At 44.6% G+C, this 211,345-nt stretch overlaps 8 protein-coding genes, 2 long non-coding RNA genes and 2 other non-coding genes across 16 annotated transcripts; 2 read left to right on the top strand and 10 right to left on the bottom strand.

Moving 5' to 3' along the window:
- Positions 1-52,746: 52,746 nt before the first annotated feature.
- Positions 52,747-73,775, bottom strand: LOC148674327 (calcium-activated potassium channel subunit alpha-1-like). Its single transcript, XM_088624415.1, has 28 exons — positions 73,627-73,775; positions 73,090-73,385; positions 72,534-72,617; positions 72,149-72,210; positions 71,615-71,705; positions 71,180-71,291; positions 70,588-70,663; positions 70,227-70,302; positions 69,208-69,378; positions 68,665-68,756; positions 68,289-68,399; positions 67,746-67,851; positions 67,438-67,520; positions 67,264-67,333; positions 66,482-66,637; positions 66,061-66,170; positions 65,313-65,381; positions 64,752-64,838; positions 63,929-64,014; positions 62,933-63,008; positions 60,654-60,756; positions 59,702-59,926; positions 57,914-58,112; positions 56,095-56,157; positions 55,328-55,458; positions 54,299-54,493; positions 53,539-53,642; positions 52,747-53,021 (listed from the first exon to the last, which is right to left on the bottom strand). Exons 2-28 carry the CDS (start codon positions 73,276-73,278, stop codon positions 52,874-52,876), a joined length of 3,075 nt encoding a protein of 1,024 aa, XP_088480541.1. The 5' UTR covers positions 73,279-73,385; positions 73,627-73,775; the 3' UTR covers positions 52,747-52,873.
- A 72-nt stretch (positions 73,776-73,847) lies between these two features.
- LOC148674326 (uncharacterized) lies at positions 73,848-78,161 on the top strand. Its single transcript, XR_015935295.1, has 3 exons — positions 73,848-74,000; positions 76,445-76,940; positions 77,764-78,161. It is a non-coding gene; the product is annotated as an uncharacterized LOC148674326 (long non-coding RNA).
- Positions 75,031-84,289, bottom strand: c3h2orf42 (chromosome 3 C2orf42 homolog). 2 transcript variants are annotated; one of them, XM_088624416.1, is made up of 9 exons: positions 84,146-84,289; positions 82,149-83,183; positions 81,614-81,727; positions 80,481-80,579; positions 79,412-79,519; positions 78,773-78,880; positions 77,861-77,961; positions 76,749-76,905; positions 75,031-75,791 (listed from the first exon to the last, which is right to left on the bottom strand). In XM_088624416.1, exons 2-9 carry the CDS (start codon positions 83,155-83,157, stop codon positions 75,598-75,600), a joined length of 1,890 nt encoding a protein of 629 aa, XP_088480542.1. In that variant the 5' UTR covers positions 83,158-83,183; positions 84,146-84,289; the 3' UTR covers positions 75,031-75,597. The 2 variants fall into 2 exon arrangements, with proteins under 2 accessions (XP_088480542.1, XP_088480543.1); XM_088624417.1 differs by lacking the exon at positions 78,773-78,880.
- A 746-nt stretch (positions 84,290-85,035) lies between these two features.
- Positions 85,036-99,196, bottom strand: LOC148674324 (cytotoxic granule associated RNA binding protein TIA1). Its single transcript, XM_088624418.1, has 12 exons — positions 99,015-99,196; positions 97,494-97,590; positions 96,726-96,824; positions 94,452-94,506; positions 93,835-93,922; positions 93,452-93,527; positions 93,128-93,236; positions 92,794-92,889; positions 92,582-92,666; positions 91,854-91,992; positions 91,252-91,397; positions 85,036-86,133 (listed from the first exon to the last, which is right to left on the bottom strand). Exons 1-12 carry the CDS (start codon positions 99,041-99,043, stop codon positions 86,010-86,012), a joined length of 1,143 nt encoding a protein of 380 aa, XP_088480544.1. The 5' UTR covers positions 99,044-99,196; the 3' UTR covers positions 85,036-86,009.
- A 247-nt stretch (positions 99,197-99,443) lies between these two features.
- On the bottom strand, positions 99,444-99,514 carry trnag-ccc (transfer RNA glycine (anticodon CCC)). Its single transcript has one exon. It is a non-coding gene; the product is annotated as a tRNA-Gly (tRNA).
- Positions 99,515-108,950: 9,436 nt separating this feature from the next.
- Positions 108,951-120,425, bottom strand: neff1 (neuronal intermediate filament family member 1). The gene is made up of 4 exons (XM_088624414.1): positions 119,551-120,425; positions 115,110-115,427; positions 114,364-114,488; positions 108,951-114,074 (listed from the first exon to the last, which is right to left on the bottom strand). The coding sequence occupies exons 1-4, from the start codon at positions 120,295-120,297 to the stop codon at positions 113,753-113,755; spliced, it is 1,512 nt and encodes a 503-aa protein (XP_088480540.1). The 5' UTR covers positions 120,298-120,425; the 3' UTR covers positions 108,951-113,752.
- A 5,109-nt stretch (positions 120,426-125,534) lies between these two features.
- LOC148674321 (U6 spliceosomal RNA) lies at positions 125,535-125,642 on the bottom strand. Its single transcript, XR_015935618.1, has one exon. It is a non-coding gene; the product is annotated as a U6 spliceosomal RNA (small nuclear RNA).
- A 9,537-nt stretch (positions 125,643-135,179) lies between these two features.
- Positions 135,180-159,631, bottom strand: mxd1 (MAX dimerization protein 1). Of its 2 annotated transcripts, none has more exons than XM_088624409.1 (6): positions 158,760-159,631; positions 157,859-157,958; positions 151,259-151,288; positions 140,838-140,952; positions 139,897-140,056; positions 135,180-138,959 (listed from the first exon to the last, which is right to left on the bottom strand). In XM_088624409.1, exons 1-6 carry the CDS (start codon positions 158,824-158,826, stop codon positions 138,757-138,759), a joined length of 675 nt encoding a protein of 224 aa, XP_088480535.1. In that variant the 5' UTR covers positions 158,827-159,631; the 3' UTR covers positions 135,180-138,756. The 2 variants fall into 2 exon arrangements, with proteins under 2 accessions (XP_088480535.1, XP_088480536.1); XM_088624410.1 differs by having other exon boundaries at positions 158,671-158,809.
- Positions 159,632-161,171: 1,540 nt separating this feature from the next.
- Positions 161,172-169,833, bottom strand: snrnp27 (small nuclear ribonucleoprotein 27 (U4/U6.U5)). Its single transcript, XM_088624413.1, has 6 exons — positions 169,667-169,833; positions 166,663-166,792; positions 165,529-165,623; positions 164,737-164,816; positions 164,337-164,401; positions 161,172-162,548 (listed from the first exon to the last, which is right to left on the bottom strand). The coding sequence occupies exons 1-6, from the start codon at positions 169,698-169,700 to the stop codon at positions 162,494-162,496; spliced, it is 459 nt and encodes a 152-aa protein (XP_088480539.1). The 5' UTR covers positions 169,701-169,833; the 3' UTR covers positions 161,172-162,493.
- An 86-nt stretch (positions 169,834-169,919) lies between these two features.
- LOC148674318 (uncharacterized) lies at positions 169,920-172,251 on the top strand. Its single transcript, XR_015935294.1, has 2 exons — positions 169,920-169,999; positions 172,064-172,251. It is a non-coding gene; the product is annotated as an uncharacterized LOC148674318 (long non-coding RNA).
- On the bottom strand, positions 172,138-195,155 carry add2 (adducin 2 (beta)). Of its 3 annotated transcripts, XM_088624408.1 has the most exons (16): positions 189,959-190,188; positions 186,803-187,046; positions 184,876-185,017; positions 184,062-184,213; positions 183,201-183,281; positions 182,508-182,657; positions 181,503-181,646; positions 181,142-181,240; positions 180,473-180,649; positions 180,094-180,333; positions 178,371-178,487; positions 177,825-177,914; positions 176,918-177,092; positions 176,075-176,182; positions 174,374-174,407; positions 173,350-173,591 (listed from the first exon to the last, which is right to left on the bottom strand). In XM_088624408.1, coding segments are annotated over exons 1-16 (2,019 nt in total). In that variant the 5' UTR covers positions 190,024-190,188; the 3' UTR covers positions 173,350-173,590. The 3 variants fall into 3 exon arrangements, with proteins under 3 accessions (XP_088480533.1, XP_088480532.1, XP_088480534.1); XM_088624407.1 differs by lacking the exons at positions 174,374-174,407; positions 189,959-190,188 and adding an exon at positions 194,704-195,155 and having other exon boundaries at positions 172,138-173,591; XM_088624406.1 differs by lacking the exon at positions 174,374-174,407 and having other exon boundaries at positions 172,138-173,591.
- A 287-nt stretch (positions 195,156-195,442) lies between these two features.
- On the bottom strand, positions 195,443-200,573 carry figla (folliculogenesis specific bHLH transcription factor). The gene is made up of 5 exons (XM_088624411.1): positions 199,379-200,573; positions 198,640-198,792; positions 198,047-198,241; positions 197,169-197,241; positions 195,443-195,624 (listed from the first exon to the last, which is right to left on the bottom strand). The coding sequence occupies exons 1-4, from the start codon at positions 199,601-199,603 to the stop codon at positions 197,224-197,226; spliced, it is 591 nt and encodes a 196-aa protein (XP_088480537.1). The 5' UTR covers positions 199,604-200,573; the 3' UTR covers positions 195,443-195,624; positions 197,169-197,223.
- Positions 200,574-211,345: the final 10,772 nt, after the last annotated feature.

The following is a 211,345-nucleotide window of genomic DNA, read 5'->3' as shown; positions in this document are numbered from 1 at the left end:
ATTTGCCGCTCTTAAGATTACTGCATTAGTGTACAGTATGTTGTACTCATTTTTTTAAAGAAAGTTAACTCAAAGTGCCTTAAAATAAAGATCATGCATCGTGGAAGTACATTTGATCTAGAATATCCTTTAGAAAAGTTGTTTCCATAGCAGTCAGCTAGTCTTGTGCATGAACATACATGCATATGCATATCTTGTTTCGTTTTGTATTGCAAAGTTTTAACTTTGATTGTGTTTCTTTGTTGCACCTGAGGATGATTTATCTCAATGAGGCAAATATGAATAACATGTATATGACCTTCTGGGTTTGACATTTATGTCTTATTACAAATATTGTATGATGCTTCAGTCTCTAAAGATAATGACTTTTACTTTAACAGTATTTGAAACAGGATGACCATAAAAATGCCCGAATTAAGGTTAAAAGTCAGAAAAAATAGACTGAATGGCTTACGACTTGTAACTTACTGGGCAGGAAATCAAGGAATATGCTGACGAATAGTCAGAGGAGTGTGGAAGGAAAGATCACTCAAGAGGGAAGAGAGAGAAGGAGAGCAAAACAGGGAGAGAGATTAAAAGACTCCTAGTGATGGTCTGTCTGTTATCACCTAATTTCAATGGAGATAGGCGTCTAATTTATGGTCTAATTTCCTTCCCTAAATTAGATGCTGGATAAAAAGTTATTATGCCTGTCACATTGCCAGTGGCTTTATTGTGCCCATAAAACAGAGGCCAAAGCTTTACACAACCTGCTTGGACTTTGGAGTACCTGCAAAACACTTTTATTGCAGCAAACAAATTGCAAATACTGATTTTACTATAAAACTGGAATAATATTAGTGGATAATGAGCCTGTGCTGTTTGCTTTCAAAGCGCTGCACATTGCCAAGTTCTCCTCGCTCTATAAAAGTGTTCCACGTGTCTGCGATGATGAATTAAATGCTCAACCACTGACCCCCCCTCTACTGTTCTCAGTGTTTCTGTTTCTTCCCTGGTACATCTGTCTTTACTGCCCACTAAAGCTGAAAGAAAGAAAAGGACACCAGTGCGCAGTGCTGACATCCTTCTTAATGTTTTTAATTTTGAAATGTAAATAGGTTAAACATTTTCTTTCCCTTTTGTTTTCCTAATCTTTTATTTATTTGAGAGACGTCAGTTGCTGGCAAATGAATAGAGCGCGTATTTATGTAAGCTAATGAAGACGTCGTGTTTGCTGTAATTAAATTAGTGTCACTTCCGTTGGAGTTCAGTTTTCATCATGTAGACCGGAGTGGCTCTTTAAGCAGAGAGAGATCGATGCAGCATGTCGCAATGAGATCCCATTAACTGCATTCGAGGCACATTAATAAAACAGTTCATTTTTGTTAAAGGTTATACACTCCGATAATGCTGGCATACAGCAGCTGTAGTAGGTATTTATTTTTCTTCACACTGAACGTGGGCTGAACACAGCTTATTTGAACGTCACAAGCTATATTTTAATACCTCTTTTGTTATGAATTTCATGATTTTCCATCTCAATCTTTAAGTGATTTTTAGGTTATATAAAAGATTGATCCTAAATGAATTTCTTTGAGATCCTAAAGCCATGAGAACCTAAGTTATTACTCCGTTTTTGTTTATCCTGTAAAGGACTGTATTGACAACGATGCAGACTAAAGTTTCCACTGTTCATCGGGGTGAGTTCATTCATTATTTGAAACTCTCATCCATCTAATCTGTGGAAAGCTGAAGCTAATTGTTAGCTAGTGTTTCACCTCCTGTCTTCTCTTGTTCTTCAGCCAGGAGATGAAATGATTGTTTGTCAGCTACTGTCTTTTGTTTCAGAAAGCTTGCTAATCCTGTACCTGGGTAAAGAAAGGATGTCACTGACTGATTGATAGTTACTGGCTAGCTTCCCAGCTCTGCTTCTTTACCTCTCTGCTGTCAAAGAGGAGCTGTCTGTTCTCACCTCTGCCATCCCGGTAAATAAGGAAATTAAAGGAGTCGACTGATGGATGGGTTTACCATTCTGATCCGCACCCAGCCATATTTAATTTATTTATTATTTACCTTTTAAAAGCAGCATTTTAATCCGTGCAGCGCTGTCATGTCCGGCTTGTGTGTCCCGCGGCACTCTGTTTCAGTAACCCAGTCCCGATACTACCGCCCCCTCCTGTCAATTATTGATGAGAGCTCGGTGGTTGATCGATGCCCCGGGAGACACATTCGAAAGCTGGAAAAGAGTGTGGAGGTGCGATTGATACAGCTGGGAGCGCGCACACATATGCACACAAACTACTGCACCTGCTAAATTATTCACTGCTGTTTCTTCACTGCCACAAAAGTGAAACCAGCCCCTTTCTGGCCCAGGATGAAAAGAACTGTCTTTCTCTCTGCCTCCATCTTGGAATGACCTGCACTTCAGGCAGCTGTGCGGTCACCGATTGGTCACTTGGCTTAATTGAAAATGTTTAACTGGGGCCCCCTCCCAAGCCCCAATAGAGAGCAGGCACACAATTCCATTGGTGTTACATCATAGGAACCTACCAGTCCTTTTTTCTTTTACTATATACATAATTTAAACTGGGGTGAAAGAATACACTAACAGCAGCAGCGCCTGCATCAGGACATGAAAAGACCTCGATGTTTCCTCGATAAAAACTGGTTTTGAAGGCTTAGTTCTTCAGGAAGACTGAAATCGAAGCACACGTCGCCAAATAGTTTCTTTTTCTTCTCTAAAGTTTTTGGTGTGAGAACGTTTGATGAATGGTGCTCTTTGTGAGGAGATGCCGGGGGCTCAGGCAGCTGCCAGCAGCGAGCTGGCCGTCTTCGAGTGTCAGTAAATCCCTCAGGATCGTCCGGTGCGACGGTAATTTACGATTCTGCTTAAATGAACATTATTTTAAGAGCTCTGTGCTCTCAGAGGCCCGGAGAATGTGGCCGCTTTCCCTGCTGACAGGGGCTTTTCTTTAAAATGTCACCCTACTTAATTTATTACCAGGAAACAAAGCCTGAAAGATTAACAGCTCTGCCAGTCTGGGCCATTTATGTTGAATCAACGGGCTGGCTGAGGAGGAGGAGCTTCAGTTACTTACAAAACCAGACTCCTCTTCTTCTGATGCAGAAAAATTTATTGGCAACAACAATACTAAAAACAGTGCCTTGAGACGCACTTGTTTTGAATAATGATCAGACCAAAAGCAGGCTGATGGACTTGACCAAAAAAAGCAACAGGGTAACAGGCCGAGGGCATAAGCGTTTCTAAACAGTTACTTGCTTTTCTTTAAAAATGAGTGATGTTTAGTCTTCTGAATGGGATTGTTATTTTTCTTATTAGTGTGTGTAGTTGTAGTTATAATGATATTGTTAATAATGTAATTATATACGTAAGAGAGAGATGATTCTGATCTTCCATGAAACCCCTGAAAGCCGGGCCATTTTCTCAAATGTTTGTTTTTTCAGGTTGAAATGTTTAAAAATGAATAGTAAAAGAGGGTGCCAATTGTATACCTATCCATTCTGATAATAACAAGTCTACAGGGTTCGTATATTGGGACTCAGTGCCTGGCTCCTGGCCAGAAGGTCCCCCCTAGATTGGGCTCACTGAAATAAATGAACAGGAACAATGACGCTCTCACATCCCATTTTTATGAGCTTCCACTTTTCACAGGTCAATTCAGTTTTCTCGGTTGCAGCAAAACTGTATTTGGGCCTCCTACAGTTTAATGAGACATTGCACTGAGGTTTAACGGGTAGTGTTTTAAATTAGTGGAACTGATCCAAAGGCTCATGCACACACCGTTATGCACGCACATGGTACACAAACAGGCACAGCCACATACCACAGAGGCTACTGTAACAGAAAAAATTAGATCTTGTAGGTTTTTTTTTTTCCATGTGTTCTGTGTTTGTATGAAAAAGCCTTTCACTTTGTTGTAAGAGATTAAATTTCAAGAATACATGAGCCAGGGCAGACAGGATAATCAATCACTCCAGAAAAAAGAAACAATTCTATATATATATAATGATATATATATATACAGAAAAGAGTAGTATAAAAAATACAGTTATGACTGCTCAACGCATCTGTTTGGGGGAATTGGAGTCATAAATCAAAGTTCTCTGTCATGATCACTAACGCGCGGAGAAAGAGAGGGGCAGTGTTTAAGCGTCCTGTGTCCCGTGCTTGAATGTAATTTCCCCGAATGTCAGATAGAGCGAAGCAGAACAGATAATGCATTGTGCGTGTCTGTCCTCGACCCCAACAGTGTTTGCAGCACAAATCTCATTACAGTGACATGATAGAATTTGCTCACTGTGTAACCTTATTATTTCTAGTTTTAGATAAGGGGTATAATTGCCCACAAGTGTAATAAGAAAAGGTGGCCTTGAGTGTGTGTGTGTGTGTGTGTGTGGGTGGGTGCACGTCTATGTCAACGGGTCTGTCCCACCCCAGAGAACACCACTAAACCTCAGAGCATGACTGTCATGACTGTGAAGTGTTTTGGGATCCCGAGTCTGTGTGAATTGGTATGTGCTGATGGCACTTATAGCAGGGTGAGGATATGACCAGAGGACTGCTGCATAAAAAAAAGAGATTGTTTATAAAGAATAAAAGAAGATTTAATTTAAGATTGTGATTCCTACGCTATAAGCCCCATTATTTCTTTCCATCAGACATCGCCTTTCCAACGTCTGTAGGTTTTACCTGTTGAATGTTTTGTTTGCAATGGAATGTGGAATGCCCATTTTCTATCTTATACCCACCCTGTTTGGAAAAGCCAGTTGCATGGTTTGAACCTCTTAGCCTGCACACAGAGGAAAGGAGGCAGCATAGACAGACTACTCAGATCTGCCCACGTTCGAGCCATTTTGTCTTTTAACATGTCACAGGTATCACATCCCTGTACTGCAGACTCAGCAGCGAACGGAGGAGAGGTCGCAGTTCTCACTGACGGAACCCCATGCCCACAAGAACAAGGCAGGCTGCAGGGGTCCGTGTGTCACACCTACTGACTAATCCCACCCTTCCCTGAGCGATGCTCAAGTTGCTCGCTGCCCCTTACTCTGATGCCACTTAGTCGAAGCTCCAGAGTTGATCCCGTGTTTGCAGGGGCGTAACCTGCATTCCAGTGAGCGCCTTTGCTCGTTGAGCCGTTCGTGAGACCCAGTTGAGTTTTGAGGTCTAGAATTAGGATCGAGACTTGAATAACAAGAAGACTTTAAAGGCCCGGGTGTCTCAGCGTGCTGGTTCTGGACATCTCCCATTATACCCTAGCCAGGGAAGGTGGATGCAAAATGAAAAAGAATTAAAACAGAATCAAAACGAGAACAACCTCACATATAAAATGTGGTTTCTAGGGACCTTTCGGTGAGTTGTTTTTCGTGCGTGCCTTGTATCTATTTTTATCCTTTTGTAGAGGTTACGTGGCCTCCCCTGATCCAAAACCACTGAACACTGAAATGCAGAGCAAGCGGTCTGTCCCTCTGCGGTGTTTTGGAAAGCTGGTCATGGGGTTTTTCTTCCCGTCTGCTGCCTGTCTCTTCGGTGCAGTGGCTGGCTGTTGGGCTGTTGTTGCAGACCACCCATCTCTCTTTGGCCCACCAGATCCCCCCATCTCCGCCCTGCAGCAGTGCTGGAACCCGAGGCCAGCCCCTGCCATCTACCACAGTCTGCACGCCTTCCTCAGCCAGAAATAACGAAGTCGAAATGAGATTCAGCAACATGAAAGAAAATCAAATCCACTAAAAAGCTGCTCTGCAACAATGTCTCGCAAGTGTGTTATTAAGGTTATTATTATAGGTATGAAGTTCTGTCTCAGATGGTTGAGTCCATCCGTGATTATACTAGACCTGCTGTAGCAGTACTAGTGGGTTTTTGTGTTTTGGGATGAAGAATCAAGCCAATTCAGTGCTTGCTTCGAACAGCAAATGCGTTTAGATCAACCTACTAAGGGGATCAGAGCCCAGACTAACAACACTAAAAGAAAAGAGAGTTCAGATCTGAACTGAATGCCTCAGACTCGTGACCTCTTTAGTAAGTCACATTAAGGAGTTGTTCATATTGTATGTCTTCTCCTATTGTGTCTTTTCCTACTTCTTTCATATACTGTATGTGTTGCGAATGACTCGCTGTTGATTTATAGATGGATCAAGTTTGCTTTCTGGGTTGACTAGCTGTCCTGTGAAAGATATCCGCCAAGAAAGCTTCTGAAAACTAGTTGACAGGAAGTACACAGCGGATTCATGTTTCACCACATGGAGGGGGCCCCTGACGGAGCAAGGATGTTCATCCACGTCACGCTTTTTCTCAATCAGCTCTCACAAGTCATTTAAGTGCCTCTTTCCCTCCTGTCGTTAGTGAGCGCGGCAAAAGATACACTAAGCAGAAACAAAAAGGCAGAACCTCGTACTGTAGCGAGGCCAGTACAACTAGGGAGCTAAGATTAAGAGGAAATTGTAGTTGATATAAATTATCCTTTTAAATGGGTAAATGACACCCCTTTGAGAAATGAAAACAGGTCCTCACGTAATTGTGGTGTTGTAAAAAAAGCTGCCATAAACTCTTAAGTACACTACAGTATATTTATACACCAAGCAGTGAAGTGTAATTGTACCCTGCGACTTTATAAGCATTTTCAGAGAAATGGCTTTGTACAGGTTTCTGGGGGTCAAAAGGTTAAACTGTGGACAATCTACCAGGTGTTAAACTTCCATCCCCTCCCAAGCCACAGTGTAGGAAAGCTGGTTTCCTTATTTTCTTGATCCGCATTAAAGGGTATTGGGTAGAACATGATATGATATTAAAATAATAGCAATGATGTTAATAATTTGAACAATCTGTTTCTCCTGAAGCTGCCTCTCCTGCCAGTTATTCAGTTGATCACAGCGAAATGTCTTGTGACAGCACAAGCTCTAAAGTTACGTTCGTGACCCCATCAGCCCGGGGGCTGTTCCCCAGTTTGCTTTCTTCAGGAACTCTTTTCCTGGCACGGGCGTTTATTGCAGACAAGCCTTCAGTTGGCCCTTCTTTCCTTAACCAACTGGTAGTTTTACTGTAACCAGCAGACATGTGGTTTCCGGTGGAATCTCCACTACTGAGGAATTGGAAAACGAGTGACTGATTTATACAGGGTTGATTGTAATGTTGCTATGAGATTATAATTGACGCTTACAGGAGTTGTAATAATACTCCATGTCACCCAGATGCTTATAATGTAGGGGGAAAAGCTTGCAAAGTAAGATACAAGTAATAACACGGTTTGAGGGCTTTGATGAAATGAGATTTTACAACATTTATCTTCTGATATTTGAATTTGTATGAACAAGGAGAAGAGCAGTCAGTATCTCTTGACATTGGAGAGACATGACTGGATATATCTAAAAGTATGTAATTAATTTTGTGCTGGAAGTACAGTCTCCTGGTTCTTTCGTGTCTGTCAGTTCACAAAAGATTCGCATTGATTTTTTTTTTCCTACGGCAAACAATGCGCCTCTGTTTTCTGACATGGAATGTGATGGTTTACTTAGAAAAGGTGATGTACTGTAAATAAAACGGAAACTAAATATTGCAGGTTTTAGAATATTAGATGGAGTTTATTTGGATTGAGAAAAAAAATGGGGCAAACTGCAGTAAAGTACAAACTTTTATCAGAAAACTGATCTAAAAATCCCAAAACTATCTAAACCTTTTTAGTAATGTGTGGTTTGCTTGTGGATCTATAGAATTAGCACACTTTGTATTTCTTGACGTTTACTGATAGAGGAGGAAACCGAAAGGCACCTTATTCTTTCTGTGGATATGGCTGAAAACTGGTATTACTAAGAACACCACCCATTCATAGATGGTAAACTCAAAAATACTCATTGAAGGCGCCTTCAAATCTCCCGTTAGAGTCGGTTTAACTGAATAGAACAACGTAGGGGCATGCTGCTACCACTTTTTTTCTTTTCACATGGGAAGGCCCGATTGTCACTGACACTGGAACTCAAAGGAACTCCTTTCATTTGCAAACAGAATGGCTTCCTGTGCTCCAAGTCGGCACTCCTCTGAGATTGATTGCAACAGAAAGTAAGGCAAAACCCACCACTCGTCCGGCACTGTGCAGTGTTTTCATTTCCATTGCGATTGTTTGTTATTCCCCCGATTCCCAGCCCGGTAAACACATAGATCATGAGTGCGTTTCATCTGAAAAGGTAAAAGCCCTATTAGTGTCGGCAGTGAGGTTGGAAAAGAGGTCTGCCGTACAAATAGGAAAGCCTGACCAGGGCAGACCTCGGCATTTTTTCTCTTTCCCCTAAATGTGACATTGATTAATGAGCCTGTGGCGTCAGGTAAATTACACCCAGGACTGCTGAATTAGAAAACTCCCCTGTAAAAACTCCAGCAGCCTTTTGGTTAGAAAAAAAAGCATATTTTTTTAACTCACTGATTGAGAATTGAGTGGCAAGTCTAAGGAGAAAACTGGCTAAGAGGTAAGATAACCAAGAAGGGTCAGATGCTTCATGTTAGTGATACATAAAGTGTTAATATTTAGGGGAAATATCCACAAGAGATCAATTTGAATGGTGTTTTTGTAGCCAAACCCCAACAAGAGCGTAAAGCCATGAGATATTACAGATACGGTTTTGGAAAGAAGATGAATTGAATTTGGATTTTTGGGAAGTCATTTCCATTCCCTTCACTCATGAGAAAGCATTTAATTTTTTCTGTCATCTGATGGGTCGGGTTGAAATGTTTCCTCCGCAGATTTTAAAGACATAAACCGTGAAACATCTGCTCTTGTTTTCTACTCGTACAATTGCAAACAAAGAGTAAACCTGGCAGTACACCTTTCCTTTTTAGCCCGGGTGCTGATGATACACGGGAGATTCTTGTTGGCCTAATTGTGGACAGAATGCCAAAATCTATGTAACTTGAGTTTTAAAAAAAATGCAGTGAAAGAGCACTTCCAGCTTTAACCAATTACCCATGAAGTAACTTTACAGCCTGGTGTCAGGAATGTCACAAAGTTATGGCAGGAGTGGAAAGTATGCGGATTTAAACAAACGATTTTAATCAGGCTGCATTCAGCTGCCTGTCACGGCTGATTTATTGCTCGGCAAGTATTAATGCTGTGTGAGGTTAGAGGTCGCTGGCAGCAGAAGAAAGGGATTGTGGGAGCACAGGGGAACGTGGGTAGAGATGTTTTCGGCCACACAGGAGGCCTGGACCCTGCGAGCATGTCTTTCCAGCCCCACTTTGTAATGAGGGAGAAAGTGAGTACGTGTGTGAATGGGGGGTGGGGGGGGGCAGCATACCGTATAAGAAACTGGTATGATTAGCTAATGAGCAAGTCAGCTCATACCATAATTATCTTGCAAATTCTACTGCCCAGCTGGTATAATTAGCTGGATTAATTAATAATGACCCATTTCTATCTGTGACAGGCAGATTTTTAATTCGGCGTTTCGGCATTTTGTACTTGTACTTCTGTGGGAGAAGCCAAAGATTAATTTCCACAGCAGCGGACAATTAACTATCTATCTCTTAATGTCATTAGCTGGCTGTGGCTCTTTCCAGGCCCCGCCCATCACCACACAGGGCTGGGGTAGGTAGATTCTTAGATCTCAGAATTTTGTGCTTTAATGCTAGCTAGTGGCCTTTTCCCCGGCTTGTTCAATGGCTCTTTTGAGCATTCGGGTGGTGGTGTTTCAGTTGAATCAGTGGCATTTTCTTACTTTTGCTCAAAAGGTTTCTTCGTGTTCTGCCCACAGGCATTTTTGAAGCTTAGCCGAAGGTCTTAACCTTTTTGAATTATATCAGTGGTCTTATGATTTTATACTGTTGAATTTCTTATTCCAGGCATGGGCCCTTGTGGGAGTACGTCTGAACTTCACTTCTTGGAAGAAGTTCTTTCAAGACTTGAAGAAGCAATGATTTACCTTGCAGTGCCTTCTGCTGTGGGTACGGTCTGTAGCTGGTTGTCTGAATGATGGAATGAACAAGGGTGAATTGCAGGCCTTGTCTTCTGTCCCTAAGCAGCCATCCCTTCACTGCAGTGCTTCTGCTTAGAGAGCTATGGATACAGCGGCAAGAAAGGTGATATTTTGGCTCTGATCAACACCTTTTTCTAAGTGGAAACTTGTCTCTCTATTTTCCTTAAACGGCATTTTAAAATATGCTTTAATTCATTCAGTTGCAGGGATATGAGTCCTGCCGTAACTGTTGCTTTGGCTGTGCTATCATGTTCCAGGATATATGTTCAAATATAACCATCCGTGCTTATTGCATGTGTGGTTCATAATGTTCCCTTGCACCGGTCATGTGAAATGTAAGTGGTTACAGGTAATGCAAAACCGGGCATGATGTGGACTAGCAGCAGCTCACACTCAATTCCCTCTCTCCCTCTCTCTCTTTATCTCTCTGTCTCGCTCCACTCTACTCTGTAAATGCGAATGCCTGTTTTACAACTCGACTGACAGGCGCATTGTTGAGGCCGAGCCCCGGCGCTGACAGGGAGAATCAATCTTTTTAACCTGTCAATTAATCAGGGGGCGCTGTCAGCCCGTAGGAGTGCTGAAGGACAGTGCCCTTTGTACGGATTAGCCCACAGGAGTCAAGGGAGGCCTTTTCACTGGCAGGCTTCAGCGCTGCAAGGAGAAATTCATTTACAATGCTCTTTCGCATATAAAAAAGTACCACAACCCTCTCACAGTGTACTGTGGTAGACGGGAAGCAGTTGAACATAAATCCCCAAAAACATAACATAGTAATAATCAGAGGCTTTGACTCCAAAAATAAAGATTAACTGTCATCTTCCTGAGAAAGCGAGCTCCATTATGATTGCATTTAATCAGTACAGTAAATAATAGTAGTGCTGTCTTTGCTTTTGTTCCTAGAAAAATGTTAACATGAAAAAGTAGCCTCTGCTATAATGAGAAAAATTAATACTTATGTATTAATACTTGTCTTCTTTAGAAGTGCAGAGAAAATAAAAATCATGATACTGACAGCTGCAAGATATTACAACTGATATTGCAGTGGCTGCATTAGACTTGTGCTAATGTTGGTACTGGCAGCGCAAAATGCAGCTGATTTGGAGAACTGACCAAATAAGACATCACCTGTCTGCCACAACAGAATCGATGATTGTCACAGGGGCAATGCTCAATCTGATTGTCTTAAGTAATGATCTTTGTTTTAGTTTTATTTTGCGCAAAGATGGATCAAACCTCCCTCCCTTGCTGAGCAATTGATCTCTGTACTCTTCGCCAGCAATTTCGACACCCCCCACTAATTTCCTCTGTGCTTGAAAGTCAATATGACATTGAAATGATGTGTAATTGCCTAATCTATTTTAGGGTGGCAAAGGGCTGTGCTTCAGGATACAAAACACAACATTTTAGTGAAATCAATCTTGTGTCGACAAGACAGGACGCTGACAACTTGACACCGAAATGTCTTGGTCTCCTTTCTCTTTCCTTTCGACCTCTGTCTCTTCTTCCTCCTTACAGCATCTTCTTCACTCTGCGCTCTCTCCCTCTTTCATTCCTCCATTTGCAGAACATACAGATGTCACCACTTCCACCACTTTCCTTCTTCAGGACTCTTACATCTTCAGTGCTGAATTTCAAGTAAGATTTTTATTTTCTGGTACATCAGGAAAGTGAGCCAAATTAAGTGGCTCCTACAAAAGGCTGGAGCCCCTACAGCCCTCCCAAAATGAACCCCTCATTAATTCAGAACGGGCCCAAACGGTTAACTTGGAATATCAGCTTCTCTGTTCAGACATCGTGCACTAGATCTGGAAGTGTAGCATGGGCTTGCCATCATACCAGTACATATCGGGGTATTCTACTAAAAACCATCAGGGGGTGCAGTTTTTTATCCACTTGTATAAAAATAAAGTACGGTTATGGGCAACATTTAACCCATTCTTGAAACCTAGATTTCAGACAACATGCAAAGTTTGGTGCCTTGTGCTGAGTCTTGTTAAGAGACGGGACTTTGAGTAAGTCAATGTGTGCTTCTTTCTCACGCTCCTTGTCTCTGGCTTCTGTCTTAGTGACCTTGTCAGAACACAGTCTGTCTAGCTACATAAAAGTTGGGAGGGGTGCAGGGGTTGCCTTGGTTGAAATGATTATGTTGCCAAACCTCTCCAGCTTCTTCAGGTCAGCAGCAGGCCTGCTCTGTGCTGAAGAGCGCATTCCAATATGCCCAGCTCTTCTCCCGCTCCCCACACTGCTGCTATTGATTGGCACTCCTGGCCCACACACCAAGGAAGGGCTGCCCGACTGTAAGCTCTTTTAGCAGGTTGAATAAAGCTGCTGTGTGCCCCTGCTGGAAAATGATAATGCCCAGCAAGAGAGAAAGGTGGAGGAACTGCCTGAGAGCAGAACTAGTTGAAAAAAGTCTGCATCTTGATGAGAGACTGCGGAGTGCAGTTTATTTATTGGAAAACTTTAAATGTCTAAGGTGCTCATTAAATTCACAATAGCACCAGAAAAATGACTACCCTGGTGAGCCATGTGAGTTTGGAGTAGTACTCATCGGATTAATCCTGGAGTGAAAGATCCCAAGGCCAATCCCAATTCAAGACCAGAATCCCAAATCAACAGTCTGACTTGTTTCATGTTTCATTTTTCATATGAAATAATGCTGTGCATTGGTATTCATTATTTCTTAGGACTACATTTTTTTGCATTTTTCTACTCCACCTCCGTTTTGTATTTGGACATTCATCATATTCAGTAATGTTCCATAAGATCTTAGTAGCAACCTTCTTTATTTATTTCAAAATGTGCTTTTTTTCATTGAGTTTCAAGTGGAATTTCCATTTAGGAGTTGCCCAACAGTCTCCCCTGTACTTATAAATGTTGCACACCTCTTATGTAGTACTCTTCGCTTGTGCTGGTTTTGCAGAAAAGGGCTTGCTCAGGAGCAGTATTTTTCCTCCTTCCCAATCAGTGCTGAACGCGATTGACAGCCCGCTCCCCGTCAGCACTCCGTCCTCCTCCGAGCGGTCAGCCAATCGAAACTCCCTAAGCGTTATTGACTGCTGCATCGACAGACCGCGGGCCGCCTCAGCTGTCCGGCCACGCCAGCCGATCACATCTTGTTACAAACTGCCCAGGAATCACACTTGCTTATCAGTCCGGCAAGCCCGGGCTGCCTGACTGCCTTTCATTAAAGCTGTCTTTGTGGAGCCATCAAAGAGCTTTTTCATGTTAAATGAAAGTGACTCTACGTCCTCTCTCCCAAACCCCTTTTTCTGCCATTTCCACCATGGAGCAGAGTATGGAAATATTGCACATACCATCTCCTTCAACCTGCTTATCCTGAAGCATCTCCTGAGCTTCTGCTTAGAACTGATGTTGCCTGAATAAACAAAGGTCTCATTGTGTGTCTCCACTTCAGATTTACCAGATCCAATCTGTCAATCTGCGGGAAGTCTGTCCTAGAGCACATTTATGGAATTGCTTTCTCAATGGACCAATATTTTTGTCAATATTTGGTAAACTACTGCACTGAAAGTTTATATCACTGATTTGTTCATAAGGTGATCCTCAGCGAAATTTTTAGAAAGAAAACAATACCAAGTTTATGACATAAAAAGGCAAAAAACAGGAACATTACAAGATGGAGAACTGAGATGGTGAAAACAGAAAGGTACTGATGAGAAAGAGTAGGCCGGTTATTGATGGGGACCTACTGTCATTCAGTCAAACATCCCTAGTCTGTTAGACCACTCTGACAGTCATGCAGGATAGCATTGATTCTGCAGTGATCTCTGTCTTTTTTTTTTTGCTTTGATGGAATTGATTTTATTTAGAAATGACAAACCGGCTGTATAGGCTTTCAAATCAGTAATGGTACTGTAGCGTCCTTCTTTTGGAACAAGTGCCTTACATGACCCTGTATTTAATTTCTTACATGGCACATGTGTTGCTGAGCTGTTCTCTGTGTATGTTAAAAGGCTGTTTGCCAAGATAAAGTAAATACCTGCCTGGGGAAGGTAAAGCAAAACTTCTGAAATGAGTTGTGAAAACTAATTATCAGGAAATGCACAGGGGAAGATAATGAGTGATGCACCACATCAAAGAAAGCTGTGTCTTCAGAAAACCTGGAATAGGTAGAATATAAACAAAAATCTCAATTGGAACAGCCACATGGATCACACAGAATACACAAAATAGACTGCACAGAAGTGAGAGACTAAGTAAAGAGGGTAGCCGGACTATGACATCTCAATGTGACATTGTAAAACCTCACGTGCATTGGGTAGCTGATAGAGGTTTAACCTGACAGTGTCAGGAATGGGAAAGTGCATCAGACAAAGATGCACTTTGGGGACAGCCAAGGTGTCCAGTTGTCAACAAGCATGCTGGTGCACAAAGAAAAGCATGGTTCAATATTTCTATGCTATGTTAAATATTACTCAGACCATTAAATGACATTTGTACATCTTGGCATTTGGGAACAGAAAATGGGATGTTTGTTCTGGGTGAGAAGGCACTAAAACCTGGCAAAGGCAAAAAACCCTTCAAATTTCAAATGTCAGTCCACTGATACAGCACATGGCTGAGAACATGGTAGCAGGAAAAGGCTTCAGCTTTCTTGGCCACTGGAGATCTTTCCACACAGAAAAAAACAATCTGTACAGACACCTCAGATTAATTCTATTTGAGATGGACAAAAGCCATCTTGGAAGAAGGATCCACAAAGAAAGGGGGAGAATCCAACAAAAATCCTAAAGGGAGTCAAGTCATAAGGAGAACTAGAGGAAAAAACAAACCACAGGACCAGGTAAATACAGTAAACGCAAGGAGTATTAGAATCAAAGTGAAGGAGTTAGAAGCTACAACGTTAGCAGGCAATTATGATGTATTGGACTCACAGAAACAAGGCTAACTGAAAGCAATGGGAATTTATTTGTTTTAGCAGCAAGTAAGAAAGCTATAACATGTCAATAGCTTCAAATAGATGCCCCAACTGAAAGAAAATTGGATTGCTTTTGTTTCAGAGGTTTATGAGATGGAAAAATTAACATATTGGTTGAGACTCAAGAAGGAGGTCATTGAGAGAAATAGGGAGAGAAGGACTATTTTTACTACCCAATAATGTTTTATGAATTTATGTTTTTGAATTTTATTTAGTTATTTTCTTCTCTTTCTCCCTAGTACTGTATAACCCTGCCAAACTGGAAAAGAATGATAAGAAGCAGATTAAACACTAATTCATATTTATGATACTTGATGATTGCAGTGGTTGGCAACTCTTTTCTTGATATGTTTTGTCAAAAAAGGAAACTAATAAGATCCAAGTTAAAAAAATGCAGAAATGTTTTGTGTAGTGGAAGCACTCATGATTGAGAAATATGCAGGGCCAGATGGCATCTTACCAATTGCACTTAAGGAAATAAGAGATGTTATTCATCTCTTTTGTTAAAAATTCCTCCTAAAAGATTAATTCTCAAAATATAGGCTGTAGGCATTTGGGGAAATGTGAGTGTTTGGATTGAGAATTGGTTAATAGAGAACAGAGGGTATAGGTAAGGGGTGAATACTCTAATTGAGGTGATCTTGAAGCTGATATCCTGGCATTTATCAAGAAATGGTTGGATATGATCCTTGGAACAATTATCTGCTGACTACCAAACAGCCTTTTGGGCTGAATTTCCTTTTCTCATCTGTGACCCTTCTTATGTTCTAACAAATTAACTACGTGACGAGTCGGTATCTTGACTGCAGTTTGTAGCCTGGTCCTGGTAGTTCTCAGGACCTATCAGCACTGGAAATGGGTGGCCTTTAAGAGAAATCAGGTTGCTGTTAAGTGGTGTGTAGACCAGCAGGTGGCGCTCTTCCCTCTGGTTCAGACTATCCAAACCTATGTCACAGTATGGTGACAGGGGACAATGGTCTTTAGGAAGTGCCATCCTTCAGGTGAGACATTACTATGATCATTAAAAATCCCATGGCATTGTCAGCTAGAGTATGGGTTGTGACCTTGGTTCCCTGGCTAAATTTCACTTTAAGGGTGACCTTCATAAAGTTCCCCTTTCATTCGTTCACTGCATTCGGGATGTAAGTTCTCATTTTCTTTGTTGTGGCCTCTGCACTGTACGCCACCCTGGTGGTTGTTGCACTTCAATGGTGAATTAAATGGGAGCTCGCCTATGCGTAAAGCTCTTTTAGATCCTTTTGGTGTTTAAAAGTGTTACAAATGGTAACAGCACACTAATATTTCAAATTAAAAATGTAGAAAACCTAGCTTTATAGCCAACAGATAACCGAATTCACATCTTTCAGGATTATTTTTTATGGACTTCGCGTGCAAAGTATTTTGAAAAGTAAGATTGTTGAAATCCGTTTACACAGTGTTGAAGTGTGTCTATAAATAGCAGACAGTAATGCAGAAAATGAGAATGAAATGTCTTAACTGCCACATGATTGCCTGGCTATTACATTATTGTCCTGGCATTCCCTCTAATCTTGTTTAGTGGATGTATTTCTCTCTCTTATTCTGCTGCTTTCAGGGTGCCTGACACTGTACACTTCACAGATCATGCTGGTTTGTGTTAAGGGTGCATGTGCAAACAAGAATTGTTCTGACATGTGTTTTACACGTTTAAATGTGTTTGCGGTGGTGCCTTCATTGTTACTGCACAAAACGGCATGTCTGTCCCTGCGAGAACGGCGGCTGACAGTGTGTGTGAGTGTGTTTGTGGAGGAGGGGGTCTCCTATTATCTAATATCTCTCTGTTGGCACCGATCCTTGTTGTCCTGATGAAAAATGCCAGATTTGGTTTTGAGAAACACATAAACAGGAGATAATTAGGGGTGATGAGACGCCAAGAGAATCCGACTCTGCATCATTTTGTTGTTTATTTATGCTTCACACGCTCTCCATGTCAAAGAAGAACAAAATCTGTATGAGTGTCTTGTACCATTCATTTTCACATTAAAAGAAAACGCAGTATGTCTGTGTTGTATTGTAGTGCTAATGTGTATTTTTGGACATGAGGCATACACGTTATCAGAACCATTGTGTGAAGACTGTTAACATCTCCTTTAGAGATAACTCTGTCCCCTGTATTTCAAGGTGTTTGGGTGGTATTGCATGGATTTGCATTGCTGAAGTTCCAGTTCCCAGAACCATCTCTGAACCTCTCAACAAATGGATATTAAAGTTACTGAATTGCGCAACTCAGTTAATATTTGAATGGGCAAAATGATGTATCATACCGTATGTGCTAATCATTAATGGTTACATATGTTTATGGGAAGTATGGAAACAAGCCCCACTCTGGTGTACTACAGTTCATGTATGATGCACACATAGGCCATTTCCCCTATGAATTTCATGTCATTGTGGCATGTATCTCAATATGGAACAGAATTTTATGGATCCTCATGTCCACTGTGGGGTATTTTATCTGGAAATGGAAGACTGTCTGACATGCCAGAGCTCAAGTGAATTTATGCATAAATGCAATCTATGCGTTATGCTGATGCACTGGACAGAAGGAACAGCCGATGATGAAAACAAACTGAATGCGCTGTCTGAAAGTCACCTCATGGAACATCACTGGCCGGTCAGATGTCTTGTCTGCAAGTGTGTCCTCCATGGAGGGAATTTCTGTCCCCCAGCTGGCTTGCACGTGTAAATGCCCAGAAATGGATACAGTTGTCTCAAAACCCTCAAAAGTATGTTATAGATCACACACGTGTAAACATGCATATGCAAAAAGAGAGATGTTGGGTCATACTCTAGCTGGCTCTCCATTGTGGGAACAGTTTGGGTTCCGATGAAGAATCCATTGCATTCTGAAGATGAAACTTCTAGAGACCATTTGTTTCTGGTTTTTACCTGGTTTTTACCCCCAAAGCACCCAGTGATGGGTGAAATAAAAACAGATTGGCGCCCAGTCATGATTTCTCCTGAATGGTGCTCTCAGACTGCCATTCTGCTCTCAGCTGTTCAAACATTGCCCCCTCTATTTATACTCCGGCTTGGGAAATATTTACCCAGGGCTATTCAAGCATGAGGAAATGAATGGGCATCATTTCAACATGTCAAATTAGCAACTGCTTACTGCCTGCTAATGTCTCTGTAATTGGAGTGCTGGCAGGGACTGGCACTACACTGCTTGTCTGATTGAGAGTCAAAAGTGCTAATTTCAGAATTTCCAAGGTCTACAATCCCTTGCATGCTGGGCGATCCTGAGAGATTTGTTCAGCTGTGCTTTTATTTCTTTTTTTGTGAACAACTATATCCGAAGACGTCTTGAAGTGAAGCAGGCTGATTTTTTTCTTCTCTTTATGAAGGCGTTTTCATTGTCACTGAATTTTTAAACGTGCTGAAATTGAGCCTCATGGTGTCTCTGTGGAATTTAAATGTTCTTCAACATGGGCTTCCATCACATGTTCTGTTTTTTTCCTGAAGACATGCTGGCCGCGTTTGATAGGATATTCTGATTTGTCCTTCTCTTCTCCCTGTCCCTGTGAAAGACTGGCGTCCCACGCCCCATGCCCATGAGATGATGTCTGGCTTGCCTTGAGTCTCACCAGATTAAATGGTTTTCTGGGAAAGCTTGCCAATTTTGCTCTTTTGTTCCATCCCCTCCCAGTTCGGAATCACCAGTTGTTTAAGACCCCATCGTATGGCTACAGCTCCCGACTTGTGCAGGAAGACTGAGGCCCTGGAGACATGCTCCTCAAGCAGACCCACCTGTTAGAACCATTCATCTTTTGTTACACTAAAAGGTCTGCAGAGCATTATGGGAGAGTTACTCCCCGAAAGAGGAGCAGAGCATAGCTCTTACTGCTCACATTGACACTCGGCAGGCATCTGACGAGCTCTGGGTGTTTTCCTGGAAGTCAAGAAGTCCCAGCACTATATGGTACTATACAACTGCTCAGGCAATCCTGGTTGCAATCAGCTAATAACGTGACCCAGGCATGGGCCATCATGTCTAGGCCTCAAGACTCAATCTATGCTCGAGGTGAGCCGATTTACTTGTTCCCAAGGCACTTGGGAACCCCCTGTTCATCTGGAAGATTATTAAGACTTGCCACACATGGAAGAGATTTTCCATTGTTCCCACTTTCCTGTTACAATAGGCCTCCCACACATGTTCTTGCATTCCACACATTCCTCCTCTTTCCTCCTTCTCTCTCCTTCCACCTTTTTTAGTCCCTTTCCTTTCATTTCCTGTACCTCTCAGTGCATTGCTGTCGCTCCTCCCACCTCTTCTCGTCCCTGGATGTCTCCCTCCAGTCTTCAAGAGCTACAGGGAGAGTCTTTGGCTTTTCCTTCCGATCCCAGGCTTTCAGTTACTTCAGTCCTGTGGGACATCTGCTGGCTTGTCTTCCAAGTCTTATAATATACAAGCGCAACACCTTTAGAATGACCTAGACAGAAATACCTGTCTGAAGGTTGGATCACTAATTAAATAACTAGATAAGGTTATTAATTAAGAGCTGTGGAAAGGAGGAGGGTGAAATTCAAGGGAGCCCTGCAGCCCTGGAGGAGTGGAATTTGACAAACATGACAACTGGCCCAAATAAAGCCTCCCCGAGCGCGCGTCGCTGCTGGGTGTGTTGCAGAGTTTGCCGCGCAGCAGTGCCTCCACGCCGACACTCAGGCTGTTGCTCTGTGAGCTCGGGGAGACAGATTTAATATCGGAGCCCTGTTTTCAGAGCCATTAGTTTAATTATGACAGGTGCCTGCAAACGCCAGCCTCGCTGGCAGGCTGTGAGTGACGGCACTTCTTTCAGGTGGCCCGCAGGGGACCAGCCGGCCGCTTCCAGCCAGGCCAGCCTCTGTGGAGAGAGTGCCCCCACGCTGCCGCCTTGACGCGGCTGTTATTCACCAGCGGCACGCGGAGTCGCTGTGCACTCATCGGGAAGCTGCAAGCCTCGCTTGATGGGCCAACGAGACAGCTGACAATGGCATGCGGGGTTTATTTATTTATTTTTTTGATATCGCGCGAGAGACGCCTCTCTTCTCTTTTTTCAAGTTGAGTGTTGCTCGTTGTTCTGTCAGTGGTCTTTCTCCCCGCCTCGCCCTGTCTGTACTGATCTTCTCGATAAACGTTCTGAAGAAAAAGGGGGGGGAAAAATAGCCTGCCATTGAGAAACCAAGAAACGAAGAGAGCCGGTTACCCTCTGTCTCAGCCTTGAGAGAGGGCTTGTTGTGCGATTTTTGTAAGTGGGGAAACGTGGGGTTTCCCTGTTCAGGTGTCAGGCCGACTCCTGTGTCCTCGTTCTTCTTGATAAACACGTTGTTCTGTACACAGAATGGCAATTTGAAAATACTGTGGAGTAACACACTTTTATTCATTTAAATCAGCAGGAGGTGTCTAGCTAATTTGGCTAGGGAGGCTGGAGTGGCCATTTTGGTGGTTGTTATATTAAGCAAATTTCAATTTCATCAAAGTTTCAAGGACGTGGTCATTTAAAACCTCTGTATGACTCTCTCTCCCCACAGATATGCAATAGTGCTGATCCTTGGGTTCGAGCCATTCCGGATATACTGCATGTACATCTCATTTTACAATTGCAAAATAATAACTTATTTTTGTCTGCTGTGTGGGGTTTAATGTTTTTCTCATCCTGATGTAAGATCCATATATATATTATAAGTTCTTTATAGTAAATATTTTATCAACTGTTGTACAGATATTTGAATGAAGACTATTCCATGTAGATGTTTTATACATGCTGTATTTATGGTGCAGTACATATAAGATGTATTTATCATTTACCCCTAAATACCTGTGGTATTATTGTCTGAAATGTGCTAGGTATGAGGTAGGCGATTTATGGTCAGTTTGCTCAATACATCCAGCTTAATTGAATTTAACGGTCAGAGCTCATAAAAAGTTTATTGGAAATGCTGAAAGTGTGATGAAAAAGAATTAGTGATTTTTAACAAGATTATAAAAGCATTAGACTGGGGAAGCATGACTATATAGTTTAATAGCCTCTTTATATCAGTACAATTACAGAACTTCAGCTCAGCAAAATTATAATTTCTTACTGCTGTAGGAAAACCACAGGCAGGGCTGTTAACCCTGATGCCCTGGGCTGATATTTCTTTAGATTTCTTTAGATCTTTGAAGCTCAGCAAGGCCTGGTCTAATCAGTACTGAGATGGGAGACATCTCCAAGGAAAATCAGGCTAATTCTGTATGTGATGCTAGTGGAGCAGTACATGGGTCTCTTCCATATAAGTGTAGGAATGTTACCCATATTGTCCTGGATAAATACCACTATAGACTTGTACATTCTGGCCTACTTTAAGATTCCCTTTAATTCATTTGGTAAAAATAATTAATCAGTATTCCCCCTGAAGAAGTTATTATTGCAGAGTTCCACATGTGTCTGGTGCTTCAATGTGTTTAAGAAAAGTTAGACAGGAAGCCACTAGCAGCTGCTAATGGAGGATTTCATCTAGCTGTTTCATGAACCAATTCTAAATTAGATCATACTACATTCTCCTTCTGATTTGATTAAGGTATATTTTTTCACCTTTTATCAATTTCTGTCAATGACCGAGTCGGAGTGCCTGATTAATGCATTTATAACATCAAAGCTTGATTTCTGCAACTCTTTACTCTAACATTCTTCTAAGTTAGCTGCAATATGTCCAAAACTGTGCATCTAGACTTCTAACTCATACCTTGGCAGCAAATCACTCCTAAAGTTAAGTCTCTACATTGCCTATAAAGTCACATGTTCAATATAAGATCTTGTAATTGACTTTTAGGGCTCTAAATAATCTGGTTCCATCATACATCTCTGACCTCCTCCATGTCTACACTCCCTCCTGTAGGCTCCGTGCAGCTGGGGCTGGTCCCCAGGACTCAATCTGCGACCGAGCCTTTTCTTTCGCTGTGCTATTGTTATGGATTGCCCTTCTTCTGCCTCTTCAAGAGACAACACCTTTGACTCCAATCAAAGCTCGATAATCTCCATTTTACTGTATGTTCTTGTTGCACTTTTTCTTTTACTTTGTATCGTACTTTTTGGTCTTTTTCTTTACCACGATGTACAGCATCATTGGGTTTTGAGTAATTAAACATTATCAATAATAATGATCAATTAAATCAATGAAATGTCAAATTATAGTATCATCATCATCATCATCATCATCATTATTATTATTATTATTATTTGACAGTAAGAGTAAGCCGGCAGAGCAGGTATAGTGGGCTCATTATGTGACCTGGATATGGTCCAGTGTACTGTACGGAAGCAAATGTTGCATGTTGCTGTGTCACCACGCTGCATCACCAATCCTGTTTCACAAGAATGAGAAGTATCAAATATCTTCATTTAATTCAAAATCTGAGGACAAGTTAATATGTTATTAACTATATAACCAGGTCTGAGACACATGTTAATATGTTATTGACTGTATTAACTATGTAAAACACCTCATTTTGAAAAGAATGATTAAGAGCGTGTTGGATTACAGAGTTGGAGACTTTGGAAGCTGCCTAGTAGTGGGAGAAACACTGAACTGGTTTGAAAACTGGCACTTTCCTTAAACATTTCAGTCCTGCCAGAGGGGCCTTTGTCTCGGAATGCAAAACAAACATGGCACAGGAAATAATAATAAAATCAGGCAAACCCCTTGCATTCATACAGCGCTTTTCAACCTGAAGGATCCCAAAGAATTTTCCATATAGGACTGAGACCTGCTTCACCCACCACTACTAGTACAGCCCCCAGTTGGGTGACACTGAATTGCACGGTTTTTGTACAGTGCCTTGTATGGCAAGACAGAGGAAAAGCAGTTTTCTAACAGGCGAAGGGAGAGAGAAGGTCAGGAAGGGGGAGCAGAAGAGAAGGCAAGAAATGAGGGAGTGACAGAGGATAGAGGAGGCTGCGAGAGAAAAAAAACAAGACGAGAGTGAGGAAGAGAGCGCCTTGATAAAAAGGTGAAAAGAGGGAAGGGGTGAGTGAGAGCACAGGAGAGAGATGAAAAGAAAAGCAAGCAGTATTGATCTCTGGCTCGTGGAGATTGATAGCGCAATAAGTGGCCAGGCGAAGAGTGATTTTGCTTTTGAAAACGCTGATGAATAAGCAGTCAGGGGCGGCGAGTGTCCAGGCTAAACAAATGATGGACGGCTTTGTTGGAGGGAGAGAGAGAGAGAGGGAGGGAGGGGGGGAGAGGGAAAGGAAAGCAGCCAGTGATGCATGTTTATAAATGGGCAGAAAGCAGAGAAGGACTTATTAAAGAAAAATGAATGAGTGCACTGGGCAGAGATATGACACTGGGGAGAAGGAGAAGCCCATTGATTTATGCGCACCCCTGGCATTTGAAAATTCAATAATAACATTGACAAATGGGCAGGAGGGCAGGAGGGAGGAGGGGGGGCGCCGTGGTGGGGTGGGGAGTGCTGGCCAGAAGAGGACACGGCTGAGAAGCAGCAGTAAGAAAATGCCAAGGTCACAATGTGCCGCGAATCGAATGCCAAGCAAGCCGAGCAGAGCCGTGTGGCGCAGGACGCCGCATCTCGTCCCCAATGCCAAAAGAAGGACGGTGCCCTGGCCGCCCATGACGACGAGATAAGCCCTGCTGCGGGGGATGCGAGGTTTTCCAGCCTATTCTTTGGTTTGCTTCAACAATAAAACGTAAATCAGAGGGCTGCAAAGCCAAGGTAAATTTCATTTGGTGAGAGAAATGCAGCAGGACACAGCCATTTGGTAATGATGATTAAAAGGTAAAGATTAGAAACCTTTAGGGGGAAAAGAAGCCAGACCGCAAATACATTGGAAGGCCTGCCAGTCACAAAGATATGCTTTTAGTGGGCTTACTCTTCAACGGACCTCAGATAGGCTCCGTCACTGGGCCAGGGGCGTTCCCCACAGCTGGTTCAGAGCCAGCGCTGGGAGAGAGAGCACACCTGACGGCGCGGACAGGAAATCGCCCGCGCTAACGCTTCATCGGGCACTTCCAGGAAGGGTGAGACGTTAGTCTGCGGCTGGGGCCGTGTCTGTCTGCTTTTGTAGGCGCGTGGCGGGCTGGGCGGCGTGCGGGGTACGAGAGGGGGCACGTGCGAGCGCCCCCGTTGAAGACGGGGCGACGTGGAGACCCCGCGAAGCTGACAAACACGTTTCAACAACAAAAGCAGGATCAGGTCCCGTGGGTAACCCGTTTCACATCTTCATTTAATGTGATTGAATTTAATCGTAGGGAAGGCTGGGGCAATGCATCACAAAGCCACAGCGTGACACAAAAGGTGACCCCTGGCAGCTTAATGACACAATACATATTCCTTAATGAAGTCACTATCAGGGCTCCCAGCCCCCTCCCGACACTGATTTATAGCCCCAGCACTTCACTTAGCCTTGCTTTCGTCTGGGCTTGACAAAGTGCATGAAACAATTATCTTCCTTATCGGCCACCCCTGTGGGAATGTGATGACCATGTGGTTACTTAGCTCTTCCCTTGCATTTCCTAGTCAGTGTGTTTGTTTTTCATTTACCCCAGGCCTCTGTACTGCCCGTTGAAGTTTACCTTACCAGATTTATGTGGCGATTGATGATAATCATAATAATCCCTTCTGTTTATAATAACACTGTCCATCCTAATGCACTTTACATGTAGTGGAGGGCCCACTTTATCCGGCACTGAAGCGCAGACCCCACCCAAGTGACACTGGAAGCTATTCTGCACCAGCAGCCCCCCTACACAGCAGATCAGGCAGAGGACTATGAAAATGCTACACTGGCTGAGCGAAATGGAAACTTGAAGAAGGCCAGATTGTACGAGCTCGAGTCTGACAGCTTTTCAGTTGTTTGTCTATCTACCCATGCGTTGACAGTACTTGTCCCACAGGTCCCAGTGATTCATTGTACCATGCAACGCTCTGCTGCATTTTCATAGCGTTCCACAGTAGAAAGACACTTTGTGATCTCCACTGATCAATAAGAGACTATAGGATTAATCAATATTGGAATTACCTGTGTCAGTGTTTATATATTTTATGGATTCATTAAAAAATAGAAAGTTAATCTAGAGTTTTTCAGGTGTCTCTTGGACAGATATGAACTTTTTCAAAAGCAAAGAAAGGTTCTCTTAAGGATACTACAGACAGGCGATTACAAAAAATCTGGATTCTCCGTTGGCTAACCTGAGTAACAGGCCCTTTTCAGTGCAACTGGTTACAAACCATTGCCATAAGGATCATGTAAATATACAGAGTACACTGCAAGGTACATTCACTGAGGCAGGTGAGTTGACAGTATGTGTGTGTATACTCCTTCAGTGACATTTTCGGGACATTCCAGATCGTATCGCACTAAGTATCATGTGTGATTTTTGCTTGAATTTGCCTTATAGTTTTCCTTCCTGTAATTCTGCTCTGCTTGTTTACACTTTAACATTGTGTAGCAAAGTAAATGGAAAAGGATAAATACTGAAAAGTAATATGAATTCATTAGACCTCTGACTTTGAATAACAAATATATATCTATTTGAATAAAAGTGACAAACCTCTTTAGTAAAATTTCTCAGCTGGCTCAAGAACAGTAACAGATTCTGTCAAATAAGCTGGAGCCAAACAGCAGTACTGTTTGAGTAATGAACCGCAGTTTTGGTACCTCAGCGGACCATATTCACATAGCCTTTTACTACTTATATTGTGTTGTCTTTATGATTACTCTAGAGCCCTATAATCTTATACCGTGGATGTCAAAAATTGGCTCTAGTAACTGCTGTTTCCATTGTGTGAATAACAGCATTTTTTGAAAAAAACATTGTTGTAAAGAAAAGGAGCCACTAAGCCAGGTAAGACATTTTTATAACTCCGTACACAAGGGGCATAGTTCTGCCTTGAATGCATGAAAGGAATAGGCCCTGGGTGCCATATCACTAATGAGAGAATAAAGCACACTGCAAAGTGTGGCTGAGTAACACATTTTCAAAAGTATTCCCTCTCACCAGAAAGGTGCAGTATACCAGCACTTACTGCACTTGCAAAACCAAAACCGATAACCAAGAACAGATACACGCTGTAAAAAAGATGCATAAAGCACACAAACAAATAAAAATCAGGGGGTGAGGGTTAAAAAGGAATGAAAAGAGACAACAAATAATGAAGTGAAGGAATATGGAGCTTTTAATGCTTTCACATTATCATCCAATAAACTTTATAAGCCTTCTAATGTATTAGCCAAGCAAGGTTAGTGAATAATACAGTGCAGCTCTTATGCCATTGTAATTTATAGGAGGCGGGCGCAGAGAATGGAGAATAGACAAGATCATTAAAGAGAAGGCTACTACGTGACACATGATGCATGGCTCAGCCTGCATTGATCTCCTCTCAACAGGAAGGTGTCTAGACCCAGAGATGTATGGCTGTGCGATGAGGAGCGGGGCATAATTCAGGTGCAGGCTAATGGAGTCGCAGGGCTGCTGATGGATGGCTTGTCAAGGCTGAAGTAGCAGAACAGTTATTAGATAGCGGTGCTAATGTTTGACCTCCTTCGCTCGGCGCGTCCTTCATTCAGTCAGGGTGACCTAGGCAGAAACAGAGCCGGGGAAACTCGAGGCGTTCATTAAAGGTGCAGCCGGCAGACCCCTCCGCACAGAACGCACGCTCAAACGCTCAACGCACAGGCTCGCCGCTCGCCAGAGACGCACAGGCGTGTCTCGCCGGGGGAAACACACAGGAGGAGCACAGGTGCTCGTCACAGACCGGGGTGAAAGCCCCAGAGTTGTTCGGTTCGCAGATTAAAAATGGTGCTCACTGCACAGAAACATCCCGCCCCACACACACACACACAAACACAAAAATAATTGAAACCTAAAAACATAGAACTGGATACTCGCAAACAGCTGAAACAACAACGGGATTACAACTATTCTCATAAAAAAAAAACAATAACAGAAGCAGAAGTTACCCACTTGACAACACAAAAACATACAGGGGCATAAAGCAGGAAATTAAATTGTTTACAGTCATACCGCACACAGAAAATCCAATAGGGGCTTACAGAAACCCCAAATTATTTAATGTTCCTGTCACTCTCTGTTTTGTGTATTCGTAATTAATTGGGCTTTTTCCTCTGATATTTTCTTTTGAAAGCTTTGTCATTTCGTCTCTGAGCAGGAAACACACTCTTTGAGGGGAGACAGTGGTGCCAGTCTGCAGACAGGAGTGTCACTCATGGGCGCTTGGAGAGCTCACGTTTAGGATTCTGGTCTGGACATCTTAATCCCAGACCTGAGCCTCGCAGTCCCATTGGACGCCAGGGCTCTGAAGAGAAGCAGGTGCAGATAGAGCCTCCAAGTAGCTAATGGCTATGAGGGCTCTCTCTGGCCTGTCCACAGAGAACATATGGCTCAGGCAGGGAGATAGGCTTCTATATAGTCACAGAGCCAGAAAAACAGGAGTCCTTGGAGTCCACAAACCTGTCTGTCTGTCCACCTGTCCATCCATATACAAGAGTATGGTGATTATAAAGTTAACCGGTCTTTTCAAACAGATGCCTGATGGAAACTATGTGCTGTGGTTGATTGAAATGGTACCTTTGGGAATCTGTTCCCATTGACAACAACAATACACACACAGAGTATTGGCAGGTATGCTGGTGGATTTATACCATAGAAATGTGTGGCATGCCATCTTGGGGTATGCAATTATAATTCTCCCGGGCTCCATTTTTGTGTCACATTTCATTGTTCCATAGTGCGTGGCTCTCACATTGAGTAGGCCAGCTCACCTTAATAAGCACCATGGGTAACATGCAGTGTGCTCAATAATTTGCTCCCACTTAGGGACTTCACTCTCCATTGGAGCCTACAATTCCACACCACAGAACAGCAAGAAATGCCATTGAGTGCGCTCAAGACATACAGTAGTGGTAATGTGTAATCAATTTGGACTAGATTTGAACCTCAGTCATATGCGCTGAATGGACTGAACAGTCCTGTGTGTCACCCTGTTAACATTTCCCTCCCGCAGTGATTACTGTAGGTGAGAAGAATGGCAATATTAACCTCCACACACTGGGCTTCCCTGCCACATGTATAAGCACTCCAGTGTGAGATCCCGTACACAAGAGCATCCCAAGCAGCTAGCATCAGTGCACACAAGGCTACCCGAGTGCACTCCTGCCTCATGAAGGAGAGGGAAGAAAAACTTGATTGACTTATTGACTCACACACAGAACAGAACGAGCACATGTGTTTCACATTCTCCTTGCTGCAAAACATGGCTGGCATCACTCACCGTGAGCTTCTGCTTGACTAAAATTCTCTGAGACAAGGTAATGTTACAGGCCAGCAAGGTATGTACGGACCCTCGGGGGTGGCTTTGGAAGGGGAGGTTTGCCAGGGAGACAGGGGAATTTGGGGAATTAGGAGCAGAGGGGGTTGTCTGGCGAGCAGACAGCCTCCTTTCCCTCCCCCTGACCCCCTGTCTTTACCACTTCGGGGCATTCCTGCATCTCTTACGCAAACGAGCCATTGTGCTCCCACACTCTCATCACACTAAGGCAGCAGTGCGCAGTGGGAAAAAAATAAAACCACAGAATTCTGTCAGCCCATCATGCGGCAATGCACAGTTATTCTTTTCTCCAGATTGTTGCCATTATATTTACTTTTTGGAACAACAGGAAAAGGAAAACTCACACCAACTGAGGTGGTGGTTTGAGTCTCAACAAACGGCTAAACTGGGCTGTAAATTATTTAGGTTGGAGTTCAGTCTGATGTTTCTCTTTACTAGCAAAGGAGAGGTAAGTATTAGGATCAGCACCTTTTGTGCATCTGAACCTTCAAGTATGGATTTTTAAAAGTAAACTTTTTTTATCCACCTGGGAGCGTGGAACAGGCAAGAAAGAGGTGGACAGAGAAGGTGTCAAATCTGCATAAAAACACTTGAGCAAGAATGGCCATCAGCATTGTAAAAGAAAGTGGAAGAACAGTATGAAAAATGGAGATCCACAGGGCTTCTGAGGAGAGACTAGCACAAAAGGAAGAAATGTAACAGTGAAAAAAACGGGAGATTTTTAGGGGGGGTGGGATGCGAAGAGGTGAGAAATGAGGGATGAGGAGGGGGAAAAGTACAGGCCGAAGAGCAGGAGAGCTGGGAAAAAAAGAAAAAAAGAGCAGGAGAACTTAGTTAAAATTCAAGCAGCCACACCGGGCTATCATTACCATACATCAAGACAATAAATGAGCCCTTCAGCGGGCGGTAATAAGAATTTGATAAATCATCAGCCGAAAATTAACTAGACGTCAAAACAATGTGAAGGAGCTGATGGATTAGGGGGTGATGGCAGCGATTAGTCTGGCCAGGCAGTTCAGAGGAGGAGGGGTGGGGGGGTGGCGGCTAGGGCAGGGTCCTGACAAGGTCAAGACGGAGAGAGAGCGAGAGGCAGAAGGAAGAGGACAGAGCAGCATCGTGGAGGGAGGAGATACGAGTGGGCTCAGAGAGACAGAAGGGGAAAAGGAGGACAGGGTCAACCAGATGGACAAGGCCTCAGAGGAAGAACGCGTTTTGGAAGGGCAGACACAGAGAATGTGAGATGACTGTGGGGACTAAAGATAACGGGATAGAGTAGAGAAACAAAGTTAGAGAATGGCAGAAGAGGAAGCCAGCCAGGACTGGATCAAACGAACTCAGACTAACTCTCAGAGAGGGTTTCGGAGTTGTAGAGGGAGAGGGTGGATGAAAAGTAAAGAACAAGATGAAAGTGAGGGGTTGAGAAGAAAGACAGGGACGTAAGACCCAGAAGCGAGAGAATAAATGAGTGCTAACCAAGGCCTAGTGAGAACAGGAGAGTGGCTGAAATAAAAGAGAGAGGGCAGGATTGATATGGAAAGGGGTGAACATTAGGGGATGAAGAGTTAGAGATCAGGGGAGCACAGGAGAGAGGGGAAGCAGAGGAGGAGGGTGAGACAGTAAGTGGACTGTGCACTGCAGGTAGATCTATGAGCTGTTTCAACATCCCAGAGTTTGTGCTGTAATGAGGTCATCAAACAGTAACAGTCATCAAACACTGTGGCAGCGGTAATAATCAAGATGGGCTCCATATAGGCAGACCTGTTTCACAAAGTAGGAGAAGCAACTGTTGGCTACACTTCTGTACACAAAAGAGCAAATATAATTTTCCAAATCAAATGCGTTTTGGTAGTGAGCAAGGAAAATACATTTTTAGCTCTTTCTCTTTATGCACAGCAGCAAAAACCCCTGGGTTGTGCATTATTAATAACTGAAAGACATAAAGACCACCATGATAATGTGTCGCTGTTATCTGCATTCTGATACAATGGATGCAACCCACATGAGGTGAGGATGGAACTGGGATTTCTGTGATTCCTGTTATCCAAAGAGATAACTGTGGTGACAGTCACTGGTCTATCAGCCATGCATTTCTTTACAGGTGTAAAAGAGTTGCCACACCAACTGAAAACTGAACTCAGAGGCACTGAAATAAAATGAAAATATATGCAAATGTTAACATTACAGAGTCATTCTTCAAAGCCATGCTCCACCTTCCCATGATCCTTGGAGTGGGCTCATCTCACTCTTTAAAACTAGTGACATATTTCAGAGGTGTTTCCCTGCTTCTTTCCAGGAATGATAGAGTATTCACATGTGCTATGCTCCAATTGATTAAACTGAAACAAGGGAGGGTGTTTCTATTTTCTACAGTTGTTCTTTAACATGCTTGGGCATTTTCTGTCACAACCTGGAATCTGGTCTGTGATAAAGTAAGTTTTTGACTTCTTACAGCAAACTTTGCATTAACAATATTGGGTATAGACTACTGAAAAAGTCACAAAAAGGTTCAGTGCTTTATTTTTAAAATTGATCACACCTACACTTTAGGCCCACAGGTAGCCTAATTAGTGGCTCAGTTTAACATATTTATTATTATTTTAAGTCTTTTGTAGTTGTATTTGGTTCAAGATACAGTAGTTATAAATTTAGAGCCTTTAGAGAACACATCGCCAATTTGTGAAATAATTAGGCAAAATTAAGTGATGAGGAGATCACAACAAAAACTCTGAATCACGGGACAGCCAGCTGTCAAGATTTCACACCTTTAAAATTTAACAGCCGAGGATCAGAGTGATTGAGTATTTAAGGGCGGACGTGTAGAGTATATGAAGAGTCACAGATGCATTTTTTCTCGTGAGTTATCTGTGTCCTCTTGGGAAAATACCTTAAAACTGGTGACTAAATAAAAACGAGCTGCCTGTCCTCATTATGAGTTACCTGGTGAAAAATACAATTGCTCTGTGTTGTAAAGTGTTATCAGCGATTACTGTACTTTATTGGTTGGACAGCACCGTGCTGAGCAGTAATATTTACATGGTTAATAGCAGCAAATGGATTTTTGCTATGAAACAGTAATTAAAATGTGCAGTGTGTGACTGAATGGAAATGTGCATGAAATTTCGGCATGGAAAGCATTTTACTCCAGAGATCAGGGACTTTCACATCCTTCAACTAAAATATATCGTTTTATAATAGAAATCTCAGAATGAAACATGTAACATTTGCACAATAAAGATTTGTATGCCAAGAATTCACATTTTAATAGTGCCTGATTCAACGTACATGTTGCTACATTTTAGCAGAACATAATTAAGAATATGTGTGTTCGTTCTGTACAGGGCAACCCAATTTCCAGTAATCAGATCCCAAAGCTTTAATTGCGTGGCTCTGAACACTCAATAACCTTTCACAGTCCCCATAACAATACTATCAGCAGGGCAATGAGGTGACAGCCGGCCTATTAATAATGACAAGTTCTGCATTGGGCTGTTTAATGATGGCTTTGCTAATTGGTTATTGTTTTTACATGGATCTCAATGGGCACTAAGCATCAAGTGGAATGTAATTGGGTGCCACAGGCGTGTCTCTTTGCAGGGTAAATACTGTGACTCTCAGATGGGTCTGAAATGCACACAGACTTCATTGCCTCATGAGCAACAGCTTTCTGAAGTTTTTGCACCCTCTGTAGGATTTATGTGTGGATCCAGAATTCCATTTGAGTACGTAACTATAATTGTGTTATAACAGTTTTTTCCAGTTGCCTCTATGGGCTTTATCACTCAGTGTAGTGGTTCAAACAGCTTAACAGAAGCTGTTTGTGTTCATTCACACAGTGATTGAACACTCCCCATGAGTGTTCCACCTGAACACCAGTAGGTCTGATAATTAAAATACAACTTCCTGGTTGTACTTCTAATCCCATCTCACGCCCAGGTCACCCTCGAATAGAGGTTTAAACCTCTAATCCCTATTGTGAGCACAAAGCAAAGGGATGGCCTCTCTGGTTTAGAAATGGATAATTAATTTGCTATTGTTTTACGTGCACATACAAGAACGGTAAGATGGCGCATTTTTTTCCTGCACAACGGGGCCATAAGTTCTGCAACTTTAGCAAAAAGAAACTTTTCACATGTTTTTAACTGTATCACACGCACATACAAGAACGGTAAGATGTCGCATTTTTTTCCTGCACAACAGGGCCCTAAGTTCTGCAACTTTAGCAAACTTTTCACATCAAATTATTTCTGTAATAAGTTTTCAAAAAGCTTCGCAATCCTTTCAATTCCCTGGGCAAGTCACCCCCCCCCCCCGTCCCACCACTATACACACATACACACATACACGCCCTTCCCAAAAAAAATGGCAGGCGCCCAACTAATGGAACCCATCTGTCCCTTTAATAAAGAGACTCATTCAAAATGATGTTATTTAATTAAAGAGACTGCATTAGCTGAGATATGTTGCTTATCAGCTGAAGCAGTAATTATGCAAATGTAATAAAGATAGTCGGCAGCTTTATAATTAATAACAGCAACGTCTCCGAGTCCCGATGGTGAACGATGCCTCATGTGCTGGTTTGCCAACAGGAGAACAGCCTTCCTGCTTTGGCTTGGAAAACTTTTGCACAACCCAGCGTCAGAATGAGAGACTTAGCAGACCTGTACCTCTTGCATTTGCCGAGCAGCTGTTACCATATGTACACCGGGAAGCCTTTGCACAGCTTTTGCAATTAATAAAAAATTGCTTTGCAAATCATTCTGATCCGCATGCAAATTTTCAGTAAACTGTAATAACGCAATCCGTCTGCATCAAGAACAAAAAGGTTTTGAATCTACCATACAGTACATGTCTGTGATGGTGAAGAGGGTGTTTGGACACCACGGAATTTTTGCCTTCAGCACATTATAACCTAGGATTATCCTCTGCTCATTCTGGTGACCCATTTTGATGACACTAATTAATTTGATCTCGAGACAAATTTCCAGATGATTGTGCAATACCACATTTTTCTGGGTAGTATCATGCGTTTTTTCTAGGACATTCTGAAATGTCCCGCTGGATGAACGGGAGCAGGCCTGAGCCCAGTTTACGACCGGAGCTGAACAGCGGGCGTGGAAGGGATGGGAAGAATGAGGGCAGAGAGACATGACAGAGGCCAGTCCAGGAGGACACCCTGTACAGTGGGATCCACCTGTGTTCTCGGGAAGTGAAAAATCTGGCGGTGCTGTTTTTTTAATTAAGCTCGTCTGGAAGGTATAATTAAAGTCCATGACCCTCTGCTTATCAGACTGGCTCTATGGCACCAGCAGACACATTTAAGAGTTATTCGCAGGGCATGGAATTTGAGGACAAATTGCACCTGTTTTGCATTAGACAAGAGGAAGATCACTGACCTTATTGCGGATAGTAGTGAAACAAGGCCATTTCAGCGTGTTAGGTAAAGTTTCACTGTCTAATTAGGTCTTATTAGGGTTAGGAACTGTTCTTTGATCATACTGCATATTTATTCGAGTGTATTATAGGTATAAAGGTACAAAGCACCGTGTCTTGAGTTAATCCCAGAACAACAGCAGCCAGGTGCTTGATGCAGTCTAAAGGGATTTGCAATTGAAGTGAAAGGCTTGCTAGACTTTTCTTGGGTGGGTAGAGCTTTTCTAAAATAATTTAAATATGTTAACATGAAGAGTCAGCAATTCTTACTGGTAGGAAATGAATACTTCTTGCTGATTATTGATTATATTGATTATATTTCTACCAGCACATTCCTGGGTGGGTACATTCATGCTGGTTTGTTTGTGTTTTGTTGTCACAAATGTTGCTCAGCAGCTTTTTTGTACCTTGGTTCACCTACCAGAGACATCTTGGTTTGATCCTGCAATTACAATAAATTAAAAAGCTAATACAATCTCGGTTAAGAAAAATTGAAACAAAGATTTCCTTTTGAAAAGGTCACATCTCTGAGAATTTTTAGTTTACAAATACTGTTTTACAGCAAATGGGTCATGTTAATTAGAACAGGCTTCAGAGGAGAGATAAAGTGGAGCTGAGGGGAGTCTCTTTCTGGCTGACCTTTCTACAAAGACAGAACAAGGCTTGAAGAAACACAAAAGCAATGAGACGACAATTTGCCATCCATTGTCCCTCTCTGATTCCTTGTAATAAAGAGTTTGGGAAAGCCATTGTAACTCCGGGGCAGAGCTCTGGGTTTCATTGTGGGCAATTGGATAAGAGGTGTGTGTGCAAATTGTGTCAACAGTTCAGCCAAGGAAGACAGGGGTCAGATCTGAGGGCTGGTGCTGCAGTGCTCTCACATGGTCAAAGACTTCCAAAGCTTGTGCAGTATTAATTGACAGAACCTGCACCAGGCAGCACAGATGTGCTGCAAATATATTCATCCTCTCTAACTGATGACGTGCCTTGCTCAGCGCATAAACCAGCTACCTGTTAACCGAGCAATGAGAAAGCAGTGGTGGCAAGGAGGAAACTACAGTAACTCAAGCTGAAGGCTTTTTTCTTATCCAAGTGCATTGCTAAGCATTCGATTTTCCAAGCAGATCTGTTTCTAAAGGCATTCCTCTGGTTCCATTTAAAATTATTTTAACTTGATATGGTTTTGGAACATGTATCCCAACTGTGTAACATCCTCCTTCCTTTACAGATCCACCCACACTCTGGTTCTGCTTGGGATGGATATGGGATAGACCTCTGTATTCAGAAGTATTTCTGCTCTGGACACATGGTCGGTTTTTCAAAATCTGTGGAACAGTGCAGTTTCCAATATGCTTTGATGCCAGCATCAAATAAGTCAATATGTATCAAAAGTTCTACCGCTCAAAGGTTTGGATACACCACGACCAGTGAAGTTGTGGGAGCAATCTATGTTGGGGTTTTGTCTCTAGTCCTATAAAATGCTAAGAACAGTGACAAAGAAGATTTTTAAAGTGCAGAGGCAGTCCAATGTGTTCTTCTTTTACTAGGAAAGTTGTTCTACAGGGGGTGGGGGGGAGGGGGTGCATGTGTACCCCACTAAGACAACTTTTCTGCACACAGTAACTTTCTACTATTATTCAGCTGAAATATTTGGAGACACCTTTCGTGGAGAGATTGAGGAAAATGCCCTTGGCTCATTTTCACCCTGATCACTGTAAAGCTCATATCTTTGCCCCCCTAAAGAGCTCTCTGCCTGCTCTTCAAAAGATGCTGCAGACATCAGTGAGGAACCTCCTTCATAAGTGTGACAGAAAAAGCCAGGTTTGCTCTGCTTTTACTTAGAAAGTTGTACAGTCTGGGAGGGTGTATGTGCAGCCTGAAACTTACCTTATATCAATAGATGTTATACATGTTTAAATGTAGTTCAAGTAGTTATAAATGTTTAAATGCAAATAGGGAGCTGCATCAGTATACATAAGCTGCAAAGGAACAAGGAGCACAATGTTTCTTTTCTTCTCTTGTCAGCGTGGAATAAACCTCTACTTGTTCCTTTACATTTTTAAATATAGCTCTCCAGTGTCAGGAAAGACTGCCCATTAGAACCTGGACAGAGTTACAGGAAAGTAACTGGACAGACAGATGAACTTTTTATATGCAAATACACTGAGCTGATATATCAGGTAATTCGCCCTAACCAGAAGTTGATTTACATAATTCTATCATTTAAAAGGCTTCTGCAAAACAGATTGAGTGATATTAAAGAATGTAGATATCATTTAAGCTATTTAAAGCTTTAAAAGAGCAAACACACTAGGATATGGAAGATGTTACAGTTAGTGTTGAGCTGTGACTTGAAAAGGACCCTGGCCCACTTTCCCCATGATGGAAGTTTGCTCTCAGCCCTTCATGGAGAGTTGCAACCTGTCCCCCCTCCTGCCCAGCTGTGCTGCGCCGCCTGCACATTTGAGTGGGAAAGGTGACCCTCAATGACCCCGAGTCATTAATCACTCGGATGGCCTAGCTAATGGACGATGATGGACAGCCCAGTGTTTGCTTGTGGTTGTGTGCAGACACAGCCAGCGCTGACAGCAGTGGCACTGGCAGTCACGCAGCTGGGATCTGGTGCACTACAGCTCCTGGGGAAGTCCCGTGCCAGTAGGAGCTACACTAAAGGCTGTGCAGCATCAAGGACATAGACAAGCAAGGTAGGTTGTATCTAAACTTTGATGTGATTTCAGTACAATGCATTATACGTCTGCAGTGCTCTGGAGTGTTTAACTCCAGTAAGTCATGCAACCCAAGAAAGCTGACAGCTTGGCAAGTTTAAACTGCCTCTTGCATCACCAGATTACATGACAGCCCCTGAAACTTCACTTCAGAAATTTCATGGTTTTACTTGTTGTCTCCTTGCTTTAGACCAGATTGCAAGCCTCCCCACCCAGCTCCTCTTCTGCTTCCCAGCGTCCTAATGGTCAGCACTAGTAGCCCTCTAGTGTTCAGCCAGGGCAGTGGGCACAGCATGGCTCTTAGTCAATCCAGAGTGTGCAGTATCTTAATAATAATAATTAATAATTCTTTTCTGGACACTCCACTCAAAGCTCTTTACAGTTAATGGGGACTCCCCTCCACCACCACCAATGTGCAGCATCCACCTGGATGATGCGACAGCAGACAATGCTCCAGTACGCTCCCCACACACCAGCTATCAGTGGGGAGGAGAACACAGTGATGAAGCCCGTTTAGAGATGGGGATTATTAGGAGACCATGATTGGTAAAGGCCAATGGGAAATTTGGCCAGGACACTGGGGATAACACCCCTACTCTTTTCGAGAAACACCCTGGGATTTTTAATGACCATAGAGAGACAGGACCTCAGTTTTAGTTCTCCTCCAAAGGACGGTGTCTTTTTGCAGGATAGTGTCCCCGTCACTATACTGGGGCATTAGGACCCACACAGACTGCAGGGTGAGCGCCCTCTACTGGCCCCACTAACGCCTCTTCCGGCAGCAACCTTAGTTTTTCCCAGGAGGTCTCCCATCCAGGTACTGACCAGGCTCTGCTTCTGCCTGGCCTCCTTAGCTTCAGTGGGCTCCAGTTGTGAGTTGCAGGGTGACATAGCTGCTGTCTGCTGATCTTCTCTGCTCTTCACTGATTGAAAAATTACATTCATACCAAGGTCTCTCTTCATTCTGGGAAAAATAGTTCAGCTTTGCTCACACCCTAGGCCTCTGAGCTAGAACCACAGCTTTAGCTTTTAAACAAAATGCTCAGCTATTGAGGGTTTTAACTAACTGGGGTTACTAATGCAATTGCACAGAGCAGTGGTTAGGGTTTTGTGACTAGAAGATTGTAGGTTTAGACCACAAGTGAAGCATTGCTGTTATTCCCTCAAGTAAGGTATTTCTCCCAAATTGCTAAAGCTGTAAAAATGGAGGCTAATATACAGGTAGGTTGCTTTGGATAAAGGAGTCAGCAAAATAAATTATTAACAATTGTTTATAGATATAACTTGGGTTGGGTGTTGGTGGGTTTCAGTAAATATTTGGAAGACAGAACATAGCTGACACCATGAAACAGTGATATGTTTTCTATTAAAAATGGAAGTCAACTTTTTGCAGACCATTACTCAGTACAGTACATTAGTTGTTCCCCTAGTGTGTTGAATTAGGCCTGTTATAATCTTTAACAATCCGAGACAGACATAATTGTTTGAGGTTCCTCTCATTGAGCTGTGTGGTGGGGACACTGCAGTTTCGTGCCCTACAGGCTACAATATCCCAGAGGGAAGAAGCAGCTCTGTTATTTGTGCAGAGTCACTGTGAGGCCAGCTTTAACCTCTGCCTTCTTTTCATCCTCTCCTCTCATGCTTTCCTCCTCCCTTTTCTTCTGCTTGTCCAGCCAGCTCCGTTTCTACACATTTCAAAGCAATTACTTCATGTTGATTTAGCTGTCATGCAGGGCATGTGTTTTAACATGATTTATAGAGTGCGCTCTGTGCCAGTTGACTTGCGATAAATTGCACAATATTCAAAAAGGCTCATTTGCTTAGCATTACATTAGAGGGCTGATGATTGCTACACAAAGTAATGTAAATGAGTTCTGAGAGGCTCCATCACTCATAATGTCATGTACTCAATCCTATTATTATTTATTACCATAATTGCACCATGTTTCCTCAGGCGATGAGTTAGAATTGATGTTTCTGGTGACGGCTCTACTCAGACACACTCGGTGTACTGTACTGTGTGTGCGTTTGAGTGTGTGCGCGTGTGAGCATGAGTAACAGTGTCGGTATCCTACTCATTAACATCTTACTTCCCGGTGCTAATTATATAAAAGAAATGTAAAACATGGCTAGTGCCACATCTAAACTGCCATTTATTACTGGATATTGCCTTTCAAAATATTAAGATGTAATTGGATGTCATTTCAAACTACAGAATATGAGTTTCATGGTGTGTGAAAAGTGTAGTTTACACACACTGTGTTGAACACTGGACAGTTACTGTCCAGTGGGGTAACTGAACATTTATTCATAGGTGGTAGTAGTGGGGGCAGACCCTACTTAAGGAATCTCAAAGGTGGCTCACATTGCACGTCCAAAATGAAGGATTGCATGGTGTAGTTACTGTGTGGCATTGTGTTATACAGTATGTTTATTCTTAGCGGGGAAAACTTGCCTGTGTTGTTAGTTTGGGATCTCAAAGTTTTTTCATTCAGAGCTATCAATCATGTTTTCTCCCCCCCCCCTCCCAAATAAAAAACAACGAGATCTGTGATTGCAGATGTCTGCCTAATCTGTGCATGAGGGCAGCGATCTGACAGGAAGCTGTCTACTATCAAGGTCTCATCTCCTACACTAAGTGTAAAAATCAAACAGACAGTCATGGTCTGTGTGTGTATATGAGATGTGTTTTTATCTGTATGAGGAAGGAGCCAACCTCTCATGGTTATCTCAGTCTGAGCCTTCCTATCTGGAGATGGGTGCAGATTGGGCATTCCTGACTCCTGGAGCAGCTCCCAGTGCGCCTACCCTGAACTGCCACACACACACACAGCCAGCTGCACTCTTCCCACAGTACATCACCACTGGGACCGCAGTTGTCTTCTTCAATTCTTCCCAGGTTTCTTGTTTTTCCCCTAAAATCCCCTAAAACATCCTGTTTGATTCATTTTTGCCACAGCATGCTTTGGTTTGCGATGGCCAACAGCACCCATTCTGTAGATAGAATGGATAGAAATCAGGGAGTAATGCAAAGGGTGAGTACTCAGATAGATCCAGTTAGTGGAGTTCTGTAGGGATACAGTATTTATTAGGACCACTGCTCTTGCTAACATCAATGATCTAGATTCTGGTTAGTGAACCAGTCAAGTTTGCAGATGGTGCCATAAAAGCAGGACTACCTATTAGCTCCCATTTGAGCTAGATGGGCTGAATGGCCTGTTCCCATTGGTAATCTTTCTTATTTTCTTGCATAAAGTTCTATCTGCTCCCTTACATACAGTAGATGGGTGCATGCACACTGCAACCTCTTAGTGAATTCTCCACAGTGCTGTTGCATGGGAAGATTGATCACTTATATTAATGTCAATGGCATTTTTGGAAACAGAGTTATATGTATTAAGTGCCTATACATTGAAATGCATGCAATGGTTTTGTTGACCATCCTTGCTGAAAGCACTCTTCCTTCCTCATGCACAAGAAAGCCCACCTGAGCCATGCTTTCTGAATTTGAGAACAAACAGCACCAAAACATGGTTCCTTTTGAGCACGAATACAGGACTGCTGGATAAAACACCAAAAACTGAAAGTAAAGTACAAGTCTGACATTAAAGGGAAAAAGAAGGTGGCTAAAAAAACAGCAGGGTTGTTATTGTCTTTTCTTTTTTTCCCCTTCTTTCTGCCTATCTGTTGTTCCCAGCCCTAGGATTCCTTTGAAGGGCTGTTTTTTAACAAATGAATTATTGACTTAAACTGGCACAATTAATCAAAATATAATGGGATCATGGGACATTAGCGGGCCATGCATCAAGGCAGATGATGAGCTGTGTCTGGGCTGAGGAATGGGCCTCTTTAATCACTCCCAGATTAACGGGATCAGGAGAGAGGGAGAGGGATGGGATGGGAGGGGAGAGGAAAGACGGGAGAGAGATGAAAGGGGTGAGAGGGGGAGTGGGAGGTGGATCAGGAGAGGATGACAAAAGGGGAAGGTGAGAGCTTTTTTGGGAAAGCAAAGCTGTTTTAGAGAGGGGACTAGGAAAAGACTCAGGTGGGATCAGAGATCCAGAGACATGGAGTGAGAGGGAGGGAGAATTTCAAAAAGAGAATGGAGCAGAAAGATCAAGATGTTGTGCAGGCGAATATGCTGTGATCTTTTTGAAAATGATCCTTCACACTATGACAGACTCATGTAATGTAAAAAAAAAGGGTAGATTTGGTTGTTTTTTTTTGTTTTCTCACTTGATCTTTAAAAGGGATATCCACTCAAATCTCATTCTGTTTGTGTTGTGATTATCTGAAGTGTTAAGTGTAATGAATTGCATTTTTAAGCAATAAACACAAGGAAATGATACAAATACCCCGCTTTAGGTGGTGTCGCTGCAGTTTATTCCTTATTAATGATTTCTGTTAAGGCAGAGGTTTGCCTCCCTCGTCCTGGAGAGCCATAGTCCTGTAGGTTTTAGAAGCAGCTTTGAAAGAATAACGACCGCACATCTGGAAAGCATGTTAACTCTTGCTAATTAAGTAACTGAAAGATCAAATTAAGAACTTCAGAGCTCAGCTGGAAAGAATCCCAGAAGAGACTGTGGATCTCCAGAGCCAGGGGTTTTGGAATACTCATGACCCACAAAAATGTTTTGCATATTGTTCAGAGGTGAGTTGGCATTAGCCTGAATACTTGCTCCAAGCGCTGTGTAAACAGATGAAATGTGTTCTGGAAAAAGCACATGATAACACCTCCTTGATCATTTTTTGTTTCTGCATACAGGTGTTTAACTTCGATATGAGGCAGCCACATGTATGAGCGGGTATCCCAGGATCAATACAATATCCGTTTAAGACAGTCTTATTGTAGCTCCCTGTTCTTCAGTCCTGCCCAAGACCCCTTCTGTTTCTGTCTGGCTGTGCCGTTTTATATTTTAATATCAAACCCTCGTACATTCACAGTCATGTGTACAGCTGGGGTTCTTTACTAGAGGAAACTGAGCACAACACCAGTGCCTCATCTGGGATATAAAGCCAGAATTTGCCATGTCTGAGTCTAGAGCCCTGACCGCTCCTCCACACTGCTGCCCTGCTTGTGTCAGATCAGCGCAGGCATGGAGACAGTATTGTACTCAAGAGCAGAAACCATATTCTCAGTTAATATACTCCTTTTTTCCCAAATGCTGTATTTGGAATCTCAGTTCTGCTGTATATATACCGGCCCTGATGCTGGAGAATGGCTAAGATGCAGCATGTGCTCTGGAGCTACTCTATCAGTGTGTGCTATAGACACACCTTGATTAGAACGGGGACTTCTGATCTCTGTCCTTTTTGTTGTGTGCTGTTGGTTAGGATTACCTGATATTAGTACGGTACCAGTAAGTTTCTGTCAGTGGAGCCTTTGTACCCTGATTGGAATAAGAACTGACGGTGAGGCTGGCAATTGGCAGAAGGAGGGAACTTTAATCCATCAATCATGCCCTGCTCATATTGTCGACAAGGATTCGTTTTCCTTCATGTTGTGTTGCTTTGCCGCTGCTACAGGCTCTTGTGATTTGTGTGTCTGCTGTGATTCCGAGCACCGTGGAGAGTGTGCACAGTGGCGGCTGCTTCGAGCTTGCATTCCCCCCACCTCTCTGGCAGGGCCCTGTCTCCAGCTCCCCTGTCTGCGATAATGTATGTTGTGTCTCGGACAGATCGGATCTGCAGTGCCGAGGGTCTGAGCCAAGCATGCACTGGGGGCGAACAGAGGCTGGTTGGCCACACACTGACCTCTGGCTTAACCCTTCCGGGGCCGCAGGTTGAAGCTCTGATCACTGGAAATAAACTCTCAAAAGGTTGCCCCAAGAGTGATTGTCCTGGTATACACTATTTGTATGAGCTGTTTTCGTCTGTCACCAATGACTGGCAGCAAAAGAAAGGGGTCTTTGTATTATATTAAATGCAGCAGACAGTCACACATATTTTAGCTCTTAGTTAAACGATTGTTTTGTCAGGTACTGTTGGTATAGACATGTGGGGAATCCTAGGTGTATGGCCCATTCGCTCATATGCCTGCAGCTCACCTTATTTAGAAACCACAGGAATTTAATATGTCTCTTATTGGGATATGAGTGTCTTCGGTAATTAATGCATGTAGTAGAAGGCTTTGTATTACAGTTGAGTCACAAAACCTCCTTTAGTATAAAAATATCTTTGCCTGTTTGCACAATTACTTACCTGTGAGTAATTATGTGCACCCAAGGTATAAAAAGTATAAACATCTTCTGTAAGTTTGTGTGAGAAGTTCAGCCTGTATCTTGTGTGGTAGGATTGTCTCGGTTAAGTGAATGTGAACAGCACAGCCTTGTCAAATAGAGGAGGGGTGTCAGGAGTACTTTAATGGCTGTCTCTAATGACTTAGGACCATTGTGGCTTGACGGGACTGCATCCCAGCCTTCCAGGCCTGTATGATTCTAATGAGGAATAGGATTCTGGTGCAGAGATGAGGACCCGCGCTGGGCTGTGTGAGTGTTTTCCAGACGAGGACACGTGACAGCCATGTTATTGACAGTGTTAACTCAGATTCGTAGGGCGACTTGACTGTGGGGCCTCACTCGGCCCGCTGTACCGTAACACAGGCTCTTTTAAAAAGGTAAACACTGAATTCCCTCTTGCTCTCTCCGTCCCACCCCAGCCTCCCTCCGCACCCCTCCCACTCTCTCCTTGCCCAGTTTTGTCGAGATGAATTAGCGCGGCAGCGCGCTCGTTGTCAGAGCAGGTTAGCCGTGTCGGTGATATTGTTCCTGGCACCACAAGCTCCTTCTCTCCCTGACATGCGTGGCGCCTGTGACAGGGACTGCATTCGCAAGGCATTATCACACAGCTCTGCTCCCCGAGCTGACAGCAACATTAATCAGACCCCCCCCCGCTACCCTCCCTGCTTTCTTTCTTACAGCCTTCCTCTTCCTTCTGCCTCTTCTCCTGCTCTCTTCCTTCCTTTCACTCCTATTCCACACTCAGTTTCCTCTTCTGTCTCTCCGCTCCATTTTTATTTACCTTCTCCCAGTTTCTGCCTTTCTTGGCTCCTTGAAAACTGGAAAAACAAAGTTTTTTGTGTTGTTGTTGGGCCTTAACGCTTTACATACACACGGTTGTTTTCATTGCTCTATTTGTGGGGACTCCTCATTGACTGCGATTCCTTTTTCTTTACTGTTCTGTGTGTCAGCAAAATGAAGCTGAACACATGCAATGAAAGCAGAACCAGAAGGAATAATTCAGGCACTTTTAGGTTTAAAAGGAGGCATTGGTTTATAAGCAGGGCATTCACATAGTTTGTCAGTTGTTACTGTGATTGTGGGAGAATGTCCTCAGATTCTGTTCCTTCACAGATAGTGGTGCATGCCCACACGCTCAGTATAACATGCTCCTCCCCACCCCCATATCTCTCGAAAAATGACGACAAGCAGCAATCTATCTTCCTGAGTGACAGGCACTCGATGGACTGCATTATTTACGCTTTGTTGGATTTAAGGAAGGAGAAAAAAAACTAAGTGAATTGAAAGAAAGGACAGAGGGGGGAGAAATAAAGAAGTTAGATCATTTACAGGCCTGGGGATGCTGTCAAGCCTGTGGAAATGAACAGAGATAGAAGAAGGAAAGAAACGTCATTCATAGGAGCTGACAGAGAGGAAACTCAGGCAGGATAGCAGACACCAGTACACACACCTGTACACGTTTGAGTCATGAGGACACAATCCACTCAGATAAACAGACCATGTACTCATGTCATAATCTTGAACAGGGGTGTCCATGACAGAACTCCATTGCGGATTTTTTGGTTACCTTTGTATGCGAGAATTGAGTTTGCACTGAACTCCAGAGCCAGCTTGAATCTCGGGCCTTGTTCACCTGCTACACAGCCCTTGGCACAAGTCTCATGTCCACACCCTTCTTAGAGCCCTGCGCCACTCTGGCCCTGCCAGACGTCTCCTCTCTCCTCCGTGGTGACACACACACTGGGCTGTTTTCACACAACATTGCTCTGAAAGAGGCCCTACACTTCTCTGTCCTTTGTTATGATGTGTTTCTCTTTCACGCTATGCTCCATTCGCCACCCACATGCCCCAGTGCTGGTGTTTATCCTTCTTCGGTTTTGATTTTTATTTTACTTTATTTTTTGGCTGCGCGATAGATATGCGGGTGATGGTTTTGGGTGGTGTGGAACTTTGTCTGTCATCTGATTAAGGGGAAATACAGTTGAGCTGAGATGCCTGATAAGGTCCTGCCAATCTTGGAGCCCCTACGCTGGGGTGCGTATGTGTGCTGGCATGAAGTGTGCATGCACTTTCTGTAGTTTATGTAAACGGCTTTCAGGAGAAACTGTTGCGGAGAGGCTTGGAACAAGTAGCAAAGTGGCCAAACATAATTACATTCCTACTAGCTGCCTGCTTTTGTCTGTTAGATGACTAACAGACACATCAAACAGAGCAGGTCAAAGAAGAAACTCAAAACCAGAACACAAGAACCTAAACAGTTAAAAATCAAAGGAGACCATTTGACCCATTGTGCTTGTTTGGTTCCTACTCAAAACTCACGACTGGCAACCCACTGAAGCTAAGCAGGTGTGAGTCTGGTCAGTACCTGGATGGGAGACCTCCTGGGAAAAACGAAGGTTGCTGCTGGAAGAGGTGTTAGTTGGGCCAGCAGGGGGCGCTCACCCTGCGGTCTGTGTGGGTCCTAATGCCCCAGTATAGTGACGGGGACGCTATACTGTAAACAGGCGCCGTCCTTCGGATGAGACGTAAAACCGAGGTCCTGACTCTCTGTGGTCATTAAAAATCCCAGGGTGTTTCTCGAAAAGAGTAGGGGTGTAACCCTGGCGTCCTGGCCAAATTTCCCACTGGCCCTTACCAATCATGGCCTCCTGATAATCCCCCTCTATGAATTGGCTTCATCACTCTGCTCTCCTCCCTACTGATGGCTGATGTGTGGTGAGCGTTCTGGCGCACTATGGCTGCCGTCGCATCATCCAGGTGGGGCTGCACATTGGTGGTGGTGGAGGGGAGTCCCCATTACCTGTAAAGCGGTTTGAGTGGAGTGTCCAGAAAAGCGCTATATAAGTGTAAGCAATTATTATTATTATTATGACTAGTTTATTGACCTAAGGATCACTTTGTCTCATTTCTTGAAGACTCACCAGGAACCTGCTGCTTCTTCCTGAGACTCTCCACCCTGATACTGACAGAAACCAGAGTACTAAATCCATGCAGCGATGGCCTAGAGCTTATTTTTTAACAGAAATCAGAGAACAATACAAAAAGGTAAGAGGTGATATGGAGAAACAGGTGAACTGTGGCCACCTGAATAGAACACAGTGCCTGACAGCAATGTTGCTGGAATAACAACGGTCAAGACTGTCAACCTCAGATAGCATCTCCTACATTACTGCACTGATGTAGAATTTCCATATGCTGGAGAGAACATTTCTTGTTATACTGTTAGGACGGTCTAATTTTACCCTGACTTAAAATAATAACACTTCCTCTGTTACAGAAAGGCATGTTTTATCGGTGAGGATCCACAGAAAGCCTAGCTGTCACTGTTGGGCTGCTCTCAAAGGAGGGGGGAGGGTTAACAGAGTTAGTGGGCTACATTTCCCCAGGTAGCATTGGGGTGACAACAGGAAGCTGCTGATGGAATATTCATCCCTTGTACCCCCCCCCACCCCTCCACCACGATTATGAGCCACAGCCACCCCCCTCGCCCACACCATGTCTCTCTAACGAGAAGCGACGCAGGCAAACGGGGCTTGTCAGGCTCGGCTAGCGTCTCCACGGCCCCTCTCCGTGCTGAGAGGTTCAGACAGGCGTCCCAGAGATCAACCGTCCTGCAGCCCCACTCCAGGGCCGTTCCAGAGGCTCTTACTACAGTGAAGCAGGGTCGGAGCATCCCGGCTCCTGCCTGCCCAGGACACCCTGCACTTCGGCGCGACTGTCGGTGGGGGTGCAGCTGTTACACAACAGCGAGAGCTGGACTGCGGACTCATGCACAGTGGGGTCGTGAAGCTCCTGCAGGCAGCCAGCGGATGACAGCAGGGGCAGGGCTGTGGCTTTCTTAATTGCCTCTCTCTCTCTGTTAAAGTCAGATTGCGACAGAGCACTGGACACAAATTCACTCGCTCTCTCCCGTATGTACTGTCTGTGTAAGTTATCAAACGTTGACGATAAGCAACAGAAAATATCGGGACTGCTTTTGTGCAAGCTGTTCTATATGTACAGCGTATATAAATTATGCGTGTGCTACATTTTCCTTAGTGGTCCCAGAGCTTTCCTGCGCCATTTAATACATGACAAAAGGCCGCCAGTTTTTCCTTTGTTTTTTTTTCCAAAAGGGTTTCGCGAAAATGATAGAAAATGACAGGTTAAGACATTCCCGGTTCCTCGCTCTGCAGGAACAAAAAAAAAAACCCTAAATTAAAATGCAGATGTAAGCTTTGTGCTGGAACAAGTTGAATAATGTTCTAAATCTTTCCCCAGTGATTGGAAAATTAGGCCTCATGGTGGAAACCTGTGCCTGCTTAAAGAGAGAGAGAGAGAAAAGACTTGGTCCAGGTTTCAGGCAGGATTCCCTGTGTGCCGCGCTTTGTCTCCTCCTCGCTGTCTCTCCCCGTTGGCGTCTGTCTGGACCTGCAAAGGCGGCTGGACAGGGTTTTCTGGGGGTGGCCGTGGGTCTCCCGGATCCTGGAGATCCTGGTGGGTTTTGACAGCCTCCTGTCATCAGGCACTCCTTTACCCTGCTGCTCCTTTCAACGGGGCCTCCTCCCCTCCATGCCGGGCCTGGCCTGGCCTTGCTCCACGCCATGCGGCCATAAACCTTTCAACAGTGCGTCCAGGCGGAGGAAAGGGGAAAACTCTACCATGACACGCAGTATAAATAGCCCTTTATATTTCTTTTGGGAACCAGCTTGTAATGTCTCCATTCTCGGGACAGAGTGACACAACGCATTAACACGTTATATTTAAAGGTGCTGGCATCTTCAGCCGGTCTTTGAAAATGGAAGACCCGATGAAATACCATCCGTTTCCTAATCAAAACTGTTGTGTTTCCCACACCTACGCAGGGATTAGCTTGGTATGGTTCCATCAATCTAACTCTTCAAACTCTATTACCCAATAAAAGATTAATAAAGAAAAAGAATTAGATTAGTGTGGAGCCAGCTTTGTTATTATTGAAATGCATCTTAATGTTGACTAAGTTCAGAGTCATAACAGATTCGCTGCTGGGGGGTTTTATGAACGCGGCCCATCTCAGTGAGCCAGCCCTAATTTAAAATTAACTCCCCCCCCCACACACACACAGACTTCCACAGCTGGATCCTTCAAACCCAAATCCTCCTCTGTTATCAGGCAATCAGAAAGAGACTCGGAGTGCTCGCCTCCTTAATTAACTGTGTGAGAGGGCTCGGGCGTGAAGAAAGATTCCCACTTGAGGGTGGGGAAGTGCAGGCCTGAGGCCTCTGCCCTCGCAGAGGGGGGACACGGGCTCTGGTGAACGTGTCACTCTCCGGTTGACCGGTCTGGGGTGCGGGGGCGCACGTCTCAAGAAACGCATCGCCCCAGATTCGGCGGGCCGGAGGCGGGTAGGCCGAAATACACCACACGACTGCGAGGGTTTTCCTGAAGTTTCCGCCCGCGCCACTGTAACCCGGCACCACAGACACCTCACACCCCCTCAGCTGACAGCGCTGTTTGTCCTTATTAATGCGCTGACAGGTTACTGCGGGCGTGACGGGAGCCTTTCAACACTAAGGCTCTCCGCGATGAAAACTGCAGAAGAAGGCAGAAAATGTGCAACCAGGAGTGCCTCTCAGAAGGGTGCAGCTGAATCACTGGGATTCGGTCTATTTTTATAGAGCTGGAAAAGCTACTTGCTATTCACAGAGCTGGTCTTTCAGTACCGGCACACTGATTTTGAGTTTTACGACAATGTTAAACTACGGCCTTCAAAGTGGGGACTTCCAACTAGGATACAAAGCACGTCTTGAGTTAATCCATTACCACCACTGCTAATCGAGTTCAGCGTGCACCTTCACCTACCCCACACCAGTCTTCTCCCCTCTGATGCCAAATGTTAATGTTTTCTTGTTCAGTCCGCTCATTACATAATCAGTGATCTTGTAAAATGCTCGGCTCATCACCAGGGCGTGACCCAGACTGCTGGGTTTTTGTATAGTGTTCAAATAAGGGGATTTCCCATTGAACCTAGGCCCCCTTAATTAAAAAAAAAGTTTGTGCTTTTTTAGGGCAGTAGGTGGCGCCACATTTTATTTCTAATTGTTTTCTGAGGCAACACTTAAATTTGTTGCTTTATTGATTTTGCTATGTTTTTTTCTGATTATATCAAAATATTGTTACTAATAACTATTCAGGTTTTATAGTAATGTTAAATAAAGTTTAAAATGTTTAACAATGATCAGAATCTTCCAAACTGATAGCTCATTGTCACACTGTCCAATATGAAGTGTTCCAATAGCTAATCCATCACATTTACCAATCAGGTCTAGCTGGATTATGGTCAGCCGCAACTTCATCATCAATGTGTTTCGTGTCTACAGTTCTGTGAAGTTGAAAGGCTGGTTTCTGTAATGACAATTGCAGATCTGTCAAGAATAACTGCTATCTTAAAGCAAAACTGGTCAAATCTTGGTATGTGGCTGTTGACTCCTGTGTGTCTACGTGCAGAAAGAAGAGAGTGAAAATGCAGAGTGTTTAAGTTTGCACAGCAGTGGGCATGGTAAGATATTTACAGAAAATGCTTTATTAAATTGTCAATAAAAAAGGGATTAAAAGGTGGACAAAATCCAACTAAGGAAAAGGAAGTGGGATGTGCATGGTGGTAGGTAATCCACGATTAGCTGCTGAGGAAGGGATCTGTAGTGCAGCTCACAGAGATGTGCTCAGGGAAGATTGTTTTTGTGGTTTTACAACATAACCAGGGGAAGAGAAAACGCAAAGGAGCTATTGGCTTCATATTCACATTAATTATTTCATAAGAAATGTCTTGGGGGTGGGAGACAAGCTGAGAAATCATAAGAAAAAAGAAGTGAAAAAGAGATGCTGTGTTAGGTTTGGCAGTCATACTCTCTGGATGTGTCCCAAACAGCTTCACCTGCGATTAATTATAATCCTCATGGCAGGTCAGGATATTGTTCTTGTCATTGTGTCTACAAAGTGTTTACAAAGCGGAACTGGGGGGGGGGGGGCTGACTGCAGACTCCAGGGCAGGTTTTTATAGGTCACACTTGTAAACACCCAGAAGATTTCATTCCCAAACTGACATCACATCTTCTGCTTTGTGCATTTGCTCGCTTTTCGGCTTTCCCTGTTGCCACTCGATCCATCTTCACTATTTACAAAAAAACAGGCACGCTGGATGGCATTGTTAAGAAGGGATCTGTCGTTTTCCCCACTGAAGGCCTCCGCTCAGTAACAAAAGCACAAGGAAAGGCTTCTGACGGGCAGTAAACAAGGTCAGGCCTGGAAGAGCTGAGAGCTGCGCTGGAGCTTTCGGAGCAATGCAAGAAAAGGAGTGCGGCGGCATCAACATTTGTAAATATCTTGTCTCCTCACAGAGACCTCCCTGGCTGCAGTGCTTTCTGCAACACACACAATGCACAAAGTCACGCCTGCCTCTATTCTCAATGACAGTCTCATTCCTGAGAAGGTAAAATGGTGACGTGTGTCAAAAAACACTGGCCGATGTTTGCGAAAAATGCAGAGCACAAAATTTAGAGGCATTTGCCAAACATGAGGTAGATGTATTGTATTAGTACTGCAGTATAAAAATGACTCTTATCACTTTCTTAGATCTAAGGAAAATAACTTGTCCCGTGCAGCTCAAACATTTCAAAGCACAATCCATACTTGGTAATGTATCGATGAAGGTGAACATCACTGCAAATTGACTGTGGCTGAGAAAAATGTGACCGATGATTTGTCTAAGGCTGTTATAATTTGAGCAGAACTGGATCAACAGAAGATCAATAACCCAGGTGAAGCCAGAGGAAAAAAGGGAAGGGCTTTAACTCGATTGCAAACACTTTACTCTGCCCTGCCCCCCCAAACACCCAACCTTGTAGAGAACAAATAGTGAACAAAGATGTTCATTCAGGGCAAGAGCGAGTCTGCAGATATCTGAATGAACGTGAATCAGTTCTAAGTACTGCAGCTTTCTCAGCCTCTCCCTTTCCCTGTCTTTTAAATCGCAAGTAAGGTTCTTAACGAAAGCCACATGACGCTGCTGCCTGCGTTAGTATTTCTGACCTCGTGTAACTAATTCCCTTCATCTGTGTTCCATTACCCTGCACCGCGTGCCACCTAGAATTAGGCAGCCTTTCACCAGAGAACCCACTGTGTTTTGACATTTTGTGGCTCGATCTTCCATGAGTGACAGATAGTCAATACGAACTGACAAACATACACGTCTCAGAGCTGGGGAAACCGAGGCTGACAGGGGCCTGACAACAGCAGGCCGAGTGACATTTCAATTAACAGCTGGCATGGCTGCACCCCAACCTAGCCGTCTTGTAAGAAAGGAACGGCAGAAAAAACAACAGCCCCCTTCCACAAACCTACCATGAGCCATGAGGCCCTTTTCACAAATCCTCATGCAGTGGGCCATTAGCAGGAGGACAGGGCTTGCAATAGATCTTTTCAGTCCCACCATTTTCCATTTTTGCTTGGCTGGCCATAACATAGTATACAGTGCTGCTGTAGCCATCAAGCTTTCTGCTGCTCATTGGGAATCCATAGGTCATGCAGGCCTGGGCCACCATGGTTCTCTTTGAGATACAAATCAAGTTGAGAATATTGTGGCAATATCTGTGAGATGAATTTGTTTTTATTTGCTTTTGCTATACATACTAAACATATGGAGTTGACCAGAAGAATCATATAAGTACAACAAGAATAAACGAATAAATGGACAAGCTAACACAAACTGAAAATGCAGGGAAAGCATTTTGCAATGTCATGTTATATAGTAAGATTTGACACATTACAGTTCACAGGAGCTGCGAGGACAAAGCAATAACGAAGGTTCCCTGCCTTGTTACAGTGAATGAGCTCAAAAAGCCAATTACATTACCAGTTTGAGAGTTGACAACATTATTTCAGTCTGGCGACCAGAACTGAAGAATTGGAGAGCTGAGAGATCACAGGTGCTATACGTAAAAAGGAGTCTTGAGCAGGCGCCAAACGTGGTGAGGGAGTGAGTGGTTGTCCATTTTACCACTGAGGAGTGAGAGTGGAGAATGAACAGGCAGGACAAGGAAGAGGACCGAGAGGGACCACAGAAGAGATTGAAGGTGGGCAGGAGCAGAGGAAGGCGAGGTGGGTGAGGCAGTGCTTTGGATTAGATGAATGTGGCCATACTGAGCCAGCAGTAGATGTTGGTACTAACCCAGAGAGGAGGTTAACCAGTGAAATATGGATCAACACTGGACCCCCACTGTGTAGAGGGAAGTACGATCAGCCTGAGAAACGAGCAAAATAAATAAAAATAACTTCTTCTTTTAATACAGGATGTGCTCTTTTCTTCAGATCACTGCACATTTTTCAAACAAAAATCCAGAATTTGCAGAGGACAGCAAAAATTTTCAAAAGGGTGGTTAAAAAAAAACCCAACAATGGTTTCCATTTCCCCTTCGTTTGAAAGTGACCCAGCGCAGCTTTTGATCAGGGAGCTGTTGAAAACCTACTGCCTGGCTGTCCCACTCCTCTCACCAGCTCGGTACATAGACCCCCCTCCAGACAATAACATCTCATTTCCCTTAAACACCACATAATCCTCTCCGCTCAGATGTGCTGGGCTTCAGTCTCTGGACAACAAAGGAATAAAGCTGGCCATCACGGAACAACTATTAGCGATGAGCATGATGATGCTTGGTGGGGTTTGAAGTGCACGACCGGGAATGATGTGCGCTTGTGAAGTCAGAGCTGGTGCAGCAGGAAGGGAAATGGCTCAGCCAGGAACAAATAGATCGGTAGATATTAGTGAGGAATGACCGCACTGTCAGCAGTCAGGAACAACCTGTGACTTACTGCTGGAAGCTGAAGGATGACTGTCCCATTGCCGTCAGTCAGGTGTGCGCTATTCTCAGAAGCTTAGTGCAAATGAAACACAAGTGCTAGCCATTGCACAAGGCACAGGCAGCATGGCCGTGCTAGTCCAGGCCTGATACACAAGTCAGACAGTGCTGAATTAAATCACTGATGCAAATGTCTTCAGTCAGATATGTACAGTGCTTGTAAATATTATTAGCAGACTTAATTTGCACACAAAGTGATACTGGTAGCTTAATGAGGAATGCTGTTTATTATGGTTTAATAAGATAGCCTCTGCATTAGTGCTCTGCGATAGTCATCCTGCGCTTTAAACGGGTCTTGTCTTCTCTGTACATGGGAGCAGCTGGTGTTGAGCATGTCAGGACTCCTTCGGGTGCTGGTGGAGAGGAGGGAAAGCTGCAGTACTCTGGCGTGCCAGCAGGTGGCTCTGGTGGAAGGGGATGGCACAGAAGACTTTGTCATCGGGGTTTAAAGGGAAATCTGGTGCCGGGTTCGTAATGACGAATCTGGGGGAGGAGAGGAGAGGAAAAACAAACAGAGGGAGTGAAACATGGAAGGGGGGTGGTGGGAGAGGAGAAGGGGTGATGACATGGAAATTGATATGGTTCATTTTTTATTTTCATGCCTTCTCATAGCAGGTATTTCAGGATCAATTTGACATAATGTGACAGGTATTGCAGTAATGTGAGGGTTTCATGTTGCCTTCACCAGGGTTCAGCCAAGGGCATGGGTCTTGGGGATTTTAATACACGATGCAAGAACTCAATACCTACTGCCTGGAGTAGCTTTTAGCTTCGCCACTTTAGTCCTCTGAGATAGTTATTTGCCCATCTAATGCATTAGTATCCCTTCAGAAAGAATTATAATATTTCTCAAGGCTGAATCAGAGAACATAAAGCCGGAGAGGTATATACAGTATCACTGGAACACATGCTACAGTGTACATTGCAGAAAGTAGTGACTGAATGGCTGGACTTTACTGATACAAAGTTAAACATGATACCAAAACCATGAGTGTCTCACCTTTTCCTGGCGGGGTTAGGGGGGTCAAAGAGGCGGTACAGACCAAAGCACAGGATCCCTGCGGAGTCAATCGCCTGACAGAACAGCTCCTTGAAGTTTCCACACTGAGGAGGAAACAGAGCAACCATGAGCAGGTACACCAATAGCATGCAGAGAGAAGCTGCTCAGTGAAGTGCAGGCAACCTCCCTGCCTTTTTTCTGCTTCCAGAGAAGAAAATACCACAAAAAGAGTGCAGAGCGGCTCCAACTTCTCATGGCAGAACTCAGAAAAGAGCCGGAGTTTAGTTTACTGTTCCTCTGTTTAAGAAGGGCTTCCATTCCTTTATTAACCACTGCATCCAATTCGGGATCACGGGGGAGCCGTAGCCTATCCAGGCAGGAAACAGGCATAGGTCAGGATGCACCCTGGACGGGACACTAGTCGGTCACAGGGCATACATAGATACAGACACTCACACCAGGGCCGATTTCTCTAGAAGCCAATTAACCTGGCAGTTTTTCTTTGGACTGTGGGAGAAAACCAGAGTACCTGGAGGAAGCCCCCACAAACACGGGCAGGACCCACAAACTCCACACAGAGAGCACCCCAGGAACTGAATTCAGGGCCCCAGCAATGCTAACCACTATGCCAGCCTAAGAAGTCAGTAACAGCATTCTAAGGGAAAAGAACACATTTATTTGGTTTCACTGCAGCATGTAAAAAAAATCCTGTGACTGAGGATTACTGTGTGGACATACTGCGCCAGAGTAAAAGACTCACAGAGAAATGAGCAAAGGGCTCCTCTTGCAGGGACAGCTGAGCTATCTTGGAACGCTGGCGCAGTGGTGATGTCAGCAGGGGGGGGGAGCCTCCATCCAGGACGTTCTCCTCCGCCAGCTTGACTTCCAGAGAGGGCGTGGCCCCGGCCGTCACCAGAGTGCTGATCAGAGCTGGCATATTCTTATTGAAGTAGGTCTAGACGAGAGCACAGTTGGGCGGTTAGTGAGTACTCTGCCTTAGAACCCTATGTAACAAAACGGCCCTGGCGGGTTATTGGAGATGGTTCTCAGGAATCCTTCAGGATCGGTTTGAATTGAATGAGAGTGTTGACTTGAATTACTTACAGAAGAGCCAAGGGAACAAGAAGGGCCTGTTGACTTCATCTTGTTTATAAATTATCTTCTTGTCTTCTGTTATTTCAATGATGTAGTTTCTGATTTCTTTCTTGTATGTTTTCATTATATACTCTGAACCTGAGCCTAACATTATCCCTGCGGTGTTAACTTAAACCCAGACCCAAAGTCTTTCCCAATCCTAGCTCTATTACTAAAGATATTTTTTGTTAGACCTCTTATAATTGAGTCAATATGGCATCACATTTCCCCCCATCCATTGATACAATTTCAAGCTTTTTTGCAGAGAGAGAGAGAGATCCTGAGGCAGATTCAAAAAGTAGTACTGCTCTTTATTTAGTTCAAAATTATGCAGAAATGTTTCAAAAACAGGCTTCACTACAGGAAAAAAAACTCAGTAAGTATGGGCACCGTTTGCCGCGAAAAGAGATAATTCAAGTGATCGGTCTAACTTACTGAAAGTTTATCATAGAGCATTTTTGCTTTACCGTCTGTCGTATCTGTGTCCTATTTTGTTTTTCCTGTGGTTTACGGAAAATCCTCACCATCACTTGTCTGTACTATTCTGTGAAGTATTACTATACTTCTACCGTGATGTAAGAGTGATGTGTTTCTCTTTGCTGTTCCTTTTCCAGTGAGGATCACCGTAGGCCAGCAGGAGAAGGAGTCTCCTCACCGCAGATATGAGGGAGTCCAGCACTTCTTCGGAGAAGACCATGCCACTGGAGAAGGCCTGGGTCAGGTGCAGGTCACTGAAGCCCTCCAGACTGTCCACCTCATTCACAAACTGCACATTGGAGCTGTTGGCTGTAGACAGAGAAAATCACTGCCCAGTGCATGCCAGACTGACTGAAGCTAGTGTCCTCAGCCTCAGCCTCTGAGCAGACCGGCTCTGTGGGTGCAGTGGAAATGGGTATGAGTCCTGACTGACTCACTGAGGACGGGGCATCTAGTCACTCCTCTGCAAGATACCAGCTGCATTATATCCTGCTGTTTTGAAACCTTTTTAAAAAGCTGTTGAACACACCTTACACCTTACACCTCTGTTTAAAAATGCAGTCAATACAGTTTAAATTCCATTTTTCTTTAAAAAAATGTTTTTCTCTGCTCTTAGGACAGAATTCTTATTTCTGGGTGTTATAAGAACTTGTTTCTGAATTAGAAACTGAAACTAATGCTCTATTCCAAGGAAAAGGGCTCTGTTGAATTATAGCTATAAATATAATTTACTGTAGCACACTGTGATAAAAAGGGTTTGGGAAATTCTTCCAAAGTCTAATAACAAACATTTTCTGTTGTGATTTTCTTGCTAATCGATTCATTTAGAAAGGTTAGAAATGAATGCTGGTGCAGTTAGATAGTTAGATGCACAGTGGCAGCAGTGACCCAGGTTCTCTGTGTTCTGAGAGCCCACTCAGTGGTGCCCTCTACAGGAGCCAGTACCTAACTCCATGAGGAGGGGGATCTCTGCTCCGGTTGTCACAAGGGATCGCTTCCTGCACAGCTCTGAAACAGGAAGACCGAGATTCTGTAGAGTCACGCCTGCACGCATCCCCATGACCACACCGAGAAGAACAAGCCAAAACAATTGTACTTTACATAGTTCCTTTTTATGATGAGCCCTCTACAAAGGCAAAACTTCTCTTAAGTCACTTGAGCGGAGCGTCATGTCACCACATCGGTGTTGAGGGGACTGATAGAAGGGGAGTTACACTATGCCGCCATCACCCGGCCACACTGAAATTTTCCATCTGGTCTGAACTATACATGCTGTCCCATTGTTGAACCCTGGAGCAGAAAGCTCAGCCCCAGCACCCTCTGCCTCACCTATTTGTACTTGTTAGGCATTGCCGTGTTCCAGGCAAATGCAGAAAACTGAATGAAAGGCGTACAAGCTTCTCTTGCTAAACCTTTCCCACCCAACACCTCCTTCTTCTTCACTGCTGGGAGTACAGAGTAACGCCCATTTTTTAATGTGTCTATGTGGAGAAGGTCTTGAATCGATAACCAACCCGAAACCTCCACGTGGATCAAAATCCAATCACATCACAGCGGTCTGGGTCCTGCAACTCCACGGTGGCACCTAATTTTGGGAGACCCGCGTGACGTCCTGAATACTTCATCAGAGAGAGAAGAGATTCTCCTTTTCCTCCACCTCCATCTTATCCTCTTACAGATTCCCAGCAACAGGCGGGCTGAGTGTTATTACAAGGCATGTCTTAATTATGGATTAATTGTATCATTAGCACATTTCTGCTGCAAGTGGCACATTAGCCTGTCAAGGTTAATTACTGTAACGTGTTTATTTTCTGTCAGCACTTATTGAACGGAGCTGCACAGTTTGCAAACCCGCTCCTCCACACAGACAGATCAGGTCAGTAATTAGACACTGTAGCCCCTAATGAAGGATTCCCTAGACTCCAACAAATACAGCCACCAGGGCTCTATTGAATTTGTGTCTTTCCATTGCTGCAATGCAATGAGCTCAGGGCGTGTTAAAAAGCAACCAGACCAGGGCTTCTCAAACTCTGACCCTTCTAATCCACTCCATTGCAGTATTTATTACACCCAGCTTCGCACTTCTTTAATTGTTAATCGGAAGGATAGATATAACTATGAAAGTGTTAGTTGCAATGAAGGACTGCAACAGAGTGCATCATCAGGGCTGGAGTTGGTAAACCATGTCATTTGGTAAACCCTTGAAACTCGGTACACTGGAGGACCTAGTTCCACCAGACCTCTCGCCTAAATAGTTGGGCTAATAACTTAATCAGCTGCATAATTGTAATACCACTCATTAGACCCTGATATGTAGGTATAACAATTGTACCTTAAATGGATGACTGCTTTGAATAACCTGAAAAAAAAATCCTATATATGTCTAACAAAGAAAATAATTAGGTTGTTAATTATTTAATTGACAGCCCAGAAATGAAAGCCGGAAGAGACTAGGCCCTGTGGGACTGGAGTTTGATATCCCTAGTCTAGTTAAAGTTATCCTATCCCTTTAAGATCCTAACTAGTTTGTCCCCCTTCTGTCTTTCCCTCGCTTTCTTTATTGCAGTCAGTGTGCTGAGGTACAGTATAATAGGCTTTGCTCATTACAGGCTCTCATTATTGATTGCACTGCAGTTCTGCATAACTTACAGTGCCTTGAAGAAATACTGTTGGGAGCGCAGAATATTTAAAAAAAAAAAAGAAAAATGGCAGAGGAAAGGAATCTATTTTTCTTCTCCCTCAGTGGCTCCGGAGGGCTGCCTACCTGCCCCCGCCTGTCCTCCGGGCTGCCTGGGCGGGCTGTCCAGGAAGCTCATGCAGTGCAGGTTGACGCAGGCCAGGATGGCCTCCTTGTCCTGCAGCGAGGGCTCGGACACGCAGGCCCGCTGGGGGCTGAGCACCACGCACATTGCGCAGCGCTCCACCGCCAGCGCCCGCAGGTCGGCGCGGCACAGCGGGGAGCCCTGCGGACACCGAGGGCCACACGCGCCCGTTAGGCACAGCGCGCTCCGTGTTTACCGGGGAGGGGGCAGCCCGTTGTTTGTCTGCTTGCAAACACTGGATTTTAGAAATGTCAGCGAATGCAGGTTTTAGTTTTCAGATTTCACGACTCAACCAGGTTACACAAAATACATACTCCTTACTGGAATCAACGTTTTTGTTTGCCGTCTACACATTCCTTCTAAATGACGGCATATTCTTGGCAACCTTCTACTCATGTAGTTTCTACCCTATTACTGCGGTTCTTTTCACTGTGCTTCTAATACGATTAGAGATATTGGATACAGTGCTTGCTGTGGACCTTTGTAGATGTTTCATTTATTCTTAACTACAGTGAACTTTCCCGTCTCTGAAGTCCTTCAGTGAAGAAGGTGATTTCTGTGTCAGCGGCCTGGAATGGCCTCTCTTTCAATCACTTCCTGACAGTTGTGATGTCTTCATTAGACATCCAATTAGATGCAAAAATATAGACACATTCTTACAGAGCTCTGTGAATGTGGACTCTACAGCCCTCTACTCATTAGTACACGCAGGTTGTTCTTGTAAGGAAGTATAAAAGACCCCAGTTTCACAATAGGAAACTGGTGCTTAAGAGTAGAACACAAGGCAGAGTTTGCTGCTGTTTGCTGCTCTTGGAAAGCCAATGCTGAGTTCATAATAAAGGGAGAGTAGCCTTTAGAAAGCCTTTAGAAAGCCATGAATGGCTTCTTCTGCTCTCTAGACCTGGAGTTGCCAGTCTGAGGTTTGATCTGGCCCATGCTATTCATTGAGACATGGACTGCTACAGCGGGCCAATGAATAGTCGCTCCCTCTGTTGGGAAATAAAGGCAGGTCCCTTTTTTTCCCCCCTTTTTTGTCGATGAAAGCAAAGCGAGACCCGGAATCCGGGGGACTAATGAACCGCCCGGCCACTTTAATTCGCTGGTCTGGCCAAGAATGATGCTCCCTGCTTGCTGCAGCCCACTGGAGCAGCGCACGCTGTCAGGCTGCAGGGAGCTAATGAGGACCCTTCTCTGCTTAAAAGCACACAGACATATTGGACGCTTTCCTTCATAAATCTATTTGCTGATTTGTATGTTTTATATATATGTACACATATCTGTTCTTCAGGCTAAAGAGTTTTATTATCTAACCAATTAGACTCAAGCTGTTTCGCTCAGTGTAAATCGATGAAGATGGCTCGTTGCTGTGTCGCCCTCTGACCCCAGGATGCAGAAACCACTCAGCAAGCCAGATTATAAGAGTACATGTCCGAAGAACCCAGCCTGGGCGGTCTCAGTACGTCCTCAGTGAGCACTTGTAAAGATGTCACTGTGGTGTAATGTACATAATCCCCATTTCCACATGCGCCTTGCTCACAGGAACGGCAGAGATTGATCCTGGCCTCTCCAAAACCCAAGCAAGCAACCTGCAGCCCTCACACACAGGTACTGTGTGCTCATAAAGTTCATGCCTACAGCTTTGGGGTGTGTGGAGCGTAGTTTCGTTTTTTAAAAGTGATCAACAAGACTGATGTGTGACATCTGACCTGTGCAGATTCGTGGGGGCTCACCGATAAGAAGAGAAGTTTGGGGAAGTAGTGGATGGAGGGCCACTCGCGCTGGAAGTAGGCGTGGGACCCCAGGAACACCACTGTGCGCAGCTCGGCGGCGGTGAGGTTGCTGGCTCGGAGGGGCATCATGAAGTCCCGGAGCCCCAGCAGGCTGGAGCGCTCGTCCCCAAACACGCACACCAGCACGTGGCCCTCCAGCTGCTGCTCCTGCGCGGACTGCCTCGTCTGCGGGGCCACACACAGGAGAACAGCTCAGCTCCCCCCCGCAGCTCAAGAGGAAAGGTGCTGGCATGTTCCTGACGGGGGAGTTCCGCGGTCGGGGGCGGCACGGGCAACTGTCTGTGGGGAGTCTGCATGTTCTCCCCATGTCCACCCCCTTGTGGGTTTCCTCTGGGTGTGCCTTCCTCCCACAGTTCAAAGACATACTGGTAGGTTAATTTGCTTCTGGGAAAACTGGCTGTGGTGTGTGTGTGTGGGTGTGTGTTTGTGTCTGTGTGTGCCCTGCGCTGGGCTGGTTTCCGCTACGGGGAGTAGGGACGCAGCTATTGGGACCCTGAATTGGATGAGCAGTTATTGAAAGTGATGTGAATTCCTCAGCCCCACTACCCATTTCCGTATACATGTTGTTAAGAAAATGTATATTCTCAGCTAAATTAGAATACTAACTTACCCCTAAAGGTAAGGCAATAGAGCTTTAGAAACAATATATGGGGAAAACTTTAGGACAAATCATCCCTTATTTGTATGCAGCAGTTTTAGCACTTTAGATATATTACATCCAGCAGTAGCAAAGTGAAGTGATTACTTGGTTGGCAGGGTATGTGCACAAAGGCTACTGGAATTCAGTCCTTCCCTATTTAGACACGTTCCCTATTTCCTGCATGCTTCTCCCATTTGTTAAAGGGTTCTGTTGTTAAGGTAGGGGCTCATGTTGCAGTGCACAGGGTCTCACCAGGGTGGCCTCCTGCAGGGAGACAGGGGGACACCAGTGGAACATCCCAGTGGAATCTAGCTGGCCCTCCTCTTTCTGAGCATGCAGGTGTTCCATGGGCACTCTATAAAAACACACACAGCCAGAGTCAGTGTGCTGGATAAGGCCTCCGGACTTGAGAGTTGAGTGTAGAGTGTTGCTGAGCATCTACTGTAAATTCAAGAGCACAGGATCTCAGTATTGCTGGTTTCTGTGTGATTGTCCTTGAGCTGCCTTGCTCCGCAACATGAAGTGGGATTCTGACCAACAAAATCTCAATACATGACTTCATACATCCTACAGAGTGCTTTTCAGGCAGTAGTAGTTTCACGGTTATGGCCAAGAGTCATTTTCAAAGTGTGCCCCTCAGCACAGCCATGCTTTGTTGTGCTGCTACACAGAGCAGGCCTGCAAGATCACAGCAATTTCATAAAAACAAAGGAAAATAACCTCAGACTTTCATTTCAGATAATACCTTTATACTAGCAGTAATGTGCAGCTGGAGTGGACTCTCCCATAACGCCTGCCAGATGTAAATTAGTTTAGAAACCTATATCTAACGATTCTCATTCATACCCAAGGTATATGCTAAGTGGTCTTTGTTTTCAATCATCATCTGTAGGGATAGAAATGATATTGGAAAACCCATTTCGTACTTAAACATTTTAAGGAACACACAAACCCAGTTATAATAATCCACAACAATCAGCATACTGCCAGGAAGTCATGGCTCCTTTAATTGATTAATAAAAATGAGTCATCAAATATTTAGAGCTGCATTGTCTTAAGAAATCCAAACAGCTGCAGCGCAGATGCACACAGATCAGTAGAAAGTGAAAATATATTCAGGTTCCAGAAGAGACAGAGGAGCACAGGGCATGCACACAAACAAAAGTACAAGGACTTAACACGTGCATTCAGACACTGACTCTTTCTGCCTCTCACACACACACTCACCCTCAAAGGCCTTGAAAAATAACACAGCATATAAATAGAGGGATTGTCTGAGTTCCAAAGGCCTATAAGCATTAACAAAGTCAGGCAGATGATTTATTTCACAGCGCTAATCTTCACACTAACTCATCTTTCCGACACTTCCCTGTGACAGATTTTAATAATATTAATGCCTTGAGCAGTCCAAGCCATCGGGGTAACAGACATATTTATCAGACTGCCAATTCCAGTAAAATGAAACTCTGAGTAGAAATATAACATGTTTAAAACTCTGGCAAAAAATAAAGCAGAACTAACAGTGACACAGGCCTCTGCCTCACCTCATTCATTGCAGCTGGTGTGATGTGCTCACTGATTGATACATGGATTGATTCATTAATTGGCTGAGATACTGTTCAGCCTCTTGCTTTTTCAGTGATGCAGTGAATTAATGAAGGAGCCTGTTTGCTCCTTAAGACAATATGCATGCAGTAAATGTGCAAAAGATTTAACAAACACAAGATATATGCAGATAAATACACCACACCAGCTGGTTAGTGAAAAGTTCACAGAAATCTTTCTCATTCATTTCTTCCTTTCAGTGCTGACGAAAACCAGTACAGAACAGCTTTCTGTATGATTAATCAGATTTGTCTTCCACAGTTCGTCTTTGTAACTCCAGAGTTCTCTGTGTGTACTGGCACCGTGCTGCTTTCAGAATGTGACTTAGTTTCTTTAACAGATGTGCTTTTTGAGTGTGTTGAAAGCAGCTATATAATAAGAATAGACATTCATTTTGTAGGTCTGTTTTTCATCCACATTCATAGAAGTGTTCAATAGAGAATGTATTTTGAAGGATCCAGAAATAGTCATGTACAACTGTCTGTTGTTTAAAAGATGCGTTGACGTCTCCTAAAGTGCTCTACTGTATATACAGGCACAAAGAAGAAACTTACAATGACATCTCTGAAATAACCTACATACAGTACTTACTGTTCCTCTCTTTCTATACCTGATATTTAAGCACCCACAGAAAAGCTTGAAAAATCAAACCGGAATCACTGAGATTGATTTCAGACCAATTACAAATGACAAAAGGGAAACTGTTGCTGTCATTCGTCCAACTGATGTGAATATACACCCCCAGAGAGACTGGTGCTAATTTAAGAAAAATGGAGCCTGTGATAGAGAAAAGGTGGAATAATAGTTTTTTTTTTCCACTTGTGTCCTCCCCCTTCGGCTGGCGTGTTCCAACATCTGGACTCGACTGCAGCACAGGTGTGCGGAGAGAGGCCGTCCGCGCGTGCTCGGAAGAGCGAGGGGCTCACCTGTGTGGCAAAGAGGGGATAACTCCTAGCGTGTGTCGCCGCGCCCTCAGCCTGTGTCCCAGCACTGCCCTGCCAGCTGTGGGCCAGAGAACACAGTGGAGAGGATGAATTCATGGGGAAACAAGCCCTCAGCCAGACCACTGAGCCTCATTACAATGTCCTGACATCTTATTAAATACACAGAGAACAGTGCCCAGTGCTACAGAGGAGGCATCTCAGCTGTGATTTGCCTGCGAAGTCCAGAAAGCAAGTTCTGCTAAAGATAATATTTGTGACAGACTGAATTAACTGACTTGCTGTGAACGTTTTGGCCCCGCACACCTGAAATTTGTTTTTGGAAGACTTTCCATTGACCTCGAGGGGGTTTCCAATGTATTGAAATGGTTTGAGTCCAACTGATTCATTATCGGTAACAGATGGAAAATAAATCACAGGCATGATGAGTATGTCTTCACCGAATCGTTATCCAAGGCTAAGTCTTGCAGGATGCCTTTCCCTGACCCCAGAAAGCTAAATCAACAGCTCCACCATGTGTCAGAGCTAGGAAGTTACACTTCAAGGCAATGTTTTCTGCAGTGGCAATAGAGATACTCGTTCTGCAGAATCCAGGTTTGTTCAGAACAAAGTTAATTTTTCAGCAGGTTAGTAAAAAAGCACTTTCCATCCCTAGAAAATCAGAAGGAGAAAGTCTCTCCAGGCTCCCCTTGTAGGTCTGGAGGTACTGCTAGTTACAGTACCAGTGGTCTGACCATCAGGTCTGTAATGCCAGACAGCAGGAAGCGAAAGGAAATGAAAATTCTAAAGTCACATATTGGGTTTTAGAAATAAAAAAACACGCAGGTTGTTCAAAAGCTAAACTTTTCTGATGTTGTCTGCTTTTATATAGTGTAAAGAAACGACCTACTTTTTTCCTACAGAATGTAGTGTTTTACAACAATTCCCCCCCCCCACAGACGCGTGTCGCTTGTCGCTCAAGATGCAGAGCTGCTGACTTGCCTCTGTTCTGGGCGGAGCAGGAGCACCTGCGCAGCTGGCTGAGGGCGGTGACGTCACTGTGGCAGCTGGAGCAGAACAGGCTGGCCCTGCCACACAATTCCCACACCGCGTTACAGGCAGAACAACCAGCGTGCACATGAATCACTTCAACAGAAAGGGGACTTTTTATGTTTTCTGTTGGTGCACAGGGTTGATATTATTTTTTTTTTTTTTATCGTTTCTTTCAGAATGTTTCAGCTGAAGAAAGAAAACCCCGAAGCAGGCAGCTTCGGGAGTTCTTCTGAATTTGAGGGGATGATGCCATCATGATGTCATAAAAGAGCGTTTATTCGAAGAGGCGCTAATGTGCAGGAAGCCTTTGTTCTGTAACACATTCTCTGCACAGATGGTGATGTCCTCAGCAGTGTGGCTGTTGCTAGTGAAATGTCAGGCAACTTGAAATATAGTGGAATTAATTTGGATGCTTCATGTATTCCATCAAGTAGTCAGATAATCATCTTTTGGTTTCTCTAGTGTATAGCTGTTGCATTTTTCACAGGTAATGCAGTAAACTACACTACTCTAAGATGGACAAGTAGTCAGTGTTATTGAGCAAAAGCCTCCTGCATACATAAGGACCAAGAACATCTCTTCCTACTGAAGACGTTGGAGCCTCTGTATCGAAAGTAAAAAAAAATATTAGTCTTCATCTTTTGTTGCTCTTATTCTCTTGCTAATTTTTATTTCCCCAATTCTTATTCTCTCTTTCCCTGTAGGGCCTACTCTCTGTCTTCCGTTAGTGTTCTCCCAGAATGCACTCTTGGCAGCTGGTGCTCCAAGTTACCTTTTGGCATCGCTGGCATTGCTGGCAATGAAGAAGCCCAGGGTCCTTTCTGGCAGTTTGATGCAGCTGAGCGGATTCACTACAACGCTGGCAAACGCACATAAACCAGGTTAGCATCCTTCACCACAAAGCACCCTGGGAATCCACTGATCTACAGATGACTTGTGTATTTTAAAGTTGGATGACCATCTTCCAACATGGATTACTCTCAACAAGGGCTCTTCCCCGTACTTGAGGACTGTGTCTCGGGTAATGAAGTGTCATCTCCAGTAAAACTACTAAAGATGCAGTTTTGAATTTTCTGACATTATATGTCTTTCAACGAATCACCTTTGAACAGTAGACAGAATAAGGACATTGACCTCTTTCTGTATCTCCTTTGGCTTGCTAAATAAGTAAGACCAACCAACTCAGACATAAAAAGCACGTTAAGGATGCTAAACAGGCCTGTGAAAGGTGGTTTTCTTAGCTTGCACGTGTGTATGTGGTTTGACACGGTTGTACTGTGCTGTATGCAGGCAGTCCCCTGTATGCCCTACATAAGCAATGCACCGCCTCTACCTGCTCTCCTCATCTTCAGTCCAGTACTCGATGCCGATGAGCAGCAGGTTCAGTCTGAGAAAGCACAGCCTGGGAGACAGAAGGCGCCGAGCACGGATGAGGAAACAGCAGGACTGACCCAGCCAGCATACCACAGCCTCCAAAGATTCAATATCCTAAAAGTAACTCACTTTTCAGGTCATAATTTTAGCCCCCAATACCGCTCTCCCATTTTGCAAAGCCACTTATGCTGCAAAGCCATGAAAATAGTGGGATGAGGGAACATAATTTCAGCACTGTGCTGGGTTAAGGCTTTCCTGACTGATGCTGAGCTGCTTTTAAATTCTGTAGATGTTAGTCTTGTTAGGTTCGCTTGCTTTGGAGTGGGCTAAACTGGACATTTCCAGGAGGGATACTTCAGTATTTTTCCCGTAAATGAATTGTTTGACATGGTCAGTTAACACACAGCTCTAACCAACTGAACTGAACGAGGAGAACTGAGGATTGCAGGCTGCTTTCCTTTTGCCATCTAATCTAAGAAGAATCTAAGAAGAAGGTTGCTGGAACAGGACCCCAGAGAGGGGCTCTACTCAGTCGACCTCTTTTTGGCTTGTCTTAAAGGAAGAGGCTACAGGGAGGTAACAAAGAGACTATAGTTTGCTATTAATATTTTTCCACACTTGTTAACAAACTTAAATTAAGACGCATTCATACAAATTCACACTGATTAAAGCAAATATTGACTGAAGGAGAGCAAACGGTCGCTTACTTGCTGGCTTCACAGAAGGACATCCCCATGAAGGCGCTGGACAGGTACTCAGTGTAGACCTCGTTATAGAGCCCTGCCATGTAGTGTGCACGCCATGTCTCCTTGTGCATCTGCACACAAGAGGTCGTGGGTTTGAGACACAAAGCACAGGCCATCTTACTCATCAGAGTTCAATGAGGCAGTGAGGCTGGTTGTAGTCCTACAGGCTGGCCTATGTTAGGAGAGTGGGGCTGTACCAGTAGTGGCGAACAGGAAAGGTCTTTGGGGAAAACAGTGGACAGAATACAGTCTCCCCCTGCATGGGAAACACTGAGGGGTACCTTGTCACCACTGTCTCTAGCCTCTAAGGGCAAAGAATTGAGAGTAGTCAAAGAGATTGAAGGGGAGGCACACGATGTTCAAGGCACAAGGAGAGCCTGACCTCGATCTCGCCCTGCATGGTGAAGAGGTTGGCAAGCAGTGTGGACAGCCCCGGCACCAGGCAGCTCTGAGCCATGAAGCCCAGCTTGAGCTCGGCCAGGCAGATCACAGAGTCTCCATGGCTGTAGTCCCAGTGTGGGATGTTCTGCAGGTGTGCCTGGGGAGGAAACCACAGATAGCTAAATATCCAGATAGCAATAAAACATCAGCCAGTAGGGGAAGGAGCTATACGATGGACTCCTTCCAACTTCATTAGACCACATTGAACAGGAGCAGCAGACAAACTTTACGGACATTAAAACAAACTGCTGAAACAACTCACACATTTGACAGCTTCAAATATCTTTAAGCATCCATTGAGACCAAGAAAGCCCAACTCCCATATTCAAGGACTGCAGACTGTTCTAGTGTCCCTCCATCTCTTACTTGCATCATTGAACTTATTAGTTTAATTGGACCAATTAGACCAATTTTACACACTCGGATGCTTATTTAAATGGAGCTGTGAAACCTGTGGGATTATGGCCCTTGACCAGAGGAGCTGCTCAATTCTGCTGTGGACAGATTTTAAATTTATCATACAGCTGTGCTTGTTGGTTTTAGCCTAAAAATAAATTACAGCCGGGCTGCATTGAGCTGCTGTTGAGCAGATGTTTAACCATATTCAAGATGTTTTGTAATCGCTGTTCTTGTAACACCACGAACATTTTCAACAATAAATTAGGTAAACTAGGAATTTATGAAAATACAGTCATGAACTATTGTACTTGTGTTCTTTATCACCTTGCTGTTGTGCTGCAACATCTCGATGATGACTCGAGTGTCAGGGCAGTACTGCTTCACAGAGATCACCCTTAAAAAGGAAAAAAAATGGTGTCAAACTTCCTTATTTGTCTTGATAAGCTTCGGAAAGGGACATGCGTTTGAAGACTTTGCCACAGTCAGACAAGCTCCTACCTCATGAGGTTTGACGTGTCCTCTGTCTGTGGGTCTTCGCAAAACCTGTTGGACAGAATGATGCAGGCATCTGCTTTGCACATCTACAGAGGGAGAGCGAAGGAGAGCACAGATGTCTCTCAACCACACATCGGTAGACGTGGAACAACACAGCATCCTTCTTGGTTTTATATTTGACAAGATCCATTTTTAATCTGAAGAGTTTCCCCTTCGCTGTGTGCTGCTTGAACCCCCCCTCCCCAAACACACACAGGGTCAACTTCAGTTCCACTATGATGACCTCTGACCTTCCGTGACCTCAGGCCTACCTGCACTCGCTCCAGGTCCTGATGTTCCAGGACTGAGCCCTGGAAAAAGGTCGTCTGTAAGAAATTCCGCCTGAAAAAGGCCTCCAGCTCTGGGTCTGGGCAGAAACTGTAGCGGACAGAGGCAGACAGCCTTCACATATACAGTACGACTCAAATCCCACATGCACCTGCATTTACTTTAGATTCAGTCCATTGTAGTTTTACTACGGGACTGTACATTTTCAGATATTTTTCATATATGTTTTCCTGATGTTCTCCGTACAAATTGCTTCAGTAGTCATCCACATTGTATAACATCCTGAAGTCACCAGAAGTATAATTGCATGCCCCAAAACATTGTAAAACTTTAATTCTCCTAAGAACAGAAGAATAGTTACAAACAAGAGGAGGCCAGCAGGTATAGCAGTTAGTAACGAATTGATTCTGAGATCCCATCCTGCTGTATCTTGAGGGAAACTGGGGTGCCGCTGTGCATGCAGTCTTTGGAGCCCCTGTGTAATGGATAGTGGATAGAAGGGATTGTGAAAACATTTTACAACTCACTTTCCCAAGAAGAGCACTTTCACGTTGACCACCCCTCGATCCTCATGCAGGAACTCCTTCATGAAGTAGGAGGCACTGGCCAGCGTGATGTTTCCGCACACCACCACGTGCCTGGAACACACAGAGAGCACGTCCCCCCGTAACCACACAGTGCGGGAGGACACGCCACGCACAGAACAGCTGCCCCCCTCGGAAAACTGGGAAACTGGGGAACTCAGAAACTGGGAGACTCAGAAACTCAGAAACTGGGACATTCAGAAATTCAGAACCTCAGAACCCCAGAGCCTCAGAAACCCTGAAATCTGGAAACTGGGAAACTGCAACATGTAGCTTTTTAGGGCTTGTTACTTTTAGACATTTCTAGCTGAACACTCACTTCCTCCCGCTGACTACAGTGTAGCTCCCGGCAAATCTCTTCCGGTTGCTGATAATTTCCACTATTTCAGGAACATAGCTGGCAAAAAGGGCCTTGGAAACAAGAAAGAGAGAGGGGTGGGGGGGCTGGTTTGTTCAGAGCAATCTTCCTTTGCCCTGCACAAGCCAAGGGCTCTCTCCAGTCATCAGCAAGAGCCACCCATGAGTACGTCCAGAGCTCGTCATTCCAGAATTTTTTTCTGTTTCACTTTCTCTTTTTTCAGCATCATCACCTAGGACTCATCATTGTATTCCTGTATTATTATCCACTCCTGTAATCAGACATCTACTGTAGTGCTTCTTCCTGCTACCTGTTCACAACTTGACATGTCCTGTGTTGATCCTAGACAGCAGGACTACAGATGACCTATTACAGGACACTGACAACTGCAAACGCCACATCTGGTCTCTGTTTGCTACTATGCCGACCTACATGTGCCACGGCACATCACTGAGCCCCTGCTGTCCTTCCCAGCAATGGGGTAGGACCCCCAGCCTTGCTTACCAGGCCCATGGTGATGAAGAAGATGATGAACAGGCGGCCCAGGGTGGTGTGGACCTCCACATCCCCGTAGCCCACTGTGGACATGGTCACCATCAGGAAGTAGACGCAGTCGAAGTAGGACATGTTGTGGGCATTGGAGAAGGCCAGCCAGGGGTCCCCTGAGTTCTCCACCTGTGACACAGCAACACAAACCCAACACTGACCGGGACCTCTGTACCTGTAGAGTGCTTACACTGCACTGCGTACTTCACTTTTAACATTTATGTTGAACCCTCACATGTGGTTGTCTGGCTTTCTGTTAATGCTCTTCTTTTTCTTAAGATTCTCTCAACTGCCTCAGAGGACACAGGCTGTTTGGAAGGAATGTTTCCACTCCTTCTGTAGTACTTTGAAAAGAGGAGAGAGCTGTAGGCCAGCAGGTTTCAGTCCTGAGACTCTCTCTTATACATTAGGTGAGTCCCAAGTGCCCTGGGAATACCAACATGCTGTACTTGTACTCATCTTAACCCTGCGCCAGGTGTGTTGATAATGTAAGACTGTTAATACTGATAATACTAGTCCTGCAGAAAACATCTCTGAAACCTGTGAGAGGCCAAGAAAACCTGCAGACACACCGGTCCTCCAGGACAAGGATTTTCCGCTAATGCTTGAGGTGAGGCTTGGGCAATGGGCAGCTCAAGCACTGTAGGGGATTTCTAGGTCTCGCACAGTTTCGGAGATATTTTCTCAATGAGCAGTCTAGACCAAAAAGAACAGCCGATTTGGCCTCTTATCCCAATTGTCATTTCAGTTAAGCAATTAAAACCAGGAAGAGGTTCTAATACAAACCAGAAGGTTTTGAGGATTGGAGTCTGCCTTTGTCTAGCCAAGAGCCATACCCAACAATGACGAGACAGTCATTCAATGGTCTGCTACATTCTGTGCTTCATTTGTACGAATGTAGTGTTAAGAGAGAGTGTGTGAGTCATCATCAAGGCACACGGAAACCAGTCCTGTGGGCCGCGGCGGGGAGAACTCACCAGGTGGATGAAGCCAGCTGCGGTCAGCCAGATGCTCAGGATCATAGCAATGAGGCGGGACAGCTTGAGAGAGTTGCTGGCAAGGAGGAAGAGGAAGACGTGGGAGTGGCCTCATTCTCCCTGATAAATGCTCTTCTAGTCCAGACTGCCTATCTCCAGCAAAACCCTCTGCCTCTTTTTCTACCCCTCTAATTCCCAAGAATTTTTCCTGATCCAGCCTGCCATTTAGTAGTAAATCACAAAGCCACCCCTCACTGCAAAACTCCCTTCCTCAGTGAAGCCTCCCCTGCATCCCTGTGGTTAGAAACAGATGTCTAACTCATGTGTTTCATTCTGAAATTACACCATCTGTTGTACCTACTTGCTGGTCAGAATGTTGAGGATCTGTAAGATGGTGGGGAACTCGATGAGGCGCAGGACCCTCAGGAACCGCAGGCCTGGATGGAGAAGAGAGCAGCTCCTTGTGACTGGGCACTGGCGTCTGTGTCTTGTAGCATGTGAGGAACCTGTGGCTTCATTACACCTTAGCAATATACTGTCTGGATCAAGGGGCAGGCGTGTGTTTTGTGCAGATGCGCAGGTGTGTGTTTGTGTATGCACGCCTGTTAAATGGCACATTATGTGCATATGTGTATGTAGGATTTCACTGTGTCTCCTCACACGTATGTACACGCCGCATGTTTCTTTACGGGGAGTCCAGACCTGAGTGGAAGGGCACGTAAAACTGAGAACAGGTGGTGCTTCTTTACCCAAAGGGTAGTGGGAGTAGTGAACACACTACACAATAATGATACCCTGGCTTCTTTCCACAAGTGGCTGGAAGAGATGCGGGGATAAGTCGGCTCCTAGCTACCAAAAGGGCAGGATGGCCTCCCCTGGTGTGTGGCCTGTCTTGTGTTCTCATGAGTGTGCGGCGGGGGTGGCGCGCACTGCGAGATTCCGGGCGGCCTGACCGAGCCAGTTGCGCTGGGTGTACAGGTAGATGAAGGAGGTGGGCACAGTGAAGAAATCCACAACAGAGTTCACCTCCACCCAGAAGCGGAGCAGGTCCTGCGCTGCCACCAGCTGGCAACCAGAGGGCATGAGCACAGTGTTAAAGGCAGGGCAGGCTGGTGCGATCCTACAGTAGCTCACCTGGCATTCACTCGCTGCGAACACAGCTCACAGCCTGTATTCCAATCTGAGAGAACAGGAACACTACATGTCCAACTCATGAGACAGGGCAGTGTCACGAATAGAATCCTGGATTTCATTCAGAGAAGACCCTGGTCATTTTTTTTGTGTGTGTTAAGTACAGTTCACTCGGACACAGCAAAACAGTCCCACACAGTTGTCCGAAAAGCTTACAGCGAGCTTTAGAAAAACCTCACTCTTGGGGTGACGCTCACCCGGAGGCCGAAGTACAGGAGGTAGAAGATGTTGAAGCCCATGTCGATGAGGAAGACGGGGTCGTAACTCAGCTGGCAAGACTCCACCAGCCTGTGAGAGCCAGAGACAGAGACCACGCAGTGTGTGAGCGGCCTGAACGCTCTTCAAGAACACCTTCTTTTCTTTACTCTCCACTGTGATAACATTGTGGAAAATTACGTTCATTTTAAAACGCCGCTATTTAATTCTCTGATGTTTTTATGCACTGTTTCTTTTTCTGTTTTTGTAAAAAAAAAATGAATACATTCACAATTTTATAAACTTTTCATGAGGTTTAACTTCATATACTGTACTTCACCTGGGAGAATGATCCTAAGCCAAGCGAAACGGGGAAAAATTAGGTCTGTCAGTCTGTAGGCCCGTGAGCTGGTCAGTTCAAAGATGGACAAACCTATTCCGCGCCAGTAATGGTAAATGAGATATGCACTGTTGTGCTCTTTTTCTTTGCCTAAATAGCCCAGACTGAAAGGACATACAGCCCGTCTGACACTCACTCCTGAGAGAGGATGAAATAGGTGATGAGTGAGCCAATGTTGAAGAGAAACACCAGCACCATCTGCAGGACAAAGACAGGAAAGGAGACAGGGAGTGGAAATGTGGTTGCAGGTTTATTAAACAGTCCAGCTCCTAACCCTTAATGGTACAAGAGTTGAAAATCACCTCTTTTAGCTTTTGAGAAATGTCAAATGATTGTCATACCTCTCATACCGCTGTACCTTCAAGGCTAGGCAGGAACAGAAGCAGTGCCTGATGCCTTCACCTATCAATTTGTATTGTTCATGCAAAGTGAAATGTTACCGTAGAGGAGTGCTTGAGATTTCTATGGATTCTATGGTGATTATTGTTTGTCTCGTTACCTCCCCCCCCAGCCCGCCTCACCAGCACTCTCCCGGTCCGGGTCTGCGCAGACAGGAGGGCTATGGCCCACTCCTTCACTGCGCCCCTCAGCTCCTCCTGGGGTCCCTGCAGGACAGCGCAGAACAACACTGAAGACACAGGGGAGCCCCCGGGCATTCAGAGGGCATGAAGACACAATCCAGGACACACTCTGCAATGGCAAAGTCTGAGTGGATAGGACGCGTTAACAAACACCAATATCAAGCTTGAACGCTGGGTAATTTTAACATTTTAAAAGAGTTATCTTTTCCTCTGCTTTTCTATCTACCTCTGAGGCTAATTAATTGCTGCCTCTCAGCGTTGTTGCCTGGGGTTCAATTCCTAGGGTGCTATCTGCATGGGTTTTCCTAAAAAAACATTACACTTTTGTTTTACAAAATATACTTCATTCGACAATGTACAGAATACCAATGTTACAATGAGTACACACTCAAACAAAGTTATAAACGTTTTCAATCATGTCACTGTGCAAGTGGTTGTTATGGCTGCAGTGTGTTAAACAGCTGAGGAAGTAGACTCCCCCTCTCGGGTGCTTCACCTTCCTGTGGTACAAGGGCTGCTGCTGCACCCTGAAGGCCCTGTGGCACGCTCTCCAGAGCATGATGGCCAGGCCGCCCCCCAGGAAGATCAGCAGCGAGGAGGTCAGGTAGGCCCACCAGAGCCGCCGGCCGCGGTAGAAACACAGGGGGTGGGAGATGGGCAGTAAGTCTCCTGTGGCCTCAGCCATGCTCTCTGCCTCGTCTTCTGTCCTTCCAGCAGAAGTTTTGTGCTTACTTTGCCCTTGGCTCAGCTGGATCCACAAACTACTTCATGGCTGCAAACCGTTTGCTGCGTCTGCGAACGTCATAGGTGCAAGAATAAGGAAAAAAAAACAGCTCCTGCTTCACCCTCCTTATCCCTATGCCCTCGGCTTGTCAGTGTGGGAGACCCACTACAGGCCTGCTCTGATGCCCGAGTGGTGGGTGTAAATGTGTGTACTAGCTATGAGGAAAAAACTATGATACATTCTGTAATTTAGTACTCATATTATTGAAGAACAAAGTTTAAGTGAAGTTTTAAACAGATTTGAACTCACCTCTTAGCACGTACAGTTCAGGGTAGAGTGTGTGTGTGCTCAGGCATATTTTTGGCTGTTCTTTTTGTAGATATCCAAGTGTTCCTCTCCTCAGGCTGTTCCTCCGCATTCCCCTGTCTGCAGTCGCTGCCTGTAGTTTTCATAGTTCTAATCGTCACACTGTGACATCACCTTTCTGATTATGACATCACCTACAACAGCACAAGTATTCCAGTCTGACTTTTCAAAGATCATATTGCTGTGAATTCATAAGCTACTATTGTGTTACCAACACTGAAATTAGAACTGTGCATACTTCTAATTCTGCTTAGTGCCTATTAAGTCGAAGTTTTAATTATTAAAATGATTGCATCTGGCAGATGTCTTTGCCTAAGGTGAGTTAAAGACATAATTCAAGCACTTTAAGTGCACATAAAATCTACAATTTATTAAGAAAACCTTCAATCACAGTAGTACATATTGTACAATTATGGAAGTCCAATATGACAATTTACTCAATTCCACATATAAACTGTAATACTAATGTATGTTTATATTCTGGTAGTGGCTCAAAGTCATGGTCCTAGAGGATGTATTGTCTTCTGTTTTATTGAGTGAACTTTAACACAGAATCCCTTCAGCTGAACCTCTTGCTTGACTTGATCTTTCACTCACTCGTCTCAAAGACACACTGCTGACGCTTCAAATATGTTTAACAAACACTCCTGCCACAGCTTGTTTATTAGAGTTTGCTACCTTGTTTCTTTCTGAATGTGATGACTAGTTGGCCAGCAAATGGTTACCAGAGACAGGTGGGAATTTCCAGTTTCTTAAGTGTTATAAGTATTGACTAGAAAGTGAGTTAGATTAAGAGCTCAGCTGAAATGAAAGAATGTGCAGATTCTCTGTGACCTGGGCTGAGACCCACGTGGAAGGAAGGCTCCACCCCTCAGGTATAAGCCCAGCATGAGACCCCGCCCCCTGACAACAGTTACCATGGGGACCAGTTCCATGGCACAACATTGCTTTAGTTTTATTCAGATGTTCCATGGCCTCAACTGGCAAGCTGAGCAAATATACTGCATTTCAGAAATGGCAATTATTTCAAGTGAAATCCTTGACATTTCAGATACCTCCATAAAGAGTACTTCATTTCCCTTTGTAATGTACATGTATTCTATTTTTGACAGTAATGTCAATAATGGTAACTTGTAGTTGAAGATCTTTTAGAATTAAAACTCCAGGATCGTTTTTAATCTTTTAATTAATTCATTGTAAAAGCTACTCATAAAAACCTGGAACCTGAAACATGAAACTCACTGAAGAGAGCATCGTCGCCATGTTAAAGAGGTGGATCTGTTAAACCTGGTGCAGTTTTGCTTTTTCCAGCAGTGATGTCCTCATGAGCATTGAATGAAGAAGGCATTCTTAAATCATAATGTAAAATGTTTATTTGCACGGCTGTGTGTTTATAATAAAAATCAAATCAAAGCACATTTCCTGGGACGTGAAAGCACCTGAACACATCACCTGGACATTACACAAAGAGCAGCTAAAAGACAAAGAACAGAACAGATCAGCAAAACTGACTGCTTCCACAAAGCAGCATGAAGCTTATTTGCAGAAGCAGACGCCATTTCTAATCGGCAACCGACACATAACTCACGCGGCACACGGCACACACAGTGAACAACAAGACACAAACACAGAGAGATGGCACCCAGCCTCAGACTTCCGATATGGCCAATAATGTCTCGCAGTTACAGAGGGACTGCACAGAGCACATGATGTTTTACAGACCCCCAGTCCGGTACAAAGGAGCCCCTGACCTAAAGCAGTAAAGTGGAACATCTCACTCCTGTGAAAGCACTTTGACTGTAGAGCTCCTCGTGTCTCACAGCTCACCGAGAACACGGAGCGCCCTGCCATCTGCTGACTCGCAGTGTGGCGTGTGAGCCCCGGGTCACACAGCGATCTCGGGGCCGCCTGGCCTCAGGGCACAGTGACGCGGCAGATCTCCACCGGCGCCGGGCCGCCCTGACTGTCCGAGTACTCCACGTGCCCATTATGCAGGTGCCCGTACTCGAAGCGGATCCGCAGCTCGCCGATTTTCGACCTCGGCAGGATGTCTGGGATCCACTCAATGATGAAGGGTGTGGGGTCCTTCTGCTCCGCAGAGGTATTCCCTGGAACAGGGGAAGGGAAGAAAGAAATGAGTCACGGGAGGGGCTCTCCCCTGAAGGTGTCACCAGGACATCGCTGGGCCATGGAGAAAGGGGACAGCTGAACAGCCAGTCAAGCCCAGCCAGCACGCTAGGCGGTGCACCTAGCACAGCCCCCTGCAAGCACAGGGACAACATGCAAACACCACACAGACTGATGTCTGTGAGAAACTGAAACTGAACATTATTCTTTCAAATACTGACTTGAGTTTTGGGCACCACAATACAAAATCCGTATGTACTGCAATGCTGCTCTACAGTGCACCCTGAAAAATGAAATGGGGTACATTCCCAGGTTCAAAGCAATGTCCTACACTGACCGGCTAAAACAACTTTTTTATACTAACTGAAGTATTCAAAATCCTGAAAACCACCGACAGTGTTGACCTTTTGGGTTTATTCAGCAAATGGAAACTAAGAAGAACAGGAGGCGCTGTTTTACCTAAAGGTTTGAGGGAGTCGGGAACAAGGAGCCTCTTCTCGACTGCTAAACCTCCTCTGTTCTTACAGAACCTGCAGCTGCGATGTAGCAGTGCTGAGAGCCCTACCACTGTTTGTACATTCGACGTCTTCTATAACTAGTTGAAATAATTACTCTCATTTCTTATGTCTCATAGGTTTAAAGACCAAGCGTAAGCGAAACTGTCCAATGGCCAGAGCGTGGCTGCTGATCTGAGAGAAGGACAGTGCACACACAAACATGAGGACCGGCCCAGGAGGCAGCAGAGCTCGGATGTGAGGAGCCCAGAGCCGCTCCTGTCCGGGACCAGACAGCACTCGCACCCGGGACCCCAGAAGTACAAGCTCCCTGCTCAAGCCACGTGAGCCAGTGAGCCGCGCTCTGCTGCGAGGAAGGGCTCTGCCCAGACGACCTGCTCGCTGCCAGAGCCTGGGGCCCTGGGGCCCTGGGGCCAGACTCACCCACACGCAGGAAGGTGCGCAGCTCCAGCGGGCGGATGGAGGGCTGCCTGTCTGCGCGGCTCTGCGTCTCGGGTTCGACCGGCACCTCGGGGCAGCGGAATGGCTCAAACGACCCGTCCCGATTTCTTACAAAGCTCTGGGTCACCTCCAGGGGCATCTGCCAACAAGATGGATGAGTAACTCCTTCTCAAAGTTAGAACTGAAATAAACTGACTGTCTGCCTAAGTATGTTTTCAGAATGGCAAGCTTCCATGTACTATAAAAAAATACACAGTATAAATAAATGCTTGTAAACTGCTGTGCAAAGGCCAAAGATTTTAGAGCCAGTCAGGAAATACAATATATGTATGTTATGAGCTTGTACAGTTTACTTAAAGCCTCTGCTAGTGACTTCTGCTATTGGAAAAATGTTCTTATTAATACAGACAAGCCTGGGCGAGGGGAATTCTTAGTGCCCATTCATCAGAATCCTCTAAATCCCGACAACAACCTATGATGAACATCATCAGCCAACACAAGGTACCGTAGTAAACCGAGATACTGTAGCTAATCCGTCACATTTACCAATCAAGTCTGACTTACAGTCTGATGTTTCTCACCATTTATCTCTCCCCGCACTTCATAAAGTTAGAACACTACTTTTTCTACTGCAATATACAGATTTGACAGGATTAAATTTTAGTTTAGAACATTAGGGCAAAATGCTCAGCATCAGAATCGAGAGCACCATCATGCTCCTGCATAAAGAAAAACAAGAGCAGAGCAATGCAAAATGTCTATGTCTGCACAGCAGTGTACAGTATATTGCAAAGTATTGACAGAAACGATGCACATACTGTATGTATGCATGTATTGTTTATGACTAATGTATTTAAACCAACTTTTGTCAAATCAATACATCATAAGAACACTTTAGAAAACCAATGTTTAGTCTGCACCACTGTTTCATGACGAAAGTTAAAAAGATCAATCTCTGATGATTTGAAACAAGATCTGTGTTTTTGCTCTCTCTCAGTGAGTGTTCCGGGAATTGCATGTGCTTCCCAATGCATGGTGGGAATATGGAAGATGGTGACAGAAGACTGAAGATGCGAGACAGCTGGGCGGCCCACCTCAGGAGTATCAAAGATCTGCTTGACGTGCAGAATGTTGGTGATGTGCCAGGTGTATTTGGAGAAGGTTCCAAGTGGCAGGGCATCTTTGCGCACAAATGCTAATGGAAAATTAAACAAATGGCACAAAAGAAAAATCTTGAAATGGTGCACAGAAGAGCAGATCTTGCAGCATATTTACAGGACTCTGCCTAAAGCCCTGTCTCTCCTTCCACATCTATTTGTCTCAGTGCCTGGACAACCGGCTCCTTTTCCACACTGCCGAGCGCAAAATGCTGTAATAAAACAGTTAACATGTTGACACTTACTAATTGCTTTTTCTGTCTCACGATACACTTGGAGATCTTTCGCATTTACCATGAAAAGCGCTGATTAATGATGTTTTATTTTATTGTTCATTAATCTGAAAACGAAAGCTGCCTGGAGTCACACAGTTTACTCAAAGGGAAAGGACGCAGTCCTTGCTCCAGCCTAGAGCCTCATCAGGCCAGAGCTTATTCTCCTTTCTGGAAAGGCAAGAGGACTCTGGAGTATGGGATCCAGGGGTACACCAGGAAATACTGCTCCCCTTTTATACAGCTATGGGGTAAAGAACATTACTTGAGAGTAGCCCTTTTAAGCTTTCTTAAAAGAGTGAGGGGGGGGGGATCTTGAAAAGCTTGCACTTTCTTAAAAAAAAATTAAGATAAAAAAAACATTAACATTTTAGTATACAAATTTAAATGAGCAACCTAACACAGATCCTTAATATAAAGGGGAAGCTTGGCTTTGCAGTAGTTTATCTCTTTATTGCAAATGTCTTAAAGGAACCAGCTTGGTCACGCCTCCACAATCAGCGTTGACCTTCAGCACGAAACCGGTGCTGCCCGCTGTCTCTGGGCCCTGGAGTGAAGCAGTAAAAGAAAGAGGCACCCGTGGTGGAGTTCGGGAGCCTCTTCTTCTTGCTGCCGGCCGAGAGGCGCTGTTGCAGAGCGTTGAAGAAAGACTGGGGGATGTGGAACACCAGGGGGTCGGGCTTGCCTGGAAAAAGACAGACACGAACACGCGGAGGAAGTACTGGACAGAGAACTCGCAGGCAGATCAGCACACCTGCCAGCAAGCAAAGGGAAGAAAAGACCACGTTATCTGGGAGTTTCTACAGGCTGCACTGAAGGAAAATAATGAAGACATCCTCTGTTTGTGAGTTACCTGTCAAAGTCTTTTAATGATATTCTAATCATGAACGTAACAGAATAGCCACTCCAGTAAAATATGCTGAATGTTTAAGTCTCTACAACAAAGAAGGGTCTTTTTTTAAAGTATATCCAGCACACTAATCTAAAAACTGTTCCAAGTGAAGGAACTGTCCAGCCTTCTCGACCTACTTTGTATCCAGCTGTATAAATGCCCAAGTTCCATGTGGCTGTCTGCATCAGGCCCTGCACGGCGTGTGAAAATGCAGATAAAGTACTTACTGGTGCTGCATAGCCGTGCTGTTTATTATCTGGGCACTAAGGCTGCACATCTGGCTGTGCTCAGGCTCTGCGGACTGAAACTGCAGGGAATCCTTACCACCGAACTGGAAGTGCATGGTCTGGTGGATCCGCTCGGTTACGCTGGCCAGCCAGTGCTGGAAGGGAAGGGACACGCGGGCTTCGTCGTCCACCGGCTGAGCGCCTCCTACAGGCACACAAGGTGTTACACAGTTACTGCGGAAGACGTTTCACGGAAGACACTTACTGATTAGTGCACATCTTTCTTTTCTTCTTCAATGATATTGACAACGATAGGTACAGGCAAGGCTTTGAACTCTGAATTTTTCAGAGTTGAATCTTTGACAGTGTGATGATCCCTTTACACTCTCTCTCTGAGCCAAATGGGTGAGATCACTAAAAAAACAAATGAACAATTGTGAAACGATTGAGCAATTATGGCTGGTTCCCCCTGCAAGCTCATGTCTTCACTGCACTGCCAGCTCTTTCTCTTCTCTTTGGGATGGAAACACAGCTGACAGGTGACTTGTCTCGTGTTTCTTTCACCCCACAGCCTGTCTGTGTATTTAGACGATTCTGGGTATTCTTGCCACCTGAGGTACAAGAGATCTGCTGACAAATGTTATCATCAGCAGAAAACAAAAATGTGCTTTGTGCTTTCTGAAAATCTCTCGTCATCTAATCTATTGCTGTAAATCAGGGCACTGATTTCCTAGAAAGCTGTACCTGCGGTGTAAAAGGGAGCTGTGTCATTTGAAAATAAAGACCAAAAATCTAAAGCCTTAACTACAGCACCCAACCAAGCAAGTTGTTACACACTCACAAGCCAGAGAGAAAGGTGCTACACTGCAGACTCCCACAGATTAAAAAAACAGCATCAGGAAAAGAAAAGTTGCATATCTCGTTTAAAAAAAAAAACTCAATGCAATGTGTATCTTTAATTTAGCATATCTCTACAATAAACTGCTCTTGACGTCCATTTCCACTTCTTGCACAAAGCTTATTTCAAAATAAGTGTTCATGTGAGATGTCCAGATCTCACATCTCCTCAGGTCAGTGTGAAACATCCACACTGAAACCTGCACACGTGCACTAGTCTTGAAGTGTGTCGGCAACCTGCCACAACTGGCAGGCCCTCGTTTTCCCACCTGGTTTCTTCAGCACTGTGGAAATGGGGTGCTTCCTGGAGGTGAACCTCCGCAGAGAACTGGGGACCCCCTCTTTTGCAGGTAGGGTGGGAATACTGGCTGAAGGAGGTGAGGGAGAACACAGAGGTATTACAGGGAGTCCAACTCTATCCAAGATAAGATACAATACACCTCACCCAGAGACCACAGAACGTCGGCTGTGCTGTGCATATTATTTCTTGCTGATTATGTGCATCACAGATATGAAGTAGGCACAATCTAGAGCTACGTTTACCTGACTGTGAAAAGATCAGACACTGAAACACTCTAGAAACACAACTGCACACCCGAGATAAATCTTAGTGACCCTTAGTGATCTTCTGAAGTCTACTGATAGTGACCCTGAATGCCCCAGTCACTCTGTGCCGCAATGTTCCTGCCACCTGCATTCCCTGAGCACGTCGCTTCTCTCTCATTAAGCCGAGAGATTGTCGCGGTACAGTCAGAAGACACATCACCGTTTCAGGTACCTGCTTACAGGCACTTTTCTTCTTGGACGGCTCTCGTCACCCTATTTATCATTTCCTACATAAAAGCAGATGGGCTGTCACATTTTGCTGAGGCACACAAAGGATTCAAATTTAATATTCAAACGGGGGTTTTGCTGTAGAAGTAATAGGAGGTAAAGTATATGTTGATTCTGAAGTGATTCATCAATGTGGTCAATCTGAAGTCTATCTTAATTATAGATGCAGCCTTTTCCTCCTCACCCTTCCAGAACAAATTCAATTCAATCCAGTTTTATTTGTACAGTGATTTTGTCACAAAGCAGCTCTACAGGTTTCCGGGCCTGAACCCCCAGTGAGCGAGCCTGAGGCGACAGTGGCAAGGAACAACTCCCTTAGACTGAAGCAGGAGGAAACCTTGAGGAACCAAGGCTGGAAGGGGGGAAGAACAGGGCCCAGGGGCCAGGGCCCAGGGGCCAGGGGCCAAGGACAAGCCCTTACTGAACACTAAGTGCGAATCTCAAGATCATCATGAGACGGTTGAGCACATAAGTACACCTGTACTGCTCATGTCAGGGGCGTAGCACATGGGTGACTGCTTGTGGGCTGAAACTGGGCTGATGTGTGCTTGGGGAGGGGGGGGCTGACCTGCCACACTGTCTTCTAGCTTTGACCTCTTGGGTTTGTGTGGGGTACAGCGCTCAGCCGGCTGGGGGGGGTTAGTGGCGTTCGTGACAGAGCACTCAGCGCCCACGTGCAAACCTGGCACAGGAAGAACACAGGGAGAGGGTCAAGCCCGCTCATCACGGGACCCGTCACACGAGGCACTGACCTGCAATGATGAAAGAGCTTTTCATGAAGAACATAAAGAAGACACAAGAACATAAGAAAGGTTAGAAATAATTCAGCTCTAGCTCATTTGTCAAGTAAAAAAAAAAATGTAGCATGCTTGAGTTTGTAAAACTCAAAATGGAATCCAGGCGCGAAACTCATCTTTGACAACTGACTCACAACCGATACAGAAGTGATGCGCCTTGTGCAACAGTCCCGCCCTCTAAGAAATGAGGGCCGGGGGGAACGTGCTCTCGATTCAGGTGAAACCCGCCGACACAGGCCAGATTTAAACAGATAGGCGGGAACAACGATTAAAAACGAGTGAAAACGCACGCCGGTAGTCACCTACCGTCGGCATCGTAGCTGAAAAACCCCGAGAACTCGGCGGCCAGCTTCTCGTCGCTGGCGAAGGCGCAGACGCAGGCGTAGAGATGGAGGCAGTACTCCTGGGAGCAGGAGCTCGAGGCGTCGGCCAGCGCCGGCGAGGCGGAGGCGGAGGAGGAGGGGGGGTCCTCCGGGAGCTTCAGCGCGGTCCTGGACGCCCCCTCGGGCCTGGCGGCGCGCTGGCAGGCGCAGTGGTAGCGCAGCCCGTCTTTGCGCTCGCCGAGCGTCAGGTGCAGGAGGCCCAGCGGGTGCCTGGCGCTGCGCTGGCACTTCACCACCATCACCGCGCGCGACAGCCGCTGCACCAGCGGCCCCAGCGACTCGGTGGCCAGCTGCCACAGGGCCTGCTTGGTCTCGGCCGGCGCCTGCAGGGAGCCCAGCACCGAGCTCTTGAGAGTGAGGGGCGTCGCCTCCGCCTGGCACTCCATGGCCTGCTTCATGTGCAGGCAGGGGCGCTCCTGCTGCGGCGGGGGTGCGGGCTGTGCGGCGAGGGGCGCCCCTCTGCCGGGGGCCGAGCCCTGCCGGCAGGAGGGGACGAAGCAGTGGCCCAGGCTGATGTGCGTGAGCAGGGTGCCGTCGGCGGTCGAGATGGCCGTCTCCGTCACGCCCAGTTCCACGAAGCCGCGCTGCTCCGGCCCCCGGCCCCTCTGCCGCACCGAGAACACCTGCGCCTCGCCGCCGCCGGCCCCCCCGCCCGCACCCGTCACCACGCGGACCGCCTCGGCGCTGGCCTGCGCCTTCCTCGCGCCGTCCCGGAACACCGCGCCGCACGCCTTGTTCTTGCAGCTCAGGCCCCGCGTGCCGTTGTACATGCCGCACTTCGGGCACTTCCGGATGCCCCTCAGCGTGGGCTTGCCCAGGTTCGACAGGAAGGAGGGGGTCTTGGTTCTCTCCCGTGATCCGGACGCCGCAGGAGCCGGTCCTGCGGACACGGGGGCAGCAGGAACCCCCGTGCCCTGCCCCGTCCCCTCCATCTGCCTGGAGAGCGAACGGCAAACGCCTACCAACGGCCAACATGGGGGACAGAGGTTTGAACACCGGGTTTCAAAACACGGAGTTTTTTTACAGAAGTGAAAACAAGCATCCCAATTTTGCAGAAAAGGTAGCGTTGGCGACTACTGTGGTTTAAACCACCAGAAACCTGCCTCCCTCGTGAAGCCACAAACGTTGACCAGCAAAGGATTAGCTAAATGATTTCAATTCAAGTGTTACTCAAAACATTGCAGAAAGAAAAAGTTCTCTAAAATCGAAAAAAATCCCTGCATTTTTAGAAAAAAAAATTTGAGGCGCTGTTCAGAATAATGAAGACGAGGATTAAAAAAGTCATCGTAACAGGTAGTAAAAGCTGACTTTAGCTGCACACTTATTGGGTAATGCTCAGGACAAAATCAGCCTACGCAGTGACCGATAGCGAAAAACACTTTACATATTTAATTGCTAACGTTTAATAGTCTGAAATATGCCTTTTAACCTCTGCAATTGCTACTTTCTTTACATTTGACAGTGAATATTGCTGTATGCTAGAGGCGTTTATGAAGTGGGCTTTATTATTCTATAACCTCCGACTGGTGTAAATTCATTCTGTGCTCATAAACTACCGCCCGTAAGCGGTATTTGCTAGTAAATGGAGTCCTACTTTTTTTTTGCAGGGATGCTAACTCGTGCGGTTCGCTGGCTACAGTTTAATGACAAATTGTTTTGCAGGTCGCCTGGCGACCTCTCGGTGCGCACGAGCCTGCAAACCCCTTTTGGAAAAGAGTCACGTGTGATGTCCCTTCTTCCTCAAAGCATTGCAAATAAAAGACTCTTGCAGATCTGCAAGGTTGAACTAGCGCGTTATGCTGTAGTTCAGTGCCAACACCCAGCACAACACGATGTCATTTTAACCCGTATTTCCGCCCCAATGGCAATAAATGTATTATCGGCAATTCTATTGCGTGATTGGCTTCGACTGAAGTGTACCTGGTTTTTAACACCTCCGATGCTGGCTCTGTATGGTCGGTTTTGTCAGACTCAGCCGCTGCCTCTCCTTCACGTTCGACGCCATTCCTTCTTACAAAAGGCTTCAGCAATACGGCTGTAACGAGGCTTCCGGTTGGCCAAACCGCTGTCACATGACACGAAGCCCCAGCTTCCTAAGGATGCTGGGAACTGTAGTCCTGATCTGCCTACTACCTCCCCGCCATACGTTAACCTTGGTCTCTTACAACACAACCGGAAACCGAGAAGTCAGCCACTATCTTCCTACAGGCTACTGAGATGCGGTCAGCATCATACTTTGAAAACATGCAGTTAACATTTGATTTCTTCAAAATAACCGTTTTATGAAAATTAATACCCACTCCCATCCTACATCAAAAGCAACTGTTCTCTATGCTGTTCTATGCTTTGACATGACATATTATCCATCTAATGAAAGTTCTACTATAAAATGGGACCCTCCTGTAATCAGAATTTTACAATCAAGAACTACTTTTGTGATCTCGATAACATTCCAGGTTATACAATAACTGTCAAACATCATACAGAACTTCCTGTTCATTTGGCAGTTTATGGATTATGAATGTGCCTGAGTGAGAAGACCACAATTACCCTCCTAGGCAGCACAGTCTCTCTCTAGGGGTGAAGGAGCAATCATGAAGTCTTGTGTAGCAGTATACATTATTCATCAAATTGAGCACGTGATAGAGCATAACTTTCTAGATTGAGCCTCTGTATTTATTAGCTCTAGTAAGGGAAACCAGATTTTTCATTTGTTACTTGTGTCAAGGGTAGCAACATCCCATAATTTTTATATAGTGTACATCACAGCCAAAGTAAAATAGGTAAATGATAGAAAAAGACCACACAGGTTATCACAGTGTATTTATATGCATTTGCATTTTAATGGGACATTAAAGCAAGAACACGTTATAGTAGCATATACATTAAAAAAAGGTTCTTTCAAAAGCATGTCTGAGAATGTCTTTAGGCACTGCCTACTCTTAGTGATAGCTGGTTTAAATAAAATAAATGGAAATAAGGCAAAGTAATGGGTCTTGTCCAAGTCTGGTATTATAACCTCAATTAATTAACAGTGCACCTTTCTGATCAATTTAGGTTTCATAAATCAAAATATCAATTTTATACACAGATGTCTAATTAGTCTAATTCTGCACTGCATAGCAATGCATCAATTTAACCTAGATGGATCACAAACATGCACTATGAACAGATTCTCCTGGACCAGTGTTAACAGAGTTGCTTCCAACAGATTAAAAAAAAAGTAATAACAGGTTTTACTTGATTTTATACACTTTCAAAACATTTGATCTGAATTAAATGTTTGGTTATTTACATACAACAGTTTTGTAATAGCCCTCCAATACAAAAGAAAAAGTGGAATGCAAAATTTAAAAATACCTATCATTTGTGTAAGTACATCAATTTTGTGAAAAAAACAATAGTATTGTGCAATATTTTCTGCCTTTAAAACAAAAAAGTGGCAGTAATCCCTGCAATTTGTTTAGTTAAAAAAAAAATGTACAACAGCTGACATCCAAGATTTTTCATAAAACAACTTCTAAACAATGTGTTAGGTCGTGAACATTTTACATGATTTTTATCCCATTCACCTGGGGCCATCCCCTTCTTGGACAAAAATTACACCAATAACTAATGACAGTCCAAATGACAAGAAACCAAAAACGTCCTCATTATAAAATATCAATTTACTTTAATTCCCTGTAGAAAAAGGTCACATTTGTTTTCCTTTTTTAAACTGACAAAGGCATAGTCCTTTTAAACTTGTATTAATTTTGTATGTGCGTGCCTTATCACGCCTTAATCACTGTGTTTGGTATCCCGCCGTGCCAAATCCTGCCTGGTTAGCTATCACACAGCCATTCAGTCCCTGTGTGGGCTCAACCCTGACGTTAGCACCCGTCCACGCAGCACTGGCCTGTGTTTGACTAGACAAAGAAAAAAAAACACCACCGTCAGGTTACTCAAGTTTGGAACTACTAACGAAAACAGCGGCCAGTCAATAAAACTGGTGTTATTACTAAACTCATTTGATTAAGATTAAATTTGCCATCCCCACCCCCTTCACACTGGAATTTTGTGCAAATTACAATGAAACAAGTTTGGTCCAGGCCTACTACAAATGTAGGATGGGTCAATTTAAAACACCAATTTTCTGGGTCTAAAAGAATGAAGGAGAAAGATTCGTACACAAAATGCTCCACCACAAGTAACTGGTATAAAGTTTAAAAAGATTTAGGAGCATCTCCATCATTTGCACTGCATTAGCAGTAGGTCAAAATATAAACTGACAGATCATGAACCAAAATGTAAGGGGTGAAGGAAAAAGCACTACCTAAAGCAAAAAAAATATATTTCTTGAACAAGCTGAATGCAGTGAGAAGTCCACAAAGTGGATTTGGTCATTCACTGTAATTTAAAGCATTGAAGCCATATAAAAAAAGCATCACAGCCTTGCTAAAGACAATTTAAATTTTTATGTTCACTGAAAATCAGTACATGCACTGCGGAAAATAAGCCTGGTCTTGCAGATGTATCACTTTAAGCAATGGGCATTTCATGCTATGTCAAAAACATTTATGCGGTGTTAAGAACACGTGCCTAGGACGAAAATGTTAAGTATTGTCTAATCCAAGTTCTGTATTTTTATCTACTTATTGGTTCCCATCAGTTGCTGGTAAAGACTGAAGTTTAAGATTTCTGCAATGTTCAGTCAAGTCCATTCTGGAGTTAACAGACTTTTGCTGTAGTCAAATTCAGCCATATCGCTGAAATAAATGCAAAACTCTAGGGACACCATATCACACAGAACATGCAATGTTTTAAAAAGAAGATATGACTCTTTCACAAGGTCACACTGAAACAATGACCTGGAACACACAACACATCCTGGAAGGTCTTAAAACTCCCAAAAATCCCCTAGTTTTTGTACCCTAAGCCCCCCCCCCCCATGTACTAAGTTAGGTGCTCAAGTAAGATAACTAGTTATCTTAAAGAATAAGACCTTGAGACCTTCAAAGACCAGAGCTGTGCAAGTTGATCTTTGAATGGGACACACAAGTTACAGCACGTGGGTCTGTTCAAGTAGTGTTAAACCAGTAACAGGACTGCCTACAGCTCAGCTCTTTAGCAGCCCAGTCCAAAGGTGAGAGCCCTAGACATTATGGTTTTATAGCATACTTCCCCTAACCTTTTGATTGCTCCTGAAAAGTTATCTTCATGAATAAATCTGACTTGTAAATGTGACTTGTTTGAGTATAGCAAAGATCACAGTAGCTCAGTCAATCCCCAGCAAAATTCAGAGGTAATAGTATTAATGTGAGCTAATTGGCGAGCACGGTTTTATGTGTCAAAAAAAACCTTTGGATGCTGAAATAAGGAGGAAAACTGTCACAGTTGTACTAATTTAATATTGATTGAATTTTTACAAAAACAGGGCATGTTCCTAATAGTACAGGACTGATGGCTATATCTGCCCACAGTCAATATTATATTGTAGATGATCCTCCTACTTTTAGGTTTCAAGACCACAAACATTTTGCTCAAGCAGAGCAATAACAGAAACAGCCACTTTACAAACCGTTTATCACTGTATAGAACTTGCAGTCATCAGGTATTCAAAAGTGACCACTAGTAAGAAGCGATTACCATTTTTCCTCTCCTCATAAAAAGACAGCCAGGGGAAAGTAGTACTAGTATGGCAGCCTTTTCTCTTTCCTGTAAGAGCAGCACTGGCTTAAGTCTGATTTTACAAATATTTTAGTTCCAGAGGGTTTTCAGTTCCTACTGGGATACTATTAACATTGTTAATGTGTGCATCTAAATATTATTCACTTGATTTTGGCTCGAGTCAAAGACCTTCGCACAGTGCAACAGTTAACGTGAAATTGACTATATGTCAGTTCTATTCATTTTTCACATCACCATTTAGAATAGTAAGCATTTTAAGACTTCAAAAGTTTTCCCCTCCAGCTATTGAAGAAAATAAATCATGGGGGTATTATATATGCAATCTGTTAAAGTTGATTCAGTTAAAAGATGTTAAAACCAATGTCAGAAATGCAATACAGTTCAGTTGGGTTTTATATATTTAAAGTTTTAAACAGCATAATGACCATCTACCTAAAGTCAAAAGGACAGTTTAAAGCACATATGAATACTGAATGTTAGGGTTACATGCATTTGAAATATTCAGACATGGACAAATGAATATAGTAGCCTTTTATTCCTTCCAGGAAAAAAAATTGACACAAAACTGCTAAAAACTTGTGAAGTTACTTTCCAATTTTGCAGAGGATTGTAATAAAATAACATTTGAATAAACACCAAACAAATGTCTGATCACTCTGACAGGGGAGGCACTGTCCATTTTGCCAATTACTGATTAACTGCAAAATCAGCATTTAATACAAAATTAGGCTGATATTTCTTGACATTGTCACGATAATAAGAAATCCCACTTTTCCTATGATATGCATCTTATCACCCACAAAATTGATAAACTATCAGGCAGTACTAAAATGATTCACTTTCATCTGTATAAAAATAGTGGTACATTAGCGTCCTATTTCTACATGCCAATCACCAGGGTATGCAGTAGAAGTGAGCACTGCAGGCAAATGTTTACTAAACCTTACAAGCACCAATGCCAATCCATATTAACATCAAGCACAATTCCACAATCTTGGAAAATTGGGTATGCAGGTCTCTCCCGATATGTAATTCATGTGCAGAATAACTTTGCTTTGTGTCATAAGTGGAAGCACTTTTAATAGCCTACATGTCTCCAGGACCAGTCTAGCTGGTTGGAAGTCAGACGTTTTTAGCATTATCAAGGAACACTCTAGTGTGGCACCGATATTCCAAACACCTATTCTGTGTCAGAGGGATATGACAAAAGATGAAAACACACCTAAGACAGGCAGCCCCACAAGCCCATGACCCACCCAAGGAATTATTTCACTACATACCGGCTTCCACCTGCTACTGACAACCATACACAAGTACTGTGATCTCACCAACCTCACTCTTAAGGAAACCCAAAAGCCACATAAAAGAAGTTTGGGTACAAACAAAGTGTACTGCACTCTTGGTGATCAATACCCCAAATCAGATGCTCTCAAAATACTCAATTCAGCATTTAACCACCTACTTAAAATAGAAAAGACACTACCTCCAAAAATAAGTTCCCTGACAGCTCCCAGTGAAACTTACTGTTGGTAAATACAACTGGATGCACTAACAAAACCACTTGAAATGGTCATCAGTAGCAGATGAAAATCAGACCAGTGAATCACTGAATACGGAATAATGTATGCCAAGCACCAACTTTTAAACCCTTCCAGCTAACATTCAAGCATCATGACACTATTCATTAACAGATCTGACCAGGTGCTGCTACACTTTAACTCAGAAATTGAGCAGGGTCTGAGGCCAATCTTCTTACCCATATCAATGTATGAACAGCCTAACTCGGATTTACCAAGGATAATAATCAAATAAAGCCTTGAAAGGCAGCTTTCAGATGGGGCAGGTCTATTTATTGCACTCTTGACTCCTGCAGTTCTTTAAAATGGCATGGCCAGTGTGATTAGGAGTCAAATTAGCCTTGTCACTTGAACACTAAAGATGTCATCACTAGTTTGGTTTTCTGTCCACCTCGTTTACATATCGTCTTTTTCGGTGACCGTCTCTGATGCTGATGTTGTAATGTTTGACAATTAAAAAGCAAGCTAGTTCTAGCTAAGGCCCTCTGGTTACTTAAAAGTGTTGCATGAAAGTCAGAGGAAACTAATTGTGTCAAAATGAACAGGGCTGTCAAAATTCTATACAAAATTAATGACTGTTGATCAAAAGCATACTTAATTTACATTTTTCAGGGGTAATATTTCTCAATTTTACATGTCTTATGGAAAAGCATCATAATACACATTCAACATTGTGAACTTGATTTAAGGAAGCATTTACTCAATTCACCCTTCCCACAGAAGCAAGAAACTGTTGATCACACTGGGAAACAACATGCAACACATGGTGCTAAAAGGGATCTGGGTGCAAATGTTCAAGTTTGAGGTTTAAAAACACACTTTTCTGCAAATGTCACTGAAGAAATTTACATGCCTGACTGGTACATAAACCACATATGTCAGGCTACACAAATTTAGAGCACTGATATAGAAATACTATATTTTAAAAAGAAGAAAAGTTTTATACCAAAGATGAGAAACCAATGCAGGGTCACAGTTATCTTTGGGCTATGCTGAATATGCACAAAAAGAAAACTTAATTGTATTGCAGCATGTTTTTTTCTGAAAAACATTGACCAAAGCAGCCCTAGCCCAGTAAACTGTACAATGTCTAAAACACATTATGACCAGTTTGAACAGGACAACAGACTACTAATGTACTAATTACAAATCCCCATCATACGGCCCAAACTCCCCCATAGAACACGATTAACAGCAATCTGTATATGATGTTCTGAAGTACATATGAGCAATACTGCTGATTACAAAACAATTCAAAATTCAGATGTTAACAGTTCATTTTAAAAAATGACACCATACACAATCAAGGAGGGAAAATTTTTAAAAAGTTGGATGTCTGCTTATGTATCAAATGCAACATTTCAACTGTACCCAAAAGTGGGGCAGATCCACTTACAAACTGCATTGCACTTGTGTATGATTAACACCAGGAAGGAGTGAGGCAAAGCCCACCCTCTAGTCCGAAAGTCATGTCTTTCAAGAGTATTAGATTGAAATGAACCTTTTCAGTTCATAGAGTTCAACTGTGTTGAGATGGGTAAGATGAGGAAAATGATCAGGTGCGTGCCTTGGAATGGGCAGTATACCTATAAATTCTGGGAAAAAAGCATGAACTAAAAAAAGAAAAAAAGCTCAAAATACTTAGTAAATGCAGGTAACTCCCCAGACTTCCTCGACTTCTCATTGGAACTTGGGAAATCTTCAATTTGACAGAACGAAGAACGTGTCCTAGAATATCATCTTTAAACCAGCACGGTGGCAGACACTGCGCTTACTTACTTGAAGCCCTGCTGGTTCCATGCTTGCCCATAAACTCCATATGTAGGCACTTGCCAACCGTTGGGGACATACTGACCAATCTGCTGCGCATTGCCATACCACTGTCCCCATTGCCCATATGGCTGGGCAAAGCCTACTTTATTTTGCTGCAAAAGAAAGATTTGACATTCTTAATGTTCAAGGTCCTCTACTCCTACTCAGAACTGCACTTCAAAAGATTTTTAAGATCTCGGATACAGATACAGGTACATATGTATAAACAGAGTGCAGTGACGAAAGGTTACCTACAATAAACAGTCTGTTGTAAACATTCACCCTGGTGCTTCAAAGGTAGCATAGGCATTTATGCAATATGCCCATTACAAATCCTGGGCTATGTTGCTTTTTTTTCCCATTTTATACCCTACATTATGTTTGTAGAAATCACTTGTTACTGTACTGATGATGCAAGGAAGGAAGTTTTAAAATAAAGATAAGGATAAAACAATTAACAGCCATTTGATTTCTAACAAAACTTGAATTTTGCAGAAAATATGCCACTCTGCGGCCTGTGCTCAAAACACAAACGATGATTCATAAGAGAAAAGGTCTCCATTCCATACCTGGGGCACTTGTACCTGCTGCATGGGGTTCATCATGTCTGGAGTCTCCTTGCCCCAGTAACACTTGACCACATGCCCCTCTATTGAAGTCCCATTCACGGACACAATAGCATGAGCTGCTCCTTCATGGGAGTTAAATCTAGAACAAGTACAAGAAAAACAGGAAGACCTTCCTTTGAATTAAGTGTTAAAACTTACATGAGAACCAATTATAGGAAGAATTGTTGAAAAGGATTAGATAAATGGGCTTGCTTGGTCAGAATTTACATGACTGCCGTATATAATGGCTGTCATGCAAATGTTTATTACATACAATATTTTTATATATACAGTTTTTTTTAATCAACAGTCAACATTTTACATTCTAATGTTCAACCTTTCTCTGTCTCTCTAGATTACATCATAAAAACAGTGCATTTATTAAATATCTAGTCATATGCTGACCAAAAATGACCAATTACCCAGTTACAGTAAAATGCAGCATTCGGTCAAATATCACCAAAAATGATCTCTCCACACGCCCTGCATCACCCCTGATTCAAAAGGAAGTACCAAATGTACAGTCTCTGGCTTCATTGGAACAAAGTGGCAACTCCTTGAGAAGACTACAAACCTCTTTCAGAATTGTGAATGAACTAGTTTTAGTGTTGTGGGTGAACAAATGAATAGAAAAATCATTTTAGACTGGACGCGCCAATACTTAATAGGGGTGCTTAAGCTTCACATACCTGATAAACGAATAACCTTTGTCAGGAAAAACTCGGATTTCCATGATCTGCCCAAAAGGGGAGAAGGTCTGTCTCATCAGTTGCTCTGAAAATAGGACAAAAGGTATTAGAAAAATAAAAACAATATGTAACTCCATACTTTGTGCAACCACTATTTACAAGGCCGCCCATCCAATGCCAGGATAGATCTGCCCTAGCAATAAAGCACTTACCCGTCAGCCCAGATGTCACTCCACCACAGTAGACTGTGCAGTTGCTTGGACTAGACTGGTTCACTACCTCATCAAATGACAGATGTTTGGCATTTGCTGTTGAGGAAGAGTGAAGACACCTTTAGCAGAAAACACATGGAATTCAATACTGCACAGAAGGTTAAAAATTACTTGCTCAAGAACCCCCAAAAAGTTTAAAATCTTGAATTCAGTGTTCATTTAAATTCAAATGATTTTGGTACAGATGGGCTGTGTAGCAGGGGTGATGAAATGCTTACAAATTGGTGTTACATAAAAAGGGGAATACCCTTTTAACATTAGCAAGTCAACTTACTTTCATAGGTAGACTTGGGAGCAGGGGGCTTTCTGGTAGCCCAGTTTGTTCTGATCTGCCTCCCTCCAAGCCACTGTCCTCCCATTTGCTGAATGGCATTTTCTGCATCCTGTATTAACACAAAGTGTGCACATAAAACAAAACATATGTTGCATGAGTTTTTGAATATCAGATTTAAGTTGTCTGCAATTTAAGTTACTCTTAAAATAATCATACCATGAGTATCTACAATAAAGTTCAGTTTTACAAAAAAGCAGTGTCTGAATTAAATTCTCATGAAACGACGCAGAAGCCCGCTTGAAAAACAGGGGGAAAAAAACTCACCCATTTGTTGAAGAAAGAGACAAATCCATAACCTTTTGATTTACCGGTAGCCATGTCTTTCACCACACGTGCATCACTGCAGACACAAAAAAAACAATCAGTTGGAAGGATCAAGATGTGAAACTTACATTAAAAATTGTTTAACAAGCTCAAAGTAATTTACACCCTTTTAAACACTGAATTAATGCGCTATTGAAAGTCAAATACTAGTGGCTCTAGACACCTAGCAGACACTAAGAAGACAAGTCTTTTTAACAGAATTCACTAGCATACACCAATTTTTTTTAAATCAATAAAAAATTGTAAAGATGTTTATGAAGCCCAGTTTCTGAATGGATGTATTCAGACTGTATGCATTCATAGCAAAAAGTGTAAGCACTTACGATATTCTTCCAAATGGTGCAAAGGCTGCTTTAATATCTTCTGTGGTGATTTCTGGGCTCAGGTCTCCAACAAAGACATGAAAATGATCTAAAAGAAATGGAACATACAGATTTAATTCATTTAAGTAATATTTGGAATATAATATTTAGGCTCTTCATCCAAGGACTTCAGAGCTAAATTAGTTATAAGGCGGTCTGTGGAAAGACCACAACAACCTCTCTCAAAAAAGCAGTGAATGTACTACATTAAAGTTAATTAAATTGAAGCAGCTCTTTCACTGTCTGTACAAATTCTTCATGAAACAGAGGCGCCAAACAAAAGGAAACTTTTCAAGCTATTTAGCCTTTTTAGCGGTAGCCAACTAATCTTGGGATCTCTTTTAGCTGTTCCTAGAAGGAAGTCAGGATATGGCCATATCCAGACCTTTCCAAAACCCACAGGATGGCAGCTGGTACAAATTTCCACAAGACTTAGAGGACTACTGCCTTTGGTGACGCTTTCTGGTAATACAGATCTTTCAACCTCACTACACTTTCATCCAACTTTCTATACTACTACTACTCCTCAAAATTGTGTGGAAGGTCTCCCTGATGAGCATTATGATGAAAATACTTACTGCTTGTGTCTTTCTTCTGGCTACTTGGTGTTGTGGCCCAGTTCACTTTAACCTCCTAGAAAAAAAAAAACAGCAACAATTTGCATATGTATTCAAATAAGCATGCATAGAACGGTTGTGGTAAAAAACTAAAATCCTATGTACAATGTGAGAATCTCTCAACATTTGCAGTGATGAGACAACCTGATCACAATCATATGAAATATTTGCATAATTTCTCTCTAGTTGTAATTTGGAATAATTTAGTAAGAGTAAAAAGGTCTAAATAACAAGGAACTTACAAACGAGTGAAAATATGAACTTGTTTAACTCCTCAATGGTCCTTCATTACCTGTTGAGGATAAAATATTTGAAACTGAATGTTTTTTTAAAGCTACAGCTTTTGCAAAAACATGAGGCATATATGGGTGGCTATAGGGCAAGGCACTTGGGGACTACAGTGCAGTGACAGAAGGGAAGTACAAATCAAAGCACTTACTTTATAACCACCCTGTGTTAAGTCTAAAAATTATGAATATCATATCAAAAGTCACGGGACACCCTGAATGTTCCAAATTCTTTCAATTTTATCCTCATGACAAATTCATAAAACCATGGTTTTATTTCCTTTTATTATTATTGCACTGCAAATGAACTGTTTACTGTTAATTGTGGTGCACTTACATTTGAAATGAAGACACTGCAACGCCATAGTGTGAGGAAACACTGCTGCTATTGCTAGATTACATAGAGCACTAATAAGCCTTTTAATTAAACGGATCTGCCTCAAAACAGACACTCAAGGCATCACAGGCACTGATGCATGCAGCAATAATCATGATAAGTTTCCTCTGTTGAATGCATCAAGACTTGTTCTTTAGTCAACATCCCCATCACTTGCATAAATATATTTGAGAAACAGAAGGAAAACAAATCTGAGAAACATCTGTCAAACTAGCAGTTCCATCTTCCCTGTATATTAATGACAAAATTACAGCTATGACCTAATGACTAATTGTAGATTGTTAATGATCCTCAAGACTTAAGATTTGCACAAAAAAAAACATTGTAAGCCTTATCTTGTGTTCAAGGAAGATGTAAAATCTGTAAGCAGCCATCTATCGAAACTACTGGTGTCCCAAGACTTTTTATACAATCCTGTATAAAAAAATTGACAGGAAATATAAACATTTTCCTGCTAAAGCTACAGGCATTTCAGTTAGTAGTATAAGGAAAATTTTTTAAAAAGTGAAGTACAGATACTAGGCATCCAGCCAGTGCAAACCAAAAACAGAGTGGCCTTCACTGTTGACGCAATTTCTCAGTCAAATTACACACAGCACAACAACTATATTGATGTAACAGAATGTCTACATTTTACTTAGAAAAAACATTGCACCATTTCACAAAATGAGGATTTGCAAATCAATACGATACATTTTCTCAGATTCAAAATTAGATGTCACTTGTATACCAGAATTGAAATATTTTCAAGCTAAGTCTTTCCTTAAGCAAACTGTGTGAAAATGTTTCTGCAAAAATGAAGTTGTTCAAGCCAGTTTAATGCCACTGCCAATACAAAGTGGAAAAAGTCACTGAGCTTGAGAATGTCACTAACACTTTCATAGCTTGTACATTGTAACATGGGGCACTTGGTTCAGAGAGGAAATCGAACTATCACAGTTTACCCCTTTGCTGACAAACTGAACAGTGATCTTGACTTAACAGATTAACGCGTTGCATGTGATAAAAGTGAGCCAAATTGTTTCAGAAATTACTTACCTTGTTTAGAGACACCGTTAAAACGCACATTTCAGTTTTAATTTGGAATCTGGATGTATTCAAACATTAGGGGCCAGCTATAAAAGTTGTCCTTATTTTAAAAAGCAACTTGTGGATCTTTAGAAACCGCGATCTTTCCTGAGACGCGTCATTCAAAACACTTAAAAATGTGCAGATTTGTCAAATGTCTGTCTAAAATAACCTGAAACGAGGATCATTTTACTCCATGTTAAGAACTACTTTTCCAACTTGGCATTGCACAAAAATAAATAAACATACATCTAGAACCTGCAACTTGCACAATACAAATTATCTGCTGCCAGTGTCAAGTCTTTTGACATTAAAGCCTTGTTAACAAAAAGTCACCAGTGATTTGTGTGTAAAGCACAGTACGATGGCTAACAAGGTCTACAAAACAGCAGCTGAAAAAAAAACTCATCCTCACACTGAACAGTAGTATGCACAGTTCCATCCCCACCCAGCCCAACTCACCCTGTAGATACGATAGCTTACCTTACCCATTATTTTACGTCCATTCATGGCAGCTAGGGCAGCAGCAGCATGCCGATGCTCATAAAACTCCACAAAGCAGTATGGGTCATTGCCGGCCGTCTGTAGATAGGAACACATTGAGCACTTTAAGCAAATATGACATCACAGTATGCCCAAACTGGCTTATGTATACTGTTATACTGTTAGACTTTGAAACCCCTAGTAAGAGTTTTTCCATAGTCCTTTACCCACTGTACAGTTGTGTACAAGCAAGATACATATTCCAATGGAACACCTTTCACAGCCTGCTCATTAAGAGAAGCACCAAGTAATGAAGAGAGTTGAGAAACCCATCCTTGCCTGATAAATAGATCACGAAACCAGGAAGGCAATTTGGTCCAAGAACACTACCTTGGCATGTCCGGACTATCTGAATACACTGCTGCAGGCAATCCGAACTCGGATGCACTATAAATCAGTCCTATTATAACACAAAAACCCATGGAGCCTGAAGGATAATAGACCGACTCACCAGGAACCGCATCACCCTGTGATGAAAGGTTATGTGCAACTAAGGGCATGCCAGCTCACAATTGCACGCATTTACCACAAATTTGAAATGCGTACGAAAAACAAAATTTGGCAACTGCACAGGTTTCACCTATACGTGTCAAAACGTGATACTCAACTGGGGCCAAGAAAAACAAGAACACGGATATGCCCGTTTCAGAGACAGGGCAATCCGCCAACCTCACTTCGTTTCTTTTGCACCTGGAGATTGATACTTACATCAACAATCATTTTACAGCTTTTGCACGGTCCAATCTGACTGAAGAGCTGAAGGATAAGGGCTTCGGTCACATCCCGGGAAAGGTTCCCTACGTACCTGTAAAAAAAAAACCCAACACACAACACCGGGTGAACAACAGCGTAACAAAGCTCTCCTTCAGGAGAGTCCTTAAACTGTCAGTCCTTAAAAACGGCAGAAGTACGAGGCCTTTTTTATTTTTTCCCCCCACAACCACTGTGAAGTAAAGCAGCTGCACACTGCACTGCGTGTGCAACAAAAGTTAAGAACAAGTTCAAGAAAATGAGATGACGCAAGGAAGAGCTCGGCGTGGTGGCACATCCGTATTTTCCGCATTCCCTTCATACCTTCACTCGACCCGAATCTGCGTCAGTCCTCTAGGTATCTTAATGGTGCAGACACTCGCAAATTAACAACCGGGGGGGAGAATTGAACACGTCTTCGTGGGCAAAACATTTCCCGGATCGCGTTCGACTGCTAACATGGAGTAGCGATCGTTTCTCGTTTTTTTAATATATATATATATCTCGTTTGAACGCAAATAAAACAAAGGAGCATAAATCACTCCATAGTTACACAATAACAAAGAAATGCCTGTAACTGCCACAAAAGACGGCAAGCGTGTTACGGCCAGCGTATGAGCAACCATTTTGACTATAACGCAGCGCCGGCCTCGTAAACGCCGTTGCGCCAAAAATAAAGAACGATATAAAAAAAATAATCTCTAAACACACAGGACGTTGGCTGGCGACTGAAACAAAGAATAATTCAGCAAGGCGTAGGGGGGGGAGGGTGGGGGGTGGTAAGGCGCCATTGAACCCACCGCAAAACCGTTTTACCCTGGAGGGCCTTGAACTCAGTTATTCCAGTTATCTTCTAGAAACGATTAATATAAACTTGTCGGACAACTAAGACCACAAAACATCGATAGCTGGGAGCCGTCTTAAACTGTTCCCCGGGCAGCGCCGGACACCTTGGGGAAACGTAACCGAGTCCGACAGCTCAGATGACACGAAACTAGGCCTTGTCCCCTCATCAGCCCAGCACACCACCCAAAACCCCGAACATTCATACCGAAAAATAAAGAAAACGACAGCAATAAACGACCAAGGGTGGACAAATTACATTCTTTGTTTTCCCCCCGACGCGGTACTTTTATTGATAACTGTACAAGGGCCGCTAAAACAGTCACGTCATCACACAGAAAACCGGGTAACCGCAGCCAAGCCGTGAGCTTTGATCGCAGGCCCATTTCACTCGTCCGCACAACATATCCCGAATCACGGACTGTCCGCGTCCCCTCTTCTGCGCTAAAAGACACCGGTCGAAAGAAATATATTTGGAAAGACTCGGATCCTATCTCGGACAGTTTCGGAGCGATTAATACAAGTGCGTACTCCCCAACAGCGCCAAGAGTGTGCACGTTTGAATGAAGCTCCGTCTGAACACGGACCAGCCAGAAATCGAAACAAAAAAAAAAATCACAAAAAATATATACTCACAGAGTCTTGGGTTGCTCTTCGTCCATCATTTTCACAGAGGAAACGCTCGAACCCTGAGAGTGAACCCTTGTGGTTTTTTTTTTTAATTTTCGACGGGGTTTTATTCGAGTAGGGCTTGAAGCACACAAACTCCCGTCGCCGCCTGCTCCTATTCTGAACAATAGAAAAGCAACACAAGATGGCGGCTGAGTCGGAGCGGATATAGCAGCCCGCATGCGCAGTAGGGTGCCGCGGTGGCTAGGAACAGTCAAAAGCGTTCGGCGCAGACGTCAGTTTCGGGACTGTAAGTTCCTAAAATGAAACCATTCGGTTTATGATGAGTTGTTGTGTATTTCCTGTTTCCTCATTTATGACATAAACAAAAATAAATAATAAAATAATTACAAACGACGTTGATGTTAGAAAAAAATATTTCCCCAGGAAAATACGTGCGCCGCCCGGGAATCGAACCCGGGTCGCAAGAATGGGAATCTTGCATGATACCACTACACCAGCGGCGCTTCTGACGTTTTGTTACCATTTTGTTGCTGATAACAGAAGTAAGCCCCATGACGTCAGTTGTTTTGCTCGATTTTAAGCGCAGATCAGCTTTTTACGTAAGGCAATTTAGAATGCAACGCGGCACACGTTGCGAGATACATTTGCTGTTGTCTTATTTGCTACGTGTCTCTGAAATATCTGCGTCCTTGTTCTAGATAAACTCTGGTCCTGCAGAGCCGCAGTTCATGCATTTGTTTTACGGGCAGCAATTAAGTAATTTGTCAAGGACTGTAGCAATTCAACTACGAGCAGTTAAGTAGGTAGTGTGTTCAGTTATTTAGAGATCGTTTGGAATACAAATCAGAATTTCCTTCAGCCCTCACGAACCAGTGTTCCCTCCATTGAAACACTATTGAATGCTCAGTGGCTTAAACTAGTTAGTGTTCCTGAGCTTTCACAAGCAGGCGAGCTTGGGTGAAGCAGAAGACCAACTGGACGGGGGCTCTTCAATATTGGGGCTCATGCAAAATCCTGGGATTTTCGAAGTGTCGAGCTCTTAGAAAAGAAGTTTGGTATTAATTATTTTCTCAAAAGTACTTTATCATTACGTACATTATGCGAGACACGGAATACACTGAAAATCATTAATCCTTATTTTCCATGTTAACAAATTAATCGGGTTGGAGTTTTACACGCTGTCGTCTTTCCTATTACAGTCAGATCAATACAAGCTAACATCTAGCAAATTCAGGATTTAAATTATGGGCATAAAAATTATACTTGCATCTTCATATTGTGCTTTATTATAAGGTACAATTCTTTAAATTTACAGTGCTTGGAATCTGGCTTGTTAAGTGCATGTTGTTGCCCGGTGGATTTTAAATTAATTTGAGGCTGCAATACCTTTTCATAACACCAGATGGAAGTACAAACTCACAGGTGTTGCGCTTCGAAAAGCTGCTTTTGAATGCTAGGACCATAAATCGAAACATTTATAGGTATTGTCAGCATTTGTTTTTTATATTAAGATCATAGTTCAGTAAATGGCGTTAGTAAATTAAAAAACAGTTATGTAAACAGCATTTTGGTATAAGTAAAAGCTAACTGAAACGATCAGTATTTACAAAGTTAACAAAACTTTCGGCGACAGCGAAAATACGGTATAATTTACACTGATATCTGATTCTGAAATAAATGTGTTCGGAGTCTAGTGTAACTGACAATGACTTTTTCCAGACTGACTAGATTCATATAACCCCGTGTAACCCCGGCGCCCTGGCCAGATTTCCCATTGGCCCTTTAAATAATAATAATAATAATAATAATAATAATAATTGCTTACACTTATATAGCGCTTTTCTGGACACTCCACTCAAAGCGCTTTACAGGTAATGGGGACTCTCCTCCACCACCACCAATGTGCAGCATCCACCAGCCATAGTGCGCCAGTACACTCACCACACATCAGCTATCAGTGGGGAGAAGAGCAGAGTAATGTAGCCAATTAATAGACAATTAATTATTAATGTAGCCAATTAATCATAGCCTCCTAATAACCCCCATCTCTGAACTGGCTTCATTACTCTGCTCTCCTCCACACTGATAGCTGATGTGTGGTGAGCGTTCTGGCACACTATGGCTGGTGGATGCTGCACGTTAATGGTGGTGGAGGGGAGTCCCCATTACCTGTAAAGCGCTTTGAGTGGAGTGTCCAGAAAAGCGCTATATAAGTGTATGCAAAAATTGTATTATTATATTCTAAAATAGATATCTGGATTGTAGATTCCAGGTTCCAGCTATAATCCACTCACGCTCGTTTTCAAGTTAATGCATACCCCCAAATAACGTATGAATAATGAATAAATAACCGGTGAACATTTAAATAAAGTCAAAACACAATATTTTGTGTTTACACCTATTTAATTACTGTATTTTGTGTGTATTCTTAGGGTTAATTGTGCAAATGTTATCTTGTCTATAGTAGGTAGACAGTAGGTACAGTAGGTATTTTACATCTAACGTCAAAGGCATATTTCAGCTAAAATTCAAAGTCAAGCGGTGCACTTTCCCTAAATCAACACTAGAGGGCACCGTTGGATACCACCTGGAAGTGCTTAAAATGAAAACAGGCGGCGATTTTACACAAAGGGTGGTGGGAGTGTGGAACAAGCTACCCGGCCATGTTCTTGTAGTTGATACCCTGGCTTCTTTAAAAACAAAAACATCTGGTTATTATCCTCAGATTAATTAGCTACTAACAACAAAAGTGCTTTATGGACCAAATGGTCTCCTCTCATTTTTCAACATTTGTATGTTCTTAAAATAATAATTGAATGAGCAATGCCAAATGATAACCAATTTATTTATTTTCTATTTATTCTAAAAAATACCCAGATCTGCAGCTTCCAAAGTTATGACTGACAGGGAATGACCAGCTTAAGAATTACAGTACACTGTGATTCAGAATCTTTTGAAGAGTCTGTATGTAGAGGCTGCACCTTGCCTCTGAGCTGTCAGGAGCTCAGTGCAGTGCTGTCACAGGGCCTGCGGTAATGTGGGGCGTCTTGCTATCTATGCCTGACAGAATCACACTCCTCTGAGCTCCCTCCTCAGTTGTACTGAGACAGCAGAAAGACAGAATGAGCCACAGTACCATGAATAAAACATAAAGCATAATGAATTCCTGTAACGCAGCCCCACAAAAGAAAAAAATGAATGAGATCCCAGAACTCAGAGCACAGTGGACTTCCAGCTGGAGAACATTGGCCTGTGTACATTTCAAAGACACTTTGGAATCTTTACTGACAGATTTCAGGATTGCAGAGGTCTGTAGTGGCTTAAGAAACAACTGATTTTGGGGGAGCCCAGCAGCAGAAATGCATTCGAATCTTGTCAGCTATAATAAGTTGTTTGACACTAAATATGAGACGTTACAAAGCAAATCATGACCACTGACAAATTTTCATAAAAGTTTCATTGAATTTGATGTGAAACCATTTTGAACAGGATGAATGTTGTCCCTTGAAGATCCCCTTTAGTTTTGGTAAGCATTTTCATAGAGCCGTGAGACCCGACATATAGCACAGCACCTAAAAGTAATTGTTATAGAGCAGCAGTTTCTCCCAGTCTTGCCATTATGATTTGTAGCTTTTGAATACAAAGTGCTTCTTTTTCTTTTTCTACAGACTATTTAAAGTAGTACAAAGAAAGATTTACTGTATATCAAACCAATGCAAAAAAACTCTTTGCTTGCAATTGTAATTGTTATGTTTCACTTTCGATCGACTGTGAACGGATTGTTCCCTAAAAGCCAGTAAGACAGAAAACAAAGCAGAAAGAACAATGCTGTAAAGCACACAAAAATATAAGACCACATGGATTACAAACCTGAAAGGCTTAAACAAACTGTGCTGTGGTTTGTTAAATAAATTCTCATTGGTATTTCAAATTTGTCTTAAGTGATACCAGAGCTGATTTAATGAAAATAAAAAAACATGTGAGGCAATGGTTTTCTTTTGTTTCCCTCATTGTCTAATTGGTCTAATCACAATCTGAGAATTTATAGGCTTTGTGGGCAAAAAAGGCTTTAATATTCAGCAAGTTGGATGGATCCACCCTTTTAGTATATGTTTTAGCTGAACACAGAGAGTTACAGTCAGTATTAATGAAGTCTGGTATTCCTGAGGTAACTGAAACTTGGGGATACCGCACAGTCTGTGTACTGACTGGCGATCAACCACATGTTTGACCAACACTGGCCTGTAACACTGTGGCTCACAGACAACTGCAGGGCCTGAGCAATGAGATATCTGCAATGCAGGAGTCTATATATAGCAGGAGGTGAGAGCGGCAGAGAGGCAGGGAGGGGAAGGGAAAGACTGAGAGAAAAGCAGAAAGAGAAAGAGAGGTGGCGAAGGGAGGTGAGAGAGAGTAAAAGAAAAACATGGGTCTCAGAGGCGGTGTTACCAAATGAACAGATCTGCAAAATCTAGATAATCCAAGGCAAGTTGGGCTACAATTTCTCATGTCAAAATTGGCAAATCTAGTGGGGAGGCACAGTGGCGCAGTGATCAGCATTGCTGCCTCACAGCGCTGGGACCCTGGGTTCAATTCCCATGGTGCTGTCTGTGTGGAGTTTATATGTTCTCGCTGTGTTTGTGTGGGTTTCCACCAGGTACTCTGGGTTCTTCCCACAGTCCATAGACATACTGGTAGGTTAACTGGCTTTTGGGGAAAATTGACCCTGGTGTGAGTGTGTGTTCCCTCCCATGGATCCCGGGATGAATGTCCATCCCCCCTTGCACCCTTCGCCTACTGAATTAGGTTCTGGCTCCCCATCAACCTTGCTTTGGTTAAAGCAGTTAAAAAATGGGTGAATGGCAAATCTAGCAATATGAGTGACTCAGCAGCGAGTGATAACTTCTGATATACACATCACCAAGCCATTGTCCAACATGTTTCTTAGCATAACACCCCCAGCACTCTTCCTGTCATTACACACCATACCATTATAGCATACTTTCACACTGACGCTGTTACTGCCCACATCTCCTGTAGAGCACAGTCATCAGTGAATTCCCTCATATGAACCACTAAGACAGATGTGCACATTGGGAACACCAGGAATCTGGGATTGAAGCAGAAAGCAGTGAAATAGTTGGAGACAAACCGATGAGAATTTGGAAATACGCATTGGTGAAGACAAGAAACTGCATTGCAGTTGCTAAGATGAGATACACCAACCCTACTTGCTGCATATTCAAGGGACACAGAAAAACAGAACTCACAATATTTATATATTCATTCATTCCATTTGCCTTCTGCTCGAAAGACAGCTTTTGGTGGTGCAGGGGAGGTAAGACAGTATGAGAGAACTAGGGTGAAAGGTGGAGGAGGATTGTTGGTGGAAGAGAGGGAGATTTAAAGAGAGGGAAGACAGGGGGAAGGATGGACAGATGGGAATGGAGGGACAGGACAGTGGAGAGAAAACGAGGAGGGGAGAGAAACGAGCGATTTTGTCTAATGGGAGAATTGAACAGGTAGGGGTGATGCAGCCTCAAATTAACATTAAACAGATTAAAGAACATGCTTTATTGATATCTAAAAAAAAAATAGCCAGCAGCCATGTCACCCTGCAACTCACAACTGGTAACCCACTGAAGCTAAGCAGGTGTGAGCCTGGTCAGTACCTGGATGGGAGACCTCCTGGGATAAACTAAGGTTGCTAGGTGTTAGTGGGGCCAGCAGGGGGTGTCCATGTGGGTCCTAATGCCCCAGTATAGTGATGGGGACACTATACTGTAAACAGGCGCAGTCCTTCGGATGAGACGTAAAAATCCCAGGGTGTTTCTCGACAAGAGTAGGGGTGTAAACCTGGTGGCCCTCCTAATAATCCCCATCTATGAATTGGCTACATTACTCTGCTCTCCTCCCCACTGATAGCTGGTGTGTGGGGAGTGCATATGAAGAACATATAAGCTAATCCTCTGGTATCCTTCAAAAAACGTTGTCAAGAATTCGGGGAGTGAGCTGCAGTGGGCCACATGCCAAGCAGCCTTGATTAAAGCAGACCCAGTTAGTTTGAATTCAAGACCAGTGGGTGTGTGAATGGGTTGACATTTGGCAAGTGGCACGTGGATTTGGGGAACATAGCCAGCACTGGGCAAGACTGTGCTACATTTCTAAGAGCCCAGTCTAATTGGAATGGCCACTTCTGACGTAGGGGTAATGCAATTCTGAGGAAACACAAAGCATGTGGTGGAGATGACACAGCAGCACCTCAAGCTGATAGCTTGGCCTTGTGCACGCCAGTCCACAGCTGGCGTGCTGTGGATGCACTGTGGAAAAGCTGGGCAATGCCATGTCAATTTGAAGATGTTCCATTTTCTGTACCAGTACTCCATGTGAGAAGCAGAAAGTCTTGTTTACTTTATGGTCTGATATCTATCCGGTTAAAGAAAAAAAAGTAATTGAATAAAACCTCTCTAAAATACAGCAATTGGTAATTATGCACCAATTGGTAAATATCTTTTAGTGCCAACTGTTTATGTTTTTTTTTTCTTATTTTGCAGTGGTATATTGCGCTCATTGTATATTAACTTTTTTGTCTGTATTTCATTATCAGTTGATACTTTTATCAACACTGTCTTGTATTTGCATGATATATGATGCAACAGCAGTGTCTTTGCTCAGATTCTGAACGCCATAATCATCCAGCTGGGAGAAAAGAGCTCTGAGCACTCCTGTCTGAGTCCCCACAAGAGAAGTCCCCACTGATCAGCTCTTGCTGTGTCCTTAATTTTCCAAGTGAAATGCAATCACAGTCATGTGACACTTTAGTATCGCTTCATTAGCCCTGCAAATGTGGTATTCATCTTTGAAGCTGTTTTGCATGTATCAGAGATGTTCAAATGTTATATTTATTACATATTTAGTGTTTATCGTTATTTATCATTACACTATGCTGGGACATTAGGATCCACATAGAACGCAGGGTGAGCGCCCCCTACTGGTCCCACTAAGACCTCTTCCCTAGCTGCTGTAAAGACTCAGTTGCGGCTTTCCATGGGTGGAGGGAGTTGAATCCTGGGGGGAAAAGATCCATTCTTCAATTCTGGGAAGAACAGTAGAACAGTAGCAACAAAAAAGTCAAACTAAATAGACGTGGGCTGTAAGGAGAGGGACATGTGTTTCAGAGTTCATCTCTGCCAGTGTTTTACGATAAACTGAGATGTATTTTTGCTTGGTTGGCAGAGCGTGGAGACGACCTTGGCGCAGTTCAGGCTCGGCTCTGGGGGGGAGAAGAGATCGCTCAGCAGGTTCTCTGTTCAGGAAAGCCATGCTTAACTGAGCGCCGAGCAGCAGTCCTCTGAGACGCATGCTAATAAAACAATAAATCCATCCCTTGCTGAGCATCTTCACTACCTGATAATTAAATTCACTTTAAAAACGCATTAATAACCTTAAGACAGGCACTAAGGTCATCTTTACTTTAACCCTCTCCATGGTGCTGTAGCTCTTAATGGGTAGGTTTGCAAACGTAAAGCTTTTAAGGGCTGTTTGTTTTTTTTATTTAAAAGACAGGAACAGAAAAAAAATCTAAACTGGTTTGTTAAAATCACTCCAGGTTACTCCCCCACTTTTCAAAAAGAAAAGGTTCTGTACCTGTCACCGATTCAAGAAATCCAAGTTTGAATACTTGAGACCACATTTCCCAAAGCTGAGCTCTTCAAAGATAATTCTCTGTTAGATAATTACACTTGCTGAGTCATTGAAATAGTTCAAGCAGAATCTCAATGTTTGTAAAAATACATATGCCCAGCAACTAAAATTTAATTTTGAGCGGTCACACATTCAGGAAATGGTGTTACAAACACACCTGGTAAATCCCTCACCATAAACACTCTAAGAGAGGAATTAAAAAAAAATTCTTAAATATACACACTACTGTGTGTGAGCTGTAAATTATAATTGAAAATCATCTGACAAAAATGCATGACAATGAAATTTTTAAATAACGGGATTCTGACCATGAAAACTCCAAGATTTGTGTAAAAATGTGAATCGGACTAAACAAGTGATTATTCTAAAAGCGATGTCGCCTACATGGCACAAAAGCAGAGTTTTCACAAGTTCATGTACACTGGTTTTAAATGACAGAAACAGAACAGAATATACGTTACTAGCATATAAAAGCAGGCTGCGCACAGGGCTGGCCTGTTCCCTCTCGTGACTTACACAATCAAAGCCATGGGCCTGGTCAGCCAAATTGCCACTAAACCACAGTGTGTGATTTTGCAGATGAATGAGAGGTAACTCATGTTAAAGCAGACTGATGAACAGACCGATGGGCATAAACATGAAATAAGGCTAATAGGAGGGAGGTTACACTTTTTAAAGAAGAAAACCTGTTGTTTCAGTCAATTAATTTATCCAATACTTTGTATGAGCTTATTGATAAAGTAGTTCTCATCTAGAAAGAATGACTGTTTCCTTTTGTTTAGAATTCTTTTCAAGCAGGCCATTAAACGTGAAAGAGAAAAGTCAAAGAAATAAATCTTCTGGCGGTCTTTTGGATTTACATTCAATTACCATAGACTCATCATTATTTTTCTTTTTTCCGACCTCCGGTGTCTAACAGTTCACCTCAACTTTCATGTTATTTTCTTTTTTAAAAGAAAATATCTATTCCACATGTCTCAGGCTCAACCCCATGAACGAAAGTATCAAATCACAAAATGTGTAGTGTTTGTGACTAACTGAGAACATGACTGATATAATAGGGAAATTTAAGTACTGTACTGTTTCACAAAGATTACCATTGCTGTCTCCAAGCACCGGGGCCCTGGGTTCAATTGGGATGCTATCTGAATGGAGTTTGTACTTTCTCCCCATGTTTACATGAGTTTCTTCCAACAGTCCTTAATTGGCTTAATTAACAGTAAGTAATTGGATCCAGGGAACATTGGCCCTGCTGTGAGTGTGTGTCTGCCTGCGCTGTGATGGGCTGGTATCCTGTCCGGGGTGCACTCTGCCCTGTGCCCGTTGCGTGCCAGGATAGGCTCCAGGTCCCCCAGGAGCCTGAATTGGAAGAAGTGATTAGAAAATGGATGGATGAAAGGATGGATATTTCTACGGGAGAGGGACCTTTGGGAGTCCGTGTTTCCCACATGTGCAGGATTTTCTTCTGCAGTTTGCTTGAGAATACCACTGATGTTTCAAAAATCTGCTAAGAAGTGCAGCTTACTTGCATGCGTGCTGTTGCCAACATCATCCACCCACTGCTAAAATTCTTAAACTGCTTTTCAGCAAATATTTGATTTGCTTTAGAACTTCCAAAATGCAGGTTTTTATTTTCAATCGCAGGCAAACTGCCCTCTCCTTAGCAAATGAATTAGCATGGCAGTTTACCCACAGCTTGCCCTTGGTTCAAACAATGTACGAACAACGTATTCAATGTATTGCTTGCTCACAGCATTTCAAAAGCATCTGTCTAATGTGCACCTCAAGCCGCAGCACTGTTGATGTAACAAGACTCCCTTTTGCACTTTCAATAAAGAAAAGAAAAAGGTTCTGTTTCAATTCTCCTTGACAGTGCAAACTCATGGTCCAGTGCTTAGAACTACGGGTGAAGCACAGTGGGACACTACTGTGAAGATTAAAAACCTGCAAGGGGAACGAGCAAGTTGCTGCACTGAACCATTTCAGGCTTTATGAGCTGCAGACTCTTGCATAACACATGGTGCAGGATATTACACTCCGGGTGCTGTACTTCATTGTGATTAAATTGGCTTGGAATTAAATGTCATTTCTTCTGCTTCATCAGTACAATTTGTACAGGATCTTTCAGCTCATAAATCTTAATGGAGCAATGTAGTCTATGACTATTTCCCCAGTGATGCATGCACACTGAAAACTCATTGGTATCAAGGCAATAAAAAAAGCCAAGGCGCAGGATTGGGTTGTTAAATGGTTTTATTTGGCATTGGGAAGAATGTGCCACTGCAGTGTGTGAGAAGTCAATGCAGCGGTTTTGCAGCACATACATTGTCACAGTTGTTGAGCAAGTGAAGATTGTACAATTCTATTCCAGTGCTTCTGGATACACAGTAAGTGATATTTTCTTTAAGGCAATTCATTAATTTGACAGTCAACAAGCAAACCAGTCTTATCCATCTATATCAAGCTCAAGGTGTGAGGCCATGCAACATGATTTATTGACTGATTGGTTGAATTATATGGATGTAAACCATTTTCTCTTTAAATACGAAAAGCTGCCCCGTCTTCTTCAGATATCAATTCCCCCTCCTCTCTAACATTGTAATTTTCCTCCAGTACCATTTACTCTAACAAAACCCATGAAACTCTAATATTTACCTTTTCATACATTACCTGTTAAGCATTCATTGAAACAATCATATTTCTATCATCTTTCCCTAGTTCTACACTATCCTGAACTGCACTGATCACGTAAGAATTTATACAAAGCCTTGTATTAAATCCAGTGTATTGATTTCTGTAGTATAATGCACAAATGATGACAAAACCTTCTATCACCAGGACAATTTTCTCTAAATGTTGGAGAAAAGACAGTTTGGGAGAATGAAAAGGCTAAGAGGGTGAAAAAAAACTTCTAAAAGAAAATGTTTCTTCTTTTGTTCATATTTATTATGTAACATAATTTAAGGCAGGTGTCTGCAGTAAATGCAAAGTGCTTTCCGTGTCACCCACAGATGCTGAGACCGAGACAGCCTTTGTGCAGCTGACAGGGATCTGTCTACAAATGCCTTAGCCCCTTCACTTCCACGACCTGCCAGAGAAGAAAACAACTTCTCATTGAACGTCTTCATCACTGCAGGCCCTGAAGGCTTGAAAAAATTAAAATGGCATCATGTCAATTTTAAGGAAACCTATGCATTAGCAATCATAAACAGCAGTACCCTGTACCCTTACATCTGATTGAACACCTTAACAAACAAGCACTGAGCAACTGAAATAAGTGGTTGCTTAATGAACAACCATTACCACAAAAGCTACCTTTGTTGCAGACTCAAGGTGCCAATACCAGTGTCTGTAATGATACGTATGTATTTCAATTTTCAACACCATCTGTCATGCATGGCAATAGCTCAAATTTTTTTTCAGGATGCCACCAAAATACATGGCATGTGCTCAACAATACCAATTACGAACAAGGTTCAGAGTATCAGTACAATCTAATATACCAAGATCAAATGCTGTGTTTGCTCGGTTATGGGTCTGACTGCTTAGGAAGACACTACACATTTAAAAGTAACAGTATTTGGGCAGTAAAACTGACCTCTTCATTTCAACATCCTCATACAATGCAACTATCTAAACTAAAGACCAAGGTGCTCAACCTTAGAATCACCACTTGGTTAAGACTTGGAACACCTGTTGTCACCAGGTTGAGATCTGGCTCAGTTTATTCAATGATGGTCAACTGTGGTGCTTCAAATTGTACTGTAGATATTTTCATGTCCAATGATTCCTAAACTTCATTGAACAAATCACCTGCTTCAGGGGTCAAAAATGAAATTGGTCCAAGGATGCAGAAAGCAATGATTTGATGACCCAAAAACTCTGACTTGTGGCTTTCTTAGGTGAGGATTGGCCAGCCTTGATTTAAAGTCTCATATGTGTAATCAGCAATGTATCTTTAATGTCAGGTCTCCCTCAGTTCTCAAATGCCGAACTGTGCCATTTTGGGACTTAAAAGATCAGGTTCACCTATTGGATTATGGACACTGAGGACTGGAGTTAAAAACCCTTGAAGGAAAAAGTGTGGGGCACCAGACCAGAATAAAGTAAAAAATATCTTTCTCATAATTTACCATACAGCTCCATTAGGCATGTTAAAATAAACACCGCCATAATCAGCAAAAGCATCCTGTATTGTCACAATACATCTGAGCCTTTGGAATACAAACATACTTGCCTGTGACAGCTGACCATATAACAGGCCCTGCATGTGCACAGGGCCAGACTATCTGATGTTTTGTCTTCGTTTTTGTCAGGAGGGCTCCTTTGAGTGTTACCTTTGTGTCACAGCTGCTCATTTTAATGTGGTAGGGCCCTGTAAGGCTATGGTTCACTTGAAGCACTTGCTGAGCTTGCACTCATACTACTGTGTCACTGGCTCTACAAGTCTAGAGCACCTCTACCGTCTTCACAAACACATTTCCAAGCATCAAGGGGCCTTCAGCTACCGCAGATGGAAACGGCAATCAAATCTCGTCTTTTGCCCTCGCAGTAAAAGAAACAAAAAAAGGAATTTGTCAGACTTAACACTTTCATGCTCAAGATGCTGACTACATCTCTCTTAGCATGCTTGTGCGTTTGTGCCGATAATGACGTTTTCAAGTTCAGTACTCGTCACAGCTACGTTAGCTAATGTTTCCCTTACTGAGTTGGTCACTAACGTTTCTCAGGTGATATTGATATTAACCATCAAACACTAACTCACCCAGAGACATAAGAATGAAAGCAAAGGGCTGAAAACAATGGAAATAGCCAGCTACCCCTTCGGATACATACAGCCAACTCGCATTATTACATTCAGTGCTGTGCTGAAGGAGTGAGAATCAGGTAAAGAGAAGTGAACAGATACAATTCTCTGGAGACTGTAACGGCACTGAAGCCAAAAATGAGATTTGATGTACCCTACGCAAGAAAGCTAGTGATCTCACGCGTTGAGTGAGAGAGAGGGAGAAAAAAGAGGTACAGACAAAAAGCCAGGTGTACTTAGCCAAATCGAGGGATCAAGAATCGTAGTCTATGTTCAGTCACAGGTCAGGAAGCCGGAGGATCAGACGTTTAATGAGTTTCTCAAAAAGCGAGAGGCAGGCGCTCCACTGGTGAAACCACTACTGAGCGTTGTGGTGATGGTAGTGAACCCTTAAGTATTCTGGGTAGCAGAAGATGTGGTGAAGAGGGAGAGGCGCGATTGGATGATTAGTTAATACGTCGTGGGTTTGTGGGAATTGGAAAGAGCTGGTGTCTGGTTGTCTGGGGTCGTGAGAATGCTTCGGCATTTGCAGGAATGTGTGGTCGTGACAGGGACTCTAGCTTTTTTTTGTTACTATTTCAATGAACGCAAAACCATGTTCACTGTGCCCAGTATATGAGACACTAGGCACTCGGGAGTTAAATTACAGCAGTAAAAAAAAATGGCAGGTCTCCATATTCCTTGGCATCAGCTTTTCCTGAACAGAGAGATCAAAATGACCCTCGAGGCCTTGTGAAGGAGCTGCTGCTACAGTATGCTGTTTCGGTAGCATTTAAAGACAATAATTGTTAGATGTATTGTTGCATGACTGCAGTGTGAGAGTGGAGGGGATAGAACACAGTGTATTTACTGTACAGGTGCATCAATATCAGATCGGAGGGGCACCGGTGTTAAATGTAAGTGCCTGCCGTTAATATATGCATATGCTATGTGTATATGACTACAGCCTTTTACTCCAGAGAAAGATTGTCATTAAACTCTATTGGAGTTCTTTCCATTACCTTTGATGAGATCTGCTCTCACATCTGTGCATGTCTGATCACTGCTCACTTCTTTCTTCTAGTACTTCACCCTCAGCTTTTTGATCTACAGTATCTGTTCAGCATCTTGAAACAGTGCAAATATAAGACTTAGTTTTTGGAGTTTCACAGTGCAATATTTCTTCCTATATTATTTTTGGGACCTCATTTCTTGTTTTTGTACTTGCTCATTCCACAGTGGCTGCCCTGCTGAATCCTGACTATTCGAAGCACATTCAAATGGTGTTTACCATGTCTAGGTGTTAAATGCTATAAAACCGAATTGGTACCTGCTTTCAAAAACTGCAATTAGACATACTGATTGTGTGATTGAATAGCACCTTGGATTAACTGACCTTAGTAATAATACAGTGTATTCTATGGATAAGAAAGTCCTAAGTACTTCACTATGATGTGCTTGTAGATGCTTCACATCAATATCCAAATGAAGATCTCAGGTCAGTGGTAAAAATGCATGCTGATCGCCACTGAATATTCCTGTCTAATTTTGCACGTGCTCACTGTGCTTGTAAATTTAACACCAGGCTCTGCAATGAGGCTTAACGAGCGAGCAGCGTGCATCTTCGTCATGCTTCACTGTGCTTTTAGTGCGATGTACTGTGGCAGTTTGGAGAAACACTGTGGGCAGTCAGGCTTCGCAAGAGCTGCCATCACACCTGATGGGCTTGCTGTGATTTTCTGCTGTCCTTTCCTATACATGAAACAGCATTCAGTGTTGAAAAGTGTCATTTAACATTTTAGATATACAGGGGCGAGGTCTGGCTTGTTTTCCTGTTAAACAGTACAGTCCAGCAACACTTGATTATATTTAAAAATACTATATCCTACTTTAGAATTCCTTTGAAGTATAGCAGGAATTCTTTTTGTAAATGGAGAATGCACTTGTGTCATGAACTATACCGCTAGAGTACAGTTTGGTCATAAATGCTGAACTGTGATTTTTTCAATCTTTTAAGCAGAAATGTCTGAAGTGCCTTTACTTTTATCCTTCTCTGTATCTGCAGCTTATACGTCTTCAAAGAGCGTGTTGGGAAAGTCATTTCTATTTTACGATCTGAGTGTATTTTTACTTAACACTCGTGCTGTTGCGGGGCTGTGGTGCAGTGGCATCGACGAGGGTGTGATGGAGAGGTGTCTGGACATGGGGGGACAGGAATCAGCATGTTTCACCGGAGGAGGCTGGGAGTTTTTTAGCTCTTGCTGGTTGGTGCGGCAGACGGCTCTTTCTTCTCCTCCTTCTCTTCCTCCTCCTCCTCCTCTCCTTCCTCTTCTCCTTCCTCCTCCTCTTTCTCTCCATTCTCCACCTCCTCTTCCTCCTCCTCTCCCTCCTCTTTCTCCTCTTCTTCGGGCTCCTCCAGCTTGGCCCCCATCCTCCTGTACAAGGTGCTGCTGCTCATGGTGTAGGACCTGGCTGCAGAGTAGAGGGAGGACGACACAAGTCCGGGGTAGCCCGACTGCAGGAGTGCACCCCCTACCGAGCTCAGACGGGTCTCCTCGCCTTCCAGCAGCTTCCTGCATTGTGAAGAGGAAGGGACACAAGAACAGAAAGAGAAACTCAGGGGTGAGGCTAGACAGGGGCAAAGAAAAGAGGAGGCAGATAAGGGGAGAGCAACGCTTTTCACTGAACAAATGAATCAGGTGTTGACCGCTCTTCATCTCCTGAGTTTGTTCATCTTATATCCTGCTCAGTTCAGCCGTTCTGGAAAAGGATCCCCAGACAGGTTGCCACAGCTGGATTCCAGAGGTCCTTCAAAGGACAGTTTCATCAGCACACCCCGTTCCTCGCAAGAAAGTCCCGTACCTGTAGGCGGCGATCTCGATGTCCAGAGCCATCTTGACGTTCAGCAGGTCCTGGTACTCCCGCAGGTGGCGAGACATCTCCCCCTTCGTGTTCCGCAGCGCGTTCTCCAGCTGCTGGATCGCATCCTGCAAAAGTGCAAAGACCGCCCCTTCGTCAGGCACACTCCTCCTCGGCTGAACGCACGCATCTTATCCCTGCACTGGGAATATCTGTGAACTGCAGTGTTGTAGCTTTCCAGTGTCCCTTTATGGGGAAATGACACTCTCCCAGTGTCATACAGCACATCCGGTTTTAACCTGTAACTTCTCTAGTTACTAGCTTATTGATGTTTGTCCCATTTTATAATTATTACACATTAACTAGCTGTGTAATCAATGACGTTAAGATTACATTAAGGTAAAACGGATGAAATAGGAGACAATTCTTGTTTTTGATTTGTCCATTAAGGAAATGTGAATCTTAATCTTTTATTAGACACAAGCTCCCCAGTAAAGTGATTATAATTCCTGTGACTGATGTTCTGTTCTGAGCTGTTATGTGCAAGAACAGCAGAATGCTGCTTGCTGTTAAAGGTGTAATTCCCAGCACCAGCACTGCAGACTGGTTGTGGTAGAGCAGCTTGTGCTGTTTAATTGCACTAAGAGCACTTTAACACTGAAATGCACAAACTGTCTCATCGGGTCTCCTGCACCACATCAGTGAGCTTGCAGACCTTACAGTACCAGGAGGGGGCGCCTCCCCCTCACCTGCAGCTCGCTGGTCTCCGCGGCATGGCGGTCCTCCAGCTCCTGCAGCTGCCTCTCCAGTGCCTCGTTGTGGCTGCGCAGGGCCTCGATCTCCAGCGTCCGCGCCTGCATCTGCCTCCGGTACTCGCCCAGCTCCTCCTTCGTCTGCTTGACGGCGTCCGAGTTGCGGGCGGCGGCCTCCGTCACGCTGGCAAACTTGGACTTGTACCAGTCCTCTGCCAGCTGCTGGTTCTTGGCCGACAGGCTCTCGTACTGCGCCCGAATGTCGCGCAGAGCCAGCGCCAGGTCGGGCTTGCTCATATCCATCTCCACCGACACCTGGGCAGGACACAGAGGAGCACCAGCAGAGTGACCAGTTTAATCTCACAGAGCCTCGTGTTCCCCCCACCTTTCCCCTGTGCAAATCCACAAATCTAGGAAGAGCCTGTGCAGAGCAGGTATACAAAGAGAGGAGTGCTTTTGGTTTTGCTTAATTGCTTTATTTTGTTTTTCATTCAACAGCTTGCGTCTTCCTCGTACATAAAAAAGTCACAAGGCCATTCAGGCGAATTTACTTGAGGATCCTTGTGAGAGCATTAAACATAAAAATGTTCCCATTGTATTTTTCGCTTAGCCTGTCAGTAAAAAGTCAGAATGCTTTGACTTTTTGAAATTGTAGGTTTATCCCAGTTAACACGCAGTAGGTCTGTAACTTTGGTTGGTAACTGTTTGTTTTGTGATGAAACTAAAAACACGGCAAAGGTCTCAGAGGACAAGAAAAACTCTTGTTGGCTCTGTGACTTCTGGAATATCTATACCTTCTCCCGCCTCCCCAATTTCAAGCCTTAATGCTTACTGAAATCCCACAGTTTTCCTGACTGAATGCACAGACCAGACCTTCACTACAGCAGTGATGAATGATGGGTGCTGCTGGGGTAACACTGTTGGGGTCCCCCGACATAAGACTGCAGGCTCAGGCTGTAGGTGCCCAGCACCCCAGAATCAAGGCTGTTGTAGCACCGTGAACATCCTAGAGTGCAGAATTCCGAACACACGGGGATTGAAACCAAAACACGATGGTTTTGTGTTTTCAAGATGCGTTTCAAAGACTAAAAATAGAAAATATCATTCCGTTCAATGATCACATCTTTTTCGGACTTCCTAGAACTTCTTTCATGTTGTTACAATGGGAAAACATCAAGGTTCCAGTCCAAGACTGGCCAATCAGAGATAGGCAGTATCAGTTATATTATCTAAAAGCTGCATAAATGTAGCTGGAGTGCACAAGTTTTCAAACAGAGGTGCAAGAGCTTCTAATTGGCCAAAAAGACCACTGATTAAGACTCATTACTTCACACATATGCATTCTCAAATGATGAATAATGATACTATATACATTCATGTCATTCCACCTCGGTTTGGCTTTTGGATTTTGGTTCTGGGCAGTGCTGCAGTAATGTCTGAAAGCTGTGTTTCTTAAAAAAATATATAGATTTTTGCATTGCCAAAAGCCAACTCACGGCGCATCAACACTGGAGTGCTCCATGCACTGCACAGAGCATCCAAAATATCAAGTTCTCCCTAAATCTCTCCTAGAATCCAAGAATATGAAATTATAGAAGGCGGGGAGCCCATTCAATCCTTCTTACTCATTCTATACATCATTTGTGTTTTAATGCCTTTGCATTTTTCTGTCCTTCTTGTAGACATATTGCTTGTGTCATGTAATGGTCCGATACCTCCATGTATTAGACCCCTTTATCTGCATGGCCAATACAAAATATCCAACTGGGTATGGGTTGAGCCTGTGGTTTGTGCTGCTTAGGAGCAAAGCTTCAAAAATGGGGGTTTAAAATAAGGCCCTTTTGGGTTCAAAAACCAAAATAAAGCAATTATGCAAAACCAAACTAATTTTACGTGAGTCCTCTTGTGAGAGGAATCAACATTAAAGGTTCTCATTTTATTTTATTTTTTGCTTAGCCTGTCGGTAAAAAGTCAGAATGCGGTGAATTTTGAACACTCCAATAGAGAGTATTTGATTTGTTCCAACGCTGTCACCAGATCAAGCTGCATCAGCTTGTCTGAGCGGAGACAGAGCTGGGGGCTGCTGAATCGAATTAGTTTCTTTCTATACCTTTTCCCTTGGAAAAGCACAGCAGCTGGTGTTAATTTTACTAGTGCAGTGTGCTCCCCAGAGGCCGGTTTAACATTCAGAGCAGAGAAACGTTACAGCAGGAGACAGAAAGAGACCGAGGGAAAAGGTTCCACTGTTTATCTCACTGGAAAGGTTTGTCCTTAATCATCATTTGTTTTAAAAGGAGCGATGCACAGCAGGGGCTGGGGCTCTGCACTACTCACTGACAGGCTGTGGGTTTAGGGCCCCACTGCAGACGCTACAGTTGGAATATTATGGTTATTTACAGTACAGTATGTGTTTAGTAGACATTCCTTCCCAGCTGGCAATTACGTTTACAGTGTGTTGTTCCTTTAATCAAGACACTTCACCCCAGTTGCTCTAGTCCACCCAGGAAGGGAAGACTAGGGTTCCAGCCTGGGGAACCCACATGTACCAGCCCAAATCACACCCCAGAAACAGGGAGGGGCTGTGGCCTGGCTGGCCGCAGGCTTTGTGTGGACGTTACTGCTACCCTCTCTGAAAGTCAGGACAAAACAGTTCGCAAAGTTTTGAAACGTTTCTGTAAGAATACACAATCACGCACAGGAAGATAATGAGATGCTGTTGTGTTGTCTATGTGCTTTGAGTTTACAGTGTTCCTCTACCTGTGGTAATAGGATACCACAGAACTGCAGGTCTTTTGATTACTAAGAATATACCACAATCTGACGACACATTTTTGCCTTGTTGTGGTTCATCTTAATAAAATGCCCTTTTCTAGATGAAAGCTGGTTACCTTTTCCAGCTGGACTTGCAGTGTCTCTCGGATCTCTGTTTCTCTGTCTTTTTATTCATATCAATAGTGGATTAGGAATGAAAGGTGGAGCTTTTGGGTGTTTGGGTGAAGATTATAGCATTAGGAACTATGAAAAGGCCAAGCAACTGCGCACTACAAGGTCAAACCTAGTGCTCGTGGAAAAGGAGCAAAGAGACAGCCTTCATTCTGTCACGGTGCGGGTGAAAATTATTTTATTGGATGTACTTCCAAACCCTATACCAGCCTTGCCCAGCCAGTTCCTACAATCCATTTCCCTATGAATTCTGAATACATAGAAAGCAGGTGAATGACCTGCCCATTAGTAATACACAAGATTTTCACTTTCATTAAATTTCATTAATGTTGAAAACCAAAATTTATTTCATTAAATAAAAATGGAGAGCGATTTTATTACTTTTTTACTCCCCATAATGTATAAATAAATCACCGTACTGCACCTCAATATAAATGTCATTATTTATAGACGTCCTTTATATTGTTTTATATGGTCACCTAGAGCACATCAATTATTGAAAGTTGAAATGCAGAGGTCTGAATTCTAAAATGTTTTCTTTGTTACTAGATACATTAGAAATCGACGCGTGCTGATGCAACTAGGGGAAAAGGGAGACTTCTGCACTATTTAACTGCGGAAACTCTAGAGATCTGGCAATAATCCTGTAGCTGGTAGCGAGGCGATGCTGGAACGGAATTCTTCAGTTGTTTGTCTGAGCGATACAGAAGGACACGCGACGTCCTCCTCGGTGCCACACCTAGAATTATGCGCTACTGTTCATCTGCGGCTCTGCGCGAGTATTTCCCCCGGGACCACTGCGATCCTCAGGAGACTGGCGAGTTAAAGCAGCGACACGTTATTACGGGGATTTCAAAATTGCTGATGTATGGAAGGCAGCAGCACATCTGCGTATTTATGTTCTCTGCGATGCGTTTAATTCATTCTTGCTTCTTCTTTTCTCCCAGACCAGAAAAAAAAGTCTAATGAAGCTTCAGTTTGGGTAATTGCATTGCGTCTTTTGCCCTGTTCTCCTGCGTAGAGAAATGACTTCTGCAGCCAATCGAGTTTAAATGGAATGCTAATAATGTCTCCTCTCAGCTTGAGCGCCGCACAGGGCTGGATTTGCTGAGCTCCCGAGTTGGCGCAGCCGGCTGTGACCGCAGTGCCTGGGAAGTTTGGAGCGGGGACACCCCGGAACGCGAAGCGGAACGGAGACGCAGCAGGAAGCAATAAGCAAATGCAAGCCAGAAAATTCACTTAATTTCACATCTGATGTCCGGCGGACATGGACCTGCGTAATCTCGAATCGTGTCAGAGCGCGTCGCCATTATTTGTGCATTAAATGGGGTCTAACAGAACCTAAAACACGCAATTACGTGTCAGGGAGAAAACTGTCAACCTTCATGGAGGATATAAAAGGCACTCTGGGGGAAGCACTGCTCTGATTAACCCCCTTCAGATGTGTGACATGAGCCTTATTGCTGTATGATGTTTCTGGGGCGCTATATCCTACCTGGGACGCCTGCATGGAAGTCTGCAACTCCTGCACCTCCTCCTCGTGCACTTTCCTGAGGAAGGCGATCTCGTCCAGCAGCGACTCGACCTTCTTCTCCAGCTCCAGGCGAGCGAGCGTGGCGTCGTCCACATCCTTGCGGTATCCCTTCAGCGTGCCCTCCGCCTCCTCCCGCAGCCGCGTCTCCTCGCCCAGCCTGTCCTTGACGCGCTCCAGCCCCTCGCTCATCTGCACGCAGTCCAGGTGCATCTGGCTCTTCTCGTGGGTCAGCTCCTCCACGCGGGCCCGCAGCTCCCGGATCTCCTGCTCGTAGAGCTCGTGGAGGCGGGAGGGCTCGGACTGCCGCTGGCGCAGGAGGGTGACCTCGGCCTCCAGGACCTTGTTCTGCTGCTCCAGCTGGTGGACCCTCTCGATGAAAGTCACGAAGCGGTCGTTCAGCCCCTGCAGCTGCTCCTTCTCGTTGGTCCTGATGATCTTGAGCTCGTTGGTCACCGCCGTGGACTGGGAGAGCTCGAAGCTCTCCGGCAGGGCGGAGTACGTGGCTCGCCCTGTCCCGATCTTGCGGTAGGCAGACGAGGAGACCCCCGAGGACGAGACATAGTTGCGGGAATGCAGGGTCGGGCCGGTCCGGTAAACGGAGGCTCGGGAGGGGCTGCTGCTGACGGAGACCCGCGCTGAAACTCGAGGAGCGTCCCCGAATATCTTCCGATAGGAGCTGGTGGAGTAGATATCGGTGGAATAACTCATCGTGTCGTGACGGTGTCCTCCCCTGTTTCTTCCGACAGCCGGTTGCAAGAGAGCGAGTGAGTGTGACCGACAGCGAAGGACGGAGAGACGCAACTGCTGCCTCGCAGGTCAGCTGCATTTATACCGCGGCGCCCGCCGCATCGTTTGACGTGCTGGGCAAGGAGGCGGGGTAGACGGGCAAATCTGCAAACATCTGCAAAAAAATGCCCAATTCCGCTGAGGGGGAAAAAAGGAGAGAAAAAAAACTCCAGACGCGTTTTTTTTTTATTTCGCCTTCGATGTTTCACCCCTTTCCACACCGTTGGTGCAACAAACAAACGCAAAAACGACGATGCCACGAAAAATGCCACATCATACCAACAAGTAGAGTAGTAAGATCAGCCGGTTGATGAGTGTTGCTTACAATAGTTACGCCCAAGTAAAAATCCCGAGAATCAAAAACCTAGAGACTGGAACCAAATGATGCCGCTGCGTCTAGCTGAAGTCACGTGACGGCCAACACCCATTTCTGAAAAGGCTCGAGTCACAGCAGTTACTACTTTTCAAGAACTTCAACGCAAATTCGCTGTCCCCCCCGTGATATTGACTCCGTGGCTCCACGTACACGTCTGTGCGTTCACACATTTCAAATAAATAAGAATAATGCGTTCAGCCCTGAGAGCTCCCGGGTGCAGGAGGCCGTGGCTGGAAAACTAAGGCAAGAGCGTGACGAGAACGGTGGTGATGTACAGTCTGCCAGCTTTCAAAGAGTTATTTGTCAAAAAATAAAAGGATTCTAGTGACTGGGGGGCTTAAACACTCCCTGGGTTCTTATTTATTACTAGCTCGATGTATGCAACGCTTTTGAATTTCATCCTAGCTGTTAACGCACCATATCGATCACGTGAATTAGTCATTGCTCCGTATGGATTGCAGAACGGTGGTTATGTGCGATCCTAGCATATCATGCCATTAATGCATTTAGGCTTGAAAAGATGTTTCTTCACTCCGGATCCTTGCAGGCGGGGGAGTGGGGGCGTGTGTGGGGGGGGATAAATTCTGACTGCAGAGTTGTGAATTCAGAAGTACCAGCGACGAGGAGAGAAAAGACAGGTTTATTGCCTTCAAGCAGAAAAGGAGGGCGGGGGAATCAATGAGGGGAAAAAATCCATTCCCTTTTTGGCAACTGCTTAAAGACTTTAAAGACGGGAAGGATGCGCGGTGCTTTTCAAGGGTTTCATCGCGATCATACCACCAAACCGGACCCTATTCCCTTACCCCCGTTGGAAAGATGATAACATTTCCTCTCCTGTCAGAGTTTCTTGCGGAATGATTTGAATACATGCTGCACAGTGCGCCAAACGCTCGCTCCCTGCAATGCCTGCATATGAGATGAGATCGCGGTTATATTGAAGTGTCCAGTGTATGAGGGTGGAGGCGGGACTGAGCGAATGAAGGTCAGTCCGTCTCCAAAACCCATCGATTGCCACTACGTCTCCTGTCGAAGAAGAACCGCAGTAAAAGATTTTTTTAGATAAAATTAGAAAATAAGTACCGTGTTTGTAGAATATTATATGGATAATATATATATATATTTGAATGGGCAAAAAAAAATCGTATTTACTTTCCTGAACGATATCACAAAAGATCTGGTGCTGATACCGATATGATAGTGAAAATTAAATACTATTAACGGGATCAAATAGAAATAGAAAATGACTCCTCAGTTCTTCTAGAGCTGTCTTTTTTTAAAATGAGAATCGATCAACTAAAAGGATTAGAAGGATTTGGATTATTAGAACATTTCCGTATCCTTCCTTCCACATGGAAGAGCAGAGTGTGAAGGCGGCAGTTACATTATTTATGACTTTATTGAGTCGTTTCCACAGTCTGCCACGCAGTGAGCGAGCGGGTTTGCCGGATCGAAGGTGATTTTTCACGCTGTACGGATCGCGGTGCTTCATCGACCCGGCTGATGTGCGCGGACCTCACGCCGAGAAAATTGCTTCCAGAGCGCGCCGAGCCGAGACCGGAGGCAGAGAGCGCGAACGACTGCTGTCCGAGGTGCTGAAAATGCGGCCCGACCCCGAAGAAGATAGGAGAAAATCCCATCAAACGTAGCTGACTCCGACCCGGGACTGTAAAACGGATGCGTGCAAAGGTGTACTAGCTCAGTTCAGTTAGGTTGTGCCTCTCTTACTTTATGACCTCGTCTTTCCCGGCTGTCATGCCCGCTGGTTCGTTCAGAAATGTCTTAAGGCTTGATGAGGGAATCTTTTTTGCGCCTGGTGCCTAGTTTATCCCATCTCTCTGGAAGCTGAGTGCCTCCATCCCGAACTGACTTTGAGTCCTATACGGTATGTGGCATCCGTGTTGTAAACCGCATCTGTGTTGTGAAAAGATTAGGGGTGTCATGGACACATTTCCTCAAGGAGACTAGTTGTGGTCTCCTAATAATCCCCGTCTCTGAACTGGCTTCACCACTCTGTTCTCCTGGTGTGTGGTGAGTGTACTGGTGCACTTTGGCTGCCGTCGCATCATCCAAGTGGATGCTGCACATTGGTGGTGGTGGAGGGGAGTCCCCATTACCTGTAAAGAGCTTTGAGTGGAGTGTCCAGAAAAGCGCTCTGTAAGTGTAAGGATTATAGATAGAAATGTTCACTTTCGTGTTTCACGAGGAATGACGGTAGCCGAAAGCTTGGGAGAAATTAGAATCATTTATTGAGATGTGGAGATTTGGCGTAACCCGCTTGGCTGAGGGCCGACCTCCCGGCCGTTGGACGGGGAGGATAGGACCCCCATGCGACCAATGGGCTAGCTGTAAAGGTGCAGAGGGGGTGGAGGAGGGATGCAGAAAACGAACGAGGAAGAGGAGAGGGTGACGTTTGATATATATGGAGACCGGTTGCTTACGTCAGGATTAGTGAGAACTGCGGCAGCTGTGTCGAATGAGCTCGGCCGCTTTCATTCCTCCCGAACTTTCATTAAAAACTCCATTCACGCGCGGAGGTAGCCCGCAGCGCCCAGGTATTTCACTCCACAAAATCTAACGTGGTGAGATGTAGCGAATGGAGAGCCGATCTGGTGTTACTACAGGTCCAAGCCGTAACTGTCCAGGAGGCGGTCAGTCCCAGTGCCTTCGCCGCCCCTCGGTTATTTACACCCGGGCAGTGGCTTTGTGACTGGTCCTCTGTCCGCTCTCCTCCGGGGGGTCCCCGGCCACGCCCTCCGCAAGGGTTTAAAGAAAACAGCAAGTTTTCCACATTACTTCGGTTCTCTGGACATGTAACGGCGGGTCGCCACAAGAGGGCGCTGCTAACACGTCACACTTAAGCCTGGCTGACAAAGAGGTGGCCTCCGCTGGCCTTCTCTGTAGCTTACGCCAATGTTGCTCTTTCTCTTTTTGACACGTCTCCATCCCTTTTTAGAACTGCTTTATCCAATACAGGATCCTGGGGGAATGGGAGCCTATCCCACCAAGCAAATGGGAGCAAGGCAGGATACACCTGGACAGTGACGCCAGTCCATCACAGAGCACACACCCAAGGTTTGTCCCCACCCACACCAGGGCCAGTTTCCCTAGAAGCCAATTAACCTACCAGCTGGTCTCTGGACCGTGGGAATAAACCCACACCAGCACAGGGGAAATACACAAACTCCACACAGACAGCACCCCAGGAATCAAACCCAGGGCCAGAGCGCTGAAAGACAGCAGTGCTAACCACTGCACCGCCATGCTGCCCCTTTTTGCCACTTATCTCAAGTTAATTTGCAACATGCTAAACGGTAGCACATTGTATTTTATGATTCAAAGTCTCTTCCGATATAAATTTAGCGCCAAGAGCTGAACCAATTTAAATGGGCCAATCTCTTTGTTAACATCTCATCTTCGGGGGAAGAATTCCTGAAGGTATCCTTCAATTAGCCACTGATTAAGCCATTAACTGCTGATCTGACTAATCAGCTTATCTACTCGTCCTTTCAGTTTATGCCTTCTGGTCACAGAGCGCGAGAGGAGGGATCACTGTCAAAGGTGACCACACATCGAGTCCCTGATTCAAGTAATTAGTGTAATTTAGTCATGAAGAACAGAGGGAGGAAGAAAAGCATATGGTGATGACTGCAGTGTTCCATTTCTGATCTAGATGGGCTGGAGTTGGCGAATCAGTCAGTTTAAAAAAAACACAATGCTATTATTATTATCCTGGTAATTATCCAACAACAAAAAAACGATACCCTCAGTCTCCAGCAGAGGGCGGAAGGGCTTCAATATTGTTTATGATCCCTGGTTTTTGTTGTAGATCCTGTCGTGTTTGTATTCAGGGGTGTTCCTCTGTCTCACTTCGGCTCAGAAGATATTTGTTCTACAGCCTTTTTCAATATTCTGAATTCGACCCTTGGTTACCCTCCACCCTTTTGGTAACCAACCTGCAGGGTGGAGGGCCTGCTGGGGTTCTGTCATACTGTCTGCGGGTCTTTCTTTATCAATTTAGTGGCCTGTTAGAGATGGATGTGTTATGGTAGGCTGGAGGCCCAGTACATTGTCACTCAGGTCCAGAAAGCACAATCTGACCATTTCTCCCATGAGACGATGTTTCTGGAAAGTGTCATTAAAATCGAAAGTGGGAGATAAAAAAGGCCATGTTTGATTGTTTTCATATGGTACTGCATGATCCTTTGGCTCATCTTCGTTGTGTAACTAATGACTAATAAATGCGACGCTCATCAAATAAGAATTCACGATGTTTTAAGGAAGAAATCCCCCCTCTACCTTTTCAAATACTACTCATAACAGGGCAAAATAAGAAAAACACTAGGAAGAGGAAGACGAATGTGTGGTGGCTCTGTGGCTAAGGATCTGCGCCTGTGGCTGGAAGGTTGCTGGTTTGTATCCCACAGCCGGCAGAGGAATCCTACTCCGTTGGGCCCCTGAGCAAGGCCCTTAACCCCAACTGCTCCAGGGGTGCTGTACAATGGCTGACCCTGAACTCTGACCCCAAGCTTCTCTCCCTGTCTGTGTGTCTCATAATAATAATAATGTTTCTTTATTAGCCCTATACAATTTCTTGCATTAGGAATTCATCTTTTCACATACCCCAGCTTTTCTCCATGGAGACACAGACACACATACAGGGAGAGAGAGGGCCTTGCTCAGGGGCCCAACGGAGTAGGATAGCTCTGCCAGCCGCGGGATTTGAACCGGCAACCTTCCAGTCACAGGCGCAGATCCTTAGCCACAGAGCCACCACTCCGCCCGAAAAAATATGGAACGCTCCACGTATTTTGCGTGTCATCCTTGCGCAGGGGCCATGCTAATCTTCTCTGTATCGTTCCAATTTTAGTATATGTGCTGCCGAAGCGAGCACAACTCATGGAGAGCAAATTAGGTAATGCGAAAAGACAAATTCCTAATGCAAGAAGTTGTATAGGGCCAATAAAGTGATCTTAAAAAAAAAGCCTCTGGAGTCTAATACGCAGCTCGGGTGAATTGGACGTTTGGCACTGTCGTTGACACAAGTATAGTCCAGCAGAGGGCGCACAATCCGTGTCTGATTAACAGTGCCGGGCGAGCGCCATTACCAAGAGCCGTAGCCCGTCCTGAGCGGACAAGCAGATGGAGACCTGCACGTTCTGCGGAATGCCCCAGGCATCCTCGCGCTGAAGCGTGCCCTGCTACTGCTTTTCAGCGAGGTGAATAAAGAGCATGCCGGATTTTCTTAATACTTTCCGTACGTGCGTGTGAAAATACTGATAGCTCCTCTTTTTTTAATGTTTACTTAACGATCAAGGTATCAAAATGGCCTGTTTGTAAAACCTGTTATTGCATTTGATCTTTTACTAAAAAAATAAATAAATCGTTAACAATGTTTAAAAAGCACTAGTCCACTGAAGCCAGGTTTTAATGTTATGGAGAGATCAGCACGATTTGATTTATCTCACATCTTCTAAACCAGGGGTGTCCAGTCCTGTCCTAAAGGCCAAGATTTCTACAGGTTTTCTAGGTCTCCTCAGAGCGCCTGCACTTGAAAAGCTGGGAGAAGCTGTTAAATTGACCCATTAAGCCAAATAAAAACCTGATTAAGCTCATTAAGAGTTGAGTTGAAATGTGAACTGGCTGACAAACCTGTCCTCCAGGGCCATGAGAGTCGCTATATCAGTGTTCGGTACATTTCACAGCCAGTAGCTTGCTGAACCAATCTTCCACTGCCAGTCGTTTCCTGAAGGCTTCAGCTTCAGCATCATGGCTGGGCAGTTTTTTCCAGGCCCCCACATCCCTTTGTGTAAAGAAGTGGTTCTCGATTTCAGTCCCCAGCGCACTCCCTCTTACTTTCGAAATTGTACCCTCGGGGGTCCTGGCTTGAAGCAGTCCTCTGGGTTGGTTTTGTAGATATGTGTCAGGATTTTAAATGTTTGTGCCACATCCTCTTGTGGGCTGGCCTGGAGGGGGAGGTTAGCGTTCCAGACTTCCAGTGCGTGGGAACTTTCCGTGTGGAGTTTGCGTGTTCCCCCCCACACACACATGGGCTGTTCCAGCTTCCTATCTCTGCTCACATACAGTTTAATAAATGGAACCTTTTTTTTATTAATTGATCTCTTTAATCTATCCTGTCTGGAGAGGCTGTGCTAAGATTCCACCCTCAGTGCAGCTGGGACAGGGTTCAAGTGTTCAACACTAAAGAGATTTCATTCCTTTAACCTGTGTATATCTAAGGAACACAATCGCTTTAGTGCTGATTGGGGGAGTCAAGGAGGAGACACTTTATTTTTTGCAATGGGTTTATTCAAAATACAATTCACTGCGCCATCACTACTGATGCTTAGCTCATATATATATAAAAAAGTATCAGCATGGAGATGCAATAACAGGAAAGTAGAATAAAGGAGGAGAGTGGAGTAGCAGCGTGGAAGTGACTCACCTCTTGTGTGCGACGGAGTGGGCGTTTTTCTGAACAGGAGACAGAGAGCACAGAAGTTGCGTGAGGTCAGGCGCAGAGTGGGGGGACTTAGGACAGCCAATGGCAGCAGCGCGGAGCAGAGAGGTGATGAAAATGACTGTAGTAATAATAACAGTGAAGCAGATGATCATGATGACGGAGTCGATAATTACGAGCTCCAGGGCGCCTCCACACTGCCTGACTCACAGGCCCCGGGCGAGCAGGCTGTCCCAGGTGCTCTTTGCACCCAGCGCACCCTGCTGAGGCACGCACACTGTGAGCCAGTCTGGGGCAGGGGCTCAGCACAGCCACCATAGTGTTAATCATTAAACTTCGCCCTTTCTGCTTCTCTTCAATCCCCCAGATTGAACCAGAGCAAAGGCTGATCATTTCAGGAAATCATAGTAGGCTGAGTCGTAGGTTTATAAAACTGGAGAAGATCGACTGCACAATCAGTAGAGAACAAATTGTGGAATTTTGAAGTTATTCAAAAAACACTCCCAAGGCCTGAGACAGATTCATCTCAAAAACAGATAAAAGTGCAGATATCAGTAGCCCAAAGGGATTAATAGATCAATTAAGATAAGTAGAAAAGACAAATAAAATACTTTCCAAACCAACATCCAATTTATCGAATTCAAAGTGGAGGAATACATTGAATTGCAGCAGCCAAATTTATGTTGGAACAATAAATTGTTGTTATTATTATTGAAAAAGTCAGAAACAGGGTTTACAAGATAACTCCGTACATCGTTGATTTTGAGTTCTGAGAAACAGATAATCAGCGAACTCTATCACAATCTTACCCTACTCTTGATTGAAGCAGTGTTTTGCAAGAATGACAATGACAGCGTTCACCAGGAAAGTGTTCTGTTGCAGATCTGCCTTTTATGTTCATAATTGTAACATGATTGTGCTTTATTTTTGTGCAACATGGTGCTTTTTCCACATCAAAAATGTTGATATGAATAATGTAAATGCATTACACAGAGAATCATTTGCATAATGTTGACAAGGAATGTGCTTCCTGGCTGTGCTGCATTCCAGAGTTAGATAGAGATAGATAGATAAGACTTTATTGATCCCCAAGGGAAATTGAGGTGTTACAGCAGTTATCTTACAGCAGTTATCTTGTCCAAAAGGATGGTAACTTGCCTGATGTTTAAAGTCACTCGCCCTGGGTCATGGGCCCACTTGGAACTGACTACAAATGTAATGTTAATTTCTGCTGAGGCCTGAAACACTTTCCAGCATAGTGGTCAGCATTGTTGCCTCGCAGAGCTGGGGCCCTGGGTTCAGACTGGGACCTGGGGTGCTGTCTGTGTGGAGTTTGCATGGTGTTGCATTGGTCTTCTCCAGGTGCTTTGGTTTCCTCCCGCAGTTCAAAGAGATGCTGGTAGATGAATTGGCTTCTGGGAAAATTGGCCCTGGTGTGAGTGTGTGTGCCCTGCATCCTGTCCAGGGTGTATCCTTGGGGTATCTTGCAGGATAGTCTCTGGCTCCCCTGTGACCCTGAATTCAGTACAAAGGTCAGAAAATGGATCCATTGACGGATGGATTTGGAAAACGGCAGAAGGGCAATCAGAGTAATGAATGGCACCATGCTTTCAGAGTGTGAGCCATACAAATCCTCCTCTTCCTGCCACATCCTCAAGCCAGCGCTGTCTTTACAGGCCCTGTGCACCGCAGCAAGGCGGCGTCTGCCAGGGGACAGCGCCTCCTACAGCATGGCGAGCCAGCCGCGATGGCGGTGGCAGAAAGGGAGAGGGGGAGAGGGCAGCTGCAGTTGTGTCCGTCTCAGCGTGGACAGGGCAGCAGGAGGCAGAAGCCCGCACCAGAGGCTCCGAGCGAGCCGCGCGTTCAGAGTTTGTCCTCAGTCACTGCACCTGGCCCGCGCAGCCGAGAGATACAGTGTGATTTATGGGCTGTGTCGGGGGACGCACAGCGGCTCTGATTAATGACCTGGATTAGAAGAAGCGTTGAGGGTTGCACTGCGGGTGGATGCCATCTGAACACCTCCCATGTGCTGTTATCTCACTGTGTCATTTGTCAAGCGGATGCAGGCTAAACATTTTCCTTGTTGCTTCTGTTCTGTTCATATTCTTATTTGCCTTAATCCTGTTCATGTTGCTTATTTCCCATTTTTATTTTCCAAAAGCAATGCAGGTGAAACATTTTTTTAAAACGTCTATGATGTAAAAGGCTTGTAATTCTAACTTACTTTTAGCAGACACTGTGTTGAGATACACCCTTCTCTGCTGGGTAGCTCGCCGAACGTTATCCTTCAGGGTCCAGTGCTGAGTAGAGGGCCTGTTAGACAGGTTTTGATTTCCTAATTAAGGTTCAGACACGGACAGACATAAATGTTCTCTGTTTATAAAACAAGACTGGTTCCAGTTGTCTATTGAGAGGACACCTCTAGTGCCTCCTTCTCTGAACACTGACATTCAGCCTGCATGCCTCCAGTGAAACTGTTTTTAAAGGGGTATAAAATACAAAAGGAAGTTAAGGTCTTAGGGGCCAACATAGAAAGGAAGTAGGGAAAACTGTAGCATCTTTCTGTATGTCATTGGCCATAAAGTAGAACAGAGATCTCTGAATTACAAAGGTCAAAATCACCACTAGAAATGTGCTTGTTTTGATCTTATTTTCATGAACAGCAAAAACACACATGGGCGTGTGAAGGTGGTTAGGATTTGGAAAAATAATAGAAGACAGAACAACACCATACTTAGGAATCGTCACTGCCTGTATATGTATAAGCAGTACAGAGAACATGAAACGTGATATTCATAGCTGGAGAAAACGTAACAAGAAAATTGGAAGGTTGCTGGTTCACATCCTGCGGCTGGTAGAGGAATCCTACTTAGTTGGGCCCCTGAGCAAGGCCCTTAACCCCAACTGCTCCAGAGGCCCCAAGCTTCTCTCTCCCTGTCTGTGTGTCTCATGGAGAGCAAGGTAGGGTATGCGAGGAGACAAATTCCAAATACAAGTTCACAATTACTCAACAAAAATAATCAAATTAAGGCAGTTATTTGTTCTTAATGTATGGCAATATAATATTACAGAACTGAGTACAGGGGGTTATGTCATGTACATTCTAATACTAGACTACTTTCACGATGAGCTTTATAGAAAGATCTGGTATGTGCCTGCAAAGGCTTGAGCAATAAATAGGAATGTTTCACTATGTTTATCACTCTGTACACTGTAAAATGCAGCACGTCTCATATGACAGTCTGAGCTGTTACTATGGAAAGTGTTATAACACTCATACAAACAGCTGTGGACGTGCACAATTCACACACCCTCACACACACACCCACCCAAACAATCAACCCTACCAGTACAATTACAAGGATATACAGTATGTGTGTGCAATCTCAGACGACACACTCTCAGCAGTCTGTGGATGCAGTAGCTCCAGCCTGCTGTTCTAGAGTCAGGAAGAATAGGAGTCTGGGTCTGAACAGCATGATTTTAGGGATCAAATATGGTTCTGTTTCAAAAACATTTTAAATAAACCTCAAATGTGTTTTATGGGTTAAGCAGCCTGCACTTGCTTTCCGTTTGCAAATATGTGTTTAAATAGACAGAGTGAAAAGGAAATGTTGAATGCTGGGATGCAGCTTTGGAGTGTTAGGTCACAAAATGAATAATCCATTTAATTGAAGAATCAGATAACCATCAAGAAAACACTTCCCCAGAGTTCTCAGAAAGACAAGCATACACAGTGATGGCCAGCAGTCAAGTTAAGATGTCTGGATCGAGCAAGACTCATGTAGAGGCGATTTGACCAGGACACAACTGCTTAACCAGTCCGTCTTGTCTCCAAAACAACACAACACACCTTGTCTGTCTCCGAGATCTGAACTGCACAAGTTGGCTTCCAGAGACTAACCTACCCACAGCACACTCTGACACACGCAAACTGTTTTACCACGCCTAAAAACACCCACAGAGCCATTTTAATCTACTCCAAAATTAAAAACAAACCAACACCTTCTAAGTGGCACGACACATCACATGCTTCCAGCTTATTTACCCTGAACACCATTCTTCAGGATGCAGGTGAGTCAGCCTGATTCTCAAGACAAGACTGACATGCTTTCAAGTAGATCATAATTATAACCATCAGTGTCACAAGACTGCCCTTTAGATCAACTGATAGGTACTGAAGGTTTACCTGCTGGTTACTGAGTCTGAGCTGAATTAGGTTCAAGTGTAAATAGTGAACAATACAAACAAGGCAGTATTTAGGGTCTGTCTTCCACTTGCCGGTTGAAAATAGAGCGAGAAGGAAATATTGAATTCTGGGATGTAGCTCTGTGTACAGCTTGTTAGGGTTGGGCTCCAAAATGAGTGTTAATCCATTTCATTGAAGAGTCAGATAACCATCAGAAACCACTTCTCCAGAGTTCTCAGAAAGACAAGCCTGCACAGTGCTGGCCAGCAGTCAGGCTGAAATCCCTGGATTGAGCTAGTCTGAGAGGTGACCAGGACACAAGATTGAATACAGACCTGTTTAACAGCCCGACGACCTGCTGAGTTATCAATCAGATCAGATGCAAACCCAAGTGCCTATGTAGGCATCACACCACAGACAATTCGTTTCCCGTGCTAAAGAAATCTGGAAATTGCGTCGTGTGCATTGCTCCACTGCGCAGGATGAAGCAGTTGCACAACAGACGTTTGTGGCAATGGGTGTGTATGAACGTAAGCAAGGTTACGGGCAACAAGGGACTCTTTGGCCATCGTGCTCATTCGGTTGCTCGGAGCAAATTCACTCCAGGACCTCTTGAAAGAAGCTGGCGTAGACTGTCCATTCTCACAACATTAGTGCCTTGCTCGTTCCACCCTCCCACCACCCTTTGTGATAAAAGTGCTTCCAGTTCTCAGTTTAACTTGCACTTCCCCATAGTTTCCACCATGTTTCCTCATGTTTCAATGTGGCGCAAAACTGTAAGGCCGGCAGCCACCTGTGGGGACAAGTGCCCAATAAAACCACAGCCTGCAATGGCAGTTCGTGTCAGACAGGAATTCCAGTTCAGTGGTGCCGAGAGGTGTTTTGCCATTCTCCCTTCTTGCATGCTCCATCTATTTACACGGTCAGTCAAACAGGGAGAATCTGACAAGACGTGTGATCTGCTGTAGACATGCATTCAGTAATGTCCTGTATGTGTCTGTTTTAGGGGCGGCACAGTGACGCAGTGGTCAGCATTGCTGCCTTGCAGAGCTGGAACGCTAGGTTCAATTCCTGGGGTGCTGTCTGTGTGGAGTTTGTATGTTCTCCCCATGTTTGCATGGATTTCCTCTCAGTCCAAAGACATGCTGATAGGTTAATTGGCTTCTGGGAGAACTGGCCCTGGTGTGAGTGTGTTTGTGTCTGTGTGTGCCCTGTGATGGACTGGACTGGACAGGCAGTCCCATCTAGAGTGTGCCCTGCCTTGAGCCCGTTCTTGACAGCAGAGGCTCCGGCTCCCCAGCGACCCTGTGTTAGATGGGGCAGTTGGAAAATGAATGGATGGATTTGTCTGTTTCAATTGTCACACAGTTGATTGAGTGTGACTCTTGCACATCTCTCAGCAGCAGCATTCAGTTGAAGGTTTTACCAATCGAATCCCTCTTTACAAAAGGGGTAGTTCTGTGTTTTGAATTACCTCTCCTGGAGACAAAACAGAAAGTCAAAGATGCATACTGTACAACCCCACAGAAACAGGTTAGGAATAATTCATTTTATTGCACAACATCTGAATTGTACAGAACATAATATACAGACAACCTATGTTTCCTAACACAAGAGTTGTCAGAAGTATGAACCTGCTTCCTGTAAGCACCTCTGGATTTTTGTGACACAGGCATATGGGTGAAACTAAATGGAATACTTGGAAGCAAATAATTTAGCTTATGATTTGTTGCGGATTTAGCTTATTGTTTTTAGCCCAGAACTCTTTGAATCCCCTCTTTGTTAAATCTTCTGCACAGGGTTTTGTGACACCGTGTTTGTGATTAATGCACATTTGGAAACTGGTCCTGTCTGTTCCTTACCGAACTTGATAATGTGATACTATACGAAAACAGATATAAAACAACTGGAAAGCTTTAAGCTGTGTTAAAGAAACATATCATACTTAAAGGACAATGAGGCATTCTCTACATTTGGAAGGGTGTGTTCATATAGCATTCATGTAATGATAACTACATATCACTCAACTCCATGAATACAGACACAACTAAAGAGGTAGAAACAGCCTGAGGCATCTTTCTGTGTTCCTTCACTGGCTACTGCCTGCTCTATAGTGAACGTGCAATGACACTTTATCAGACTGCTGTTTCAACACAGGCAATGTGCTACAGCCAGAGTGGAACCATACAATCATAATGCGCAAGCCATCAGTTGTTTTTTTACATTTTTAAATAAAAAACAAATTCCACACAGTCCAAAGAAGTTCTCTAAAAATAGCCAAGACCCAGAAACCCAGCCATGACCTTTCGTGTCAGGGGACTTTTCTTGTTCACATAGAATGGCAGGCAGCCTGTGATCAGCACGTCAAACTGCGCTGTTTACTCTTTCAGCCCCTGTCACTCCCAGCATCTATAATTAATCGTCTCCTGCTGGGAGCCACACACACACACACACACACACACACACACACACACACACACACACACACACACACACACACACACACACACCTCTCAGATGAGACGCGTTGACATCTCACACTGATACCAGGCACAGGAGTTTAGCTGCTCCTGTGAAGGAAGGGTCAGAAAAAAACCCATCAGAATTTCTTTATTCCAAGAAACAGAAGATAAACGTGTTCTTCAATATTTTGCAATGTAGTCGTCTGTCCTAAAAAAAACTTCGACTTACGACAAATAAGACGAGACCATATAGAAATCTCTTTATTGTGGAGAGACTGGATTTTTAAGCTTATGATGAAACTGCTTTATGGGAAAAATATGTAAGACATTCCTCTATCCTCTTTCAATACCAGACACAATAGCCAAGAAAAAGACTTGCGAAGACCATTTTTAATGCATTCGTATGTCACAACCTGTCTCTGTAATGTGGATGACACAGCTGAGAATTAAAGAAAGTGCTTTACTGTAAACAGACATCTGTCACACATAAAATGACAGAAACCAAGAAACATCTTAAAATAGCTCTTTCAAACATCAGGGTTAATACAGACTCCAAAATGGTCGAAATGTTCTCAAGAGATGTACTCAAAATTTGAGGAAACTTTCAGAAAATGTGTAAAAAGTCTAAATATGTCCAAATAATAACACAAAATGGATGTCATGGATTTTATATCGGTGGTATCAAATGGTAACTGCTTTCTGGTGAAACTGAAGTTTGTTCCCAGGTCTCATACTGAAGCAGTTTCTCCTTTCTGCATCCTGTCAGGTTTTCAACCCAGGTGCAAATTATGCTATTACTGTCCTTGACCGTGATCGGTCAGCATCAATCTTGATCTGGCCTCCCTGCTCTATTTTGGAATCAGTAATAGTAATTACAGTTCCAAAACCACTTCTTTAAATTAGCAGAGTTCACATACTCCTCTCTTCAAAACAATTAACAGTACAGATTTTAACTCCAGTAAAAATGTAACTCAATGCAGTCTTAATTGAGATGACCTGATATTTACTGCATGTTCGAACACATAATGGTTTTATATACAGGATTCTATAGTTAGTGCAAGTTGAATGAACCTGGAATGTTTACAATGAAGTGTATGCATCTGAATGGTACGTTAATTTTTAAAGATGATAAAAGATATCACATTCGGATTCTGTTGAGGGAGAATTGTACTGTGGGTTCATACCAGGTGTGAAGTGTTCCGATTTATTTTTTTTGCATCTGTGTGACATTTTGTATGTAACATGACTGTAGCCTTGTAGCTGAACAGTGTTGCAAAACTGGCAGTTCTGCAGTCATTTTATAATCAAGACCAAGAAAAATGTAGGTAAACAAGTTTATTTATTCATTTTTACTGGCAAATATAAATTACTGCTCCACGTTTTCACAGAAAAAATGCTTTGTTCTTTTTTTTTTTAAAGTCAACTTCCCAGCTCTAAAAATCAGTGCACAAAAACATCCACGTCGACAATTAACCTCATTCAACCTTTTTGAGAAGAGCATCTGCTTGAACACGAGAGGGTGTGAAGACTTCTTCGCCCGTTTCTGCACACTTGTGTGGTGTTGCATGTGAGGTGCGGGGGAGCAAAATCTGAACAGAACAAAATGGAGAACTCAAAAAGGCACAGAGAGCTGCAACAGGAACACACACAAAAAAACCCAGGATTAAAGGGACGAGTTTAAACAGACCTCCGTGTTTGTGTGATTTTGTTTAAGGCTGTTCCCTCTCCTTAAAGAATAACATGGAACAAAAATGAATCGTTCTGCCATCGGTAAGATGTAGCACGACAGCATACTGATTTGTGCAACTGTATTTGAAATAGCTGTCTTGTTCTTAATAACCACACCTGCTGCTGTGCAGATGTTAAAGCACCAAGGTCTATATAGACACCTATTCAGAAATGAGAAGTAAAGACATTATAATCCAGCATGGACATACACTTGACAGCCCTGTTCTCTTTCCCCAGCACTGTGAACGGTGTTGAATTTTACACCCGGAAAGACGGCGAGATCTGCAAGAGTGCTGACCAGTTAAAATACTGGGTCCGCTGGGCACCGGACCAACAATAATTAGAGTCCAATTATGACTCGGGAAAGGAGTGGCAGGTTGGCAAGCTGTAGTGCTTTAGAGTGAGGTTTCAGAAAGTGGACTTTTTCTGCACTCTTACTGAAAGATAAAAAGAAACGGAACTGTACAAACAGCTGTTTTAACAAAACCACCCCTCTCCCACCCCAGCCCGCACTCTTCCGGCCTTCGCCTCACTCTGATGACAGCCACTCGGAGTAGCAAGAAAGCCCAAGGCTGGAAAAACTACTGGAAGCGTGGAAGATCCCAGAGCCCGTGCAAGGAACTAGGCTCTTAAGTGCAAAAGTATTTACTGGGACAAACCAGTCCATAAACCTGGAGAAATAAAATAGGATTCTTTTTTTTTCTGTCCTGGGACTTTCGGTTTTAAAACAATTAGCAGCACACCATGTAATGAAAGAATCCTGTTTCTTGGAAGTTGCCTCCTAGGTATCCTAGTCGTGTCTGCAGTAGAATCGGTAGTAATGGAGCAGAGAGCTCAACTATAACACTGCCTATTCGAGCCAGCTTTGTAAAAGCCACATCATCCCTGTTATTGCTTCCACTTACATACTGTAATACATTTTCGTCCACATGTAGATTTTTTTTTTAAATGTGAATGAGCCAATTGGTAGAAGATGCAGTTTCCCCATGCTTCACCAGCTTTACAATTTGTCCAGATTCGGGGATTTTCAACCCCCCCAAAACCCTAGAGCGCAGTCGCTCCAGACTCCTATGGAAGCATGCTGCAAGGGAACTCATGTGGAAAGGAGGTAGGTAGCTAGCCATCTTCTAAAGGCTTGAAGTTATAAAAATAGACCAACATTTAAAAAGCAAGGCCATGCCCTTTTAACAAATGCTTTAACTACTACAATTTATTCGAAACTTTCTGCCACAGGAAAAGGGTTTTTAAAAGCAAAACGCATTACAGTTATCTCCTTCATGAATCAACAGCAACTAAGATAAACACATTAAACCCCTGGTACTTTCGGAAACAATCGGCGTTACAACTGCAAAGACAAGATACTACGTACTACCCTTTTTTAAAGCTAATGCTAAATAATAATGCTTGAACTATTTACTCCGCAATTTCAGAAAAGTCATAACGGCAAGTAAGCAATAAGCAACCTTCTAAATATAGTTAAATATTTTTTTTAGTATTTTAGATATATAAATATTTTATATAGATATTTTGTAAGATATTTACATAAAACTGCTACATTTTGCTGAAATAATAAAATAGTTTTCTATTAAATAACGGACACTGAGCAGTGTCCCTGTGCACTAATGTTATACGCGAGGAAAGTGTTTTTTTTTTTCGTCACTCCCAACAGTGAGGTTCGAATCGAGGCGCCGGATGGAAAGAAATGAAGTCTTTTTTTTTTCCTCCTCTCAGACGGCTAACGCCCTCGCACTGGGGGGTTCAGGCACCGTTCCTGAACGGGAACTTGGTTTTAAACGGGCGTCTTGAGAGACACACCGGCCGCCTGCGTCTTGCCCGGGCTCGGAGCGGCCGGCGGGCCTCTCCCTCAGGCGCTCCACAAGCGGCGACGCAGCGCTACGGCGGCCGGGACTCCCGCCGTGAGGGGAGACGTGGAGAGGGACCGATTCAACATTATTGCACAAGCGCAAGAACCCGGGTCCCGCGCCAGAGACCAGGTCAAGACGGACGTAGAAAAGCAAGCACCCACTTCGGGAACTACTAACACACCTTTCACCTGCATTAAGTGCGTCCATGTCGCTTCAAATGGAATGTGCTTTTATCTAGTTAGGTTAGTCTTCCCTTCTTTTTTTTTCCTACTATATATAGGTTATCTGCAATTCCTGCCAAGAAAGATTTAGGCTCAGACAGTACACTGAGGCTTGTGGACTGTCACCAGAGAGAGGCGCAGGGGGACAGTGGAAGAATGCACCCCCCCACCCAACACACCCCCTCACAATCTCATGCTGCACATTGTTCTTCAGTTTTCAACATCGGTTTTTCATTATTTTCACTATCATAAAATTTAAAACGGCAGGCATTGGTCTAATAACGTGTAAGAAATGGACATAAGACGAAAACCCATGACCTACTGTGGTTCGGTTGTTTTTTTTAAACCACAAAAGTTCTATTGGAAAGGGAGGCATCCACAGCGGCAGCTGTATAAATGACTGACTTGACCTCTCTCTTCAATCTCTGTGTGTCCAGACAATGACAGCAGTCAGAACAATACCAGCACAGCTGCAGGGCCTACACGGGCCCATCCTTCTGTGGCAAAATACATCAAAACCCAGTGGAGAAGCTGACGGGAGCACAGGGAGAAACCCGAGGCAAAAAAAAAAAAATCAAATAAACTTACACTGGATTTTGCACTAGCTGCAGTTTAAAAAAACCACATCCCCATCCCCAAGTGCAAATGTCTTCAGATAATCACTGTCCTCACGCAGCTTTGGGACAGGAGCTGGCTGGGGGCCACATCCTCAAAGACTGGAAGGCTCAGTGTGGCGGGACAGGGTGCCAGAGAGGGTTAGGCAGAGGCGCAGCTGGAGTTGGTTGGACCAGATTGGACTCGTGTTGGGGGGTGGGGGTGGATCACGGCGGGCTTGAGGGCAGAAGCCCACCCAGGCGGGCGAGTTCTTGCATCCGACTGGGACCAGACGAAGCAGAGCGAGGGCGGAGGGGGCCTAGGTGCAGGACGGCGAAGAGCAGATGGGCGCGGGCCAGGTCTGACTGCAGATCACGTGGGCTGGATTCAACGGGGTGGGCGGGCTCACGGGTCAGGCGTGACTGTTTCTGATTGGACCGGGCGAGGCGGCAGCTGCGGGGGGTGGGGTGGGGGGCGGGGCTCCTGCTCTTATAGGCTGCAGCCCAGGGTCTTGGTGTGCGCAGCCGAGAGCTGCTGCACTTTGAGTCTGCGCAGGCTGGCGCTGGAGTAGCCCTCGTCACTGCAGCTGCTGCGCAGGCTGCCCCGCTCGTCAGAGTCACTGACGCTGCTGTTGCTCCACTCCAGGTCCCCCATCAGGTAGTCTGTGCCTTCAACGTCCACGTCAATCTCCTCTGGAAGACAACACACACAATCAGGGCGCCGCGCCCCACGCACAGACAGGACGAATGCCTGTGTTGGTTGTTTACCGCTCCCTGCAGCCAAGAAAGGACAAAATGCCAGCCCCCACTCAAAAGGCACATGCTTCCAGTTGTGACGGCTACTGTGCAAATACCAATCCCATCCATCCATTTTCCAAACACTATCCGATACAGGGTCACTAGGGGGCTGGAGCCTAGTCCAGCAAGTAACGGTCACAAGGAAGGATTCACCCTGGACAGGATGCCAGTCTCGCAGGGCACACACAGACACCCAATTTTCCCAGAAGCCAATCAACCCATTAATATGCCTTTGGATTGTGGGAGGAAACCGGAGACCCGGGAGGAAACCCACACCAACACAGGGAGAACATTCAAACTCCACACAGACAGCACCCAGGGCCTGGAACTGCACCCAGGACCCCAGCGCCCGGGACGAACCAATGCTAACCACTGCGCCACCCTGTGGAAATATCCCTTTAAGGTTCATATAAAATAAATATAGGGTGTAAGGTCACTAGAACTATTATAATAATACAACTTCATAGAAGAAACTTACGTAAAATGTCATAACTCTGCAGGACTCTGCATGTGTCTCTGTGGGGGTGGGGGTACTGCAGAGAAGCAGGTGAAATGTTTCCAGTGGTGAAGACAGAAGGGATGATGGGAGAACAGAATAGCTGTACAGCTCTCAGGGCAGCTGCCTGCGTACAGGGACAGTGACTCCCGAGAACCAGGGGTCGTGAAGACCAGTGAAGGTGCCCTCACAAAGCAGGTTTCTTTCAGTACAAACCCAATGGCATCTTCCTTCAATCTTTGTTTTGGGGTCTTGTTTCCCCCCTCACGGCACGTCAGTTTCAGAAGGGCGGGAAACAGAGTGGCGCTGCCAGTGCGCCGCGGCCGGTCTGCTCACCCTGATCCGAGTCCGATTTCTCGGAGGACATGGTGGAGCCCACGCTGTCCATGCGTATCCGCTCCACGCCCAGCTGCTCCAGCCGCCGCCTCAGGTGCCGCTGCTCGCGCTGCAGCTGGTCGATCTGGTGCTGTGCCCGCCTCTCGCTCTCCTCTAGCTTCTGCAACAGGCGCCACCCCCCCCCGCTGGTCAGACGTCTGCCCTCTGTACGGACACGCCCCCTGCTGGTCACACTCCTGCCCCCTGCTGGTCACACACCTGCCCTCTGCACACGCATAGAGCCTGCTGGTCACACACGTCGCCCCCTGCTGGTCACACACCTGCCCTCTGCACACGCACACGCCCCCCGCTGGTCACACTCCTGCCCTCTGCACGCACACGCCCCGCTGCTGGTCACACACCAGCCCTCTGCACACACACGCCCCCTGCTGGTCACACTCCTGCCCCCTGCACACGCACAGAGCCTGCTGGTCACACTCCTGCCCCCTGCACACGCACAGAGCCTGCTGGTCACACACGTCGCCCCCTGCTGGTCACACTCCTGCCCTCTGCACACGCACACGCTCCCCTGCTGGTCACACACCAGCCCTCTGCACACACACGCCCCCTGCTGGTCACACTCCTGCCCTCTGCACACACACGCCCCCTGCTGGTCACACACCAGCCCTCTGCACACACGTCGCCCCCTGCTGGTCACACACCAGCCCTCTGCACACACACACGCCCCCTGCTGGTCACACTCCTGCCCTCTGCACACACAAAGACCCCGCTGGTCACACTCCTGCCCTCTGCACACACAAAGACCCCACTGGTCACACTCCTGCCCTCTGCACACGCGAAGACCCCGCCGGTCACACACCTGCCCCCTGCTGGTCACACACCTGCCCCCTGCTAGTCACACACCTGCCCTCTGCACTAAGCAGAGGGGACCGTGCTCTTACCTTGATGTGCACTTTTGCTTTCATCAGTAAACTCAGGGTGGTGTGCCTGTTGGAGTCTGGTCCCAGGGGAACTAGGGATTTCAAGCGCTCCAAACACAATCGTAAATGGGCCCGTCTGAAATAGAAGGAAAAAACAGAAATATATAACGACACACTTCAAGGCATGCCTTTCAGAGTGTTACTAAAATTAAATGCCATGGGGTTTTTTTACGAGCTTGCCTGACACTTGACAACCTCACCCTTCGGCACTCATGACACATCTGCGTACTGTCCCTAGACTTTCCTCCACATCCATTTTTTTTAGGTGTCGTCTCTTTCCAGAAACTTCATTATTTTATTGGCAGTAAATGGCAATGATGTACACTAATGAATATTTTGAATGCAGTGCCCAAACATTTCTATATACACTTCTCTTGGCCCCTGTGGAGAATCCCCGTGACTGGAAAGCAACAGGACCTTTCTGAAGTTGGGGAAAAAAAAAATCAGTATTTTTTACTTTTGCCTTAATTTGCCAAGTTACACTTCTACTTTTGATACTCTTTAGTCAAACACCCAGTTCTCCATTTGATTTTACCATTACAACCCATACGTCTCCAGGGGCACTGAGGATAGAGGTGTCCTGCGATCCACTGTGTATTCTGGCACAATGAAACCACGCTTCAGGACAACATTTTCAAGTGACCCCTATCAACTATTGCTCAACGTCATGACAATTTCACATGAGTGGGTCTCCTCTGCTTCTGCCAAATGGAGAAGATGAAAATCAATGTGCAGGGACAGACATGTCATGGCCTTACATTTTCATAATATTTTCCGACCCACACTGCCTCATCTAAAACATGCTGTCACTTATCTCTGCACTGTAGTATCTCTTTGAGGAAGACATGCTTACGTGACTCAACCAGTGCTGTACGTGACTCAATTTCATTGTACGCATGACCAAAGCATTTCAAGTACGGACAAACCAGAGCTTACTAACATTTCTGTGGCCATAGCCATTATGAAAGTGTAAAAAAATGAAAAAAAAAATCTTGAAAAGAGAATAACGCCGCTACAAACATCCAAACGTCCATGCAAAAGGTGATACTGCAATTCATTGGAATTGGAAAAAGATGTCTGGGTAAGTAAACTTTGCAAAATAGGGCTGTAGGCATGGCCGAGTAACTCATTCAACACTCTGAATCTTAGATTATACTAATTTATAATTTCCATTATCTTCTTAAAAAAATAACTCAGGACAAGGACAACAGTGCTAACCCCCAATGGTGAGGCTGATCAGCTAGTCTCTGTTCCAGCCAGTGCACACATCTTTAGGAGATCAGATCATACAGCTGCCCGTGCAGCTCTGCCTGACCAAACCTGGGCAGAAGTGCCCAACTTCCATCAGACCACTTCAGGACAGACTGTCTTAAATAACCCATCACTTCGCAACAGCCTCCCTTTCTAACAGCACCAAAAGGTGGAACGCTATTGAGAGGCACATGCAGTTCTCCTATACTGTACGTGTGCCCCAGGCAGCCTTCATTCCTCTCTGTGCACTGGGACTCTTCCTACTGACACTTTTCACAGCTGCTCCAGTCACTGGAGGTCACCTGCCACATGATCCCTTCTTACATAAGAGCGCTCAGGACGGTTTCATCTGCTGTGGGCGCAGTGGAGATACGATTCCCTGTTGCTTGTGTCAGGCCATGTGGGTGTGTGTACTGTCTGTGTGTGCGTGCCTGCTGGTTCGTGTGCGAGACAGAGGAATGAGTCAAGCGCGTCATACAGGTGAGGCTAGGGCTTTGATCAAAGGGTAGGTCACAAGACGGGAAGACCAGATAAAGGAAACGGAACAGAAGTCAGTACCTTTCCAGTAATCGTCAAAATAGGATTCCCGAAAGAGATCTTTGCATTGCTTAACTATACAAATGCAATATAATTCACGTAATCAGAACTACAGTAAGACCTGTACAGGCACTATAAGCGTATTTTAAGTTCTCAGTAATTAAGACAGAGGGACATGGTTATTACATTAAATAATTTCAATTAACTAAACAGATGTCTGCCAGTGTTTTTTTTTGGACAATTACATTTGTGGTTATTGTGTATGAATAGATGGACTAGTTTTAAGCATGCAGTCAGGAAAATTGCAGGTTGATGAATACAGCAGTGATAATTATTTAAGGACATTTAACATGGATGCTGCCAAGAGTGAGCTTTATTCCTTTTATCACCACATATTCTGGAATGACGAGTGAAAAAGTATCAAGACGAAATGTTTCTGATTCGTACACTAAGAAAGCCATCACGTACGCCAACAGGAGAGAGATGGTTTCAACACCCCTACTGCCTAGCATCACACAGACTGTGCTAATGGTGTGTAGAAAACGGCAGAACAGCTACTTCTATAGATTAATGGAGAACAACACCAGATGATATTTAAAAATAACTCCGGGCTCATCACACAACCAAGGCTTCTTTTCCCTATTATTTTAACGGGCAGCGCAGTGGTGAGATAGTTAGCACTGCTTCCTCTTTCATGTCCTAAGTCTGCTTCCAGGCTGGGTACCTTCTGTGTGGAGTCTGCATGTTCCCAACATGCTACCATAGGCTTCTCTAGGTGCTGAAGTTTCCTTCCACATTCAAATTCCAGAGAAGCCCCATCTTTTGCCCGGTGTGAGGTGTGTGCCTGTCCTGTCTGCCAGGTGGCTGATTCTCAGGCTAACAGATGATGTTTTAAGCCACTGCTTAATCTAATCTACTGCAAAGCTCAGTTTGGTAAGCGAATCATATAAAAGTGTTCTAGAACTAAAGGCAAGGGAAAAGGAGCAGGCCCACCACAATCTCAGAAGTAACCTTTATGGCCAGCCACAATTATTCTTGAAAGTGTGAAGTGTGAAGTGTGTAGGCAGGTAACAAGACTTCCTTGGGAAACCACTTCTTCCGTGACTAGAAGAACAGAACTTTACTCCTTTCCTCTTCTGCTGGGTGGCTGTGAATGATCTCTCAGGACAACAGCGCAAGCGAAACCCCCTTTCACGTCAGCCAGACATCCCCCCCCCCCCCCCTCCACCCTTAGCTAGGATGATCTCTCGTTCCAACAAGGGCGTCAGCTCTCCACCACAGGAGACAACGGGCAAGCCCAGTGCGGGCCAACACTAACACTTAAAGCCCTTTCAGGCTGCACGGCCTTAATGCCAGCTGGTCTTCTGAAATGGGAATGTTCTATTTTTAAAAGTGTAAGGATCTCTGTGAAAGTCACAAACGACACCAGAGCCAGCCTGCGTCTGCACCTCTGCCTCTTTCACCTCCGCGGGTCTATTCAGACTGGGGGTGACGGTTTATTGAGAAAGGGCTTTATTTGGGAAGCGGGGGAGCAGGCAGGGAAAGGTGGGTGTTGGAGTCCCGTGTCTGAGAGATGCCCAGTTCTACCACTCTCCTCCAGCTTGACGTGGAGCCGGGCCAGTGTGGCAGTGCCCGCTTGAAAAGCCTCCTGGCTCTGCCGAGAGCTGGCAGAGACCGTGTGTGCGCAGGTGCTGCTCATGAACTCAGAGCTGTGCTTTTTTTTTTTTAGGTGAAAAGATGGAAGATGAGGGAATCTGTTAGTGATTCAAGGCGTATCTGTGCTCGGAGTCTGAGCTGCAGAGCCCAGTCAGCAAATCCCCCTCTCCTTTGCACTTATTTTAAAAACACTGCCCAACCACCCGCGCGTGGTCTGCAGCAGAGCACCGACAGACGACAAGACGCAGCAGCAGAATTTGGCCGGCAATTCCTCACCTGCCACCCTCATAACACTAACACCGGATTAAATCCGCACTGGCACTCGCAAAACAACTTTGGAACTCAGTGGAAGCTGTTGGTGTGATAGACACTTCAAGTTCTGGGCTTTTTAATTCACAAATGGTGGGGGATGGGGAAAGAAGAGGTTTTGAATCCAGGCTTGTCCTGAGCCACAACCAGAACTGTCCTGCAATGGCAGGCCACGCCAAATCACTGGCCGTTTCCCGACAACGCCTCCCATCAGCCCAGACAAACAGCAGGTTAGTCGTGTGTGTGTGTGTGTGTGTGTGTGTGTGTGTGTGTGTGTGTGTGTGTGTGTGTGTGTGTGTGTGTGTGTGTGTGTGTGTGTGTGTGTGTGTGGCCGTCTAATGCCTGCTCTGTTCTAATCTGCAGCAGCAGGTTCTTCTCGTTTGGGGCACATGCGTGTGGCTTTGTAATGACTGCTCTCTTCTAATCTTGCAGACGGATCATTGCTAATGAGCCAGGCCCCCGATCCCTGCGAGCCCTTGCCACACCTCGTCTCCCACGCGCTACCTGCCTGGCCCACTCCCCTGCTGCAGGTGTGCTCTGCGCCCGGCTGCGTTGCACTGGGACATGCGAAAGGAAACGGCAAAAAAAAAAAGTGATGCAATAAATCAAGGCCCTATAGCACAGAGGAGATCAGATCTCCACTGCTGCATTTAAACCGCACTGGGAAAAGGATGTGCAGGAGTAATATTTTTGATAACAGATGAACCAACAAACAGCAACGGAGTTTAGCCAGGACTTGAAAATCCCTCCTTCACATTTTTGGCCTATTCAAGGGTGCTGGAGATTCGGTGGTCCCAAATGATTTTTGCGAAATGCTGGGGCAAGGAGTTCGAGTCTGTTCAGTTCCCACGCTGGCAGCGTTGAGGAGTGGGGTCTGGGGTGTGGGTACAGAAGGCTGTGGAGTATGATCATACACATCCCCACAAACAGGCCAACTCCTCCCTGCTCCTACTACGGACCGGCCAGGAGGAAGAAAGAGAATATCGGATATCGTGTCTTAGGACGAATACAGACTAAAGCAAGATTTGTTTTGTTCTCTCCTTCTTTGCAACGCCCAAACCGGAGTCTTAAAAATCCGAAGGCAGGAGATCTGCCCCCCTCTCCGCAGTGCTCCCAGGCACGCTCTGGCAGCCAGACAGACCCCATGCTGATAAATCCCCGACATATGGTAACCCTGATACTCAGACATCATCCCTAGAATCTGCATCCCTTTAAGACATTCACCTGGGCCTGCCCTGCCCTGCATTAAGACAGCACAGCCTGGAGCAGTCTCCCCATGCTGGCTGGACACCACAAGCCTCACAACCTAGAAAGAGAAGGACATCTCTCGCATTATTTCTTTTTGCCTCATTTCTCAGCTTTGAGAAAAGAGCCTTTAAGATTACAATTTTGAAGAACATCCATTATTTCTGTTTTGATGCAGAGGCAGGAGCTCAGAGATTCATGTCCTCATTACAGATTCCATATCTACTGTTTTGCATCAAACGTACTTTTTAAGGTGTTTTTCTACCCTCCATAGCAATGCAGTGCGATTGCACTACTCCAAAGCAGGTTACAGTGTAGGCTTCAATAATTTATTATTACTTTCTTACACTTACAAAGCAATTTACAGGTAATGGGCAGCCCCATCTGGATGATGCGACAGCAGCCATAGTGCCCCAGTATGCTCACCACATACCAGATATCAGTGGGGAGGAGAGCAGAGTGATGAAGCCAGTTCAGAGATGGGGATTATTAGGAGACCATGATTGGTAAAGGCCGGGGGGGGGGGGTTTTGAACATGACCAGGACTCCAGGGTTATACTCTTTTTGAGAAATGCCCTGGGATTTTTAATAACAATGGACAGTCAGGACCTGTCTTTAACATCTCATCTGAACAACGGCACCTTTTTTACATGATAATGTCCTCATCACTACACTGGAGCAAACAGACCACACTCCCTACTGGTCCCATTAACACCTCCTCCAGCAGCAACCTTAGATTTTCCAGGAGGTCTCCGATCCAGGTACGGACCTCACACCTACTGGGCTTCAGTGGGCTGCCAGTTGCAGGGCAAGATAATTTATGGCGGTTCATCTTTGATATTGGTCTCACTGAAGGTGCACAAGAACCAGATGTGTGCTAAGTGTTAAAATGGGTAACAACATCCATTTTAACACTTTCGAGAGCACGGGCTTTAGTATGGAAATACTTCCCCCAACTTTACCTAGGATGGCAAATGTTTCCCTGAACGTGAATAAGAGCTGACAAGACTGCACGCAAAGTGGTAAGGAGATAACCGCTATTATCCAGAAAAGGGGAAACTCTGATAAAGGGACAGGATGTCAGTGAGGGGTTGTTGCATGTGCAGCTTACTCAATAAGCGATTAGAGGGAAGAGGCAGGAGCCACACCTGACAGAGCACAAAGGGACCCATCTACTGTGCAGGGGAGAGCTAGACCCCCATAGGTTTATTGCTCATCAGTTTGTCTTCCAGCTTTGATCACGCAGAACTTAGGTACGCCAATAGAAAGTTGCAGGGAAAGATAAGTTTGTTTAAGCAAACACGTCTTTCAATTAAATCACTCAGAGCTCAGATAAAACTCAAAAGAAAGAGTCCTATGGCCCTCAGTTAATCGTGGCTGATGGGAGGGAAAAAAATAAAATAAATCCAGCTTCTGTTAGGAAAGGGTGAAGGAGCAGGTGGAACGCCAGTCAGGGCACTGCTGGGATCAAACAGGATGAAGTTGAGCCGGAGAGATCATGAGGCGTCCTGTGCATTCCTGTGGAGACGGTGGTACTGGAGAGACTTGGCCCTCCTGCCCCAGAATGACAGCTCTGTACCCCAGGGTGAAAGTACACCCAGACATGCACAGTGCGAGAGGAGTGCCCCTCAAAAGACACATCAGTACTTTAATCTTTAGTGACTCAGATTCCCATCCATTAACCCATCTGTTTTTTTACAGAACAATGAGAACAATAACAACAACAAAAAAAAGGTTAATTCCCCGACAGAACAAGACAAAAACAAAATCACAAGCACTACTCTGCATGTGACCTCTGACCTGGCCCATTAGTTTCGCCTGTCAGGAGTGATAGCAGGAGAGAGGGCCGCTCACAGCACGCAAGAAACGTAGAGGGCAGGCAGTCTGCCCACCTCTGCCCCTGCCAGAGCAATCTAACGCAATCGCACTGTCATTCCGGTACACGTCTGTCATGCCAGGACACCAGTCTTCGGGCAGTCTCCGCCGACAGGAGCCAGGGCCCGGACAGGACAGAGCCGAGCAGTGCTGCAGCTGGACCAGGGTCCCTCTGCCGGCTGGAGCACGAAATGAGTACCGACGAGGTGCCACTGAAATCGTTTCAGCACGCGTGAATGCTGCTCCGCACACAGCTGGCTGGCAGATGTGTGTTCTGGCAGGAACAATAGCAGACACTGATAAAAATGGCCACAGTTTAAAGCTTGCAAGAGGGCTGCCGGTTGAAAAACTAAATTGATAGGACATTTAGCCAGTTATCACAGCTTAGAACCATTGAGCTTTTTTTTGTTGTAAATACACAGCCGTAGATCCAATTTAAAACTGGCCAGAGAGGTTTCTTTACTCTATGCGTTGTTTCCTTAAATACTGGCGATGTAAAACACTCGCTTTCAGCTGACATACAGCCAAAACTAGTTTCTTAAACTCTCACAATTTTAGCAAGAAGAGAGAAAGAATAGTCCTGAAAGGGGCAGACCAAGCAGTTGTTCAACCCACAGGTCATTCTTCCTCCACTCGCTACAGTACAGCAAGAGTCTAGAAACTGCGAGGAGTGTGGACAGAGGACCATTCACAAAGCCGAGGGGCAGCGAAGGCACTGGGACCTGACCGCCGCCTGGACAGTTACAGCTGGGACCTGCAGTAACACCAGATCGGCTCTTCATTCGCTACATCTGACCACGTTAGATTTTGTAGAGTGAAGGCTTTCGGCTCTGCAGACTACCTCCACGCGTGAACACGCGTTTTCATGAACTTGAAAATAAAAACGTATATTAATCATCCTTACACTTATATAGTGCTTTTCCGGACACTCCAAAGCACTTTACAGGTAATGGGGACTCCCCTCTACCACCACCAGTGTGTCGCCCCACCTGGAAAATGTGACGGCAGCCATAGTGAGCCAGTACTCTCACCACACACCAGCTCTCAGTGGGGAGGAGAACGAGCGATGACGCCACATCAAAGACAGGGATTATTAGGAGGCCATGATGGGTAAAGGCCAATGGGAAAGTTGGCCAGGACACCGGGGTTACACCCCTACTCTTTTCAAGAACCGCCCTGGGATTTTTTTTTATTGAGTTTTTTAATGGTCACAGGGAGTCCAGCAGAAGCCTTAGTTTTTCCCCCAAGAGGTCTCCCATACAGGTACTGGCCAGGCTCCCACCTGTTTAACTTCACCAGGTTACCAATTGTGAGCTGCAGGGCGATCAGCTGCTGGCTGCTAATTTGACATTAGTAAAATGTCAAATTTTAAAATGTCAACTCATGGAGTTGCAGGACTCCACCTCTTCAGGTCCTTGATGTCAGTCCTTGCAAATAAACTAGCTTCTTCACTTGCTGAAAACAAGCTGTTCCTACCTTCTGCCCCCACCTCAAAAACAGTGAACTGCCTCTACGTGCTGTATGTTTCCTTTCTTTAAAAGGTCAAGTCACTGACCTTCGCTGATCCCTGTTAACCGGGACTACGCAGAGAATGACCTACAGTAAGTGTAATTAACTCTCAAGACTAAACACTTCCCTGTTAAGGAAAAAAAAAGGGCAGGACTTGCCCCGCAGAACGTACACATGACTTTCACAAACACGCCAACAGCAGATCAGAAGGCTAAATAAAAAAGAACAACATCATGACTCATTAAGCAGAGATTCAATAATTCCGTTTCAGAACGCCACTTAAACCACGCTTCAGTTTAGAGCAGAAGGACTGCTCCCTCTCCCCTTCTGCACTGGATCACATCTGTCATGGCAAAGGCCTGCTCACACTCCTGTCAGAAATCGGGGAGAGTGGGCAACACCGGTTGTTTAGGTTTCGTATTCCATCCTGCTGCCCTGGAATTCAAAGAATTCCAACAGAGCCCCGCGCGCGCAGACAAAAGCCTTCTGGCGCGGGTTCACTGGGTTTGCTCGCTGGCTGCCCCAAGTTCCAGTCTCAGGCCACATGCAAGTCAAGAGGAACTGAACGAGTTTACCACCCCCACGCCCAGAAGATGCAGAAATTCATCACCGCATGCCTTGTGCTGCAATTTAAGTGTTATAGTTGCCAACACTGCCTAAACCCTACCCTTGCTCATTGTGTGCCCTAATACAATAGTTCTCAAACCACATAAGAATTAGCCACTGCTCATTAGTGAAATGAATATTCATTACCTATTTAGCTACCATGTAGAATCTTTAAACCTTTCCAAATGTTTGTTCTGTTTGCATTCCAGACAATTATATTGCAATTATTAAAAGAAAACAGAACTGGAATTTCCAGAAGGATTCCATTACTGTAGCTCTCCGTAATCACAGCTCTTTTGAGAAAACAGAAATGTATGCAACACTTGAACGTCAAACCTAGGTAAATAAGCTTTCTGTGAAATGAAGACAGCCCTTTTATTGTGTGCCTGGAGTTCATTAAATCTATACAATCCATAGAAGCTTTCCCATTCGACAGCCACCCCATTGCTTTCTTTCCAATGCATTATTCAAAGCCAGCCTCCACAACTGTACACAATATATCTTGGCTCCCGAGATGTGCATGGAGTCTTTTGTCCATGCAAAACGTGAGTGCAAAGCTACATTGATGTCACAGGAAAAGTTTGCATACATTATTATTACAATCGGAGCAAAGAAACCTCTTTTCACATCTCTGCAAACTTCACGCAACCCATTCATTTGCGTGCCCATTGAGGTTTCTCCGTAATGGAATATAAATGAACATGCTGTTTATTCCAGCCTGCCTACACACACACACACCCCCCCTCCCTCCCACCCACCTGCATTCGCCAGTTGAGACCGACCCTTTCAGAGCCAGAACCATTCATTTTGTTTCTGCTCTATGAACATCAGAATTGCAGACGTATCCATCGGGTTTGCTCAGAAGTTATACTCAGTAAAAACCTGCCCTTCTAGTTGGATCTTAAAGCAAAACCAGGAATGGTGCTCTTAGAAAGGCATTTACCCCACATGGTGATGTCGAAGGGGCCTAGCCGTATTCTGGCTATATTCAGCATCGGTTTCTACGGAACTTGTAAGCTGACATCTCCGAATGTCTTTCCAAAGATGCAAAGAACTAATAATGTGGCAGAATGTATTCTATTATGGTTACCGACAGGACTGTCTTAATGTTGTTTTAAATTGCTTGAGGAGTAATCGTTCACAGGTCCAGATTGCCCAAGAAAGAGGCAAAGAACATCAAACTCACTCTTGCAGCACAGACAGTATTTCTACAGAAAGGACAAGTGTGCAGGATACTGCGAAATCAACCATGCACTAGGTCAGCCGTCAAGTGAAGAAATACCTTCGTTTCTAAAGCTCTTCACCACCTCAGGCAGTGCACCAGAGCTTCTCTCAGATCACATATTTATTCATGTGTTTCAGGAGAGATGGCAAGAAACGGCTGTGGGCCTTACCTGTTCTTCTCCATTTCGTTGTGCGATGACCTGCAGAAAGGAAGAAAAAAAAACACATTAAAATTAACATTAACATTTAACTCCGTCGTCCAAATTCAAAACGGCGATTTCTCACTCAATACTGCAATAACGTAAAAGGCAGGCGTTGAAACGCTAGGTAAAAGCTATAAAAGTACCCCCTGACATTATCAAGACACTGCCATTAGATGTTCGAGACATAGGCAATCAATAAATTAGTTAAACAACATAAGAAAATCGCTGGAGGGACCATCATCAACACACAAACGTTGCTTATTCTCTTTAATGATGAAAAGAGGCATCATAACAGCAAACATGAGCTTGGCTAAGAAACACTGCAGTAAAGCATCACATGTAACCAGGAGGTGACGCATGGGTGTCAGGCATAACTTCTACGCAAACCTAGTTCAGAGGCCATTTTACATTTTGCAAAGACCTGGCAGTCTCAGAATTTGTGGTGCTGAAAACTGAAAAGAGGAAATAACATAATGCTCGGTAGCCGCTGTGGGTGCACAGACAATGCCGTTTCCCCAGTTTCAGACAAGAACCTGCATTGCCCAGCTGCACCATGTGGAGGAGATGACATCATCCCTCGCCTCTCCATCTGCAAACAGGGCAAAGCCACCCAATCACGGTGCCCGGGAGGCGGGCCATTCTGCTCACTCACCAGCAGAGGAGTGGGCTCCGGCAGCTGCCTCCGGGAACATGTCAGACTCAAAGGACTGGCCCATCACAGGCTGCATGGAAACAACTGGCTTTGAAACCAACGCCCTCATCAAAACCAAAGTTTACAGCACTGAAAGGGATTACAGGAGCACTGCAAGTAGACAGGCCTGATATTTCCTTTGGCTCTATCTTATCCTGACACTATAAACCCCAGGCAAGCCTGAAGGTAAACTTAGCAACCGTAACCAAAAACAAACAACTGAGGGCTGGTGTAATTTAACAGCGGTGGGGCTAGTTTACTTATAAGTGTGGCCTGCAAGTCCATCGAGTGACTGTCTGCAGCATCACATGGCTTTGCAATCTGGGATCGCGAAAGTCTGGGTTGAATATCTGAGTCTGTTGCCCTCCGCACCCTACCCTGAATAATTTCACTCCAGAGCACCGCTCCATACTTTTGACCTGCTCCATGCTGTTACGCTAAAGTGAGGAATGTGTAACACACTGGAGAAGGTTTAACTGTAAAGCTGGAATGGAAAAGGCACTGGAGCTGAAGCTCAGCAACCCCCACCCCTCTTCAGGCTTCCCAAGTTCCCAAAATACCCTGCCTTGGCGTCCTGCACCCACTGTGAGCCTGCAGCTCCTGCCCCCTGACCCCAGACAAGATGACACGATCCCAGCTGGAGGCAAAACGCACGATGAGGATCACTGACCAGCAGCTGGGGAACAGCACAGCTGAGGAATGGACAGTGGCTGGACCCTCTGCGGTCATTTCTGGGACTTACAGAAAAGTCCTTCAGTGTTTCTACGCTATGCACATGACAAACATTCTCAGAGCGTGCAGCAGAGGGGTTCAATAAAGCCAGCATCCCCTTCCCCCCCACCGTGATGTAACAAAAGTGGCTTAAAATTTGGAAAGATCACCCAGCGTCTGCATTCTGACCCACGGTGAGGCACTTCTCGCCAATCCACTGCAGAGCAGCTCAGCGATTGCACCAGTAACTAGCACTGCCCGGAATAAGCTTCTCCTCTCTCAGCTCACCGCTACTCTTACAGAACCAGAGGGCACCCATCGCGTGCTGCTCACCCACGTGCACGACTGGGGCTAATTAACGACGGCGGTTACAAACTGCAGCAGCACTGAAGCCCACAGCACGCGGTAAAGCAGGCCTCCAAGACAACATCCGAGGAAGCAGGGAAAGTGCCACCAGTCCCCACGTGCTCACACACGGCATGTGCCTAAATATACACACCTGAAACCCAACCCGGCTTTCATTAAAACAGAGCGCATTCGACGATGATTGTCAATCATCCCGGCTAGGATGTGCCAGAATACCAGTGGGGAGGGATGGGGATGGATCGCCACCGGCAACCTCATCTTAAAATAGCCAGGCATCTTTATCCACCCCCCCCGGCTACGGCTCAGGCTCGGATTGAAAACCCAAACGGGGCATGGAGCCGGGGTGAAGGGCAGAGCAGTGCGGACAGGGAGAGCTCTCGGCATAAAGTGCAGGCGTGCATGCGACCTGGGCCTTGGGAGAAAAAACCGTACGTAGAGCATCACAATGAATACAGGCCTGTCCACACTGACAGCGCTGCACACCACACGCAGTGTGCAAGGGAGGCCAAAATGAATATCAGAGATTAGGCAATGGATAATATCCGTCAATGTTCAACACCCACATATAATGCTATCTGCAGTAGGTTTTTTTGTTTTTTGCATAGTGCTATGGACTAAAAGAAACATACAACATTGTCAGGACTTCATTGGACAAATACGCAGAAGTATATGAATATCTATACACCTAATAAAGTTCACAGCTGCACGCCTGCTGTGGTATCGGACTGTTAATGCTGCTGAATAACTACCCAGATAGCTCAGACATTCACTCTAACTGGAGAAAGAGATGTTATTCGGTAGCAAACAACCTAAAAAAATGTGCACACTTCCTCCCATTCATTAGCAGTTTTTCCACACTGTTCTGTCTTAGCAGAACTTAGAAGCACCTTGTTATGATATTTCACCATTTAAATGGTGAATTGACAGACAAGCACTCGGGCAGCAGGTACAAAAAGGCTTAATGTAGAAAAGCATTCTTTGATATCTTCATTGTGAAGAAAGTTAGAAATGTCTGAGGACAGCCTTTACCCAGAAAGTGGAGCAGTGAAGACGTCCCTGATCTGCACAGTGACTCCCCAGGTGGGAGAGACTCTGTACGTTTCCTGTCCTGTGAGAGAGGACAGCAAGGGGGGAGGGGGCAGCTCAAGGGAAGCTGGAAAATCCCGATGAAAATCAGGAGCTGCAGGAGGAATGCAGGCAGCTCCTCTAACCTCTGCACTGTGACACTCTGATCGGCCAGGACTCCGAGAAGCGAGCAACATTTGACTTTCTTCCCGATTTGTCCTAGGCAGCTGGAAGCCTGGAATAAAAATGTTACTAGCTTCAGCTGGTCACAGAGGTGAAGCAATACTGTTGTGCCTGCAAGATAAGGCATGTAGGGTAATCACTCAAGAGGCGTCTTTCCAGGGCTGAGGCAGCTATAGACAAAACAAACCCATGAACTAGTACTCCCTCCTGAGATAAAGGTGACAGTGACCTGCGTGTAACCAGAAGTTACACGCAAGAAAATGGGTCATCATTTCAAACTGAGAAGCTTGTGGTGTGAACAACACCATCACAGCAAAGAGCAGAGCCATTAAGTACTGTCGGAAGCAGTTGAACTTTTGCGGAAGAGAGACAATTATTCCTGGCAAGGGACACAGCAACCAAAAGCTTGCCCTGCCCAAACAGGGTACAAAGATGGACTACACCCTACAGGGGACACCAGTTCATTGAAGCTCTGCTCAATCAATTTCCATTTCCTGTTAGAGACCTAGTCTCTAAAAATCAGGTTGCTATTCACAGCTACGTCAGCCTGAGAAAGTAACACTTCAATCCTGTTTTATTCCGAAAGTGCGTTTTCAGAAATCCCCCACTATTACAACTCTCTGGTCACAAAGATAATGGAGAATGAGACCACCAACATCAAAGAGCAAAATGAAAGACACGTTTTTAAATTGGTAATTGCTACTTTAATATTCAATATATTAGAAATTAAATGAGAAATGTATTATTCATGCTTGCGTTTAACAGCTTGAATGTACAGTCACACAAAAGAATGACAAGATAGCAGTGTCATAGGGTACAGAAGAGTAAATAGGCCAAACCCACTATTTGAATAACTGAGGCTCCCTCTTACCAAGAAGATTAGATATAAATAGAGGTGACCCATAACTTACCCCTATTTAGCTTAAATATCCTGTTATCTACAGTTACATGCTTAGCGGCAATCCTACAACACAAGCGTGCAGTGTCTTAAGTTATGGGTCTTCAATTTCTGGGTAAATGCAGACAGATTTGGTCAAATACACTGCCCAGGGATGTTTCTCCACAAACACCTTGACTTGAGCCATTTCTCCAGTAATCCTATTTAACCCGGGCCACTTCTCTGAAACTCTCCAACTGGTTGCTTTGGTAAGAGAAAAATCAATTTTAGCAGCAGTGGTGTACAAATGTAATGTTTAAAATGGCATTTTATTGAATGATTCGGGCACAGGGTTGTGCATTACCAAACCAGCAAGCATGCAATGCTATTCAGAGAAATAACCAGGAGTATCAGATGGATCATTTGCATCGTATTACATTACAGAACATTATACTTTTGAAGGATTTTTCTTTGTCCCTACCTCCTTTACAGCTCTAGTCTATTTAATCATTTTGTCTCCTGTTGTTTCAAATTCAATCACTCTTGATCATCGGGAGTGCCTCTTTGTTTGCGTGCTAACAGGCTGAGAATTGCGAAGACTTTCCGATGCCGAGAGTGAGGGAAACAGTCAAAAATTGTAGCAGTTCCTTGTGTTGGGGGGGGGGGGGTGGGGTCTTTATAGGATCATATGGAGCCAATATCCTGCCTTTCCACATCAGCTATGACAGGATTGCTCTTATCAGATTTTTGTCCTTGCACGCTGAACTGTCTAGGTAGAAGCAGCATTTTATGATGAGGCAAAGCTGACCAACTAATTCCTCACTGGTGCTCCACCCTCAACGACACAATGGGCAGTCACGCAAGGTGAGGCGTGTGAATGAAACGCACCGCTCGTTAAAGGCAATTTGATTTTCAACCCTTCGTATGAATTCTCTGCCCATCCTTTGCACCGATAATGCCTTTTTATAATAATAAAGATTACCAAGTGAATAAACGGATTCCAGCAGCATTGTGAAGAAGATTGCACCAGTCAAACCTATGCCGTTTGACCACAGACGCCACAGATTCACAGCTGCAGACCTCAAGCCTGAGTCAGACTGTGTGACAAACGTCCATATGAAAGCTCCGAGATCAGGGTTGTTCCAGAAACCAGAAATGTATGCATAAAAAAAGAGGACCAACAGTTGTTCTCTTATACCACAAAGTTTAAAACGTGAAAGCCCATCACCGGCGGTCACATGTTAGTCAGCAGCGGATGTCGAAGAATGTTCACAGGTTTGCACACGATCTGTAACTTCCCTACAGGGAAATTAAACTTTGTGTGGTGAAAACTTGTGCTCTTGTGCAGGTCTTCCTATTATGTCCAGGTGCTATGGAACACTGCTGGCAGTATCAGACAAGGGAGAGGATGGGGGGTGTGAATTGAGATTTGTGGGTCGTGACCAATTAGAACACTATGGAAATCAGGGGACCTCAGTCCTGGTTCCAGTGGGCTGGTGTGACTGCTGTTTTTTGGGGTTGTTAAAATGGTCCAGTTAAGCCAGTAACCAGCCGTGTTAGAACAGTCCTGGAAAAAAAAACCCACAAACACACCAGCCCTGCAGGAGCAGGATTGAACACATTGGACTTACAGTAAGGAGGTTTGCACTGTATCCACAGTAATTTGAAGGTAAAGGATTGTCATTACCAACTCATGAAAAAAATAAAGGGTTTCCATACTCTCAAGGAAACGCATAACAAAAGTATTGCCATTAATTGGCAACATTTTATAGCGATAATACAGTTAAACGAAAGTAGATTTTTAATGAGGATGGAGACACGGGAGACAAACGGTAGAAGGTCCACTTGCGATTAAAATCCCATAATAACGTGCTATGAAATCTAATAAACGCATCCCTCCCTGGAATTTCACGGTAATTAATGCTTCATAACAGCGAAAACGTCCCCCTCCTCTCTAAATACGCCGATTTTAATTCCGACTACATGAACCTGAAAACCACGCGGAGTTTGAGCTCCAGTGTAATGTAGACCCTGGTCGCGTTGGAAACGTTAGCGCGGGCTGAGCGGGTCGCGAGCCTGGGAGATTGATGAGGGGGAACGAGCCACCACAGTCGGCGCGTCACGGCTCCAAAGATGGCGCCCCCCACAGAACTGTCAAACCCGAGCAGAAGTGGCCGCTCACAGCTGATAGCGTTATCACGTACAGCTGGGAACAATTACATCTTTAGCCGAAAAATGTCCCGTTACCAAATCAGAGCGATGCTTTGATTCCCCTGCCCCCCTCCTACAGTACATTCGTATTTTCCCCCACTCGCAACACAAATATAACCAGCACACGGTAAATACGTGTAAGGTGCAGAGTATCTCGGCTGTCCGCCTATACCAGCTCGTCTCACACGTAGAAGCTGTAGTTTAGGTGGGGACTGGACGGTCACACTCTCTCACTAGCTGGTCTCTAATGGAGACGGTGAAAACGCAGATCGATTAAATCAGCTGCTCCCTGTCGTGTTTAAATCCCATTTTTTTATCCATTAGGGGGGAAGATGTGAGATATACAGGTGTGACTATTCATTTTCAACTTGACCCAACACACAGACACTTTTGTTCCTAGAACATACTGCAGACAATGCCAACAAGTTAACTCAATTTAAACACACAGCGGATATGAATATACCTGCTGCTGGAATTTTTCTTGGTTTTATTCTTTCTTTTCAAGCTGTCTCTTTCTTTGCTGTTACTGTAGGGCAACATGGAGGCGTAACCGTGCTCTGCTTCTGAAAAACATACAGGGGGAAAAAAAAAATCAGCCGAGTAAATGCAAAAAGCTGTCATTACAGTCACGTCGTAACGTACAATTAAAAACAATCGACAGTCTCACAAGTGGAAGATTAGATCTTTCACCCAGAGACGACTGATAGCTCTTCAGTGCGAGGTGAAGATACGATCTCCCTCGCAACAACATTCATTTTTTTTAATGAGGTGCTAATGTAACGCAGGGCTGTGTAGAGGCTACACTTGGCGGTTCCGCCAGGCAGTTCGCTGTAGCTCTAGCACACAATTCAGGCTGATGTCATCTGAACTCGAGTAAACCCGATGCTGAAACCACAACACATGACCGAGAGAAACAAACCCTTGTAAAGGGATGCGCTGAAAACAAGCCCCGGGCTGGCGTGATTGTAACGTCCCAACAGGACCAAAAACGGGATTTGTTCCATTTTCATGCATATCGTTTTGACAAACGTGGACGTGAAAAAAAATTGCTAGCAACTGTGGGGGGGGGGTGGGTTTGCATGAGAAGAGTTATTAAAAGAAATGTAAATAAATTTTACCATCACGGCATTTGTTATTCCTGTTTGTTTTCCGACTCCTTTACACAATCCATTTCTGTTCTTTAATGCTAACAAAACACCAGCACACAACAGCAACTTCTAGTGTTCGTGTGGGACAAAAATCAACGTCAACGTGAATTTGTTTGCGTGGTTTTACCTTCTGTAATGGTCATTTGGCGAAGATAAGGCTCGCAGGAGAGGCGATGTTTACAGTTAAAAAAAGGCAAATAAAAACGATGTGTTTACCTCTCTCCCTGCGCTCAAGGTACTCAGCCGCTTCAATCAACATCTGCACCATTCCGACAGCCGCCATTTTCAACAATAACAGCAGTAAAAACGTACAATCCGTGTAAGAAACGCTAAAATACACGAGCAGCGCCGTTATACACTTCGAGATTTCTCCTTGTTTTCTTCCTTCAAAGAGGTCTAGTATTTTCTTCTTCTAGGTAACCCCAACAAAAGATCGAAGATGGAAGCCGTTTTTTTTCCCACTTCAAAACGGGGTCAAACGGAAGGATTTTGTCAAAAATAAATAACAGACACGGTATATTAATGTAGTAATACTTCGAAGATGAAGGCTTGAGAATGAAGCCGAATTATACCATACAATCCTTCGCGTTTTCTTTTAAAAAAATATCTTAATTCCTGTTAAGTTTCCTTCATTTGTTAATAAATAGGCTAAAAAAAGAAAAAAAACTGTTCACATCGCAAGTTGTTTTTTTAGAAAAATAGGTTTTTATACAGTAACAACAACAATTTGTATTAATATAGCAGTATCTAGATCGTTTTATATAAAAGCGTTTTCGCGATTTAAAAAATAAATCCCAAACGAATATTTTAAAAAATGATAATCGGTCCGATTTTGAATTAAAATATTCTTTGTTGATCGACGTTCACCGCTCAGCTCGAGCTGCACCGACTGACAGCGACGAGAAACCGGCTTGTTTATTTAAAAAAAAAATCCAAAAAGAATCTCGACTACCAACGTCAACCGAACAGACTCCCCTTCTAGGTCCTGCCCTAAAAAGCCAACTCCGATTGGAAAAGATTATAGTCTGGTGATTCTGAATTGGACGCTCGGAATGTCAGTTTTACTGAGGTACAAAAACCTATGCTGTTGACAAGCTGTCAAAGAAACGTTGAACTTGGAGCTGTGCAACTGGTAGCTTTATGTCACCATTTTGGCTCGGATGTATCCTTTCCTCAAAGGACAGACAGGGTCTTAATCAGAGCCAAAATGTCTGCAGTTTCTAGATTGCAGAGCTCAGTGTCTTTATGTTGTTCTCCTATTGGCCCGTTTATCCTGCCTGTCATTCACAAATCTAGTGTGATTGGTCCGTACCTTGCTCTTTCTTATTTGGAACGCAGCAATTCCCATCAAAATTACACACCCCTTTCACGTGCTTATTTTACCATGCGCATTAGCGATTACAAGGTTTTGATTGGTCCCTGTTTATTGATATCCACCCATCGACACGCTATTGGTGGAAACGGGGAGATTCCACGCGTTCAGTCACTGTAACAGCCAATCATGCTTCTCATAGCCAGTTAAGGGTGATGTAATACGGAAGTGAGGTCATTTTGTACCTTTTCAGGAATAAAATAAAAAATCTCCAATAGTGACAATCTCATCCCAGTTAGAAATTCAGCATCGCAAGTATCATCGGTCTTTCTTATGATTAATTTGTTTAATACCGAAAAGTAGGGACACGTATATTATAATCATGCAGCAGTTAGTTCAGATGCACTGATCCCTGTGACCGTCTATGAGGAATTATAAATTAAATTTTAAAAATTATACCCCCAAATCATTATATTAATAACCTCTCACGATTAGTAATACAGGAGGAAGAGCCAGTTTAATACTCCTCCTCCTCTATATTAATGAAAAAAAAGTCATTACATAACACCTGCAGCCTACGAAACGGTTGAATATGTTCTGATCACTAAGCGAGGAAAGCAAAAACGACGATAACATTTAAAAAGGATGTCATGATAAACGACGTTTTATCGCAACGGATGTTTTAACATTCTCCATCTGCGTCTTAGAACAGCAAATCCTTTCCTGGCCTGTCTTGAGCCCCGCAGACAGCAGGTGTTCTCCGGAGTACCGTGCTTCACACTGGCTATGAAATCCGGCGGAAACCGTGTTCTGTTCCCACCTCAGGTTGTGCAAAACCCGAGGTGCGTTTGGGTAGGCGTCTGTAAACTCGCGTCAAGACCGTCCTTAGTTGCTTAACTCAGTAAGGTTTTTCACGGACAATTTATTAAAATATTATAATCAAGGTAGTGCACATCATAAAAATGAAAAGGTGATCAGTGATGGTAAATTGGCCCTCTGTTCTTTACCAGGAAGCCAGATTCATGTTCACACCCCAGCCTTTCCATGTATTTTTCTGTACCCTAGAGTCCATACCGTTCAGGGTGTACCCAGCCCTGCACCCCGCAACCCTGTATTTGATGAAGCAGTTAGAAAACAGACAGATGGCGGACTCAATGCTAGGGATAAAACCTGTAAAATGAAGGCCAACTTTAAATAGGCATCAGTTTAACAGACATTATAAGGTTGATCATTTTGTATTCAGATGTCTTTAGTAGTACACAATGTCCAATGTCATCTCAAAAACGTTTAGAGCACAACAAAATAAAAAGCAGGGCTGGGCATTTTCATTTTTTTATTTAAATACAAAGACTGGATATCATGAAGTCAACATACTGTACATGGAGACAGGGTTTGTACTGGCATACATGATGTTAAAAGCAATATAATAACAGTAAACGCCTATTTAAAAGAAATGTGAGGTGCGATCAGGATCCCCTGGGAATGGTCCTGGAGTGAAAACCACACTGAGAACAGATCAGAGCTGCTGCAGGACAATGGTGAGGCAGTGTTTCACAAGCAGAAGTACACTGGAAGGGACCTGCGGACACCCACATCACTCCTTAGGGGCAAAGAGATTCGGGAAACTTCAGCTCAGCCCTCACTGCTAAGACTAAAGCCAGGCTTGTACAATGTGTAATGTACTGCCCCAATAATGTGACATTCACAAAATATCAAACAAGAGGTTCCCACTGACTAAAAAATGGGTTATGTGCACGAAACTAAAAAGGTGCACAACTCAATTCCCCATTTCTGAAATGGAGCAATTATCTTCTATCCTCCATGCAACACATGCTCCACACAGGACACCACTCGGGAAGGGTTTTCAGTGCAAGTTCAAAGCATGGGAAAGTGTTCAATGTAAGAGCTCAGTAAGCCATCATTTTTCAGCCCAGCTTTGCAAGAAGCTGCAGTTACAGGTAGTGCCCTGGCTCGGCACCCGAGACCCCATCACCCATGTTTCACCAGCACTGAAGGAACAGAAAACAACGATGGACAATTACTGAGCTACATCAAAACACGCCTGCAGTAGCCTACAAATCTGTAACTATTCAGCTCACGTCAAAGAAACGGCACCATTTTCTCAAGTGTGGCATTACATTTCAGCACTAAACACTGACCAAAATACACAAAGTGTCATAGGACCGTGCAACTCAGCAAGCTCTCTTTAAAGGGACGTTTGTGTCAGGTTGTCATGTTCAGCAGCAGCTCTGGGACTGTGTACTTTGACCTCTTCTTCTTTTGGCCCTTCGATACTTCCGGATTATGTCGGTGCTGGAAGAATGGGGATGGCTTCTGCAAACTTACCATAGTCAACCTCTGCAGAGGAAGACTTATTTTTCTATTTCTGTCAACCTCTTTAGTACACTATGTCAATATCATGTTTCATATTACTTACATTAGCTAGCACCCTTGCCAGCACCCAGGCCACCACATTCCACTTTAACACAAACTGAATTTTCCATAAATTAATCACGCATTTATATTTCTATGCGTTTCACAGAAATATTGAAATACAGAACTGGCTAGCTGAACAATGGCTTCAAAGCAGGAAACAATGTCCGTGACCTTGTTATATTCAGTCCTCCTCTTCTCTTCTTCAAGCAATGAAATCCAGGGGTCTGTTAAATCCACCTTTTCGGTTCATGTATTGCCTAAAAAAAAAAAGATTACATCACTCCCCCCTCCTCTAGCACATTACATCATTTTCCACCAATGGTATTCCTGCTCTCCCTGCAATGGAACACCTGCTGATAAGAGGACATTCCAGAGCTGTGCGATTGGTTGCTGATCAAGCTGCCTCTCTCTCAATCCCCCTTCACCTCACACTGCCTCCCTCTATCAACCTGTTCACACACATGGCACATCCACAGCAAAGCCCTGGAAAAAACAAACCAGGCCTTGCCGCACCCTGGGTAGGAAATCCAGAGGGGCCGAGGAAGACCGGATGAGACTAAAATGTTAGGGACTCATTTTCGTTCTGCCCTGGTTGGATTTTAAACACGGAAGCAAGGCATTGTGTCCTGCGAATGACTTGCAAGTAGTTCTGAAATTGCATTTTGCCATTCAGTGGTGAATATTCACAACACTGCAGTGCTGCATTAGGGATGAAGACAACGTGCAAGAGCAGGCCTACCCACTGGTGTTTCAGCAAATTCGAAACAGTACCAGGAGACTGTCCTAAAAAGTATTAACCCAGATTCCAAAGAACAGAGTGGTACAATTACAAACCGAAGAACAAATAGAAAACAAACCTATTTTAAACATGCACTACAAAATGAAGATCTGTTACACAATCACTCGTATTCATTAGAAAATGACAAAAAACAAGTTTTGTGAAGTGAAAGACTGTGAGAAGGGAAGTGTGGAATGGCACAAACCCAGCAGCGAGATTCAGTAAATCTTCCACCTTCCAGCTCACAACAGGAAGCTCATTTAGCAGAACGGTTTCCCAGCATCTCTGACTGGTGTAGAAATGTTACCCTGGTCCTATATTGGGTGCATCCTCCACTTTCTTTCTCCTCTCCTTTATTATTGCATTCTGAATTATGAACTCATAATTCCAAGTTGTGTTGCAGTTCTCAGTAACTCCTGCAGTGGTTAACTGTTTCACATAGCGGTATTACCAATAGTTATAATGTAATTCATAATTGTGTTACTTAAACCTGCAGATTAAACAGCAACAACTCCCACCACTGTTTCAATCCACGTTTCTAGCAATAACCATGATGTTAATTACCATTAGGAAATCGAAAAGAGCTATATATTACAGGTGTTTACGCATTTTGTAACAAATGTTTTTACTTTGATGTCCAAATCATTTTTGGCCTAACAGGTTTACTGTTGCCTGACAATTATGTTCTAGATGTTATTTGTTGGCATGTTTTAGTCCAACACCAATGGTAAGTGAGCAGCTGTGAACCCTCAGAACAAAGAGAGAAAAATGCAAATTTGTATCCTACAATCATAGAGCAGACTGAACAGTGTCAGGTGGGTCAGCGTACCCTTTCCACTCTGGATGGAAATAAGACACAGCTATGACTCTCTCGCAACCAGACCCTGCACCTGGAAAGACAAAGCTGTGGTGCTTCACCTCATTTGAAAATAGAGCCCTGAAGAAATAAAAATCCGCTGTGCATTACTGAAATTTCAGCACGGCACGTCAGTCTAGAAAGGTATCCTATTTCACATTAGAAATCAAGTTAAAGAACAAACACACAAGCACTACTGCAATAACTCAAGTGTGAACCTTGAGGTTTCAAGAATGTTCCGTAAATCCCCCTGTTGCTAAAATATATCTCATTGTAGCATATATGATGGATACTGGGAATTGTGGAGATTGCAATGGCGAAGTCTGTATATAGTTCCTTACTGCTTTTAGAGAACACCTGAAACATAGAGTAAGATGTAAGAGACAATGCACATATCAAGGAGAGACTAACCTGTATTTTCTCTTCTGGGAGACATTAACAGCATATGCATTGACAGAACCGTCACACTTCTTTCCCTGTGAAAGCACCACAAACATCACCGTCAAAACCAGTTTATCCATGACCTGCCATGAAGCAAACACTAGAAACTCAGCACTTGAGAGACACCTGGTGGTGACATATGGGATTGCAGGAGTCTTTCCTCTGCTGCTTCTCAGGTGAAGGCTATACTAATCAGGTGGAATTTTATTATTTTTTAATTTATGGATAATAAAAATAATAAAATAAATTTTGAACTTTTTACATTTTTGGTTAAATGGGACTCAGTTAACAATAGTTGCAGAACTATCTCACACATTAGACCCCTGCAGGTGTGTCTGGCCCGGACTGAAGTCTGAGTTTGCTTTCTTACCTTGGTGGAATCAAAGGTGCTGAAGCCCATGAGCTTCATCATCTCAATTTCCTCCTCTGTCTTCCCCTGCATGTCCTCCTCTGAAACACATGGAACGTTAGCATCGGAACTACACATAAAACACAATCTATTCCCTCAATCACAGAAATTCAAGAATTGTATTTTTTTGCCCTTCCAATCTGTAAATGATGGTTGTATTGTGGTGGCTCACCCTCTAAATCAGAGGAAAAAAAAGGATCCTGCCATGTTTTCCTCTGGATCACCCACTTATTGTGCAGAGTGTAACTCATCACTTCTCCACAGAGCACTCAGCCCTGATTGGAGAAGTGCTGCCTTAGACGTCACCACATAACTCAGGCACTCATCCAAGTCACGGATACCCTGCTCCAGTCCACCCAAACCCTGCGACGCCCATGGGGAATATACGGCTTTGCCACTCGCTTCCAAAAAGCTCTGCCCAGATTCAAACTTGTACAACTGTTGTGTAGGGCTCGACCTGTATTCCGATGCAGTGCTATACTTCCAATTCAGGAGCTTAAACTCATGTATTTTCTTTCATTTTTATGACAATTTTATATGCATGGCCGATTAATAATTGTATTTATTGCAGATGCTAGGTCTTATCTCTACCTACTCTAGGAAACGAAGTGGTATTCACCATCTGTCGCTCACAAACCTATAGTACGCGCCGAAGGGTTTTTCACGTTGCAGAAATGTTCAGCGTCACTGTGAACACCACACCACCGCTGCACTTAACCTGTTAACCTGTCACAATGGCCTTTTCTTTCTCACCGGAAATCTGATGCTCTTTCACATCTTTGATGTCCTTCTTGTCGTCCTTCTGTCTCGTAGGAGAGAGAGAGGAAGACCTGATGCGTCTTGGGGATCTGGAGTGAAGACAGACAGGAGAAACCTGGAGTGTGCTGAAAATCTCAGAGGTGCACAGGGGAAGCTGCGTGCTTGAGAAATGTTGAGAAATGTTTCGCAAACTATGGAAGGCAAGGATGAGCAGTAGCATTTGTTGCTATGATCAGGTATGCAGAGGGCTAGAGAATCTGGAGCTATTAAAACCTGATCTAGAAAACTCCAGGAGTCAAATTTGGCATGTAATCTTAAATTTTTGTAAAAAGAAGCAGTAGTGACCTCAGTCCAGTATTTGCATCTAGGGAATAACATTCTCATTAGACTTCTTTATCCAATCTGGATTCCTCAATGATATTGCATTTCATAACCACAAATTCGGAATCAGCAACTATTAAGTTGCTGCAACCTCAGCACAACTGCACAGAAAATTGAAACATGTGCCTGCTCCCCTGACAAGCCCACTTGAGTGACGGCAATGCTTTTATGAGTTCCACAGTGTTCCACAGGACACTTCGCAACAATTACAGGAGATCAGAGCATATCCACTTACTCCAACTGAGGGTCAGGGAGGAGCCAGAGCATATTCTGGCAAGTAACTGGCACAAGGCAGGGTACACTCTGGGCAGGACCCCAGTGCATCGCAGGGCACACACAGACACATACACTCACAACCAATTTTCCCCATAAGCTCATTCATCTACTATGCCTTTAGAATGCGGGAGGAAACCAAAGCACCCAGAGGAAATGCATGTGAGCAGGAGGAGACCATGCATACTCCACGCAGATAGCACCCCAGGTCTGGAATTGAACCCAGGACCCCAGTGCGGCGAGGCACCAGTGCTAACCACTGCACCAGCGCGGCGCAGCACATCTGCTTGTTGAAATTAGTGGAAGTGTCTAGCTGACCCCAGGGGGGGTCACTGGAGTGTGTAAATAAGAGGCAGTCCTGGCCAATTCAAGCCCCCCGCCAGGGCTCAGCCTTCTTTATGGAGTCACAGGAGGACCAGCTCTCCAAGAGTCCCATATATTAAAACCACGTGTCCGAACCTAGCGGGAGCTCACCTGGAACGCCGCCTGTGTGGGGACCGCGAGCGGCTACGCCTCCTCTCCCGGTCACGTGACCTGGAGCGCTCCCTCTCCCGCCGCCGCCTCTCGCGCTCCCGCGAGCTGGACCGGGAGCGCCGCCTCTCTGCTGCGGAGGACACAGCCAACACGCCGGTCAAGCAGTGCTGAAGGCCGGAAACACGAGCCTTCTTCACAGAACACAGGCAGCAATGCTCAATCAGGTTTTAACAATAAAACAGTTGTGAAGCTTGCACACGAATTTAAGAACCTTTGTATCTAATCATGCTCTGTATAGCAAATACACTATGCCAAATCCCTTAGCTTCTAATGTCATGAGTTCACGCCCATATAAACAATTTGGCATATTTCTGCTGTGCTGGGCATGATTAGTTGCAAAGGCTCTTGAATTTGCATAAATGAACACCACGATATCATGTCACAAGCGATAAAGAATCATGTAAATCAGTGGGTCTCAAACTTTTTGGACCAAGTACCACCCCTAATCCAACCAAAGCATCCAAGTACCACCTACAAGTCATCTTCTCATAGGAACCCCAGAAATTCTCAATGACCAACATGAGCGCGCGTGCACACACACTCACACATACATATGATAAATATTATAATAATAAACTTTATTTGATATAGCGCCTTTAAAGGTGGCTTCTCCAAGTGTTTTACAGAAAAAAAACATTAACAACAACTAAGAAAAAAGCACCATTTCAGTGAGAGGGGTGAGCCTGTTTAGTTGAGCAAAGCAGATGTGAATTAATTTTTCGAGCCTTGATACAATTCACAACAGAGTCTAACAGATATTTAATCGTCAGGCGTTTTCTTGACGGCAAAGGTCTCGCGGTGGATGTTGTAATGCGTATTAATTTCTGGAGCAACCTATCTAATCCGTGCAACTACACCGTTATGTCGGCATGTCATTGCTCTAGCACCGTCTGTACAAACTCAGACGCATTTTATCCAGTCGAGGCCATTCTCTTCGATAAATTCATTCAGAAGCTGAAATATGTGCTCTCCTGTAGTTCCTGTTGGTAGCGGTTTACAGAACAGAAAGTCCTCATGGGACATGCCCTCAAACTCGTATCTAACGTAAACGAGCAAATTGGCCAAATCGACTACAGATTCATCTAAAGTTTTTATTTCATGCGCATGGGAGCGAAACACAGAGACGCTCTGTGTATTTTTCTCAAATTAGAGCAGTTCTTAAATATTTTTCTGTTATCACGCTTTCGTGTGCTCACAAGATTACCTGCGTTCGTAGCACGTATTTCTATGCATTCCTGTGTTTACAACGTTGGCATTGTTCCAAAATCACGTACATTCTCCTTTCTCCCTATTTGCTGGAGATACAGTAGCTTTTTTTAAATACAATTGGTCACTTGCATCCGTAGCACGCATTCCTATAGAGTGGTATAGAATTACAGAGTATCTCTTGTGTCCACTGAAGTATTAGCGCACACTGTATCTTAGTACGTAGGCTGCGTATTCGACACGTATTAAAATACAAAATATGAAAACCCGTCCCGATTTTTCAGCGCACACAACACAGTTCCAGGGTCATTTGGCGTACCACCTGGCGGCACTCCACGTACCACTGCCGGTACGCGTACCACAGTTTGAGAACCACTGGTGTAAATCATTATAGGGCAGCACAGTGAGGCAGTGGTCAGCACTGCTGCTTCGCAATGCTGGGGCCCCAGATTCAATACCTGTCCTGGGGTGCTGTCTGAGTGGAGTTTGCATGTCCTCCTCATGCTCACTTGGGATTCCTCCCACCAGTCTATAAAATAGTGGTAGGTTAATTGGTGTCTGGGAGAACTGGCCCTGATGTGAAAGTGTGAGTGTCTGTGTGCCCTGCGATGGACTGGTGTCCCATCCAGGGTGTACCCCACCTTGGGCCCTTTGCTAGCTGGCTCCCTGCGACTCTGAATTGGAAGAAGTGGTTAGAAAGTGGATGGATGGTCATGCCTTCTGCTTATTACTGACCAACAACGTTAATTCATTGGCTTTATACAGCAGCTTTCACCCAAGAAGGATCTGATTATATCATGTGGCTTATTTAGCTGCTATGGAGAGCTTGCACAGAACTCTAATCACTAATTCTAGGACGCAAGTTCTAAGACAATTTTTGATCAATTGAGCCTACAACTATATCACCTGTCTGCCAGTACCTGGATGGGAGACCTCCTGGGAAAGCTAAGGTTGCTGCTGGAAGAGGTGTTAGTGGGACCAGTAGGTTGTGCTCACCCTGCAGTCTGTGTGGGTCCTAATGTCCCATTGTAGTGATAGGGACACCACTGTAAAAAGGTGCCATCCTTCAGATGAGATGTAAAACAGATCCTGACTCTCCGTGGTAATTAAAGTTCACGGTGCAATTCTTGAAAAGAGTAAGAGTGTTAACCTGGCCAAATTTCCCATTGGCCTTTACCAGTCACAGTCTCCTAATAATCCCCTTCTCTGTATTGGTTTCATTACGCTGTTCTCCTCCCCACTGGCAGCTGGCGTGTGGAGAGTGTACTGGCGCCATATACTAGTAGTGTCGAATGGAGTGGATATTAATCAAATAAAATTACTGAAATACACGACTAAGGTTTAGACTTAAATTAAAAATACAATCAGTCAACATTCGCCTTACATTATTTTCTATTCCGATATTTACAATTTCCACACTAAAAGTACATTTAATACGTTTATAAATGACTAAATAGAGAAATTTCTTACAAGTACTTTTTTAATTTTGCGTAAGCAAACCACAAAGTGATAACTTCCAAAAGTAATGTTTTTCCTGTTGATAAAATAATTGATCAAATTAAATTCAGTAAATTATTTAAGCTTTTTTTCATATAAAAACTTCGGAGAGTGAATCATTGCAAACAGGACATGAACATATATCGAAAGTTAATTTCAAACCAGAAATGCCGTGCGTGTTACAGTTCCTGTTGTTTACGTGAATTCTTCTACGGTTTTGATTACGATTCTTCACACTCACCTCGTCTGGGAGATCGACTCCTGCTTCTCCCCATGGTTTCAACTGGTCCCACCGGATTTCAGGTGAAAAACACCAGTAACTTTCTCAGATAAGAGTCGAAAACAAATTTAGCAATCTACAGAAAACGCTAGAAACACGATCCAGTGCAACCGCTAAAAGAAACCGTGTTCCAGCAATACGAGTACATAGGTTCCCCACTCTGTAATTTCTGTTTCCTGCGTTGCTATAGCGCCCCCTCTTGTTTGGAGGCCATTAGTGATCACTATAATCACCAGAGAACATTTTTCATAGAGCTAATTATTTTGGAGGTGCAAGCTAGTCCGAAGACTATAGGTAACTGATTTCTGTGAAAATTGATCTTGGTGTAAGTGTGTGCGCGTTTGTGCGATACCCTTGGTTATTATAAAAGATAGAAACCGGGGACGACTCTTCAAAAAAGGGTGACATATGTAAGACTAGGATTTGTGATGTGTAGGGTGTAATATGTTTAGTGTTAGTAGCTCGGCGGTCTATAGATTTAAAAAATAAAACAATGATTATGCAAATGACATTAAGAGAATAAAGAGGCTGCGAGTGAAAGGAGATCTATGCTGGAAAAAATGTGTTTCTTAAATTAAAAAGTAAATACAACCTGTTACTCCAAACCAGTATTTTAATGGATTTAATTCTCACAGTAGCTTAGACCAAAATCGCACGACTCTCAGTCGCTGTTCTGAATATAGGTCCTGGCGGTTTCCATCTGTGTCCTCTAGTTTGTGCTTCACTAATGATCATGTGCACCGGGCTTAGTTTAGAAAAGCCGCTGAGAATTTTAACGTGAATCACGTTCCCTTGTACTGTTGTACAATTTGGTTCTGTCGCTTCAGGTCGTTTTTCAAGCCCCAGAATCATCTGGTCGCCCTTCACCAGACTGATTGCACAGCAGCAATATCTTCTTATAACGTGGTGACTATAATGGTACACAACATTTTAAAATGACGTCTTAAATTATTGGTTTCAGAGAGCCCGAAAATAACTCCCTAGCCACGTTGTTGAAGATGACTAATGCCCCTGTTTGTGTACACCCCTTTTATGTATTGTCTTGGCATTATTTTTTTCCAATACAAGTTCATTTTTCCCTCCATTCTTTGCTTTGCTGTCTTAGTAGGGGACGCAATTTGTATCTTTCCATTTTCCAATTAAATATGTTTATCCTGAAGCCTCAGGACAAGCAAGTGAAAATTTCCATACTGAGAGATTCATTTGTAGAATGTGACAGTGTTGCCAGGAACCAAGATCACTGGCTTCGATTAGAGAAAAGTTGTGAAATAAAATATTTATTTCAATCAGGGAAGAGTTTATAAATTGCTTTTGCTGTACAGGGCACATTCTCCCCCTGGATGTTCTGGAAAGGTCTTGTATTATCTGGGGAAAGTGTTGTTCGTGTCCAGGGCTTCTAATGCCTGTGTGTTCCCACAGGACAGATTGTGAAGTCCTTTCACCCAGTGCTCGGCTTGGAAACTGTGTCCAAGGCAATAAAGATTAATTTCTGGTTAATTAACACCATTCGAGACATGTGAAATGTGCCTTTTCACACTCTTCGTCTTGTTATTAAGTTTAAATTTCTTCTTGCCAGTGTCCTCAAGCTTCAATAAAAGATAGTTTCTTCCCACATCAGTTATGTTGTGTTGTTGCTGCTGTTTGACACTGTTCTGTTTTTCCCTGTTGGGAAAGTTTGTCATTAGAACAGCCCAGAAGAGGCTGTCCTCTGTGAAGGATGTTTCAGTGTTCTGCCTCTGTCAGTTGGGCGTATGTTCTGTGCATTGCTTGTGGCCTTTGTCCTGCAGTGATATTATACATTGTCTTGATGCCCTACCTCCTGCCCCTGTACTCCTACTGCTGTCCCTTGGCAAGGCAATGATGTCCCTAGTGCTGCCTTACAGTAATGTTTCACTGCCTGCAGTGCTGTCCTATAGCAGTGCCATATGTCATACATTTTAAAGCACATTCTCTTGCTTATGCACGTAAAAGCCATACATACAAGTACACGTTCAGACACTCTAAATCGATGTAAAAAGTAAGCGAGTATGAAAGTAATTATGTAAAATTAAGACTCCGGTAGGTCACAGCAATATTATCGAGCTCACCTGTATATCTTATTGTTATCTTGTTTTTATCAATAGTTGTGTTTGTAATATGATTGAAATGAAGGGTGATCAATGATATCATTTGTACCTCTAGTGAAAATGTACATGCATAAGAATTGAATGGGAGATATCTATAAGTATATGAACACAAAAATGTTTTAGAAATCGGTAACTTGTTTTTGTTGGTGGGCTTGCGAATGGAACGAAAAATATTAAAAATGAAGTTGCAAGAAAAAAAGCAAGTGAGCGTGAAATGTCGTTTTCCCTTTAGTTCAATGTTCCCTTGTCGCCCAGCCTGAGGTGGAGCAGGAGAGAGAGGCATGACAGGAGAAGGAAGAGAAGGGATTTGAAAACCTCAGTGACTTCAATTTTAATGGCAGGTACATGTGCAATCTATTTTTTTTTCTTTCCAGTATTTCACTTTCGCATTCTAATACTAAAAAAAAAAACTAAACAAAAGACCAGCAAAGGTATAATAACGATAACAGCGACTGTATAGAATAACAGTAATAATATAATTACAGTTATAACAATAACAGCATCAGAAGTCTTTTGATAGATAAAAAAAATATCGTCTGCAAAAGGAAGAAGGAATGTTAAGTGCCTTCTGAGTCAGGTTACGCTCGTGCCTACAAGTCACACAAAAGCAGAAAGTGCCGCGTTATTCCGATCCATAATCATAATTACTAGTGGCATTTGAGCAATTTGCTATTAAATATGCTTTCCATTATTGGGTTTTTTTCCCTGATTCTTGTGAACAATCTGATGCTTGCGTTCTTCTTGGTGGTACAGAAGATAAATGAATGAGACACAATAGATCACAATCGTTAATATAAACCATGATACTATGCTGTATATATTTATATACTATTTACAACAGTGCACACCACTCTTCAGCTGCAGTGTAATAAAGAAAAGCAAAGAAGGAAAATGAAGGGGTGTGAGTGTGTGTCTTCTGTGTGTGTGTGTGAATGCATGTGAGATCATACAGGATGATTTCTCCCAGATAAGCACAATCTCGTGCCAAGCGGGACCTACAGTAAATGAAAGGGTCTGATTATTGATGCCCTGAAGGCAGAAAACTCCTGTTGTTTCCTATGTAAGAGGAATTGAGGATAATGCCCCTTCTTCAGACACCATAGTCAGCGTCCTCACACATGTACCTCACCCAGACAACACAGGGTCACCTGTTACATAGTGCAAATGTGTGAAGATCGAATCCGAAATATTTACATGTGCACGTGTGCGAATGTGAGTCAGAGGTGGTGATACAACAGAGGTCTTCCATGCTTAAAAAAACACATCAGAGAATGGAAATAACAGAACAAGGAAGAGAGATTTTATGAGCAGAAACCGAAGTGACCCTAAATTAGGCAGGGTTGGTCACAAGGCTCATCGGAGATAATGATGGAAGAGGCAGTGTTATCGCCAGCACACCAGTGAGAGAGAGGGGAGAGAGAGCGAAACAGGCACGGGGAGAGAATGGAGAGCCGGTCCTCAGGCCTCGGCTTTCTCTTTCTGTTTCTTGCTTTTCTTGAGAAAGGAGGGCGCCTTGAACTTCTTCTTCTTCTTGGAGGGGGACTTGGAGGGCGAGCCCTCCGGGGAGAGGGTGGGCGCGGAGGGCGGCGCGTCGGTCTTGCCGCAGGGCGGAGCCTCCGTCTCGGCCCGCGTGGACAGCTGCTGCATCCCCTTCTGCAGTTCCTGCTCCGCGCCCTGCTCCTCCTCCTTCCCATTGAGCACCACTGCCGGCGGCCCGTCTGCCGCCACCTTCGAGACGTCTGTGGTCTTGCCTTCTTTGTCTTCACAGAGACAAAAAAAAAATGAAGAGCGAAACGTACAAAACACGTGACTCAACCTGCAGCACAAAAGTTATTTGTTAAAACAAGGATTTTACTTTACTTAAGATCTGAAGTTATTTGTCCTGGAAAAGGTACTTTTTTTAGTTCATGTGGAAATCTGTTTCCTTCCCTGCAGCATGATGGGAAACTGGGATCTTCGGGTATCCTGTGCTTTAGCTCTAGTTTGCAAAATCTTTAGATATTTAAAGGTTCTTGCGTTTCTTCCATATTTTGTTTCAGTTCTGTCAAAGAATAACCTAAGTCACAAAATAATCACTGACAGTATCTTATACAAGGTTAGTCAAAATATTGTCAACAAGTATCAATGCCAATTATTTTACTAAAGTTTTGTTTTCTCCTCCGCAGATGGCGATGGATTGTAAGGTAACTGTTAGAAACTTTGATATTAATGCTTTCGTTTGAAACCTTTTTTGTCACAGTAACCCAAGTATAATTTGTAATAAACTGTCAATGTTGTTAACAGCATTTGGACTAACCCTGTAAATTTCTAAAGAAATATTATACTTGAAAATAAAGTATAATAAAATAAACCATAAAGTGTCTTACCTCTTTTTTTATCCATACAAATATGTGTATGTGATGTTAATGTGTAAATACAACACTACTTCATATATCTAACAATAGATATTTACTCTCTTTTGCTAAGAAAAGGCAAAAGCCTGTGTAACTGAAAAAATGCTGCTTCTTTTATTATCAGTATCCAAAGGTTTCTCAATACTTACTATAGAGACAAGAACTCAGAATCGGAGGACATTCCTATGGGTCAGTAGAGGGGGACAGAGACAAAGACAAGAGAGAGAAAGAGACACAGTTGTGGAGACAGATGGCGAAAACAAAACACAACACAGTGACCTGGTAACAAGACACGCACCCCACATTACACACAGCGCACCCGGCCTTGAGGCCTTGAGTGTGTGCAGCACCCAGCCTCTGGGCGCACTCCAGGAAGAGCACAGCACGCCGCTCAGACACTGCCTGTGGGCCTGCAGGTTCTGGACGAGTGACCTCATGCTGTTTTCCCTATTGATCTTTCTCATCCTCTCACTGTGCAATGGGCCGGGGTCAGGTATTTAAAGGGACACTGCAGTCCCAATTTCTCAGACCGGTTATTAAATCTAGGAAACAAAGTCAATTCATCGACGGTATAGAACAATTTTAGAAATTTTGAATTCAGCAGAAAATTGCAAATGATGTGAAAGTACTGTAAGTCGCCATGTTGTCGCAAACCCCTGGTCTAGCCGCAGGCGAGAGTGAGAGTTTCCACGAATTGTCACGTGGTGCTGTCCTTCCCGCTCACTAGTCCCTGTACCGACTAATGTACTGTGACGTACGAGTGAATAAGTACAGGTTGTGCAGCAGACATTTCACCGTTCCAACGTGATCTGCATGCAGAGTTAAAAAGTAAGTTCCATTTATTAGCAAAACTGTCTTGAAGTCGAGAGCAGTATTTCTGTTGGATTAAAAGAGATATTCACAAGCCTGCCTGTTTACAATGTAATAAGGCCGCAACACATCACCAAAGTTTTGTTGCCTCATTCTGAATTACAGAAAACGGCGCTGCACATACCTGGAAATTTCATTTATTTTGTCACGGAAATTGGAGGTTTTACAAGTTACTGTGAACATTTTACTGTTATTATGGTTTGAAATACACTCATCAATGCTGATTTGTTCTAACCCCGAAATATGAAAATAGTGTTGCAGTTTTCCTTTGATTGTTTAATTGTCTTATGTTTGCGGAGGAGAAGAACTGAAAAGTGGAGCTAACATGAACTGCAGAGAGATCAATGGCTACAGACCTATCGACAGGCTCGGCAAACATCTTCAGATTCCTTAAGAATCCCCTGCATATGTGTGTACATGTGTCTCTGTACAAGTGCCTATACAGTACACATGTCCAGTGATGTGGAAAAGCTTCAGCTCATCAATTGTTCAATTGTTCAGGTCATTTCAAGTAGCATATGCAGCCCTTTTCTGGCATAAATGGTATAAAAGTATAACATTATTTAACAAGATGCAGCAACGCAAAACCTGCCAAACGAACTGACATTCTTCAAGCCATTTTTGAACCATAACACTCTTCGGAAACGAGTGTTACTATTATTATCTCAGTTTTGCATATATCTTAAACCTTTTAAAATGGCTGTTTTTGTAATAAACTCTAAGGTTTAATAAAAGCCCCGTAAAATACAGATGAGTCAAACCTTTTCTATACTGTATATACTGTATAGTTCTACAAATTCACACATATATATACAGTATGTATACAGATAAATACACATACGCAGGTCGTATCTGTCTTTATAGACATGTATACATGAGTGTACAATGCACATATGGAGAAGGAGGAAGAGACTCAGACATTTACACAGGTAGACACCTCCTAGCCTAGTGCTGTCCTGGCTGATGGCCTCCTCTCTCACCTGTGGGGGGTGTTTTGGAAGGGGAAGTGACCGGGGTCTTAGCTGGAGAGGTGGGGGGGCTCTTTGCAGGGGGGGTCTCAGTCTCATTCACCAGCTGCTCTTCAGCACCTGGAACACACAGACAAAAAGGCTAACAGAAGTGTGAGAGAGAGGCAGTCAGATGATTGCAAACATGGAATGTAAGTAGGAAGGAAAAACAGTACTGGGGTTCATGCAAGTGCCAGTTTTTATTCCAGGTGAGCTCTCAGTTACTTAATTGATCCCTTAATTGAACACAATAATAGCATTCATTTGATCTTTTTAACTCTTTATAGTTCCCAAACACATTAGAGGTTGTCTTTTTTGAGTGCTGCATTGCTCTTCAGATGTAATTTAAAGTGTCCAGTTTTTGACTAGGAAAACTGTTAGCCTAGTTTGCACTTATGTTTCATCAGGTCCATACATGAGTTTTTAACAGTAGTCAAAGAAGAGCTATACCATACTGACGACCCTCATATATGGTCCGTGGGACTTACTGGACGTGACCAGAATTCAATCTCTGGACAGTTCTACTTTCTAGTATTGTGAAACAGTCAGAGCTGAATAATATTCATATATCCCATTATCCACAGTATTTTCTGATTGCTTTTGAAAACCTAACATTCCTGAGTAATGTTCTTGTTTGCAAAGATACTTTGGATAGGCATACTGTACAGGCTGATATAAGGCACTGCTGTTTCCTGTTGTTTCTTATTTGTGCTGGTGCATGGCTGTGTGCCCCCTGTCCCCCTCTAGTGAGGGGACTGGGGGACACACAGACTGGGGCGCTGTGTGAAGGAGGGTGGGAGTGGCAGACCGACTGACCGTCCTGCCCCAGCTGCTGTTTCCTCTGCACCTCCCTCTTGTACTCCTCCAGCTCCTGGTCGGTCAGCTGGCTGAAAGGGTTGGGGGGCTCGGGCTCCGGAGGCGGGGGCGGCTCCTGGGGGCCCTGGGCGGACTCCTCGCGTGTCCCCGCCAAGGCCAGGTCAGCGTCTGCAGACTGGCGCACACAAGGGGCGGAGGAGAGAGGCTGAGAACATTTGGAGTTGATTTTTTGCGACACTTTTAATTTTTGTCTACTGAATGTGTTTGCCAATAAAAGAAAAAACAAACAATTAAAATGAGACAGGAAGACTAGGCCAGCAGGCAGACAGTTTGATGGAGACTGTAATGTTCAATGGCTGCTGTAGACACAGACTAATGGAGAGAAAGACAGAGAGGTCTGAAGCACCTGATAAAGGAAAGGCCTGACAGACAGATGTGAAGGCCCAGGTTTTAGTCTGAGACACAGACACACGCAATCTGGCAGGGATGGCAGAAAGGAAGCAGGAGTAGCAGCCACACTTTGACAAAAAGACACAGACACATACATCACATGCACACACACACTCTCACTCATGTGCATCTATATATGCACACATGTGCACACACCCACAAAATGTGTGCACATGCTCACACTCATTCACACACATGCACATGTGCACAAACACATTCACACATACACGTGCACACTCATTCACACACACATGAACATTCACACACACGTGCACACACATGTACACATGCGCACGTGCACACACTCATGCACATGCGCACGTGCACACACTCATGCACATGTGCACAAACATATTCACACATACACGTACATATTCATTTGCACACACACACGTGCACACATTCACACACAAATGTGCTCGTGCACGCAGGTGGAGTGTGCTGCTCCAGGTCGTACCGGGCTCCTGCTCTTGTCAGCGATGACACTGGCCAGCAGCTGGGACTGAGGCCCTGCCCACTTCACATCCTGGCGGTTCTGCTCCCTGATCTGAGACAGAAACAGAACAGTAAAAGTGAGAATAGGAGCTGCCCCTCAGGTGTGCTGGACTGAGCTGTTCCTTATTAGTTGACCTAGGTTCTCTTGGCTTTTAGCGCAACAGCGCCCCCGACTGCCTGCAGCCAAGTCTTGCTTAAATGAGAAAGGCGCTGCATCTCCTGCACGGGATTCTGCAGCACGTAGGAGAAAGAACATCCCTGACAGGCAACTGTGTCAGAGGAGAGAGCCTACAGACAGGGGGCCTTTATCCCTCTCACCCTGACCCTAACCCCTTCATACAGGCAAGCCCAGTCCCACATGAGGATCACAGCCACACCATGCTGCAGGGGTGCTCATGAGGTCCTCATGTGGCAGGACCACAGGAAAGCTTGCACTGTGCCTGGCTCTACTGCTGCCCTGGCTCTGTGTGGTGGCGCCGGTGAGCCCTGCCCCACCCCGCCACCCTACCTTGTTCCGTGTCTCCAGGACCTCCTGGGGGTTGGTGAAGAGCGGAACGAACTGGTTGGGGTTCTCGATCTTGATGGCCGTGCCGCTGCTGAGCTTCACCTCCTCTGCTCTGAGCCACTGTAGCGGAGAGAGGAGGAGAGGTGGGATGTGGGGGTGAAGAGGAGCACCCCTCATGAGCACCCCAGACAAGTTCAGCCTCCTAGTCCAGTACTGGGCAGTTCCTGAGGATGGGCCCCAAATCGTGCGACATTGTGTCTAATCTGTTAGTGGGGATCTGAGGAGAGGGGAGTCTCTGACAGCACACACTGCTGGACCAGCCTCTAGAAGCAGGTCTCCTCAGAGGGTTTCATTCCAATGTGCTGAACTCAGGCAATTGTTCAGGTCATTTCAAGACAGGACCTCATTTTCAGCACCGCCCAAAAATTCCCTACCTATTCTCATCTGAACCTTTCTGAAGGTTTAATGCAAAAAATAAATTCCAGTTTTTAGCAAGGATAAAACAGGTATTTGTTGGGCACCACACTCAAAGCGACCATGCTTGTGTGGTCACCTGGATGTCATGACGTGTTTATCCCACCAGAGGGCAGCAGAGGCTCTGCAGCAGTCAGCTCAGGTCAGAGGATTTCCTCTGCAATGCAGAGTAAGAGATGGAGAGAGGTGGGGAGAATGGACTGAAAGGAAGACAGATCAAAGACAGAGCGTCCACTGTGTTGATCCATGCCTTCCCTGGCCTGGGTGGCAGGGGGATGGGGGTATGAGCAGAAGATGTTTACCTGTTTGACATTTTTTGTGGTAGATGTTAGATTAACTGCAGAAGCTTATTAGAGCCACAGAGAAAAACATATTTTTTGCATTTAAATGAAATAGTTTTATATGAGATAACTATGTAAAAATGTGAAAATTAATTGGTGAATGATATCGTCTGCTTTATTAATATCTTGCATTATATGTCCAATAATATTGTCCCATGTAAAGTAGCCTTGACTTAAACAACAGAGGAATATTGTCATACTCTTCTTTGTGCAAATTAATTAATCTAAAGGAGCATGTGTACTGTCTTTTGTGTACAAGTATAACACCCTGTCAGTGAGCACTGCCGGGTTAAAGGCACATCTCAATTCTGTGAAAACCAGAAATGACACGCCTTTACAGACATATGTTATTCTTGATGTGGAACTGCAGAAACACACACTCTACATAGGTTTCTATGTACACAGAGTAAATATTCTGACTGTAACTGCAGGCTGTAAGATTTTTCCAGCCTATTCCATCCATCCATCCATTTTCTAACCACTCTGAATTGTTTGTGTGTTCTCCCCATATTTGTGTGGGTTTCCTCCAGGTACTACGTTGTCCTCCCACTGTCTAGAAACATACTAGTAAGTTAACTGATTTCAGGGCAAATCGGCCCTGGTGTGAGCGTGTGTCTGTGTTTGTGTCTGTGTGTGTGTGTCCTGTGATGGACTGGCGTCCTGTCTAGGGTGTACCCCTGCACCTGTTGCTTGCTGGGATAGGCTCTTGTTCCCCCCGCGACCCTGAGCTGAATGAAGCGGTTAGAAAATGCATGGATAGGTGAGTCTCCATGACTACACTGCAAAATGAGGTGCAAGATCTGCACCTTTAAAAATGCGCGTTAACTGTACTTAAAGACAGCGAAGAGCTTTTTTAACATCGTCCGGGCGGGCTCGGCACAGTGTGACTAAAACGTGGGGGCGCTGCTCACTGTGGTCTTGGTGCCGGGGCTGGCCTGGTCCTGGCTGATGCGCAGGTAGGAGTTGGGCGTGTTGAGCCAGCGCGTCTTCTCCTGCTGCTGCTTGTGGGTGTGGTGGCGCAGGGCGGGGCGGGGCACCCCGTCTTCCTCAAAGCTGAAGGCCGTCACGGTCGCGGGGATCTCCACCTCGCTGCGCGGCTTCACGCGCTCCAGCAGCACGGGGTGTCGGTATGCGTAGCCGGTACGGTAGCCCTGGAAACGCACCCAGAAATGCAGGCATGGGTAGAGCTTCATCACCGGGCGGCCATGACTCGTTTCATGCCAGTGTACAGTATGTCTGTGTATTTGTGTTTTCAGCGTAGGTCGTTAAGTGTACGTGTTAAAACCTCACCAGATTGTCCATTGTCCTCATCAGCGCCTCAAACTCGTGCTCCCCCACACGACTCTTGTGCAGGGGTCCAAAGGTGGAGCCAGCCCAGCCCACTGAGCCAGCCTGGTGGGGGCGCTGCTTCTCTGGGTCCAGCTGGATCAAGTTCTGCTCGCCCCCTGCACTGCACAATGCTGACACCTACAGGCACACAGCGGGATAGCATGGAAGGATCAACACTCTGCATGGTGCTGACATCTAGTGGCCCAGCCTTGCATAGCACATTTTGGAGGTGTGTATTTTTACTGAGCTGTATAATATCATGAGCCTTACACTTATATAGCGCTTTTCTGGATATTCCACTCGAAGTGCTTCACAGGCAATGTGTAGCCCATACCTGTAGCAGCTTCAGTGGGTTGCCAATTGTGAATTGCAGACTTATACAGCTGCTGGCAACGTTAACTATTGGTTTTTGTAATAAACTTAGGATCCCCAGCCTCTGACTGGGAAAAAAAAACTGGGTTCTGTTTAGGATACAGAGCTCAGTTATGGAAACTAACCCCTGTACTATAAACCATCACTTTCCGAAGACATGGAACCAGGCCCACACCTGCTTAGTTTCGGTGGGTTGCCATAGAAACCAAGCTTTGCAAACAAGGCTGCCAATGTTTGAAAAGAGTTTTTACAGCTCACCTGTATCTCACAGGCTGCCTGGATGTGGTAGATCCTGTAGAAGGCCTCTTCCACAGACTCCCCCAGCGCCACAATGCCATGGTTTCTTAGCACCAGTACCTGTGCAAGGAAACCACAAAACTCATTAAAGTACAGACACATTATGGAAAACAATATATTGTCTTTATGGGAAAAGACTCATCCTCCAAGACTCTTTTAGCCCACCATTTTTATATCTCTTTCCCTTCCTTTAGCTGCTAGACCTTTCTCCCTTTTTACCAGTTTTTCAATATATACATCTTTCCACTCCTCATTTCTCCTCTCACTTCCCCCCACTCTGTCTCCTGCCCTCTGTTTCTCCCTCCTGTGGCCCCTCTCTCACCTTACAGGTGGGCCCCAGGCTCTTCTGGAGCTCCACCCTGTCTTCTTCCTCCTCCATCGCTCCGTTGTAGTCAAAGTATGCCACTCCGCCCACCAGCAAGGCCTCATGGGATATTGGCAGGAGGCCACACTTCATGGCAGAAACCTGTAGTGGACAAAACAACACAGCTTGTCCCATGCTGAAATTCAAAAGAAATCTTAAGTTGTCTGTGCCTAACTAAATGAGTAGCCATGTTTATATGTCAGTTCCTGTATGAAGTCTATGTATGCGTCTTGGTCTGTGTATTTCTATGTGTCCATGTGTATCTGTATCTCTCTATGTGTGTGTTGCGGTGTGTGGGGCTCAGTCTATGTCTATCCTTGTGTTTGTCTCTCTTTGTGTTATAATGTCTAGGTACTGTATATGTGTCTGTGTTTCTATATGTGTATGTGTGCTAGCGGGCCCATGCCTCTGTATTTTTGTGCATGCATGTTGTGTATGTGTGCTGACCTGTGTCTCTATGTTCCTATATGTGTATGTTCTGTATGTATGCTAGCCCGTGTCTCTGTGTTCCTTTGTGTGTGTGTATGTGTGTGTGCTGGCCCGTGTCTCAGTGTTCCTATGTATGTGTGTATGTATACTGGCCCATGTCTCTGTGTTCCTGTATGTATATGTTGTGTATGTGTGCTGGCCGGTGTCTCTGTGTTCCTGTATGTGTGTGCGTGCCTGGCCTGTGTCTCTGTGTTCCTATGTGTGTGTGCTGGCCCGTGTCTCAGTGTTCCTATGTATGTGTATGTTGTGTACAGTATGTATGCTGGCCGGTGTCTCTGTGTTCCTGTATGTGTGTGTGCGTGCCTGGCCTGTGTCTCTGTGTTCCTATGTGTGTATACTGGCCCATGTCTCTGTGTTCCTGTATGTGTATGTTGTGTACAGTATGTATGCTGGCTGGTGTCTCTGTGTTCCTGTATGTATGTGTGTTCTGGCCCTTGTCTCTGTGTGTGTCTCCGGAATCTCGTGGCTCTGTACCGCTGCAGTGGCTGGGGTGTGCAGGTGGAGGACACAGCGCACGTCGGGCCGGGCGGAGTAGACGGCAGAGTGAAGGTGGAAGCTGGCAGTGTCGACCTGGAGAGCCGTGCTGCCCCTCTCAACCAGCTCCCCCAGAACATTAACCTTCACCTGCAGAAGGAAGCCTGAGGATCAGAACACCCCAAGAGCTGGCAGATGCAGCGGATTCAGAGAACAACACAGGGCAAAAAAAAGTCATCTGAGGGAAGGGAAGGGCTTGATTCTATCTAGAGCATCAGGGAATCAGGGATCCAGAGATCAGCACAGACAAGGGATCAAATCCCAACACACCTACTAATATACTGCCTCCTGGCATGCACTGCCATTGTGTGCCAGCCTGTGCTGCGATGCTAGGGCACTTGTTCACTGTTCATTGGAACATGTACCCCATGGTTCAATTAGTACATGCCACAAATTTCATATCTCCCCAGTGCATGGATTTCATGGCATTTTCCGGTTTCTCTCTGATATTTCTTAAAAGAACTTGTTTGATTATTACCACATGTCATGTCTTCAATAGAGCCAAAGGGCTGGGAGAAGCACAGCGCAAGAGGAGCATGATGCTTCCCCAGTGCTGTGTGGGGACCCAGGACATCCAGTCCCATAGGAGAGTCAGCCAGAGGGAGACTGCACTGCTGGAGGAACAGGTCTTACCAGGCTGGAGGCTGTCACTTCACTGAAGGAAAGACCCCTGGGGATGATCAGGAAGTGCTCTTGCTCCTTGCTCACTCTCAGCTGCAAACAAAGGTACACATGGTTTCAGAGAGTTATAGTCTAACACAGAACAAAGTGCTAGTGATTTACTTCTGTGGCAGGTAAGCATGTTCGAATGGTCAAGTACAAACACTCTGCATTGCTCTGTTAACTGCTCATGCTTAATGCAATGGCATTCAGGTATTCTAGAAGCATGGAGGTTAGCTCCGCCACTTTGCACCTTTTGGGTCCTGGTTTCGATTGTGGACATCAGAATCGTCTGCCTGGAATCTGCACATTCTCCCTGGGTTTTCTCAGAGTACTCCAGTTTCCTAATATCTCCCAAAGTTAAGCTGGCTAGGATAACTGGTGTCTCTTTAAACAGTCTGTCTGTGCTTGTGCGTGAGCCCAGCGATGAACTGGGATACCCAGTCCACATAGTGGCACAGTGCTTCCAAGACGAGTTGTGGATCACCACAACCCCTTGCAAGGAATTAGAGGCTAATGAATGGATGGACACTGGCTTCTCCCAGGGTTGATGTATTAGAAATTGACATTTTTTATGAAAGAGCACTTTGGGGACATTGTTTTCTCCATGAAAGGTGTCACATAAAATTAAAATAAATTGTCTTTTAAGGGCAGTCCACAGGACCTACTGAATAACTACTGTATGTGTGTGACTTGTGATGTTGCCATTCCAGGTTCAACCAAGAACATGGAGGTGAAGAAGGGCAGATGGATTCACAATGAGAGAAGTGCTACCAGCCGGCTCGGCTGCAGCCTGGGAGACAGGAGGTCGGTCACACAGTCGGACAGACTCACAGTGAGGTAGGTGCTGGAGAGCTGGGCCCAGCCATGCAGGTCCAGCAGCCGGTAGACGCTAGCCAGCTTACAGCGCATCAGCCTCTCGCCCTTCACCAGAGTGCCAGGCTCCGTGGCCTGCAGGTCATTGATCGGGGTCACCATCATCAGGCCTGTGGGGGACACGGAGGCAGAGGGGCGCCAGGCATCAGTCTGAGTCACTGTCATAAAAATCCAGCTGTGAGTTTAAAAACCAGGCTTGCATGATTCAGCACACCGACAAGGCAAACAATGGAGTTGCAGCAACACTAAAAACCATGAAGTGTGTGGGCTCCAGTGCATGTTGTTGAAACATTCTTTACAATGATCTTGCAACGAAAATATAATTTTAACCCAGTCTTTCCGCAACGTTTACTTGTCAGGGCGACGCATACAGAACATGAACATCCTACCGCCCGATTGTCTGACGTAGACTGATTTCCCCCATCCAGTGACATTTAAAGACCTTGCTAAAATATTTGGCCTAACATAACCAAACGACAACGTTTCAGCAACATTTGGAAATGTTGTTACATCATTTTGTGATGGCTGAGAAGCTACCAAGCGGCGATATGTCTGGGTCTATTTTCTGCTTTCTGTTTGGCATGGTGTGGCAATCGTTTAAGTTCTTCACTTATTTAAAACTGACTGAGCTCCTTTGATTAACTAAAAAAAGAGAAATGATCCACATTTCCTGCATGGAGCCATTTTATTACCTCCGAAGCACAGCCCAACTGGCTCTTCTTCGGTTATCTGCGCCTTGCAATGCATAGGGGTGTGGAGGGAGGGTACCTACTGGAAGGGGAGATGGGCAGGGAGGCTGGGGCCCCATGTGAAGCCATGAACTCGACAATCTGCCGTAGCGCCCAGAGATTGGAGGAGTTGTTCCCTTTCTTGATCTGCTCCTGGATCAGGCTCTCCAGCTCCTCTCTGAAAGACTGAGAGGACAGACACAGCGCCGCGTCAGAGCCGTCATCATCCCGTCGCTGACTGCCAGAAAGGAGTGGGCCTGTGTGCTCTTACTAAAGCATCGATCCAGAGCGCAGACAGGCTGTTACCGTGACAGAGACTGCTGAGCTGTTCAGAACAACTTCATCTGTAAAAGTAAAGTAAAGCAATGCCCAGGAGCAGAACGAGCTCATCGGTGTCAGCTCCAATGAATAATAATAATAATTTCTTACACTTAAATAGTGCTTTTCTGGACACTTAACTCAAAGTGCTTTACAGGTATTGAGGACTTCCCTCCACCACCACCAATGTGCAGCCCCCACCTGGATGAAGCGCATCACCTCTGAATGAGAGCATCACCTCTGTCACCGTCACAGAGCTGAGTATACCTGCTCCTGGTATCACCTTGTAGCTGCTCAGATTATTTTCTTCTTTGTTCATGGAACTGGCTTAAGTCATCTTCCTGTCCTGCCTCAGACTGGGGCACTGTGTTACAGAGGAGTGCTAATGCTAAGCGAGTGGTCCTCTCTCTGAGACCAAGACAGCTGTCTCCACAGCCGGTTATTGGGGTCAGTGAACAACCGAACATCTGAGGCCTCATGCCCCTGAGACCAGCCAGCAATTAAAATGTCACAGGGCTGTGTTAACCCTCCCCTGGGAGCAGCTGGCAGCCAAGACTGTACACGGTTAACCCCTTCACTGCCCCAGTGCCAGTGCCTTTACAAGAAAACACCTCCTCCTGTGCTTTTACAAGAAAGTACCTCCTCCTGCGCTGTCAGTGTTGCTTATTTAAAGCAGGGCAAAGGAAGAGACGATACAAGCTGGCTATTCAGGGCAAAATGATTTCTGTCTTAACATAAAATCTTGTTACTGTACATTGCAAAATTCTGCACTTTGTACCCTCTTTGTTTCTTGCTGGTTCGTGTTTGAAATCAATTCTCCAGTTACCTTCACAAAATGTCAGTCTTTGAGTTGGAGTGAAAATGTTTTGACTATCACCGTGGTAGTGTGCACTGAATATACTGATTTGCAGGTGTCCCTGTACCATGTTCACTACTCCCGATTATAAAGTTAAAATGTGTTAACTTATTCACTAAGTTAAAATACATCTTCACTGTTCTATAAAGTTTTTACTGTTTTACTAAGGAAAATTAAGTGTTATCTTACGCACTGTTCTACTTTTTTTTGATGCAGTGACTCCATTTCAAATATAGTGGTGTACCAAATAATTTGTAAATGCAAAGATACAGTACACCCACACAGAAAAGCTACTGTTTCGTCCTCACCATACACTTCACACATTGTTGCGTGTGCAGCTGAACGCTTGGCGTGTGCCTGCCTTGTGCTGCGTTGTGTTGTGTTGTGCTCTCATGTGTTGTACTGCTGATCATTAAGTGCATTGTGGTGCCCTTTCTCTGTCCCTCTCTCCATCTCTCAGTGGCTCAGAGTGCAGCTGTCCTGCGGTGATTTGTACTGATTGTTAATCTCAGCTGCAGGCCAGCTGAGGTTTGGAGATAATCAGGTCTTTGGAGATCTTAATGAGGGGTGAAGAGAGAGGGAGGGGGAGAAGGGGGCCTGGCGCACACATCAACCCACTACCCTCCTGGGGTAGATAGCTCCCGCAGACACAAGGGGGGTCCAGGCCGCAGCCCCCCCCCCTCCGGCGGTCTGGGCCGCCAGTCATCCGACCTGAAATCTCACAGGACCAGCCCGCAGGTTTCTAGAGCCGGTGCGGGTTCCTGCAGGTCTGCCCAGACTGGGACTGGCACACTCACGGGGCTCTGCAGGATGACGGAGACGCGCTTCTTCTGCTCCATCATGCTGAAGTCCTGCTGCAGGCGGGGGGCCGCGCTCCTCGTGCGCAGGAAGTCGGGGTCACTGTCGCTGCTCCGGCGGATGTAGCTCTCCTTGTGGGGCGACGGGGAGGGGCAGGGCGAGGGGGAGCAGGGCCCCTCGGGGAGGGCGTCGGTGCTCATCGTCACAGGGGGGTCAGAAGAGGGGGACAGGGGGTTCCGAGAGCTGGGGAGAGAGGGGGGGGGAGGAGACACGAGGCTCAGGGTTAAGTGCAGCAGGCAAATCAAAGCTCACGTGTGTCCCTGCAACCTGGTCTGTTCCTGGTAAGTTACTGCCCCCCTGGTCCTTCCTAAAGGTCTCCATTGACCCCAGCCTGAACCACTCGCCCCTGGGCTACCCCCGCCAATGTTAACCACTCCTTGAACAACCCAAACTACTCATCATTCCTCCTGCAGGTGAACCCAAAGAGCCCCAGTATCTTCCAGTTCTGACCTGTCCTCAGAAGGAAACACTAGACCAGTGTCTGAACCACTCAGAGATCATGCTCATCATCACAAGGCGCTACATGTGGTACAGAACATTAGAACAAACTGAATTCTGCTCCCATGGTATCACTTTGATAACTTAGAGGGAACCTTTTGGCAGCGTTATGGTGGCTGCTATGTTTTAAAAACAGCAAAGCACATGAAAGGTTAGAAACGAGTGGAGGCCATTGAGCCCATCAAACTGCCATCGTTTGGTACTTAGTAACAGATTGATCCAGGGATCTCCAGCCGTTTCCTCAAGGAAGCTTCAACGACAAACTCGAGTAGCTTGTTCCATGCTCCCACCACCCCTTGGGTAAACAAGTGCCTTCCGTTCTGAGCTTCAGATGCACTTCCCCGTAGTTTCCCACTTGTGTTCTCAGGTTTGTGCTTCACTGTTCTTCCTGATGTGAGCCACTGGGTTGACGTTGTCAAAGCCAGTGAGGATTCTGAATTCTTGTACCAGGTACCCTCATAGCCGTCTCTGTTCAGAGCTAAAAAAGGTTCAGTTCTTTCAGCCTGGCAGCCTTCTGCTGCCATCTGTGTTGTTTGCTACAGATTTTATTGCGCAAGTGTTAATACCCGAATCCAAGCAGCACAGATTGAGGAGGTTTCACAGTGGAGCAGTGAGGTTCTGGGATGAGGGCCTGCTTTTCTCCAGCTCCTTTCATGGCGATCGATGGGGCCGACAGACACTCAACAAACACACGTACGTAGAATGTTTATTTTTATTCTTGCTGATGGCTCCAACAAGCAACTATTTTGTAGAATTTTGCCCCTTTCTTGCCCTGTTCTTTCGCTGTGTGTCTGATATCCAGCTGTGTCCTGTGGCTCCTCTGTCTGGGCCTCTCACACACACACACTCTTACTGCAGATTGGGCTTTTCGGATTCTTTGTTTTATTAGAATCACTCAGCTTCTGACCGGACTGGTAGTGGGTTTCGGTTTCCCTGTGAAGAGCACGCCTGGCACTGTATTTGCTGCCACAGCCCCTGTGCAGACTAACAGCTCGTTCATGAAACACGGTCCTGCAGAACGCAGATAAAAGAAACAGACACCACACCCACTGCTCCCCCCCACCATCTCGCTGTGCCTCCTGTCAGTGCCTGGCCTGCTCCCCTCCTCACTCCTGTCTCGGACTGTCTGACTGTTTCTCCAAAGTAGGCACCTGCCCACCTACAGCAGGATTAAAGTCTCTATTTTCGTTCAACAGCATTGTTTAAATATGAATCTGCTGCAGCAGAGGATAGAAGGCAGGGTGCACTGTACAAGGAGAAACATCTTACTTAACACAGCGTTGCAGCAGGATTCTCATTTCCATAGACTGCTCTCCGATGGGCTGACACACGGTTACATTATCATTTGAGAGGACACTGACGTTGCTCCTATGGGGACAGCTCTAAATAGGCAAGGGTGACTCCAGCTGAAAGTAAATTCGTTATTCTGGGGGTAACCTTAAAGTGTTATCAGAAGTAGCTCCTGACTTCATGCTCATATAAGAGGTAAAATAAAAGCTTTAAGATGCTTGCAAACAACACTGCTTTCCTTGCACTTACATGTACATATAAACAGTCTGCCTGTATATACATTTTAACAGCATGCCTCTGCACAAAAAACGAACAGTTATATTCTTATACATTTACTGTAAATGCAATAAAATTGTTAAATAACAGCCTGTGAGTTATGTTTGTAAGGCATTTTTAATAGGAAAGCTGTCTGATTGTATCACCCTAAATATAACCCAGTTTAACATAATTCACAACTGCATGACTCAAGTCCCAAATTCCTTCTTAAAATGCCAGGACAGGCTCTGAGCTGCAACACCCCTCACCAGGAGCACACGGCTTTCTGATAACGTATGGATGGACTGAGCGAACGGCCATCAGTAAAACATCCTCTCCAGACTAATTAACTCACTGACTGAGTTTGCTTGCTTTCCTTTTGTGGTCTCAGCAGGAGGCTTTAATTCACCTCATGGGCAGGGCGGTAAGAGCCCTGAGCAGAAAGTGAATGCGCCTGGTTAGGCCCCTTAATGCAGATCAGCTTCTCTTCGAGGGTCTGCCTGAAATCTATTTCCGGTGAGGGCCAGGCAATCCAAAAGACTCTGCGTTTTACAAGCTTCAGGGAACTGGCCCTTTTCAAGCCTGAAAGAGCCGTGCTGAGTAACTGAACCTCAAAACATGACATGTCCTGAACTTGACAGAAAATTGTGCAAACTAATACACATCTGGCGTGAACTTTTATAACTAAGTAAGGAAACCAGATGTTAATGCGGATTCAGTATTTATTGTCACCAGTGCCAAGCGCCTGTGTGTTTTATGTGACCAGCCCGTGACACAGGCTTAGCCCTGGGGATTTCAGACAGTTTTGCAAAAACTTCAATGTTAAGAATAATCCTGTGTCAACAGAGGAGGAGATTAAACGACACAGCACCGTTAAGAGCAGCGAAATCCAAGCCTGCACTGAAAATACCACAGCTTTTTGGAAGGATTAATTATCACTTCACTTTTCGAACACTGAACTCATTCTTTCTTGGCTTGGCCCAGATGAAGACTCCTCCCTCCAGCTCTTGACAATGCAAGCACACAGCTGTGTTGATCGAGTGCGTTCATACCTGCCTCTCCAGCGGCCTGTCTTTCCTAGTTCTGCAGGGGTCCCTTTATTAATCCCCAGCCACATGGCTGCGTTCACTGCAGGGCACCCGGGCTCACAGAGACACTCTCACCCGCGCTCGCCTGCGCCCAGGCACTCCCACACACCCCGGCAGACGCGCCGTGCTGATAACCTATCAGATCCTCCTGCCGACACCACCAGGAGGCAGCCGGCTTGGCGCTCCAGCCTTCTGTCGCCACGCTTTCAGGCTGCGGTTTTGAAAAACGGTTTTATTGGCACGTGCTTTGCAGTTTAGAGATCCGGCGAGGGTAAAATGGAGGCGCCGTGAACCTCTTCGGCATTGAAATGCATGCGTATCACTTCTTATCAAACAGAGGCCATTTAAACCTCTTTTTAAAAAATGCTGATCACATACAATATATTCTTTGATGTGCTCCCAGGCAATCGAAGTAGAATACAATGAAAACTGAGTGGGACACAGTATTATGAACAATCTTTCATTTGCTGTATTTTTCAGGGGCTTTATTACAACATTTAAACATCCATTTCTCGAAATCCATCTTACAGGAAAAACATTCCAAACTAAAAGCATATCACGGTGTTCCCTGGGAGCTGGTTTTGATTCAGGGAGACCAGGAAATAATCTGCCCAGTCAGCTTCCTTCTTGATGGACTAAAAACTATGGGATTTCCAATGACTTAGGATCTCTTCCCTATCGTGAAGATGAGCAACCCCAAATTTCTCCCACTGATCTGTTCACCACACATGCCCATGTGTATTTCAATACATTCCACACCTATCAACCAATAATGTATCTAATGTTGGAATTTTATAAGATTTCTCATTTCCAAAAAATGAAAGATGAAGTGAGGAGGACTTATACAGTATATACAGTGCCCTGCAAAAGTATTAACCCTTGTTAAGTATTAAATCTTGTTATTTATTTGATCTATAGGCAATTCTCTTACCTTTGTTATTCAGTGGTATTGGGACTTAATTGTATTGACCAGATCTGTGAATGAGGCCATTATTATTAAAATTTAAACCTTGTTTTTTTTTTCCAATCCAGACATTAATTTACCTAATCTGCCTTTGTTGTCCACAGGAGACCTGCACTGGATCGCTTGTGTCTGTGTGTGCGTGTCATTATCTGCTACAGCACAGGGCCGGCGACACAGCTGTTAACCTCAGAACAGCCCTCCATGGGGACACCCACAGAGACTGGGGTGGCTCAGGGGGGAGGGAGGGGGAACCGCCATCTTCCTGTGCTCCATGTCTTATTTACTATTCACTTCATTAATCCGGCGATGCGCAAGACAGAGCACGCTCCCTCTGTCTGACTGTAAATTCTGGGTGGCAGAATATCCAGGCTAAGGAGGAGGTACTGCCGCTCAGATGAGTAAGCAGGCAGGCAGGGCATCCATTGCCAGTTCTGCATTTGCTGTAGATGGATGTATAGATGATTAGAGAGATACGAATTATGGGTATGACTATTAAATAGTTCTTGCCATTTCACAATGCTGATGTTCCCACCAACAACTCATAGCAATGCATGATCTTAAAACACACCTTCAATTTGAATGGTGTTTCTCGTGCAATGTGCAAGTATCTCCTGTAACTTACACTTTATCTACTGTGCCTACTATACCCTGTTGCGAAATACATCCCTGGGTGCTAATATCACATGCACATAAATATTTCATTACTAAACAGGTCAACATACATGAGTGAATTACTAACAGTGGTGGACAACCAATATCCTTTTCTTAACAAAACACACGCTCCAGATAGTAAACTCCCCTACAGACACTCTGTATAAACAAAGGTTCAGGCTCATTGTTCAAGAGCCTCCTCCCTCCCGATGGATAATCTCTGTCCTTGCCCTTGATTTACCACACTGAGGTAGACACACCACCACAGCTGGCTCAGCATCAAGCCCACAGAGAGAGGGAGGGACGCCAGGTCCATAATTGCATGATTAATGTCTCTATTGATGAGTAATTTGTAACTGGTGCCACCGGAGTGCAGGCAGCCCGGCTACATATCTATCAATGAACGGTGCAGTGAGGGAGGCGGAGCACTGCTGTGTAGGGCGTATACGGTGTTAGTCACACACTGTTGGAGAAGGAGCAAATCATCCTGTTCACCATGAAGCTGAGGGACGTCCTCCACCCCCACTGGAGCTGACCGTGCACTTGCACCTCTTTATGGATTCAGCCAAGATCATACCCGTTTACCTAAATACGCACCGAAAAGCAAGAGAAAATAATGTGCTTTCTCCTGCTCTACAGCAGGGAGTGCTAGAACACTGTAGGTCTCCTGACCAATCGCCTGTCTCTGCCACTCTGCCTCCCAAGATCATCAGCTCCTAAGCGGGTAACAGACTTTCCTCCTTCTTGCTGGGCTGTATTCAAAACCCCCCCTGCCTTCATCGTACACGCCCTGTAGCTCATTTTGACACGTTTTGCTTTTTCCCCCCAGAAGGAGCACAACCTCACAGGCACAAAGGCTCAAAGTGATCACTGCAGAGGACCGAACATGCTTACATTTCCAAAGTCTGGTCCTCCTATCTGGACAGATGTTTTCGGATGCAACCCCATTCCTTCCGAGAGAAATCCATCAGTGAGTTCTGCAAGCGAGAACAGTTTCTTTCTCTGTAGTACCCGGGAGTTTTCTGGCCCCACTAATCTGCCAGGGAGGGGTGGTGCTCTCGGGCTCTTCCCCTGTTGGACACTCCCTTTTTTCCCCCCGCAAGAGAGACTTTACATAAATATGCAGGTGCTTCGTTCGAAAGTGTTTTTTCTTCTGCTTTGGGCGCTCCTGCTTGAAGAGCAGAGGAAATTTCTGCTGGGCCAAGGCAGGGTATAGGAACCCATAAAATATAAAGAGCAGAAAAATCAACAAATCAATACATCACCAGCAAGAAGGTATAACTAAATCTGACAGATATAAAAGAGCAGCCATTTCCCATGTAGAGTAGAAGGGTGGCATTGATCTCAGATGACTGCTCACATTCCCTCTCTCAAACGGCAATGTGGACATCAGTCTTCCTGGTGCCAGCAGGCTCAGTGAAACACTCTCTATGGCTTTCAGGCCATATTGAAATCATGCAGCCCTTTCTGCTACAGTGTGCTGTAAATGCATGAACCGAATGCCTTCACAGGGAGAACGTGAACAACTCAGCCACAAAAAGGGATTTTTATTTAGTTCATTAGTGGACTGTGTCCCTGGGGGGCTCCAGAGACTGAAAGTACTGTTTTATGGAATACTTAGTCTCCCTCTTTCCATAGCCCAGCATGAAAGCGATTCTTGATGTATCGGTTTATATACCTCATGCAACTACAAACAGATAGGGTATTTAATTGCGATTTTAGTTTCACACAAATAGGAAAAATTTAAATATTTTTGTTGTGTACACTTCAATAGAAAATAAAAAGCAAACAGGCAAGAAGAGCCTTGGCTGAAATGATTTCACCAGGACCACGCAATACCAGTGATTCAGTTCACCTGTTTTGGCCTTTCTAAAATAAATGTTTTAACAAAAATGCGTGATTAGGGCTTAGGGTGGATTTATAATGACGATGGAACGTAACACGCAGAGGTGGTGGTTTATAAAAAAAAAAGAGAGAGACCTCCTAGCTGCGATACTTGCTTTCCATTGTCCTTTCCCACCCCCGCCTCGCCGCCTCCAGCCCCAGAGAGCATCGTTCTCCGCTTCCCGCTCCTGCCCTGCAGGCTCTCGGCTGCCTAGCAACCAGGCGCGGCTCAGCCCGCCGCAACATCAGCACCAGCCCCAGCGGAGCCCAGGCGCGCGGGGCCCGTCCCCCAGGATTCCCGCGTTGTTTACCTCCGGGCGCCACACGGCCATAGGCGACATGTCAGCCTAGTGCCTGTGTGATGTGAGCCAACATAGCACAGCACACACGTACACGGGATCGACTAAGAAAAACAGCCTCTGACAAAAACAGTTGAAAATAGGTCATCCCTACGCGGGTTTTGTAACATACGCTTTGTAGCTTTACGACGCGATCGCTTTTTTGTGTGCCTTTTGTTAAAGTTATAGGGTACTATAGATGTATCCCCTATTGCAGTGTCGGGTTTCTCGCTAGGCGAGTGTTCCGGTGGACCAAACGCCACACGCGCTTTTAAGACCCCGGCAGCTGGTCACCAAGTTCAAAACGTAACCTTCGATATAACGCTTCCAAAACCATTTAGCCATTTCAAAACTCTTTAGCTCTTTAAAAAAAAAAAAAGCGGCGGCACAGCTGTGGAATCAAAACACCCCGGATCAAATGATGGCTCGGCTCGCCTGCCGTCATGTGCCGAGTAATTGAGTCGTTGCTCTTGGACAAGAGTGAAGCCATTGATAACGCAGCCGTAAGCTTGCCTTCGCCGTCGGCCCTCAAGAAGCGCTCCAGTCTGCACCACCTTCTGTACCGCCGAAACAACGGAGAGGGGCAGACAGTGCATTTCATTGCACGACAGATTCCAGGCACCATTGCCTAAGTGAATAACAGCTTCCTTAATATCATCGCTTAAGAACAGGTTGCAAAAACCGCATTTCTGAAGGACTCAAACATGATTAAGAAAACATTCAAATACATGCTGGTTGTATATTCTTCCCATAGAACGCCTTTATATAATAAAAACCCTTCCGACACAAACGAATAAAATATTCAAATACTGTACCACCTCCTCAAGACAGAAACGTATACAGGTAGGGATCCAAAGCTCATCACTGCTTACCTTGTTACAGCATCATCCGAGCCCTCTCCTTAATAGATATATTGGAAAGCAGGCTGCGGTTTGTATATAAACGTATCACAAAACGAACCCGTTTTTATTTTCTATAAAATGCAATAACCAAAGCAAACCGCTTCAGTGACAGCCTGCAGCGGTAACCTCTCGGTGTTTTCGCTTCATTATATCCTCGCAGTCTGGTGCTGCCGAACCACGCCTGCCTCTTCGATGCCAATGACCTCAGCTCTTTCGTACAGCTACCAACCCCCCCCCGCCCCTAATTTAACGCAGAGCAGTTCCTTTTGTAAGGAAAGGAAATAATTGCTCGACGGTATTACTGAACTACCGTTCTGAAAACTATCATTAACGGTCTAGGCGTTTTTCCGGATGCATCCGATATCCCTGCAATAAATTCACCACATAGCCTATATAGTACTGGCAGCAGACTACTAGTGTCCTACTCCACGAAATGCTTTCATCAATCCAGAATGTGGATGGAATGTCGCCCCCTGGCGTGGAATACGGGAATTGCATTTAGAATAGAGCTGGAGCTCTTGCATTTCAAGAACTGTTCGGCTAAATTCACCCCAGCCTGCATTGCCAGGGTACAAGCGAACACGGTGGACTAATATATTGGCAGAATTCACTTCCCCTGGGCAGCTCTCATCCTCAGAGAGGAAGAGCGCAGTGTCTGCAGGACAGCCTGTCAGACCACACGTCACAGCAAGCAAGCACTACAGGAAGATCCCTTCACAAACAATTTTAATAAGTGCTTTAGACAGGGCTTAACGCAAACATGCAAAAAAACAGAACAAATGTGATACTGAACTGAACAAAAGTTAAAGTGTAAAACAAAAAGGGCAATGGTGCCCATTCACTGCTTCACCCTTTTGAAAGCCAAAGAACAAGCCTCCAGATGCACATGTCCTGAAAGAGCATTAAAAAAAAAAGTCAGTTACAGGCAGGAATGGTTACAAACAAGAGGAGGCCTTTCAACCCATCTTGGAAGAAATCAGGGTATCCGTTTCAACACCTTGGCTGGGTAGCTTGCTCCACACCCCCACCACCCTTTGTGTACAGAAGTGCAGCTGGTCTCCATTTCAAGTGCACTTCCACTAAAAGTGCATTTTATCACACAGATCTACAAGTGGCAATAGGAAATGGGGAAACAGCCAAAATGACCTTTAAGAAATTACAGATGTGCATTTCTGGGTTCACACTCTTGTCACAGCAGGATATATATTTTGTGCAGACTAATTGGTGTAAGTTGACATTACTAATGATCATGTGGCCTTTGTCCCCATTTCAGGAATAACTACTGTAATCCAGAAGCAACGCAAAGTAAGGCTCTGGTCACTACTGGGAAGTACAGACTTTCAGAACTTGTCCTGATCTAATAATAGTCCTTACACTTATATAGCGCTTTTCTGGACACTCCACTCAAAGCGCTTCAAAAGTAATGGGAACTCCCCTCCATGACCACCAACATGTAGCCCCCATCTGGATGATGGGACAGCAGCCAAAGTGCACCACTATGCACCACACATCAGCTATCCATGTGGAGGAGATCAGAGTAATGAAGCCAGTTCATAAATGGGGATTATTAGGAGGCCATGATTGGTAAATTCAGCCAGGACATACATTACGCCGGCAGAGCGGTGGCTCTGTGGCTAAGGATCTGCGCCTGTGGCTGGAAGGTTGCTGGTTCAAATCCCGCAGGGGTGCTGTACAATGGCTGACCCTGTGCTCTGACCCCAAGCTTCTCTCCCTGTCTGTGTGTCTGTGTCTCATGGAGAGCAACCTGGGGTATGCGAAAAGACGAATTCCTAATGCACGAAATTGTATAGGGCTAATGAAGTGCTCTCTCTTACTGGGCCAGGACACCTCCCAGGAAAACCAGGTGGGCTGTGGGAACTGTTTCTCCTCCGAGACATTCTGGCCAAGAAATCACCCCAGCATGGTTACTAACAAGAGTCTGGCCTTTGGGCAAGATGTCGGTTAACTAAAGTTAAACTGTTAAAGATCCCATGGTACTGTAAGTGTAGGGATGCTGCCTTGGTTAAATTGGTAGTAAGGAGGCTAGACTGTGCATCCCTTGGGAGCTGCACAGTCTAGCCTCCTTACTTCACTTGGAGAAGTAATTGATCTGCTCTCAACAATGACTGCTGGTACATAAGAGCTGCCACTCTGGGTGGTTGCTGTGCAGCAGTGGTGGATGATGTGGGTCCCATCTAGCAAACACTTCGGGATCTCTTGTGGCTGAACAGGACTATTAAATGCAATTAATCATCACCACCATTAGATGGCAGTGTAGCATCAAAACCTGTCCATTAGAGCCACGTTGCAAAAGAGAAGAGGCTATTCTGTCCATCTAGCTCATTTTTAGAACTCAAGCAATCCAGCCATACTAAATCTCACTATACTTAAAAATAAAGCAGCTACCATTGAAAGCTATCAAAGGCATTGCTTACCTTAGAATGTGTTCTTTCAGCACGGAGATGTCATATCAACCACTGTGCAAGGTCCTTAGTTGGTCTGAAACATCTTCATATTTAAGAAAGAATTATAGGCCCAAATTCGCTGACATTTTATACGTGCTACAATCAAAGCTTAGTACAGAAGAGCAGAAGATGATGTTTTGGAGCAACAGAAAAATGCAACAGGGTGACCTGCTTAAAGGTACAGTATAAGAGCAAAACTGGTCTTATTTTAGTGCTGTCCAAGAAATTGATTTTTATATTTACTGCCCATCCAAATGAGAATGGCTAGTTGTTCCTCAGTTTGGAGAGATAACCCGTCTTCCCTACTTAGACGAGAGAGACAAAGACTCCTACAGCTCAGGCGCTCATCACCCTGTGCCACACTACAGGCTTCACAGACACACATGTAAGAAGGGCCAGCTGGAGGGGTGGCGTTCCTCACGGACCTCACTGCGGCACTGCAGACATGGGAATCGCAGGAGTGGATTGGCCGAGAGTGCCCTGGCCGCCCAGTTCCAACCCCGCCAGGGGTGGGATAACACTGGACAACAGAACTCTGCCTAAGGGTCTTCAAAATGAACTGGGCGCTTAAATGTTAATTGTGAAAATAAGGAAATCAACAGATCTCTGGGTACTCATGTTTCCAAGATCCCTATTTTGAGGGTCTTTCACATCCTTGGTTGCTCACTCCAGACATAAAATCCAAAGGGTAAATGGATTTGCCCCATTTACATTTCTACAATATTGCTTGCTTTTTCAGCAAGATGACAGAATGAAGCATTTGACCGCACCCTTAATATCAGAGTGGAGGAGAGAGAGAAGGCTGGTTTCCACGCACAGAGAAGATGGAGAGAGACAAGTTTCCGTACCAGGGAGTGTTCAGGAGGCAGCTGGATGATGTAAGCTGGCATCACGCAGTGGTGGAACAGGAGGGAGTGCCCCCCGAGCTCACTCCTGCTGCCCTGCTCCGGTCCCAGCAGCACCCCGCCGCCCCCAGGAGCTCCCGCGGTGATCATGGGGACCGTCATGCTCACCCCTTCCGTCCTCACGACGCCATCCAGCCCCTGGGCAGAGAGAGCATCAGCCCTGGAACAGCTGCCTCATACAGCAAGGCCTGGCCACGCCAAACACTCCCGAGTCAGCGTGGCCTTAACTACCGCCTCCTGGCTTCTGGCCCAAAGCGTTTATTGAACCGGGCAGATTGTGGATTAAATGTATCCACTTAATACCTTCCTGCAGACCTCAAAATATTTTATAGGATTAGATGAAGTCATTCAAGTGGTCTTTTATCCCCATGAGACTCAAATACACTTCCTCCTTCTGTCGCTCGAACACCAAACTGCCCCGTAACCGGGAATAGTGAACCAGTTGTTGACGCAAAAGGTCAGTCAGGAAGATTATGACACGAATTCCCCCCCCCCAATGCTGTAGGACAAGAACTGTCCCCGCAGCGGGCACAGACCTGCACACCGCCAGTGTCGGCCAGCACCGCCAGCAGCAGGCGGATGTACTCGGATGCCGCCCGCAGCGTGTCCACCTTGCTGGGCTTCCGGTCTCGCGGCACCAGCGGTACGATCGTCTTCAGGGTGGAGAACATACTGTTCAGGTTCCGGATCTGAGCGAATACAGGAAGCGGGGGGGAGAGAGATAACACCGGCGTCCACGCTATTTAGAATTCCCTTCCTCACATACAAGACGAAACTGGATATTTTGATACAAGCGGACGCACAGATGCTACTCCCAACATGCCATTTCCCAATGGTTGGAGAAACCTAAGGAATATTCCTCAAAAAACACTGTATTTGAACGGAATGGGTGTTTGTTTTAATTTTATTAACTTTACTTCTCTTTTGGTAGAAGACATTGATACTTATATGATAGGTGCGCATTATTGACATGTAGGTACTTTTTAGGTTCTCTCTTCAGTTTATAAGCCAGATATTGAATTTAATAAGGAAGCACCCGAGTAATTTTTTTTTTTTAAATCTAAGTTTACCTCGACAGGCTAGAAAAGTGTTATCCAAAGTTAGGGGAAAAGCGGTCTCAGAAGACCGTTATCAAAAAACGACCTTCAGTAACAAGTTCGTTTCTGAGGGAGCTACCGCCGCGAAAGAGAAGAAACTTCAACCGGATATACTTACAAATAAAACGTAACGTTTACTTTTTATTAATTCGCTGTTCAAATCTCATGGCTCACACACCCTTTGTCTCTCCTTGGCGTTGGCGACCTGTCGCTTCTTGACGATGTCGTTCCAGTTCTCAGTCGAGATGTACTCGGCGCCGTGGCCGCGCCTGAATTTGGTAATGGCAGCGGCCACTGGGAGCGAGTCCTCCCCGCTTGTGGCCTTCATGATATCGCACATGAGCTCCGGTTCGGGGGTGAGCTGAAACCCCAGCGCGGTCGGCGGTAGCCAGTCCAACGCCATTGCTTTCGTTAGTTTTTTTTTTAAAGTTAGAAACCAAGTCCTTTTTTTTTTAAATAAAACGTTTAAACTTGCGGGGAAAGCTTAATGAGTCCTAACAAAGTAAAAAAATGTGAAACACTTCTCATGGGTAGTTTTTTAAAGAGATGCCTTTGAACGGCGACTCTTAACAGACTAGTCAATACACCTGTGTATTTTTTTTTCTTGTGATATGATTCAGGTGAATCACCCCCCCTGAGGTGTTCTGTGTAAATAGAAAAATTGATTTCCCAGCGTTCTTATCGCTGAGCCGTGCGCTCCTTCTTAATTGATCATTACAGTTGAAAGGAAGGAACATCCTTTACTTCACGGTGTGAAACCCCTTCCTCTAATTGAGCTGACATCCCCCAGTTTAACTGAAACTGGCTTTTTTTTCTTGAAGATAGCGTGAGTTTCAGCTCTGGAAAAGAGAGTGCACCGACATTCGCCCCTGTAGCCCTCGGTTCGAGCGATAGTGTAAACGTTGCTCCGAAATGGTTTGACGTATAAGCACAAATGTAAAGAGAGGTCAACCAAAACGGTTCGAAACGATTCACAGCGGTTAGTTATCGGAAAGTGGTTTCTCTTGTCTGGCGCTCAAGGGGGCACGGAGGGAAAAAACTGCTCTTTGGTCGGACTGAACGCCGCTCTGAGGGAAAATGCGCAAAAATAAGAACTTGATTAAAAAAAAAGGGAGACGTCGTTTTAAATCTACCATTTTGAACCATTTGGTACCACGTTTAGAATATACTCACAGACTGATGCATTAGGATTTATTTTGTTGAAACATAAATGCGATTTTTATCTTTCTTTCGGTCTGTGCCTCGTGTCATTCAGCTAGTGCAGTTTCCCTGTTTCTGGTGCGGTAATACTTAACTTTCCTGTGCCAATCAATTAACTTCAGACGCGCAGCAGGATATCGACCGGATTCATGTAGCAGCTGGGAAAACAGCATTTTCTATACAGTGGTACGGCTAGACTTCTATAAATACAAAAGAGGCATTTTAAAATAAATAAATCCCATTACCTGTATACAAATGTTTGGCGCCGGGAAATAACTAAATTGGTTAAACAAAATTAATTCAAGCTTGCGAGGATATTTATATTCAGACGCCCGTAATTAAAAAGTAGACATACAAAAACGTAGGTTTCCTTATAAAGGTAAATGAAGGAGTCAAACACCAACAATAACTAGGTAGCATTATCAAACTCTTCTGGCCGATTACATTACATTTTATTGTCATTTTAAATGTTTTAATAATAGTTTTCCCATGTACTGTAGCGAGATATTGGCTTTGCCTGTGGGAGGCTAGTAAGTAATTAATGCACGCAAATACTAGAGAAGACGTGGTGCCCGGTAGTCAAACACGATAACGCTGATGAAGACCTCCTACCAAAAAAAAAAGTCATTTTTTGGCAAAGGTGAAAATGGAAAAACCTGCTCTCGACTTAGTGCGCGATTTTGTCAAATAATTAGCGCTTCTGGACGGCAGGGGTCGTGTTTCCCTCGCTTGTCTCCAAGACACGTGTCGTCAGGCGGCCAGCGCGATGCAGGGAGTTAATTCAATTCAAGATGCTTTATTGGCATGACCGGTGAGTACAATCAATGTTGCCAAAGCAAATAAAAATCAAATTAACATGAAACAAAACTAAAAAAATAAACAAAATGTCCGCAGCAGCAGAGAGGCTCGCGGATATAACACCCGCCCTACACCGGCAGCTCTCTGCCGACTATGCGCCCTGCTGCTTGAGGGAATCGCGGGCACGGTCACCTAGCGACCTCCGGGTCCCAGCGCTAACCAGTAGTCACCTGGGGCCCCGGTGTTGTTGTTTTTCCCGATTGAGCTCCTGTGGTTGTTGTGTCTGTGCCTGATACCACGAAAATCGCAGTACTGAAACCTGTAAATGTTAAGGCGCTTTCCACGTGTTGGACCTAGAGACTGGTGCGCCTATTCGGTTGCATTCCAGTTTAGATGTTAATCATTTGATTTAGCCCATTACTGCTCTTAATTACACAGGAGTTGTCTCAAGATGTACCTCGTTTTCGTGGCGTTTCATTTCAACGACGCTAAGTATCCGCCGAGGTCAAGTGAAACATTGCAGTAACCACAAGGGGTCAGGTTTGAGTTTCCTTTTTTTGGTGTTCATTGCATTTAAATGGTTCTACCGCAGTTCTTGAACTCGAGTGAAATTCCATCTCTTGTACATACATAACAATTAACATTAAAATGAGTGTGGACAAATGAGGTCTCTTAGAATCAGGCCTAAAAATCTTTTTATACTTCAGCAAGAATGATCACTGCTGGTAATACAACTCTCTCTCTTTCCTAGCATTAATCCCACATCAGCAGGGTCTGCTTGTCGGCACACCAGTCTTTGAACCAAATCTTCTGAACGTTGTCATTAACTGCGATTAGTCAGAGTGGGAGGAGAACAAAGTAATGTAGCCAATTCATAGAGGGGGGTTATTAGGAGACATGGCCAGGATGCCGGGGTAACACTCTTTTCAAGAAACACCCTGGGATTTTCAATGACCACAGAGAGTCAGGACCTTGGTTTTACATCTCATCCAAAGGACAGCACTTATTTACAGTATAGTGTCCCCATCACTATACTGGGGCATTAGGACCCACATAGGCCGCAGGGTGAGCACCTCCTGCTGGCCCCACTAACACCTCTTCCAGCAGCAACCTTAGTTTTTCCCAGGAGGTCTCCCATCCAGGTACTGACCAGGCTCACACCTGCTTAGCTTCAGTGGGTTGCCAGTTGTGAGTTGCAGGGCGACATGGCTGCTGGTGCTACTGCTGGTAATTAAACAACGGTATAATAATAATAATAATAATAATAATAATAATAATAATAATAATAATAATAATAATAATAATAATAATAATAATAATAATAATTGCTTACACTTATATAGTGCTTTTCTGAACACTCCACTGAAAGCACATTACAGGTAATGGTGACTCCCCTCCCAGTGTCCTGCATCCACCTGGATGATGCGACGGCAGCCATAGTGCACCAGAACACTCACCACACATCAGCTATCAGTGGGGAGGAGAGCAGAGTGATGAAGCCATTTCATAGAAGGGTATTATTAGGAGGCCATGATTGGTAAGGGCCGATGGGAAATTTGGCCAGGATGCCAAGGTTACACCCCTACTCTTCTCAAGAAATGCCCTGGGATTTTTAATGACCACAGAGAGTCAGAACCTTTGTTTTACGTCTCATCCAAAGGACGGCGCCTTTTTACAGGATAGTGTCCGCATCACTGTACTGGGGCATTAGGACCCACATAGACCACAGGGTGAGCTCCCCCTGCTGGCCCCACTAACACCCAAGTATCACTTCGGCACAGGTGAAGTCGTCATGTGGGAGCTCTGCTTTCAAGAGTTACAATCATAAAAATGGTTTATGCTGTCACAAACATTATAAAGCCATAGAAATGTAATAAACTTTAGTGTGCTATATAGTAATTCACACTGTGGAAACTGTGGGAATTAAACAGAAGAGTTTCTGTAGATTAATTATAATTTATGGAATGCAAGAGCAAAAAATGTGTCATATATTAAGTGAAATGAGATAACAGTGAGTGTGAGATTGTACAGCGATCAATAGGCACAAGGCAGTGGTGTGCATTTTACAGGACCAACAAGTGGAGTTTGTAAGCTGATTTGAAAAAGTGGGCTTTTGTTAGTAGTCTGTTTACTTAAGAAAAGTGTGGGTCTGCACACTTTTCATTTCCCCTAAAAAAAGAGGGGAACACTTATTTCCACTAGCTTTGTGGATTTAAGAGGTTTTGGGAGCTGTAATTCTTCAACTTTACTTCTGTTACATATATGCAATTTACTGCATCACCTATCCAGTGCATGTGTATGGAGGTCTGCTTAGTTTTGAAAAGAGATAATAAAGCAACAGGTCTAGAAACACTGCCAGCTTCCACTGCACATAGCTCTATAATACTCATACACTCTCCTGCTGTCCCCAGGGAGGATCTGTCCTTGCATTACTACCAACATGAGGACAAAACCTGATCCATTGTTCCCACATTCCTGACTGACAGACAGCATGGGGTTGTCCCAACAGTGTGGATGACTTCTTTCAGATCACAATGTGCCAAGAATAATACTTGAGGGCCTCTTTGAACTCTGTATGGAGTTTAATTTATGTGGACAATTGCACACTGAACAGAATGTAGTCCACTACTAAGGAGAAGTAAACTATATATAGAGAGGGCGTAGACGATACTCCCTGGCCCAGCACACAGGAGTAATAAACAGGCGATACTCCTTGGCCCAGTACACAGGAGTAATAACAGACGATACTTCCTGGCCTAGTGCACAGGAGTAAAAAACAGACAATACTCCTTGGCCCAGTACACAGGAGTAATAAACAGGCGATCCCTGGCCCAGCACACAGGAGTAATAAACAGACGATACTTCCTGGCCCAGTACAGAGGAGTAATAAACAGGGATACTCGCTGGCCCAGAACACAGGAATAATAAACAGGCAATACTCCATGGCCCAGAACACAGGAGTAATAAACAGGTGATATTCCCTGGCCCAGCACACATGAGTAATAAGCAGGCAATACTCCCTGGCCCAGAACACAGGAGTTATAAACAGACGATACTGCCTGGCCCAGTACAGAGGAGAAGCAAAGACTGCCTGAGCTAAGAAGGATACTGACGATGTGCAGGCTCAATGACAGCTGTCTAGAGGTGGGGAAGTGTGGACACAGGCAAACGCAGACACCTAGAGAAGAGATGAGTGTGGACTGGATGGAAATGCACGTGAATTGAAAATCTTTTCTGCCCTCTGTTCAGCAGCCAGGTTGCCCGTCCTGGGCTGTGTTTCAGTGTGAGCTGGACAGTGCCAGGGCCCCCTGGGGACTCAGACAGGCTTCTGGCGAGGGCAGTGATGGTGCTGTGCCAGCAGGATTCCAGCTGCTGTTTGTTTTAGAGTCCATTATGCTGTAGAGCCGTGGGGGGGTTTTAAACACAAATTTCCTGCAACTCTGTTCTTGCATTTGTTCTCCCTTCTCCCTCTCTCTCGCTTCTCTGTCTCTGTCTTTTCTCTCTGTGTCTCACACGCCGGTGTGTCTCTCTGTGACTGTCTCTCACTGGTGTGCGTGCCTCTCCACACGTCCAGCACAAGCAGGTGAGAGGAACCCCCAGGCACCCATATGGGAGAGTCAAAGAATAATAATTAATAATAATTCCTTACACTCATACAGCGCTTTTCTGGACTCTCCACTCAAAGCTCTTTACAGGTAATGGGGACTCCCCTCCACCCCCAGTGTGCAGCCCCACCTGGATGATGCGATGGCAGCCATAGTGCGCCAGTACACTCACCACACACCAGCTATCAGTGGGGAGAACAGAGACATGAAGCCAATTCGTAGATGGGGATTATTACGAGGCCATGTATGGTAAAGGCCAAGAAGGACATTTGGCCAGGATGCTGGGGTGACATCCCCAAGCTTTTAGAGGAACACCCTGGGAGTTTTAATGACCACAGAGAGTCAGGGCCTCAGTTTTATATCTCATCCGTAGGATGCCAGGCACTTTTTTATAGTATAGTGTCCCCATCACAAAGAAGCATCCAGCCAGACAGGTCGATGGAGTTAGGTGTAGGAATTGTTTATGGGATTATAAAGATACAGTCGGATACAGGCCCACAAAAACAAAGATTGCCAGGAATAACAAGACAAGACAATTCTGCCCCCGCCTGGCAGTAGGGCGGGGTGGACAGGACCTCCATGTAGGGAAGTACCACACAGCTGCACGGGGGGGGATGCAGAAAGACGAATACAAGGAAGAGAGAGTGGCTCACTGGGGTGTTTCTAGCTTTTCAGGAAGTGACATCATTGGGCACAATAAGTTAGAAGAGCAGAGGTGTGCAATTAGGGATTTAAACTCCATTTCAATAGTTCTGCTTCAGGTTAAAGACTGTATTTCTAGAGTTTTAATGTTGTTGAATGCAATTTCTAGGTTGCTGTTGTGCCACTTGGTCAGATCACCTTAATATTCAGCTTCCTGAATAAAGCTATTAGCGGTATTGGGTGATTGGGTGATGTGGAATGATGGGTGGTCATGTATTTTTGTCAAAGGAAGATTTTGGATTGCCAGTTAGAGATGGCAAGGACACACACTTGACTGTCCATTTCTACATACAGCCTGCTCTCTCAAAGCAATTACCTTTCTCCGACATTCATTCTCAGGATTACCAGTTTGACTCTCATAAAGCCGTCCTGAATGGAGAAGGCCGTGTAGATGTCAGAGGAGCAAGACACAGATGTTTTTTAATGTCGATTTCTAAAGTTCGTCTCCTCAAAAAGCTGGGCTTTGGAAATGCTGGTGATGCATACAAACACACAGTGAAACAGGCGCCCACACCTGGTAACACGAGCAAAGGCACTCCCACACACTTTACACAGACACCATGATAAACCTGAGCATGCATGCAGTGATTACTTATGGTGCTGTGTGTGCAGGGCTTCGTTTGGGAATTTTATTCCGTTTCGGAATTCTACCACAAACGGGAGTACACAAAAAACGGGAAGGCACAAATGCATTCAGTCTTTTAAAAGTCTACTTTTCATTGTCTCGGGTTCTTAGAATTTCTTGTTTTTCTCTATTTTCGTTTAATTCCCCACTCCTTCAGTTTTTCTTTTCCATCTGCCTCCGTCCTCTCCACTAATTCTGTCTCCCTTTCTGTGCAAATTTCCATCTACCCCTTGGCGCTCTCTGACTTTGGCTCTCTCTCCCTCCATCTATCTCTCCGGGCCTGATTTTAAAAGTCCTGCATGGATGCAAGCCCACAGAAAGTCAATGAGCTTTTGTGGTTGCAGCCCTTTAGAAATCCAGCTGTCAATTTCTTTCTGCAAATGGACAAGTTTGTGTACACTCAGGAGTGAAGTCCTTGCCAATTGCCTCAACACCACACAGAAAGCAACAGTACACTGGCCTGTAAACGTGCCCATAATTCAGTGCAATGTTTCTTCTGTGTAAGAGAGATAGTGCTGCCTTTTTGCTGTGTGTGTGGTTGTACATGTGAGAGTAAGCATAGTGGGGTTTTTTGTGTATAACTGGTAGCTTTGTGTTGTGTGCAACCTGTTGTGCATGTGTGAGTGACAGTGAACAGGATATTTGTTGTGCGTGTGTGTGAAAGTGCAGTGTATTTCTTGTGTGTATGTTAGAGACATTGCTTTATATTTGTTGTGAATGAGACTGCAGTGTGTTTGTTGCATTGTGTATATGAGAGACAGTGCAGTATATTTGTAGTGTATTTGTGTATCTGAGAGACAGTGCTGTATGATTGTTGTGCATGCATGTATCTGAGAGACAGTGCAGTTTATTTGTTGTGCATGTGTGAATGAGACTGCAGTGTGTTTGTTGCATTGTGTATATGAGAGACAGTGCAGTATATTTGTGTATCTGAGAGACAGTGCAGTTTATTTGTTGTGCATGTGTGTATGAGGCTGCAGTGCGGTGTGTGTGTGTGTGTGAGTGACAGTAGCGTGTGTCTGGCCTGGGCAGTGCACTGTGGGTGATCAGATCAGCTGTGTGTTGGGGCACGTGCTAGTCTCTCCCTCTCTGGCTGGGAGCCAGGACGGGGGCTTAGTGCTGAGCTCTGCTGGCGCTGACTCACTGCTCAGTCACTCGGATAGACCCATTCATTCACCAGTGGTTCTTCACACAGCCTCAGACTGGCCTGTCTCCACCTCGTGTGTCCACAGGACCTGGCACTGTCAATGTCAATGTCGTACTATACCAGGGTAAAGTGTGCCCACATTCAAAGCACTGGTTCCCTGTGCCAGCAACAACATTGTGTCACATTTCATACCTTATTGTTCTGTTGTTATTATTATAGCTGTCACATTTGCCATGCGGGTAGATAAGACAACAACATGTATTTAAAACCAGAACAGGAGGCACTTCTTTGCGCAAAGGGTTGTGGGGGTATGGAACTGGATGGCTAGAATAGAGCCTTGCATCAATAAGATACACCAAACTGGCCAGAAGGGCCAAATGGCCTCTTCTCCTGGGCGACACTTGTTATAGGAAGAGGGGCAGAAAGCCAAAAGTTTATGGATGGGATTTTGAGGAGGAGGTTGAACTATAGCGCACAACAAAATGTAGCAAAACAGGTCTGAATGATTAAAAAATATTTGTGCTCTGAATATTGGTGAAATGATTCCTTCTTGAGTGTAGGAAGAAGATAAGTGATTCTATTTCAGTCTTGAAAACTTACTTTTAAATAAAACAAGATTTGCACGATTTCAACCTTTCATAAATAAAGAAGAGACAAGCTAAGAAAGACATGAGTATGCAGACAAAAAGCCGATCAGAAAGATGTACGTATCAAGAAGATAGAGATTTCAGTACAGGTACAAAAGGTGTTGGAACAGTGGTGCTTTTCCAGGACAGACAAGCCTGCCTTCTCTGTAACATAGAAAGCATTAGTGTTCTGCAATTCGTATTCCTGCATTTATTTATTCACTGAAAGCAACAGATGCGGCACAGTGGCACAGTGGTTAGCATTGCTGTCTCACAGCGCTTGGGCCATGGATTCAATTCCCAGGGTACAATCTCCATGGAGTTAGTATGTTCTCTGTGCATTCATGTGCTCCAGTTTCCTCCCGCAGTCCAAAGACTTCCTGTTTTTTTTAACACAATTAATGTCATTTCCAAAATGTTTACCAGTCTTAACAATGAGTACAACTCTAACATAAGATCTCCACTAAATTATAAAAGTTCTTTAAAGGGTGATTGACCATTCTCAATCAATTCACTTTGCAAGTGGTTGCTGGGGCTGGATTTGCACAATGCAAGAGTCTCTCCAAGCCCCACCGCTTGCACTTGTCCCTGTCCTGGCTCTGAAACTTCTGTTGTCCAGTCCTCCACTGGTTTTTCCTCCTCAGCCCCTGTCCAGAGCCACAGTGCTTTCCAGTGCTCCTTCGCCTACTGCTAGTTTAACTGGCTCCCAGGAACTTTGGCTCTAGGTGTGAATGTGTGCACTCTGTGCCCTGAGGTATACTGGCGTCCCATCCAGGGTGTACCCTGCCTTGGGCCTGTTGCTTGCCAGGATAGACTTGACTCACCCCTTGACTGTAGTGGATAAAGTGGTTAGAAAATGGGTGGATGGATGAAAGCAATGGAAAACCCTGCAGTTATTAACAAATTGCATCTGCAGCCCAGAAAGCCCACAGGTTACAGAGCAGTCGCCCAAGCCAGGGAGACCTGCTCGCAGTGCAAACCGATCTCAGCGAGCATCGGGCGAAATCTCTGAACGAGACCCAATCTCTGAAGGAGACATACTAGAAGGGCAGCCTTAAGGAGCCTCAACAATTTCATTTTTGCGGCAGAGCCCTTACTTGTGTGAGAAACCACCAGAACGAGCCGCAGGAGTGTGCCATGTGCTCTCATTGCACTCGTCACAGATCTGAGTGTGGGGGTGAGCAGGCACCAGGCCCTCATACTCAAGCTGTTGCAGGATGATGGCACAGCTCTGGCCTCGATTGCAGGCCAATTAACGTTCTCCTACTGGTGTTGGGGGAAAAAAATAAAAAGAGCTTATTTTTAGAAAATGTAGGTTTGTTTTTTTGTCTTTCCAAAAAACACGCCAGGTCAGGAGGACTTTCTGAAAGAGGCAAGGGGAAAGAATCACAGGGTACTTCAGGATCGAGGCTCGTGAACTCCTTCCGGCTCTTTCCTGAAGACTTTGTGTCTGATGGAAAAAAGAGAAGAAAGGGAAAGAAAGCAAAAGCATCACGAGTGGAGGAAAAATAGAGACGCACGTACTGAGAGCTGGGGCGCAACACAATGTGCTGCACTGCGGCCATCTGATCACCCCACTCCACGCTGATATCAATCGAAACATACTTTGTGAAGTAGGTTTCCTCAGTGACATTTCTTTGTTCGGTTAACAAACGCTGATGTAGGCTTGGAATTTTCGCCCCAGAGAGCCCAGCCTCTGTAATTTCATCAGCCACCAAGTCACATGGTGGGGTGCAAATTGCTGATTGAACCTTATTGTGTGTTTAGATAAGGTAATTCAATACTGCATCCTCTGTGCCTCCAGTGCTGAAAGACCAGCCTAGACTGCACACCAGTGTCATGTCATTCATAAATTCAAATGCCCTGGCATGCAGTGTGTGCTTTATACAGTAATAAAAACTTCTGCAGTGCGAGTTCTTCCTTTTTGTCTCCAGTGGTAAATGATAGAAAACAACTATTAAAACACTGAGAGGTGGAGAAAAATCACTTGGGGTTTTGATTTATCCACATGAAGAGAGAATATCCCTAATGCTAATGATTACCTTAAACCAGCCACAAACCTTAACTCTGTACAAAAACGCAGGGACGTGTAATGCTTAGCGTGCTGTCTGCTACTCCAGCTGTATGTTTTCTTAACCAATGTGAACCTGAAGACACTTTCCGCAATTAAAAATGAAGGCATGGTTCATGCAAAATGGTTAATGCTGTAGCTTCTTCCAGGTGGTCACTTTGTCCTGCTGGTACCCATGATGTCCATGTGAGGTCAGGGCACTGCCTCTGTACTGGCTGCTTTTACATCCCCCATCTGGCTCAGAGAGGGGCTGTGCCCTCCCACCCTTCCAATCCGATCCAGGCCTATTGGCAGACTGTTGCAGCAGCCTGCTTTTCCATTATTTAATTGATCGTCAGCAAGATCAATATGTCAATCATGACCCTGGATGCATTTCCAGGTACTGCAGTGGAGTGGAAGGAAAGGGCCACATGTTGAAGGATCCCAACCGACAGCATGACTCATGGTCTGTAAAGATGACCTGAACCCGTCTGCAGCTGGCAGTTATGGTGTCCCCACTTCTCCAGCATCACGAGCATGCCATCCTTGCCCTGTGCTGCATGCTTGTTGTCTTGAGGTGGGAGGGGCATGGGCTTCGGGGTTTGAAGGTGACCAAAATCCCTGCTTAGGAGGTTCCTCCTCCATTCAGGAGGGCTAAAGGAGTATCCCTATTAAGGCATGTTGACTTTGGTACTATGATTCCCAGGCATGCCCAGGTATGATGCCACACGTGACACAATACTGCTGGCACCCTGCCGCCTGCCCACAGTGCCATGCTCTCGAAGACTGGTCCATGGTCCAGCCTGGAGTCTCCCGCCTGCTGGTGCTGCTGAGGCCTGGAACGAGATACGGTAGGTGCCTCTGGCTACGGCTTCAATGTGTTCAGAATGATTTAATTGAATCAGTCGTTGGAGAGGACACAAACACGCAGGCTGGGAGTCCAAATCACAGGTTGGACGCTGCTGCTTTACCCTTGAGCAAAGCCCTTGTACTGAAATTCTCACCTGTATAAATGCGTGCAAGTGTATAAAAAACCACTGGTACAATGAATGCTAGAGGAATAGTGGTCTACTCCCTTGCAGAAATAACCCCGTGACCTTCCTAGAAAAAAAAGGGTTATGACAGTGTTTGAAATGGACAGACTTCGTGAGGACAGAGGCAAGAGCTGCTAAATCACCCCCTGCCGGGGGGTTAGTCTCTCTCTCCTGCCACCCACATGCTGCCCCCAGCGCTGAGCACGTCTCCTCCCCTTTATCCTACCCCCTCCAGCGTGTTAAATCAATTAATCCCAATTAAGGATCAGGGGGTGCTTTTGGCTTTTTTTCTCTGAAGGTCTGGACGCCTGTGTTGAAACAATCAGAGCTGCAATTTTTGGGTTCTGCTCTGGTGCAA

Source organism: Lepisosteus platostomus, chromosome 3 (genome assembly GCF_059453375.1).
Source record: "Lepisosteus platostomus isolate fLepPlt1 chromosome 3, fLepPlt1.hap1, whole genome shotgun sequence".
Taxonomy (NCBI): domain Eukaryota; kingdom Metazoa; phylum Chordata; class Actinopteri; order Semionotiformes; family Lepisosteidae; genus Lepisosteus; species Lepisosteus platostomus.
The sequence above is the reverse complement of the archived record's forward strand: the minus strand, read 5'-3'. Positions and strand labels throughout refer to the sequence as shown.

Excerpts from the sequence above, each read along its gene's own strand:
- figla (XM_088624411.1), bottom strand. The coding sequence starts at position 199,603 with ATGGCGTTGGACTGGCTACCGCCGACCGCGCTGGGGTTTCAGCTCACC. Across the intron at positions 198,793-199,378 it reads ACGCCAAGGAGAGACAAAGG|ATCCGGAACCTGAACAGTAT; the intron begins GTGTGTGAGCCA and ends GTATTCGCTCAG. Across the intron at positions 198,242-198,639 it reads CCGACACTGGCGGTGTGCAG|GGGCTGGATGGCGTCGTGAG; the intron begins GTCTGTGCCCGC and ends CTCTCTGCCCAG.
- LOC148674324 (XM_088624418.1), bottom strand. The coding sequence starts at position 99,043 with ATGATGGACGAAGAGCAACCCAAGACTCT. Across the intron at positions 93,528-93,834 it reads GCACCATTTGGAAGAATATC|TGATGCACGTGTGGTGAAAG; the intron begins GTAAGTGCTTAC and ends TTGTGTCTGCAG. Across the intron at positions 91,398-91,853 it reads AGCAGGTACAAGTGCCCCAG|CAAAATAAAGTAGGCTTTGC; the intron begins GTATGGAATGGA and ends TTTCTTTTGCAG.
- LOC148674327 (XM_088624415.1), bottom strand. The coding sequence starts at position 73,278 with ATGGCTGAGGCCACAGGAGACTTACTGCCCATCTCCCACCCCCTGTGT. Across the intron at positions 72,211-72,533 it reads CCCGGACCGGGAGAGTGCTG|ATGGTGCTGGTGTTTCTCTT; the intron begins GTGAGGCGGGCT and ends TTTGTCCTGCAG. Across the intron at positions 67,852-68,288 it reads AAAGTGCTCTTCTTGGGAAA|TTTCTGCCCAGACCCAGAGC; the intron begins GTGAGTTGTAAA and ends TGTCCGCTACAG.
- add2 (XM_088624406.1), bottom strand. The coding sequence starts at position 190,023 with ATGTGGCTGGGGATTAATAAAGGGACCCCTGCAGAACTAGGAAAGACA. Across the intron at positions 184,214-184,875 it reads CCTGCCCATCTCCCCTTCCA|GCCTGATGATGGTGACCCCG; the intron begins GTAGGTACCCTC and ends TGTCCCCCACAG. Across the intron at positions 178,488-180,093 it reads GCCCCGGCACCAAGACCACA|TGGCTCAGAGCAGAGGAGGT; the intron begins GTGAGCAGCGCC and ends TCTCCGCTACAG.
- mxd1 (XM_088624409.1), bottom strand. The coding sequence starts at position 158,826 with ATGGCGGCTGTCGGAATGGTGCAGATGTTGATTGAAGCGGCTGAGTAC. Across the intron at positions 140,953-151,258 it reads AACGAAATGGAGAAGAACAG|ACGGGCCCATTTACGATTGT; the intron begins GTAAGGCCCACA and ends CTTCTATTTCAG. Across the intron at positions 140,057-140,837 it reads AAGCAAAAGTGCACATCAAG|AAGCTAGAGGAGAGCGAGAG; the intron begins GTAAGAGCACGG and ends CGCCTGTTGCAG.
- snrnp27 (XM_088624413.1), bottom strand. The coding sequence starts at position 169,700 with ATGGGGAGAAGCAGGAGTCGATCTCCCAGACGAG. Across the intron at positions 165,624-166,662 it reads CCACACAGGCGGCGTTCCAG|ATCCCCAAGACGCATCAGGT; the intron begins GTGAGCTCCCGC and ends TCTTCACTCCAG. Across the intron at positions 164,817-165,528 it reads GAAAGAGCATCAGATTTCCG|AGGAGGACATGCAGGGGAAG; the intron begins GTGAGAAAGAAA and ends CATGTGTTTCAG.
- c3h2orf42 (XM_088624416.1), bottom strand. The coding sequence starts at position 83,157 with ATGGAGGGGACGGGGCAGGGCACGGGGGTTCCTGCTGCCCCCGTGTCC. Across the intron at positions 80,580-81,613 it reads GCTAGAAGACAGTGTGGCAG|CCAGTATTCCCACCCTACCT; the intron begins GTCAGCCCCCCC and ends CACCTCCTTCAG. Across the intron at positions 76,906-77,860 it reads AGATCTTTGATACTCCTGAG|ATGCCCCTGGAGGTGACCCA; the intron begins GTGGGCCGCCCA and ends TCTTGTTGGCAG.
- neff1 (XM_088624414.1), bottom strand. The coding sequence starts at position 120,297 with ATGAGTTATTCCACCGATATCTACTCCACCAGCTCCTATCGGAAGATA. Across the intron at positions 115,428-119,550 it reads CTTCCATGCAGGCGTCCCAG|GTGTCGGTGGAGATGGATAT; the intron begins GTAGGATATAGC and ends TGTCCTGCCCAG. Across the intron at positions 114,489-115,109 it reads CGGAGACCAGCGAGCTGCAG|GATGCGATCCAGCAGCTGGA; the intron begins GTGAGGGGGAGG and ends GCACTTTTGCAG.